The following is a 288,358-nucleotide window of genomic DNA, read 5'->3' on the forward strand; positions in this document are numbered from 1 at the left end:
AAATCCCTCATAAACTTGTGACTGTACGGGTTCTGGTGCCAGGTGTGAGGCCTATTGTATTATGTTAACAGATCTATCCATTTCAATACCTTGAGTGTAACACACTGCAGTTAAATATTTACAATATCCGCCGATAACAATAAAGGAAGTGCGGATGCGGACATTATTTTGTATATCCGCGCAGGGCTCTAACAATAGGAACTTACAAAATGGTAAGGGAAGTTCCTACCTTAAGATATTGTGAAGAGATTGGTCAGCTTTTATTTGTTTATAAGGATCAACTGTTGCTAGGAACGTCACAAGAAACTACTGCGCCCCCACCGACGTGCCAAAACGGGTACAAGTACACACAGTCTGACATTTATAATCCTAATTCGGAACAACATCATCAAGTTTCGGCAAAACTTCAGCCGTGCTCACGTAAGTTTTACAAGTTTTATAAGGAGGTGATGTAGAAGAAACCATGCAAAACTTACTTTAAATTCCTTTCAGAGAATAGATATGAGATAGTGGCCCCGGTCTAGAAAGCCAAGAATAACGGCCGAGAGGATTAGTCGTGCGGACCACACGACACCTCGTAATCTGCAGGCCTTCGGGCTGAGCAGCGATCGCTTGGTAGGCCAAGGCTCTTCAAGGGCTGTAGTGCCATGGGGGGGGGGGATAGATATGCCCAGTGCCATGGCCATGAGAACCATGAACCCACCTCAAGAAGTACATTTACTTTTATAACCTAACGAAGAGTAGCGGATGCCATTTTCCATTGCTGGAATGGCTACACGGATTAAGGACTGCAAAACAACTTATTTGGTACAAGTTCAATACAGAGTCACCAAAGAAAGTATTTTTACGAGCACTGGCATACCAAGCACATTCCCAACTCCCTTGTACTCGCCGACGACATGAAATAAGCTACACGATTGAGCTTCTTATTCACTAATAATTCAACCTCATGGCCACACTTTTCACATACTCTCCTATTTGAAAGAAAATCGTGATGTAGATACAAATGCACTAAATCATTTAACATTAATGATGCATCCATCGCACGATGCCATGTCAATAGAATTACATACATATTCTGTATCAACAGTGGACAGATGCACTGCCCTAGATCTGGACGCACTACGTACCAAGAAAAACATACTAGGCTTTGCTACTATCAATCGTTTCATTTTCTGACCACTAACCCACATAGAATGCCCTGGTGTAGTAAGGTGAGAAAGAAGGTAATTTTGGTCCAGGGCTCACTACCCTAACGAATCCAGACCGATGGTCTTGTCCATGCCCTACCCTAACCAGTGCAGACCAATGGTGTTTGCTGAGGTAAGTCTAAATGAATCGATGGAGGAAAGACTTAGGTCATCTAGACTTAAATGGTTTGGGCATGTTAAACGAATGAATAGCACAAGGTTACCATGTGCTTATTTGGAAAACCAAGAAGAAGATGGATGGACCAACTGAGGGAAAACGTAGAGAGAAGAGGATGGAACTGGGAATCTGTCTTGGACAACGAAATGTTTTTGAATAGGCAACTTTGGAAGATGATCGTTTTCAAACACCCTACCCAGCTCACTGGAAGGGCGAACCAATGATGATGATGAAGTAGATGCCTGGTCTAGTTCCTAAGTACAGCGACTGGCAGCATTGTGCTATGTCATTGGCGAGTCGTCTGCGAGAAATAAACATAGGACAGTCATACCGCGTGTAGATATTGGTGATGCAAGCGGTAACCATGGTACTAATGGTTCGTGAGCACCACTGAAGTTTTAATCAAGTTTCCACTCCAGTTTCCCGGGTGTGGTTTACGAGCGCTCTCCATTTTAGTCTATTCATGTACTACTGCTCCTTCAAGACTTCATCCCAGTTGATTCCTTTGGATGTGATATCTCCCTTCACTTGGTCCAGCCATCTCATCCTAAGTCTTCCAACAGGTCTCTTTCCAGTAATCTCTGTATGCAACTATTGTTTTGCAATTCTTCCTTCCGTTATACGTTTGACGTGACCAAACCATCACAAACGTGCCCTAGATATGGTCTCCTTCAAGGACTGATTTATTCCAGCTTGTTCTCTAATCTTCTCATTTCTTACTTTGTCTTTCCTAGCCTTTGAAGCATGCTTCTTAGAAACTTCATTTCTGAAGCCTGAAGTCTGCTGTCTTTTTTGGTAGTTGTGCACATTTCCAACCCATAAGTCAATATAGGGACAAAGTATGTTCAAAACAGAGTTTGTTTCGATCTTAATGGCACTTGTTTATTCCAGAGCAGATATCAAACTTGCTGATAGAACTGACTGGATTTCTGAATACGGTTATTTAATTCAAGCTGTATTCTGTTGTCACTTGATATCATGCATCCAAGGTGTTGATACTGGTTACTGTTTCCAATTGTACACCCTCCAGCATTATATTATCTTTACTTCTCTGTCTATTAACAGACATTGCAGCAGTTTTTGTAGCACTTACTTTCAATCCATATTTTTTCAGATCATTCCAGGCGTTCAGCCTTTCCTGGACTTCCATCTCGTTATTTCCCCAGATAACTATATCATCTGCAAAAGCAAATGCTTTAAAATCCACGTTGGTGTTCTGCTTCACTTCTTTTATGATTTCATCCATGATGGTGATGAACAGTGGTGGTGAAAGACCTCTGCCTTGTTGCACTCCTCTAGATGTCTGGCACTTCTTATATGATTCTATCCATGATGGTGATGAATAGTGATGGTGAAAGGCTTCTGCCTTGTTGCACTCCTCTAGATGTCTGGAACCAATCTGAATATCCATTTCCTACTTGAACACAGCTGTAGCAGTCATAATAAAGCAACTCATGCATTAATTCTAGTCTCACATATGGCTCGCAAACCTGGGCACTAACATAAAAACAAGAAAATCAAATTTGAGTGACACAGGAGAGTGATGGAAAAAAAGTAGGCTGAACATAAGTCGGAGAGACCGAATCAGAATTACAGACTTACATAGCAGAACTAGTCTGAAAGAATGATTCAAGCTAAGTCCCTGAAATGAAAATGGGCAGACATATCACGAGAAGTCCTGATAACAAGTGGACCAAGGTAGTGACGGAATGGATATCCCTGGAGAAACTGAGACAAAGAGGAAGGTAGAGAAGAAGATGGCATGACGAGCTGAAGATCCATGCAGGGGGGCCAATGACAACCAGAGACAGTTCAGTGGAAACAACTGGGTGAAGCCTTTACTCAACAGTGGGACACCAATGGCTAACAACATGTTAATTATCATTAATTGCATCAAACCAGTAAATGTAATTTGTCCTCCTAAACCAAATGATGAAGCTTTATCTCAATGTAAATGTGTTGTAGAATATTTCTCAGGTCATTTTTCTATTGACCTGGAATGACTACACCCTACAACTCCTCCCACGTCATTGTTCTTTTTGTTGTGGCTGTCATCATCCTGAACATATGTTGGCGAGGGCCAGGAGTCAGTACTCTGAAATAATGCCAGTTGCCTGGAAAATGGCTGCCTAACTGAATTAAAAATGTTTCTTTGGCGCCATCCAGTTTAGTTTTGTACGATTCCATACTGTCGCCCAGTTCAGCTTAGTGCATTTCTGTACCAGCCGTACTTTTGTGTGGAGGTTTAATATAGGTTTCATTTCGGCTACCAATATGTACATGTCATTATCAAATACATCCCAGATTTAGCGCCAAAGTTTTGTACTGCTTTGGTTTTGGAGTGTCCATTACTGCCACAGAATCATATAATATGGTGCTAAAAAGTAGTTTCATATCGGATCATATCCCTGGCTGAATGTTCCATACATATCATTTATCTCCAAATAAAAAGTACTGAAAAAAAAATGTATGCTGCAGAATATAATCATGTTAGTCTTGTTGGACTTAACTACAGATAAAACAAAAAAATTGCTACACACTGTAGTCCATGATTTATATAAAAATGAAAAATTTCATTAAGGGGCAAGTTTGGAAAGCAGAACAGAACATCTAAGGATACTTGTAAAATGTATCTTTCTTGTTTCTTCAAAACACTAAGTAATTTAACCCTTTGGAGTCCACTACCAGACTCAGTCCAATGTTGTTAGCACACATTTAGGTTCTACTTTAAGGTTAGATTTCTTGTAGACTTATGGGAAAATGCACATACTCAACCTTGTATATCCTATGTAGAGTGCTGACATCTACGATTTGTTTCATTCTGTGCAGTGTTATCTCTGAAAATACATTGTCTATGTAAAAATATTTACATTCTGCAGCAACTCGGTATCTATGAGCCATTGCATGCATACTATCGATATTTACAAGCAGTTACATGAAAATAGATTCTGATGTTGAATTTTTGGCTAAATGGGAAGCTACACATCACTAAGAGGTGAGAAGGCAAGAAAAGAAAGGATTGTCCCATATGTTCAGACAGGAATGTCAAGTGTGTTAAAAGGGAGACACCATTTTTCTATAGAACCTGTCCAAGGAACCCAGGAGTCTATACCAAAAAACAAGTGCTTCCAAATGTATCACACAATGAAAAAATATTGCTACGAGTGTTGTTGACTGACAGATAGCGTCCCCAGAAAGTGGATAAAATGTTTCATTTTTGGTGGAAAAATACTTAAAAAGTGATTTTAAAAAGCAGTGAAAAACAAGGTAAGAAGGTGCAAAGTGGTAAATAAAGTCTTTAAATAAGCTTAGACTCCAACTCTTAATGCATCATAAAGTAAATTATCATAAGCTTATGGAGACCTAATAGCAATAACAATACTAATAGTAATGGATGTGCCAAAGAATTCTATAAAATTCACTTTGCTACACTAACAATTCTGCTCAGAAATGAACCCTTTTAGCATAGAACATATGTACATTGAGTACTTAGCCCAAGGCTGGCTGAAACCTCACGTCTCCACCAAAAGCTGTCATAAGTAGCCTCATTGTCTCTAAAGAGGCATACTAGGGAAATGAGTGAGATAGTTTCGCGATGCTTTTCTCACTAGGCCAGCAGATGCTGTTACATAGAAGTCTACCACACCCACTGAAATGCACGAACACTTTCACACCATTCATCACAGGGACTAGCTGCATAAGGAATGGTATTACTAGCATCGCTCATACCTCAGTCACTTTCACAATATCAAAACCAAGGATGAAATTTGGACAGAAAAATGAATATAGCAAACTTGATCTATTCCATACCAGGAGACTAACTGTATCTTACCAGAGATCGATCTGGACAGATAAAGCATACAGAAATATAATATACCAGTAAAAAAAAGGCCTAAATATTTTGAATTTAATACTGTATGCAGTAAGGGAAACTGTTCCCATCAAAACATACATGAAGCTTACTGAAAAGATCAAAAAGATTTAAATACAATATTCTGAACAACATTTGATAGTAGAAAATATATTTCAATATTTGATACTAAGTTTCACCCAAATGCATGCAAAGAAAAAAAAATAATAAAAAATACTGACTATCCCACTGCCACACTGGGGCAGAATACTGGTAATTCCAAAATTTATTTTTTAAATTTGCTTTACGTTGCACCAACACAGATAGGTCTTATGGTGGCGATGAGATAGGAAAGGACTAGGAGTAGGAAGGAAGTGGCCGTGGCCTTAAGTGTGATACAGCCCCAGCATTTGTCTGGTGTGAAAATGGGAAACTATGGAAAACCATCTTCAAGGCTGCCAACAGTGGAGTTCGAAGTCACTATCTCCCGAAGCAGAATTCCACAATTGAAAAAGGCCTAAAGAGCATGAATACTGAAATATTTGCAATTGGTGAAATTAAATTTTGATTCCTTTTGGGAACTTTGTTGTTAACTTGTTAACTTAATTGTTAAAATAAAATTCAGATCCAGCCTGAACTTATAATATAGGTTCCTGGCACTAAAAGGTTTAAGTGACTTGTGCAGAAAGTTGCTACGTACTCTAGGAATCAATTTCGGTACTTCAAACTGCAAGATATCGATATAATCAATATGTTTATATAGAAGTATATTTCCAAGCGACCGATCGGTGGATGGCGTGCTGTGATATATATCACAGTTTTTACTGCAAAATTTGTCTGGAATTGCAAAAAGGAATTGTGAAATACATAGAAATTCACAAAAAATTCATAAATTATGTAAGAATTCTTGAAAAAATGACCAAAATTTGTGATATAACACAATAAAAATGTTTGCAAATCATGCAATAGACACTTACAGTGTATCTACCTTAGGTACAATTGATACAAATTTGTGAAAAACCCATCCATGAAAATCAGGGGTCCCTAAGACAATACATTTTGTACATATTTACTTTCATTTCAAAGTGTTAATGGGCTAAAATAAATATGTGCCTATTTTCCCATATTTGCCTGATTTTAAATAGGTCCCGCAGGAGATATGAGAAGAAATATAAATGAACTCCAAAGGGTTAATAACTGAAATATTTGCAATACCTATCAAAACTGTATTGGAATGCCAGAAGATTAACGGAATGAATGGTGTGTCACTAAAAATCACCATCACATTCACATACAGAAGCTTAGGATTCAGGCTTAACCACAGAAGCAGCTGCATTCCTTTTGGACATGTTGCAACTGAAATTGTACAAACAGAAATCTTATCAAAAAAAAATTAACACTCATATTTCATCATCCTGACATAACGAAAAATATTAACTGAGTGTAACAATGTGCCTAAGCATACAATACGAGAGGTACAGGAGGTATTAGATATTCTACAATGAAAATGCCTTCATAATCAGGAATCTCAAATTTCAGATAAAGTAGTGTTAGATTTAAGTAGGCTCTCCAATTGGCTGATAGATACAAATTCTATTTGTCAAAGTCATACCATGTTTCCTAGCGATATAAACATCCCATTCCAACTGCAAGTTGTACATCCAAATTACTCCTGTATAGAGATTTCTCAGCAGATGTGACTACTTACACGACTGTAAGATAATGTAAGTATGACATATGATAGCAAGAGAAGATGGCCGAAGAACAGTTCATATTTGAAGACCTGGATGAGAATCAAGGACACTGGATAGGACGAAGAGATACATTTGAGTTCCCACCACGTTCGCCAGATTTAACATTTCTGGACTTTTGCCTTTCTGGGACCTTGAAGGATGTTATTGTGTACGGCAGGTAACTGGTTATGCTGTGGGATCTTTGTGCAGAAATTACAGCAGCATATGCAGCAATCCTCACAAATACTTTCAGTTTGCTCAACTGCTTGCCACTGTTTAGGTGTCACTAACAGTAACCCCTTTGAGCATCTCCCTTCATTCTGCAGGTACAAGAAATTTGTATATTAAATTTAATGTTCCTTCACTATGCGGTGCTGTTGTAGATAGGGAGCAGCTCTTTCTGAACATGTTTCTAAATGGGAATTGATGTGATTTAACCCTGACAGTAACACGTCTATAAATATCGCTTTAGTTACACCACACGTTTCGAAGACGTGTCACTCAAAGCCTATTATTTAAAGTTACATTAAAGTTACCAGATGGAATGAACAAGGAATAGAGGTGGTGGAGGGGATAACTCTCCCCTCCTTAAGAGGAATAGATGGCATTCTTCGCACAACACGTCAGAAAAACGTATGGTGTTACTGTCAGGGTTAATTCAGAATTTATAGTTTACATGAATTATTTTTAAACTGTGTATTAATTACTGTGGTGATGCAGGACTGTGCATTGTGCTTACTGACTAATGACTATGTTTACGTGCTATATATGTTTGATGCTAATTATGATATAGTGTTTCATGTTTTGTAAGTAATCTGTGAGAAATACGTAGGAAGTATTTTACAGTTAATAATTACTTCAGAAATTTATTAGTCAGTAACAAAATCAATACCTATCTCAAACGTTTATGTGCTTAGTTGTGCTAAACGTTCTTTCAGTAATTTGCTGCGAAAATGACTGCATAGCAGTTATAGCAATTATCAGTTATAACCTTTAAAAAAAAAATGTCAACTGTTTAGTGTACATGCTGCAAAATATATCATACACATGTAATTCTTATATAAATACTTAATTTATATGTTAACATGCTCAGCTTAATCATGAATCTTACTAGCAACTTCCACTGGAGATGCTTGAGTCTCTTTTTTAAGATGAATTCACACTGATTTTCAGCACTAACTTTGTGTTATCACCAGCACCAGCATAGAATAATCATGACTGGAATTAACATCTGATTTAGTAGATTGGCGTTGATGTGGACATGATTTTTACTATGATGTTTCAGGATAAATATAATGGAAGATTTGGAAAAATGTGTGAGACAGTTATGGGATCCAGTTGGCGTCTCTGTCCCACTTTTTCATGTTAATAATGAAACTGTCATAGTTCTGGATAAGTTCAGTGGTAAAATGCAGGTCACAGATATGACTTTTATCACTCAAAGGCAGATCTTGTCGGGCGTACCCTTCGACCACTTGGAGAACAGATTGGGATCCTTGGGGATGAAAAAAAAGTTTTTCATTTGACTGTTTACCGCAATCCGACTTGTAACCCGGAACATAGCAAGTCGTACATATTCTCATGTGGTAGTAAACTGAAGCATATGTTGCCATATACGTCCTAATTCTCAAATACTTAATATCTCACTTTTTAATTCACGAAAAGTTAACACCAGATATTTTGTGCATATAAAACTTCTGAAAAAACCAAACAGAAACTGTTTACATATTTCCACTATAAGCCAACATAAAGTGCGCCTACTTGGTTATTATATCGACAGCAGCGCTGCAGGCGACAGAGAACATGTACACCGTGTCTGTTAACATGTGATTCAGCGGGAGTCATCACACTATTAATTTCTATTCGTCATGGTCTTGCTTGACATCCCTGATATGGAGGCAAGATTATAGAGTAAAATTAAATACTGTATGAACAACAGTAGTACAGTTAACAAAACTAATCTATTCCTATGTGTACAAAAGAATATAAGATATGATAGGAATTAAATAGATGAAGCTAAATAATAGATTTTAATATCCATATAAATTAAAAGATGCATCTGATTAGACTTCCAGTTTTATGTGGAATCCAAACCACAGTTCATTTTAAAAACCCACATGCATTGTCTGGTATCTGATCTGCAGCTATCTAGGTAAGAAGCAAGAGACTATGAAAATCAGGTATCAAATCCCCTCAAGAAGAAGAGCGAGAATAAAGTGCATATGGATGAAATCAGGATAAGAGAGAGAAATAACCAATGATTTTCTCTGCCTAACTATAATATATATATATTATAAAATAATCAAATTCAGTTCTTGCTTCTTTTTCTTTTTACCTTGCTGCCAAATATTTGGACTTTCAAAAGTGATAAGATTTCATTTCACAATGCTGTCAAAGAATTCAACTAACATAACATATGACGTCAAAAGCAAAAATTCGGTGTATCAATTTACAGTTGGTTTTCCTCTGGTAGTTATATGCAATGATAAGTAGAATGTGAACATACTAGAGAAAGAGAAGAAAAAAAAAAAAGAGTAAATATATATATAAAGTCAATAATCACAACAGGCAACACTAATAATTTCCATGAATAAAAGTAAAGGAGATAGGATATAGTGCAGTAGTGAAAATTCTGTTTTAAAAGATATCACACTTTAGTTCCTTCTTTTATATTACTGTGAATCCCAGCTTCACTAACAAATCACGATCCATAAAATAGATTCTTTCAAGAATATACTAAAATGGCACATTTAATAATATAAATCATAGAAATTAATATATTAAGGTATAAACTAAAAATATGATCATGAACAACGTACTTAACTAGGAACAAACTCTGTCACTAGCCACATGCAATAAATGTGGCATACTCAGAACTAACTCTGCAACAGTAGTATGAGACTTGACATTACAAACTGATTATGAATTGGCCATCAATGATCAGTTTTGGATTATTAAGAATCCTCCCAGTATAACAGTTTCCAATTAAAGTCCTTCTTTTTTCCTTCTCATACTCATGAAAGTTACACAATAATGGGATTTGCCACATAGTACAATAAACGATGCATGTTTGCATATTATTATTAATTGTTTTAATGATGATGGTTATCACCAAAATACAGTCGAATATGGGAGAAATTAATTTCATACATGGTATGTATCTATTTAATTTCTATATGGGTTAATACTTCTTCCTGTTGAACACTATGCTAATTCTGCAAGATAAGCAAGATTCTCTACTAGTAGGAGAGAAGTAAACTAGAAATAGACAATAAGAGAGAGAAAAGGCTCCTTTAAATGAATGTAAACCTCAAATCAGAGTTTTATACATTCAGTAAAACATTGAAGAGGGACAATTAAATCAAATTAGTGACAGCACAAATACTGACTCAAGAATTTTAAGCATAAAACCTACAATGTGGTCCAATACATTTAAAAAAATTTCATTCAATTACCACACACATTTGATACTAGTTATATAAAGGACCAAATTTCATTTTTGCTATTGCATAATCTATGCACCCCAATTTTGAAACATATTTTTACCTTGCTGTCAAATATTTGCAATGGTGTACTCGTATCAATTTTATGGTACACACGTCTATACGACAGAAATTGGTGAAAGTTATCAATGTGGGGAGGGGGTAGTCACTTCTTCACTGTGAGGGTTGTCAACTATAAAATTTCTAAACGTGCATTACTGACAAAAGCAGAAACAGATGCTGATGAATGCAAAGAGTTCTTGCCATGCATTTCGAAGACTGAAAAGTGGAAAATTCTCAGACATGGAGAAAGAACTTTTGTAGTATGTTCGGGAAGTGAGAGAGAATGGTAACGCTGTAAATCATGAAATGCTAATGAATCGTGCGTGAGAAATTGCTGAATCAAATTTAAAAGCGAGTATGGGGTGGATCTGGCACTTCATGAGAAGAAACATTTTACTATTGAGGAGAAGAACGACATTGTGTCAGAGTTGCCAAAAGACTGTCAGACAAAGTGACAAGCTTTTCACCAGCATGTAATCAGAGCACATGGGAAAAAAAAAAAAAAAAAACAGTTATCAGATGTCACAAATAGGCATTGCTGATCAGACACCTGTCTATTCTGACATCCCAAATAATACCACCATTGAGAGGAAGGGAGCTTCTACTGTGTCGATAACTTTTGGAGTGGAGAAACAAAGGTGCACAATAATGCTTACCATCACTGCAAATGGAAATAAATTGCCACCTTATGTTATTTTCCACTGGATGGCATGGTAGTGAATCAAAATTTCCTGCTGGTATGCATGTCATGCTACAGCAAAAGGGGTGGATGACAATTTACTCAATGGTGGGTGGACTGGACATATAAAATGTGGAAACAATCACCACAGGTTTTACTTAAAGAAAAAAATCAATACTTGTGTTGGATATTTTACGCAGACAACTGATGTTGAAATTCCCCTCCAACAAGCTAAGACGGACCTAACAGTAATTCCTGATGGGCTTCCATTGATGCTGCACCCTCCCGATGTACCAGTTATCAAAGAATTCAATGATCACGTACGCTAGGCATATCACAATGGATGGCCAGCACCAGCATGACTATACATTTGGGGGTAAAATTAAGAGACTAAGCCTAAACACTATGTGTAAATGGATAGCGAATTCTTGGAAACCGATTTCTCTGGAGCCTGTGAGGAAGAACTTCAAGAAGACAGGAATACTGAACACATGGACAGCTCGGAGGACTGTTTCTCTGATCAGTTCTCCATAGGTTACACAATAAGTGGTAAGTCCAAGGATGCACCAGATGGCAGTGATGATGGCGTTTAAGGTAGTAACTTTACAGTAAATGCTATGTAACAGGTCAACAACACAATTACAGTACTGGTAATTTGGCTTTAAAAAAAAAAATTTAAACACTCTTTTTTCTAATCTTGTTTCAGATTCCCAATCATCACAAATCTGAAGAAGTTTGAATACAATAATAATAATCTGAAGCAGTCTGTTTACCACTTTAATACAGTAAAACCTTGTTAGAATGTTTCTGCAGGGAACAAGGAAAGAGAATGTGTTAAATGAGAAAACGTACTATTGAATACGGGAGAAGAAAAGCTTATCAAACAGGAATACAGGAACAAGTTTTCTAACATGTGTGCATCTTATGTAGTATATGTAAAGATACAGTGAAAGCTGCTATCTACAGTTTCTGAAGATGAGAGTATTAAAAGGTGTGAAAAACACAAAACAACAAATACAAAAACATTTGCACTGCGGCCCATAAAAGTCTCAAGACATTATTGCAGGTCACATTCTTTCTAAAACAAATGTAATTTTGAACTGTTAGTTGAAGCCTTATATTTCAAACCAGTGGTTATTAAGCTTTGTTTTCTGGTCACACTCTTTGATGATGAAATACTTGGAGGTTACACTCATCCATGTGTGAGAGAATGACTTTAGCCACCAACGTGAACGTGGCAACACTTCGGCAATACCGGTATTGGTTTGGACCTTTAGACAGACTCAAGTCGAAGGTTTGAGATTCAACATTAGTACCACTTCTATGCGCTTAAAGATGCCTATCTACTTCCCGAAGGATTTTAATTTTGTCTTCAATGTCATATCATTGTCCGTATCCATAACTAGGCTATCACGGGACCAATATATACCATGTTAGTCAACTTCTCGTGATTATGTTCCTGATCTCTAGGTGGGCTATTGTGCAACATATATTCACTACCCTTCACTGTACCACTCAACACAGAATAAACTTCTAACTGAAATGTGAAATACAAGCACAAACAGGATCAGTGGGTTATTCAGCAATCTCACTGCTAACCGGCAAGCAAATGTGAACTTTCCTGAGACTAATGGCTAGTTCTCTGAAGGTGCAATTCACACTATACAGAAACTCAAGGCCTTTTCTTGTTATCAAGCAACTTTTCCTGACCTGCCTCCTGTGGTGAGGATTCTTATCTGTGTTGGAAATCATGGTCCATTCATAAGGAATGACAAAGAACATTTTCAGGGCTGGAAAAAATTTGACTGCACTGAGCAGCAACAGCAAAAATTTGTGAAGTGAAAACCGACGTATTTTTTTATACAGATTTAATACAATGGGAATCAGGACTTCAAATTAATGACATGCTAAGCAAGGAAACGTCTTAATGAGGAACGCACTAATGAGGTTTCATTGTACCTATTTCGAAGTGTATTTATCTTCTAAATTGTAATAAAGAGCATAATTTTTATTCATTGCACAATTTACATACCCTTAGACCTGTTTCTTTCCCTAATATATGAGTCACCTAAAAGCAAAACGGATGAGGTCCACTCCAGCACATTTCCAGAAAATGGCAAAAAAACCACTACCACTTTCCATTGAGGCTGTTGCTTACAAAATATAAGCACCAAATCACAAAAAATTAACTGATTATTAGAACAAGTAATAATACTCATAGTATTATTATTTAGACTGTTATTGTATTTTTAAAAGGGGTCTTTATTGATTTTGTTTCTAAGGAGTGGACTTTATTCATTTTGCATTTTAGCAGTATGGATTTTACTCATTTTGCTACTATTTATTAAAAGCACAAAATACAAGAAGTCATAATATCCATGTTTCTTTCACTATGGTTTAAAGAGTGCCGTGGGTAGACATTTAAACAAAAAGTTCAGAAGCTTACGCTGTTGCACTGCAAAGTTCATTATTGACATTTTCGTTGACATCTGACTGACGACTCTCCCAAGAGTCAAAGAATTCAACGTAGAATTTCAGTGATGGGCTCAACTTCCAATCAGTGCCAAAGTGCAATTCAAGGAGCCTTTTCTCATGTGGCACTTTATTCTTGTTGACTGAGTTAGTGTTCTTTCGAACAGGTTTATAGCTGACACATTCTTTTTAGTTTTCATCAGGGATCTGTAGGTTCCAGTTCTATGATAGTAAAACGGCTCCCCATTCACAAGGACCATGAGATGAGATGTTTTTGATCGTCTGAAAAAGTAGTGTTTGCAAGGTGTGAATTTAAAGTACCATTGTTGAATAGGTTTCATGTGCTCTGTTGCCTTTTGTTTCCAGTTAAATATATCCATGTCAATCCCTGATTGATGAATGGATCTTTGATTACTTCTCTCTTTTTGAATTCTTTTTCACAGAGACTGAGTAACCGATCAGGGCGAATGAAGGAATAACCTCTTACTGGAAAAATTAACTGTACCTCCTCTACATCTCTTGGTGTTTGCAGGAACCACCTTTGGAACGAAAAGCTTTATCTTCTTAATGTTCGTTAAGTCCAAGTTCTGCAAGCAGTGATAAACGCAAGATGCCACCTAATTCGAATCTTTTGGGTAGGTCCCCTCAGTCCATATGTAGCTGAAACAGTTATCTGGTGCCATTGTTCTCTTAGAATTTCCAACAACAATACAGAAATTGAACAGGTAGAGTTGGCGCCGATAGTAGGTTCCCTGGTCAGGAATTTTGGGATATGACAAATTCTTCTGACAATCGAAAGACAGTGTACACCTGGTTCACTTTGTCCGAGTAACGAAAGAAAGGCTTGTGCCCTTTTCTTGTGAACTGCCTTGCTAGCTTCCAGTGAAGACAACTTAATAGGATCAGTTTCCCGCTTAATTCTCTCTGAAAATTCAAGACAAGTGGAGCACACGTCAAGCCTGGGTGATCCAAATCCTAGGTTAAACTTATGATTAAAAATGTAACGAAAGTAGGAGTTCTTCACTTTCACACTGTCATCAGCTTGGGCATTGTAAGCATTAGCCAGCGTTTGGATATTGAGATCAGAACTAAGGTAACTTCTACGAGTGTTACTACGACAGTAGTGAGATCCAAGGCACTTTAGCGAACAATTATAGGCAACAACTGCTTTCTTCTTGTTGGTGTACTTCTGAGAAGTGTGATTGCCACCTCTTTTCTCCCAGACGACAGTGGACTTTATCCATTTTGCATCTAACCTGAGTTTTTAAAGGGGAAATACTTAAGGATTTTATGGCTTTTGCTAGTATATTATTTTATACTTCAGTAGACACATCTTTTACAGATATATTTCTACCAATATCTCATTTTTTGTAAACAGTGGACTTTTATCCGTTTTGCTATTAGGCAACCCATGTGAAAAATATACAAGTATACAAAGAGTATTATCATCATCATCATCATCTTGCTCACTTTGGATTTGCCATTAGATTTTGTTAGATCAAGCTTGTTGGCTTGGGTTCCAGCTGTGAGCTTGCAGTTAGGAGATAGGTTTGAACTCCACTGTCAGTAGGCCTGAAGATAGTTTTCTGTAGTTTCTCATTTTTACACAAGGTAAATGCTGTATCTTAAATATGGCTTCCTTTCCAGACCTAGCCCCTGTCCTACCCTATGATCACCATAAGACCTGTCTGTGTCAGTGTGATGAAAACAAATAGCAGAACATTTCAGTTTGCTAGATTACTAAACAAATTACTTGTATTCAGCTGACACATCAGTAGCACAACTGCAGATAACTTTCGGAGTTCTTTTCTAAAAATAAATAAATAATAGTGTCAATGCTGATTCATATTTGGAGTATAAGACCTCTCCCATTGTTAGCTATGCGGAGTTAAGCAACCAGATAGGCCTAAGTGACCAATTATGCTGGCATTCTATCACTTCTTCATTACATGTTTTTGTGGATACGGTGACAGAACACAGTACCTCTGTTTATTGGCTAAAATCAATGTCATGATTTTCAATAGTCAATGTAAAAGGTAACTTTTCTCTTTAGCTGAAATAGCTAAACTTTCTAAACTTTTACTTTTCACATAAAAAGGCTTGTATATTATACAATGCCAATCAAAAGAGAGGAAAAAAACTACTTCTTTACTGTTGTCTTCAGTAGTTCATATAGTAAAAGGTAACAGGTACTCTATTTAGGAGTTAACCATCATCAATATTTAACATTCCATTTATCAATTCCCTCTTCATTAAATGTATGAGGCTTAAACTAGCATATAAAATACAAACTAATAATTCTTGTGACACTGGGCTCTTTAGATTCATATGAATCCGTGAGATCAAAGGCATGTCAAGCTCGTATTTTACAAGTAGAAGTCATTCCTATTGTCTTTCAAGTCATGGTTAGCTATACAACATCCTTTGAGCTCAAGATGTCATATGGGGCCAACTTGCAGTATTGTTAGAAGTCCTATAATCTAAATACTGGCCCCTGTGTAACTCTGCCCATTCTCACAGGTCTACTTGCTCCATGCTGGCAAAGTGAACATGTGATGTTAAAATAGAAAGAATGGCAAAAATATTATAAGAAAATAGTCTCCTATGGGTTATTACTACAAACTGCACATGTATAATGAGATCCCTGACTCAATACTTTGTGAATTCCAGTGTATACTGTCATAAGTACATTAACAAACACATTTTGAATCTGAAATATGCTTGGATTCTCAAAAAAAAAAAAATATTTGAGAATAGACATATTTTACTTTTGAACATGTTTTCTACTTTCTCTCCTGCATATCTTATTTATGTAATGTCCACTAAAGGAACATGCAGTGGTCCTTGCCATTCAATAAAACATGATTTTAATAACTCCGAAGGCAATTATTTTTCTTTGGATTTCCTTTGTAGAGCAATTCCTCTCAACGATGCTAAGAGAAAAGCATTTTTATGCCCTCCCCATAGTAATGGTCTTATGTTCTAAACAGCAAGCATAACAAAGTCTGGATACAGATATATAACTACAGGTTTTTATTCAGAATCTCGACAACTGATCATTATGACTATTGCAGTTCCACTACGTCATAAATTACAGGACAGATATTGAAGTAACAATGTATAAACAATAAATAGTCAAATATACAGAACGAATTCTCCGCATACTATTGCATTTACAAGTTCTCATTCCATGAGGCCACAACACAGAAATGAGATGCTATGAGATCATGTTACCAAGGTGAGAGCAAGAGACCTTCAGAGAATGGAATGTGGCTCGGGTGATGAAGTAGGTGAGTCTGGGTACTATTGTTCTAGCCAGGATGGAAATGAGGAATTCGGCGACTTCACTTTGATATTGAACTGTTTTAAGGTAGCTTCCAGGGCTTGCTGGTTTCCTGAAAAGTACGCTGACACTGCATTGTGGAAGAGCAGCAGTTGTTTATGCATCACTTTGATCTGAAATCACAAGTTTAATATTGTGACATTCATGATAAACTCTACAATAATTAACAATACAACAGAAATATTTTGCAATTAACATAGACAGATGTGGAAAATTTTAAAATATAAAATCAAAAGATTTTTTAGGCCATATCACAATGTATTACAACACAGCACCGATGACAAACTTGCATTAATTCAAGAATATTTACATTGTACATATATACATATGTCTCCATAACTGACTTATGTCTTTCAGCATTCAGTCTACAAGCCTCTGTGAATTTACTAAATGCCTCCTCAATCCTCTGTTTATAACTAGCTCTGTGTACTCATCTAGCACCTCTTATCATTAGAAACTGATTCTAACAATTGTTGTCTTAGTCTCCCTCTACTTTTCTTACCCTCCACGACAGAGCTGATTATTCTCCTTGGTAACATATTGTACTGCTCTCCTATATATTTTATTTATCTAACGCTAAAATATTTCATATATTTAAGCTTTAGAACACATGACTCATCATCATACAATCTGCTAAACATTATGATATGACTCATGCTGTTCATCACTGTAGGGGACTTTGGTCTACTTCAGAAACTCTAACCTAAAATTTTTGCTCAAAGCACTTGACTTCGCTGAACATATTTTATGGTAAAATGCTTTCCCAAAGTTTTCTCTGAAAGCTTTGATCTGCACTATGTTTTTGTCTTTGTAAATGTGCTACAATAATCTAACTCACTGCATTTCTACATGAAACTGATAAAACAGAAAGCATCACATCTGAGAGTCTGTCATATTTAGGAACACTACCAATTCCCACTAGACATCAATTATCTTTTGAGAGAATCACCAAAAGTGCAAGATTTATAAAACAAAGTGAAACATTCTCTACTACTTAAGAATACAAATGGTAATGCAAAATATTCAGAGAATCCCCTATAACAGACATGATAATATTATGCAGGAAGTCTGCAGAGAAACCTAGGTTTGACAGTATGCCGAAGACATCATTGGTTAATTACATACTATGCACTTCATTCCGTATTGATATTCTAATCAAGTAAACTAATGAAAAAGGTTCCACTTGATCGATACTTTCCTTTTTTATTATTTAGCCTTTGGCTAAATTTTTGTCATTAAAACTTACAGTACATGTTTCAATTGCTTAGCAATCATCATCAGCTGCTTCACATAATGCTTAGGTAAAAAATAGCGTAAAACAATTCCATAATTAAGATTAAAAATTATGTTAGTAAGGAACAATTAGGTGGTGGGGGAGGGGGGGATACGTAAAGGGTGTGTGGGGGGGCAGTTGTTAGTTAAAGATTAAAAACTTATACAAATTAAAAACTATTTTTTGAATTAAAAAGTCTTTGGTTTCATTCTATGTCACTGCACTGATTATTTATAAAATTTGACGGTTTTTTAGCATGATGCTCTTGCAAACTTGTCTTGGTTGTATAATGTTCCTTCTTTTGCTAGACCTTTCTTGTTTGTATCTCGTTACAGTCCGGTGGAGAAGATTATGTTTATTGTTGGTTGAATTATTCAGGTTTCATTAAGTTGGATAGTTTGGAGTACGACCTGTAACCGGCAGAAAAAATGCGTCTGTTAATTAAAAATTACCTGAGGGTGTGTTGTTTGCATTTTAAATAAATTGTAACTGTAAAATGTTTTTAAACTTACCCCTATCCAATTGTTCAGTTATACAAATTCTATTCGGAAATCGTTAAGTTGGGATATTTGGTGTGCGACCTGTAACTGGCAGAAAGGAAGCTAAATAATAAAAAAGGAAAGTATCGATCAGGTGGAACCTTTTTCATTAGTTAACTTGATCATTGGTTCAGTCGCCTCTTGCACAAAAGAATAATCCATGTACCTGTCATTGTGATGGTGGGATGTTGTAACAATCACTTTGGTATGGAAGACACAGCTCATATATCTCTCTTTTCTCTTTATCAGCCTGCTTTGCCTGTTGGATGGAGTTCAACAACCTAAACATATTTTGCAGTTGTTGCTCCAATTGAAAACCGTTTGTTTTAGAGAACTAGGGACAAGAAAGTCATTGTCACATGAGCCAAGTCAGTTAAATGATGGGATGACACTGGATAAAGCTATAGGTAATAAAGTGTAAGGAAGGAGAAAATTTTCAAAACATTCATTTTTACTTATTTTTTAAGCAAGAGAATGTTCATCATTAGAGATTTTCATCTTTTATTCCCCTGTGACCAGCATTCTTTTGGTTTTCATTATAAATAATAGAAGATTATGGATTATATTGATTTCATATTAAAAATAGTACTTTCTACTATTTTTTAGAACCAATTAATTTGCATTTAAATTTGATGTAGTCTCTCTCAAGACCAATATTTTTCTATTGCCTGTACACCTTATATTATCAAATAGGGAGTGCAGCTGGGCAAGTGTCAGGCCATTCACAGAAATGTAGCTCATGCACACACAAGCGCAGGGAATTAGTATTTTTTTTGTTAAGGAAGGAAGGATTAGGATCAGCTGAATTCTCGCCCCCATTGATCACCTAGTGGATTTCAGAGTATCAACGTTGATTTATTTTATTTGACATTCTATTTAAAATATTTTATATACACTATATCAATTCTACGCACAATTACAAGAAAAAAAGATACCAAACAACCTATGAAATCATCAATGTCGGGTAAAAACCTCAAATTTATCATTTACATTTTTAAGAAATTGCAAAATAATAATATAGACAACAATAACCCCGCCTGCAGCAATTAATGGGTGGACTGAGTAGCTCATTAACTGTTGTTGCCGATCCCAAGTCCAGATAAAGGAGGAGGGTTGACGTCAAGAAGGGTATCCAGTTGTAAAAATTACTGCCAAAGCCAAATAACAGCCAGACTACATCTTGAGGCAACCTCTAAGGCTCAAAACCTTAGTTGTAATTTTGAGATTGACTCTGGTTGATCTCTCCACAACCTTCAACTGATTACCACGATGGAACAAACAGCTAACAAGGCTTCCACCCCAGGCCCTAGCAGATAGGTTTTCACGGTCTTCGGATTGTGGAGCACTACCAGCAATATCCACATCCAATGAACCTCCACAATTTGGCACAACATTTGCAGTCAGAAAAAATACATAACTGATTCTGTGCTAAATTTCACATCTCCTTCCAAAAGAATTTCACTTCAATTAAATGGGGAAAAAGGTATGTATGAGGGCGAATCAAAAAGCAAGTTATACTAGCTCACCATGAGGGCACATGTGTCATGACCGTGACCAATGCAGATCAAGCTACAATAACTGCTGACACATCCGATAGGAAGGTTGGTATGGTATCCTGTTGTGTTGTGTGTGCAGAGTGGGCTAAGCTCAATTGTGCATCAACTGGATGTTCACTCCAAATTGGAGGCATGTGCAAACGATCAGATTTCTATGGGCTAAACGGCTCAATTGCACGAACATTCATCATGAAATCACTGCTGTATATGGTGAGTGTGCAATTTCTCCCCCAGGTATTTAAAGTGGTGTAAGCAATTTGACGCCGCACGCACGGATCTCACGGACGAATATCACGAAGGCAGGCTCACAACGATCAGTAGAGTACCGTTGCAAATGTTGATCGTGTGGACGGGGTCATTAGAGAGAATCAGCGCAGAACACAGCAGAAAACTGCCAATATGCTGAGCATTTTGTATGGCAGTGTGTTCTCCAATGTTCCTTAGCACCTTGGATTTCATAAACTGTGTCAAAGATGGGTCCCACGTCTGCTAACTGAAGTTCACAACGGACAACGTTTCCAACTGTCAATGGCATTTTTGCAATGGTATTCTGTGGAGGGCAACAAGTTTCTGCGGCGAATCATCACAGGGGATGAAACGTGAGTCCACCACTTCACCTCCAAAACAAAGAGAACATCAATGGAATGGGTGCACACCACATCACCACCACAAAAGAAGGCCCAGGTCCAACCTTCAGCAAGAAAGGTAATGGTGACAGCATTCTTTAACATGGAGGGTGTGGTGCACATGGAATTTATGCCGAAAGGCACGACAATCAACTCAGCTTCATATTGTCATTCAAAAGTTTTTAGGTATGGGGATCCACCTATTCAATACAAGAAGTCATGATAGTTATAAAGTCATCGGCGAAAGGCACGACAATCAACTCGGCTTCATATTGTCATTCAAAAATTGTTAGGTATGGGGATCTACCTATTCAATACAAGAAATCATGATAATTATAAAGTCATCACATATTCATTTTATTTGGGACCGGTTTCGGCAGTAGGGTATGCCATCATCAGCCTAGGAGGTAAGACAGAGACATTGGACATAGAGTACATTACATTCCTTAAAATTATTAACAATACTTTTTTTTTATTGTAAGTGCTTGAACTGAATTACTTTACATATGTACAAGGGTTTTTATAATTAAAATTGAATATAGAAAGGACACCAAAATATTTGTACAATTAAAATTACAAAAGTGGAATGAGTTTTTTTCACATTGTAAAAACAATGTGGGTCGTTAGCTACTTTGAAGTCATAATGGTATATATGAAATTGAGTTTCTTAGTTCAATATTAACATTTGTAGTCATTATAGATAGGCTGATGGACTAGTTACAACAACCAGTTGTTTACTTAAATTTCCTCGTAGATGTTCAATAATTATTCAACTTGGATTTAGCAATGTGTGGAGTTTTAATGTCTTATACGGCTAAAATATAGTATGGCTTCTGTGTCACATCACCTAGGAGGTAAGACAAAGACATTGGACATACAGTACCGTACATTACATTCCTTAAATAAAGCCAATTGAAAAAAAAATCCTTCACCTGTCCAGTGATTCCCTGGGATCTATTATGAGTTCACCTGATTTACCCAAAACACTATTCATTTCCTTATTCCCTCCCTTTCTAAAATATTTTATTACTGTCTAGATGGGCTTCCCAGCCACCTGACCTACCATTTTTAGGTTATTACCAAAATCTTCCGACGATTTCTTGGATTCAACAATTATTTGTTTCAGTCTGTATCCTGCATCTATATACAATTCCCTCTCTGTATCAGTCATTATCTGAAGTCATTTCTGATACGCCTTCCTTTTTATGTTTACAAACTGCCCTCATTTCATCATTCCACCAAGATGTTTGCTTTTTCCCATCTTTACACGCAGCTGTTCCCAGGCATTCCGTTGCTATTTCTACCACAGCATCCCTGTATGCCACACATTCTCTTTCCACATCCTGAACTTGTTTAATGTCTCCTGTTTGGAACTTTTCACTAATCATATCCATGTACTTCTGCGTAATTTGTTTGTCCTGGAGATTTTCTACCCTTATTCGTCTGCAGACAGATTTCACTTTCTCAATCCTAGGTCCAGAGATACTTAGTTCCCTAGAGATCAGATAGGGCCTGTATCATCAAAACATCTATTATGAATCTGCTGTCTCTACCCTCCCATGTGTAGCACTGAATAGCCTTATGCTTGAAGAATGTATCAGTAACTGCTAATCCCATACTAGCACAGAAGTCTAGTAAATACTTACCCATTCCTATTAGCTTCCATATCTTCCTCACATTTATTCATCACCTTTTTGTGTCCTTCAGTTTTATTTCCAATTCTTGCACTGATATCACTCATTAGCACTATCCTGTCCTTGCTGTTGACCCTGACCATAATATTTACTCAGTGCTTCATAAAACTTGTCAACTCCATCCTCAAAGCCAATACACTGACACAATTCTTGTCCTAATTCTTCCAACAGCCAAATCTACCCACATCATTTGCTCATTTACATGCCTAACAGAACTCCTAATACATCCAGATACATCTTTGCTGACTCAGCCAGTTCTACTTTCTTTTTTCCTTAAGCCCCATTAATCAAATTCCATTTCGTTCGCCACATACTCACGTAAGTCGAAGGCTTGCTTAAAATGTTCAGAGTGTGCTCTGTGAAAATTCTGAGAAGCTGGGTGCTACCCTACTTACACATATTCCCAGTGAAAATCTCTCCTCTAACGGGTTAGAGACCACCAGCAGATTGTATTGCCATAGCTGCCTGTGCACAAGGAGGGCCATGACTCAGAATATGTCCTGAATGCCCACTCCCATTTCATAGCGACTGGTATCTCGACTTTCAGGACCACTTACTAGGCCACTCAGCCATTGCCCAGGTTATGACTATGGAAACCCACACCATGAACCAATGAAAGATTTTATAATTGAACTAGCATTGTACTCATTCTTCACAAAGGAATTTGCAATGGATTACATGTTTCCTTTATGAGTTTATGCAAAGTTACATGGTTCTATTTACACATTTAGTACGACATGCTAAACTGATATTTTTCTCCGTAACCATGTGGCAGAAACATGAAATACGATAAAGCTGAACAAAGAGAACACACAATGCGGACGATTTCAGAATTTAGTGTACGGTACAGTTCCTGGTCTGAAGTTGTGCAAAATTTTCTCTCTTCAGTTGCATATTGTAGTTTGTCTGACCACTGGCATGGGTGGCACTGTATCTGAATACTCACGAAACCCATAGCTGATGATACCTCCCTTATTATTTGCCCTGTCATAAAAGAGTAAAATGGTTCTTTAGTTCTTCGCGTTAACCCACCTCAGAGTGACATGCACAAAGCGTCCCATGGGATTCAGAAAAAGAAATCAATTTTCATAAGTATGTTCATTATTATCTGTCATATGATAAATATGTATATGACATAAACAAACGGAAATAAGATATTCTTAAACATTTGGTATATAGTATTTTGATAGAGCTAATGTTCATAGGATATAAACTTCATGGTTTTGATCTGTACTGAATTGTGATCACAATAATAACTAAACTTATGTCGTAATGGTCTACCTTTTCACTACTACAGTATATTATGCAACGTCCTGCCTGCTGCCATTTCTTGATGGCTGCAGTACTTTTGTATCCGTCTCTTGGCACAAGCCAGAGCAAAGTGTAGCTTCCACTGAAGTCCCAGTCTCATCCATGACTGTGACAATATGGAAGCTGCTGGGGTATGGGCGGTGCTGACTAATGACATTTGGAGCACAAATAGTGTGAGTGTTATGAAAAGTGTTGCTCATAGGGTCAGTCATGCTGCAGTGGCACATTTTGGTCCAGTGAGGAAAGCAATGGCAAACTACCTCACTCCTCATCTTGCCTAGTACACCTCATTTGAGCTCTGCCATTAGTTTTTGAGTTTCCCTATGACTGCATAGTCTTTGGTGGTGCTATTGGAGGATCCAACCAGCCTCTGGGCTGATGACCTAACAGACACATTATGCAAGGTTTACATTACATTTTCCTTTTAACGTCATTTGTGTATGTTTATACATTTGTTTTAGTCATATGTTTGTACAGTTTTGTATTATGGCTGATGATGGCCAGTCAAGGCCGAAACTAGTTCCTAGATTTAAAATGTAATGTAAACATTGCATAATATAGTACTGAAAAGGTTGATGGACCATTATGGCATAATTTTAGTTATTACTGTAGAGCTAATGTTAACGAAGATATCTGAGAACAATCTTCCTATAAAACCTAACTCTATGTGATGACCTCAATGTCATATGCACCTGATATCACAATCCTGAATGACTCAAATAATTATGTAGTTTGGTTGATATATGTCTAGCAGTTTTCCAGTTTTAGGAACACAAACAGGTAGATAACCAGACCAACAAACTGACACCACAGGGAAATTTTTTTTAGATGATCAGTATCACGTACAGAACAAACAATTATGCGGAAGTTTTTCTCATATAAGAAACGTACAGGCACATGAACCTTACAACTTTATGTATGTACATTATTATTTAATAATAATAATAATAATGATGATGATGATGATGTTACTGGCTTTCGTCCCACTAACTACTTGTACAGTTTTCGGAGGTGCCAAGATGCCAGAATTTAGGACCGCAGGAGTTTTTTCTACATGCCAGTAAATCTACCGACACGAGACCGAAGTATTTGAGCACCATTAAATACCACCAAACTGAGCCAGGATCGAACCTGCCAAGTTGGGGTCAGAAGGCCAGCGCCTCAACTGTCTGAGCCACTCAGCCTGGCTGTTATTATTATTGTTATTATTATTATTATCATCATCATCATCAACAAGGTATTCTCATTTTTCATCTGTGTTCAGTTACATCAAACCGAGTGGAATGTTATGCATCAATGCTGATGATGATGATGATGATTGTTGCTGAAAGGGGCCTAGCATCTAGGACATTGGCCCCATATTACGCATCCTCTTATTTTCTGCCGTTATTACTTCTCCTTCAAATCATTCAGCACTTTCCACAAAATGCTGCAGGTTTCAAAAACCACTATCTTCTGCAGTTCAACATAGATGTTCTACCTGAGGTTTAAATGATTAAATGCATAATGCAACTGGTGGAGAAGTTGTGCTAGGTCTCGCACAACTATTTTAACATCTCTGATTAGCAGACACTTTTCCCAATCCATTCTTCCTAATAAATTTAGTTCCTAAAAGTACTGTCCCAACAAATGTGGATTTCTGAATAAAACATTCGCAAACATGTTTGTTCAAAATTCAGTAAAATGTTATATTATGTCCAATAGCTTTTAAGTACAGTTTATAATGTTGGAATTTGGGAAACAATGTTTAAAATGTGGGACTCATGTAATTTCTTGATGGCAGCATCACGATTTTCTTAGAGTGTGACCACGTTTTAGTTCATTTAGTATTGTTTCAGTGCCTGTATGTTTATTTTGTAGTTCAATAAAGAAGAAATAAGGACTTAGATGATGGCATCCGGCAACAGTTTGTAAGCTACCCCTCGGTAAGGTTATTAGTCCTTGAAAGTTACTGAAGTACTGAAATGTACTGATTCTATCATTCTGTTGGATATTGAAGAGGACTTGCTTGCTGGCGTCCCCTTATTCTTCTGTGAATGTAAATAATTTCAAAATATTCACAAACTGGAAGGAATTCCTGTAGATAACAATCAGGAAAAGTTTTAAAACTGCTGAACAGCTTCAGATTGGGGCACAAATGCTAAATCACACATCATTTTCCCTCTATTTTATTGAGTGCTACTAGCTGAGCTACCCATTATTGATGGGAAGGCACAGATTTCCACATAACATAGCTGACAACATACATTTAGAACATGTCACATAGAGGGTGAAGTGAGGAAACATCAGGCTTGTTGAATACCTCTGTTGATGGACTCCTAATGCCGGTCAGAATACTAACCATCGCCCCCTTGTGTGTTCAACTGATCAGAACTCACAAATATTGTTTGGAACATTGCTCGTCTTTCACAGATGGCGAGCGCCAATTCAGAGACTGCCATAGTCGATGCACTATAGCATGTGACTTACAACAAAGCTGGAAAGTACTGTCATTACAATTCAGTGCTAATGATCTATTCAATGTCTGTGATAATATCCTAACCTTGGTCCATAACAATACAGGCAAACCTCTCCTCTGCCACTCAACCGAGGATATAAAACAAAGAGTTTGTCCAAGTATTTGACACAGACTGAAGGAAAAATTCAAATTTGGCATGTGTCCCTTTTGATAGAGAAATTTGAGATTCTTATCAATGAACCATGGGATCCAATTAATTTTGCTATAGGAACAGGAAATCCCTTCTGATTTGTGCTTCCATCTGAGACGTAATTAGAGGTGCTGAATGAAATCTATGATAGGATTATATGCTAATTCACTTCGCTGCCTTCCACTTCATGGAACAGTAGGATATCTAGCTTTAGTTAAGGTTCAGCTTAATTTTGTAACAATGTCAAGTCTTGCTCTATCTCCTTTTAAGATTTCATGATCTTCAACAATGGTCTCTGATCTATGTTAGTGAGCTGGCCATCTTTCCTATTTCTGCTAAGCAATCTATATTTCATTTGATGATGTATAGCTAATTCAACATTCTACTTACGCCTGCAAATATTCCTCCGTGGTTGGGTTTTCTCATCAGTTTTATTGTATTTTTCCAACAATGTTTCACTTAAACAGTATTATCTAATCCTCTAAGAACAGAACTTTGGCTCACGATCAGCATCACACACTGAATATTGAGCAGCGCTCTTCTTAAGTCTTTTCTTTTTTAAGTCTGTCGGCAGAGAGCCTGGTCTCACAGTCTGAAGCAGTCTTGCTGTGCTAAATGGGTGAGATAGTAAAGCATTGGCTAGCTGTCCCAAAGGTAGTGGGTTTCATTCTCAGACACCCTAGATATGGAATCGTGTTTTTAAGTTTTGAACAACGATTTTCCAAGAGAGGCTCATTTTTAGTGGCCATCGTATAAAGCATTTCAAAAGTGTCACAACCTACCCACTGACTCTAAATAAGTTCCAGTTAACGGTACGTTGTGCAACTTAATCTGCGAGTAGACGGCGAGAAAAAAATGCATGAAAGAAACAGTGCATAATATCATTCAGAGAAAGGAGAGTCAGAGAAATTAAGGATGTTGACAATAATTGGAGATAGGATAATACCTGAGGATAGCCAGATAGCTAAAATAAGTTAATACCATGTCGATATATAGGAAAAATGAAATGTCCCTTAGTAAATTCTAATCATATGAGTTATGGATTTTTGAAAGCAGTAACAAAGGAGAAATTAAGTATTCAGATAAGAAGATAACTCATGATGTTATTACTTAAGCCCAAAGAGACAAGGATGCAGAAAGAAATTAAAGCAGAAATAGAGGAGAAATACAGTAAGAAGCAGGCCTATAGCAAATGTCAGAAAACATCTTATAGTGTGATGTACAGTTAATAAACTACATTCTGTGGTATTGTTCTAAGAAGCACTATTCGAAGAAAACTCTAACCTCCCAACTGTATTCCGCAAATATCCCGCATGATGGCAGCTTGCAAATATTATGGTTGTTTGAGGAAATTCCACCTTTACAATACCATGTTTATTTTATTCCATTCAGAATAACAACATTAACACATTAAGGTCTTGCTCACTTTCATACATTTTAAATCTCCGGACTGGCCATTTTGCACTAATTTCGGAAAATACTAGTTTTGAACTTAGGTAATTTTTTGTTTCACCATATCTAAGCTCGTACTTTCTACTTCATATTTGTAAAAACTGTAATACAATTGTTAGATCCCTTACCATGGAAATAGTGGATTGAAATCAGTACATTTTCCACTTTTTTTAAGTTCAACGTATAACCTTAACTTTAGGGTGTTCAGAATTATTTGTACAAGAGATATATCTATGTAATAATTAGTGCATATGTATTATGTGACCTGTTAGGTCTGTTCGGTTGGTATAAATCACTGTCGTTCAGTCTATGTTCCCGTGCAGCCGCCATTACAGGCATATTGCTGTCGAGTTGACAAAGCTCTGACACAATTTGACAGGAAGAATATGATGTGCATAGCAGCAGTTTGCTGCCATCTATATATATTTATTTTTTCAAGAACTACATGAACCAACCATAGTAATAAAGATGAAAACAAGAGAACGTACATCGTGCTGGCTTCATTTTCTGCAATAAATGGCACAGCCCGTATGGCGTACGGCCTTCGACCTCAACGTGTTAATGGATTAATGGTACATGTTTCATCTCTTGAGAGACATCTTCAGCCATAAAAAAGGAGCAATCTCAAACAGCAAAGATACACAAACATATTAAAATACACTAGAATATTACTTACCATAGTCTTGATAATGATCTAGTCTTTAAGACTCTAGACAAATGTGCCACTGCAGTTTATGAAACCTTGTTAATGGATGGTCTTTGAAACACTCTTATGGAACACTGACATGTTAATAACTTAATGGGGATGTTAATCCATCCTTAAAATCCTTAGGATTAGATAGAAAAATATAATATTACAGTGCTAATTAAAAATGGTTAAGTCGAAAAAAAAGTTAAAATATGAGGGCTGTAAATAAAGTAGTGGCAATATCAATAGAATGCAATATTTAATGAACTAACAAGTAAAATTGCATTAAATTCCTTCAACATAGTCACCCACAAATTCTTGCCAAATTTCGGAAAGCAACTGGAGACCATTAGCAAGGCGTTCTAAGTTTATGACAGCGATGAAGCACACTACTGCATGGAGTACTGATGCCATGTCAGGAAATCGGTGGCCTCGGTGGGGTTCCTTCAAATTCAGAAACAGGTTGAAGTCACAAGGACTTGTGTCTGGTGATTACAGTGGGTGTTCCAAGACCTCCCAATGCTGCAATGAGCGCTTAATACTGTTCGTAACATGACAAAAAGCATGACATGACAACGCGCATTGTCATGCAACATGGTAGGGCGATGGTCTCGTAATATAGTGTAAAACAAAAGCTAAAGGTTTCCACCTATTCAATACTATTTGTTGTAACCTTAAAAAGAGTTACATATATTTGTTGAAACTAATTTCGGTCTTACCAGAGACCATCATCAGTCAAAATCGAAGTTTAGGCAAGACATGAATATAGATAAAATTTATGAAGCAAGCATGAAATGAAGATTTGAGAAACACTCATCACAATCTCATGTCCTCAGCTTTCCTCCAATTTGAAGACTGCACCTCACAGAAGACCAGGTGAAACACTAAAATACCAACCCTTGAGGAATCTTCTAGAACTCAGCTCAGTTGAAACAAGTATGAACAGAATGAAGTTTCGACAGGAACCCAGTCGGGTGAAGCTTATGCTGATTGTGGCATACGAATACGAGGGTGTTATTCTTATGCATGCTGTTCCTGAAAGACAAACCGTGAACAGTGACTACTACTGCAGATTTCTGGAGCAACTTCTGCGTCCGGCTGTACAGAGCAAATGTCCACATTTATTACGTGAATATTTATGAAAATATTTTTATTAATATTAATTAAATAAATAACCCACATGGCAATTTGAATAAAATATCTGAAAATCTTGATATTATCCTCTTTGAGGAAATTATTAATACTTTTTTGTTGCAGTGAAAACCACCATAACAAGTACACACATTTCCCCTCCTACCTCACCTCAATCTCATTCCCCTCAACCCCCTCACACTGTTGTCCAAACGCTCGCTGCTCCCAGCAGATGGTCAGCTGTTCTCAGTATAACACAAGGCCGCACGAGAGCTGGCCATGCTAATAGACAGAATGCCAAGGAAGTAAGTACTCACTCCAATACCCGCAATGTACATTCCCACAATTTTCAATTATTTCTCGGGTTCTTAATTCTTTTAACTTGTTTCTTCTAGGCCCTCTTTTAACTTCAGTGAACATTTAACTCCTTCATTCCACACATAGGGTCACAATTCAACCAAACAAGATTCCAGATTTTAAGCAATATTATTCTTTGAGCAGGGTTCCCCTTCAGATTCTAACTACATTCTTATCAACAAAACTGTCAAATCACAGTGTGCTAGCCACATGGAAGATGTTATTTAAACTTTTTTCAACTTAATCTTTTATTAGCACTATAACATTATTTTTGGAACTATTCCGATGGATTTTAAGGATGATTTTCTTTTTTTTTTTTTTTTTTTTTTTTTTTTTTTTTTTTTTTTTTTTTTTTTTTTTTTTTTTTTGCAAGTTGCTTTACGTCGCACCAACACAGATAGGTCTTACGGCGACGATGGACAGGAAAAGGTTAGGAGTGAGAAGGAAGTGTCCATGGCCCCATTGTCTGCAGCCCTGAAGATGGTTTTCTGTGGTTTCCCATTTTCACACCAGGCAAATGCTGAGGCTGTACCTTTGTTAAGGCCATGGCCATTTCTTTCTCACTCCTATTCCTTTCCTATCCCATTGTTGCCATAAGACCTGTCTGTATTGGTGCGAGGTAAAACAAATTAAAATGAAGGGAAGTGCAAAGATGAAGGAATACCGGGCTAAAAAGAAAGCTCACCAGAGTTAGGAACCACGTGGTCCCAGGGGCCTTAACAAAACAAGAAGACGACGAAGAAGAAAAGTTTAACATACCTACAGTCTACAGATTTGACATAAAATCAGAAAATACAGTATCAAATAACTCATTTGGTCTTTCTATAAACCCTTAGTCTATTGTGATTTTTAAATCATGCATATGAAAACCTGTTCCCGGATAAGGATACCCCCTAAATATGAAGTTTCTCCAGCTGTTCCGCCGTAATGATAGAACAAACTAGTAAACCAACAAACAAAGAAAGACACAAAAACTAAAAACCACTGATACGGTCTTGACCCAAACGGATCAAACTCCAAAACTAGCAAATTGATCAAAATTAGACAGCGAACCCCCTTATATACGTAGGCAAGTCAATAAGTACCTGCGATTTTGCTTTAATTGTCTTTAGGTTGGCTCTATGGTGTTGTGTGCTCACCAGCCGCTAGATGGCACCATTGTCTACATCTGTGGTAGGTTACAGCGTTATCAGATCAGTACAGCTTGTGCTGTAGCGACGTAAAAATGGCCATGCCACACTCTGTTTGCACCAAGGAAGAACAGCATTCCATAATCTATTTTTTGTGGTCTGAGGGTGTACCAGGAGCAGAAATTCATAGAACACTTTCAGCACAATACAGGGACAATGTTTTGCCACAACGAAGTGTTTCCCAGTGAATTGAACAGTTCAAAAAGGGTCACACGAGCATGAAGGGCGAGGAAAGATCTGGGCGTCCATCTGCAGCCGTAACTGATGCCAATATTGAAAAAGTGCGTGATATGACCCTGAATAAAAGATGAGTGACTGCTGATGACGTGGCAAACCATATGCACGTTACCCATGGATCTGCATATGAAATCATGCAGCCCCAATCAACAGATGAAGGAAGCGGTGCATACGTGGCTTGCTGTGCTCCAAAAACATTTTTTTGCAGAGGATATCAGAAAGGTTGCAAAATGGTGGACCATGTGCATTGATAAGCAGGACGACTATGTTGAAAAATGATATCAATAAAAAGTGTGTACTCTTACATACATACATACATCTATATATATAAAATACGAGTTTTGTCTGTACATTGCTCAGAATTTGAAAATAATGGTATTTCTGTATCGGTCATGCCCATAGTAACAAGAAAATGCACTTTGTACTTTTCCGTAATTTCTGCCTGCCTGCCTGCCTGCCTGTCTGTCTGTCTGTCTGTCTGTCTGTATGGAGCTGACTTCCTTCTTACAGAATACTACTGATCGCAACTGTGAGCTCACTGCATTAGCTTTACTAAACCTTGATTCAATCTCACTTAGTACTGTATATTATCATCCTGGGAGAACACACAACCTAAATACTTGAAATTATTGACCTGTTCTAGCTTTGTATCACCAATCTGACATTCAATTCTGTTGAATTTCTTACCTACTGACATCAATTTAGTCTTCGAAAGGCTAATTTTCATACCATACTCATTGCACCTATTTTCAAGTTCCAAAATATTAGACTGCAGGCTTTCGGCACAGTCTGCCATTAAGACCAAGTTGTCAGTATAGGCCAAACTGCTTACTACATTTCCACCTAACTGAATCCCTCCCTGCCATTTTATACCTTTCAGCAGATGATCAATGCAAACTACGAACAGCAAAGGTGAAATATTACAGCCTTGTCTAACCGCTGTAAGTACCCTGAACCAAGAATTCATTCTACCATCAATTCTCACTGAAGCCCAATTGTCAACATAAATGCCTTTGATTGATTTTAATAATCTACCGTTAATTAAGTCCCCCAGTATAGTGAACATCTTTTCCCTTGGTACCCTGTCATGTGCTTTCTCTAGATCTACCAAACATAAACACAACTGCCTATTCCTCTCGTAGCATTTTTCAATTACCTGGCACATACTGAAAATCTGATCCTGACAGCCTCTCTGTGATCTGAAACCGCACTGGTTTTCATCCAACTTCGTCTCAACGAATGATCGGACCCTCCCTTCCAAGATGCCAGTGAATACTTTGCCTGGTATACTAATCAATGAGATACCTCAATAATTGTTGCAATCCTTCCTGTTCCCTTGCTTATAGATAGGTGCAATTACTGCTTTTGTCCAATCTGAAGGTACCTTACCAACACTCCATGCTAATTTTACTACTCTATGAAGCCATTTCATCCCTGCCTTCCCACTATACTTCACCATTATAGGTCTAATTTCAACTATTCCTGCTGCCTTATGACAACAGAGTATTTACCATCCTTTCCACTTCCTCAAGCATAATTTCACCAACAATATTTTCCTCCTCCCCATGAGCTTGGCTGTTTGCAACACCACCAAAATGATTTCCTTTTACATTGAGAAAATGTTCAAAATATTCCCTCCACCTCTCCAGCGATTCCCTGGGATCTATTATGAGTTCACCTGAATTACTCAAAACACTGTTCATTTCCGTTTTCCCTCCCTTCCTAAGATTCTTTATTACTGTCCAGAAAGGTTTCCCTGCTGCCTGACCTAGCCTTTCCAGGTTATTACTAAAATCTTCCCATGACTTCTTTTTGGATTCAACAACTATTTGTTTCGCTCTGTTTCTTTCATCTACGTATAAATCCATGTCTGCCTCGGCCTTGTTTGGAGCTATTTCTGATAAGCCTTCTTTTTACGTTTACAAGCTGCTCTCACTTCATCATTCCACCAAGACGTTAGCCTTTTCCCATCTTTACACACAGTTTTTCCTAGGCATTCCCTCACATGGTGAATACACGGACACAATTCTTGTCCTAATATTTCCAACTGACAAATCTACCCACATCATTCACTCATTTACGTGCCTAACAAAAACTATGTTGCGTGCAATGGTATTCCTGATAAAGAGCCCTACCCCACACTCTGCCCTTTCCTTTCTAACACCCGTCAAGTACACTTTATAATCTCCTATCTCTTTCTCGTTATCTCTCCTTACCCGAATATCACTTACTTCTAGCACATCCAGGTGCATCCTCTTTGCTGACTCTGCCAGTTCTACCTTCTTTCTTCCATAAGCCCCATTAATATTGATAGCTCCCCATCGAATTCCATTTTGTTTGCCAAGTTGTTTCCAAGGAGTCCCTCGCCTGTCAAATGGGAGGGGGACTCCATTACTCCCATAGGTTCGGGGCTTGCTTAAAATGTTCTGAGTTCGGTAAATTCATGAAGCACGATGCTACCCTACTTGCACATAGTCCAAGTGAAAATGTCTCCTCTAACGGGTTATGGACCACCGGTGAATTGTATAGTCCTAGCTGCCTGAACACAAGGAGGGCCATGACTCAGAATATGTCCGAGATGCCCACTCCCATTCCATTGCAACTGGTATCCTGACTCTCAGGACCACTTACTAGGCCACTCAGCCGTTGCCCGTGGTTCACGAACTAGGACGTGACTACAGTAACCCACAAACATGAACCATGTGTTCAATGAGTATCTGCAATCAATTTTTATAATTTACTACAAAAATAGTGTGTACCCACATCATTCGCTCATTTACGTGCCTAACAGGGAGTGTGTACTCTTTTTGTAGTAAATTATAAAAATTGATTGCAGATACTCATTGACTTGCCCTCGTATATATATCCACACTGCACATTTTACAATGGAAAATAGTTCACAGTTCTAAGTTCTAAGCTGGGCTGAGCAGCTCAGATGGTTTATCTTTCTGAGCTCAAATTGGTGGGTTTGATCCCGGCTCAATTCAGTGATATTTGAAGGTGCTCAAATACGTGGCCACATGTTGGTAGATTCACTGGCATGTAACAGAACTCCTGTGGGACAAAATGCCAGCACCTTAGCGTCTCCAAAAATCCTAAAAGTAATTAGTGGAATGTAAAATCAATAACATTATTATTACTAGTTCTGACTGACATTGCCACTTCCTTCGAATAAAAGTAAAGCTATTGTGTTCAAGATGCTCTAGATTTCTACCAACAGGCAACTTCTCTCCAAACTTTTTCACTGGTGAAAAATACACTCTGGGTAGGATGGGATTCAACACTAGAACTGCAACAGTTTGGCTCACCCCTAGAACCGCAGATGCACAACTTACGACCCACCTTCCTTCTGTGTGACTTTCGATTAAGGAATGGAGTTGTGAAAAACTCCACAGCCTGTTTCCAGTCATTTGACCAGGTCAGGAATGAAATGAATGAAGCCCCCATCTAGCGGCAAGGATAGGAATTGTGCCGGCTGCCGAATCCTGTTGCATCCCTTTGGGGCAATAATTAACGACTGACAGATGAAATTATATTGGAGTGTTGTTGGTATGAAAGACGACAGGGAAAACCGGACTATCCGGAGAAAATCCTGTCCCACCTCCACTTTGTCCAGCACAAATCTTGCATGGAGTGACCGGGTTCTGAACCACTGAATCCAGCAGTGAGAGGCCGGGGTGCTGCCGCACGAGCCACGAAGGCATCCCGAATGGAGTTGTGTCCTAACCTTGGTCCACAACAGTACAGGCAAACCTCGCATCTGCCGTTCAACCGAGGATATAAAACGAAGAGTTTGTCCAAATGTTTGATACAGAAAGAAGGAAATATTCAAATATGGCATGTGTCCCTTTTGATAGAGATCAATGGGTCTTCCTGGTTTTTTTTTTTGCTAGTTGCTTTATGTCGCACTGACAGAGATATGTCTTATGGGGACGATGGGACAGGAAGTGGTTAGGAGTGGGAAGGAAGCGGCCGTGGCCTTAATTAAGGTACAGCCCCAGCATTTGCCTGGTGTGAAAATGGGAAACCACGGAAAACCATTTTCAGGGCTGCCGACAGTGGATTCGAACCTACTATCTCCCGAATACTGGATACTGGCCGCACTTAAGCGGCTGCAGCTATCGAGCTCGGTGTCAATGGGTCTAATGCCATCTCTTCCAAGATAAAGGGAAGAATTCACAACATACTTCAACATACTTCTGTCTGTACTTTTCTTATTTTGAGGCCATCAACTGTGTAAATCTGCAGCGACATTTAAGGGAAAATAGTTGTTCATCAACAGTCATATATGACACTGGTATGTAGCTACATTGTGCATTTCCAATTAAATCATACCAAATATCGGATATCAAATCAAATTTATCTTATTTTCTTTTGGATCTTGTAGATTTAACATCAAATCTCAAAAATCACATTATTTCCTTAAACATGCCATCATCACCTTTACAAAAGGAACACGCCCACTTCACTGACCATAGCCTTTCCAGTTCTAAGCTCTTCACTCCTATGGCACCATGGATGTACAGTGAACGCTTCCAGTTCCTCAATTTTCAAAGACCAATCATTTGACTTCAGTACGCAATGTGCCTCTCAGTGCATGCCACAATATGTTTCAGCACTTTGTCGCCAAACACTGATATGTCTCATTCACACAGCATTTTGCATGTGGAGCGGGGCCATGCCAGCCCCGCGGTGTAGGGGTAGTGTGCCTGCCTCTTACCCGGAGGCCCCGGGTTCGACTCCCGGCCAGGTCAGGGATTTTTACCTGTATCTGAGGGCTGGTTCAAGGTCCACTCAGCCTACATGATTACAATTGGGGAGCTATCGGACGGTGAAGTGGCGGCCCCGTCTAAAAAGCCAAGAATAACGGTCAAGAGGATCCGTCGTACTGACCACATGACACCTCGTAATCTGCAGGCCTTCGGGCTGAGCAGTGGTCACTTGGTAGGCCATGACCCTTCAAGGCTGTTGCGCCATGAAGTTTTTTTGGGGGGGAAGTGGGGCCACGGCAGTCTTTGAACACATTATGGTGTGCACGTCTAGCAACTGTGACATCATTCACTACAACAGCTGAAGTTAAAATGTTAATACCTGTGGCAATATCTAAAAGTTGATGTATTTCTTCATCAGATGTAACGTTCATAAGCTCACTGTCAAATTTGTTGTCCGAAATGACATTTAGGGTGTGAATAATACCTTGTTCTTTCATTAGTTGATGCACAGCCATAGTAAACAGCCTTGTCACTACTACAACTTGCTATGAAAGTTTCACACTGATATTATATTTCACCAAGCAATAAGGGAATTTTGTACCAATACTCGGCACATTCAAACACGAATAATGTAACCAATATCAGAGGCTGCTTCTGTTCCTGCACAGCTTGCCTGCATAGCTGACCAGTTGTGACACAGTGTGATTGTTGAGAAAGCACAAAAAAAAAAAAAAAAACCCGTGAAGTTGTATTGTAAGCTGTGGTGGGATAGAGAACTGGAACTGGATGTTGTGTGTTGCAAGAAGTTAGAGTTTGGAAATGTAAAAGTTTTTTTATAATTTAACATATCTGAAGGATGTTATTTTGTTTGTAATATTTTGAGAAGTGAAGAAATAAGAACTCTGGACTTTGCTGGAATATTTGTTTATGTAGCTGAAATATGTGTGTAATAATTTTTCTTCTAGGCAATAGGCAAGAAATGTTGAACGGTATGAACATTGCGAGATGCAAGAAGTATTTTGATTCTGAAATGATGTAACTAGTAAAATGTAATTTAAGAAAACCTCAAGATTGGATTGTTAACATTGCAAGAGTGATAAAGTGATCTGTATAACATGATGTAATTTGGTAACATTTAAAAAATGTAAAGGTGCTTTAATTTGAAACAGCCAATACCGCACATGCGGTTATGGATGTTGAAAAAAGTGATGTAATTTATCTAGCGTCTGTAGCCAGAAAATGACCATATATGGTCATGCGAACGTATTGGCGAACGAGAATCTAGTGGAAATTGTTTCTTATTGGGTAATTGTAATCAAGCCGTATCCGGTCTTCTTGCCGGCTTTGGAAAGATGATGCGTATGCTCGCGGTCATTTTCCATCCAACCGCCCTAGTGAGCGTTCGCGCTCGAGGGCTACCCTCGGGAACTCCTGCCTTTCCGAGGTAAGTGTTATTTCAGTGCTATTTTCTTGTTATTATCAATGTTTTCTGATTTCGTTTGATTTAATTTAATTCCTTTGCGTTTCGGTATTTTCTTGCTTAATGTAATTTTCGAAGTTTAACATTCAATGTGTCTGAGTTTGCCCTAGATTCTCGCTTTCGTAATTTATAGTCTTTTTCCTGTCTTTTAATCAACTATCCTTTCATTTGTGTTTTGGTTTCGTAGTTATTCCGTTTGTCAAATGTGTGAAGTATCTGCTGCTCTGTTATGCAACTTAGTCTCTTGTAATTTTGGTTATTTGTTATTTTTAATAGAACTGAGCTGGAGGGTGTTTCATGAAAGTCTTTTCTCCCCCATAACATTATACGTTCCTTAGACCTCGTAGGGTTTTCCAGCAGCTTCCACATCCTTTCTTAGTGTCATTTTTAGGCCTGTAAGTGTTCCCTGTATTTGGTTTAATATTGCGTATCATAGGATACTTGTCACGCTTCGATATGAATACTCCGCCTCTGCGTTATTTACAATTTCCTTAGTCATATTATTAAGTATTATATTATTTACTACTGGTATTATTTTATTATTATTTCGCATTATTATTATTGTTATTGTTATTATTATTATTATTATTATTATTATTATTATTATTATTATTATTATTATTATTATTATTATTATTATTTTAACCGTAAATTGTCCCCGGAGCGGTTACAGTATGAACAGATATATTGCTGTCAGTGAAGGGTCAAATATGAAATTACATGCAGATGTTTTTTTTACAGTTATTGAGGAAAAGTCATTAAAAATTCAAGGTCCTAAGTAAAGTAAGAATAATTCTATAAACAAAACAATTAGCAAACATTCCACCAATGACCCAGCCATAGTTCTAGTGTTAACTTGGGAGAGAGAGAATTCTTTGTTCTGCTCCCAAATCAAGGTCTAACTTTAATTATTCTCTCATTGAAAGTCTTTTTTTTTTTTCTTTTTTTTTTTCCCCTTCACATATTTTACTCTCAGAATAACATTAATATATCTATATCTTTTCTTCAATTCTTTCTGTCCTTTTCATCTCCACTTAGTCTTGCTGAGTCCCATCATTGCTATACCTTTCTTTTCCATATTGCTTACACTTAGTTATATATTTAAGTTGTTACTTTTCTTTGAATTATGTATCAATTGCAGTGAGAGGGAGGGAGGAAGGAAGGAAGAATAAATCGGTATACAAGAAATGTTATGCTACAGAAGGGAGGCACGACATAAAAAGTTAGCGGAAGACTGGTCTACTGGTAAACAATCAATGCAAACCTTTACCATAAAACAAGAATCTCCACAACTATTGCCTTCTTGCCCAAACGACGAGAGGCATGCAACCTGGTTACTTGCTCATAATATACAGGCCTTGTTTAAGTGCAGTAATCTGTACATAATTTTTATCTTAATCGATTACATCATAAACAGATACCATATTTACTTGCGTATTACATCCCTTGATTTTTAGAAAACAACTATATTAAACGTTACTGTTTGTTATTACAGCCTAACTTTCTTTTACACTAGCTGTATACACAAGCTTCACCACTGTCCAGTCCCAAGTCCGGAATGGAAAAGGAGGAGGATTAGCTGGCTTGGCAACCAGCTGTAAAAACAGCTAACACCGAGTGTCGAGTGGTGGTAAATAACTCAACCCCCCATAGGGGGCCAACGACTTTGGGCGGATGAGTCCCTTTAGGTGGGGTGATGGTCCACTCAGTGTAGGAAATGACACTGAAACCCATCATCTGTGTCTTTGGTCCAACGGCAAAACGGACAAAGGAACCTCCTTTTTGTGGTTTTCATCGGTCGTGGAGGCGCATGAGGTCATGCCAGATGGACTGGCTGTGAAGGCGCAACTCAATGGTATTTTGAGTCTGCGGCAGTCGTGGTACTAGAACTGCATGTCGCATTCCATTTGTGCCGCAGGGTGCAGTTCTGAGATTGTAGTGTGTGGGTAAATTCCTTGCAAGCTGCGATCCACCTTAAACAAAATCCCGCTTGTGGCACTTTTTCCTGCTGTCACCCCCTTCAACTCAAGTCCAACGCTGATGGATAAGCATGGTGGAGGCAGGTTTTCGGGTGAAACTGAAGCCTCTAGTTCGGACCTGCACATTGCCAGCAGATGTATGATGGTAGTCTTTCTGAGACCCCGTGACTACTCAGGAATTTGGTAATGCATCTGTGTTTGGGCAGGCCTTCTTAGGATCACTGCTGCCCACCCTGAATGGGGAAGGTCCTAGAAAATGTGGGCTAAACATCGGTAGTCACACTCTCAGCTGGCTGGGAGGCCGCACCCAGCGGGTCACCCCTTATGTGGCCAAAAAACGAAGATTACCAAAACTTTGATTGTAGGAACCTGAAATGTTTGGACCCTACTTGATTTGAAAGACAATAACAGACCTGAGAGAAGAACAGCGCTCGTCACCCATGAGCTTGGACAAATTAACATTGATATTGTTGCCTTAAGTGAAACCAGATTGTCCAGCAAAGGTAAGCTTACAGAGTTCAGCTCATGTTACACAATCTTCTGGAAGGGAAAAGATGAGGGAGAACACCACATTCATGGTGTGGATTTCGCTGTGAAGACCACATTGGTGAATGATTATCAGCTAACTCCAACCGCTGTCAGTGAAAGAATTATGACTCTCCGAATCCCACTCTCTGGAGCCAAATCTATGACACTCATCTTCGCATACGCTCCCACCTTAGATGCTGATGTAGAAGCTAAAGACCAATTCTACAATCTGCTGAGCACTACCACCACCAAAGTACCACCACGAGACAAACACTTACTACTCGGCGATTTCAACGCCAGAGTTGGTAAAGAATTATGAGGCAATGGGATGGGAAAACATGGACTTGGCAACTGTAATACCAACGGTCTACTGCTCCTTGGTTTATGTGCTGAACGTGAACTCTTCATTATTAATACTCAGTTCCGCCTGGCTAATCGCTACAAGACCACTTGGATGCATCCTCGCTCAAAGCACTGGCACATCACCAAGCAATGTGATAAAAAAGATGTCCTTGTTACAAGGACAGCAAGAAACGTCAACGACTGCTGGACAGATCATAAGCTCCTTTTTTGCCGGTTGAGAATCTCAATCCGTCGCAAACCAAAAAGGTCCATCCACAACCTGCCCAGAAAGAAATTCAATACCTCTAAACTTCAAATTGCTACAGATTACAGAAATGCAAGCTCAGACAAATTGGCTAGTCATCCAGTCAGTAGTGATAGTACAAATCAGGAATGGGGCACGCTTCAGAAGGTCATCACTGAGTCAGCTGAGGAAACAATTGGTTTTGTGAGGGGAAAAAAAAGACAAGACTAGTTTGATGAAAACAATGAAGAAAAATGAAATGTCTGATCAATGCCGAATGGGAAGCCCATCTATCCTATTTTCAAGATCCGTCTTCCAATGTGAAGAAATCACATTTCTTGGAACTTAAAGGAGTCTGGCACAAATTAGGGAAATCAGGAATTACTGGTGGCAAAGCTGAAGAACTGCAAAGACTATATGATGCCCGTGACCTGCAAAACTTCTATGCTGGCATAAAGGAGATATATGGTCGAATTTGATCTTCATTGGGGTCATTGAAGACTGCTGGCAACTCCATTTTAACTGATAATGGAGAAATTTTAGAGCACTGGAAGGAACATTTCTCTGCGCTTCTAAATCGTGTCTCCAACGTCACTGAGGACTTCCTTCGTAATGTCCCTCAGCAGCCCCAACAACCATGCCTGGTAGTTCCACCTACATACAAAGACTTCACCAAAGCACTCAACTAAAACAAAGAAAGGCTCCTGGTCCATATAACATCCCTCTGGAACTGATACAAAACGGAGGTAAACCCTTAAGGACTAGACTTTTCATTTCACACTCATCCCCTTGACTTGGGAAACTCGAGAAGTACCTGACGACTTGAAGAATGCTACCATCATCACTATCTTCAAGAAAGGCGATCGTAGTGTGCGTGGAAACTACCGTGGTATATCGCTTTTGTCATCTGCAGGTAATATTCTCGCAAGAAATCTATTAAACCAGCTCAGAGTTATCTCAGAGAGGATTTTGCCTGAGTCTCAATGTGGTTTCCGAACCTCCAGAGGCACAACAGATATGATCTGTGCTAGACAACTCCAGGAAAAATGCAGAGAGCAACAACAGCCTCTGTATTTAGTATTCTATGATCTGGAAAAAGCATTTGATTCAGTACCAAGATCTGCTATGTGGAAAGTATTGAGACATTTTGAATGTCCTAAACGTTACATGGAATTGGTTCAAGCTCTTCATGATGGCATGTCTGGACAGGTTCTTCATGGTAACTCAGTATCAGATTCATTCCCAATCACTCATGGATTGGAACAAGGCTGTGTGATTGCTCCTACACTCTTTGCACTGTACATGGCTGCCATGCTGCAAGAATCATCTGCAAACAACTTAGGTATGGAGATTAAATTTCGTCTCGATGGAGACCTTTTAAATCTGGCAAGACTTTGCTCACAAAGACGTACTCCAGTTACCCGGGTGACAGAACTGCAGTATGCTGATGACACCGCATCTCCTGCTCTAACACCTGCAGAACTACAACAGTCAGTCAACTGCTTTAAAACTGCATGTGATCGCTTTGGTCTTGCCATTAATGTGAAAAAAATGAAGGTACTTGCACAACCTGCCCCAGGATTAACTCTTCCTGAGTTCAGTATCTCCATCTTAAGCGCTATTAGTTGAGAGCGACTAGTGGCGCCACTAGTTGCCAGAGGGTTTAAGTACCAGGCGATCAGTGGCGCAACTTGTGAATAATTGCTCAATTCACATCCAGGGAATAGCCACTAGACAGCGAGAATGGTGTCCTATGATGAACTTCTCCTCGCTCTTCTATTCAAAATGGAAAATGCGAAAATGCGAAATCATCCTATGTCTGTTTCTCGACTGACTAGAGTATTATATTATACATTGGTTAACAATCTAACTGCGGGCTATAGTAAACTTTTCAGTGTTTGTCACATGTCGAAATAGTCATTTTACTCACTGCTTGGGTATACAAAATAAGATATAACAGGAATTGATACAGGCCTAAACAAGTGTTTCCCAGCAGAAGGAAAATTGGTCCCCACACTGAGGTAAGTCATGCCATAGTCGTTACTGTGTTTCTCATAATAAATATTTTACAATTAACCATAATTTTAAAAAATCTTGTTATTCAAATCCATCACAAATTAATTTAGCTATTCATTAGTAACTGACTCATTAGCCCTTTGACGAGGTTGATGTCGGGAAGGTCACCCGGTCGTAAAAACTAGCTGCGAAGGTTCACCTCACTTTATACATGACTTGTAGTGAAATGGGACAAGGGGTGGACATACATGCTATACATACACACGTATATACATTAGTTATTGACGACGTCATAGTTGTTGCACGCTGTTTCTTTCAAACGAAATATATTTAAAATTTTTCTAATTAGAAGAACATGTTGTTCTATATAAAATTATTTCTGTAAAAATATTTACTTTGCGATGAAAATAATTTTAGTAACCAGTAATGCTAGTAACTAGCAGTAAATAAGTAAGTAAACACAAGCAACTTATGTTTATTGTACAACTTGAATTAATGTTCAGTATTCTCTCTTATAAAGTACTAAAAAACCTGTATCAATAAAATATTTAAGATTTTTCTAAATAAAACTTCAGGTCTACAAAAGGTCATTTGCTCTTCTATTTACCCAATCCATCTGGGCTATAATTCACTAATATAGCAAGACAAAGAAACAATGGTACAAATTTAAATGATACAGAATTCTTATTGTTACACATTTCTAAATGAATAGCACAAGTAGTATAAAAAATACTGTGAACACTCTTCTCGCCCAGGGGTTTATCTTCAAATTCTGGAATGAAGTTCTTTCAAAGGCTCTACCAAGAATTCAGTTTTTCTACTTTGTCTCTCTAAGTTTCAAAGCTGGAATCTCAAATGGCCAGTTTTCTTTCAACCTCAGAAATTAATTCTTTAGTATTTATTCGACTTTCTTTTTTTCTTTTGACAAACTGCTTAACACCACACTGACACAGACAGGTCTTATGACGACGATGGGATAGGAAAAGGCTAGGCGTGGGAAGGAAGCGACAGTGACCTTAATTAAGGTACAGCCCCAGCATTTGCCTGGTGTGAAAATGGGAAACAATGGAAAACCATCATCAGGGCTGCCGACAGTGGGGTTGAACCCACTATCTCCGGAATGCAAGCAGATAGCTACATGATCCAAACAGCACAGCCACTTGCTCGATCAGTATTGGATTTTCAAATAGTTACTGTATGTCATCTCCTTCATTTGAAGTGCTAGTTTATTTGATGTTTCCATGTTAATTAAAATAACTGTCACAGTATGGTAATGCACGTGAACGAGTAAAATATTCACTCTACCGCCAACAAGCTAATGAAATATGTGGGTGGAGAGTACAAGTTCGAGTGATGTTCTGTATGCGCGCGCAGCTATATCGGGCGACTAGTTGCGCCATCAGTCACCCACGGCTAATAGATTACATTTACTGCAATGCCCCGTCACGCACCAGAGCAACTACGAGTCGCCAGAGCAGTTGCCGGCTCGGATGACGGCCGGCAACTAGTTGCTCAGTTGCGCCACCAGTTGCCCGCAGCTAATAGGCTCCATTTGATTCAATGGTCCGTGACTCACCAGAGCAACTATTTGCGCCACTAGTCGCCCACGGCTAATAGCGGCCTTACACACAACACTGGAACAGGTTGATCACTTTTCATATCTTGGAAGCATCTTGTCAACAGAAAATGAGATTAACCTTGAAAATTAAGTGGAAGGACTATGTCCCCATCACGGCAGTTCTCAACAAAGCGCAGCTAAATAGCATTGAGGCAACAATCATCGCTCATCAACTGAGATGGTTAGGCCATGTTCACCGCATGGGTGATACAAGGCTTCCCCGCCAAATTTTTTATGGTGAACTTTGTTCTGGCAGTAAACCTCATGGAGCCCCTCTTAAGCGTTTTAAGGACCAGCTGAAACACATCATGAAGACAACTGGCATAGATATACAGACATGGGAAGAATGTGCTGTGGACCGTTCACAGTGGTGGAACACTACATCCCCCGCTGTCAACTTGTTTGAAAGAGAATGCCACAGACATCAAGAGGCCGAGCGACAAGCTAGAAAACTCCGTCAATTACAACCCCGCCTTCCTCCATCCATTCAGTGTGATTTGTGTAGGTGTATGGTTTTATGCCAGGATTGGTCTGTTTAGTCATCGTAAACACATCCATAAACTGAGTTGAACTGATCGATGTATGCAGGAAGGAGTTATATATACTCGGAACGAGTTACAGCCGACGACGACACAAATTATCAGGAGCTCGACTTTCACGTGCTACTCACTCTGCCGCCATCTCGCCTGCTATATTAATAGCAACAACCATGAATATTTCTTAACTAAAGAACTTGTTTCCTCAGCCCGAGGTGGTGCAGCCCGTAATGGAGGGGAGCTGCATGTACCATTTTTACCGCATATCAACCTTCCTGCCATTCTTAAATCTCTGGCAGTACAGTACCGAGAATCAAACATGGCCGCTAGCTGCTAGTCGCACGCAAACTTTCTCTCGCAAAAATTGTAAATCGAAGGTGATATAGTGGTTGAAGTGAGAAATACGTTATCAGATTCATGCTGAAGTTAAGCGTGTGCAGTTAACTAAAGTAAACAGTTACAGCCCCTAATGTCATAGCTCCAGGAACTAAGAGTGGAGTACAAGGAAACTGTCAAACTATTACAAGACCAGCTTCAGGCAAAGGACAGGGAACTTGTGAAAATCAAAAGTGAATTTAAAAACAAGCAAGATGAACTGGAGCAATACCAGCGGTGGCAACGTATCCGTATTTTCAGCATTCCGGAAAAGGGGAAGATTCTGATGTCATAACAATTAGCATCGCAAGAGATCTTGGTGTCGACCTTGACCTTCGGGACATTGACAGGAGCCATCGCACTGGAAAACGACTGGGCGCGAAGCCACGACCTCCAATAGTGAAATTTGTTTCCTACCGGAAGCGGAGTGAAATCTTCCACAAGAAAAGAGGACTCAAGGGAAAGGCAGTCACAATAAGAGAGGATATGACTGCAACAAGGCTCGCAGTCCTTAAGGAGGCAATTTCGAGTTTTGGAGTACGCCAGGTATGGAGCATTGATGGAGTAATTAACATAAAAATTGGATCAAATATGTATAAAGTGTGCACTATGGAACAGTTAAATGAACTAAAGTGATATGCAGGAGAAAGGGTCACAACATTTTTGTAACTTTCTATTGTAGTTTAAGTTTAGAGTTATCCTTGTAGTATATAATCATTTTTTTCCTAAACTCTCTATTAGAACGTAATTAGCGATAAAGTTTACTTCTGCTTGTCGTAGTGATAGATTGCTGTTAGTAGCAGTAGACTGGGTCAGTGCCTTTTTTAATCGTATTTATTTCCACGTACATTATTGCTATATCGCCATTATCGTACTGTTTTAAAGTTCAATTTCATAACGAGTTATACTTCAAGTTTTCATATTAGAACAAGTCCTTTAATCGTTATCGATCTCAAATACAACATCTTCACACGTCTTCATGGCTCCATGGCTAAATGGTTAGCGTGCTGGCCTTTGGTCACAGGGGTCCCAGGTTCGATTCCCGGCAGAGTCGGGAATTTTAACCATGATTGGTTAATTTCGCTGGCACGGGGGCTGGGTGTATGTGTCGTCTTTATCATTTCATCCTCATCACGACGCGCAGGTCGCCTACGGATGTCAATTCAAAAGACCTGCACCTGGCGAGCCAAACTTGTCCTCGAACACTCCCAGCACTAAAAGCCATACGCCATTTCATTTCATTATGTGAATGCGGCATAACAGGATTGTACTAGACCTGCTTATGAACTTCAACTGGATTTGTTTCGGCACGAAATAGTGGTGTTTCTTTCGACTGTGATCATTGTGTTATGAACATCAACTGGAATTGCTTCGGCATGAAATAGTGTTAATTTTTTGTCTGTGATCATTGTGTTAGTTGTTTTTAGATCTTTATGACTTAATTTTTGCACTGCTTTGCTAACTGGCTGATGACGACACTTCAAATGTGTTGAAACCGGTCCCAAATGAACAGGTTGTAATTTCTATTTGGTTCAACTTAACATCGGAGTAATGAAAGGTGGATTCTTCCTTCTATTTAATATTGTATATTTAATATTGTATATTATCGTACTGATCACTGTAAATTGTTAATTACATTCCCATTATTGTCATAATCATCTCCAATATAACTAAGAACATCATAAGTTACATAAAAATATAAATCAAAAGTGGAAAAACCAAAGTCAACTGCGCTTAGCCCCTCTGATAATGACCTCGAGATGAACGAAGAGGCTCCCCTCTTCCTTAAAAACATTCCTCACAAACTTTCACTTACACCATCCTCCCTCAATGTCCTGGGAACCAGCTGTGCAGGCAACAAACACCTATTGTCATCTGAGCTCTCTTGCCATTCCCAGTCGACAAGGGGCATTATTAACCACAAGCTTTCTCCGTACAAAAATGCTTTAAAGGTATGCCATATAAACGTTCAAAGCCTCCTTGCTGAGATGTGAATGGATTAAATTAAAGCTCTAGTTATGCCTCCCAGTTTCCACGGAATATTATCGTATTTACACGAATAATTCCCGCACCCTAATTTTAGAAAGGCTCGTTTTGAAAAAAAATGATATGAACTAAAATACCTTCCATCGAAAGAGTCACGTCGGTATATCACTCCACGAGGTCCACGTAGTCTTTACGCAAATATGAACATGTAAATTAACAGATATAATTATCTGCTTTGTCTGAAATGAAAAAAACACATTATCACTGCTATAAAGTGCCATGAAATTTAGCAAGTAGGCCTGATAAATATTTCATTAATCTGAACTTGCTCTATGCTCGACTCCCTGTGGAGAGGAAGATTCATTGCCTCTTGCATCTCTGGAATCCTCTCCTAAATTACAAATTCGTCACACTTAACGTCTAAAACACTTCTCACACGTGGTTTATTTTTACTCGGATAGTAACAAAACCGGTGGTGGATAATATTCTTTTTGTGCAATGTAAACACTAGAAACAGACACACCGGTGAACTCCGACGTTATTTTTGCGATACAGTAAAACCATGTTATTACGTGATTTCGAATTAACCACCAACTCGTAATTCAGAAATGCCAATGCTTGCCGCATCACAAAATATTCTAATATCCACTACTGCATGCAGTTAACACTGATTCACAGTTTAAACCTTGCAAATATCATGGAAAAACTATTTCCAAAATGTATCCAACAAGGTGCATTTACAGTATTCAAATAATGAACTTGGATAACTCACTGGCAAAGATAACCTCGCGCAACATAAGGGAAAAAAAACACGACTCAAAGATGAGGACAAATTAAGCTGGCTCCCATGTGTAAGTGCTCTATTTTTTGGTATACTCTACTGTTTGCCGTTTTAGATGCCTTGTACTTGCACGGAAAGTGCCCGACGTCCTTAAAACATCGTGGCTTATTGAACATTCCTATAACGAGGGGAGGAAGCCTCTCACTTCTGTATGCGTTGTAACACAGTACAGCACAATGACCCCAACTCCTATAAAACCATACGTCCGCCTGGGCTTGGCAATGTTAAAAATTAAATAATTGAAAAAGAGGTTCAACCTATTCAATACATAGGAAAGAAATGTAGTGATTACATTTTTATTTAATAGTAAATATAAATGGGACCGGTTTCGACCCTAGTCCAGGTCATCGTCAGCCGTAAAAACATGTAAAACAATGCATATGAAAAAGAAAAAGAAAAAGATTAATTAAACTCTGGATCGGTATAAGATGAAACAGTACGTAATATTAAGAATGGTAGTATGGCACACGCAATGACAGGCGAAGTCTCACAATGTTTATGAATATTGGAGAACAGTCAAAAGGGTCAGTTTCCACACTCTGTCAGGCACAAAGTCATAACACTATCAAATAATATATGAAGATCATAAATAACTTGAAGTCGCAGACGAATAGATTTGTAGAAGCAAACCGGGCGGTTTCAAGTTATTTATGATCTTCATATATTATTTGATAGTGTTGTGACTTTGTGCCTGACAAGAGTGTGGAAACTGACCCATTTGACTGTTCTCCAATATTCATAAACATTGTGAGACTTCGCCTATCATTGCGTGTGCCATACTACCATTCTTAATATTACGTACTGTTTCATCTTATACCGATCCAGAGTTTAATTAATCTTTTTATTTTTCTTTATCATATGCATTGTTTTACATGTTTTTACGGCTGACGATGACCTGGACTAGGGTCGAAACCGGTCCCATTTATATTTACTATTAAATAAAAATGTAATCACTACATTTCTTTCCTATGTATTGAATAGGTTGAACCTCTTTTTCAATTATTTAATTTTTAACGTTAATACTTTCAATACGGAACAATGAAATTTTTATCTTTAAATGGGCTTGGCAATAACAAAATAATTATTTTTAAAAAAAGCAGTTTCATCGGCATGGACAATATTGTTCAGTGCGTACAAACTGATTGTAATTATGAGCCACTCTTTTTCTCCCAACTGTCGGCATTGCCAGTGTTCGCAGATTCTGTTTCTCCGCATACTGTCTGCGACGTGATGTTGTGGAGTTCCTTAACACGCCGATTTCACTCGAATGTAGCAATGATGAAATACACTACAGACACACCAAAGTGAGTGAAAGTGCGCAAACTTACACTTGCATGTTCCGGAAGATGCATTCTATCGTGACGTGGAGAAATTTTGAATTTAAATTACTCTGTAAACTATTTTTTTTTTAAATCTGAAGGCAGTTGAGAATTAAAAGTCTGAATAGTGTTCCGTATAAATACGACATATGGAGACAGTTTTATTCCATCTGCGGTTATACAAAGAATAACTGTACACCCAACATAAAAAAACTAGGTGAGCAAGGAGCATGCTGCCAATCTTGACGCAAATAAAACCTGCACCCCAAAGTTGTGCCTCAATTTTTTTTTTAAATATGCGGGGATTATTCGCGTAAATACGGTAATTTCCGAATCTTGGTTAAAACCACAGCACGCAATAGAAAGACTGCAGCTGGAGGGTTATACATTGCTTAGAGAGGACAGATTAAATAAGCCCTGTGGGGGTACTGCTGCATATATTATGACCAGTCTATGCCCTAAAATAATCTGTAGGTCTCCAGGTCCATATGAGCAAAAACCTGAGTTCATGTTCCTGGAAATAACAGTGAGTGAAGTAAAAAGGTCTTCTGGGTGTAGTATATAAGCCACCGAATGCAGGTTTTTTATGCGATCTGGAAACTCAAATACAAGATTTAGTCACTGATTACTCAAATATAATATTATGGGCGATTTCACCATAAAACTTCTTGAACCTAACTCTCCTCAGACAACCCAACTTTTAACTTCTTTTAAAGCTTGCAACTTAACGTTTCTTCCTCTCAGTGCCACACATCACACACCTTTATTGATATCATTTCCACAAACCAACTTGAATTAGTTCTTCACCACGGTCAAATTAGTGTCCCAGGTATATCGCGACATGATGCTATATTTATGGCCTCCTATTAAAAGTCCCAAGTTCAAACCGAAAATAATTTCATATTGAGATCTACAACGAAATGATCAGAATAAAATCTTACAAGACGTAGTTGCAGTGCCATGGCATGACATATTTAAACTTAAACGCATAAATGACAAAGTGGCACGTTTCAATCAACATATGACTGAGCTGTACGATAGATATGACCCTGAAAAGACGGCTCGAGTTTCGCGAAGCCAGCTCCCTGGCTCTCAGATGAGATTAGAGCACTTATGGCTGAACGCAATGCTGCTTACAGACGAGTTAGAAAACATTGCACTCCCGACAATCTACTTAACCCATTAACGCCTGGCATTGCATATGTGTAACGGCGTGCCGGTGCTCTTTTCTTTCAATGTATGAAGTTGTTTTCCAGTAAAAGAATGAAAATTGCGCACGTATTCAGTAAGGGGAAGTGTTGTGCTTTGTTACGAGTCGATTAATCAATAGTCACCGCTTGATTGTTGACGAGGTGTATGTTTGAAGTTCGCTGTGTGTTCCAGCTATCACAATAGCATACCGTAAGAGGTAAGATTCACCATATAATTTTATGATTTAAAAATAATTAACGTCTTTTAGGAAATCCAGGAAGTAAATTCATCAGAGTTTGAATGTAGCACGATTCCTTTTACAATTAATTACTTGTGGGCGAGTGAGATCCACATATTCCCGGCATTGCATATTCACAACGCTAGGCGGATCCCTTGTCAAATCATTTCTTATGTACCAATGTTGCTTCTACAGTTCACCCTGTCTTCCCACTAGATCTGGTCAAGAGGTTTTCTAGGGCAGATAAGAAAGTTATGTTAGGACGCCCTGCTCTATTTGGAATTTATAATACATTTATGGGAGGAACAGATCTCATGGACGAGAACGTCAACAGATTCCGCATGGCGATTAGGAGCATAAAATGGCGGTGGGCAATTTTTTCCTGGATTTTAGACGTCAGCTTGCAAAATGCTTGGTACCTCAGCAACATGTCACGGCCTAAAATGACGCAGCTCCAGTTCAAGCGGGAAGTGGCGCAATACTACGTCAAATCCTACAGCAGCTCCAGTTCAAGCGGGAAGTGGTGCAATACTACGTCAAATCCTACAGCACGGAGCCTAGAGGAGCGGGCCGCCCATCGCGCTCGCGCGCGGGAGGGAAGGTCGCGTACAAGAAGTTGTACGGTACGATGGGAGAGACCACCTTGTGATGTATATCCCAGACAATAAAAGACGGTGTGAACATGAAAAATGCTCTAGCATAGTCCGTACAGCGTGTGTAAAGTGTGACATTGGGCTCTGCATAAGTTGCTTCACTTCATTACACACAAAGGGACATACAGGTCACAGTCTTCGGAGAAACCCACAGCAAATGATCACACCAGTAAACAGAAGAACTCTGAATACCCTGTATGTTTTCAATATAATTTTCCAATAAATATATTTATTTTGGTTACCGTATATATATAGGTACTGTAAATAATGTCTTATTGTTTACAAACTATTTTATTTTGTCTCATAGTAAATAATAAACTCAACAATAACTTATATCTTCTTCCCCACGCTCATTGTCCTCTTATTTTCATTATTTTCGAGAAGAAAACCACATATGTGTTTGTCCCTTGCAGACTACTACTTAAGCGCCTGGCACTGCATATATGCACCACCCTACATTTCCGAAACTAAACATGTTTCCTAAATATACCTCCATACATCTCCAGATCGAATATTTTCAGCCATAGACAAAATCAATCACGATCTAACATCGTTTTCTTCTTGGTCTTCGAGATGGGGTCTTATGTTAAACCCAGCAAAAACACAAGCCATCATCCTTGGATACCCGAAACTACTCATGAAGGTCATTCAACCAGACATTCCATCTATAAGGTTATGTAATACTAACATACAATTCATGTCATCAGTAAAAGTCCTAGGCGTTGATGAATATTGAATTTTCACGATCGCATTGTAATCAAAACTGACTTTCAATCTATTAGGTCGTGTTCCGTACATTTAATATGTGCTGAAGAGATGTTAAGTACAGAACAAAAATGGCCAACCGGACACAAGTGGGATTTGAACCCACAACCCCTCGATTTCGCGTCGGTTGCTCTACCAATTGAGCTATGGTGGCCTCGGCCATCTCCGTTCTGTTGGAAAGGATCTAAGCTGCAGGTCTGGTACTACTACCATCACACTGTAGAGTGCGTTTAAGTCGCCCGTTGAGGGCCAAGTCAATGCAGAGAAATCGGGAGGTTGTGGGTTCGGGATCCCATTGGTGTCCAGTTGGCCATTTTTGTTCTGTACTTAACATCTCTTCAGCGCGTACTAAATGTACAGAACAAGACCTCATAGGTTGAAAGTGGTTTCGATTAGTCCTAGGCGTTACTTTCGATGATGACATGTCATGGAAAACGCATATTACGAACATCACTCAGAAAACATGTGGCTGAGCTGTAAACAAAATCTTGTTCTTAAAAGTTTGAAGCAGATGATGAAGACTTGGTTTTATGGATTTGATTGAATTTGGATTTTTGGTAGTAACTCCTTCCTTGTCTATATTTGTATACTGGTGCTATAGTTATTGCTGTTGTTGTGGTTGGGTGACAACATCTTTTTAGATAAGTAATACAAAACCATGCCTAATAAATGTAATATGATTTGTCAGCTGATGATGACCAAATAGGGTCGAAACCTGTACTTATGTAAGTCTATATTTACAATAAACAGTATTGATAAGCTGGAATTTCTTTATCAACATACGGGGGTGGTCTTGAATGCAAGATTTTTTTTTTTTTTCATTTTCCTTGTCGCAAAAAGCCAGTAAATACGGTAAGTTAAGTTGGCTGCACAGTTCAAGTTGTGTAGCTGTTAGTTTATATTCGGGAGATGATGGATTCCACCCCCATACTTGGCAGCTCTGAAGATGACTTTCCCTTGTTGGTTAAGTTTGCACCCGTCTATACCCTAATTAAGGCTGCAGTTGCTTCATGTCCTATCCCATTGTCGCCATAAGAACTGAGCCGGTGAGACATACAGAGGGAAAAAAAAAAACCCTGCAAAAATAAACTAATCTTACCTTTGATTGGGAAGAATTTGAACAGTACCATCCAAAGAGACCAAACATTCAGAGTTCAAATATAAAAAAACTAAACTATAGTAAATGCTTAAGATATTCTGCACCAATCTTTTACAGTCATTTATTACTTTCATACTGGGATATAATTCAAACATACCACAAACTGAACTCACCCTATTTTCATCAAGAAATTTCAATTTTATAGACACATCAGATCTTAATTTTTCAAAAGTAGTTTTGTGAAGATCATAATTATGCTGAGCCTCTTCTAAACGAGCTATGTTTGCCTCATTCTTAGGAGCCTGTGCTAGAAGTTCCAGATCTGTTCTGTAAGCATCATATTCTATCCTGAAAGAAGAACAAGCAATGAAAAACATATAATTATGAATAGTGGTCTTTTAACTTCCAATTAACAACTTTCTTTCAACTGGACAAATGGAAAGTAGCACATATTTAAAGGCCAAATTAAGAAACTTGAATGTCAAACACAAGAGGAAAATACAGTAGCTTACCAACTAGATGATGCAGAAAATAGGATGGGAACTCAAATGAAAAGAGCAATTATAGGCTTCATAAATTACCACCTTTAGCAAACATAAAATGAACACAGAAAGCTATGAACAAGAATAGGAACATACACAATGATAAAACAAAAGAGATAAGTAGGACGTAAAGGGAATAAGAGAGAGAAGGATGAGCATAAAGAAATAAAAAGACATGAACGAACTCAAGTCTTCACACGCTACTGTTTTCATGCAGAACAAGTCTCTTTTCCAACCCCAGTTCCTTTACAACCATTTCTTTTCAAACCTCACAAAATCTCACTTCTGCTTCCTGACTTCATCCAGGTAGAGGGAGCATTCATAATTAAACTACTAGCATAACATACAGAAGATGAATTATGAGCTCTTCTGCTTTTACACATAAGCCAACTGCAAACACGTGGTGGCCCTGCTGCATAGTGGCAGCAGTGTTGTACGAAACGGGAGAGTTCATCTATCTGAAGAAGGCACTATATGAAGGTGCAGAGTTTGTCTGAATTGCTTATTCACATTTCATTGCAACTGGTACTATCTGTGTTTCAGGAGAAGTCGTGGCAGCTTATAGGTACGGCACGAGTAACAGATCTACACCAAGCTACAAACATTAGTCGTGACAAACAGCGCGAGCTCTCTGATAGAGACGCGTGTTCATTTTTAAACTGTTCATTATACAGTACATACGGTACATACAGTAAAAGTATAACTAAAGCACAATTGAGTGGCTCAGTGCCAGAGGTAAGTAGGCGCCATCGTGGCTCATTGACATTTTCAGTGTAATGAGTAGAAAAATTCATATTCTATCCGTGCCACTTACGACTAATAACCTTACTGTTTCTGTAACGTGCTGCCACCAGTGAGCAAGTCTGGCACAATAAAGACGACTGTGATATGTAAGCCATACATGACTAAGTACCGAAATGGTGGTGATATTACATAAAAGCTCATAAGTATCTAACTTATCTACTGCTAGCGATGATGATAGGACATGTCAGACGGAAGAAAATACCTCTACTAATGAATCAGGTATGCCCGATGTCTTTAGACCAGAAAACTGGTCGACTGCCATTGCACCAGCAAAAAAGAAGAAACCCCATTTCCACGTCACTCACATGGACAGCAGCATGTTCTATTCCTGAAAACAACTCCAGAATGAGATTACTATCAGGAAAACATCTCTCACAGGACTAAAAGTGCAGTGGTTCCAGATTCGACACATTGCTCTCCATAAAAAGAGTCCACTTAAGTTCACAGCTTTCTACAACTTTCAAGAACTTGTTCCAGTGACTGTTGATCTGAGTAAGAGAACAACTGGTCACCCAAGTGGATTTAGGGGCATAATCCCACTCTTATATCCTCGAGATTAATGACTGCAAAAAGGACGGACCTACTGGAGCTGTTGAAGTATATCCCTACGATTCATCATTAGTTCTACAGAAATCTGGCAACAGTGGAGGCAACAGCAGATCTTATAGTTTAATTCCTGTGATAGTGTATGTGCAATTATCCAAAGAGCAAACAAAATCTCCCCATTGTCTTTACACCCTAAAACATGTCGACTGTCAGAGGGTATATTATAGTTATTTCTTTGAAGGCATAATTTGTAGAATCTGTAGTACTGATACAGTTACAAGCGTAAGAGTAACTTTGGAAAAGCGGATACTTTCCTCATTGTCCAGGTGCCCCAATAAATCATCCTGAAAGCTGCTATAATTTTAAATCCCTTGTTGACTTTTTCCTTCATTTACTCAAAATGAGGCAGATGGTGCTTAGTCACCCCCCAATTGCACTACCAATTTGAAACATCACAGCAGCACATTAGTTCACAAGAATCGCCGCGGACGGAACCAATGTTTCTAGTTGGGTCCTGGGACTTGAGTGTGGCACATCTCTTGCCTGGCATGCACGCAACTTCTCGTCAGACGACCGTAGTACCCTGGTAGGGCACTCAGACGTGGCTCATGATCCTCAAACTAAGAGAGGACTACATGGAGCCACTCTAAAAAAAAAAAAATAATAATAATAATAATAAGTACAATTCAGATAATTATACAATGTAGATGAAATTGCACATTTGGGATAATATTTTCTTAACAGGTCATATTTTATGTTCTTTTCATGTGAAGGAATAATTTAATATACTTTGGACAATATCGGAAAATATGGCTTTTACTTCATGTACGAAATAATAACTTGTCGTAAGTTCAGAAAGATTGAACTAGGCTGTTATCACTGGGTAATCTGACTGATTGGCCAGAAGTTTGTTCTGCCCCTGAATATAGCTCGACTGTCTGCAATCCAACGAGGTAAGGACAGATTCTTGGAATTTTACTTCCAAAAACTGTAAAAGTGGACAGTGGGATGTAAAACAATAATTACTGGAATTTCACATATTCCAGAGTTAACTTTTTGCCAATTCATGAATACCATTTTCTTCTGTGCACCACCAGTTCTTCTCAGTTTCAGACTAGTTGTGTTAAAACAGGTTTGTAGTCCACAACAAATTGTGGTGTGGTGTGACTTAGTTAACAATGCCTAAGATGAAAAGAACTGTTAGTGAAGCAAAATGCTGTTTCAAGAATTTTCAATACCTAGAAGTTTTTGTTTTGGAAATATTGTAGCACAGAGGTAAACACAACTAAAAGGTGTAAAATTTTTTAAAAATTCCTCAAATTACAAAACACAATAAACTGAAAGAGATCATTCTGAAAGAACGTCAGCTTCTTGTAACTACAGCTTTAGTTCAACCTGGACTGACGTGACTTAAATTAATTAAAAAACTGTGCAAGACTTTCATTAAAGCAAACATTAAATTGGTGAAGTTAAAGAGAAAGAACAGTTGAACTGCTCGAGGGAAAACCAAAACCATCCCAAATAAGTCAACATTTGGGAAGTAGGGTAATGACACTATATATCGAACGCTCTTTAAATATCGAACACATTTTGTTGGCAAAATAAGGATATCAATAAGTTTATTTAACATCTGAGATTTCTAAATTCACCCCTCCAAACTTAGCTTTATGTCAATTGATAGGTCGCAGCCGTTACCATGCTGGCGAGCGCGGGAAAGTCTCAGAACTTTGGAGTTGGCAGGATTTTGATGAGATGGTTGTATTGTTACTAAGGTACAGTGTCCCTGTGATTATCTGTTTTTGCAGGTAAAATAGTGTCTTCAGAAAGTATCCTGTAAATAACAGGTTGTATTAACATATATATATGTTTATTACGTCTTTGCTGGCGAGATGTAGTGTTTACAGTGCACTATGTCTTCCGGTATGGGCTAGAACATTTTTTTTTTTTACTTTCAATGACCTGTCTTAGTCCCATCCTTGGCTTTGACAATATGAAAGTGACTGAGGTATGAGTGATGCTAGTAATACCATTCCTTATGTAGCCAGTTCCTGTTATGAATGGTGTGAAAATATCGCTCATAGGATCGGTTGGTGCATGAACTTCAGTGGGCTTGGCAGACTGATATGTAATAGCAACTTCTGGCTCAGTGAGGAAAGCAACAGGAAACTACATCACTCCTCATTTCCTTACTACGCCTCTTCAGTGACACCTAGGCTATTTATGACAGCTTTAGACGAAGCTGTCAAGGATCAAACCAGCCTTCGGGCTGAATACCCAACATACATATGGATATTAATTTCTTGTGTTGTGAGTTTTCACCTATTTTCATATTTATTTCTAAAATAAAATATTATTCAATATCTGACTCCCATTTTATAATATCAAAAGGTCGTTCGATAAATGAGGTTCATTTAATACAACCCCCTCCCCCCCAATGGCACAATAGCCCTGTAAGGGCCTTTGGCCTACCAAGCAACCACTGCTCAGCCTGAAGGCCTGCAGATTACGAGGTGTCATGTGGTCAGCATGACGAATCCTCTCGGCCATTATTCTTGGTTCTCGAGACCGGGGCCGCCATCTCACCGTCAGATAGCTCCTCAATAATTGTAATCACGTAGGCTGAGCGGACGTCAAACCAGCCCTCAGATCCAGGTAAAACCCCCTGGCCTGGCCGGAAATCGAACCCGGGGCATCCGGGTAAGAAGCAGGCATGCTACCCCTACACAATTAATAATCTTGACCATAATGGCCAGTACTGGGTCCATATTGACTTAATCACAGTAAATATAGAGATGTATGATCTGCCTAGTCAATACAATGTGTTAAAACTTTTTATATATACCTTTCACATTTACATTATATTTAGTACACATTTCGAGAATATGCACATCTCTTCTTCAGCTAGTTACGTTAAAATTCGTGTATACAATAAGACCTAGTGAAAATAGGGGCCCCCTTTAAATATTATATACACAAATTTTAACTAGCTGAAGAAGAGAATGTGCATATTCTTGAAACATGTACTAGATATAATGTAAATGTGAAAGATAAATATAAACATTTTTAACACATTGTCTTGGCTAGGCGGATTATCCATCTCTATATTTACCCCTACGCAACCCTTAATATCGAACGCCACTGAAAATTAATGGGCTATTTATGATTTTAATTTGTAGTAGTTTTCTTTAGCGCTGAAATCTGGATTCCAGTGGTCGTGACTGCTGAGGCGTCTATCTGTAACTTGAGAGGGCCTAAATTTGAACCCTCATCAGATTTTGATTTCTTTTTATGATGTCTTGTGTCTGTCTGATGCCGTATGTTGTGCTAATCACTTTATTTAACAATCCTGTCACTAATACCAATATAAATAGTCCATTATTGGACATTATAAATTTTCCAGCTAACTCATTCCTGGTTGCCAGCGTTTCGCCCTCGTATGCTAGGTTGGGCTCATCAGTTGGTACCTAGCACACCTACCAAGACGCTGGCTAGAGCATACCATGGAGGCCACTGCATAGGCTACTTGGAGCCACCGGCAGTGCCAATTTACTATGAGAGACTTTGTCTCTTTTCCAAAAATGAACGCCTGCTTGGCTATCAGATAGATGTTGATTCCCATAAGGATCTGAAATATTTGTCCCGAATGAGTAAATTTATAATACCAATATAAATCCCTACGGGAATCAACATCTATACAATCCTGTCACTTTCGAAGGTTCTTGTTGTCAGCAAATAAAGTGGCAGAGATAAAAGGGGTATGTGGGGACAGTTTTCTACCCCCCCCCCTCTTTGGAAAAAACTACATTTTTATTACATTTTAGCCATTTAAAACTAGAAAGCAGAAAATGATTTATTTTTTCTGCAGTACTAGCTTATTTTCCTTAACTAGTGCTCAGAGCTTGACAATGGTCAATAATAATAATAATAATAATAATAATAATAATAATAATAATAATAATAATAATAATAATAATAATGTTATTTGCTTTTACGTCCCACTAACTACTTTTACGGTTTTCGGAGACGCCGAGTTGCCGGAATTTTGTCCCACAGGAATTATTTTACGTGCCAGTAAATCTACTGACACGAGGCTGATGTATCTGAGCACCTTCAAATACCACCGGACTGAGCAAGGATCGAACCTGCCAAATTCGGGTCAAAGGCCAGCGCCTCAACCGTCTGAGCCACTCAGCCTGGCGGTCAAAATTAAGACGCCCAACGGGTGAAATATCCCAAAAGCCAAGCCAAAGTTTATGAAATATCCCAAAAGCCAAGCCAAAGTTTAACACCAGGCAAGTTGGCCGTGCGATTAGAGGTGCACTGCTGTGAGCTTGCATCCGGGAGATAGTGGGTTCGAATTCCACCGTCGGCAGCCCTGAAGATGGTTTACTGTGGTTTCCCCTTTTCACACCAGGCAAATGCTGGGGCTGTACCTTAATGAAGGCCACGGCTGCTTCCTTCCAACTCCTAGTCTTTTCCTATCCCATTGTCGGTGCGACGTAAAGCCACTAGTAAAAAAAAAAAAGTAGCCAAAGTTAAACCAGTATTAAAAATAAAAAATAAAATAAAAAAAAAACCTGTGTCAGTATTCGTTATATGCCTTGACTGAAGCTGTTCAACAGCTTAAGTCCGGCCTGATGTCCCAATGCAGGCCTCTAAAACATACCAGGTCCCTTTAACAACATTAAACGACAAACTATATGGATTACAAGTATCCTTGATATCCTTGATATCCTTGATATCTATGCCTAAACTATATGGACGTCAGAAGATTCAGACTGCCCTTGGCTGTAAGCCATTCTCAAGTCCACGAGAATTAGAGGGTATTAGTGAATGGGTAATTAACATGGCAAAGAGAAGACTTCCGTTAAAGAAAAAGAATTTACTTGACACTGTTCAGCAAATTGTGCAGTCATCAGGAAGGAGCACACCGTTTAAGTATGGAAGACCTGGTAAAAACCTGGTTTAAGTGTTTTATGGGACGGCATCCTGTCTCAGGAGAAGGCTGAGTAAGAGCAGGGCTGCTGTCTCTGAAGAGAGAATATGGGGTTGGTTTGCTGGACTGTCGTGCTACCTGGAATCCGATGATGTAAGATCACCTATGGAAGATCCAAGCAGGATCTTCAATGCAGACAAATTTTCTAATCCATAAGGTTTCAGATTCTACAGATTCCAGTGTCAAAACTGTGAGTTCTCGTATATCGGACAGACCAGGAGGAGCTTCAAAATCAGATACATGGAGCATGTAAATGCTATAAAATATAATAGATACACAGCAGTAGGACAACACATTCAAGATTCAAAGCATAAATTAGAGGTTCTTATGAATGTAAACAAAGGCCCTGTTCTCGACGTCACAGAAGAATGCTTCATTCAATTGTATCAGTTCTTTAACTCCAATTCGAACCTGAACGAAATCTCAGGAAAAACTAACATTCTTTTTTACTTTTTAATTAAAGTCTATAGGTGTCAATCTTCCGAATACACAGTCAATATTTAGTGCGATACCCAATACCCTATCACATTACAAATCCCTACCACACTGTTCACAATACCCGCCTTAAACCCCTCCTCTTACTCTCTCCACCCCCAACCCGCTCCTTCCCCCCTCCCCCTCCAGATATAACCTATCTCACCACACTCCACCCGTCAGAATTAGTACGTACCTTCTCACAACTTTAGCTCATCAACACGCTATCCAAGGTGAGCCACATATACCCCATATTACACACACTTTTGCTTGTCCAGGCCCATCATAATACTTATAGTTCCTTTGTTTTGATTTCGCTTCAGACTGATTCAAATCCTTCCGACTGAACTGAGAAATTTTTGTTCACCTGTACTACATCAGAAGAGAAGAGAAGAGAAGACGGAAGGACAACCAATTACCATTAACCATTTCTTACTTTATGATTTTATTAATACATCAATGTGTGTTTATATATATATACATAAATTTTTTGTAAGTTACTTTACGTCGCACCGACACAGATAGACCTTATGGCGATGATGGGATAGGAAAGGGCTAGGAATGGGAAGGGAGCGGCCGTGGCCTTAATTAAGGTACAGCCCCAGCATTTGCCTGGTGTGAAAATGGGAAACCACGGAAACCATCTTCAGGGCTGCCGACAGTAGGGTTCAAACCCACTGTCTCCCGAATACTAGATACTGGCCACACTTAAGCGACTGCAACTATCGAGCTCGGTATGTATAATTTTAACGAACACAACAAGCCTTTGAGACAATGTGTGTAATGAGATATACTGACGCATAGTTCTACAAGTTCTTTACATGAACAAGGTGTTATCAACTAGAATTACATTTTCACTTTGACAACATTTGAATAACAAGTGTCTTAACAGACTGACAAATTATAGCCAAAGATTCAAACGCAACTGTAAATATGACGTGATGATTTGAGTATTAGCACATAAACAGATCAACAAAAACAATGTATCAAGTGATTGCTATAAGTTTATCACTATTTCATTTAGCACACGGCGTAAATAAGCGTTTCAAAAGATTTTTATATGTTGATAACATGTCAAAACTTTTAATTAATCTTTTGTTGTTAAAAAACTATGTATTAATGTGTCACAACGTCACTTTTAATTATCATATCCTTTCTCAATTGTGTGATTACTGTATTTTATGGCTGATGACGACATTTAAATGTCAAAACCGGTACCATTATTAAATAAATACAACTCAAAATTTGTATTGAAAAGGTTGAACCTTAAAAAACTTATCCCTGTGATTAAAATGAAAGCAGTGATCAGGATTACTGTGTGGTAGGCCTACTACTCAACTGACAATAGACAAATGACTAGCCATTGAGTTATTTTGTATCAATATTGCATAATATGATAATGCGATACACTTATCCCTTTTCTCTATGGGGTCGAGTATGAAGTGAGACGAATCTTTGTAGCGAGTTTTTATGACCGTATGCCTTTCTTGACATCGACCTCATCAGAGAAACTAATGAGATGAAACGAATGACGTGTTATGAGTAACTAAAACGGATTATATTTACTTTATAAGTAGGCCTAAAAGTTGTGTACCCTTTATTGACTTTTTACATTTAGAAATACTGCCTTCCAATGAAAATAGCTAGTATAACTCAAATACATTCATTGGTTTGTTAAAGAACAGTGTAGAATGTTTATATGTACAATTTAAGGCTTTTTATAGCCTAGAAGTAATGTGTTCATTTGAGGTTATTGTATATTGGACCCTCCTTTACTTTTTCTGGCTGTAAAAGGGGGGGGGGGGGGGGGGAGGGAGTTTAATACGCCAGTAAATACGGTATTTGTTATGCTCTGTTTCTTTCCTCTATATACAATTCCCTGCCTGCATCAGCCCTTGTAGCCATTTCTGATATGCCTTCTTGTTACGTTTACAACCGGCTCTCGCCATCATTCCACTAAGATGTTCACTTTTTCCCATCCCTGCAAGCAGTTGTTCCTAGACATTCCCTTGTTGTTTCTAGTAAAGCAGTGTTCTCCGTACGACCTTTTTGATGAGTGCACAGCCCAACCGTTTTTACTTACCAGCCAGACATAACCTAGATATGTGCTAGTTACATAATGTTGATAAATATTTGAGTCGTTGGGTGCTCCAGATTAAAATGTAGGCCTAAATACTGTAAAACTGATAATTTGAATGATAAATCTTCATTACTGTCAGCACAATTGCATCAATTATATAAAAGTTTAAATATTTAGCTTGACTATCACATAGTGTCGTGTGAGGGTGGGGTCTGGATTGGCGTGGAATCGTTAGCGAACACACTATTTTGCATGATGTCACAAGCCCATAGGGCATTCCAGAGCAACAGAATGGTAAGCCCTGGTGCTATGTGATTATGAACAAGCAGTAGAACACTAGAAGTTATGACCTATTTGGGATAATAACACTAAAATAGTTCAATTTTGCTGTTAATGTTTACCTGTCTGATATTACTGTTCATGCCCTGAGGGGAATTCATTAAAATTTTATCATATTAATTTTGTACGTAGTATTCCCCGCCCGGCTACTCATCCCTGCCACTTGGCTGACGAAAATTTCTGGGGAAAACACTGTACAGCATCCCTGTATGCCACCCATTCTCTTTCTATATCCTGAATCTGTTTACTGTCCATCGTTTAGAACTTTTCACTCATCTCCATGTACTTCTGCCTAATTTCCTCATTCTGGATATTTTCTACCCTAATCCTTCTACAGATTTGTCCTAGCCTAGAGATATTTAGTTCACTACATATCAGATAATGGTCTGTATCATTAAAAAATCCACAGAATACCTTCACATTCCTGACAGATTTCCTAAATTCAAAGTTGGTTATGATATAGTTTATTATGGATCTGGGACACCTACCCTCCAATGTGTAGTGGTGAATAGCCTTATGCTTGAAGAATGTATTTGTAACTGCTAAACCCATTCTAGCACAGAAGTCCCAGCAAAGGCTTTCCATTCCTATTAGCATTCCTCACATTTACCAATCACCCTTTCGTATCCTTCAGTTTGATTTCCAACTCTTGCATTGAAATAGCCCATTAGCACTATACTATATTTGCTGTTGACCCTGACTACGATGTCACTCAATGCTTCATAAAACTTGTCAACTTCATCCTCATCTGTACCCTTACATGCTGAATACACTGAGACAATTCGTGTCCTAATTCCTCCAACCGCTCAATCTACCCACATCATCCACTCATTTATGTGCCTAACGGAAAGAATGTTGCGTGCAATAGTATTCCTGATGAACATTTTTACCCCACATTCTGCCCTTCTTTTTGACTAACACCCGTCAAGTAGACTTTATAATCTCCCATCTCTTCCTCGTTATACCCCCGTACACGAACATCATTAACTCCTAACAAATTCAGACGCATCCTCTTTGCTGACTCAGCCAGCTCTACTTTCTTTCTTCCATAAGCCCCATTAATATTGATGGCTTCCCATCAAATTACAATTCGTTCGCCAATTTGTTTCCAAGGAGTCCCTCGCCTGTCAAATGGGAGTGGGACTCCTTGTTACTCCCATAGGTCTGAGGCTTGCTTAAAACATACTGAGCGTGCTCGATGAAATATTCTGTGAAGCAGGATGCTACCCTTACTTACACATAGTCCAAGTGAGAATCTCTCCTCTAACAGGTTAGGAACCACCAGTCGATTGCATAGTCCTAGCCGCCACAGCACAAGGAGGGCCATGATTCAGAATATGTCCGAGATGCCCACTCCCTTTCCATAGCAACAGGTATCCTGACTCTCAGGACCACTTACTACGCCACTCACCCATTGCCCATGGTTCACAAACTAGGACATGACTACACAAACCCACACCATGAACCATCTAAAATATATCATTATAAAAAAATGTCGTGTGTGGTTGGTTCTTAAGTGTGCTCACCCCCTACTTCCTTTCCACAGCTGACTCACTTACTGCTACCTGTTGCACTGACAGTTGTTCTCTGGCCGGTGTTGTAACTGTGCATCGTCATGAGACCTGTTTGCGCAACAGAGGGAGGAGAGCAAATAGAGGGGACAGAAGGGGGCATAGGAGAACCAACCACACACATTTCAACAATTTCGGCATATTACGTGTTTTCATATTTTCCTCTTTCTTCCAGATTTCGGTAATTACAATAGTGCACAGAACATACAGTCCATTTGTCTAACGACAATGTAAGAAATTCCCTTCGCTTCACAGCAAGAAGACCGCTGATATATTCCCACATTTTTTACAGTTTTACATACATTCTAATTTCTAGTTGTTTTGTAAGAAGATATTTTAAGAATCAAGACTGTACAAAGAATACAAGCAATATGTATAAAGTGCAATTTTTATTAGTAACGTGTTACTTAAGAAACAGGCAATACTTCAGAAGATATTAATTATTGACTATTACTATTAAGAAAACTGCATTTTGAGAAAAACGCAATTTCAGCTTTCACTAATTTTCTTATCAACTGTACAAAGTTTTCATGACATCGAGTGGCGAAAACTCGAAATGCTGCATAACTTAGTTTGTTAAGAAGACCCACAGGAAACGCAAGAAAACATAGAAATATAATTTTTACAATCCCTATAAAATTTCCATTGCCAACTTTAGGTCCCTTACGGGCAATGGGTAACATATGATAGCAGACAAAATTTTGAACAAGTAGTTTGAAGTATATATATATATAAAAGACCTTACTAAACTCACCTGTATGCATTTCTACACAGTGAAAGTAACTAATGAAATGTAGACATACCTTGCAGTTTCATACTGCCTGATGGTTAGAAGAGTATCCTCAATAGTCTTATTGCACAACGTATTAACTGATGATACAAAGAAATTGAGAGCTCCAAGTAATGTCTCTCCATTCTTTGTGAGATTTCTCTGAGTTTCTGCATTATACAGGAATTCTTCCTGAAGTTCAGGAGACTTCTGTGCCAAATCCGAAAATGCCTCACCCAAAGCATGCTAAATGAACAGAAGTAAATTATTAGACATTATTATTATTACTACAGCTGAAATGGACAAAATACTTAAGATAGAAAGAAGAAGAATTAGAACACACACAAATAAATAACATCAAGTTAATGGACAATGCAGAATAGCATCAAATAAATCAGTTTATAAGGAAATTAAACCAATATTGAGCATGATTAGGAAAAACCATACAATTCTTTGGTCATCTTATCAGAGCACCTGACATCAGAATTACCAGAAGAAGAATTGAAAAATGATGGAATAGCAAGACCAAGATTAAATGGATTATGGATAAGGATTATATCAAATAACTCCGAACAACTATAAATGATCTTAAGAACAAAACAGACAAAATTTGGACACCCTGTCCTCCCACTTCCAGGCTACAGACCAAGATTTAAAAAACGTTTAATGGAAGAGTGTTTTCAATTGAAGAATGGTAGGCAGCATCTTTCAGAATTAAGAGACTCTGGGGTGATAGAAAAGCAATAAATCCTCTGTATAGTGTAACTGACTAGAATGGTCCAATGTAGGCCATAAAATTTCCATTGCCGACTTAATGTCCCTTACAGGCAATGGGTCACATATGACAGCAGACAAAATTCTGAACAAGTAGTTGGAAGTATATATATTTTTTTTAAATCAGACTTCTTACTAAACTCACCTGTATACATTTCTACACAATGAAAGTAACTAATGAAATGTAGACATACCTTGCAGTTTCATACTGCCTGACGGTTAGAAGAGTATCCTCAATAGTCTTATTGCACAAACTATTAACTGATGATACAAAGAAATTGAGAGCTCCGAGCAATGTCTCTCCATTCTTTGCGAGATTTCTCTGAGTTTCTGCATTATATAGGAATTCTTCCTGAAGTTCAAGAGACTTCTGTGCCAAATCCAAAAATACGAAAACCATAATAGATCCCTGTTCGAGCACTACTTCTTACCCTTAAAATGACCTAAAAAGATATGCACTATATTTAAAAAATCTGAAATTAAGAATAAGCGTAGCAAACCAGGCTAGAAAGAGAAAGTAATTATGTAAATATATGACAGACATGACAGAACACTTCCAGCCTCCATTAAGTGTGCTCCCAGTTAATGTGTGATTCTGCAGGTGTATTCACTGAGAATCTATGTAAAACTTGGCTTACTAGGTACTGAAACAGGAACGCCCGTACTTCAATTGTTCGGAGAGCCTGGATGACGTCAAGGCGTGTACGGCCCATGCTTAGAGAGTATGAGAGAAGAGTAGTGCAATACATTTATGATTAATGGGGAACTTGCTGTCTATTCAAGAGATAAGCAAAGGAATTATATCACCTTTTACAGATGTATTGTGAGATTGCCCTTGAAGGTGCGGAGGAGACGTTTTTCTGCGGCATCGGCGTCGTCCGTCGCCGGTCGTTATGAGGGAATGGTACAACTTGAAAAATATAAAAACTGGAGCCCAGAAGGATAACATACATTTGAACTGTCTAGGATTTGCTGATGATCAACCTCTTCTGGCCAATGATACTCAGAGAACAAAAAAACAACAAATAAAATCTTTACAGGAAATAGCTCAAAATTTTGGTTTGAAAATTTCATTTGAAAAAACAGAAATTATGCTAACTCAACTTCCGCTTGCAAAGAAAATTAAGCTGGGAGACCAAGAAATAAAAATTGTAGAAAAATTTAAATATTTAGGTGAAATAATCACATATAACCTGAACGAGAAACCAGCATAGCAAAATAGAATAGATAAACTGGTTACAATACATGATGTTATCAAGAATACTTATAATATAAAGTGTCTCTCTATAGCAACCAAATTGAAGCACTACAAAATAGTCACCCAGCCACAAATTATATATTCAAGTGAAACATTATTCAAAACAACAAACACAGTTGCAATAGATAGAGTACTCAAGTTAAAAAGGAGAATGGTGAGAACCTGTTTAAATAAAAATTATCAAGTAAACGGAGTCTGGAGGCTAGCTTCCAATGAGACAGTTTATAAAGAAATAGAACCTGTGACTAGCACATTGAAAAAGAAATGAGTATCATTCTTAGGCCATCTAATATGGTCACTAGAAAATAGAATCAGCAGAAAAATAATAGAAAAATTATGGAAGAGTAAGAATAATATTGGATGGATCACAGAACTTAAAGAAGACATAAGAGAGTTGCATATTACAATAGAAGATTTAAAATACAAAACAAATACACTCAACATATTGAAAGATAAACACACTAGACTACGGACAAAAATCAACAAGCAGAGAATAGGAAAAGTGCTTCCAGAAGCAGAAAGGATGAAACAGTATTGGGCTGACAAAAGGAAGAAAAACCTCCATAAACCTGACTTAAGTCCTATGCTGGCTAAAAAATTAAAATAATAAATAATATAGCTATGTACATCACAAAAACCATAATAGTTCCCTGTTCTAGTATCAATAGAGCCTGTGTTACATTCATTAATTTCACACCAGCATCCTCAGTTTCAATTTCATCTTGAGTAGTATCATAAGTAACAACCATCAGTGCCTGGGGAACAGAATGCGATTACCTTGAAATCACCTTAAGAAGTGACAGCTTATATACCTTAAAGGTAACTTGCAGTAATAATTTTGTATTTCACAGTTTGATGTAGTCAAGAACTAATGATATTTAACATTCATAATTTGGCACAACACAGATCAACCAACAGCTGCTTTCCTGATAGCCAGTTAGGAACAATACAATGTGATATCGTTACTCTACCCAGAGATATTCCTGAGAGCCTCTCCCTCCTCCTTAGCCCTGCTAATGACCTTGGAAACGGGAGTGACAACTTTCCTCACTCCCATCCCACGTCTGTACTGTACTGCCATCAGCAGACTTTCTTAACGGTCAATTATCAAAACATCTGAGAGCCCTGAATTTATGCTATTTAAATATACAAAGCATACTTGCCAACATTTGCATGGACGAACTGAAAGAATTATTTGCTTCACAAAAATTTCAATTAATTTTAGGATCAGAAAGTTGGTTAACCCATGCAACCAGCAGTCACTTGGTTCAACTCCCAGGGTACACACTAATATGAAACAATCACTAATGCAAACGCGGTGTAGTAGTGACTTACATTTAGAGTATTCGCTGTCCTAAAGTAATCTGCAAATTGCCATATGAGAATGACTGCAAACCAGAGTATATTTTTATTGAGGCCGGACTGAGTGGCTAAGACGGTTGAGGCGCTGGCCTTCTGACAACAACGTGGCAGGTTCGATCCTGGCTCAGTCCGGTGGTATCTGAAGGTGCTCAAATACGTCAGCCGCGTGTCGGTAGATTTACTGGCAAGTAAAACAATTCCTGCGGGACTAAATTCCGGCACCTCGGCGTCTCCGAAAACCATAAAATAGTAGTTAGTGGGACGTAAAGCAAATAGCATTATTATTATTATGTTTATTGAGGTAGTATTTCGTGACACACAATGCTTAGTCTGTGTCATTTATAAACCACCTCATGTTAGCTTTTTACACGAGGTAGAGAAAGAGCTCCAGAAAATACTACCTGGTTAATCGCATGCCATAATTATGGGTGATGTGAACACAAATCTACTTGACTGTAATTCGTGGCAGTCTAAACAGCTCCTAACAACCTTTGCGGCTCCTAACCTGACCGCTCTCCCACTCTCTGCTGCCCATCACAGCCAAATCACATAACGCTACACCTTACTTTCGTCAATAACTGTGGACTATCCTTAGTCATGGATAGAGTTCCGTCCTAGGTGTGTCTGCTTGTAATTTAATCTATATGTTCTATTCCCTCAAATGCCCAAAGCTCAAGCCTAGGTCAGTTACATATCGAGATTTAAGACGTATAGACGGAGACAAGTTACTCAATGACGCTGTGAAATTACCATGGCACAACGTATTCAGACTCGGGGACATAAACAACAAAGCGACACATTTCAACCAGCACGTGACAGAGCTATTCAAAAACACACCCCTGAACGTAAGGCTTGCATGACAAGGGCATTGGGTCCATGGCTCAGTGACAAAATACGTAACCTAATGAAGGAATGTGACGAAGCACATTGACCATTTAAGAAATTTCCTTCCTCGGACAATCCAACTTCTTTCCGGTGGTTGTGAAATATACCTCTTTGAAACAGATCAGGAATGCTACAATACGTTAGACCCATAATTTAACCAAGAAAAATGTACTGATAGCGACGATGTGAAACGCTATGAAAGAATTTAGTTTTACCCTTTTAGTGCCAGGCGAAAATGTAAAAGTGAGGTCTAAAAGTGCCAAACTGTTTTAATGGAAAATGTAAGCCTTCAGAAAAAAAGAATGTAGCTTCTCTGTTTTTAACAGATATGAAAGCGAACCTTAATCAGGAAGTGCAAATCACAGTCATCTAAATTCAGGATAACTTTCAGATCATAATGAAAATTATCCCTCAAGTTACTAATTAAAATAATTTATTAAGGAAAATGGAAAATGTGATAATTCCTATTGCTAGATGCTTACAAATGGAGTAAAAAAAAAAAAACACTGGAGGGCGCGCGCGCGCGCGCGCACACACACACACACACACACACACACACACACACACACACACACACACACACACACACATAATAAGGAATAAACAACAACAGAAACATTCAAAATGGTCCCCCACAAGACATGCCCATGTCTACCCGAATCCTCTCCCTCACTCCTCCCTCAACCACTTCGACTACACAAAGCGCTAACCCTCGCCGCACAAGGAGCAGTGGTCAATGTGCTTCCAGCAGGACAACAATATCTAGCCTTTCCTACTGAGTGAGTAAACAACTTTCTTTTTTTTTTTTTTTACAACTTGCTTTACGTCGCACCGACACAGATAGGTCTTATGGCGATGATGGGATAGGAAAGGCCTAGGAGTGGGCCATGACAGTGGGAAAGAAGTGGCTGTGGCCTTAATTAAGCAACAGCCCCCAGCATATGCCTGGTGTAAAAATAGGAAACCACGGAAAATCATCTTCAGGTCTGTCTGCAGACAGTGGGGTTCAAACCCACTATCTTCCGGATGCAATCTCACAGCTATGCGCCCCTAATCGCATGGCCAACTCACCTGGTAGTGAGTAAACTAATACACACAGCTCCCACTTTATATCACACGAAACAGATGTTCTCACATACGCAATCTTTTCTCTTTTTAATTTAGATTCCGCAACTACTATCCCATAGATGATTCCACCTACTCCAATGCATAATAAATAACAAGAAAACTTTTACTAAAAGAACACAACATCTATCTCCACAAGCAAATTTGAAGATTAGTCAATGCCATCTTAACTCACCTGACTTTAACACAGCCCTGCCAGCACAAAAAGCACCCCACCTCAGCACTATTTTTGACAAGCTCACACATCACCGGAATAAGCATCACATAAGATACAAAGTGTTCATCTAGCAACATACCAGGAATTTTAAGTGCATCTCAATTAGGAAGAAGACAGAACTACAACAGGTGTAACGGCAGTCTAAGGGACCTATGGACACAATTCAAATTTTATTGATTTTTAACTTGCCATTAATTTTGTTCATCATTGATTTTAACTTGCTATAAATGTTGTGCATCATGCATTTTAATCACATTCTTAAACTAAGTAATTTCCAATGATTTGTACATGTTTTATCTCATGTTCTTAACATATTGCGGACCGGGTGCCCGGCCATTTTCTGTGTAACATATTGCTACAGCGCATGCATATAAACAAATAAGCTGAGCTTCACTAACCTTGTACTGATTACGGTGAAATTTACAGGAGACCTTTGGTAAGAGTCCTAGTACCGTTTCCTGGTGTGGTACCTGCTCAAATCTATTTCTATGCACTGTATATGGTTGTTTAAATGAGGGGATCAGTTGACCAGTAGTCTTTTCAATAAGACATTTTTACCTGTCCCATCAGAATAAACAAAGCAAAGAATCATCGTGTCATATCGTTACATCAGGCCACTTCAAGCTCTTAGGGGATATTTGGTGTGACGAAGAAGTTTCCTCGTGAAACAATTTCGTATGCTCGGCAAAAGTTCAAAGAAATCATCACAAAAAGTAAGCCACACTACTCAATATTTTGACATTCATCAAGTCTCAGGAAGTCCTGGGAAATCCTCTAAAGTCAGTGAATATTATTTTCTACCCATTCATCACAATAAATAGGCATATACTTCCATCTACGCTCACAATATCACTTTCAGCCTTGTTCTCGACCACCTCTATGTCACGTTGTTTTGTAGGGCATACATCATTATTGTCAACCGAAACACTTTCTTTTAGAATAGCTTTCAACATCGAACTCACGGTCGTCAACATCACTGGGGCAATCCGGTTACTTATCTGGATGTAATTAATTAAAAATCTCGTCTGCATCTAAGCTCGTGTTCAGTCTGGGAAGCGCCATCTTACCCACCAGATGGCTCCTTGAACGATGTAAACATGAGGTCGGAAAACTTAGCAAATGAATCATAAAACAGAAGAAGAACGTAACGTAAAGCTATCATGGAAATAACACAAAAGCTTCAGCACTGAGATTCTAGTAATCTTGACCGCCAGCTAGTTTCAGAAGATTCGACAGATGTCACCGAACATACGAGTCTCCCGTCCACAACGCTCGGCCGGCCAAAGACAAGTTAACTCGTCTCCCATCCGCAATGTGTTAACGTGATGAATGCTACGCCCACCTATAGAAAGGCTGAATGGCCGGTCCAGCACTACTACCCCCGTCTATAGACGGTGCACGAGAATTTAATTATTTTGAGTTTCCTGGTTCACTCTCGAGTGCCGATTCGATATTTCAAATGAGCTGCCATCTGTTGGGCATTATGTAGAACTAACTGATCAATGCTTATATAGCTTTGGAAAGTAACTTACAGAGCTTTTTGTTGACTTCTATGGAGTTCATCTGTGATGTAAACAGGCATGGCGGAACAACATGCTAGTTGCTCTGGCAGCAATGTTATTTTGGATCAAAGAATCTTTCAGTCATTAACCAACGTGGAAAGTGATGATGAGAATGATGATTTTAATGAATTGTTAACCGATTTTGAAAGCGAGAGTGATACAGTGAGTGCTGAAAATATTGTGAGTGAGAAAGAAAGAGAGTCTTTTTCTAAACGAAAGAAGAAGAAAAGTTCAAAAGCTATTTAACCACTATTTTCGTGGTGGACGGATAACTTTTCTCCACCAGACTTTCAAGTAACTGACATACTCCGGGAGCCAAGTAGTGTTTGATGACAACCCTGAAAAAATGTATTTAAAAAAAAAACTTTTGTGCCAGTGGAGATGGTACAGCTGGTTGTTGATGAAACAAATTGGTATCACAAACAAACCAGTTGCATATAGTGTATTTTTAAGTATAAATACATTGTATATTTTTAATAAGCAGTATTGATTAGGTGGAATTATCCCCATTTTACTATCATGACCTTTTCATAACACTCCATTTGTCTCCAATTGTGATACTTAAAGAGCATGTGGTAAACAAAAACTATTCTACTCAGCGTACTGACAGGGACAAGTTTTACCTTAACCCCGTAACATATTCTCAAGTTAAAAACGCAATAAAACGCATAAAATCAAAAGCCGAAGGACCTGATAATATTGGAATTGACATGATAAGCCTAAATACTTGACGTTATACTTCCTGTAATAAAACACATCTTTAACATTTTAAAGACTATGTCACCCCATATGGGGTGACGGACCCCTCATACAAAACATAGTATGTCAACCCTTATGGGGTGACACAGTAGTGTGTCCAGGCCTCTCAACTTTAGGCTGTTGCATGAAACTAGCGCTACCATTCGCTGTTGTATTGCATTGTTTGTTCACGTAAGGTGTTCATAGAGTGCAGCACAGTGCCTGTTCCTTTCTCAGCATGCTGTGCATTGTGCAACAGACAGCAGAATTTCTCCGACATTTGTCACCCCATACGGGCAACCATCAGAATTCAATTATTAATGGCAAGGAAAATAATGTGGATTGGAATTTATTATTGCTTTATTCTTACATACTGGTTGAGATTTAGCACTCAAATGAAATTGTAAACTGGGGCTACGTGTGAATAAAAAATGTTTCTGCAAACCTGAGAATGTTCCCCAGTAACTGTCACTTTCTGGTGATTTGGTTGAATCATCGCCCGGTGCAGCACCGGAATTTTTGCTAGTGTCCTCACTACACAAACTACTGTCGAATTCCGACTCTGAAAAGGTGACATCACATTGCAAATCCTAATTATCAACATCTCTTGATTCAACATTCGAACCCTTTTCAAGCTGTTCTTCTATCTCTCTATTGGTAATCATGGCTTAATCAACACAGAAACACATAACATGAATTAAATTCTTGTCATAAAACTGTAAATTACAAGGAACTCGTTGAAAGGCGCGTAAATCAACAGCTCACAACACAGAGCACAGTGTTCCACAACAACAAAGGTAGAAAGGCTGTCACCCCTGTAGGGGTGACGTGCGCTTCCTCTGTTGCATAGTCAACCTAATAAGCATATGTCACCCCAATGGGGGGGACACAAAAATAGTAATTTTGAACATAAATTATGTCTTTGATTATCATCTACAAATGAAATTACAAACATCCGTAGCCCACAACAACCTAAAAAATGTATATCCCATTTCAGCAGTTTACCATGAGGAAAGCAAATGTACACGTCGACGCTAAAGTGTTAACTTATCTATTCTCGACGAGATATTTCCTACTATCTGGAAACGAGCAAAAGTATGCACTACAGAAAACACATCAGCTTCTCACACAGCTACAGATTTTTGACCAATCAGCATTTTATCTGCTTCATCTAAAGCACTTGAATATATTGTTATTGTACAAATAACACAAATAGGTCTTAAGGCGACGATGGGATAGGAAAGGACTAGGAGTGGGAAGGAAACGGCCTTAATTAAGGTACAGCCCCAGCATTTGTCTGATGTAAAAATGGGAAACCACTGAAACCCATTTTCAGGGTTGCCAACAGTGGGGTTCGAACCCACTAACTCCCAAATGCAAGCTCACAGCTGCGCTAATCCTAACCACATGTACTGCTGGACTGATACTGTGGACTTCAACATTTTACTGTCTAAATTACATTCACTTCACTTTTCAGACAGTTCCTTATCGTGGATATATTCTTACACTCATAAACGATGACAGTGTATTTCTGATGGTCAGAATACATCATCACGGTGTACTCTGAAGAGGGGTGTACCACAGGGCTCTGTACTGGGTCCCAACATATTTTCCCTATATGTCAACAATATCTCTTAGAGTCTGAAGTATTGCAAACATCATCTTTATGCCAATGACCTGCAGATTTATATGCATGTAGTTCCAGGCGACCTTCACTTAGCTGTAGGTCTTCTAAATGAAGAAGACCTCTCCATAGCGACAGGGTCACCATTGTGCTGTCTAAAAATTAACCGTCTTAAATCTCAAGCAATACTTCTGGTTACCCCAAGCTCCTATCCTAAATTAACCAAATGGATCTTCGACCCATTATCATTTGTGGCAGTAGAAGACCACTTTCATCCACAGTGAAATGCCTTGGCATTACCCTGGATGAAAACTTGTCCTGGACTGCTCATATTTCTAATATAATGAAACAAATATTGTCTTCTCTTCACCAAACTGGTTAAAATACATTTTTCCAGAGAAACTAAAAAGAACAATGGTCGAAGCACTTGTTCTGCCCCATTTCGATTACTACGATGTGGTGTACAGGCACTCAGGTGCGATCCTACAAAACTGACGAGGACAGAACATGTGTATGCTACATATGCAATCAAAGGCACTATGACTGTATCACCATCATTTACACGATTATCTTGACCACGTCTAAATGTGCAACGTACCTGCCATTCGCGTAGCATCCTTCATATAATACTAAATTCTTGACAACCCACCTACGTAAGATATTCCTTCAATTATCTCCCCACACTCCATTACAGAAGTGCCCAAGCACCTAACATCACCCTTCTTGCACTGCCGACAACAGAACTACTACATTTAACAACTCTTTGCACAATTTTTGCATCTCATAAATGGAAAAAAAATCGTGAGAATATCAGGGCTATAAAAAGTAAAAATGTGTTCAAAGCAGCTGTTTGGTGGTTCTTGAGTAAATGAAGTTCTAATTACCAACCGTACTAATTAAAGTTTTTTTTTTTTTTTATATCCTCCTAATGTAACTCTCAGACTCTTGTTAAATTCATAGATAATCATGATTCAAATAGGTGTGCTGCTTTTTGTTATAATTTTAGATTAATTATTTATAAAAATTTTGTTCTTAACTACTTAAGTGCTTATATGATTAGATTAATTATAATCATTTATATTATACAATCGTCTATGTATGTATGTACATTTGTATAATTACTGTTAAATTCGAGCCTCCATGGCTCAGGCAGCAGTGCGCTGGCCCCTCACAGACGGATACCGTGGTTCAAATCCCGGTCACTCCATGTGAGATTTGTGCTGGACAAAGCGGAGGCGGGACAGGTTTTTCTCCGAGTACTCCGGTTTTCTCTGTCATTTTTCATTCCAGCAACACTCCCCATTTACATTTCATTTCATCTGTCAGTCATTTATCATTCCCCCAAAGGACTGCGAGAGGCTTCAGCAGCCAGCACATTGCCTTCCTCGCCGCTAGATGGGGGCTTCATTCATTCCATTCCTAACCCAGTCGAATGACTGGAAACAGGCTGGGGATTTTCATACATCATCAGAACTCAATTTAATTTTTGTAACTTTTTTAGTTTAGTTAAGAGTAAATAATTTAGTCATGAATTATTTAATAATTACTTATTTTATACTATTAGTTAATATTAAAATATAAAATGTTTAGTAGATAAGACACACTATTCATGTCCATTTATAGTTTATATAAATGTTCTTGTAATAATTTGTCAATATGTAATTTTAATGTAGGTATAGTGCATTAAACTGGTCAGATTGTGATGTTTGGGACATCACTGAAGGTTTTTAATTATTGAACTATATATTTAATTGATAAGATGTATATATTTAATCATTGATAGGTCATGTTTAAATTAATATGTATATATATATATATAGGGTCTTTATCATCCATTTCAATCATAATTTCATTTCTTTGTATCGCGGCTATAACGTATTCTGAACGAACAAATTATTGGGTAAAGTATTTCAACATCACGCATATTTATAACTTGCAGTAAATTTTCCAATAGCCGTTGTGAGGTGACCAGAGTCAGCAGGCTAATTTCAGCCCAATTCCAGGAAAAGTACGTCATCGAGATTACGAGAGACCTTACCCTCTCCACCTCATGAAAAGACAGTTGATACATTATTAACACCCCCTTTTCAAACTCAGCTTCGAGACGCTTTATTTCAGCGGGAAAGTTCAGCCTATGCGAATGAACGTAATGAAGCAACATGATGGACTGACAGCTATACTTCGGAGAAGGGATGAGACCTCGAATCTTACTGGACCATGTGATATGGATGATGGAAGGAGACTTTTGAACCAATATATACCACCGACAAGGGCTGGAGAGGACACTAACATTCTCATTCAGACTCACATTCAGATTCGTATTCGGAGATTCGGACATTCTGATTCTGATTCTCACGCTTGGAAGATACTCTTACTACGTTCTACATCTACACATCGGAGAAGATTTTAACTTAGTTCACTTCGCATCTGAGTATATTCTACTCAAAAGTTACTCTCATTGGGACTTGTTATCTCAATGACGAGAGGTAGTCAACGGGAGACCGGTTCTGACTGGTATAGGGGAGCAGAGCTTTTATTATGAGTTTAGCTACGCTACTGTTCCGTAATTCGGAAGAATACAAGTGTATTCTCTCCATGAACATAACCCATGGTGGTTTTGCACTTAAAATTAGGACTCATTACGACTTTATGTAAGGAGTACAATAGGAAGTGTTAAAGACAGGAAATGTGGATGTAGGACTGGAATCCAACAACAGATGAGGCAGCCTGTACGAGAAATCCACCCATCTTCAGCTTCAAGACAACAGAGTCTACATTTGGTGAGCTTATGGCATAAGTTACTACAAGTCTTCGCGCAACAGTTCATTTTCTTAAAGTTAATTTCATTCACTTTTTCTTTTGCTTCCGTAAGTTCAGATTTCGTTAATACGCCGTTACGTCACGTTTTCATCTTAATAAATAGCTGTTTTAATTTGTATTTCATGAAATGATTATTAATGATCCTTAAATTCCAAATTAGTGTACTTAATGATTTGTGTTCCGTTCACCCCACCCCTGGGAGTTTTTTGAGTCTCATTACGTATTTTTATTTATTATTATTATTATTATTATTATTAATTATCTACTTTTGTTTTCAAGCCATAAGCTTGAAGACTGGCGCCCTTGGGATACTGTTTCTGGAGAAACCATGACATATCATTTATTTATTTTAATATTAAAGTGACCCGCCACGTTATAAATTTGTCATACATCTGTGGGCAAAGTGGATACGTCACATATTGTCGCCACAACTGAGGGGCTCGTAAATCATTAAGTACTGGTATAGAAGGATAAAATCAGTAGTTTGGGGGTAACTGTTGTGTATCCACAGTATATTTTTCTAGTGTGTTTGATTTTGGGGGTAACATGGCCGAGCAAGAGGAGAAAGACATGACGCTGCGTAGTGGACACGTGCTGAAGGGTAGTACTTTAGGTAATTCTAAGGAAGAGTTAGATAAATGTGTAGAGGAAGAAACTGATATTAGGAGCGAAGATAGCGAAGGGAATAAGAGTAGGAATGACGAAGTTACGTTAGATTCAGACGATAGTACGATGGGGGGCGAGATGGAGGTTAGTCCTAACAGTGAGAGTAATAATAATCAGTTACTTGAAATGATGCAGTTAATGTTAAGTAAGATAGAGGATAGTAAATCTGAAATAAAAAATGAAATGGAACAAAATAAATCCGAAATAAAAAAGGAATTGGAACAAATTAAAACAGATGTAGAACAAACTAAATCAGAAATTAAAAATGAAGTAGAACAAACTAAACGAGAATTAAGTAAGGCATTGAATGAACACAAGGTCGAAGCTAATAAAAGGATGGACGAACATAGCAAACAGTTACAAGAATTATTTAAGCAAAATGAAAGATTTAACAAGCAGATAGAGGAACAGAAAGAGACAACTAAGCAAAACAAACAAGAGGTAGAAAAGAAATTTGTAGAGCAGAGGAGTGAGTTGTTGGGATTAATGGAAAAAGAAAGCAACAACACTAGACAGGAGTTAGAGACACAGGTGACAAGTATTAATAGTAAAGTTGAGATCCAAAAGGAAGAAATAAAAGAATTTAAAGATCAGGTACAAAACAAGATCGATACCGTTAAGTGTATAATAGAAGACAACACTAGGGAACAAAGAGAAAAGTTTGCGATAGTAGAAGGCAATACAGTGGAAATTAAGACATTGAAAGAAAAACAGAACACTGTAGTGAATGAAATTGAAAGAAGAGATAAAGATGTAGATAACCGCATAGCGATGGCAGAAGCACGCATATGACGAGAAGTAAGAGAAAGGCAAGGTAACACAGAGGCAAAGTCATGGAGGGATATACAGTAAGGAAATCGAATTACCGAAGTTCAATGGGAAACAAACTAACCCATTAGAATTTCTTAAAGTAGTAGAAAAATGGTTCGGGAAACGGATTGAGGAAGGGTTTATGGACTGGGAAGAGGCAATCGACATTATTGATCATGCTTTTGTGGGAGAGACGCATTCCTGGTTTTCAGTCTATAAAAGTAACATGAAAAGTCTGGAGGAATTTAAGACGAAGTTCACAGACAAATACTGGAACGAAAACGTTCAAAGCTGTGAAAGAGAAAGGGTAGTATTTGGGAAATTCAAACATAATGAATGTGTCTCTATGACTGAGTATTTTTTGTCACATGTTATGATTTGCCAGAATTTAGACGGAATCACGGCTGATTCAGATGTAGTCAGATTACTGTTACGACATTTTCCAGACAGGGTACGCGAAGCAGCGTGTATGCAAAGTATTAAAACTATTCAGGAAATGGAGCAGTTATTAGGGAGTTTTGATGCGCTAGGAAACATTGGGCAAAGAACAGGAAACTCACATAATTTTGTTCCTCATAGTGAACCAAGGGACAATAGGAGACAGCCAAACTACGAGAATCGTAATCAGTTTCAGCCAAGGCATAACGGTAGGGGTGGCGCACCTGAAAATAGATCGGGAAATGCCCAACAAGTCAGAGGACAAGTTACTAACGAGCCAAGTGTAGGTACACGATCGCAACCTTTAAACTAAATGCAGGCTGTAATGATGGGTCAGAATTCCAGCCTTACCAGGAAGTAGTTAGGAATTGTGTTATGAAACTATTGCCATATGACCTAGATGTTAAGGAAGACCTTATGTGTGAACCAGATAATAATTATTTAGATTCGGGTGAAGAAGTGATTAATCCTGTGGTTCAATTAGAAGTTTGGGGGGCGTATGTTCACGCGTTAATTGATACTGGAAGTCAGAAATCATGTATTAGTTCAGAATGGTATGACTCTTTAGTTAAACAGGGTATTATGATAGAAGAGATGCCTGTTAAGTCTACATTCATTATTACAGCTGTTGGTAAAAAGTCGAAACAAATATGCAAGCAGGTTGCGGTGCTGATTTGTATAGAGGGTTTTATTTCAGTACAGGTATGTTTGGTTATTCCTCACCTTGTATTTGATCTCATCTTGGGATGTGACTGGCTGACTTTAAAATCGGCTCAGCTAAATTACGATGATGCAACGGTAAATCTGAAGTGGGATAATAAGTATGTCAAACTCGAACTGAAAAATGAAATTCAGAGGAAAACGAATGTTTGTTCTATGTGGAGTGTTATTGAGGTTTCTAGATATGAGGAGAAACCCAGTGAGGGGTTTAATTTATGCCAGTTGTGGTTGAAAGAGGATCAGAAGGATGCCTTATTTGAAGCTGCGAGTAACAGTAAATTAGAGGAAGTCCAGAGGGACGAATTGTTGGCAGTGTTATGTGAACACGCTGAGATTTTTTCTAAGAAACCCGGTAAAACACATGTTTATGAACATTCTTTTTCAGTGCTGGATGACAGTCCTTTCAGCGGACCACGGTATGCTATCCCACACAAATATGCCAAGGCAGTTGACGATCAGATACAAGCTATGTTAGCTGATGGGATAATTGAAGTGTCTAATAGCCAGTATGTAAATTCTTTAATCGTTGTGCCTAAGAGTGATGGGAGCGTTAGAATTTGCATTGATGGGAGGGATATGAATAGACGTATTTGTACTGACCAGTTAAAATCACAGACGATTGAAGAGTTAATTCAGGGCTTTAAGGGTAAAAAATGGTTTTCATATGTTGATTTAAGAAGTAGTTTTTGGCAGATTCCTTTGAGAGTAGAGGACAGGCCTCTGACTGCATTTAGTCATAAGTACAGCTTGTATCAGTTTCAGCGCGTTCCCTACGGGACGAAGACTAGTTCTGCAGCCTTAATTAGAGCATTAAATATTGCATTAGGTGATGATACAGGTGATTTCGCCACGGTTTTTATGGGTGACATGGCTGGAGTTTTATATCAAGGACCTTATCGTATACATAAGAAACTAGGACCTTGTGCTTATAAATTATCTAACGGCGATTGCATTTTAATGGGTACGTACAACATTAGAAGTTTACGTAAATATATTACGAGTCTGGGGGATTTTCCATAGTGCTGGAATATAGGTCAGTGAGCCAGGCCACGCTTATCTCTTATATAATATACACCTGTCGCAGCGTGGAGTGACTGCTCTCTGGTAGGAGGAGTTTCCCAAGTTTTGTCTTGCTTGCTACACGATGTGTGTGTATACGATTGACACGAGTTCATTGCCAAGGTTACGTCTGTTCTCTTTACGTAACGCCATGTATGGGTAATCTAGTATTTGATTTTATATAACGAGGATCATTAATATTGCAGTTTAAAATTTGTAAATTCACCGTAGACTATATTATGTCTTCATAAAGACTTGCAATAATTTTACCCTAGGCTAAAACCACGTGAATGTGTTAGCGTGTGTGAAGTGATAGTCATACAGCAAGAACGTATAAACACTTGAGAGAGTAATACGATGCATTGTGATTGTGTAAATTTTGTACAGATATAAATTGAATTGTCAAGTGTTGCATACACTGGAATCAGAAAATCAGCAAGAGATGACGAACATTTGAGAAAGTGAGACATCAGAAACTCGCTAAGTTGTAATATTGTGTTTTAATGGAAATTTTGAAGTGTTATATATTATTTGTTATTAAGTTGTAGGTGGAATCATCAAGTTGTAATTTTGTAAAATAGTGTTATGTTGTATACAGTAATGAATGAATGTACAGTTGTTTTGAAAACAAGTCAAACGTAAGTGGCAAAGTGTAAGTGTGAGCCCTCAACGAAGTACTACTTGTTTCAGGCTCAGAGGGGCGAATGTGATGTTTGGGACATCACTGAAGGTTTTTAATTATTGAACTATATATTTAATTGATAAGATGTATATATTTAATCATTGATAGGTCATGTTTAAATTAATATGTATATATATATATAGGGTCTTTATCATCCATTTCAATCATCATTTCATTTCTTTGTATCGCGGCTATAACGTATTCTGAACGAACAAATTATTGGGTAAAGTATTTCAACATCACGCATATTTATAACTTGCAGTAAATTTTCCAATAGCCGTTGTGAGGTGACCAGAGTCAGCAGGCTAATTTCAGCCCAATTCCAGGAAAAGTACGTCATCGAGATTACGAGAGACCTTACCCTCTCCACCTCATGAAAAGACAGTTGATACATTATTAACACCCGCTTTTCAAACTCAGCTTCGAGACGCTTTATTTCAGCGGGAAAGTTCAGCCTATGCGAATGAACGTAATGAAGCAACGTGATGGACTGACAGCTATACATCGGAGAAGGGATGAGACCTCGAATCTTACTGGACCATGTGATATGGATGATGGAAGGAGACTTTTGAACCAATATATACCACCGACAAGGGCTGGAGAGGACACTAACATTCTCATTCAGACTCACATTCAGATTCGTATTCGGAGATTCGGACATTCTGATTCTGACGCTTGGAAGATACTCTTACTACGTTCTACGTCTACACATCGGAGAAGATTTTAAATTAGTTCACTTCGCATCTGAGTATATTCTACTCAAAAGTTACTCTCATTGGGACTTGTTATCTCAATGACGAGAGGTAGTCAACGGGAGACCGGTTCTGACTGGTATAGGGGAGCAGAGCTTTTATTATGAGTTTAGCTACGCTACTGTTCCGTAATTCGGAAGAATACAAGTGTATTCTCTCCATGAACATAACCCATGGTGGTTTTGCACTTAAAATTAGGACTCATTACGACTTTATGTAAGGAGTACAATAGGAAGTGTTAAAGACAGGAAATGTGGATGTAGGACTGGAATCCAACAACAGATGAGGCAGCCTGTACGAGAAATCCACCCATCTTCAGCTTCAAGACAACAGAGTCTACATTTGGTGAGCTTATGGCATAAGTTACTGCAAGTCTTCGCGCAACAGTTCATTTTCTTAAAGTTAATTTCATTCACTGTTTCTTTTGCTTCCGTAAGTTCAGATTTCGTTAATACGCCGTTACGTCACGTTTTCATCTTAATAAATAGCTGTTTTAATTTGTATTTCATGAAATGATTATTAATGATCCTTAAATTCCAAGTTAGTGTACTTAATGATTTGTGTTCCGTTCACCCCACCCCTGGGAGTTTTTTGAGTCTCATTACGTATTTTTATTTATTATTATTATTATTATTATTATTAATTATCTACTTTTGTTTTCAAGCCATAAGCTTGAAGACTGGCGCCCTTGGGATACTGTTTCTGGAGAAACCATGACATATCATTTATTTATTTTAATATTAAAGTGACCCGCCACGTTATAAATTTGCCATACATCTGTGGGCAACGTGGATACGTCACAAGATGTAAAAGAAGGCCACCTAACCTTAATCTTGCCAGAATAAATAAATAAATAAATAAATAAATAAATAAATAAATAAATAAATAAATAAATAAATAAACAAACAAACAAATAAATAGATAAATAAATAATTTTTTTTTTTTGCTAGTTGCTTTACGCCGCACCGACACAGATAGGTCTTATGGCGATGATGGGACAGGAAAGGGCTAGGAGTGGGAAGGAAGCGGCCGTGGCCTTAATTAAGGTACAGCCCCAGCATTTGCCTGGTGTGAAAATGGGAAACCACGAAAAACTATTTTCAGGGCTGCCGACAGTGGGATTCGAACCTACTATCTCCCGAATACTGGATACTGGCCGCACTTAAGTGACTGCAACTATCGAGCTCGGTTAGATAAATAAATAAATAAATAAATAAATAAATAAATAAATAAATAAATAAATAAATAAATAAATAAATAAATAAATAAATAAAATAAATAAACAAATACATAAATTAATAAAAAATAAATAAAAACATACATACGTTATCATTATAGATCGTTGTGCCTTTCAGAATTCAGTCTACAAGCCTCTGCGAATTTACTCAATGTTGCCACAATACTCTATTTGCACCTAGTGCTGTGGACTCATTTAGTTCTACACATCTTTAAATCATTAGATACCAAGTCTAACCATCGTCGTCTAGGTCTCCATCTACTTCTCTTACACCCCTCCCCCCCATAACAGAGTTAATTATTATCCTAGGTAACCTATCCTCCTCCATTCGCCTTACATGACCCCCCCACCAAAGCCGGTTTATGCATACAGCTTCATCCATCGAGTTCATTCCTAACTTAGCCTTCATCTCCTCATGCTGAGTACCCTCCTCCCACTGTTCCCACCTGTTGGTACCAGCAAACATTCTAGTTACTTCCATGTCTGTTGCTTCCAACTTATGAATAAGATATCCTGAGTTCCCCCAGCTTTTGCTCCCGTAAAGCAAAGTTGGTCTGAAAACAAACCAATGAAAAGATAGTTTTGTCCAGGAACAGACAGAACACTGTTGATCGCAACTGCTTTAGCTTTACTACACAATTATACAATCTCACTTACTATATTATCATTCTGGGAGAACACACCTCCCAAATACTTAAAATTATCTACACCTGTTCCAGCTTTGTATCAAAAATCTGACATTCAGTTCTGTTGCATTCCTTACCCACTGACATCAATTTAGTCTTCGAAAGGCTAATTTTCATACCATACTCAATGCACCTAATTTCAAGTTCCAAAATATTAGACTGGAGGCTTTCGGCACAATCTGCCATTAAGACCAAGTCGTCAGCATAGGCCAGACTGCTTACTACATTTCCACTTAACTGAATCCCTCCTTGCCACTTTATACCTTTCAGCAGATGATCCATGTAAACTACGAACAGCACGGGTGAAAGATTACAGCCTTGTCTAACCCCTGTAAGTAACCTGAACCAAGAACTTATTCTACCATCAATTCTCACCGCAGCCCAAATGTAAACACAAATGCTTTGATTGATTTTAATAATCTACATTTAATTCCATATTCCCCCAGTATAGCGAACATCTTTTCCCTTGGTACCCAGTCATATGCTTTTTCTAGATCTACGAACCATAAACACAGCTGTCTATTCCTCTCATAACATTTTTCAATTACCTGATGCATACTGAAAATTTGATCCTGACAGCTCCTCTGTGGTCTGAAACCACATTGGTTCTCATCCAACTTCCTCTCAACCACTGATCGCACTCTCCCTTCCAAGATGCCAGTGAATACTTTGCCCGATACACTAATCAATGAGATACCTCGATAGTTGTTGCAATCCTTCCTCTTCCCTTCCTTATAGAGGTGCAATTACTGCGTTTGTCCAATCTGAAGGTACCTTACCAACACTCCATGCTAATCTTACTATTCTATGAAGCCATTTCATCCCTGCCTTCCCACTATACTTCACCATTTCAGGTCTAATTTCATCTATTCCTGTTGCTTGATGAAGTAGAGTTGGTTTACCATTCTTTCCACTTCCTCAAGCGTAATTTCATCAACATCATTTTCCTCTTCCCCATGAGCTTGGTTGTTCGCGACACCACCAGGAAGATAACCTTTTACGTTGAGAAAATTTTCGAAATATTCCCTCCACCCGTCCAGTGACTCCCTTGGATCTATTATAAGTTCACCAGAATCACCCCAGACACTGTTCATTTCATTTTTCCCTCCCTTCCTAAGGTTCTTTATTACTGTCCAGAAAAGTTTCCCTGCTGCTTGACCTAGTCTTTCCAGGTTATTACCAAAATATTCCCACAACTTCTTTTTGGATTCAACAACTATTTGTTTTGCTCTGTTTCTTTCATCTACGTACAATTCCCTGTCTGCATCGGCCGTTGTTGGAGCCATTTCTGATAAGCCTTCTTTTTACGTTTACAAGCTGCTCTCACTTTATCATTCCACCAAGATACACAGTCGCGCCCAGGCATTCCCTTGTTGTTTCTACTACAGAATCCCTGTATGCCACCCATTCTCTTTCTATATCCTGAACCTGCTTACTGTCTACTGTTCGAAACTTGTCACTAATCAAATCCATGTACTTCTGTCTAATTTCCTCGTACTGGAGATTTTCTACCCTTATTCATTTGCAGACAGATTTCACGTTCTCTATCCTAGGCCTCGAGATACATAGTTCACTACAGATCAGATAGTGGTCTGCATCATCGAAAAATCCCAGAAAAACCTGTACATTCCTACTTGACTTCCTGAATTCAAAGTCTGTTAAGAAATAGTTTATTACGGATCTTTTTCCTATTTGCTTTATGTTGCAGCGACACAGATAGGTCTTATGGTGATGATGGGATAGGAAAGGCTTAGGAATGTTAAGGAAGCGGCCGTGGCCTTAATTAAGGTACAGTCCCAGCATTTGCCTGGTGTGAAAATGGGAAACAATGGAAAACCATCTTCAGGGCTGCCGACAGTGGGATTTGAACCCACTATCTCCCGGATTCAAGCTCACAGCTGCGCGCCCCTACCGCACGGCCAACTTGCCTAGTGTATTATGGATCTAGTACCCGTAGCATCCCATGTGTAGCGGTGCATAACCTTATTCTTGAACAATGTATTCGTAACTGCTAAACCCATACTAGCACATTCTATTTCCAACTCTCACATTGAAATTGACCATTAGCACTATTCTATCCTTGCTGTTGACCCTGACTACAACGTCACTCAACGCTTCATAAAACTTGTCAACTTCATCCATATCTCCACCCTCACATGGTGAATACACTGAGACAATTCTCGTTCTAATTCCTCCAACCGCTCAATCTACCCACATCATTCGCTCATTTACATGCCTAACAGAATCTATGTTGTGTGCAACACTACTCCTGATAAACAGTCCTACCCCACACTCTGCCCCTCCCTTTTTAACACCCATCAAGTACTCTTTGTAATATCCTATCTCTTCCTCGTTATCTCCCCTTACCCGAATATCACTTACTCCTAGCACATGCAGATGCATCCTCTTTGCTGATTCAACCAGTTCTACTTTCTTACATAAGCGCCATTAATAGTTATAGCTCCTCATCGAATTCCATTTCGTTCGCCGAGTTGTTTCCAAAGAGTCCCATGCCTGTCAAATGGGAGTGGGACTCCGTAACTCCCATAGGTCTGAGGCTTGCTTAAATGTTCTGAGCTCGGTAAATTCATGAAGCAGTTTGGTACCCTACTTATACATAGTCCAAGTCAGGATCTCTCCTCTAATGGGTTAGGGACCACCAGTGGATAGTACAGCCCTAGCCGCCTGAGCGCAAGGAGGACCATGACTCAGAATATGTCCGAGATGCCCACTCCCATTCCATAGCAACCGGTATCCCGACTCGCCAGACCACTTACTAGACCACTCTGCCGTTGCCCATGGTTCATGAACTAGGACGTGCCTACAGTAACCCGCACCATGAAAAATAAATAATCTTAGAAGAAAAACAATTGTAGTTGTAAGTCAAAATTTCCAATTCGAACTGATGCAAAAAATATTAAGATTTCTGCTTGATCTAACAGTCCATGTAAAATCCTTCCCAGCAACTAATGATTGCAGTCTTACACAAGTCAGACATGAACAGAAAAAAAGACACCAAAGGGGTTAAGATTTAGGGGGCGGGGGTAATCTGTGCTATCTGCAGAACTCAAGTATCTACAACTCACCAACCTTACATCAATAATCAGCATAATTTGCATTGTAAGACTCTTAGGCAGAGAATCCCAAAGGAATATTTTAAAAATTCACAAGGATAAACCACCCTAAGGCCTCAGAATTTCAAAAAAATCTGCTTCACACTACAAAGGAAAATTAGCCTAATAAGGTAAATGGGCAAGGTAAAAAAGAGAGAATTTCATCATTCAAAATGTTAGGCCAGTACTGAATCTGGGCCATGCAAAAACATGAGCTTAATACATGTGTCTGACAAATGTAAGAGAGCTCAGCACTTATGTTAAGACAAAAGATGATTAGCTGTTAACTTCTCAACTCTGCCACAATTGGAGATGATTTTTACAGTTTACATTAGCCAGGAAAGGATAAAAGACCTTAATATCCATGCAAGTAGACTGAGCTATAGTCTGGCTCCTTAGCTGAATAGCCATTGTATTGGCTTTTGATTCTAAAGGCCCTAGGTTAGATTACTGGACAGGCTAGAAATTTTAACTGCATATTGTTAATTCCGCTAGCGTGGTGACAGTGTTAGTGTTTGTCTTAATAAATTTCTCTCCATCTATATTCAACACACCACACTACACTCAAACCACAGCAAAAACACACAATAAATGATTACCTAATTCTATATAGGGTTGTATATATAACTTTAAAGCTTTTCAGCCTGTCAAAAGTACAAATTATAACATATAAAACCACTATAACATGTTTATAAGAAAAGAAACTTTCAGACAAATAAAGAATAACATGTTGTGTTCTACAAGAATAATCTCAGATTCTATTATATCACTTTAAATTATTAATTAAATTATTTACATTGCATAAATATCTAATTCCCTCCATGGGAACTTAGAATTTCCATTGCGTAAACTTATCAATGATTGTCAGTTGGTGATGTTATGATCAAGTGAAACAAATTATGATTGTAGTAGTCCTCCACTGTCAGCTTAGGAACTTTGAGAAAGTTTTCTCTACTAAACCTACTTCAAGTTGCTAATCATCCGTTACCTTCAACAACTACTGTACGTTAGGATTGAAGCCAGTTCCCTTGCTCGGACAGGGTTGTTATATGGGAGGGGTGAGGGAAATGCTGAAGACAAAAACTTTGCTCGGGAGAGGAAGTGTTCTTTGGACGTTTTATAATATAATATAGATTGGTACTTTCAGCAACAAGGAGTTACAGGGAGTTGCTACAAGAACTGCAAGCAAAGAGGGCTATGATAAGGGATGAGTTTTACTCAACTGATGCGATGTTAAACAGGGATTGGACGCATGGTGGATATAATCTGAGGCATACACTGACCAGGTTTGCCGTACATGGGTTCCACCATAAGGTGTGCAGAACCATGGGATTTCACAAGCCAGGACCAGGCTGCGTATGTGTCTTCTGTGACCAACGATGCAATATATACCATGCCATCGAATGTGTCCGTAGAAAAGGAAGCTTGACACAATTGAATCGTGCAGTCGAGTAAGGAACTAAGTCAAAATCGGCCATTTTCATTTTATTGCCTCATTTACCTCACATAACCAAGACCTATCATTTGATAAAGGAAAGAAATAAGTCAGCCTTCTCCTTGTGGGAGAAACAGTGGATGGACATTAGGCATATTGTGAAGAAACGCACTAAGTCGATGACTTAGTGCGTTTCTTCACCACTTGCTATTCATGACTTAGTTCCATTCTTTGCTGCACGTTGCATGCGATGTAGGTATAACAGGGGATATTTCAATTTACAGCGTTGGTACAACACAAAGGACAACATACTGGAGGGAAACAGAAATCGTACGGTACATGGTGGGTTATATCTTTGTATTACGTTTGAGAATATGACTCAGAAAAGGAAAGCACAGCCTGAGGGCCATAAACATAGTGTTCTGAAACACGCAAGACTCAGAGGACTAGCATATGTGAATAAACGTGGGAGAGTTGTGGAAGGCAAAGAAACCGGTTCTGACTGCAGGTAAGTAAGGAGCTTGAGAAGTATTACTAGGGATTGTTTAGTAAATAATATTCTAACATGCAACCAAACTTTCTACTCTTGTTTTAGATAACAATACGTATGGTAGAGATTTATACTTAGTATTAATAATATGTTATTCTTCTAGATGCAGAAAGAAGTGCTTTGAGATTATCAACGAAGAGGCTCGCATGTCCATTCTTTCCAAATTTCTTCAACTTCCCAGTAAGGATGCACAAGATTTACACTTGCAGCACCTCATCGAGAAGAATGAAATTAAGACCAGAAGACCGAGGAATGAAAATTCAAAGCAGCGAGCAGCAAGTTTCACTTACTTTGTTATGGATGGCAACAATAGAAAGAAGGTATGTCGTTCAGCTTTTATGAGCATGCATGCCGTCACTCAGAAAAGAGTATTCCGTATCACAATGCTTCTTCTTCTTCATGGAGAAATTCCCAGGGACAAGAGAGGAACCAATCCAAATACCAGAAAGATACCGGAAGATGTCACTAAACTGACATCCGATCATATTCAATCATTCCCTCTGAAACGGACTCATTATGGAGGGAAAGAAGTGCATTACTTAGATGCCCGCTTAACTATTAAAGAAATGCACAACATGTTTGTCACAAAATACCCGGAGTGTGGAGTCAAGTACAGCTTCTACTGGACTTATTTTGTTGAGAATTATAACTACCGATTCGGACAACCACAGATCGATGTCTGCAGCAAATGTGAGGAGTTCACAGCTAAACTTAGGAGTCCACATATTTGTGAATCAGCAAAGCGTGCAGCTCAGGCTGAATATGATGTTCATAAAAGAAGAAGCAGGAAATTCTACAGGTCTTTGAAAGAAGTTGCAACACTATGCAGAACAAATGACAAAGTGACAGGCCTTGCCTTTGACTTTATGCAAAATCTGCCCCTGCCACACATACCGGTGCAAGAAGTGTTTTACATGAGACAGTTGTGGGTGAATGTGTTTTGTATTCATGATCTTGCAACGGACAAGTGTGTTGTGTATATGTATCATGAAGGCCAAGGAAAGAAGGGTGCGAATGAAGTTGCTTCTTTCCTGAAAGATTATATAGACGAATTTGTGTCAGAAAATGTTGACCAGTTACACGTTTTCTCTGATGGTTCTCCAGGCCAAAATAAGAACTATACGGTCATAAGACTAATGCTAGGCCTGGCAGCTTCAAATCGATTTAAGGAGATTAGACAGTACTTTCCCGAGAGGGGTCATTCATTCCTACCATGCGACAGGGACTTTGGGGTATTTAAGAAAAACATTAAAAAAGTAGACAGAGTTTATACTATCGAAGAGTATATGGCAATTATTGTAAACAGCAAAGCAAATGTTACAGTTAAGTTAGTAGACTCAAGTGCAGTATTTAATTTTGACAAGTGGTGGCCTGAGTTTTTTAAAAAAGTGACTGTATCAGCTGAAACATCGACAAAGAATACTCCTCATGCTGGAAAGATTGCATCTTCTCCTTCTTCGTTTAAAGAATACAGATATAGGGCAGAGAAACCACGAGTTCTTGTAGCACTTCCCTTCATAAACAGCATTGTGAAACATACGTTTCATCTTGGGAAAGGTAACTTTTGCACATTTTCCTTGCAGCCAATGGCAGCATATCCAGAGGGTGGGGTTCCAATAAAAGCTGAGAAGATAAAGGACTTGCGTAAACTGTTGAAATATGTTGCGAATGAGGATGCTTTGGCATTTTATTTGGACATTATTTCGCAGCCAATGAATTCCCCTTAGGTTAGTAGTCTCGGTTGTAATACTGTAGTTATTTGGCGCTTCAAGGTCATTTGTATTTGTTTTCCCTGTTTTTTTCTGTTGGATAAATGGTAAACAGTGCTTATGTATTGCATTATGCTATGTTTAATATATAACAAATGTTGGTGCAGTTTGTATGAGAGATTTATTCCCAAACTCAAAATTTTTCCGGTTTTATTGGAGAAAGGAACTAAGTCAAAAAAGTTCAAACGGTCATAAAATTTATAAATTTTTCTTGAACATTTTCCTGTTACCTCCGTTACATATCTATCACTGATCTAAATATTATATAAAATAATGGGAACTATTCATTGAAGCGTGTCGAAGAAAATCAGTTTTTTTGCTCTCCTGAAAAGTAGCAAAATCTGACTTAGTTCCTTACTCGACTGCACGATTCAATTGTGTCAAGAACTGATCATGTTTTGCAAGCATTTATTGCATATTATTACTATTATTGATGTATATCTAAATGTATTTATGTGTATGTATCACGACCATTCGGTTGCAATATTATTATTATTATTATTATTATTATTATTATTATTATTATTATTATTATTATTATTATTATTATTATTATTATTATGTCGTATTATGTATCAGGTAGTAAATACATGACAATGATTTTGATGAACTAAAAGTGCAGAATTGAATTAAGGAGTATTTTATAAGACATTACTTTTAGTAATCAATAATAACTGACTGAAAAGTCTAAATTCAGAGAATTTAGTACAGATAAGAATATCCTAACCCACATTTCGAGGAACTATAGAGGATATAGGAAATAGAATAAATAAGGCTAATGGAGCATTTGCAATGCTGAGACCAATCTGGAAATCAAGGGAACTTATCACCTATACCAAACTACGCATCTTCAATACAAATGTCAAGTCAGTACTGCTCTATGGGTGTGAAACATGGAAGACTAACAAAAAACTGATTAGCAGACTTCAAACATTTGTGAACAGAAGTTTGAGGAATATCCTGAGGATATGGTGGCCACAAGTAATCTCCAATGAAGAACTGTGGAAAAAAACAACATCAAACACCTATTGATACTGAGATGCATCGTAGGAAATGGAAGTGGATCGGGCATACATTACGGCGAGATAAAGACAACATAGCAAGGCAAGCCCTGGAATGGAACCCACAAGGTAGCAGGAGAACAGGCAGACCAAAAAACACATGGAAGAGGAGTGTAATAGCAGAAGGGATGGAGAAAGGAAGGAAGACCTGGACAGAGATCAGGACGATGGCGGAAGTTCATTGATGTTCCACTTGGGAGATACAGGAAATAAGTAAGTCAACCCACATTTCAGATGTTTAGCATTCGAGTAGCTCCCTGTGGGATTCATTAAACGCTAATACAAAAAGTGTGAAATGTTGTTCGAAAATTAAGTAGCAGGAAGATGGGGGCAATATTATAAGATCCATAATAGACTATATATTAAACGACTTCGAATTAAGGAAGTCTGTTAGGAATGTACAGGTTTTTCAGGGATTTTTCGATGATACAGATCACTATCTGATCTGAAGTGAACTAAGTATCTCTAGGCCTAGGGTAGAGAAAGCGAAATCTGTCTGCAAATGAATAAGGGTAAGAAAATCTTCAGGACAAGGAAATTCGACAGAAGTACATGCATATGATTAGTGAGAAGTTTCGAACAGTGGACAGTAAGCAGGTTCAGGATATAGAAAGAGAATGGCTGGCATAAAGGGATACTGTAGTAGAAACAGCAAGGGAATGCCTAGGAACGACTGCCTGTAAAGATGGGAAAAAGCGAACATCACAGTGCAATGATGAAGTGAGAGCATTTGTAAATGTAAAAAGATGGCTTATCAGAAATGGCTCCAAACAAAGGACGATGCACAGGGATGAAAGAAACAGAGCAAATCAAACAGTTTTTGAATCCAAAAAGAAGTCATGGGAAGATTTTGGTAATAACTTGAAAAGGCTAGGTCAAGCAGCAGGGAAACCTTTCTGGACAGTAATAAAGATTTTTAGGAAGGGAGGGAAAAATGAAATTAACAGTGTTTTGGGTAATTCTGGTGAACTCATAATAGATCCCAGGGAATCACTGCACAGATAGAGGGAATATTTTGGAAATCTTCCTCGTGGTGTCATCAACAACCATGCTCATGGAGAGGAAGAAAATGATGTTGGTGAAATTACGTTTGAGGAAGTGGAAAAGATGGTAAATAAACTCCATTGTCATAAAGCAGCAGGAATAGATGAAATTAGACCTGAAATGGTGAAGTATAGTGGGAAGCCAGGAATGAAATGGCTTCATCGAGTAGCAAGATTAGCACGGAGTATTGGTAAGGTACCTTCAGATTGGACAAAAGCAGTAATTGCACCTATCCATAAGCAAGGGAACAGGAAGGATTGCAACAACTATCGAGGTGTCTCATTGATTAACACACCAGGCAAAGTATTCACTCGCATCTTTGAAGGGAGGGTGCGATCAGTGGTTGAGAAGAAGTTGGATGAAAACCAGTGTGGTTTCAGGCCACAGAGGGGCTGTCAGGGTCAGATTTTCAGTATGCATCAGGTAACTGTAAAATGTTATGAAAGGAATAGACAGTTGTGTTTATGTTTCGTAAATCTAGAGAAAGCATATGACAGGCTACTGAGGGAAAAGAGGTTTGCCATACTGGGGGACTATGGAATTAAGGATAGATTATTAAAATCAATCATCAAAAGCATTTATGTTGACAATTGGGCTGCAGTGAAATTGAAGGTAGAATGAGTTCTCGGTTCAGAGTATTTACAGGGGTTAGACAAGGCTGTAATTTTTCATCTTTGCTGTTCGTAGTTTACATGGATCATCTGCTGAAAGGTATAAAGTTGCAAGGAGGGATTCAGTTAGGTGGAAATGTAGTAAGCAGTATGGCCTATGCTGACGACTTGGTCTTAATGGCCGGTTGTGCCGAAAGTCTGCAGTCAAATATCTTGGAACTTGAAAATAGGTGCAATGAGTATGGTATGAAAATTAGCCCTTCGAAGACTAAATTGATGTCAGTAGGTAAGAAATTTAACAGAACCGAATGTCAGATTGGTGATACAAAACTGGAACAGGTAGATAATTTCAAGTATTTAGGTTATGTGTCATCCCAGCATGGTCATATAGTACGTGAGATTGAATCAAGGTGTAGTAAAGCTAATGCAGTGAGCTTGCAGTTACGGTGTTCTGTAAGAAGGAAGTCAGCTCCCGGATGAAACTATCTTTACATCGGTCTGTTTTCAGACTAACTTTGCTTAACGGGAGTGAAAGCTTGGGTGGACTCAGGATATCTTATTCATAAGTTAGAAGTAACAGACATGAAAGTAGCGAGAATGATTGCTGGTATAAACAGGTGGGAACAATGGCAGAAGGGTACTCAGAACGAGGAGATAAAGGCTAAGTTACGAATGAACGCAATGGATGAAGCTGTATGCATAAACCGGCTTTGGTGGTGGAGTCATGTGAGACGAATAGAGGAGGATAGGTTACCTAGGATAATAATGATGGAGACCAAGACGACTAATGTATCTAATGATCTAAAGATAAGAGGTATAGAACTAAATGAGTCCACAGCACTAGTTGCAAATGGAGGATTGTGGTGATGTTTAGTAAATTCACAGAGGCTTGCAGACTGAACACTGAAAGGCATAACGGTCTATAGTGATAATCAGAGAACGGATTTATATGTAAATACATATCTCTTTAGGAAGCTAAAATTAATTATATTTTGCATTATCTTTACGAATCATGACTTGTGGAGTTGAAAAATGGAGTATTCATTTTCCATATTTTTCCATATTTTGGAGTTTAGCACATATGTTCCATATTCTTCGTTATTAAAATCAATATAGTCCATATTTCGACTAAAAAGTAGTCCTCTCAATAATGGAGAAATAAATTAAAAATCTATATTCGAAAAATTAATATTTTAACTGGTGTGCAGGTCATTATCACGCCTGTCTACGTCTGGGCTGATAAAATAAGCTCATAAGCGGTGCGAAGAAAGAGAGGGGATGAGCCCGGAAGTGGTGGAGATCAGCCGGTCAGTACCGTGACTACCTGAATCACACTTACAGCACTGATAAGCTGCATTACATAACATCGACTGTGTCTGTGACGTAATTTTGTAACTAGGGAAATCTCATTCATCGACGATCTGCTAGTGGTTTCTGGATTAGTAATTCTGGCATTCCTTTTGAATGCTTCATAACTCCATCTAGTTCACTACCTGTCATTCACAGTTTGAATTAGCAGCGAGACGGATCATAGTGTTCTTGTACGTTAAGTGGGTGCAGTTGTATAGTGATATTCATAGAAGATATTAACGTTGTTACAATATGCCTAAAGTAGCTCAGTCAACCAGTTTAAAATTGAAAAGTTACGTATCAGAATTTAAAGATGATGGTTTATCAACTGACAATAAGATATTATTTTGTAATTTGTGTCACTGTACAGTGACATCTACTCAAAAGTTCCTTGTGCAACAGCACGTTTCAACCAGTAAACACCAGTCTAACAAACAACGAGATTACAAGCAGAGACAGTTGTTTCCAACACAACCAGCAACTTCCAGTGTAACGTCCGAGTTCAACACCAATCTCTGCCGTGCTCTCATCTCTGCTGACATACCTCTCTTCAAACTGAATAATCAGTGCTTCAGGGAATTCCTCGAGAAATGTACTAAACGATCCATCCCGGGTGAGTCAACGTTCAGAAAAACGTACTGTTCAGCCATATATGATGAAACTGTTCGGAAGATAAGGCAAGAGATTAAAGACGGTCCAATCTGGGTTTCCACTAATGAGACAACAGACAAAGAAGGCAGGCTAATTGGCAACGTAATCGTTGGTTAGTTAAGCGAAGATTATTGTAAACGGATTCTCTTACACTGTGATGTTCTAGAAAAATGCGATAACAAAACTATAGCAAAACTGTTCAATGAGGCTATGGGTATATCCTGGCCACAGGGCGTTAAGTATAATAAAGTGTTACTTTTTATTAGCGATGCCGCACCTTATATGATAAAAGCCGGAGAAGCATTATGTGTTGTATATCCTAAGATGACTCATTTAACATGCCTTTCATTGTGTGGCAGAAGTGATAAGAGGCAGTTATCCCAAAGTAGATTTATTGATTTACTCAGTGAAAAATGTTTTTCTCAAAGCCCACAGAAGAGTTCATCTTTTGAAAGAAATGTACCCAGAGATTCCATTGCCGCCTAAGCCGATTCTAACTAGGTGGGGTACGTGGTTGCAAGCGGTTGAATATTATGTTGAATATATAGACTGTATTAAGAACGTTCTGCATGCCATGGACTCTGAAGATGCAGCCTCACTTGAAGCTGCGAAAACAGTTGTCTGCGATACAAGTGTGAGAAATGACTTATGTTACATTCAGCATAATTTTTCATGCATCACAAAAACACTGAAAAGGCTCTAAAACTCGCATCTCTCACTTTCTGAAAGTTGTGAAATTGTGAATAAAACTGTGGAACATCTAAATCGTGGTACAGGTAAGGTTGCAGATGTAGCAAACATGAAGATGGCCACTGTACTTTCAAAGAACCCTGGATATGAAGAAATGACAAAGGTTTCTGCAATGCTGTGTGGATATTTAAGTGTAAAATTAACACTGGATTTAACCCCAGCAGATATTGTGAAAGTGAATTATGCCCCCATTACCTCTTCCAATGTTGAACGCAGTTTCACTCAATATAAATCTGTCCTTAGAGATAATAGGAGAAGATTCACTTTCCAGCACTTAAAAGAACATTTTGTAATCCATTGTTTTGGTAATTGAGAATAAAGGATTGTGTGTTCTTCAAATATATTAAAATGAGAAACGCAACATTATGTTGCATGTAGATCTACGTTGTTTAGCTTCTTCGAACTTTGATATTAAATAGAAATTAATGTTATATGTGTAATTTTAAGTCCATATATAATTCCATATTTCAATAAAAATAACTAAATATATATGTACATATTTCAATAATTATTAGTACATATAAATCCGTTCCCTGGTGATAATGTATGTATGTGAGATCACTGAAGTTGGTTTGGTTGGCTTTTTTATTGTTTATTTCTATAGCTTCTTTAATGTTCAAAGATTTGTTTCCACTTTTGTCATGAATTTTTTTTAGATCTGTGTTGATGTCAGTGAAATAGTGTGAGTTGTTATATACGTACTCTTCAAATGCTGAATGCTGATTGTCTCTAATTGCATTTCTGTGTTTTCTTCTCTGGTGTAGAAATTGTGTTTTGTTTGGCCTATATATGTGGCAATGCAGTTTAGTTCTTGATATCTGACATTTGAGCTCAAACTACTTATTTGAAGAACAGGTCTTTTTTTGTTTAGGTTACATTTGCTGATGTGTTTTACAGTGTGTTGTTCATTATAGAGGCTACTTTTAGACCTTGTGTTCTTGTTCATGCAGTTGAGGGCAATGTATTTTTCTTCAGTCTAAATGTAGCTGCTGGAGGTAACGATTAGCAATTTTTTTTTTCCTAGTTGCTTTACGTCGCACCGACACAGATAGGTCTTATGGCGACGATGGGAAGGGAAAGGACTAGGAATGGGAAGGAAGCTGCCATGGCCTTAATTAAGGTACAGCCCCAGCATTTGCCTGGTGTGAAAATGGGGAAACCATGGAAAACCATTTTCAGGGCTGACGATAGTGGGGTTCGAACCTACTATCTGCCAGATGCGAGCTCACAAGCTGCGCACTCGTAGCCGCACGGCCAACTCGCCCGGTGATTAGCAGCTTAGGTTTAGTACAGAAAACTCTCACAAAGTTACGGAGGTGACGGTGGAGGACTATTACAATAATTTGTCTCACTTATAACACCACCAATTCACAATCATAGAGAAGTTTATGTATTGTAAACAATATTGTATACATAATATACCAAGTGGTTCACCAACCCCTTGCATCCTGCTACTTTTACTACAATTCTGAATCACATTCATCCCTCTCCCTAAACCGGGGTAATATAATGAGATGTGTTTTTACGGGCTAGAAGACAGCAGGAATTGTGAGCACCACTATTAATTCATTACAGATGCCTCGAATGAGCCCGTAAAATGAGCACAGATACAAAGAACACATACCTTACAGGAGGTGCACACACAGACCAGGAGCAGGTATTGTATAGGCTGGAAATTACACGCTACATGTCAAGCCATGTCAAGCCTAACAATAGCTCTCTTGACTGGGGCGTTGTGGGATTTGTGATACTGGACGGTGCTCGGAGGTTCAAATCCCTTGCAAGTATTTTTTTATTTTGACGCCAATTGCCTGGGATGTGGTAAGGTTGCATACTGATAGCTTCCACAGACAAGATTTGTTTATTTGGCCCTGTAATGGGTTGTACGTATTGTGGCATAGTGTACTGAGCTGAAATGGACGAAGATGAGGAGGCGATGGCCTGTAGGTATGTAGCAGCGTGAAATCCCCTCCTTCGAGGCAAGTCACAATGTGGATATATCACTCATCTGTGGAGAAACTAGTCAGAATGCACACCAGGAACAATGCCTGTATCAAGAACGTTATTCAAATAGACAACAAACAACAGGCATGACATTTTGGAGTATGGAAAGACATCTGCGGGCTACTGCATCCCTGGGAAAGACACGGCCTGTTTGAGATCATCCTGTGACGTCTGCTCACAATGAAGAGGTAGTGTTGGACGCTGTCCGGTATAGCCCACACACCAGCACACAGGGCATTGCACAAGAGATTAACATCAGTCCAGGCGTCTGTTATGCGGATATTGCATACCCAGCAGTTTTACCCATCATCAGCACTTACATCAGGAGCTCCATGGTCATAATTTTGAAGCCCGGGTGGTATTCTGTCTTGGACCCTACAGCATGTGGACACTGGTCCTGCCTTTTTAGCGACCCTTTTATTTACGGACGAAGCGCAGCTCCACAACAATGGAAAACAATGGAACCGTTAATCGACATAATATGAATTACTGGAGTGTGGATAACCCCCATTAGGTACGACAGGCAGCTTTTCAGGTACACTGGGGCATAAAGGAACAGTGTGGCATCGTGCATAATCACCTCATTGGTCCCCATTTCTTTGAGGGACCTCTGACGCAAGAACGCTATCTGTCCCCAGGCCCATCAGATCACATGATCTTACACCCCTGGATTTTTTCTGTGGGATCATGTAATACAATGGGTGTATGCATAGGAGCCAAGCAATCCTGGTCACCTTAGACAGCTCGTTACCAAGGCATGTGGATCTGTTACGCCGGAGATGTGCTACGTGCCAGACGGTACTTTCAACATCGTGCGGAGCTCTGTATTGACCATGGAGGTTATCAGTTACAGCAGGAGCTGATTTAAAAGATGTAGGTAACTGAAATCCTGTAACATGTTTCATAGCCTCTTCCAACAGAGCTCCATACCATATGCCATCATACCAATGGTCCTTTTCAGGGCCAAATAAACAAATCAGTCTTTGGAAACTATTAAGTATGCAACCTTGCCACATCCCATTCAACTGGCTGTAAAAAAAAGAGAGAACAACAACAACTTGCATGGGATTCGAACCTTCGAGCACTGTCCTCTATCACAACTCCCACTGCGCCCCTGCCAAGTGAACTATTGCGAGCTTGACATGCAACGCGCAGTTTGCAGCCTATACAATACCTGTTCCTGGTCTGTGTGTGCATCTCCTGTTGGGTACATCTTCTTCGTATCTGTGCTCTTTTTACAGGTTTATTCAGGGTATTCACAATGAATTCATAGTGGCACTTATGATTCCTGCCGGTTTTTTAGCCCATAACTACAAATCTCGTTATATTACCATAGTTTAGTAAACGCAGTGAGATGCTTAAAACTAAATCTCAAGGGGCTGGTGAACCACCCTGTATAAGCATGATTTAAAGTGATGTGATAGAATATGAGGATTGTAGAAAGAATTGTGGGTTGTTTTTTTTACAGGTATATTATATGTGTTATAATAAAATTTAGTTTCTTTGACAGGCTGGAAAGCTTTAAAGTTACATTAACTAGGTTGACACTAAAAAGTATGGCTTCGTTCTTAACAAAGTTCATGCGGTTAGCGTCAGGACAGACATCTGGCCAAAAAACTGGACCAGAGCACATCAAGTGTCGACCCCAATGAATTGAATAAAAGGCCAGAAGGGAGATAGAGCTAGGTCACTTGCCTATATCTTCCATACAGAGTAGAGACCATAAAAATGATTTTGAAAAGTCTCAAAGTGGCATTGATATGTTTGGGTAATACATTTCTTTATTCAAGGTAAAATATAAATGTAGAACAGACATTAAAAGTACTAAAAAGCAGAAAAATAAGAACAAAAAAAATGGATAGATTTGGAATTATAGAAAACATACCTGTGTCTGCACCACATGGTAGAAGTGACTGGCAAGAGCACGGGACAGTTTTAACACATTTGAATACTTCCTCTGAGTATCTCTTAACATTTCAATCTGAGCCTCTAATTCTGTAAAAATGAAAACGTACAATATAGCATACACATCAGCAGAACAGAATAAGGAGCACATTATAAAGTAACATTTCAGGAAAAAACAACTAATATCTTGATTTGTTTCTTTCCACTACTTATATTGACTAGTTCAGTTCCTTTTCTCCTTTCGTGTGTTCTTTGTTCCTACAGTGGTATTTTATCCACCTGTATTCATCTTTATCTTTTTCTTTCTTCTCTTTTTCTGTTGTTAACAGGCTTTCTTCTTATCTTACACTTCCTGTGTCAAGAATGAAGATTGGTCATAATGGCTCCTCAATGAGTGTTGAAGCCTGCCCACCTGATGAAGCTGGAAAAGTAGCTATTAGCTCGTTAGGAGTTGAGAAGAAATAGATGTAAAAGATCTGGTATTGATGAAGAGAGCCAATTTGATTGAAAATAACAGTGTATGAAGATGCAAAGATTGTCCTGGTCCTTCTGTACTATCATGTTTGTCCTGGTCACTCCTTTCTGTAGCTCCCTCTTCCAACGTTGACTTGTCACCGTGTTTATTCTATTGTGTGTTCCTATACTTTTAAGTCTTCGATTATTTTAATTGGAACCATCTTTGGAGAGTGCTTGAGGAAATGCCAGTACCAAGTCATCTTATACAACCAAAAAAATTTCTATACAAACAAGGCATATGTTAAAATTGATGGGGAGTTATCAGAGGCCTTAAAGAATGGAAAAACATCAGGCAGGGATGTGTTATGTCACCACTCCTACTCAACATGTATGGGAGTGGATAATCAAAAAAGCAACAGAGGACTAGAAAGATGGGGTTCAAACAGGCAGCAAGACAATCTCCAACCTCTCCTATGCAGAGGTACCATAGCTATGCTCCTGGCTAGTTCGGAGGAAGAGCTGGTAGAAGTTCTAAAACACATTGAAAGGTGCAGTGAAGAAGCAGGCCTTAAGTTACTTGATGGTAGTGCATAACCTCATCCTTTCCAACAAATACATTGTTCTCCATCAACGGAAGGGAGAGATATCAGCATTCAAACATTTAAAGTGCTTATACATTTATAACGTGTCATTCTCAAGAGTAATTAATGTTGGTGTTAGTGATTTGCATCACGTTTTATTTTGTAAGGGGAGTACTATTAATATCAATGACTCTTGAAATATTCTAAGTTTTGTGGAGCACATTTGTAATGCTTATTCTTAATTTTCAGTGTCATAGAAGAAGAAGTGATGTCAGTTTAACTGAAAATATTATCCTTAAGATGTTCATGATGGTGTAATCATCAAGGAAAAGGGTGCCGATTTGAAAGAACGCACCTCAACTCCAGACTCAGGTGGCGGAACAGCAGAGCGATAAGTCAATGTTTCATTTCTATATGTACAGTAGTTAGTTTTCTCTTACAGGATGTAGTATAGTGTGTGTGATATTTTATTTTCTTTACCATGTAGATTATGATGCAGAACATTACAAAATTTAGAAATGTGAATGAGATGCTAGGATCCTCTAGAAATGGTGTTATGATTCAGAAATTAAAGGGAGGATAAATCTTCAATATCAATTAACAGGTATGCCTAGATCTAAATTTTTGGGGAGCCCATGTCTTCTGAAAGACTTTCTATTTTGGGATGATCACTAATTATTTCAATAAAGAACTAATCGAGTTCGAGTATTTCTTTGAACATAAATGTATTAATCTACTTGGTGATATAAATGGAGTGATGTATTGAAGTTGAAGGATCATTGTAAGGTGACCTCTCGGCACGGAGCGCCGTCTGAATCTATTTACGTGTAGATGGATATACATCTGTAACTCGGACCAATATTGCGAGACTTGACATGCAACACACAATTTTTGGCATATAAAATACTTGTTCCTGGTCTGTGTGTGCACCCCCTGTTGTAATGTACACATTCTTCATGTCTGTGCTTGTTTTGCAGGTTCATTCTGGGTACTCATAATGAATTACTAGTGGCGCTCACGATTCCTGCTGGATTTTAGCCCACAACCACAAATCTCGTTATATTACCACAGTTTAGGGAGAGGGACGGATGTATTTCAGAATTGTAGTAAACATGAAAGGTTGCATAAAACTAAATCGCAAGGGGCTAGTGAACCAACTGGTATATACAGAGGATTATTCAAAATTAGTTACCTGAAATCAACAGTAAATAACTCCATATACATAATTTACAATATTCTGACAGAACATCAAGATCTGTTTGTAGTATTTTACAAAAGTTCAATGAGGCTCCATTTTGTTACTCGGGCCCCAGCGTCAGCCATCTTGGCCGAAATTTACATCTACCACATGGATAAAACTAAAATGATTGATAAACTTGAAGGATCGTACCACTGGTCTAGATATGTGAATGACACTTTTGTAATATTACATGAAGGAATAACTAACGGTCAGACCTTTTTAAATCACATTAACTCTCTCTTCTTCTTTTTTTTTCTTTCTTTTTTTTGCTTTACGCCGCATCGACACAGATAGGTCTTATGGTGACAATGGGACAGGAAAGGGCTAGGAGTGGGAAGGAAGCGGCCGTGGCCTTAATTAAGGTACAGCCCCAGCATTTGCCTGGTGTGAAAATGGGAAACCACGGAAAACCATTTTCAGGGCTGCCGACAGTGGGGTTCGAACCTACTATCTCCCGAATACTGGATATTGGCCGCACTTAAGCAACTGCAGCTATCGAGCTCGGTATTAACTCTCTTGACCTATATGTTAAGTTAACACTTGATTCAGAAGTAGATAACAGTTTGAATTAGTTAGACTTGAAAGTTACCAGAAATAATAAAAACCTATCCTTCAATATTTGTAGGAAACCAACGCAGACCATTAACATGATCAAAAATGATTCCATACATCCAGGAGCTCGTATAAAAGCCAGTTTCTTTAGTATGATCTACAGAACATTTAATATCCCTCTTTCAGCACTGCATCTAAAAACAGAAATTAATACCATATACAGTAAAACCTTGTTAATTCAAAGTCGTTGGGACTCAAAAATCGAACTTCGAATGACGTGATTTTGAATTAACTGCCAATTAGCAATTCAGAAGTGCCAACCTTTGCCGCGTTACAAAATATTCTAAGGCTCATTACTGCACGCAGTTAACATTGATTCACAGTTTAAACCTTCCAAAAATGTATCCAAGAAGGTGCATTTACAGTATTCAAATAATATACTAGGATAACTCGCTGACCAACATAACCTCACGCAACGAAAGAAAGAAAAAAAGCACGATTCAAAGACGAGGAGAAATCTATGCCAGCTCCCATGTGCAAGTACTTTATTCATTGGATTACTGTACTGTATACATTTTAGATGCCTTGTACCACGGCTGGATCCCTCACTGTGCTCCTTATACCGGCCTTGACAATCGCTTGTGAAGCCCATCATAAAGCTGTAATTGGAAAGTTTCACCATAATGCTGCTGGAACGCTGGCCTCCTACTCACGAATTCTCTGTAGAGCAGGACAAAACAACGGAGTGGCTCAAAGCAGTTAATTTTTTTAGTTTTCTATTTCTATTTCGGGTATTTATCTTCTTTCTTTCTTAATATGTTTACCCCTCCAGGGTTGGCTTTTCCCTCGGACTCAGCGAGGGCTCCCACCTCTACCACCTCAAGGGTAGTGTCCTGGAGCGTGAGACTTCGGGTACGGGAATACAGCTGGGAAGGATGACCAGTACCTCACCCAGACGACCGTAACAGCTACACTGAACAGGGCCCTTTGAGTTGGGGATGGGAAGAGTGGAAGGGATAGACAAGGAAGCGGGAAGAAAGCGGTTATGGCCTTAACTTAGGTACCATCCCCGCATTTGCCTGGAGGAGAAGTAGGAAACTATGGAAAACTACTTCGAGGATGGCTGAGGTGGGAATCGATCCCCCCCCCCCCCCTTCTACCCAGTTGGCCTCCCAAGGCTGAGTGGACCCCGTTCCAGCCCTCGTACCACTTTTGAAATTTCGTGGCAGAGACGGGAATCAAACCCAGGCCTCCGGGGGTGGCAGCTAATCACGCTAATTGGGTATTTTTTTACCCCTAAATTTTCTTTAATTGAATAATCCTTTAGGAGGAGTCGTATTTTCCATATGACAGCAACACAATGCATTTTTATCCAAGATAATCTGAACTTTTAACATTTAAACACTGACAAGTAAGAACCATTACTGTTATGACGGTAAAGGCAACGTATGAAGTGTTGTTACCTGAGCAATGAACAGTTTACAATGTATTTACTCGAAATACTTTTCTCTCACTGAATTTTTATTTAAAATTCTTCTTCTTCTTCTTGCTATTTGTTTTACGTCGCACCGACACAGATAGGTCTTATGGCGACGGTGGGATAGGAAATGGCTAGTTTCATTTCACGACGTTATTTTGGCACATCTCAATGAAAGTAGCCTTTAGGATTAATCATTTTAACAGTATTAGTCAATGTAACATACTCCTTTATTCCCTAAATTAAGATATATTGGCAATCAGAGTCAATATCAGAATGTCAGCTGGACTACTCCATCTCTCTGCAGTTTCATTTCACGACATTATTTTGGCAAACATCAACGAAAGTAACCTTTAAGATTAATCATTTTAACAGTATTAACCTATGTAACATTCTCCATAACTCTAAATTACGATAATTCGGCAATCAAAATCAATATCTTTTTCATAAAGAAGTATGCATTTCTACTGCAAATAGATAGGCCACCAGCACCACATGTCGAGCAGTGTAACTACTCGAATTACAGTGCGTGGACCCACTTGTCAAGGTCGGTAAGGAGCTAGCTAGAGCGACGCATCAAGTTGGCCGTGCTTGTACTTACACAGAAAGTACCCGATGCCTTAAAAACATCGTGGCTAATCAAACTTTCCTATGACTCTATCCTTGTACAATTTCCCGCCACGGCACTTCTCTTGTGCTTCAGACATGTAAACACTTGCCGCGTCGCAAAGTATTCTAAGACCCATTAATGCATCCAATCACCTCGATTCACAGTTTAAAACTTTCAAATGTAATGGAGAAAACTATTTCCGAAATGTATCCAACAAGATGCACTTACAATGTTCAAATAATGCACTTGGATAAATCACTGGCAAACATAACCTCACGCAACGAAAGAAAAAGAAATCACACAATTCAAAGACGAGGATTACAGTACTGTTCGCATTTTTAGATGCACTGTACTTCCACGGAAAGTGCCCGACGCCCTTAAAACATTGTGGCTTATCGAACTAACCCTGATGAGGGGATACAATTTCTTGCTTCTGTGTGCATTGCAACTCTGCAACACATTACAATGACCCCCGCCCTTGTACGATTCTCCGGCTGGCACTTTCTCCTTTAAAACCATAAGACCGTCTGGGCTCGTCATTAAAGGAAAGCACTGCAGTTTCATTGGCAATGACAATATTGTTCGGTGCCTATAAATTGATTATATGAGCCACGCTTTTTTTTTCCATTGTTGGCATCGCCAGTATTCGCGGATTCTGTCTTTCCGCACACTGCCTGCTGCGTCATATTACAGCGTTCCTTAAAAGGCTGAATACAAAAGAATTCCAATTTCATTCAACTTAGCAATTATGAAGCACACTGTAGACCCACCGAAGTGAGTGTAAGTGCAGAAAGCTACCCCTCCACGTCCGGAACACGCGTTTTATCATGACACAGATAAATTTTCAATTTAAATTACTCTGTAACATACTACTGTTTTAAAATGTAAAGGCAGTTTTGAATTAAAAGCCTGAATTTCAGTAATGGGGCCGACATTGTACTTCGAATTAAACAATTTAAATAACATGCAAAACCATATCTCATATTTCTGGGAACGAGAGCTTCTTCGAATTAGGCAGGATTTTGAATTAGCCGGTTTCGAATTATCGAGGTTCTACTGTACTGCACAGCATATAACAATAGCTACAACAAAGAATTTGTAAACAGAATTACAAATAAAATAAAAATAAATCTGTGACTACTTTACTGAAAGAACGGAAGGAAGAAGAGAATAAAAAATTCGTCACATATTTCATGTATAAAAGCAGTAAATTCTATAGGATTACGAATTTGTTCAAAGATGTAATTTACGAATCGCATTTAGGACCAACAACAGAAACTGTAAATTATAAATTACACTCATATAATTAAAAATAACAAATTTCAAAATACGGGTGCATATAAATGAAAATGTACAAACTGTATCACTACGTATGTAAGTCAGACCAGAAGAATTTTTGTTACAAGGTATCAGGAACATACCATGGCTAAGAATATATATATTAACTGAACGAATCAACAACTTCCCGCAATTACGGGTTGCCACAATGGACAAAGTAAAGCTTATCAGGATACAGAATGTTTTTATCACATAGAAATATAGCGATGATACGGATTTTTTTTAGGTTATGGAGGTCCGAACAGATGAGATTTTAGGATGTGTACAGATCCATGTATGGTGGTGGTAACTATTCTTTCAATGCTGTTCATAGACAGGTCAAACTTCTTCCAGAATTCTACAAACAAGGCAGGTATTGTGCCACGAGCACCAATCATTAGGCCGATAATGTCTACTTCATTCCGCTGGTATTTATTTTTGTAGAACGGAATGGTGGGCGCATAAATGTTCTGCTTTTCAAGATGAACTTCAGTAGACTGGCCACCATCGAGCTCGAATCGGATGGTCGGATCGATAATGAAACCTTTCTTGTCGTTATCTTTAAAGGCAAGTCTTGTACTCCCTGTCGTAGACAAACCGTGGACTTCTTCATATACACAGAAGTTTTTGCTACGGAGTTCTTCTGCAATCAGTGATCTTATCTTGTGGTGACGTGAGTTTCTCAGTACTTCGCCGTAGGGGCAAGAACCCAGAACGTGAGCCAGTGTTTCTTTCTCTCTGACGCATCTGCGACAGAGGTTTCCGTCCTGAGTTCTGCACGGGATAGTTCGTACTGCAGAAACATTTGATGTCATCTTGATTGCCTCTCGCCATTCGCTACAAGAAAGTCCAATTATTGGCCGGAGTGTACTCTTTATACAAGTCTACACCGATCCCCTTCTGAGGCAAAGAGCACCAAGTTGCCATTTCATGACTTCTTAGTTTCTTGGCGGATTTTTCTTGGATTAGGAAGGTCACTGCCTTTATTGGAGAATCTGTTTATATCTGTGATGTTGAGGGCCTGTAGACAATGCGTCGTTTCGGATCAGATCACGCATCTTTAAAACGTAGCTATTGCTGGCTTGGCGAAGAGCGTTGCATGCGCTTATTTGTTGCAGATGTACTTCCCAGCTTGCTTTGAAAAGTCCGAGGCCTTTGAATCTTTAATCAGAATACAGAGCACTATCGGGTATATCCGTGGGTAATTCTAAAATTTCCTTTAGGGAGCTCTTTACCATTTTGTCGGCGGTTTTCAAGAAGCTAAGCGGTACTTGTCTAATTTCAGCGGTCTGAAAAGCATACACGAGAGTAGGGCTGACTGCTTTGTTCAAAACAATGAACTTTTGATCTGCCTTTAACAAAGGTGAGGCTGTAAGCGTATCTAACTGTTTGTGCAAGGTTTTTAAAGAAGTGTTCGCATCAAAGGTGAGTGTTTCGTTAAAAGTGAGGCCAAGATATCGAATTTCTTCTCTTTCTTTAATTGTACTGATCCTAAAATTGTCGTGAATATCGAGCACTCCGTCCACGAGTTTTCCCTTTTCAATACATATGCCCACACATTCGTTGGCATTTATCTGTAGACCGATTTCCTGGAACAACGTGATAGCGATGCATGTCAACTCAAGAGCTGCTTCTTTATTTTTGCCAACAATGACTGTGTCATCGGCGAAACCAATAATACTAAGAGGGGGCAATTCTGCAGAAACTGATTTGCCATATGCTTGTACTAGGTTTTCTTCTGTTATCTCATCAAAAATGAAATCTGTGGCCAGGTTATACAATGCTGGCAATAATGGTGATCCAAGCATAAGTCCTCTCAACAAGCGAATTGGCTTCGTTTTGCCCTTAGTGGTTTCGATCTGTGTTGTATTGTCAGTCTGTAGATTGAGGATTAGTTCCTTCAGTTTAGATGGAAATGGCTCGGCAGCTAGTGTTAGATTTAGGTGCTGATGTCCGATGTTGTCGAAGGCTTTTGATATTATATATAAGTAATAATAATAATAACGTAAATGTTTCCACCTTTTCAATACTACAATATATTCACAAAATTACAAAATTATACGGTACTAGTTTCGACCCATCTAGGGGTCATCATCAGCCGTATTGGAGCAAAAATCATTTGTGGCGAAATCCTAAGACAATATTATTTTAAAGAATAACAAGTGAAATGAGATGTTATGCTAATAGTTAATAATACAAGGAATATACATACTAAGAGGTTTTTAACAAAGAATAAAGTATAAATGGGGCGTTGTAAAAATTATAATCATGGAAATCAGTAAGTTCTTGTATTGAAATGAAATATGGCTTAGGAAGAGGGCTTAAGGTGGGGCTGAAGGGTGCGGGAGAAAGTGTAATTGTCTTGGAAAAGTACCTTTGATTAAATTTAGGATTGAGTTTAGGTTGGCTGCATTATTGTTTCTGAGGAAAGTGATAAATAGATCGAAGAGTATGTTGGGTTTCTCTGAGATTTCATTGAGATTGTGACTGGCATTAAAGTATTGGTCTAGGTGTATGTAGTAATTTTCCATTATGTTCAGTAAAGGGCCCTTGTTTGCTAATACGAGGATGTCCATGTCTTGTTCAATATTGGTGAAATTATGGTTATAATCTTGCATGTGTTGGCCGATGGCTGAAAACTTGTTGTATTTTATTGCGTTAGTGTGCTCGTGGTATCTGATAATGAAGTTCTCCCGGTTTGCCCGATGTAGGTTTTTTTACAGGTGGTACATTTGATCCTATAAACTCCTGATTTTAAAAAACTGCTGGTCTTGTTGATGTGTGAAGTATTGTATAAAACATTCATGTTCTTATTGTTGGTTTTGAAGGCTATTTTAACGCCTTGTTTCTTAAAGATGTTGGTTAACTTGTAGATATCATTGTTGAACGTCTAAAAAAATCACGGTAACATCTTGCTTATCTGTCTTTGCTGTCCTGAGGAGTCCTCTGAGAATAGAAGTATTTATAAGGCATCCTGGCTGGTCGTTAAGGCCTCTTTGGTGTTCACTGAAAGTTACAAAGGAGCGCAAATGCTGATCTAATACCCTTTCAATAACACGTCTAATTACCGAACAGATCGTTATCGGTCTCCAGTTTCACAGACATTCGACATCGCCTTTCTTATGTATCAACACGGTTCTAGCACTCTTTAGACACTGGGGTATTTTGCCTGTTGAAAGCATTCGAGTCGCAATGATTGCTATGATTTCGCATACCGTGTCGTCCCTGATGACACGTACTAAGACACGGTCAGGACCAGGAGCGGGATCTACTGCAATTCGATGTGTTGCTGCGGAGATTTCTTCTTTTGTGATTCTGGGGCTGTACGTTTCATCTAGCTCTACACGGTCTACGTCACTGATTTTGGAGCAGTAATCGTGCCTTATATTGGAATTTTCAATGGAAAATAAATCCGAGTAAGTGGCAAATATTTTGGAAATATCGACGTTGCAAGATTCAGATTTTGGATTCAGTACCCTCCGCATGGCTTTCCTTCGCTGATTGTAGAACTGAAACTGAGTGAGATGATAGTCATTTACGTTTTCTTTCTTGGCATTCTCTCTTGGTCGCACGTTGTGGATTCGAGGACTTACTATATGTTTTACCTTGATGTCCGAGACGTTTTCTCCTGCCTTCGTAATATTTCGTAGCAGGGTGTTTTGGACCTGGTAAGAGGTGGATAGAGTTACTCAGAAATTCTGACAACTCCCACACGAGTATATCGAACTCAGAATCGTTTTCACTGGAGAACTGAATTAATTTGTTCTTCCATTCCTTTAATTCTGACTGAAAAATAGTCTCCTCTTAAACGGGATATTGATGCCCGATGGGAATAATATCTTCTGACTGAGATATGTGTTGATTGAAGTTGGTTAACAAGGCAGTTCGATGTATTTGTGGATGAGAGCGACTGATGTGAATGTTTAAACCTCTTGCTCCTTGAAAATACTCACCACAGTGAGGGCATTGGGTTTTTCGCGCATCGGAATTATCTTCCGTTCGGTTCACAGTCTCCTCGTTTTGTTCATCCTGTACATCTTCACTTTCTGTCTCAGAGTCCGAATATTTATACTGTGGTCTAAAATTTCTTCCTAACGAAGACAATATTCCCGTGGAGCCCATAGAAGTAGTAGGTCATTCCGTGGGGTCGTAGCACTGATTCTCATTCTGGCTTAACCTACCTTTATGCTTCTTCCCCATGTGGACAAGCAAACCTTTATGAGTGATCACATGACAAACATAGATAATGACCATAATATCTTGAAAACTTCAAAATGGTAATTTATTGAATACAGTATATACAAGGAAATTTTCATTTATCTAGACCAGAGGGACAATCCAACAGGTGATATAAACAATCTTTCTGAGAAGATTAACATCTTATATGAGGAATTAATGAAAAAGATAGAAAGAAATATCAAACTTTAATGCATCACACGCTCAGTGACATAGTTCGTTCCCCCATCCATAACATGCCCTCCCACTTCCCCCCAACATACCTACAACTTACTTGGATTCAATTAGACTCATACCTCAGCAGAGGTGAGTTCTCTTCATATCGGGCCAATAACAAGGAAATAGTAATGCAAAATGAATCATATGTATTATTTGATCTTCCATTTCTCTCCACTTACACTCAGTTTTCTATTAATTTCAGACTTCACATAATCACTTCTACAACCAACTTTACCCCTTCAGGCTCATTTTGACTCAGATTCTGGAAGCAACTCATTCTTCAATGTAATTTGAAAGAACTACAACATAACATGCCCTCCCACTTCCCCCCAACATACCTACAACTTACTTGGATTCAATTAGACTCATACCTCAGCAGAGGTGAGTTCTCTTCATATCGGGCCAATAACAAGGAAATAGTAATGCAAAATGAATCATATGTATTATTTGATCTTCCATTTCTCTCCACTTACACTCAGTTTTCTATTAATTTCAGACTTCACATAATCACTTCTACAACCAACTTTACCCCTTCAGGCTCATTTTGACTCAGATTCTGGAAGCAACTCATTCTTCAATGTAATTTGAAAGAACTACTTCCAAAGATCATAAGAATCCTTTATGTCATGAAATATTGTAATTCAAGGATTTTACTCGACATCAATGGTCATTCTACAATGTTTTTATGATTGAACCTGTTAGTTTTTACAGACTTCTTCATGAAGAATCTTATGAACAATTCTCATCGATATTATTGACTACAACATAACTTGGAACTTTGGTCAAGTTTGCAAAATGTCCTTGTATACGATAGTGTATTTTAACTCATGTCTTCCCAATCTATTAATGTGATTTTATATCTGATCTATTTTGTGAAATTTTCTAGCTGATGATGTCCCTTAGGGGAAGAAACATGTTCTAGATCAAAATAAATATATACAGTATGTATTGAAGAGGCAGACCAGTTAATTCTTAAATATTTGTTACTCGATTCACTGTAACCTAACATGAGCACTGTAAGATCTCTGATATGTGATATCACCCGCTATCTAGCTAGACAACTACAACCGCATATAGAATACAATGACATCTACATAAATGACTCCGGACATTTCATCCGGCTCCTCAAGGACCAATCCATTGAAAGCACAGACTTACTGGTAAGCTTCAATGTTGCATCACCTTTCACAAAGATGCTGGATGATCTGTCAACACTAACCAAAGAATGTTTCAATGACACATATTCCTATGTAACAGGGAATTCTATAAACAGACTGAATGGGCCATGATAGGAAAACGGTTCTCTCCAGAAAATTTCAAATAGAAAGCCATAGCCACATCAAACCTGAAACCGAAATGCATTCTCCACTATGTGGATGATACAGTTGACACCTGGTCTCACTAGTATTCTTCAGTTATTTCTAGACCATCTCAATTCCATAATGAGAATATTCTGTTCACCAAGAAAATCAAGGTAGAGGGGAAGCTATTGTTTCTTTATGTCCTGGTCAAATAAAACCCCCAAGGGACTCTTAAGCCATGCAGTATATAGGAAAGCCACACATATGGATAGGAACCTGCAGGCTTCTTCTCACCATCACCTCTCATAAAGCTATACTGAATGCACTAATTAATAGGGCCAAAGGAAGTTATGCTGTTATTTTCAACAGTCAAAGATACTATAAAATTACAGGCTCTTAAAATCAACCACAATGAAAGGAGCTGTGCTATCCGCTACATAGACAAAACCAAGTGACTAATTTCTACCAGACTCAAAGAACATACCTGTCACACCAAGGACCAAAACACAGAAATTTCAGTTGAAGCTAAAAATTCCTCTGAAACAAAACATGAAATTTCATTTGATAAAACTAACATTTCTACCGCAGTATCCCAGAATCTTGAAAAAATCCAAGAGGCTACAAAAATAAAGAAAAACACAAACAACGTGAAGTTAGAGGAAGGTTACAAAATCAACAATTCTTGTACGCCTATCTATATACAGTAGAACCCTGTTTTAATGAAGATTTTTGTAAGGCCCAGCCAAATCGCCATAAGCACAATGTAATTTAAACACCCTTCTAACGAACCCCAATATAAGGAAAGGTTTGTTTCTAAGGAATATATTTCACATAAACTCTCAGTCCATTGTAATGAAAATTTGCAATAAGAAACCTTTTTCTAAACTTGTTTTAAATGTTAATTTACTTCCGTTTTCACGTAATCTCAGTCCGAAGTTTACACACGAAATGAAAGCACTCTTTTAGCGATGTGTGGAACCGTGATAAATTGGCGCAGCCTCCGGAAATCACTGTTACCGGCAAGCAACAGTCACTATCAAGCTAGATGCTGTCGGTTAGTTAAGTCCATTGAACTGTAGCTAGTACTGGAATGACGGCAGTAAGGGAGCAAAGTGCGGTTTCCGGCGAGACTAGCTATACGACCTAGAGGAATGACTGACGTAGGCGTCGTGCATGCTGCGAGACACAAGTAACTTCACGAAATATAAACATTTAGGTGGCAGGTCTCTTACAAACTTCAAATGATTTACGGCAAAAGATATATTTCAGAAGATTAAAAGCAATTAAAAAATGAAAAAGGGTATGGATATTGAACAAAATGAAAATGTATTTCAGAAAAATGATGGAATAAGTAGAAAGTCGTGTCTTCCATGGCTTGCGCTACCTGAGGTGTCATCGATAGACCCCAAGTGTAAGTGTAGGAATTTTTTTTTTTTGCAAGCTGCTTTACGTTGCACTGACACAGATAGGTCTTATGGCGACGATGGGTTAGGAAAGGCGTAGGAGTGCGAAGGAAGTGTCTGTGGCCTTAATTAAGGTACAGCCACAGCATTTGCCTGGTGTGAAAACGGGAAACCATGGAAAACCATCCTCAAGGCTGCTGACAGTCAGGTTCGAACCCACTATCTCCCGAATACTGGATACTGGCCGCACTTAAGCCAATGCAGCTATCGAGCTCGGTTGTATGAAACGTAGAGCTGTTAAAAAAAAAAGACTTATTTCCAACCGTTTGCCCTTTAGAGTGATTTTAGTTCATAGTTGGCGGTAAAGAGAACACTTTTCAAATAAATACAGATTTGTCTCAAATTTTACATCCCAATAAAGTGTTTAACCTCCTCTAGGACTCATTAAGGATTAAAATAACCTTCAATGTACATAATTTGCATGAACGATTCACGGGTCAGGACCGTTTTAGTCGAGGTGGATCGCTAGGTAACCTTAAAATATCCATTTTAAAAATAATAATTTCATACCATACTACAAACTTGAGAGATTTATACCGTCATGAATTTACAGCAGCCATAATAATGGCAATAAATAATAACTAATAATTTTAAAAATAACAAATGTAAAAATACATAAATAATTCCATAACAAAATTAAATCAATCATTCATCAATCAATCCTATTGATTGGCATTTAGTTTAGTTGCCCAGGTGGCAGATTACCTATCTCTTGTTTTCATAGCCTTTTCTTAAATGATTGCAAAGAAATTGGAAATTTATTGAACATCTTCGTTGGTAAGTTATTCCAATCGCTAACTCCCCTTCCTATAAACGAATATTTGCTAACAATGTCCTCTTGAATTCCAGCTTTATCTTCATATTGTGATCTTTCCTACTTTTAAAGACACCACTCAAACTTATTCGTATACTAATGTCATTCCACACCACCTTTCCAATGACAGCTCGGAACATACCACTTATGAGATTTTTTTTTTTTTTTTCCAGGTTCCCAATGGGAATCAACATCTATATCAACATACCACTTAGTCGAGCAGCTCGTCTCCCTTCTCCCAAGTCTCCCAGCCCAAACTTTGCAACACTTTTGTATTGCCCCTCTTTTCTCGGAAATCACCCAGAACAACTAGAGTTGCTTTTCTTTAGATTTTTTCCAGTTCTTGAATCAAGTAATCCTGGTGAGGGTCCCATACACTGGAACCATACTCTAGTTGGGGTCTTACCAGAGACTTATATGCCCTCTCCTTTACATCCTTACTACAACCCCTAAATACCCTCATAACCATGTGCAAAGATATATACCCTTTATTTACAATCATATTTATGTGATTATCCCAATGAAGATCTTTCCTTATATTAACACTTGCCCCCCATCAATGCAGTAATTAAAACTGAGAGGAATTTTCCTATTTGTGAAACTCACAACTTTACCTTTAACCCTGTTTATCATACCATTGCCTACTGCCCATCTCACAATATTATCAAGGTCATTTTGCAGTTCCTCACAATCTTGTAATAACATCAGAATAACATCATCTGCAAAAAGCCTTATCTCTAATTCCACTTCTTTGCTCATGTCACTGATTTTGTATACATGAAAACATAAAGGTCCAATAATACTGCCTTGAGGAATTCCCCTCTTAATTATTAGAGGGTCAGATAAAGCTTCGCCTACTCTAATTCTCGGAGTTCTGTTTTCTAGAAATATAGCCACCTACTCAGTCACTATTTTGTCTAGTCTAATTGCACTTATTTTTGCCAGTAGGCTCCAATGATCTACCCTATTAACCTATTGTCTTCAGTATATCCCCCAAAACCTTATCTAATGTAAATATTATTGTTATCATAAGTAAAGTTTAATACTTCTTTAGTATAAGTCACCTCCTCTCACTGGAGATTATCCTTGTAAACAATCTTTACATACTGCAAGCTGCCTCTCTGGATCAGTGGTAGAGTGTCGGCCTCCATATCCCAAGATAGTGGGTTCAAACCCGGCAAAGATAGTCGGATTTTTGAAGGGCGGATAAAAGTCCATTAGACGCTCCATGTCGTACGATATTGGCATGTAAAAGATCTCTGGTGACACATTTGGTACTTACCCGACGAAATGCATTAAATCTCAGCCATATAAAGTTAAAAACTTCATTATTGTTCCGTATTGAATAGAGAAATAAGATGTACAATATAATAGGTTAGGATCCACCTTTCAATACTCCGTAATAAGATGGTAAGAAGTAGTTACAACCTGTTTAATGGGACCGGTTTCAACACATTTTAAGTGTCATCATCAGCCAATTTTCGAAGATCTTAAAACAACTAGCACATTGAATACAGGCAAAAAATTAACAATGTATCATAACGTAGCAATTCAGTAAATGTTCAAAACACAATAATCACAGTCAAGAGAGTAAACAGAACATCACTATCTTGCGCCGAAAACAAATATAGCTGAAGTTCATAAGCAGGTCAAATATTCGCTTATGTAAAGTCGTTGCTAGGCAGGTCTTGTAGGCATTTGTTTTTCCGGCCGAAGAGCAAAAGGTGACGTGAATGAAGTCTTAGGAAAACAGTATAGGATTTAATTTCGTCAAATTTCAAAGTGGATATATAGGTTTTATAAAATAATTTAAAACGTTAAAAAAGAATAAAGCCAAATAAAAATATATTTTAAAAAAAATAGGGAGAAATAATGAAAGAAATACGAGGTTCAACTCGAAACAACTTGCCGTAGTAATTGATAAAGAAATGATAAATAGAGAAAGGGGGGACGTTAATTAGAGGGTGGTGATGGTGGTGGTGGTGGTGGTGGTGGTGGTTATTGTTATTAGAGGAAATATAATTGGGCAAAAATCCTTAATATAATATGAATTCGAAGAAAAAAGAAAAAAGAACCGACACTTCGAAAAATGAAGATATCGGTTAAAGGAAGACAAGGGCCACGAAGGGCGTGAAAATGAAAGACTCCCTAGCCCTCGCAAACCTAATAGCATCGGGGTCGGAAAAGAACAAGAATTGACCAAGGGAGGTCGGACAGGATAGATGAAAGTGAGGAGCCTGGCACAAGTAAGTGGAAGCAATGCCAGGACTCAGCTAAGGGCCCCGTGGTCGCCAATCCACGCTCTGAAGTTCAGAGCCTCTGGGGGATGGAGGATGGGAAGGAAAGAAAAAATGAAAAAATGGAAGGGATCCGATACTTCGAAAAATGAAGATATCAGCCAAAGGAAGACAAGGGCCACGAAGGGCGTGAAAATGAAAGACTCCCTAGCCCTCGGAAAACTAATAGCGTCGGGGTCGGAAAGGAACAAGAGTTGACCAAGGGAGGTCGGACAGGATAGATGAAAGTGAGGAGCCTGGCACAAGTAAGTGGAAGCAATGCCAGGACTCAGCTAAAGGCCCCCGTGGTCGTCAACCTACGTTCCGAAGTTCAGAACCCCTGGGGGATGGAGGGTGGGAAGGAAAGAAAAATGGAAGGGATCTGATACTTCGAAAAATGAAGATATCAGCCAAAAGAAGACAAGGGCCAACGAAGGGTGTGAAAATGAAAAACTCCCTAGCCCTTCGGAAACCTAAAAGCGTCGGGGTCGGAAAGGAACAAGAGTTGACCAAGGGAGGTCGGACAGGATAGATGAAAGTGAGGAGCTTACACCACATTCAATGCAAATACCTATAGTATAGCTAATGTCTTCAAAAAACATAATACTATGATTTCTTTTCGAACTAATAATAGAAACCTTGAATTATTACATAATTCCCACTCCTTAAATAGAACAAGTGTCTTTTCTAAATCAGGCGTATACCGTTTTAAGTGCCACAACTGCAATTCTTCTTACATAGGTCAAACTGGTCGCAACTTCAAAATTAGGTACTTTGAACACGTTAATGCAATAAAACACAACAGATTTTCGGCAGTGGGACAACACATACATGACACAAAACATGCTTTCACTACAATAAACCAGGATATTGAAATTCTCAGCACTCTAAATAAAGGCCCTCTCCTAGACATCACCGAAAACTGTTTTATACACCTTGACCAGTTTTTCAATCCAAATCTTAATCTGAATGATATTTCTGAGAAACCCAATCCCCTTTTCGATTTTCTCATCTCCTTTTTAAATAACCTGAAGTCAACAAATAAGGAATCAATCTTTCACAATTTACACAACACCCTCTCATGCCACTTCCCCCTTCCGCAACACCCCCCTTGATCCTCCTTAGTTCTCCTCCTCCTCACCCAAGGGACTCTGAACTTCGGAGCGTGGGTTGGCGACCACGGGGCCCTTAGCCGAGTCCTGGCATTGCTTCCACTTACTTATGCCAGGCTCCTCACTTTCATCTATCCTGTCCGACCTCCCTTGGTCAACTCTTGTTCCTTTCCGACCCCGACGCTTTTAGGTTTCCGAAGGGCTAGGGAATTTTTCATTTTCACACCCTTCGTTGGCCCTTGTCTTCTTTTGGCTGATTTCTTCATTTTTCGAAGTATCAGATCCCTTCCATTTTTCTTTCCTTCCCACCCTCCATCCCCCAGGGGTTCTGAACTTCGGAACGTAGGTTGACGACCACGGGGGCCTTTAGCTGAGTCCTGGCATTGCTTCCACTTACTTGTGCCAGGCTCCTCACTTTCATCTATCCTGTCCGACCTCCCTTGGTCAACTCTTGTTCCTTTCCGACCCCGACGCTATTAGTTTTCCGAGGGCTAGGGAGTCTTTCATTTTCACGCCCTTCGTGGCCCTTGTCTTCCTTTGGCTGATATCTTCATTTTTCGAAGTATCGGATCCCTTCCATTTTTTCATTTTTTCTTTCCTTCCCATCCTCCATCCCCCAGGGGCTCTGAACTTCAGAGCGTGGATTGGCGACCACGGGGCCCTTAGCTGAGTCCTGGCATTGCTTCCACTTACTTGTGCCAGGCTCCTCACTTTCATCTATCCTGTCCGACCTCCCTTGGTCAATTCTTGTTCTTTTCCGACCCCGATGCTATTAGGTTTGCGAGGGCTAGGGAGTCTTTCATTTTCACGCCCTTCGTGGCCCTTGTCTTCCTTTAACCGATATCTTCATTTTTCGAAGTGTCGGTTCTTTTTTCTTTTTTCTTCGAATTCATATTATATTAAGGATTTTTGCCCAATTATATTTCCTCTAATAACAATAACCACCACCACCACCACCACCACCACCATCACCACCCTCTAATTAACGTCCCCCCTTTCTCTATTTATCATTTCTTTATCAATTACTACGGCAAGTTGTTTCGAGTTGAACCTCGTATTTCTTTCATTATTTCTCCCTATTTTTTTAAATATATTTTTATTTGGCTTTATTCTTTTTTAACGTTTTAAATTATTTTATAAAACCTATATATCCACTTTGAAATTTGACGAAATTAAATCCTATACTGTTTTCCTAAGACTTCATTCACGTCACCTTTTGCTCTTCGGCCGGAAAAACAAATGCCTACAAGACCTGCCTAGCAACGACTTTACATAAGCGAATATTTGACCTGCTTATGAACTTCAGCTATATTTGTTTTCGGCGCAAGATAGTGATGTTCTGTTTACTCTCTTGACTGTGATTATTGTGTTTTGAACATTTACTGAATTGCTACGTTATGATACATTGTTAATTTTTTGCCTGTATTCAATGTGCTAGTTGTTTTAAGATCTTCGAAAATTGGCTGATGATGACACTTAAAATGTGTTGAAACCGGTCCCATTAAACAGGTTGTAACTACTTCTTACCATCTTATTACGGAGTATTGAAAGGTGGATCCTAACCTATTATATTGTACATCTCAGCCATAGACACCCAAGAGAGTTTCAGTTTACTCGGTCTGCCATCTAGTGGGCCTAGAGTAAAACGGAACGTCGTAATCGACGAGCAGACAGCCAGATGGCGTCAAATTTAAATGCCTGCACACGGTAGCTGAGGCCATACGATTATTATTATTATTATTATTATTATTATTATTATTATTATTATTATTATTTACACACTGCTGACTGAATACTTCTGTCTTTTGAGATACTCGCATACACACTCCCCTTGTTCATTAATGATTCCTGGAATGTCCTTTTTGGAACCTGTTTCTGCGTTAAAGTGCCCATCAATACGCTTCCATTTTTCACTAAAATTTGTATGACCACCAATTATGTTTGCCTTCATGGTATCCTTAGCTGACTTCTTTGCTAGATTCAATTTCCTAGGAAGTTCCTTCAATTTCTCCTTACTTCACATTCCTCAACAATTGCTTTACACCCATCCCAGAATCTGTTTACATTTTTATTTACCATTTTTCACCGATCATAGTTACATTTTAAAAACTCCCTCATGCCTGTTTTATCAGCCATATAGTACTGCCTAATAGTCCTAATTTTAATACCTTCCTTTCTATCACATTTATTTTTAACTATGACAAAAACAGCTTCATAATCACTAATACCATCTATTACTTTGGTTTCTCTATAGAGTTTTACCAGCACCAAATCCAGAAAATTCTTCCATCTAGTTGGTTCCATCACTTTCTGAATCAACTGCCATTCCCATATTAACTTATTTGCCAATGGTTGGTCATGCTTCCTGTCGTTTGCATTAACTTCCCAACTGGCATTGGTAAATTGAGATAATATATTATAAACATTAAAAAAGAACAATAATATACACCACCTTTCCAATACTTATATTTAGAATACAAACATTAAACTGGTGTTAAAAGTTGGGACATGCTTCGCTTAACTGTCGTAAGCATCCTCAGCCAAAATAAAACCTTAGCCTAAAGTTTGGTCAGGGTCTCGAACCTAGTGACCTTGAAGTATATTGTTCCCTAAAATCCGACGTTTACATTAGAGACAAACAATAGCCTTAAAACTAGTGTGAAAACTTTTAACAATGTTCGACACACGATTGTAGTGTATTTACTCTTAGCTATGTCGAACATTGTCAGAAGTTTCCACACTAGTTTTAAGGCTATTGATTGTCTCTAATGTAAATGTCGGATTTTAGGGACCATATACTTCAAGGTCGCTAGGTTTGGGGCCCTGACCAAACGTTAGGCTAAGGTTTTATTGTGGCTGAGGATGCTTAGGACAGTTAAGCGAAGCATGTCCCAACTTTTAATACCAGTTGTAATGTTTGTATCCTAAATATACAAAGGGCACTAGGAAAGTTTTGCAATGTGAGTGAATGCTTTAGACTTTTTCAAAATAATTTCCACCACACTCAATACATTTCTCCATACATCGAAACCAGTCACTGAACCAACTCTGCCACTTTTCTTCGGTTACATTTTCACACTCTTAATCCCATGCTGCCAGAAGCTCCTCGTCGGATCCAAAACGCTGCCCTTTCAGCTTCATCTTCACTTCAGGGAAGAGTGCGAAGTCACATGGGGCCAAGATCAGGACTGTATGGAGGGTGATCAAGCACAGTCAACACTGATCTGGCAAAAAAAAATCCATTGTTACATTAGCATGATACGCTGGAGCATTGTCATGATGCAAGAGCCAAGTGCTGAGCTGTGACCTTGGACGGAGCTGCTTGAGAGCCTGGATGACCTGAGGCAGAAAAGTCTCACTGTACCACTTCGCAGTAACTGTCCTTTGTGTTCCTGGCACAACCCGAGTCAGGATGCCCCGTTTAGTGAAGAATACTGCAATCATCCTTTTCTTCATTGACCTTGACTTTTGCACAGTCACAGGAGTACCCTCATCTTCAAACAGCCACACCTTATTCTGGGATTTTGTTGGGACACCATAACACTAAAGCCAAGTTTCGTCACCAGTAACGATGCTATTGACGTTACGCAAAGTCCCATTTTCAAAATGTTTTAGCATTTTTCGGCACCATTTCACTCGATGTACCCTTTGTTCCTCTGAAAGTGAATGTGGCACCCAAAGAGAACAAACCTTCCTAACATGGAGATGATCGCGTAGAACTGAATGAATAGATGGTGCAGGGATGTGGAGGGTCGCTTTTAGCTGCCAATATGTCAACCGCCTCTCTTGCTGCAACATTTTCCTCACAGCTTCAATGTTTTCCTCAGTCACCGATTCAGACGGTCGCCCAGAACGAGGATCGTCTTCAACCCCAACATTTCCTCTCTGGAACTCTTAGTACCAGCGGAAAATTGTTGTCTAATGTGGACAGGCTTTCCCCAGCACAGGAGTCATTTCCTCCAGGCACTGATCAACAGTTAATCCACGAGCAAAATTGTAGCAGATAATTGTGCGATATTCACCTTTAGACCACACTGACATCTTAACTTGCTTTCAATCCCACTGCCTGATAACAACTGGTGTGAGGGTCGCGCCTTGCTATCTCCTAGACCGGTTTTCACCCCTCTTTTCATCCCTCACCATAACGGGTGTGTAGCCAACCGTTTTAGCGTATTGCAAAACTTTCCTAGTGTCCTTTGTAAGGACTGATAAGTATTGGATAGGTGGTGTACATTATTGTTCTTATTTTAATGTTTTTAATCTGATATCCAATACAGTCTACAATGAGATTTATTACATGTTATGTAAATTGAGATCACCCCTACAATCACATTCCTTCCCATATTGTTTCCCACATAGCCTATTATCGTATCAAATAATTCTGAATCAGCGTCAGCACTACCCTTTCCTGGCCTGTACACTCCAAAGACATCAAGTTGCCTATTATCTTTAGAAATGAGCCTTACACCTAGAATTTCATGTTTGTCATCTTTAACTTTTTTGTAGCTTACAAATTCTTCTTTCACCAGAATCCTATCCTATCTTTACGATACACACTCCAGTTCCGTGAGAAAATTTCTGCATCCATTTTATCACTTGTATATATCTATTAAATTACTTAATTCTATTCCTTTCTTTACAATACTTCTACAGTTCAGCACTAACATTTTTATGTCATCCCTACTTTACTTCCAGATCCCTGTACCCTTATCACTGCTTCCTAGACCACCCTGTTTCCCTGAATGTACTCCTTATAACTCTTCTAAACAAATTTCCTAACTTATATGTTTCACTGTGGTTTATGTGAAGGCCATCTGAGTACAGATCCCTATTTCTTACCCACCCATTAGGATCAAGAAATCTCCCTCCCAGTTTCCCACATACCCACTCCAGTCTCATTTAAATTCCCAATTACCTTCCAGTCAGTATTCATCCTACACAGTATTCCACCAACAACAATCTCTGCTTCCTTAAACTTTACCTATACTGCATTTACCAGATCCCACACATCCCCAACTATGCTTGTACTTATACGTGCTTGCCTTAGGTTTTTGGTACCAACGTGAAACACTACCACCTTCTCCTTTCCTTCCTCCTTTGCTTCTACTTTCCTCACCATCTGCCTTAACCTAATTCCTGGATAATGCTCTACCCTGGTTCCCTTTCCTCCGTACACTTTCGCCACATGTCTAAAAATGGAATCCCTCATGACCAGAGCTTCAACCCTACCCACCTCATTTGATCCTGGTCAGCCCTATCTTTCCTCACTGCTGGAGAGCTACTTCCTCCTCCCTTTTCTCCCTCCCATGACCCTGTTCCACCTGTCTTTTCCTATTCTCTGTTCTACACCTCCCTTTCCTACCTTTTCCTTCCCTCTTTAAAAAAAAATATATTTTGCTATTTGTTTGGGGCGTTGACCTATAGAGATCTTTTGCCCCTACTTGCACCATGTGATATGAACCTGCATGTAATTGGAATGAAGGAAGTGTAGAGTGTTGAATGTGAGGGAGAGGAACATTAAGGACAACACAAACACACAGTCCCCAGGCCAGGGATATTAATAATTTACAATTAAAATTAAAAACCCATGACCCAGCCCGGAATAGAACCCGGGGCCGCTGGGTGACAGGCGGACGCGTTGCCCCCTAGACCACGGGGCCGGACTCCTTTCCTCCTATTTCCACACTTCTCAGCAAAAGTTCCCTGTTCCTCATTTTCCCTCTGTTGTTCTACCTGCAGTGACTCGTACCGATTTCTCACAGACACCTGTCGTAAATTCTGATCCTGAATAGAGCCCTTCGTCTGCAATCTCCTTCCCCTTAAAACATTAGACCATCTGTCTTCTATAATTAACCCGTTTCCTTCCCATCCCTCTTTTAAACCTACTGTATCCTGTACATTGTTTGAGGGAGGCCTACTTTCCTTCCTGTTCTCTGAGAGAATCCTAATTATCTCCCTCAAATGTTCCAACACCTCCCTCATACTCCTTAATGCCTGGCCACACCCACAGTTCCCTTAAACAGGACAAATATTAATTACCTTATTATCGTGTGAGCTTTGTGTGCTATCCTAGACAATATTTCTTTCATTTCATTTCTATTATGCACAGAATAAGTTATTTAATTTTTCTACTATTACACTACAATACTACTTAGTCATACTCTAGTTTTATCCTACAACACCCTAACAGGATGAAAACTGCTGTTAATTACTGAAAACCACAAGGAATACACAAGAATTACACAATTCTAAACTGCGGTTAAGTCTATTCTATTTAGAACAACAGAATTCTAGTAAGAGATTTTCTACAGATACTATAAACACAAATATTTCACAGTAATAGAATAATCATGTTACTTTCTACTAAGGTAATTATTATACTGCAGTACACTACAATAATTTTAAACTACCATACGTTCACAAACATTTTTTTCATAATGTTCCTATTGAACTGTATCACAATTGGTGGTCGAAACCAGTACCGCTTTTAATCAAATATGAATGTAACACCACACTTCTTATTTTCCTTGTATTGAATAGGTTGAACCACTTTATTTCTTGTTTCAATTTAATTACCGTGCGTTCAGACGTATCCTAATTACAATATGTTATTACTAAGCACAAGCGGAAATGAAAATTGCAAATTTGAAATTTGCATGAACAAAGCTAAATGCGTAGACAGATTATTATTTGTAATATTTTATCCTACTATGCTCTAATAGATACACATGAAAGATATAAACAAATACAGCAGGCAAGATACTATCTAATATACCATATCAACACTACAGTTCTTAACTGAAATGCAGTTATGTTATTTTTACAGCTGGTGGATTACTATTAATTTCCCTACAACGTTGGACGGAGAATAAAAGTGTTCTTAAATGCTGAAAAATAAGAATGTGACTACAATAATTTCTTTAAAAAACTTTTGTCGAATCTACGCGGGGTATTTGAGTTGCAATTATTAGGATATAGGAATTTGATTATTACTTTTACTCCATGAATAATCGAAGGTGCAAAGTACGAAGTATGCTGGGGACTTGAAACTACAAATTATCGGAATACAGTAATCAGCTGATTCTTGTATTGTTGTTTACTAAGCTACCCTCTACTCTCTGATCTCATTGGAATGCAGCAAACAAAAGTCAACAATCCAAAGACTGTTGAGTAATTCAACAGTGAAATACCGTGTATTCTCTTTAACTTCTTTCTTTAAATCGAAGTTTACAGTCATATTGTGTTATTTAATTGAATGTATTATTACCTCCATGACAGTTTCAACAGATATCTATACGAAATACCATGTCTATTGTCTGCTTGAATGTAAGAGCTGCAGAAGTTAGAACTCCGGTCTGTCTTTGGAAGTATTATGCAAACAAACCTGCAGATATTTAAATGTTTAAAAAAAAGTTAATATTATTACCTAAATTATTTCCTCAAACTAAATTCGAAGCATAGTATACTTAGCTAGCCTACTTAACCTAGAAAATGTAATCTACTGAACACCAACTGAGCTACTTGATATAAAATTCAAATAAATATCACTACTACCAAGTTCTACCAACAAGCACTAAACACCAATATATAATTAGCACTAAATGGATCACAAGCACACAAAATTAAACTATTTCAATAGGTTTTAACTACTTGATAACTACGATAATGCAAGAGCACTCTCAACAGCCGACCATTCACAAGCGCATCCCACAATAGCCACAATGTCCTACGTCCAGTCATTATCTGGAGAAAGGAAAATCTTCACTAACTATATAGTTCAATGGTTATTTCGCCAGTCAGGTCAGTTGCCACAAACTACAGCCATAGCGATGTTACACCGGCTAGGCATTTCTGTCTCATGGCTCCAATCGCTGCTTAGGAATCACATGGAGGGCACATACTGAAGAGTACCTCCAGATTCATTCGCTGTTTTTGTTCCTGTGTTGTAGCAAGTTATGCTACGAGTTAAATTTGTGTCTGTGATAAGAGGGCAAGTTATGGCAGACTACGTTCATTATGGCTGAAAAACGTAAGAAGTTGACTCCTTAACAAAAGATCATTAGTGATGTTGAAAGGGACCACCAAGTACCTTTGTCACAGATGACAAAGAAAATATGACCTGGCACCCTCTACGCTGTTTGGCATCATAAAACAGGAAGAAGCCATTCTGACCGCAGAACTGGAGTGCAGTTCTGGGGCAAAAATATGGAAGAATATTCGTTCTTCGCTGTATGAGGAACTTTAAAACATTTTAATGAAATGGTTCAAGGGAGAAAGGAGTGAGAATGCTCCAACTGACGAGGAACATACTTAAACAAAAAGCTCAGAAGTTGTACTTAAGCTGGGTTTGGTTGATTTCAGTGCTTCTAATGGCTGGTTTGATCATTTGGAAAAACAGCAAAATCTTTCATTCCAAAACATGTGCGATGAGAGTGCGGAAGTTAATGATGATACAGTTGTGTATTGGAAAAAGAATACGTTGCCTCGACTTCTCGAAGGTTATGATGCTGAGGATGTTTTTAACGCTGATGAAACGGGAGTGTTTTACAATTTGCTCCCATCCAAGACAGATGCTGTTTGCGGAGAAAAATGCCATGGAGACAAAAAAAGTAAAGGAAGACTGACAGCATTGTTATGAGTTAACAGCAATGGGAGTGAAAAAATTACCTCCACCAATAACTGGAAAACTTAAGAATCCAAGATGTTTCAAAAACATCCAAACACTCCTGGGTAAATACGAATTGACCAAAATGCATGGATGACATTGGAGATATTCCTACAAATTTTACAAAGTTTGGATGCTAAGATGGGATCGGCAGGAAGGAATATAGTGCTGGTAATAGATGTCCAGCTCATCCTTCAGACACATATTTCCTGCGGAATATCAAAGTGGTTTTCATACCTCCTAACTACATCAGTCACCTGCATTATTCATTCTGTGAAAGTGAAGTACAGGAAGGCCCTGATTCAAAGAGGTATTTCTTTCCTCAAAAGAAATGAGGAAATGAAATTTAATATACTCCAAGCCATGCATATGTTTGTAGCAGCATAGTAACCAGAAGTCTCAAGGGACACCATTCAAAACTGCTTTGGCCATGCAGGTTTTGGTGCCATTTTAGTTTTTAATGAAGATGATGCTACTGAAAAGATTGGGGAAGACTGGGGGGGGTAGTATCGCAACATTAGAAGAATTTATACACATGATATAGGCTTTTGGGCTTATGTCGTGTCAAGAAAATAAGGTGAAATTCTTCAAGTTTCGCAGAGAACTTTGCTCTGCCTCTTCAGAAGAAAATCCTGTGTGTTCACGAGGAAGGCCTCTCAAAGAATGAGGTTTGAATTTAGATATTATAATCGAAGTGGAACGTTCATTCGTCAACAGATGGCTCACTGGACGCGGTACAGCGCTAGCATGATAAAGATGTTGATTCCCATAGGGACCCTCAAATATTTGTTCCGAATGAGTAAATTTATAATACCTCTATACTTGGTACGCATTGGACATTATAAATTTTCCAGGTAACTCATTCCTGGCTGCCAGTGTATCGCCCCAGTGTACCACATTGGGCTACTCAGTTCGTAAATGAAGCAAGAACTCATTCTATCATCAATTCTAACTACAGCCCCACTGTCAACGTAAATGCCTTTGATTGATTTTAATACTCTACCCTTAATTCCACAGTCACCCAGTATGGCAAACATATTTTCCCTCAGTACCTTGTCATATGCTTCCTATAGATCTATGAAACATAAACACAGCTGTCCATTCCTCTCGTAGCATTTTTCAATTACCTGGCACATAATGAAAATCTGATCCTGACAGCCTCTCCGTGGTCTGAAACCACACTGGTTTTCATCCAACTTCCTCTCAACGACTGATCGCACCCTCCATTCCAAGATGCCAGTGAATACTTTGCCTGGTATACTAATCAATGAGATACCTCGATAACTGTTGCAATCTTTCCTGTTCCCTTGCTTATAGATAGGTGCAATTACTGCTTTTGTCCAATCTGACAGTACCTTATCAACACTCCATGCTAAACTTACTACTCTATGAAGCCATTTCATCCCTGCCGTCCCACTATATTTCACCATTTCAGGTCTAATTTCATCTATTCCTGCCGCTTTAGGACAATGGAGTTTATTTACCATCCTTTCCACCTCCTCAAGTGTAATTTCACCAACAATATTTTCCTCCTCCCCATGAGCTTGGCTGTTCGGAACACCACCAGGAAGATTTCCTTTATGTTGAAAAGATGTTCAAAATATTCCCTCCACCTCTCCAGTGTTTCCCTGGGATCTATTATGAGTTCACCTGAATTACCCAAAACACTGTTCATTTTGTTTTTCCCTCCCTTCCTAAGATTATTTATTACTGTCCAGAAAAGTTTCCCTGCTGCTTGACCTAGTCTTTCCAAGTTAATACCAAAATCTTCCTATGACTTCTTTTTGGATTCAACAACTATTTGTTTTGCTCTGTTTCTGTTTCTGCATCGACCCTTGTTTGGAGCCATTTCTAATAAGGCTTCTTTTTACGTTTACAATCTGCTCTCACGTCATCATTCCACCAAGATGTTCCCTTTTTCCCATCTTTACACACAGTTGTTCCTAGGCATTCCCTTGCTGTATCTAGTACAGCATCCCTTTATGCCACCCATTTTCTTTCTATATCCTGAACCTGCTTACAGTCTACCTTTCGAAACTTCTCACTAATCATATCCATGTACTTCTAATTTCCTCGTCCTGAAGATTTTCTATTCTTATTCGTTTGCAGACAGATTTCACTTTCTCTATCCTAGGCCTGAGATACTTAGTTCACTACAGATCAGATAGTGGCCTGTAACATTGAAAAATGCCCGAAAAACTCGTACATTCCTAACAGACTTCCTGAATTCGAAGTCGGTTAAGGTATAGTCTATTATAGATCTGGTACCCCTACCGTCCCATGTGTAGCGGTGAATAGCCTTATGCTTGAAGAATGTATTCGTAACTGCTAAACCCATACCAGCACAGAAGTCCAGCAAACGCTTCCCATTCCCGTTAGCTTCCATATCATCCCAACATTTACCAATCACCCTTTCGTATCCTTCAGTTCTATTTCCAACTCTCGCATCAAAATTGCCCAATTGCACTATCCTATCTTTGATGTTGACCATGACTACAATGTCACTCAATGCTCCATAAAACTTGTCAACTTCGTCCTCATCTGCACCCTCACATGGTGAATACACTGAGACAATTCTCGTCCTAATTCCTCCAACTGCCAAATCCACATCAATTCCTCATTTACATACCTAACAGAAACTATGTTGCGTGCAATGGTATTCCTGATAAACAGCCCTACACCATACTCTTCCCTTATTTTCTAACTACACAAGAACTTTGTTTATCCCGCCGGCCCTCATTAATCTGGATCTCTGGTTTATCCAGAACGAAAATAGTAAAAATTTATTTTTACATGTACAGTATTTCTTTTACGGGGTCGATTCTTCTTGAATGTCTTTTCCGCCGAAGATAGTTTTGGACAGGAAATGGAAGCAAGTCAGGCGTGGTCTATCAAAGGTACAGTTCCGTATCGCCTGGAATTGAGAATGTGAAACCATGGACTCTTCTGAGTTCCTTGACACATTTGTATGCATTCCCGGATGCTCGGACGTAGATGTGAACGACGTAAATGACTGGTTGATAAATGACTGTAATTCAGGCTATGGTATGACACATGAATACATTATTGCCTCTTGTTCCTCGGCAGGTAATGAGGAGAGTGATGTTGAATTCGAAAATGAAGCCGGCGCTCCATCAGAAGGAAACCATGACTCATGAAGATGCAAAAATACAGCTGGACAAACTGATGGCCTTTTACAATCCCAGACTGAAACCACACCGGCAGAACTGATGTTAGTAAAACATCTTTGTGATCGTGCTGTGCGCAAACGCTGTACAAATGTAAAAGAGAAAAAGCTTACACATTATTTTAGTGCATAAAACACATTCGTAAATGTAAGAAAAGTGTTCTTTTTTTTTTTTTTGTACAGTTGAAAAAAGGTATTACCCTACATCTTATGTTTTATATTATATAACATATACTGTATTTGTTTTTTAGTTTTCCGGATTATCCGTATTTTCGATAATCCGGATCAGTTCTGGTCCCACTTAATCCGGATAAATGAGGTTCTTGAATACTGTCAAGTATACTTTATAATCTCCTATATCTTCCTTGTTATCTCCCCTTACCCGAATGTCACTTACTCCTAGTACATCTAGACTCATCCTCTTTGCTGACTCAGCCAGTTCTACTTTCTTTCTTACATAAGCCCCACTAATACTGATAGCTCCCCATCAAATTCCATTTCGTTCACCAAGTTGTTTCCAAGGAGTCCCTTGCCTGTCAAGTGGGAGTGGGACTCCGTTACTCCCATAGGTCCGAGGCTTGCTTAAAATGTTCCGAGCTCAGTAAATTCGTGAAGCAGGATGTTACCCTACTTGCACATAGTCCAAATGAGGATCTCTCCTCTAACGGGTTAGGAACCACCAATTGATTATATAGTCCTAGCTATCTGAGCACAAAGAGGGCCATGACTCAGAATATGTCCGAGATGCCCACTCTCATTCCCTAGCAACTGGAATCCTGACCCTCAAGGCTACTTACTAGGCCACTCAGCCGAAAAATAGGAAAACGTACTCCATGAACATCACCAGCTTTCTGTGAGGAGAGATGGCACCAGATAAGTAAACTTTACAAACTTTGCCAAAGATGTATTCACAAAAAAAACTTCCCTAAAAGAATGTCAGTAACACATCAGCTGTAGAAATTATGGCTCTTACCTGTATCAACTGTCCTAGAAGTTTTTCCTAGTTTTTCAAACATAAGCTGCTTTGTACATTTATAAGTAGAGATGCTCCAATTCTTTATTGTCTCTATCTTTGATTGTTGAGCCTTCATGATTTGTGGATCACCATTTTGTGTTGGACTCATTGGGGTTGTTGGCATAGTTGAAGGAGCTATAAACAGAAAAATGCAGAATGTATAAAATTTAAGATATGTTTTAACAATGTGCAAATGTAAATTAATCCAAGCTGGATCGATCATAAAATTAATTTCAACAAAAATAGTCTTGTCTACAATTACAAGTCTTGAACAATGGCACCAACAGAAAAAATACTGTGTCTTCTTTCTGTTAAGACTTGTTTGGAAAATAATAAATCAACTGAAGTACCGAAATAAAAAAGACACAACCTGTCAAAAACATAAAACAGAGGAAATACCACGCAAATGTACATAACGCAATGATTTCGTGGACAGGTCTGGGTATACATTTACTTTCTGCCCTAATACTGTACATAAGATTTGTATTAATAATAATTATTATTGTTATTAGAGCTCTCAATCAAACATTTTGATAGGTTAACCTTTTACCTTTGTAAAGTGGTTAACCGAATGCCTTTAATCGATGAATAGAATTTTAATCAGGTTCACGCAGTCTAAGCTTGAGAAAATCACCTGGCATAATATATTTTATAATTCAATATGCTATAAAGAAAAAGACATTTCTTATACTTTAAATTGTAATCGTATTGGTAGCATGCAAGTAATAAAAATTAAGTCAGTTAATTTAAATTGATGATTTAATGATATAACTGTTCGAAACTGTGAAGTTGACAGTTACATGACATCAGACATGTCCGTACGTTGAGATGTTCAGAACAAAGGGCCGCCCTTCTCTTAGTAACGATATTTCCAGCATCACTGAACACTCTCTCACAAGGAACTCTAGTAGCTGGAATGCAAAGCAATGTTTTCATTATGCATGCAAGATGCGGAAGCTGGACCGAATGTATTTTCCAACACTGCAGAGGCTCTGTGGAGTAATCTTCTTTTTACACCAACAACTTGTACACTGCAATCTCCATCACAAGTGGTGCCAAACTCGAAACTGAAATGGTACGACCAGAATACTGTTTGTCTTCGTCAGTTTCAAAATTCAGTTTCCTCTTCTTGCTGCATGGTTTTACTGGAACTTTTACTCTGTCCACGTTTCTCTCCAAAATTATTTTCTACACAGATTCCCGGTCCTTTTCTCAATACATCAACGATATTTAAATTTAGGATTGAGAGCAGTACGCCCCAGATATATCTTCAAATTACACCAATCATTTATCCTGGCCATTAAATCTTCTGCAAGAGTCCTTTCAAATTTAGCTATGTTTCTAGGCTCAACATCAGAGCAATGTAAAGATAATTTCAAGAGTGTTACTGGGGGCAATACCTACCTCTCACATATTTGCTACCACCAAGGTGGTCTGATATTTCTAAACATGGCTTAAGAAACAAAATCAGGGCTGTATTTAAACTGTTCCACTATTTTCCTGCACTTTAAAAGTAATGTTTCGAGAGCAGCATCCGGATACCTTTATTTAAACATAATGCACAATGAAAATGGCCGTACTTTGCTTCTTTAACTCCTACAACTATATTCCTTGCATTCTAAGATAAAATTCTAAAAGAATTTAATTGTGTAAGGTCCACCCAATCAAAACATGCAATCAAAAGTCAACACGTTATGTATAAGAAGAGAAATTAAGCTTCTTTATAAAAAGAAATATTGTCTCAATGCAAAACTATATGATGCTCATTGAGCAGCTCCTCTTTTCTTAGCCCTACTGGAATGGGATTCTTTTCAAAAACATGTTAATCTGAGACTATTGCAGGCATTTTGAAAAGAACATGGCACTTTGAATAAAAAGCTAATATAAACGTGTATTGAACAGGTGGACCTTATGCAATTTAATTCTTTAAGAATTTTATCTTAGATATTTGAAGTCAATACGGAACCACAATGAAGTTCATTTCTTGTAATATTTCTTGCATTGTCAGTGAAAACAGTGACAACTTTATCTTCCAAACCGCATTCACGAAATACATCTTCAAACTCTTCTGTGCAGTTAGCGGCGTTGCGGTTTCTGTAACATGTTTAACTTGTAACATTGAGTTACGATAATTCCCAATTTGTATCAATCCAGTGATTTGTAACCCCCAAGTTACGATTAGGTATGGAAGACCAAAAATCCCCAGTGAGACCAACAAATTCTGCTTGTTCCAGTTCACCTAACAATTTTGATCTCTATACGTTATATAACTTGTCAATTTTTTTGTTACCATATCTCTCGAAGGAAGATGGTAAGTTGAGAATTGAGAGCTTCCCGTAAAACCTCTTCAAGACCACGATCCGAGACACTGTTAACCGGCCCACTATCCTGCATAATTTACTTCATTATTACGTGCTCCAGCGTAGTGACATTGATATATAGATACACTTTGGAAAGGATGAATATGTTTAAGATAATATTGAAGACTATCTGTACTTCCAGTATAAGTGAACGACTTTCTGCCTTTCTTGCATAACATTGTCGTCTCTGTCACCTTACCACAATCGTTTAGTTTAAATCCAAAACGTTCCACCAAGTTTTCCTCACATCAGTTCATAAGCGATATTTGTAACTGAAGTTCACAAAACACCATGTGTGAATATACACTGACTTAGCAAATGTCATGGGATAGTCACCTAATAGCGCGTGGGGCCTCCTCTGGCCCTGCGAACTGCAGTTAGATGCCGTGGAAGTGAGTCGACAAGTCCCTGGTAGTCCTCTGGATGCAGCTGACACCAAATCGTTTGCAAAGTGATCGCCAATGCTGGTCTGTTCGTGAGTGCAGGATCCATGGCACGGAACCTGCGTTCCAGGACTACCCAGATATGCGCGTTAGGGTTCTTATCAGGGCTCCTGGGTGGCCATGGCAGTCGTTGGACCTCCGCTGCATGTTCCTGGAACCATTCCCGGGTGACATGGGAGCGATGTGGTGGCGCTTTATCATCTTGAAACACCGCAGAACTGTCTGGGCGCTGGAAGACCAAAAATGGTTGGAGATGGTCTCCGAGCAGCTCAACACACCGCGTACCATTCAAAGTCTCTTCCAGAACAACTAGGGGGCCCATTCCATACCAGGAAAATGCACCCCACACCTTAACAAGGACACCAGCGCCCTGGACCACACCTTCGAAGCAGGCGGGATCCATAGCTCCATGTGGTCTGCGCCATACACGGTGCCTCCCATCGGCAAGGTACAGTTGAAATCGTAATTCGTCCAACCATATCACATTAGGCCACTGTTCCAGTGTCCATCCCTGGTGTCTAGCGACAAATGCGCGTCGTTGTGCCCGATGACATTGGGTTAACAGTGGCACCCATGTGCAGCGCCGGCTCCCATACCCCACAGAACCCATGTTCCTACGGATTGTCCACTGGGAGACGTGTCTAGTATGGCCTATGTTGAATTGAGCCGTGATTTGTTGCATGGTTGCTCGTCTGTCACTGCTGACAATCCGTCTCAGATGTCGCCGGTCACGGTCATCAAGGGTGGTTGGAGAGCTGGTCGTTCATCTGTTGTGGACGATGACACCCGCATTCAACCATTGACGATACACCTTGGACACGGTTGATAGTGTGAAGCCGAATTCCCGCAGCACTTCCAAAATCGCACTTCCCATCCGCAGGGCACCGACCACCATACCCCGTTCGAACGGTGTTAGCTCACGACGACGTTACATGTTACACCTGTCACATGCACAGCCACTGCTCACAAGGTCTCCTATACAACTGCCGCTGGCACAGAGGGTGTGTGGTGTACAGACAACATACTTGCGCATCAGTGCTCTGCTATACCATGACATTTGCTCAGTCAGTGTATATTATATTCCAAACAACATCCACACAGGAAATGAGGTTTAAGTTGTCACTTTTTTTTTTTACTGTATCTTTCTAGCAATTGGTATCATTACCTAGAAATTACCTAGGAGGAGGAGGAGGAGGAGGAGGAGGCCACTGTCTATACGACTGCTATTATTTTAATGTTATTTTTACATGGGCAAAAAAAATATATACAAACACCATGAAATAAGGAATGTAATAAGGAAATTTTGGCAATATATTTGTCGAGGCAACATATTTAATCGATTAAAGGTACAAGACTACAGGTTAATATCCACGCGAGAAAAGCCACCACAAATGCGCCATGCTGGTCCAATAATAACCAGTGTAATCGCCTGACTGTTGAATGCAGGCATGCAAACATGCATGGATTGTGTCATACAGGTGCCGGATGTCAGCTTGTGGGTTGGAGTTGCATGCCTGTTGTACCTGGTTGGTCAATACAGGAATGGTTAATGCCGGTTGTGGATTATGGAGTTGTCATCCAATGATGTCTCACACTTGCTCGATTGGAGACAGATCGGGGGATCGAGCAGCCCAAGGCAACATGTCGACAAACTGTAGAGCACGTTGGGTTACAACAGCGGCATGGAGGCGTCCATTATCCTGTTGGAACACACCCCCAGGAATGCTGTTTATCAATGGCAGCACAACAGGTCGAATCACCAGACGGATGTACACATCTGCAGCCAGGGTGTGTGGGATAACCACGAGAGTGCTACTGCTGTCACCAGTGTGTCGACACACCGCAGACTGGTGGAATGCAGGCGCTCACTTGGCCTCCTTCTAACTGACACACGGCCATCACTGGCACCAAGGCAGAACCGGCTTTCAACAGAAAACACAACGGATCTCCACTCCATCCTCCAATGCGCTCTCGCTTGACACCACTGAAGTCTCAGACGGCGGTGGTTAGGGTAAGTGGAATGCACATCGCAGGGCATCTGGCTCGGAGCTGTCCTTCAAGTAACCAATTTCGAACACTTCGTTGCACCCCTGTGGTGCCAACTGCCGCTCGAATTGCTACAGCAGATGCAGTCCTCTGTGCCACAGCCATAAGCCGAATACGGCGGTCCTCCCTCTTGGTGGTGCCAAAGGGACGTCCGGAGCCTTGTCTTCTTGTGAGCGTACCTTCTTGTGACCACTGATACTAGCATGGATGTACAGTGGAGACATTCCTGCCAAGTCATTCTGTAATAGCGCGGAAGGAAAATCCACCTTCACGTAGCCCTGCAGTGAGCTGATGATACTGGCCTCTTCGTCATCATAAAGGCATTCTCGACTCACTCACAGTCACTCCATCCTATCTCACAGGTAACTACCGCTCTTGCACAGTACAGCCCGTATTTAAAGCAAACCTGATATGCATCGTCATGGGGCTGCTACTAGTGCCACGCTAATGCGATTTGCAGGAAATATGAATCAACGTCATCTTTCAGATGTATAAACACACCTACCAACATTCGTTAATCTAGCACAACCTCTTCTTGGTGTTTGGATATTAGCTATTATAAGCTATAAATTTCATTTTTGTTCCGTACTGAAGTGCAATTAAAAGAAATACAATACAATATATCAAGTAATAACATTTAATATTATTCACTTGATATACTGTATTGAAACGGTGGATCCGCTTGTCAATTTATTTCTTATAATAGCGTATGTAGTTACACAGTGAAAACTGATTTCAAACAAAGCAATATATTGAAACATTAATGCAGTAGAGGAACGTCTGGCTCCACGGCCAAATGGTTAGCGTTCTGGCCTTTGGTCACAGGGATCTTGGGTTCGATTCCCAGCAAGGTAGGAAATTTTAACCATAATGGGTTAATTCCTCTGGCATAGGGGCTGGGTGCAAGTGTCGTCTTCAATATCATTTCATCCTCATCACAATGTGCAGGTCATCTACACACGTCAAATCAAAAGATATGCAACTGGAGAGCCGAACTTGTCCTCTGACACTCCCGGCATTAAAAGCCATACACCATTACATTTCACCAGAGGAATGTATGCAAACTGAAAGTTCAAAAGTCTAGTTAACGGCTAACACTAATCTACAGTAGATCAGTTTCCAACCAATATGAAGACTGCTACACCTACACTACTTTAGAAACGTAAGACAATCCATACCTGAATCTAAGAGCAGCAGTCAACTTAGAAAATGAACTTGTGATAGAACACATAAGATTTAACCTTGAAAATGTGAACTGGCCTCAAAAATCAATCAAGATAAGAATGTTTCACGAATTTAATCTGCATTAAAAAATTCAATGGTTAATTAGACCACAGCATCCATTCTGCATATGATATTGCAATTTTAGCTAACTCTGAAATGAATAACATGCTAAGAGTTTTTCACAAATATATACCTGGAAGACAAAATTCATTGTGGACGACAAGAATAAACAACCAAACTTTAGCTAAAATAACTTTAATGATACAGCCGTCAATTCACGGAATTCTGCTAGTTGGGACGTGTAGCGTATTTACGCGTATATAATTTTACACAAATTTACAGGAACAACAAAAATTTACATTCTTCAAAAATATCAGTTCCTTTAGTTTCTCTCAATGACAGTTTCATGACAAGTCAAGAATTAAATTATTCCACTGACTATGAACTCGCCACTGGCGACAATTTTAATCATATTTGGATGCAGTAGGTTGTAAGTTATGTAGATACTAATGTTTTATACCAGGAAAGTGTTCTAAACTAAAAAGTGTTTACTGTATTTAATTTTAAAATTCCACGTATAAGCCACACCCCATTTTTAGTAATAAATGTTTGGCCTATACACGCAGAAATACAGTAATTAACTCTGACAATAAACACCTATCAGAAATCACGAAATGGATGGTGATAGTGAAACAAGTCTTTCAAAACAAGAATTTGTTACTAAATGAACACATCAGTTTGGAGACAAGAATGTTGTCCCTCAAGACCTTTGTTTGAAGCGTGCTGACATATGGATGTGATACCTACACTTTAAAAGAACTGGAAACAGCAAGACTGAAAGGCATGGATATTGTACATTTTCCTCATATGGGTTTGGAATAAAGAATCTTTGATTCATGGAGAACATCATTCATAGCAATAATATCTTTTGGAATACGGCGCAATGACAACTTGTCAACATGACAATTTTATTTAAATTAAATATATGATAACAGAATTTATGATTGTGGAATAATACATTATACTGTAATTGTCCGACTTGTTGGCTGAATGGTCAGCGTACTGGCCTTCGGTTCAGAGGATCCCGGCTTTGATTCCCGGTCGGGTCGGGGATTTTAATTGCTTATGATTAATTCTTCTGGCTCGGGGACAGGGTGTATGTGTTCGTCCCAAAATTTTCCTCTTCATATTCAGACAACATACCACACAACCAACCACCACAGAAACATGCAATAGTGATTACATCCCTCCATATAGGGTTGGCGTCAGGAAGGGCCGTAAAACAGGGTCAAATCCACATGTGCTACGCAGTTTACACCCCCGACCCCACAGGTGTGGGAAAAAGCGGTAGGAAAAAGAAGAAAGAAAAGAATAATACATTATAATTCACACCATAATTTAATATAATCTTGTCACATTTTTTACGCCCAACTGTGCGGCTCGATCACGACAGTGTAGGTTATATTATTTGATGGGGGATACTTAAGATGGTTAATAGTAATAAATATTGGCAAATAAGTAAGGTGATCTTGACAATAATGGCATGGAAAATTAGTCCATAACTTGGTGAATTATACGTGTTATTGTAGTCCGGATTGGGAATGTGTGAATACACCATTAGTATCGATACTGAACTTAATAAATATTATGCAGCTACGATGGCTAATATACCACAACTGAAAGTCCTGCTGGAAGATTTGGCCAAAAAGATGGAGAGTCAAAAACAGGCTCAGAGAAAACAGGAAGAGGCTCAGAGAAGGCAGGAGGAAGCACAAGAACAAACACAAAAGAGACCGGAAGAAATTGTAAGAAGTAGCCATGATGAGGCTCAAGAACAAACACAAAAGAGACTGGAAGAAATTGTAATGAGCACCAAGTAAAAGCTCAAGAACAAACACAAAAACCATTAGAACAAGCTCAAAAACGATAAGAAGAAACCCAAAGAAAACCAGAAGTAGTCGTAAGAAATAACCAAGAAGAAACAATGAAAAGAGTCACAACAGAGATGCAGAAAATCCATTCAGAAATTAGGATGACCGTCATGCAAATGAAAGATGATGTTATAAATTTAAAGAATGAGGTAACAACAGCAATCAATGTCAACAAATGTTAAGAGGAAGTGATACAAAACATCAAGATGATAAAGGACCAAGTGAATCAAGAAGCAGATAAGCTCAAACAGGGAATGAACTTACTACAGGAGCAGAGCATCAGACAATGGAAAGAATGCCAAGAACAAATATTCAAAATCAACAAGGATGTAGAAATTACCAACCTGTCAATTCAAATGCACATGATCATAACAAGGGATCAAATAAGCGATAATGTTGAACTCTTATCCGATGAAGCAGAAGAATATAGATCGGAGATATTAGACAGAGTAGACCAACTAAACACAGATATCCAAACCATACAAAAAGAACTACAGGGAGTTAAAACTGAAAATGAGTCAACTAAATCATTAGCCTCAACGTTAGGGGAATGACAGAAGATGACCGAAAACTGGACAGTCAATACCCGAAATGGAAACCAAATTATTAACATAATTAAAACTTATGATGGCAGACCAAAGAGATTCACCTGAGGCAGTGGTTTGACTCCCAAAGGATTTATTCGAGAGATGGAGGCATACTTTAAAGAGAATGAAATATCGGAGGAAAGAAAGTTAAGACTCATAGAGAAATATCTGGAGGGAAATACTAATATTTGGTTTCACGCTTTCCGCTTTACATTTGTTGATATTGACGAGTTTAAAAAAGCCTTTCTGAACAAATTATGGGGACCAGATACGCAGCAAGATCTACGTCTAAAATTATACTCTAGAAAATACCCGACAACAGGTCAAACTAGGTATTCAGACTACTACTTATTTCAATTTCACAGGATGAAGGATCTTGATGTATCAATTTTGGAAATTGAATTAATTTGTGCAATAGAACGACAATTTCCGCCTGAAATCCAAAGATTATCGGCAGCTGCAAATGTGCAATCTGCAGTCCAAGCAGAAGCAATGCTTAGACAGTTAGATGCAGCAGTGACACATAATCAATCCAGAGTATCTCGAGGGAATGAGCAAGTAATGCAGATGTTAGAACCGTGGATGTGCAGTTAGGGGTGTGCAGTTGTGAGCTTGCACTGCAAGTGATAAATATCATTATTGATCCGTACTGAAGATACTATATGTAGGATGCTAAATAATTTATTAAGTCACCTATTCAATACATTAGATTTTTTAAACATTTAGGAATTTAATTTTATTTTCATACGAGACATGTTTCGCCCTTCATTGAAGGCATCATCAGTCATAGTACTACCTCAAGGCATAAATCAGGTACCTGATTTGTAATTAAACTGTAAATACTAAGATATAATATTACCGAACTCGATAGTTAAAGCAACTTGTAAAAAATAAAAAATATAATACTGACATATTACAGTAGGAATAGTCAACGAGAAAAACAATGTTCATTGATGATGTACTGTAGATACCACACTGCATTTTACTTGTCAATACTGCAATCATCAACCGACGGCAGAAATAATGCGATGGACATTGGTGCCAGACATTTTGTATCCTTTCTCCCTGAACTGCCCCCATGTAAATATGTACATAAACTTGTAATTTCCCAACTTTTCAATAGAGTAATGTCAATATTACTGTGTAGTTGCCCTGTCAAACTGTGATCGTCAACCAATGGCAGTACTTATTGTTATGAACATTGGTGCCAGACACTTTGTATCCTTTCTCCCCATACTGCTTCCATTAATTTCCTAAGATTTTCTAATTTTATTTTATTTTTATTTTTTTGCTTAACGACGCACCAACACAGATATGTCTTATGGCGACGATGGGTTAGGGAAGGCCTAGGAATTGGAAGGAAGCGGCCGTGGCCTTAATTAAGGGACAGCCCCGGCATTAGCCTGGTGTAGATTTTCTAATAGAGTAGTGTCAATGATTCTTCAGACGACCACTGCTGGACATTGCTCAAATGCCCTGTGGTTTTACGCATTGGCGCTGACTTCTGTATCCGTAAATAAGTTAATATAACCCCCTTTTAACTCCATATACTAATGATCATTGTTTTCTCAATGAACATTGTTTCTCATTGAAATTTTAGTAACATTTACCAACATTTCCGATAATGAAACACCAATACTTCATACGCACCACTGCTGCTGGACACTGTTAAATACCCTGTGGTCTTACCTATTAGTGCAAGTCTCTTTCCGTTAGACTGCCCCATTGTTAATATGTTAAGTTATCCTTTGTAGGACTGATAATTTACACCCAACGACTGATATATTGGTATCTACATCATCAACGAACATTGTTTTTCTCACTGACTACCCTACTGTAATACATCAATATTATATTTTAGTATTTACAATTTAATTACAAATCAGGTACCTGATTTATGCCTTGAGGTAGTACTTTCTTTCTTTTTTTTTTTTTTGCTTTAAGTCGCACCGACACAGATAGGTCTTATGGCGACGATGGGACAGGGAAAGTCCAGGAGTGGGAAGGAAGCGGCCGTGACCTTAATTACGGTACAGCCCCAGCATTTGCCTGGTGTTAAAATAGGAAACCATGGAAAACCATCTTCAGGGCCGCCGACAGTGCGGTTCGAACCTACTATCTCCCGAATACTGGATACTGGCCGCACTTAAGTGACTGCAGCTAACGAGCTCGGTTGAGGTAGTACTATGACTGATGATACCTTCAATGAACGGTGAAAATGTGGAAATAAATATACATTCCTAATGTTTAAAAAATCTAATGTATTAAATAGGTAACTTAATAAACTATTTAGCATCCTACATGTGAGCTTGCATCTGGGAGATAGTGGGTTCTAATCCCACTGTCGGCAGCCCTGAAGATGGTTTTCCGTGGTCTCCCATTTTCACACCAGGCAAATGCTGGGGCTATACCTTAACTAAGGCCACGGCTGCTTCCTTCCAACTCCTAGGCCTTTCCTATCCCATCGTCGCCTAAGACCTATCTGTGTCAGTGCGATGTAAAGCCACTAGCCAAAAAAAAAAAAAAAAAAAAAGAACCTACTACCAGAGAACAATATTTCCGAGGGAACGATAGAAGACAAGAATCCTATGGAAGATGAACGAAAGAAGAAAACTAGAGTATTGGAAAAACCATCCATGGAGAGACCGTAATAACTCAGGAAGAGATCATCCTTATCAGAGTCGTAAACCATATAAACTACCATACAGAAGAAGGAATGACAACTCATGAAACCAAAACTCAGGGCAGGTACGATTCAATAATTTGCCTCATAATGAAGAGAATCAAAATGAAGAAAACAGAAGATATCTGGATGAGCTACAGAAGGAACGACAAGAAGAGCAAATGTTAAAATTCCACCTATTCAATACAAAATATATGTAGATATTAGTTTACACCATGTTATTTATTTATGGTACCGGTTTCGACACGTTAGAGTGTCATCAGCCCAAAATTGCAAAATGAGCGAGTAACATATTATGATACAGTTGACAATGTACATACAATATGATATAAAATATACAGGGTGATTAATTTGAAAATACAGAGCGGAGTGGTGAGGATTAGGCGCGCTGGGAAGCGGAGACAGGAGTGCAGTGCCCGCCATGACAAGCAGGCATTGTCGGCTCAAAGAAGCGGCATGATTACGCCTATAGAAACTAAACAAAACTGAACTCGCCGACTACATAGATGCTCTGGACAAATAAGTAAATGAATAAACAAATAAATCAACTAAGACATTAAACTGAATTTGCCAGTAATAAATAAATAAATAAATCAACTAGGAAATTAAACTGAACACACCAGTATTTACAGACGATGCTGAAAGTGATCTCCTTCAGCTGCAATGCAAGCTTCACATCTTGTAATGAGATTTCGAAACAGAGTTTGTAGTTCATTGACACCGATAGAACGCACAATGTTCCTAATTTCAGTTTTTAATTCTTCTGCAGTTCGAGGATTATTCCTGTAAACTTTTCTTTTAAGATTTCCCCATAGATAAAAATCACATGTGCTTAAATCAGGCGAACGAGTGTGCCATAAGCCTTTACAGATGATCTGATCATCATCGACCATTTCCCGTAACCGTCGCATAGAGCTACGCGCCGTATGGGTCATTGCACTATCCTGCTGGAAATAGCCGTACCTTTTCTCTTCTTCAGTCAGTTCAGCAAAAAATGGTTCCAGAATGTTGTGAATATAACGGTCAGAAGTAATCGTGTCCTGAAAAAATATCGGACCGATAATTCGTCGGGCACTGATAGCGCACCACGTACCCACCTTCACATCATGCTGAGGTCTCGGCTGTAAAATGTGCGGGTTGTCTGTATCCCAGATTCTATTGTTCTGTGAATTGACATATCCACTCAAATGAAACCAGGCTTCGTCACTCATAAAACGAAAGTTCGGATCCATAACACCGTCGTGTACACTATTTATTAGCCAATTGCAAAATCGTATTCTTGCATTGAAATCTGTAGGCAGTATGTTATGGACTGAATGAGTCCGATAAGATCGTAAACGTAACAATTTTGTTGCATTACGTGCTGAAGAAGGTGAAATACCACTTTCCTGAGCTAATCTCCGAAGGGACTTATGTGGACTGACCTGGAGTCTTGCCTGTATATCTTCTAACCTCTCTTATGTGAGAGCTGTTCTCCTTCGCTTCTTTTTCTTATTGCTTACGGAACCAGTACTATGCCACTTGTAAACGAGCTGATGCACGTAACGTTTTGATGGTACTGTCGCACTGGGAAATTGTCTACGGAATTTTCGAAGGCACCTTTTAACTGGTTTCTTCTTCTTGCGCAAATAACACTCGACCAAAAATATTCTTTGCTCTATAGTGTATTTAACCATCGTGATAATAACCTCACAACACACCTTAAAAGTCCAATATTTTCTAACTAACTGAGGGACAGAGTGCTAAACAGCTGCGCATTGCAATGAACACTTCTTATCTCGCCGTGTAGACAGAAGCCATATGGCGCTCGCTCGGGACTTCCCACGGCATGCGAGAAGAAGTCGGAACACTTAAAATATTCTCCCTGTATATAACAATAATTTCACAACTTAAAAATGAGGGATAAGTAAAATATAGTGATTTTTCACAACGCACTGCAAGCGTAATAGTCACTTGTGATTATAAAACTGTTAATGTCACACACTCAGTGTTGAGTTGATAATATGTGAGTTTAAAATCTTGATGTACTCATTAAAATGTTGAAGTAAGATTAAAGTCCATTTCTCTGTTGATGTCGGTAGAGGTATAGATCAAAGTTCAGTTGTCTATGTGATTAACAAGTCTTCTAATGGTTGTTTATAACCGGCACATAATAAATGGTGGATTGAATATGGTTTTAGTTGGGCTAAGGTTGTCTCAGTTCAATGTGGATAGTGAAGCCTAAAACGAGGAACAAAACTAGTTTAGATGAGTAAATTATTTAGATGGGGCAAGACAATTTTATGGCCGTGAGTACAGAAATGTGGGACTCACCTTGTTCAGCGTGCTTTGTTGTTTCTTGTATCTCAGTTCAATATGGAACAAAATGAAGTTGTTAACCCTTAAGAACAGCAAAGGTAGAAACAAGCTATCAGGAATCAGGATACCGAAACCGACTGCCATGGTGCCGAAAGTAGAGAACTACAGCAGAGCTGAGTAAATAAAAGTAACCTAGATCTGAAAACTGACCATATGGTCACATAATAGAAGAACAGGGTGTGAAAAAAAAAAAAAACTTCGAGGGACACGTAAATAATGTAGATAGCACAAATGAAAATAACAATGTGAAAGGTTGGTTTATTGACCAAATAGAATATCGAGAAATAATCCCAGACAAATTAATTGAAGAACCAATTAAGGAAGAACATGGACTGAAACTTGGATTGCCAATTATCACAGCTAGAATTCAAGGAATGAATGTATTTTGTTTGATCGATACAGGTTCCAGTATCAGTGTCATATATAATACCCTAATCCAGGAGCTCAAGAAGGGATGCAAAATCCCGATTCTCCCCATACCACGAACAAATATTAGGGGAAAAATACCCAATATATCCATTGAATGCACAACACAGACGTATTTGAAATTAATTATTGGAGATATTACGATCGAACACTCATTCATTGTTATGAACTGGCTGAAATACAATGCGATTCTTGGAGCAGACTTCATTAGAGTTAACGGCATCATAAAAGACCTTGAAAATGAAGAAATTAGATTCACAAGAGAAGTAGGAATTGCATCTGTTAAAGCCAACATGGATATGGGAACGAACCGTGATGAATTGGACATGTCGAGAGATGAACGAGAAGAAATAGAAGATAGGAAGATACATGAAGGTCATCATGTAAACAATGTTAGCCATATGAATGAATTAGATGGAAATTATGCCAGTTATGAAGTTGATATTCACCACATAGATTAATTGCTGAGGATGAAGACATTTTAAACAAATTAAAGAGATTATCCGAATTTCAAAGGCTAGATCCAGAGATGAGTGAAATCATACGCACCATCACGGAAGAGGAACCACGGAGCTCACAGAATGAAGAGACCGGTACGGAATACCAATATGTTAACCAAATTCTGATGAAATTTGATGACAAGGAACACAAGAAAATCCGCATTGTTATCCCCAAGGCACTAGAAGAGGAATTAATCTGGCATGTCCACAGAATAACTGGACATTCAAGCACAAAAAGGTCATAGTAACTCTAAAGGAAACTTTTACATGGGTTAAAATACGTAAGCACGTGATGAACCTAATTCGTACTTGTGATCTCTGTCAAAAGGCAAAATATAACTCAACTCTACTGAAACATCCTCCAATACCAGTAATACCTAAAGAACCCAAGGAGATCTACTCTATCGACGTTTTCAGACCATTGCCAACTGCTCAAAAAGGTCACAAATTTATTGTAGTCATTCTGGGCATATTTTCAAAATTCGTATCTTTACAACCTATTCAGAAAGCGAAAGCCCGATCCATCATTTGGAGAGTAAACAAAAATGTTATACCAAAGATATACCAAAGATGGGAAAGCCAAAATGCATACTAACGGACCACGGGAGTCAATTCACTTCTGAAGAATTCCACAAGGCTACGAGAAGATTGGGAATTAACAACACATTCTCTTCTATCCGATATCCCGAAAGAAACAGAGTTGAATGTACGATGAAAGAAATATCCAAATTTTGTAGAATATTTTGTTTCTCATGTCAATGGAAATGGTTGAAAGTCATTCCCACCATCGAAGAAAGTCTCAACAATGTAGTCCATGAATCTACAGGAGAAATACAGAGTATCCTTCATTTCAACCAAAAAAGTATTCGACCCTGGAACGGAATTGTTCAAGAGATAGATGATCCACCTTGTTCATATGAAGAAAAGATACTGAAAGCAAAGAACATGGAGAAATATGCCAGTTATCGACTGAAAAGATTCTCACGTCAGAAATTCCATGACCCTCTACAAGTGAATGACCTAGTTCTGATCAGAAAGAAGGCAATATCAAAACCTGAAATTAAATTATTTTCCAAATTTGCTCGGATGTATATTGGTTCACAACAAATTATAGAAGTGCTGGGAAATAATGCCTATAAAATCTAGTCTAGATGGAACCCAGATATCAACTCATAATGCCGCTAATTTAAAGTTGTACCATACAAAGACGGATTATAATGAAAAGGTCATTGTTGTGGAATATGAGAAGGAACACAGCGAGATTGAATGGAATTCCGATATTGAGGTATGCGCTGATTGTTGTCAACAATACGAGCATGTAAAGGAGGAGATGCTGTCAATCAGAACTCTACTACTAGAAGAAAACAATAACCTGCAGAGACAATACTGCCAGCTGCTCGCTGAGAACCAGACCGCATTGTTATGAGCTAACTCAGAATGAATAAAGAAAAATGCCCCATTATCTTTATAGAGATATAATTATTTTTTTAAATGTGTCATACCTCAGCAGTTTTTTTTTTTTTTTTTTTTTTTTTTTTGTAAGCAGGTGGAATTAACGTGACATATTCCTCATATGGGTTTGGAATAAATAATCATTGATTCATGGAGAATGTCATTCATAGCAATAATATCTTTGGAATACGATGCAATGACAACTTGTCAACATGACAATTTCATTTAAATGAAGTATGTGATAATGATAACAGAATTTATTAGTGTGGAATAATACATTATAATTCACACCATAATCTATATCAGGGCCTCTCAAACGCCCAAAATCTCACGCGTGCAGATAGAGGCGCAAGAGCTCCGTGCACTGTGCATCGCTGCCGCTCGGCATGGCTCGGATCAACGCTTCGTCTCTCGGCTAAGCTCGGCTCAACTCGCCTATACTCGGCTCAAGTCAGCTCGGATTTGGAGCGCTACGGCGCAAGTGGGGCAGAGGGAAACAGGCGGAGCGAGCGAGACAGGCGTGAGGAAAGAGAGAGTAAGCGCTATTGCTCCAAATCGAGGAGTCTGCACTCTGGTCAACCAAGCCAAGTCGTCTTTTGCACTGTGCACAGTGCATGCACCACGCGCATGCACCCTGAGAGCCACTGATCTATATATATAAAATAAGAGTATTTTCTGTACATTGCCCAGAATTTGAAAAGAATGGTATTTCTGTATCGGTCATGTCCATAGTAACAAGGAAATTCACTTTTTACTTTACCGTAATTTCTGTCTGTATGTATGTACATGCATCACGAGAAAACGGCTGAAGAGAATTTAATGAAAATCGGTATGTGAAGTCGGAAGATGAGTCACTACAATCTAATCTATAAATCATTTTATTCACGCAGAGTGAAATTATAATTTAGGGGAAAGCCTAGAATTTAATTTTCAAATATTTATATTATTAGTGGTCGTATCGATAAATACTACACAACGAAAGTTATATAGAATTAAATTTCCGATCATTTATGTCATACATTGTTACCGCACCAGCTTTTGATAACACAGATATGCATGAATTTGTATTTTTATTGCCAAATCCATATCAACGCTGAACCACGAGAAAATGGGTTAACAGAATTTAAAAATCGGTATATAGAGTCGGGGAATAAGAAACCACAATCTAAGTTATAAACAATTTACTTCACCCTGGATGAAATTGTAGTTCAGGGAAAGGCACCTAAAATGTAATTTTTAAAAACCCATGTTACTGGTCCTAGAAAAAAGTACTACATAACAATGTAGAGAAAACAATTTCCGACCATTTATGTTTTATTCAGTTTTACTGTACTGACTATATGAGCGGTATTTCAGAGTCAGAAGAAAACTAAATGTGATGGCCTACAATACTGAAAGTGCATAACATTGATAAACAATAACATTATATTGACCATTGTTTCTTGTGATGTTCTTTGTCTCTTATGCTGCCGCTCAACTCACATAGATGGGATTATTACTGTGTACCGACTAGGCCTATAACAGCCTGACTGAATATTGGTGGGAAATAGCTGGGGAGTTAGAAAACTTTCTTCTCTAGCATGCCAATCCTCTGGTTCATACATTTTCTGATACTACCGGTACGTAACAGACTGGTTCATCATAGTATTCCAGCTATTCGATCCCTACTCTATAGCGCTGTTTTGAATGAGCAGTGTGCACACTCAAGGCAGAGGCTCACTTAGTAGTAGTATTATGACGTGGTCTAGAATTGCAATCTAGGCCTATTCCAAATTATAGCACCACAATTCACTAAATAACTCAAAATTCAACCCCGAAAAGAGCCGTTACTTAAGAAAAGCTTCTTCCTCTTCACTTTTATTAAATTCTACATTCATTTTATTCCAAATTATGAGTGAAGAGGGGGTTTTTCCTCTGGCTTGGAGGAAAAGTTTGCCTCCAAGTCAGATAGATTTGTCTGCCGCCTGTGTAGTGAACTGAGATTTTCCAACTCATCGGGTACTCCTAGGAAACAGATTAGTAAAAGGGCATAGTTTTTGCCCTGGGAGTCTCCACTATTCGACACCCCCACCCATCCAAAATAAGACTAAGTGTGTTCACGGATCACAGCTGTCTGCGGCTTGGTTATTCTAGCTCTGGAATTTTGGACTGTTATATTGGCAGCGTAGTACTGTCCATTAAAAGTGAGAGAAGGTGAGGTTTTTCATTTGATCGAGTATTTCATATAACATTGCTTTTAATTGCACCATTCCTACTGACGTCACTGTAATGACCTATGTTCATTTCAGTAGGGAAAACTACTAAGACGGTCTTTCTGAGGATGTAAAAAGGCAGGTGGAGAGTGAGTGTCTGCCATTATAATGAAAACTCCCCAACCTGATTGTGACTGATGGTAGACAAGGGGGCCTACCATTACAACGAAAATTTCCTAACCCAGTCTTCATATGAGAATAGACGTTTGGTGACTTCCGCGTCGCTTTTCTAGAGTAACGTTAAGTGCTATGCAATTTAATACAATCTTGCTCACATCGTGTACACTACCTAACCTAGAATTCTGTATACAATGTAGAATTCCATAGCAAAGCACAGGTACATCAGTTAGTTTAATATAATCTTGACATAATACGTCATTCTGGAGAATAATGACCCGAGAAAACTGGGTCAGAAAGCCAAATGAGCTCATATTAAAATATATCATGGGAAAACAATGTCTATTAAGTGCAATCAAGAAGAGGAAAATTTCATAGGTCACACACACAGACATAACACACTTCTCCAGTTAATTATTGAAGCTGGAGAACAGAACGCAGATATGATCAAGCAAATCCTATATTAATCCTTTACAGTTCCTAACGTTCCAGAGTGCTTTACGACCTGCCTGCTGTGTTGAATATTCGAAAGCACTCATTACACACATGTTTAATGATTATTAGAAGTGTGTTGACAAATATTAAAAGGTCTTTTGAAACCTCTATACATTCCCCTAACTCAGCAAGGCCTCGGCATCTTATCAAGTCTTTCCCATGTGCATTTCACAAGCAAACCTAGTTTATAAACATAGTCTTCCAGTTAGAGATTATTGCTGTTTGAATTCACGCCATGTCATCTTCTTCTTCTTATCGCGAAGTAGTGTTGAAAGGTTTGAAATAATGCAAAATTGGAGATGTGTTAGAAATTAGTAGATAACTTTCCAGTAGTGGTTCAGAATTGTATTCTGATGAATGTAGTAGTGATAATGATTCCAAGAATCATGGAAATCTTGAACAAGTATTGTGTGAAAACTGAGGGACATGGCTGCAGAGAAATGTTACTAGTGATATATGGAGTCGCGATAATCATTCTGATGAACTGGAAATATGGAAAACAATGCTGATCCAAATCATGATTTACCTTCTGGGAGTTCAAAAAAATATTTATTTTTTGAACTATTTGTGGGATGGGAATTTTATGAGCTTGTAGTAATTTTCTTGATATTAACCACTTCCTTCTCTATTAATATTGATGAGTCGTGACACTACAAACACCAACCCTTTTTTTAATTTCAGTGTCTCACTCTCATTGCCATTTAATAATGCATAATTATAAACTGTGAACCAGCCTAAAAATTGACTTTCAATTTTCAAGAAAAGAATATTTCATTAAATTCAACAATTTTTCTTTTTTTTAATTTCCCCTGAAGAGTAGAAAACTGTCCTCATTTGGCCGATTAACAACAACAGTGATAACTACTCATGGAATCGCTCTGCTTGACATTTGATATAAGATACTGCTTCACTAGCTCCTTGACAGAATACAACCTATCCCAGATAAAGAGATCAGCATGCATCAAAGAATTTTTTCAAGCTGGTCAATCCACTTTGGATCACATTTTCATCCAAGGCAGCTGACAAAGAATATTAGGAAATACGGTGAAGACCTGCACATGCTTTTTGTAGGTTTCAAGATCTATGATTATAGATGGTTATGAATTTCATGTTTTTGGTCCGTATTGAACTGAGAATAATATATAAGTAATAATAATAACAACGTAATTTGTAATTTTGTGAATATATTGTAGTATTGAAAAGGTGGAAACGTTTACGTTGTTATTATTATTACTTATATATTATTCTCAGTTCAATACGGACCAAAAACATGAAATTCATAACCATCAACGACGTTATATTAGCCGACAAAGGATTCCCAGGTATCAAAACACAGTCACCTCATTCTTTACTTGTTATGCCGCCTTTTCTTACATACTATGATTATAGAGAGCCTGTTCAAATATCTCAGCGACCTTGGAGTGGCCAGGAAGCTTATCAACCTGGTGAGAGTCTGTTTGAGCAGGCCATGCAGCAAGGTGAAGTTTGGGAACCATATGACTAAGAGTTTTGATGTTGTCGTGGGACTGAGACAAGGCGATGGAATGGATTATTCCCCATTTTATTCAATCCCACACTTGAAAAGATTATGCACGTAATGTTCTGTGTCAACTTCCACGTGAATAGTAGGGCAGAGAACATCACGCAACTTGCCTAAGCTGATGAAGTAGCCCTACTGTCTAAATCCACAGAGAAGCTGATACGCATAAGCGGGTCGCTGAAGACATGGCAAGTAAGTTTGGCCTGCTTGTCACTGAGGCAGGGACGCGCAGGCGTGAGAATGAGGTTACAGCCACTTCGAGTTGGGAACAGATCATGAATGTCAGTTAGTCATTCACTCTAGAACCAGCAGAAAATTATGACCTGCCAGGATGAGTAGGTCTAGCTCAGACAGTAGAGTGATTTAATCAGTTTTTTTAAGAATAAAAATCTATTATTCAAATCAGTTGGCTTACTTATTCTCATCTTATTAACTGCTGTCCACTGTTAAAAATTAACATAAAAATCAACCACTTAAAATCGGTTTCCTTGATTGCTTGTAGTCTACTGTGTGGCGCTTTGGTGGCTATCCCGCATTCTGGAATCCAAGGAAATTATATTTCACAATACCTGAAGTAGCGGAAAGAAGAGATCCTTACTTCATGGTTGATAGGCCCATCCCAAGAAGTTTTCTTACTTACCAGTATTTAGAGGAATCAAAAGTGAGACAGCATACAACATTGGCCATTGAGTAATTTTCAAATGTTTCCTATTCCCCATATTCTTAAATATTCTGTGTGATAATAAGAATGAACTAACGTGAATGTAAACTGAGGTTATGTGCAAGTAGTGGTAGTGGTTAAGACAGAAACAATGACACTAGTTTGAAAGAAGTAATTATTTATTATTTGTCTTATGGCGACAATGGAATAGGAAAGGGCTAGGAGTGGGAAGGAAGCCGCCATGGCCTTAATTAAGGAACAGCTCCAGCATTTGCCTGGTGTGGAAATGTGAAACTACGGAAAATCACCTTCAGGGCTGCCAACAGTGGGGTTCGAAACCACTATCTCCTGAATGCAAACTCACAACTGCGCACCCACAACCACATGGACACTTGCTCGGTAGGCCTAATTATAGCATACCTTCATCCAACTCTGGTCAAAATATTATGCTTGGTAATAAGACTGGACGAACAGTGAATGAAAACTGAGGTTGTGCAGTATAAGCATTGATCACAGTACAGGATATGAAGTGATGACAATAGTTGTAGGCATAATTATTTACATGTTATCGTCTAACTCGCACAGAAATGTTTCTATGATAATAAGATTGAACAAACTGTGAATGAAAGTTGAGGTTGTGTAGTTAAATCCCCCAAGTGGGGAGTGTAGTAAATATCAGTTTTGCTTGGTTGATGACTACGAGACATCATCTTTTTCCTCAGCGTTTGGCCCTCCTGCTGGTGGTGTCCCTACATTTAGTTCTGTCCTGGGCCACGTCAGGGTGGAGACTGACGCTCTTCAGATCTTTGTGAAGAGTATCGGCCCATCGCTGTTTTGGTCGTCCTTTTGGTCTCCTACCGGCGACTTCTAACATGTATCCGTCGTCGCGATAGTGTCGGCATCTGCCCTTAATACATGTCCATGTCCAAACCATCGTAGACACTATCGTGCATTTTTTCTTGAATCGGTGCAACGCCAAATCTCTCCTTGATGGATTCATTGGAGATGTGATCCAGTTTAGAGACGCCAGCTGTCCATTTCAGCATCTTAATCTCCATGATTACGAGACATAAACTTACAATTTAAAGTAAAAGAATACAAAACGTTTCACTTAGGCTACAACAGTTAACTATGTTCTGAACACCAAAACAAAGACTGACTACCAACTTAAATAATAATGCTAAACTAGCTGACGTACCCGCGCTTCACTACGGGATTCTCAGAAAGACTGTCTTTGTGGTTTTCCTAACTGAAGTCAATGTAAGTCAGTAGGAATGTAGCGATTAAAAGCAATGTTATCATACAGAATACTCGATCAAATGAAAAACTGCACATTTTCTCACTTTTAACGAACAGTACTACAGTGCCGACCTAACAGTCCAAAGTACCAGAGCTGGAGTGACCAGGCCGCAGACAGCCGTGAGCACTCCTCTGCCATTATTCCATTAAATATGCACACTGCTCATTCCAATCAGTGCCTCGGAGTAGGGACTGAATAGCTCGAATGCTATGATGAACCAGTGTGTTACGTACCAGTAGTATCAGAAAATTTATGAACCAGAGGATGGCATGCTAAAGAAGAAAATTATGTAACTCCCCAGCTACTTCCCGCCAATATTCAGGCAGGCTGTTACACTCAGTATGGCCGGGTGAGTTGGCCATGTGGTTAGGGGCGCGCAGCTGCGAGCTTGCATCCGGGAGATAGTGGATTCAAACCCCACTGTTGGCAGCCCTGAAGATGGTATTCCGTGGTTTCCCAGTTTCATACCAGACAAATGCTAGGGTTGTACCTTAATTAAGGCCAAGGCCGCTTCCTTCACACTAACAGCCCTTTCCTATTGCATCGTCGCCATAAGACCTGTCTGTTTCGGTGAGACGTAAAGAAATTTAAAAAAAAAAATGGTGTGCAGTAGTAATCCTATCTATCAGAGATGATTGGCAACAGAAGACACAAAGGACATTACAACAAACAATGGTCAACGTAATGTTATTGTTGATCAATTTTATGATCTTTCTGTATCGTACCATTAACGTTTAGTTTTCTTTCGACTCTGCAATATTAGGGCGTCTTATAAAATTATTTATAACGTTGACTATAATTCCTTATTCTCCGACTTTACATACCGATTTTCATTAAATTCTGTTTATCCACTTTCTCGTGACTCAGCGCTGATATGGACTTAGTAACAAAATCGAAATTCATGAATATCTCGGTGATCATAGCCGGTACGGTAACAATGTATAAGACAAATGATCAGATGTAATACTATATAACTTTAGTTATGTAGTATTTATCGATACGACCACTAAGGAACATAAAAATTTGAGAGTTAAATTGTGGGCCTTCCCCTAAACTACAATTTCACTCCCCGACTTTGCATACCGATTTTCATTAAGAAACCAAACCAAACCAAACAAACCCCATGGCACTACAGCCCTTGAAGGGCCGTGGCCTACCAAGCGACCGCTGCTCAGCCCGAAGGCCTGCAGATTATGAGGTGTCACGTGGTCAGCATGACGAATCCTCTGTGCCGTTATTCTTGGCTTTCTAGACCGGGGCCCCTATCTCACCGTCAGATAGCTCCTCAATTCTAATCACATAGGCTGAGTGGACCTCGAATCAGCCCTCAGGTCCAAGTAAAAATCCCTGACCCGGCCGAGAATCAAACCCGAGGCTTCCGGGTAAGAGGCAGGCACACTACCCCTACACCACGGGGCCGGCTTTTCATTAAGATAGGACGACTAATACTTGAGACTTAACTTTTAGGCCTTCCCCTAAACTACCATTTTTTTCAGTGTGAATACAGTAATTTATAGCCCCGATTGTAATGACTTATTCTCCGACTTTGCTTACTGATTTTCATTAAGATACAACCACTAATATCATAAATATTTGATAATTAAATGTTAGACCTTCCCCTAAACTACCATTTCACTCAGCATGAATAAAATTATTTATGGCCTAGATTGTAGTGACTTATTCCCTGACTTAACATAGAGATTTTCATTAAATTCTCTTACGCCGTTTTCTCGTGACGTGTGAACATACATACAGACAAACAGACTGCATTTTTTAATTTTCCGTAATGTCTATAACTATGGACATGACCGATACAGAAATACCATTCTTTTTAAATTCTGAGCAATGTATAGACAAAACTCTTATTTTATACATATAGATTCATATAAACTTATATTAACAAGAAAGGAAGTCATAATAATAAGTGAATTCACTAACACAGCAAGAACACCATCACATGTAAAGAAACAGAGAGCTTTCCTCCACGTGGATCAGATTTAGCTAAATTAATGTAGCCATGGTCGTTCCCGCAGTTGACTTTAATATACAAGTATTGATTATGAATTGAAACTTAACTGCTTTTTGAAGTGAAAAGTGACACTAAACGATGTTAGATGACGTACATGTAACGTTTTATGAGGAAATAATATTAATTTACACACATGAAATATTTGTACTACTTTAAGAAAAGGTAGGCTGTTCCGACTCATTTCCCAAGTTTTTTGTTTATGTTGACTCCCAATTCATTTGAGATAGAGTTACTGTAAATAGTAATTTTCTAATAGAAGAGTCGCTATACTGAGTGTTGTATTGTACTTGTAAAAGTGTCACAAGAAATTTGCTTTTTAACTTAAATTGAGTAATCCAGACCGAAAACCAGATCTAGTATGGAGAGGATTTAAAAAACTTCCCACTTCACGTGGAAAGGGCATGAAAGCTATAATAAATGCAAATCATGCGACATAGAAATGCAGAGATTAGTTGCTAGAATGAAGCTACATATTCAGAAATATAACAGCACAATAGATAATCAATTTAAAAATAATGATACTGCAATATCTGGCAATGAAGATAAAAATTCAGAACATGAACTGATGTGCGGCCAGTTGAAGACCAATATGTCCTTACAAGTCAAATCCTCGATCCAGCAGTTTCACCTTCAGCATCAAAACAAAAGAGATCATCAGTTACGAATCAGGCTATCCACCCTCTCTAATAATTAAGCAAAGTCAGATGAGTCACTTTCTTCCAATCCATTAATCATTCAGAATTCAGATGACTCATAAGTATGTTGGGACCTGGCTATGCATCATATGCTGCAGTCGCTGGACACCTTATTGAAAACATTTATCGAGGTGAGAAAGAGAAGTGTTTCAAGGATTTATTTAAGAATACAGGGTTTTTTTTCCCTTTGCTATTTGCTTTACGTCGCAACGACACAGATAGGTCTTATAGCGACGATGAGACAGGGAAAGCCTAGGAATAGGAAGGAACGCAATGCCCATGCTCGAAACACTTCTTAGCTCTGCGACGAGAAACCCATGAAAATGACAGTTTCTCCTCCACTCACCGTGGAGAGAACAATCGAAAAATGGAAAAAAGAAAGAAAAAAAAAGAAAGAAAAAAAGAAAAAAAACCTGAACAGTGGATCACTCGGCTCATGCATCGATGAAGAACGCAGCAAATTGTGCGTCAACATGTGAACTGCAGGATACATGAACACTGACATTTCGAACGCACATTGCGGTCCATGGATTCCGTTCCCGGACCACGCCTGGCTGAGGGTAGGTTGCTAAAACTGAACGCGACATTGAGCTCGAAGGGTGGGAGCGTTGCGGTTCGTGCGACCGACCCCTTAATTAAGGTACAGCCCCAGCATTTGCCTGGTGTGAAAATGGGAAACCACGGAAAAGCATCTTCAGGGCTGCTGACAGTGGGATTCGAACCCACTATCTCCCGGATGCATGATCACAGCTGCGCGCCCCTAACCACATGGCCAACTCGCCCGTTAGAATACAGTTTGTATGAGCTTAGATGGATGGTCAAATGTGCATAATGAGCCCTTCCTGTGTGTTACAGTGAACACTGAAAACTGGAACGTTCATCTATTCAACACAGTTGATACGTCTGGGCATCCCCACACACATGACTACTTAATTGAACTTGCAATAAATTCAATAAAAAGTTGTGAGAGTGAATTACAGCAAAATGTGAGAACCTTTGTTACAGACAATTTAAGCGATATGGCAAAATTGATCAGTGCTCTGAAATAATTATAAGATACTGAGGTGATTACATACGGCTGCTCCGGTCATATTTTGAATCTTCTCTCCCTGAATCTTACCAAGGACACTTCAAACATAAAGGAACATGTAGTAGAAATTGTGAAATACTTCTGCCATAATCATTTTTGCCAATGCAAAATTTACGAGTAAAGGAGGACAATCACTAATGCTGTTTCAGGAAGTTCTATGAAATCTGCTGTCTGACTGCCTTCAATCTTACATTAGAAACCGGGCACTACTTCACAAGTGAAGAAAATACAGATAAGATTCAAGATTCTATTAAGAGAAAGATTCGTGACTTTCAAATAAAGTGAAATGCTGAAGACATTTTAAATGTGTTAAAACAAATAGCACTGGCTCCTGATGTAATCCAGAGAAGTGACTGTACCACTGGACAAGCAGTGAAAGTGTGAAGAAAACTGAAGGATGACTCAGAGGAATTACGAGTGTTAAAGAAATCTGGAATTTATGACATAAAAACTAACATGATTGAAAAAATGTTATTATCAAGCATTGGCTGCACCACGTTTTCTGGCTTTCATTGTTCATTTAGTATCAAACAACTTGGAATATGTTTTACATCCATCTGAGCATGATAATGCATTTCAATTTTCCCATGAAAAATAAGCAGGAACTTCATTTCTATCAATACTTGTGAAACATCAAGCAAAATCTCAGCCCTTCATTCTAACGATGTTCACTGATGTAGAAGTACACGGTGTGTCTGTTTTGCAGTGATGAAAATCTCAACAAAATAGCACGTTCGTAAAAGATAAAGTTATGCAACTCTTAACAGGTAGCACTGGGCGAATTGGTCGTACGCTTAGGGGCACAAGGCTGTGAGCTTGCATCCAGGGTGGGTTTGAATCCCACCGTCGGCAGCCCTGAAGAAGGTTTCCTGTGGTTTCCCATTTTCACACCAGGCAAATGCTGGGGCTGTACCCTAATTAAGGCCACGGCCGCTTTCTTTCAACTCCTAGGCCATTCCCATCCCATCGTCGCCATAAGACCTAGCCTATCTGTGTCTGTGCGACGTAAACCTAGTTGTAAAAAAAAAAAATTGTATTTCTGTACCAGTCGTGTCCACTGTAACAAGGAAATGCACTTATTAAATCTTCCATAACTTCTGTCCGTATGTATGTACGTACACGAATCACGAAAAAACGGCTGAAGAGAATTTAATGAAAATCGGTATGTAAAGCTGGGGAATAAGTCGCTACAATCTAGGCCATAAATTTTATTTATGCTGAATGAAATGGTAGTTTAGGGGAAGACCTAAAATTTAATTCTCAAATATTTATGTTATTAGTGGTCCTATTGATAAATACTACATAAATAAAGTTATATAGTATTAAATTTCTGACCATTTATGTCTTATATATTTTTACCGTACCGGCTGGTGTGAAAATGGGAAACCACGGAAAACCATCTTCAGGGCTGCCGACAGTGGGGCTCAAACCCACTATCTCCCTGATACAAGCTCACAGCTGTGCACCCCTAACTGCACGACCAACTCACCCAATACAATTATTTTTAAATTCTGAGCAATGGAGAGACAAAACTCTTATTTTATTTATATATATTAGCAAAAATATAAAACTGAAGAAATCTAATTTAAATCGAATAAATCATGAATTTTGGGTTTTTAAAATAAAAATTATGATTTCTTCAGCCTGCTTTTGAACCAAACTTGCAGGTTCAATCCTCGCTCAGTATGGTGGTATTTGAAGGTGCTCAGATACGTCAGCCTCATGTTGCTAGATTTACTGGCACGTTAAAGAACTCCTGCAGGACAAAATTTGGCAACTCCGAAAACTGTAAAAGAGTTCGTGGAGCAAAAAATCATTAACATTATTATTAAATAAATCGTGACCTAAGCTGGTAGGGCACCCCGACTATTCTGTGGCAGTTATGGCAAGTACGTTCTTGATGGTCGTCTTCCAATTCAATTTACTCTGGACTGCTTTCTTCAGTCTTCCATCGTTGAACTCAAGACGTTTGTCCCTCTGTGGGTGGGGGCGGTAGAATAACATCCACAGTACTAAAAGGGTCCCCATGGACTCTCAACTTGGGAGCGTGGGTTGGCGACAACAGGGCCCTTAGGTGAGTCGTGGCATTGCTTTTACTTACTTGTGCCAGACTTCTCACTTTCATCTAACCTATCCGACCACCCTTGGTCAACTCTTGTTCTTTTCTGACCCCGACGGTATTAGGTATCGAGGTCTAAGGAGTCTTTCATTTTCACACCCTTCGTGGTCCTTGTCTTTCTTTGGCCGATACCTTCATTTTTTGAAGGGTTGGACCCCATCCATTTTTTTCCTCTGATTAGTGTTAGTAGAGGACAGTTGCCAAGGTACTTCCTCCTAAAACAATAATCAACACCACCACCTGAGACACTTGGCCTCTCTTTCTACTTGGCTGAGATCATATAAGATTTTTTGCGAGTAAATTTTTTTTTTTTTTTTACAATTCGGTTTACATCGCACCAACATAGATAGGTCTTATGGAAACAGTGGGATAGGAAAGGCCTAAGAGAGGGCAGAAAGCGGTCATGGCCTTAATTAAGGTACAGTCCCAGCATTTGCCTGGTGTGAAAATGGGAAACCACAGAAAACCATCTTCAGGGCTACCAATGATGGGGTTTGAACCCACTATCTCCCGGAGGCAAGCTCACAGCTGCGCACCCCTAACTGCACAGCCAACTCGCCCAGTAGTTCAAATTATCAGGGATCCATGTTTATGGAAGGTGTGTCAAATGAGAGAGAGAGAGAGAGAGAGAGAGAGGGGGGGGGGGGGAGGGAGATAAAAATGTGAAAATCCAAGCAAGAAACCAGTGTTATTATAGCCTCAGCCAACTCAAGTCAAGAAGCCTATTGAGACAGTTCCAGTTCCACCTACATAGAATGCCGGTTCAGCGGGCCGTACTGTACAGATATGAGACTTGCAGCATGCGAAAGCAAGATGTCTATAAACTCGTTATCTCTGAGAGAAAAGTTTTGCAGATGATCTATGCCTGGGGCAGGATGCAGCAACGTGGGAGTGGCACATCCGATATAATTGTGAGCAAGACTCTCTTCAACGATAAGAAATCGTGGGCCTGATGTGAATAAGACCAATCAAGTGGGTTGGACGTCACGCGGATGAGTCACCGCTGATGGCTCGTTATACAAGAAACAAGGAAGGAAACTTCTTAGTAGGCAGCAGAAAATTGACTTTGTGAGGACATACCCGAATCAGCATTTAGTGGACTGGCTGGAAAAGGTGCAAGAAACCAAGACAAATGGATGAAAAATCTTGTCTGGTAAATGGTCATCTGGGTCTGATCCTGTGAAGGTAACAGTAAAGGTAATATTCATGTTAAGACTTAGCTTTACATTCAAAACTTCTGTTTGAAATTCCACCAGTTAAACACATCTGTAATTCAGTACATTTAAGCAACCACGTGAGTTCACATAACAAAATTCCAACCAACATTACATTACATTCAACCGATTTAAGCCTCCAATAATATAAAACCATAGGAAGTAATTCTATATATGTAATACATAGTACATAAATCATCATCATCATCATCCTTCCATGTATTAGTCCTATAGAAGAACTGTTACGATCTATACAAAAGATCTGATTTTCATGCCATCTCTTCCTGGGGCGTCCCAGAGATCTCTTCCCACCGGGGCAGTAGTTTATGACTGCTTTGGGGATCCTGCTTCTGTCCATCCTGTTTAGGTGTTCTAGCCAGTGTTGCCAACTTAACGGATTTTCCGCTAAATTTGGCAGAATTAGAAGACTGACGGCGGAGAAATATACCATTTAGCGGACAGCGGATTTTTTGGCGGAATTCTAGATTTATTATAGCGGAATTTAGCGTTTTATCCATTTTACTTTTCTAAAAAAATTGTACTCCAGTCTGTCTCTGAGCTATTCCATATTTCTTGTCAGGAGCTAGCAGTCACATGAGGAAAACACGTTATGTGGATTTGATGTTATGAGATCATGGTATCATAAATTTGTAATGCGTGTGGAAAGGTTACTTATCTGCTAGTTGATGAATGACGACAGATAATGTAACTGTGAGAGAGTAGCATTTATATTTATGCTATGAAGGAAGACCGTTTAATGAACTGGCCTGTTCTGTGTGTGGCCCTTGAGGTAGGGGATTCACCTAGTTTGCACCCGGCACTAAAACGCCTACAAGTTTTAGCTCACCAACTCGCAGGCAGGGGGTTAATCACAGTGAAACTCACAGATCAGGTGAGTGCAGACATTTACTTTTATTATTATTATTATTGCTTATTATTTGAGATTGGGTTTCTTGGCGGAATTTTAGCGGATTTTTAGTAGTATTTAACGGATCTTGAAAATATACGTTGGCAACACTGGTTCTAGCCAATTTCTCTGGTATTCATAGATGTATTCCAATATAGGTCTGCTTTTAAGATCATGCAGCACATCTCTATTTCTTTTGTGTTCCCACTTAGTGACTCCTGCTGTTCGCTGCATGTATTTCATTTCAGCTGTAGTTATTCTTCTCTCATCTCATTTCCTCAGGGTCCACACTTCACTTCCATAGCAAAGTACAGGTCTTGCCAAGGTTTTGTAGATTCTTGTACGGATGTGTTTTTGAACTAATGATGGTCTAAAAACTTTATTGATGATTCCCAGACATCTGCTGAATTTGGAGATTCTCGGGTATGTCCAGTTCTTCAAAGAAAAACAGTTTGTAGCCGAGGTATTTAAAATCATTTACTCTTTCCAAAATGTTGTTATTTAAGCAGATCTCGCTTTTCACTGGTTCCTTGCCACAGAAAGCCATTATCTTAGTTTTTTCAGGGGATATTTCCATTGAGTACTTTTCTGAGACTAGGTTTAGGTTATACATAGAACGCTGTAAATCATCTGCACTAAGTCACCTGCAAATAATATTGTGTCCAGCTGTAGACTTCAGTTAATGCGGATGGAAACATGCCTTGTTTCTCTAAATTCTTGTATGAGAGCATTCATATAGATTATGAACAGGAGAGGGGAAAGACCGCACCCCTGTCTTACACTTGTGTATACTGTTTTCCACTCTGATAATTTAATAATAATAATGCTATTTGTTTTACGTCCCACTAACTACTCTTTTATGGTTTTCGGAGACACCGAGGTGCCGGAATTTTGTCCCGCAGGAGTTCTTTTACATGCCAGTAAATCTACCGACACGAGGCTGACGTATTTGAGCACCTTCAAATACCACCGGACTGAGCCAGGATCGAACCTGCCAAGCTGGGGTCACAAAGCCAGCGCCTTAACCGTCTGAGCCACTCAGCCCGGCAAAACTCTGATAATTTATCGCTGACCTTTACGGAAATCAGGTTATGTTTGTAAAGGTTACTTATGTTCTGTACCATCTGTTGTGGGGTGTGATCAGATATCAAGTAAGGTATTGAGGTTTACTTTGTCAAAAGCTTTTTTGAAGTATACAAAGGCAATATGTGTTTCTACATTAAATTCCCTGTGTTTTTCTAGAAGGATTTTCATTGTGAAATAGCCATCGCAGCAAGTTCTTCCCTTTCTGAAGCCGAATTGTTCTTCTCCCAGAATGTTCTCACAGCGTTTGTACAGTTTATTTTTAATGATGTTGGCGTATATTTTATAACCAGAATTGAATAAGCATATGCCTCTGTAGTTTTCACAATCATTTTTGTCACCTTTCTTGAAAATGGGTATAACTATTGCTTTATTCCAGTTTTCAGGTGGATTTCCTCCTTTCCAAATTCTATTTAGGAACTGGATGAATCTCGTATGAATATTTGAATAACTCTATATTTAATGCATCTTCCCCAGATGTTTTATTGCATTTTAGTGTTTTCAGGACTGCAACTAGTTCTGCCACTGTAATGCGTTCGATGTGTGGATTGTCTGTGAAGTGTATGAACAGGTGAGACATTCTGTGACCATAAATTGTGAAAGTGATTTGACCAAGTGTTTCAGGAGATTGTGTTGAATCCGAGTGTGTCTTTAGTTTCCGAGTCATGGCGGCATAACCATTCCATCTCCGAACTGATGAAATGCAGTACCATGCAGCTGGTTCAGAAGCTGAAAGGTGACAGACCCACCACTGAACTTACCTCCTCCTTGCCAGCAACCAGTAGGAAGGACATTTCCTTGCTTTCAAGTCTATCAAAGATACAACTGCATAGTAAATAAATAAAATACTAAACTGAGAAATTAAAAAGGTACAAGTGTTACAGTTCTTCCCTTCCCTATTTTTTAATTTTAAGTTTAATTGAATTTCTTATAATGATTTAATTTCTAATTAGAATAGCTTCTATACTTCTATACTATACTTCTATACTAAAGACAATGGGTTGGGATATAGTACCATATCTGAAGTACTTATTTGATTATTGTTTGACCGAAGGAGCTATACCAGATGAACGGAGAGTTGCCATAGTAGCTCCTGTGTATAAAGGAAAGGGTGATAGACATAAAGCTGAAAATTACAGGCCAGTAAGTTTGACATGCATTGTATGTAAGCTTTGGGAAGACATTCTTTCTGATTATATTAGAAATGTTTGTGAAATTAATAACTGGTTCGATAGAAGGCAATTCGGTTTTAGGAAAGGTTATTCCACTGAAGCTCAGCTTGTAGGATTCCAGCAAGATATAGCAGATATCTTGGATTCTGGAGGTCAAATGGACTGTACTGCGATTGACATGTCTAAAGCATTTGATAGGGTGGATCATGGGAGACTACTGGCAAAAATGAGTGCAATTGGACTAGACAAAAGAGTGACTGAATGGGTTGCTATATTTCTAGAAAATAGATCTCAGAGAGTGAGAGTAGGTGAAGCTTTGTCTGACCCTGTAATAGTTGAGAGGGGAGTTCCTCAGGGCAGTGTTATCGGACCTTTATGTTTTCTTATATATATAAATGATATGAGTAAAGGAGTGGAATCGGAGGTAAGGCTTTTTGCGGATGATGTTATTCTCTATAGAGTGATAAATAAGTTACAAGATTGTCAGCAACTGCAACGTGACCTCGAAAATATTGTGAGATGGACAGCAGGCAATGGTATGTTGATAAACGGGGCTAAAAGTCAGGTTGTGAGTTTCACAAATAGGAAAAGTCCTCTCAGTTTTAATTACTGCGTTGATGGGGTGAAAGTTCCTTTTGGGGATCATTGTAAGTATCTAGGTGTTAATATAAGGAAAGATCTTCACTGGGGTAATCACATAAATGGGATTGTAAATAAAGGGTACAGATCTCTGCACATGGTTATGAGGGTGTTTAGGGGTTGTATTAAGGATGTAAAGGAGAGTGCATATAAGTCTCTGGTAAGACCCCAACTAGAGTATGGTTCCAGTGTATGGGACCCTCACCAGGATTACCTGATTCAAGAACTGGAAAAAATCCAAAGAAAAGCAGCTCGATTTGTTCTGGGTGATTTCCGACAAATTGAGAGAAAGAAGAAGAGCTGCTCGACTAAGTGGTATGTTCCGAGCTGTCAGCGGAGAGATGGCGTGGAATGACATTAGTAGATGAATAGGTTTGAATGGCGTCTATAAAAGTAGGAAAGATCACAATATGAAGATAAAGTTGGAATTCAAGAGGACAAACTGGGGCAAATATTCATTTATAGGAAGGGGAGTTAGGGATTGGAATAACTTACCAAGGGAGATGTTCAATAAATTTCCAATTTCTGTGAAATCATTTCGGAAAAGGCTAGGAAAGCAACAGATAGGGAATTTGCCACCTGGGCGACTGCCCTAAATGCAGATCAGTATTGATTGATTGATTGATTGATTCTTATTTCAATTTTAATTTGACCTAAGGATCTTAATTAGAACGTACAGTGTATTTTTTTTAAGTATATGACTAAGCTATGGTAGTGAATAAAGTTATTTTAACATTTCATTATTTACAGTCTCGATTAAAATAATCACACACTGGAGAAACTTTAAAAAAAGGCTAAACATGTATGCTTAAGCAATATGTATTGGCTGTAAGAATACTGAGGCAGGATGCGGCGACATGGGAGTGGCACATCCAATATAACTGTGAGCTAGAGGATCTCTACTACAATGATAAGAAAAGGCTGCAGTTTGTTCCTTCTCCTTTTCAATGTTTACATAGAACAGGCAATAAAGGAAACCAAAACTCTGAGATTTGGTGATGATATTGTTTATCTATCTGAGTCTGCAGAAGTTCTGAAGAAATTGCTGAATGGTATGGGCACAGTCTTAGAGAAGGAGTACAAGACAAAAATAAATCCAAATCAAGAGTAATGGAGTGCAGAATGAAGTGAAGTGTCGCAGGAAGTATTAGATTAGGAAATGAAGGTTTTTTTTGTTAGTGGCTTTACGTCGCACCAACACAGATAGGTCTTATGGCGACAATGGTATAGGAAAGACCTAGGAGTTGGAAGCGGCCGTGGCCTTAATTAAGGTACAACCCCAGCATTTGCCTGGTGTGAAAATGGGAAACCACGGAAAACCATCTTCAGGGCTGCCGACAGTGGGATTCGAACCCACTATCTCCCGGATGCAAGCTCACAGCCGCGCGTCTCTCTAACCGCATGGCTAACTCGCCCGATAATGAAGTCTTAAAAGAAGTACATGAGTATGGTTACTTGGGCAGTAGAATAACTAATGATGCCAGAAGTAAGGAAGATATAAAATGCAGACTAGCAAAAGCAAGGAACGGCCTTTCTTAAGAAAAGAAATTTGCTCACTTCAAACATTGACATAGGAATTAGAAAAACTTTTTTAAGACCTACAACCGGAGTGTGACATTATCTGAAAGTGAAACATGGGTGATATCTAGCTCAGAAAGAAAGAAAAAGAGCAAGCATTTGAAATGTGGTGTTACAGATGAATGCTGAAGGTGAGATGGGTAGATTGAATCACAAATGAAGAGATACTGAATCAAACTGGTGAAAGGAGAAGAATTTAGCAAAATTTGACCAGAGTTTTTGAGGGAAGTGTAGGTGGTTAAAAACGGCAGGGGTAGACCAAGGTATGAACATGACAAACAGATTACAGCAGATGTAGTAGTTACGTAGAAACAAAAAGGTCAGGTCAGGATGGGTAGAAATTCAGTACAGCTTACATTACTTTTATAGCATGATAAGGATGTAATATGTTGGAAATCTTAAGTGGAATACCTTGTAGAGGAGAGATGTGTTCACTGCGACAGTTAAGAACCCACCCGCCATCTCCCAGAAGTAATTTTGCTTTTATAACCTAATACAATTGATCACGCGCCATAGTCCATCGCCTAACTACGTACCAGCATTTCTACTGGGTGAGACACAATGGGATACAACATCACTCCTAGAAATGAATTAAATTAATTACGTTACTAACCCGCGCACAAGAAATACACAAGTGAATGCAATCTGTAAAGAAAGATCTCTATTCAACTCACCTTAATATAGGGGAGGGTACAGCACGCTTGCAGCTTTAAAAAAACTCGTGCACCCTCGTGTCAGCAGGAAAGTTTGTCTTAAACAGGAACTCTACCAAGTAGCCGGCAAAGTGGGCTTTCCTTCTCCTGAAGCCAGGAATGGAGTACGACCCGTGCTTGAGGTGCCTCCACCTATTCTCGATATTTTGGGTGTGTACCAGCGGTCTATTCCTTGGCATCACCCTTCTATTACCCTTGTTCACATGACCACTCCTCCTGAATTGAATGGTTGACACGAAGGTGCATGAATCCTTCATGTTCCAGACAGTCATAGGACTTCCAACAGTCCAAAATGATTATAGTGCCTGGCAACACCCACTCTTTAATTACTGCGAGCAATGTTTCCTTATCCCTTCTCTCGACAGGAGCAACAAAAAAGCTTTTATGGTTCTCTCTCTCTACCGCCCCAAATAACCAGACCAATGGATTTGTCACAAGATTCGTAAATTCAAAAGTAGCGCCGCTGCACCAGGATTAGTTCTTTATATGAACAGTTGGTAGCTCTGTCCACCGCAAGATCAAGCCCTTCGCGAGAGAGAAACAAATGACAGTGCAATCGTGCCTAGATGCGTGCGCTGGAAGGTGCAATATTGTGTGAATATTGTCAAGGCATTCTCGCTCGTCATAATGTATGTGCTGCGGGTCAGTATATCTCCAAAAATATTATCACATAGGAGGTTTTGTCCTGGCAATGACAATATGTATTTCTGAATAGGCCTCTAGCTTGTACATCATCCATATGGCCCCAGGGGCTCGTAACTTGAGAGCATGGTTTGACGAACACAGGACCCTTGCGCGAGTCCGGGCATTGCTTCCATTTGTGTCAGGCTCCTCACTTTTATTTATCCTATCCGACCTCCCCTGGTCAACTCCTGTTCTTTTCTGGCCACTCAAGGCCTAGGGAGTCTTTTATTTTCACACTTTTTGTGGCTCTTGTCTTTCTGCGGCCAATACCTTCATTTTTCAAAGTGTCAAATCTCTTCCATTTTTCCCCTCTGGTTAGCGTTAATAGAGGATGGTTGCCTAGTTACACTTTCTCTTAAAACATAAACACCACCACCTATATATCACAGATTTGTCCCCGATTTCAATTAAATTCACACACTCTGATATGTAGTCAAAGTTCATAATAAAAATGGCAATTGCTGGAAAATAACTGCTTTGAATTGCGACTTGTACAACAAAGGGCAAGTGAGGTGGAAGCAGTAAGCAGATCTCAAGGTCTCGCTCTGCAGCCGATCCTCGAAAATCAACAATCATTTAAGGCCATGTCTGCGAGATTAATTACTTTGAATTTGAGTATGAAAGTGTGAATAAGTCAGAACAGAAGTATCATCATGTTTTCTTAATAAAAAAATATGTCATTTCAGTGATACATTGAAGGCAGAATTTCAGCGATCATTAGCATTAATTTGACAAACTTTGACATATAGTATAGGTGGGTGCAACCCCAATGAGGTAGGCCTAAAACTTTTTTCGCTTTAAGACAATGTTTAAGAAAAAAATATGCTTTACTTGTTATACTTATTGTTTCTACAAAAGAGTTGTCCCCCAAAATAATGGAAAAATTAAGGTCATTTTAGACTGATATGATAGGCGATTCCGATTTAGGGGAATAAATCTGAAGTCATCAGTCCTGTATATTATGCCTATTGCTTTATCATGATATGCTCAAAACAGAATTTAAACTGGCTACAATGTCTTAAAATTTGTTAAAAAAAGCATTATAGTAGCATGTTTGTTACCAGCACTTGGCCTAAAAAACCACCACGATGTACAGTAGGCCCTATATTGAAAATAACTACAGGGCCTAGTGTTCAGTTCATTAGTCAAATTTAATTCTCCTGAAATTTAATGTTAAGCATGGAAAAAACTGATTATTAAGAATGTACATCTGAATAAGACATGACAACTCAGACATACGAAGGCTTATCGTTGAAAAAAAGGAAACTGGAACTAATGTTAATACATTGTTACTGTTGTTGTCAAATGCATATGCTCCATGTAAATATAAATATGAGAGATGTCAGTTTTTTCCTTCAAGCAGGCAATAGGCTAAAGTAAGTAACAATGTAAAAGTGAATAAGGTACAAAAATATACAAGTCGGGATTTATTGGCTAACCCATAACAGAATTACCTGTAGTTGAAGTCAGTGGTAAAGAGGTAGGGTGCATGTAACCCATGCGTTGTGGTGTAGGAGGTGCAGTACCAGAATGAACTGCATTATTACTGTCATTCATGACGGGTGTGTCTTTTAACATCTCATGGATGTTTCTTTCCACCGCTGGGCTTTCGCGAACCTGAGCACTAGCCATCACTGCTTGTGGCACCAATTATGCCACTACGTTATTTCTGAAAGCAATGAAGTCCCTCTAACCAGCAATTCTTCGTTTATATGTATCTATCAGAGGAAATTTAAATATTGGCATAAACAGCCACTTCGAAAGCATGCAAAGAAATGAATTGGTGATTATGCTAAAACAGATACTATGTGTTAGGTTAGACTTAACTGACAGCTTAACCTAACAACAGTAACTGTTGATGTCCACCAAGGCATCGCTATACAGAAAATGCTCGTTATGGGAAAACATATCTTTGATGCATAAATGCCACGCTAATCAAGTATGTCACTAGTACTATCACCTCGTTACGTAATAAGCTGTATTAAGTTAGATATTACATTATAATCAACTACACCCACCAACAAAACGAAGATGACGTCATGCCACGCAAATTTTAAGTGCACGCAACCTCCTATAGATGGTAGCAGACTAATGAAACAGTTGACAACAGGCCAACAGGCTAAGCAAAGCAATCATAGCGGCAGCAGAGACAACATCGAGCAGTCATTTTCTTTAGTTAGAGAGTGCTTTTGTGTTAGAATACAGGGGACGGGGTATTCTCTTTGATACGGGGTGTTTTCCCCGATAGGCCCTTCTTCTCCGTCGGTGGTCGGTGGTATGAGTTGATGATTGGAGACGATACGGAACATGATGTAGAAGTTCAGTTGGTGTCATCTTTAGTTTCGGCCTTTATCCTCTTTGGTGCTCTGTTCAGTGCGTTTGAGTATAACGTGTAGTTAGGAGGAGAGGTTATAAACATTTTCATGAAACATGACTTAAATTGTCTCTTTGCTTCGAGTAAACGGACAAGCCAGTGATAATTTGGAAACGGTCATTTTGACCTGGATGGAAATACGAAATGGATTACTCTTCGTTAAGAAATGTACTTCCCTAGATAAATCAGTTGAGTACTTAATATAGGTATGGAAAGTGTGATCTTACATGATATTCTTTCCTTTTCAGTTCAAAGACTTCCTCCAGTTGTATAACGTGATGTCGGAGACGTGCTTTTTGAGATGCATTACTTCGTTATATGAAAGAGACTTGACCCAAGATGAGGTTAGTGGCTTACTTTGTTCCATCCCTCAAATTCCTTGCTGATATACAAGGACTACACCATACATGACTTGCAAGAAAGAATGTATAGACTGACCCCAACGCAGAATAGGCCTACCAAACTTTCCAGAATAATTCTTACATTGGAGGATTGCAAACGGTTTACCCCATAAATGTATGTAGTTATGCCTGTCTGTTTAAAACGTAAATTATCCATAGGCCATACTTAACTAAATTCTAGACTTACCATCATAGATGTTTGTGATTGATACTGTTCTTGTTGTTTAGACCCTAATATAGTATTCGCCCACTACTGACTCGGAACTGAAATAAACACTGAACTGGAGTACACCAAATGAAGGCATCTGAAACCAAACTTGATGGATTTACTCTGTACTTGGCCATAAACATGCAAACATTCCAGTGGGAATCAACGAATAATTAGATGGGAGAGGTAAAACCTATAGGCTAAAAGATAACTTGTGCAAAGCAAGTTAATTAATGCCTTCTATTAACTTAATTGGTACTTATCAGTGCGGTTATTAGCCAGAGAACCGAGCTTGATAGCTGCAGTTGCTAAATTGCGGCCAGTATTCGAGAGATTATGGGTTTGAACCCTACTGTCGGCATCCCTGAAAATGGTTTTCCGTGGTTTCCTATTTTCACACCAGGCATTATTGTACCTTAACCTGAGAATTGTAGACATAAAAACCCACCTATTGTTAGTAGACACGTAAAAATGATGTGTCAAAAGAATTTTGGGTAAATGAGCAAGTAAGTTAAATCTGTATTTACAAAAACAAATAATTTCACTTGCCACGAGACAGAATGAAGCTAGTTTTACAGAATGGTGCACAAAACCTACAGAAACTGTAAAATGTTCCATTGAAAATGAATCGCCAGTACAAAGTAATGTTTTGGAATGAGTCAGAGGCATTTCAGAAACATACCAAACAATAGGGCATGGCCTGAAGAGTATCAGATACTTAGGTTGTCACCAAGTGGAATATTCAGGACATTTCTTCTTTTGATGTTCGCCGCATATGGGCCTGTTGCAGGAACCGTATGTAGTTGCCATTCCTCTGATGCTCGATGAGCAGAAAGCATAGTATTGCGCGCACTTTTTAGTGATATATTTTTGTATTGGGTTGAGGAGTAAGGAGGGAGGACTGCCGGTTCTGGTAATACTGCCAACTGAGTGGAAATGAAATCTGAATTGAATCGATAATATGATTGATATGAATTTTCTAAACCTTTATTATCTTATGCCAACAACTGTGTCACACACACAATATATAATACTATATAACATTTCTTGATGCGAAACTTGTTCCTAGCAGGAATTCTATAGTTTGGCTTTGCTGTGTAAACAACCAAGAGTGCGAGTACGTGAAGTGTATGCCAGATGTCGCACAGCGATCCTAAGCGATTCTTAGTTTTTGTGTTTCAAAGGTTACCAATACGTATCTCGAAGATAACCGAGGTCGACCGATTCAGCACTAGAGTGTCCATCTATCACGAAAAAGTGCATGTACAATACTTCCTCTGCCCATTGTAAGCTGAAGTTCAATTTGGCCCATCATCTTGTCAGAGCAAGTTCTTTATAAACGTCTTCACCTTTGTTTTCATGGTGGGAATGGATAGCCTTTGTGATTGCCAAGGAGCTGCTAGTTGCTTGTGGAGTTCTTTCATATAGTCCAACCTTGAAAGTGCCCTTTTCCCTCCACGATGGAGATTGCACAAATTGTGAGAATATGTAATGAATAAATTTATGCAAGCTATATTTATCATACTAAAGGAAACGCATAGCGGTTATCGTTTAGTTTGTCCGTAGTCCATCTTTGAACACATCTAATCAAATACATCTACTCCACATTTACTTTGGTTATAACAAGGGATCACTTTTGGCTTGTTGTCATTCACACAGATTGATGCATCATCATGCATTGTTGAGATGACTGTTTCTAGTTTGTTTTTCTTTGGCATGAAAGACACTGCTGTCACATTTTCGTGAAAAATGAACAAACTGGATCCAACTTTACTTTGCATAAACTTGAGGTCCTTAAACTCAGAAGGTAGTTCTGGTTTGTCCTTTCGAATAGCTCCAAGAGCAGTAATACCTTGTGCCAATAGGGATTCAATTAGAGATACACTCGTGAACCAACTACCCATTGTAATATTCCGGTTAGTTCCTTTTACGATAGCAGACACTTTTTCGACAAAATACTGAGTTGTCGGCACGTTTCCAGGTGTGGTACCTTTTCCCAGGTAAAGGTTAGCATGCTGCATGTAATATGTTCCTGCATCACACATCATGATTATTTTTAGCCCATATTTGTTAGGTTTTGCGGGCATGTACACACGAAATATGTATTTTCTATTAAATCCAACCAACCTCTTAACAATTGTCATGCAAGAAACTGGAGTGTAATTTCCTCAGCAATTCTTCAGTAACCTTTCCCAAATATCAGAAACAGGAGCAAGTCTATTAGAATTTATCCTCTCCTCATGGGCACTTTTTTTGTCAAATCTCAGGCAGTTTATGAAGAAGTTGAATCTTCTTTGTCATAGTAGCCCTATAACATTCATCACATAAAGTTGCATCAAACAATTTAGAAGCTGCCAGCTGGTTATTCATCAGAGCTGCAGCTAGTATAACCAAAGAAAGTTATTACATGTTTTAAGTCTCATTTTTGGTCCATATTGAAAATTTACAATTCAAAAACTATAAAGGTGTTATTTAATCCACCTATTCAGTACTTTTATTTTCACCTATAGTGGTTACATAAACAGACTATCGGTTAAATGGGACATGTTTCGCCCTCAATTTAGAGCATCTTCATCTTATAACAATCTTCAAGAGTACAGTACATCTAAGGTTTCAGACAATAATATTGCCTACCAGTGCTAAGGCCCACTTCTACAATAATTCAACTGATGCTTCTGTTTCACCTTATGCTCACAAATTCATCAGCGGTCTTGAACATGTTGTATTTATGACATTCATGTTTGTGCTTGTGTTCACGCCCTCGTGTCGTTGGCATTATGTTATTATCACTTTGATATTCCACCTACATTTTTAAATGATCTATTTTAATTAGAATTTTAATGGAATAAGTTTTGGTCTCTGACAAGATTATAGTTTAATCATTGACAGTGTTTCCATTAACGTGTTTGTATAATGTATCATTTTTCACATTTTTATGTCCTGAATTTTAGTAACTAGCTAAACTTTTAGCTTCCATATTTAATATTAGATGTACTCTTGAAGATTGTTTTTAGGCTGAAGATGCCCTAAATTGAGGGGGAAACATGTCCCATTTAACCGATAGTCTGTGTATGTAACCACTATAAGTGAAAATAAAAGTACTGAATAGGTGGATTAAAAAACACCTTTATAGTTTTTGAATCAAAGGAAGTTAACCGAGAAGTTCGTCCATAGTTATATTCCTTATAATAGTGTCCTTCCTTTGTTTTTCGTTATATATGCTTCTTTGGGGATCCGTTTTCCTCATTCGTATATTTGAGAATTGTTTCAAGTATATTCATAGTAAAGAAGAAACAGAAGCATGCAACTAGGTTCAGAATAGCTCGAAACATTAGGGTTTACCCTTTGACGAATATGTACAACATTCATTTGTTAAGTTTTCCCTTAATTTTGCCTTTTTTGTTGTCTACTGAAATTCATTTCATCCAGTCATGAGTTTTTTTATTAAGAATATTAAAATATTACAGTTATGTTACATAATATGTGTTTGTGTATATATATCAGGTAGTACAAGCTGGTAGTTATGTTGACTATTGTTTTCACTTTAGTTGGTATTGGTAAGCTGGCGAGTCCAAAGTGTATATATTAGTTGATTAGATGTTCGTATGACTCTTGCTGGTATTGGAATTAGATGGTATATAAAATTACAGAGTTAAGTAAATAGTTGGGCTTGGCCCTGAACTAGGCACACGTTTCATACATTCCTACGCATTTACATACCCATTTAGACTTGGGTAGTATCAGTATCATATCTTGTTTATTAATCTTGTGGTGTTAGATAGGAAGGCATCTGGAAGCGGTCCAACGTTCCTCCACCCTTGTCTCCCCATGACCCCCTTATAAGCCTAATTGGGAATGAGGACAGGTGGAAGTATCCCAACCACTGGTTCAACTAACAGCATATATTGGTTGGACCCTTCCAGAGCACTGGGCAGTTGGCCTGAACTGATCTAAACCCCAAGTGACACAATCCTGATATTACCCATCATTCACACACTCATAGTCACATATAATGCACGATAAATTAAGATAATTATGGACGAAGTCTTGGGAAAGGAGAACAAGATGAAAATAAATAAGTCCAAAACAAAAGTAATGGAGTGCAGTCGAACTAATGCAGGTGATGCAGGAAATATTAAATTAGGAAATGAAGTCTTAAAGGAAATAGATGAATATTGTTACTTGGATAGTAAAATAACTAATGATGGCAGAAGTAAGGAGGACATAAAATGCAGATTAGCACAAGCAAGGAAGAGCTTTCTTAAGAAAAGAAATTTGCTCACTTCAAACATTGATATAGGAATTAGAAAGAGGTTTTTGAAGACTTTCGTGTGGAGCGTGGCATTGTATGGAAGTGAAACATGAACGATAACTAGCTCAGAAAGAAAGAGAATAGAAGCTTTTGAAATGTGGTGTTACATAATGCTGAAGGTGAGATGGATAGATGGAATCGCAAATGAAGAGATACTGAATCGAATTGGCGAGAGAAGGTAGATTTGGCTAAATTTGACGAGAAGAAGAGATGATAGGACACATCTTAAGACACCCAGGACTTGTTCAGTTGGTTTTTGAAGGAAGTGTAGGTGGTAAGAATGGTAAGGGTAGACCAAAGTATGAATATGACAAGCAGATGTAGGATGCAGTAGTTGCGTAGAAATGAAAAGGTTAGCACAGGATAGGGTGGCGTGGAGAGCTGCATCAAACCAGTCTATGGACTGATATCTCAAATAACAATTACAAATTATATATAACATAATAGCAAACTTGAGTACATAATGTAAAGTTGTGCTATTTCCACACATTTATACTCACGCATACTCAAGTCATTGCATCACACATCAACTCATTTTCATGCTGTCGTCTGATGTCATTCACTTGCATCATAATAAAGTCCATTCATTCTCGCTGGCATATACACATGCACACATCCTCTATGTATAATAATACTCGGATACAAGAAAAAATAATACAGCTGCTGTTAGGACCGCGCAGCTGTGAGCTTGCATCCGGGAGATAGTGGGTTCGAACCCCACTGTCAGCAGCCCTGAAGATGGTTTTCTGTGGTTTCCCATTTTCACACCAGGCAAATGCTGGGTCTGTACCTTAATTAAGGCCATGGCTGCTTCCTTCCCATTCCTAGACCTTTCCTGTTCCATCGTCGCCATAAGACCTACCTGTGTTGGTGCGACGTAAAGCAAATAGAAAAAAAAAGAAATAATAGTACACAATTACACATTATTTCCAATCGCTCACTAGAACACTGCCTATAATTCAGTTACGCATCGGCACTCTCACTTTTATTTCACTGCACTAATTCGAAACACTGACATGACACTGAATGTCACAGTGCTATACTACACCGCTGCCACCTAGGTGGAGTGTCGCAATTCAGTGTTCTCCCCAGAAATTTTCATCAGCCGGGTTGCAGGAATGAATAGCCAGGCGGGGTAAACTACGTAAAAAATTAATATGATAGCATTTCAGTTTATTCCCCTGTGGGCATTAACAATATCAGGCAGGTAGACATTAACTGCATAATTGAACTATTTTGGTGCTATCCCAAATGAGACATAACAAAGTATTTTGAACTTCTGGTGTTCTACAGCTCGTTCACAATCTTGTAACACCGGGGCTTACTACTCTGTTGCTGTGGAGTACCATATACCTTGTTTGAAACGTCTTGTAGAATTGAGTGCTCGCGTGCGATTCTGCGTTACTCTAGTCATTGCTTGCGCACGACACGACGTGATAGTCAAGTTAAATTAATGCAATTATGCTGACAATAATGAAGATTTCATTTAAATAAACCGTTTTACAGTATTTACGTTTTAATTGGGAACACCCATTGACTCAAATATGGATTAATATTATGTAACCAGCACAAATCTAGGTTATGTTACCTGGGCGGGCTGTAAAAATGCCCATTAAATAGGTCCTAGGGAGAACGCTGCGCATGGAATTTGTTCCGTCCTTAAAAAATCCGACCACCCCTGCCGCTATTTCTACCACTGATCCACAGAGGGCAATAACAATGACATCAGACAGCTAAATATTTACTATTTTATTGTTATTGTCATGAACAAGACATAACAGCGTATTTTGAACTGCAAGTGTTCTACTGCTCATTCATAATGGGTGTTTATAATTGTGAAACACTGAGGCTTACCACTCGGTTGCTGTGGAGTGCTATACAGGTTTGTGATGATGTGGAATTGAGTGCTCGGATGTGATTCCAGACACCAGTCGCGCACGACACTACCTGTGAGTCAAGCTAAACCATTAAACTCTGATGTAATTGATGCAGTTATGCTGACAACAATGAAGATTTACCATTTAAATAAACAGTTTTACAGTATTTACATTTTAATTCCATTTATGGCTCAAATGAAGGTGATGATCCAATTAGAGTTAACTTCGCTGTCTCCTAAATCGTAGGGCAGGAACTATTATCTCATCTCTTCCAGAACAGAAATACATTTCACATTTATGTAGAATTATTTCCAAACCAATGGTTTTGGATTGTAGAAGGATGACTGGTATTCAGACACCCTCTGTATATGTAAACTAGAGCCTAGATGTCATGGCAGCTGCTATAAAAGATGGCTAAGGCCTCTAATATCCTGGCACAGTGATGGTGCTGGTGTCACTGAGGCATTCACAGGTGGTAGTATTACACAAGGTCATATGATTTTCCCATATTACCTACAGAATATGTGAAGCATGGGAGCTCAACGACTTCAAATGTGGAATGGTTAATAGTTGCCATATCAGTAAGCAATCGGTCAGGACCATATCCACCCTTCTCAGGTTGCCCAAGTCGACTGTCAGGGATGTGATTATGAGGTGGAAATAAGAAAAGATAACCAGCACAAAATCATGGCCAGTTAATGCCCCTTGTTTTGACTGACAGGAACCGTCAAGCCTTGAAGAAGCATAGGAAAATCCCATGACATTGTGTGATGTCATCACTAATGAATATCTTGGTCCCACTACTTGTACAACTAGCACCATGACTGAACTAGCAGATACAAGGTCCAAGCATCTGCTTATAAACCGCACATTTTCTCTAGTGAGATGACTAGAGATGCGTGATTTGGAGTGATGAGTTATGCTATGCCGTGCGACAGTCAGATGGGAGGGTTTGGGTGTTGCGATTGCTAGGCAAATGATATACCATATTTACTCAAAAATAAGACTCATTCCTTTGTAGGACCCTCCAAGTTTTTAAGTCAGATTTTAGAAAAATAAATCTATGGGTAAATGTTGTAACCAAAAGATGTACTTATCGGACAGGCTATGAATCTGAGAAAAATATTTCTTAATTTTGTTCTTCTTTCATTCATGGGGCCTCTAAATATTAATTCCTAATTAGCGTCAACCTCTAAGATCTTTTGCTACCATGTTTTTCCTTCATTCCCACCCAGATATACCTGCTCCCTTCACAAAGCTGCAGGTTGTTCTTGTTGGGTCTTGTTAGATTTTTTCTCTCTCTTCACCTGGTAGTCCTAGAGTGGAGAGTCTGAATCTTCCCAGCGCCTCACATTCGAAAAGTGTGTTCAGCTGATTCCTCTGCTTCCTTGCATTTCCTACAAATGTTGTCTCTTATTACTCCAATTCTATGTAGGTGTTTTTTCAGATGGCAGTGTCTTGTCAACAGTCCTACTACCCATTATATATTTTCTCTGCTGAGTTTCAACAGTTCTTTAATATGCTTCTTGTTTGCTCCTTTTATGAGTTCCTTTGCAAGCCTGCATCCTGGAGTATTTTTTCCAGTTTTCCATTTGTTTCTTTTGTACCCATTTTCCTATGTAGTGTCGGTTGTCCATAGGAAGTCCCACATACAGATTCTGGGCCTACAGAATGTGTTTCTTCCCCTTTCCAGGCCAGTTTATCTGCCTTTTCGTTTCCTTCTATACCTGCATGCCCTGGTACCCATATTATTTTGACAATGTTGTGACAGATGGGAGGGTTTGCGATTTTGGCAAAGGTTGTAGTGAAGATGTGCTGCATAATATATCTATCTAAATGCAAGAAGCATGTTTCTGTTGTGGTTTCTGGTGGATGTTTGTGGCTTATTTTGATGTGCTGACCTAGTGTTGGTGTTGTCTGGTAGTTTTACGATCTTTATTTGCTGTTATTAGGGTTATATTTGTGAACGTTTTACACCCTAAGTGACAGCCATATTGGATTTCCTACAATCATTCCATAGATAACACTAGATAGAATGGCAATTCATTATATCTATTTATGGACTCTTGCCCTAAGTGTCAGCCATCTTGTCCGATTCAACATAATTGCCATAGAAACTATGATTCATATAGGAACTCCACACTACATATCCGGTGTTACCTAGAACATAGAATCTGTCCACAGGCTGTCCGTAACAGAGACCACGCTCCTCAGTCATCCATCCAGCGGTCTGCCCCTGGCCCGAACCTAGCCAGGTTTGTTCCCCCTTCAGTAGGCCTACTCACGTGGTCTCCACTTGGCATTAGGTATCATGACTTGAGTTTACAGCCATGACTTTCCCCCTAGGTAGGGATCGCCTCTTTCCCAACCCGCAGCTCTTCCAGGCTACGTAGAACAAAGTGATGTGTTGGTTCCAGCACCCTGCAGTGAGCCTTCACCTCAGTCACCAGCCCCACTTCACCTGAACCACCGTATCACCCATGTGGAGGAACCATGGATGCCTCTCTATCATGTGTGAGCGAGGCCTCCACTTCCAAGACTGACTTGGGCTAGTAACAATCACAATGCCTCACGACGTTTTCTGGCAATACCTGTTTTTTTTGTCAACTAAGGTTAAGTTATAAGGAGATTCCCACTTTCCAATACTGTCAATTCCTTATTATAGTTTTATTGTTTACATGACATAATCTAGCTTAATCTCTAGGTGTACTCTAAATAGGACATGTTTTGTTCTGATTATGGAACATCTTCAGCTAAAAGATTTGACAAAAATGGCAGGACAATTAAAACATATGTAATGATTATGGTGATAAAATAAAATGTTTATTCTTCCAACAAGTGAATGTACAAGTAACGAAGTAAAATCGGCGTAAGGGGTCTTCTTATGCTGGAGACGTATATGCTTGTTGATCTTGAAGATAAAATTAGTGATATAACAGATTTTATTAAAATATGGTTGTCAGGGGAACTCTTGAAAAACAACCGTAGTTGAAGTTTAGTTTTGAAGGTAGACTGTTAAAATGAGTCTGAAACAAGAACAAATTAAGTAAGGAGGGAGATATTTTAAAGGAGAAAACCTTGTAATAATGTATGTTAGTGAGGTATAAAGGGTGGCAGATATATCTGCAGATATATCTGGAACAACAAGAGATATTGAAAAATGACTTCCACGGGCATGAAGGCAGGGAAGGGGCTAATTAAAGTAAATACTATGAGCCAGTCTAAAACATAGGGAAATAGTATTTTCAACATCAACTTACGTTTTTTTAAATGGACACCCTGTATTATTTCGTAGGCAATCGTTTATATGAAAAATCACATAAGTAATGACGTTTGTTTCATCGCAATAGGTCAATTACATCCCGAGATATTGCAACGTGAAGTTGACGCTTGAGATAAACGAAACGCGCAGCAGTTGCACATCCCGAGAGTCCAGCGCGAACCTCACGGTCCTCTTAGGGTACGAGCATACCGAAGATGCATCGCAGCTCGCGGTTGCGGTTTACATCGCGGTCGATGCCTCGATGTCACCTCCTGGTAACACAAACACACAGTTTTAAATGGAACAGTTCATGTCAAAGATGCTTGCTTCCATTCACCATCGCGATTTACCAGGAGGTCTAGCGCGATGACAAAAGTTTGTGTTCCATCGCTGTAGAACGGGAGGCATCGATGTAGCTTGTTCGTGATTGCCTTGTCCAGATTGGGATCACGTGATATATCTCCCCATTCTGCTGTGTCCTTGATCCAGATATTCAGAGCTCACGTGTGTATTCGTGTGGTAGTTCTTGTACTTCACAATATCAATTTTTGATTCCACATTGTTGTATATGTATTGGGGACATTCTCATGTACGAATGGAATCTGTCCGGGTGGTGTTTCAGTTCTTCAAATAAGTTGTGATATTCCTCCAACGCCTGCCTTCTTTGATTTATAGACGAGCTGACTGACTTGAAAGTAGCCACCATCGTGTGCTTATGCACAGTGAATCACGATCTCCACTGTCACTTGAATACATACTCTGTACTTGTAAAAGCTCAGCAATAGAGGATAAATTATCTTTATGTTGAACACGGAGATCTAAACATTACGTCCACTCACTGTAAACACATCTCAGAACACTGAAAGGTAAACCTCCCCGATATGTTCACCCTCCATTGACCGCGACGTAAACCGCGAGCTGCGATGCATCTTCGGTATGTTCGTACCCCTTACTCGCGATATGATTGCCGTACTACAATGCGACAGGCACTGTACTTAATGCTATTTGCACTGCTATCAAGAGGAATGAAAATAAGAGAATTTAGTTACAGTAACTTTGCTGTACGAATTATGTACATTCTGAAGTAGTACAGTACAGAGTACTGCAATGTACTGTGTAGGTAAATAAAACACGCAAGAGAGAAACCGTTATTTACATATCCTTTTTCTGTGGCAGGAAACCCTTCTCTTATTCTCATCCCTCTTGATAACAGTGCAAATAGCATTAAGTACAGTGCCTGTCGCATCGTAGTACGGCAATCATATCGCGAGTAAGAGGACCGTGAGGTTTGCGCTGGACTCTCGGGATGTGCAACTGCTGCGCGTTTCGTTTATCTCAAGCGTCAACTTCACGTTGCAATATCTCGGGGTGTAATTGACCTATTGCTATGAAACAAACGCCATTACTTATGTGATTTTTCATGTTAAGGATTGCTTACGAAATAATACAGGCTGTCCATTTAAAAAAACGTAAGTTGATATAGAAAATACTATTTCCCTACGTTTTTGACTGACTCATAGTATTTACTTTAATTAGCCCCTTCCCTCCCTTCATGCCTGTGAAAGTCATTTTTCAATATATCTTGTTGTTCCAAATGTATCTGCGGTGAAAGGTTTAAGTGGGCCACCCTGTATAAGGAGATATGGAATTCTTTAGGAAAGGTTATTCCACTGAAGCTCAGCTTGTAGGATTTCAGCAAGATATAGCAGATATCGTGGATTCAGTAGGCCAAATGGACTGTGTTGCGAGTGACCTATCTAAGGCATTTGATAGGATAGATCATGGAAGACTACTGGCAAAAATGAGTGCTATTGGACCAGAAAAAAGAGTGATTGAAAATAGAACTCAGAGAATTAGAGTAGGCAAAGCTTTATCTGACCCTGTAATAATTAAGAGGGGAATTTCTCAAGGCAGTGTTATTGGACCTTTATGTACTCCTATGAAAACGGAGGTATGCCAGAGGATTTTGTAGAAAGCAAAGCAGTACTTCTGCACAAAAAAGGAGATTCAACAGAATGCTCCAATTATAGAATACTAAGCCTTGTTTCACATGCATATTAAAAAAACAGAATCAAAATGAAAATTGAGCAGAATCTAGGTGATGATCAGTTTGGGTTCAGGAAAGGAGTAGGAACAAGAGAAGCTATTATAGCACTTAAAACTATCTTGGAGAGAAGACTAGAGCTTAACAGAAATACATATATATAGCTTTTGTAGACCTGGAAAAAGCTTTTGACAATGTTCAGTGGAAAGGACTGTTCAAAATTATGAAGGATATTCATTTGGACTGGAAAGACAGAAAAGCAATACTAAACCTCTACATCAATCAAAGAATAAACATCGAAAGTAATGAAAAAGTATGCAAGGTGAGGATCAGGAAAGGAGTAAGACAGGGGTGTTCCTTATCACCATTTCTATTTAATCTGTACATTGAAGAGGCCATGAAAATGTTAAAATCAAAAACACCTGGCAATAAATGGAGCAACTGTACACTGTATTAGATTTGCCGACGATATTGCACTTCTGGCTGACAATGAGAAGAACATGCAGATCATGTTCAACAAATCAACATCCATCTTAGAAGATTTCCAACTTAACATTAATGTAAATAAAACTAATGTTATGGTTGTAAGCAAATCTCAGAATTGGAAATATTTTAATAAAACAGGTGCACTAGATCTGCTACTTAGGATCATTTATTACCGATTACAACAGATGCACTGTGGAAATAAAAAGAATTATTTCCCTGTGTAAGAAAGCCTTTGAGGAGAAGCAGCTCTTAACTAATAGTTCCTTAGATACTGAACAAAAGACATTGTTTATCAAAATGTTCATTTGGGGTGAGTGTGCTGCTATATGGCTGTGAAGGATGGACTCTCTTGAAGGAGGACGTGAAACGACTAGAGGCAGTGCAAATGTGGCTATGGAGGAAGATGACATGAACTAGCTGGATTGAGAAGAAAACTAATGAAGCAGTGCTTAGAGAAATATAAACACCCAGAGACATTTAATAACAACGATAAAAAGGAGAAAAGCATCGGTTTATGGTCACATTCTCCGGCATAATGACTTCATAAAGAACTTGTTCGAAGGCAAGATGATGGGAAAGAAAGGAAGAAGATTATAGAAGAGGTAGTTGAGATGATGGGATGCCAAGATTATGGAGAGATGAAAAGGATCGCAGAGAGAAGAGATGAATGGTTGCAGTGACAAGGCAAAGCCTGTAGATAATGATGATGCTGATGATGTTTTCTTATATATATATATCAATGATATATGTAAAGAAGTGGAATCGGAGATAAGGCTGTTTGCAGATGATATTATTCTGTACAGAGTAATAAATAAGTTACAAGATTGTGAGTGGCTTCAGGGTGACCTTGGTAGTGTTGAGATGGATGGTGGGCAATGGTATGATGATAAACAGGGTTAAAAGTCAGGTTTTGAGTTTCATAAATAGGAAAAGTCCTCTCAGTTTTAATTACTGCGTTGATGGGGTGAAAGTTCCTTTTGGGGATCATTGTAAGTACCTAGGTGTTAATATAAGAAAAGACCTTCATTGGGGTTATCACATAAATATGATTGTTAATAAAGGGTACAGATCTCTGCACATGGTTATGAGGATATTTAGGGGTTGTCGTAGGGATGTAAAGGAGAGGGCATATAAGTCTCTGGTAAGACCCCAACTAGAGTATGATTCCAGTGTATGGGACACTCACCAGGATTACTTGATTCAAGAACTGGAAAAAATCCAAAGAAAAGCAGCTTGATTAGTTCTGGGTGATTTCTGACAAAAGAGTAGCGTTACAAAAATGTTGCAGAGTTTGGGCTGGGAAGACTTGGGAGAAAGGAAACGAGCTGCTCGACTAAGTGGTATGTTATATTAACAATTTGTTGGTTATTTTGATCCACCTTTTCAATACAAATTATTGTATATAATTTGTATTGAAAAGGTGGATCAAAATAACCAACAAATTGTTAATATATCATAGCATAGTTCAATACGGGCCTAAAAATGAGATTAGTTACATGTAATAAGTGGTATGTTCCGAGCTGTCAGCGGAGAGATGGCATGGAATGACATTAGTTTAAGTGGTGCCTTTAAAAGTAGGAAAGATCACAATATGAAGATAAAGTTGGAATTCAAGAGGACAAATTGGGGCAAATATTTGTTTATAAGAAGGGGAGTTAGGGATTGGAATAACTTTTCAATAATTTTCCAATTTCTTTGTGATCATTTAATAAAAGGCTAGGAAAACAAAAGGTAGGGAATCTGCCACGTGGGTGACTGCCCTAAATGCAGATCAGTAGTGATTGATTGGATTCCTATGGGGATCAGGGATGAGATGAGATGAATTTATATGGCATGTTTGTATGGCAAGATATACTTACCAACGTCAGTGCTCCCTTGTCTAAAGCGGGCTCTGTTCATGTGTGATTTACTACGTTTGCTACAGCGCTGAAAGGAGAATGGCTTACCATTTTCCTGGAGGCGTTGTGACATGATAGACTGCCCTGCATAATTAGAGCTGTAAAGAAAGGGTTAAGGATGTTCACTTCTGGGCAGTATATTTGAGGAACACTTAAGGACAATTTTGAGTAGGTGTCATGATATTTTTGATCAGATGTTGTAAATTGCATATTGAAGCAGGTCATCATTGTCAATCATTTCTGTTCCTGCAATCTTTCATTATTTTTTATAGAACCTTTTTTTGTTCCTTTTTGTAAGTCTGTATTTGTGTTTATTACACATTTCATTTTTAACTTCATATATTCATAATGCATTTTTCTTTCAGGCTCAATGTGTGGACAACTGTGCTCAAAAGCATGTTAATGTGAACCACAAAATAATGCAGGTTTACATGGAGGTACAACCTGAAATAAATCAAAGAAGAATAGATGAAATGAACAAAGCTCAAGCTGAATTAGAAGCTTCTCAAGCTAAAGCATTACAAGTAGAATTAGAGGCTGCAAAAACAAGAGAAAATCTTGCCGAAGAGGACCTCTTAGAAATGTTGGCTCCCATTGACCTCAATGTTTGAAATTAGCATTTACTTGTTTATTGTACTAAACTCTAGAAAAGGTTACTGCAGGCCTACCATCTTTTTTAAATTTTTCTTTATAAAAAAAACTGTTTCCTAGGTCTTTTTGGAAAACTGGCAATTTTTTTTTTCTATTTTATTGCAGTAGTTTAGTTGCACGGTGTAAAGTGATTATATCAGTAAGGTGCTCTTGTAATTTGAACAATTACTTTACATTTTTTCTAATTATAACTTAATTGAAGTTAATACCACACATGGGTAATGGGAACATAGGCTTTGTTCTTCTTATTGGCTTGCCTGCCAGTGGCAAAACTACTTTTGCTCAATTATTGGAAAAATCTTTAAAAACATCCAATACTGTTAGTCATCAGGAGCAGATTCCATCTTCTTTTGTTGTCAATATATGTTATGACAAGGTACTTCAATGGCCAACTCAGATTGAAGAGGGTTCTGCAAAATGGTGTGAAGAACGAAAAAGAGTGTTCACTTTGGTTGAAAAGTTAGTTTCTTTGTTGAAAACTGGATATGGTGATGTTGGTGAAATGAAAGATTTAAACCTGCTGGTTCACTACTCAGAATTTCAAAAATACCATGAAAGAACTATAATAATCATAGATGATAACATGTACTACAGGAGCATGAGATATCAATATTTTCAGCTTGCAAGGTTATGGAATTTGGGTTTTAGTCAAGTTTTTATTGATTGTGATCTTGAGGAAGTTTTGCAAAGAAATGCAGCTAGGAGTAAAGACGATTTTGTTCCTGAGGAAGTTATCAAAAGAATGAAAAGTAATTTAGAACCACCAGACAAAGTTTCACATAGCTGGGAGCAGTATTCTTATTGTATTTCTTCTTCAAAACCTATTTGTTCTACTGTATTATGTGATGTGTTGTTAATGATTCAGAATTCTATTTTAGATCCTGTACCACCCATTCGTGATCCTTCTGAGGCCGCAAAAATGGCTAGAACAACTTGTTTAGTTAATGTTATTCATCAGGTTGATCTCACTCTGCGGAAAATTATAGGACAAAAGATGAGCAACCAGCAGAATGCGCTAAATAAAGTACAGATAAAAAATCTAGCTAAGGATCTTCAGATTAAGAAGCGATTGATACTAAAGCATGTTACTGAAGGTACTGTGCAGATACCAGAAGAAATTTGTGCTAATATAGAATCATGTTCTTCGAATGCAAGTTTACTCCTGTATCAATTCTTACAACAGCAATTTAATACATCAGATGATTAATTGCAATACATATGTACTGTATTTTTGTTTGTGTGAAGTTGTGTTCATTTATAAATAAAGTGTGAAGGATGATGTGTGTGCCTAATAAGATTAATTCATATGTATTTAACTTTATCATTTGCTTTTTACATGCCTAAAGACCAGTTCTCACCAGACATGTGAATATATGCCTTAGAAATAAGCTAGATTATTAGGTAATTAGTTCAGTAACAGTATTGATATCACATACTGACTCTACTCTTCCACCCAGGTATCTTATAGCACAGAGAAATGTCGGGGCTGCCAACAAGTTTGCTCCCTGTTCTGAGCTGTACGGAATGGAGAAGGCCCGTGTTTGGCGATTTGTATATCTGGCACAAACAACATTCAGCTCCATCTAACTGTAGGTCTACGACACGCTGCTCATCACATATTGTGGGAACAACGCTCTTGAGATCTCGCGAGAAACAGATTCTTGCAATAGTCTAAAGAAATCTCCAGGTTCCATCTCAGACTGCCCATCACTAGTGGAGGCTACTGTGTACTCTACTTGGAGCCACAGGCTGTGCCAATGCACTGTGAGAGGCTTGTTCTCTGTTACAAAAATTGATGCCTGCTAGGCCATCAGGTGATATATTGCACTGTGAGAGACTGTCTCATTACCAAAAATTTAATACCAATCACGGTATACACTAGCCATGCGTCTTGGTGGATGTGCTATTTACCAACTGATGAGCCCAACTTAGCACACTGGGGCGAATGAGTTAGCTGGAAAATTATGGCCAGGCAGATTCAATTTTTGGTAACGAGACAAAGTTTCTCATAGTGCATGGGCACTGCCAGTGGCTCCAGGTAGCCTACACAGTGGCTTCCACGGGAGAAGGCGACATCGGACGTGACATGTTAAAAATTAAATAACTGGAAAGGAGGTTCAACCTATTCAATACTCGAAAGAAACGTAGCAATCACATTTCTATTTAAATGGGACCGGTTTCGACCCTAGTCTAGGTCATCATCAGCCATAAAAAACATATAAAATGTTTATGAATGTTGGAGGTCAGTTCCACACTCTGTTAGGCACAAAGACACGACATCACATTCTGTCCTGCACAAAGTCACAACACTACTAATCAACATACGAAGATCAAAAAGACTTGAATTCGCAGACGAACAGATCTGTAGTTTTTAATGGCTGATGATGACCTAGACTAGGGTCGAAACCGGTCCCATTTAAATAGAAATGTGATTGCTACGTTTCTTTCTTTTGAGTATTGAATAGGTTGAACCTCCTTTCCAGTTATTTAATTTTTAACATCAATAATTTCAATACGGAACAATGAAATTTTTATCTTTAAATCGGACGTGACACGCGGCTGCCTTTGGTGAAGCACAGTGGGACAATTGGTAAGCACTTGGTGAGCGATGTTTTTATATATCTCTCTATGTCCAACGAGGGCACCTACACCGCAAGCTGACGCGGCTCCGCAGAGGGCTTAAGCTGCGATCAGACAGGTGGACTGAGCGGCCTCTCGTGGGGTGTCGCCCCAGGACTTGTACTGTTTGGTGTAGGTGCCAACAGAGAGCAACGCGAGGTGACCCTCCTGGGCTCACCCAAGGACCGTCACGGGTGCCAATCCCCATAGACAATGAAGCGAGTTACAAGTACTCGGGAATATATTTCCTAGCTGTGATTGAGTGGAACAGTTCAGTGTATATAAGTTTGGTGAACTGTAATCTTCACTATGTTTCAAAACACCGCCACAACCACCTCCACCACCGTTACCCAGGCCTTGACGGACTATCTGCTTTACAGTCTGACGCACTGTCAAGCAGTAATGTGTCCGTCAGCTGACCAGCTGCAGCTCTCGTCATCGCACCATCTACCGATAATGCCAGTTCCAACGAGGGATCCTTCACAAGTGGTGCCAAAGCGCCCCAGCACCAGCTCCGCCGAGAACTCTGCCAGCAGAGAGAAAATACTCATCACTGATAGCACAGCAACCTCAATTCCCTCAAACTCTACCTTCTCCAGCACCTCTCCCCCTCCACCACCCGACACCTCCTCAAACACTGAATTCCCTCCGCTCTCAGGGGCCCGGCGACCTATTACCAACCCCAGGACCCTCCAGAAAGCTCACTCTGGCATCCATACTTTCCTCCTCCTACAATCATCCCCTGAGTATCGAAACCCGCAAAAAATATTCCTCAAACTTCATTTTAATTTCAAAAGGGAGGAAATAGCCAATATCTGCCCCACCAGTAACAGGGTATTATCAAAATCAATGGTGAGGGTGCCACACGACGACTCACCAGATCTGTTGAATCGGCCCACGTTGGTTCAGCAGCTCCCCTCAAGCCCTGTCCCCGCCCACGACCAACCCCCCCCCCCCCCCCGGTCAAAGTCTCTTCAGTTTTGTCATCTGTGGGGTAGACCCCGACATCTCAGAAGATCATGTAAGAGTTAAACGAGGAGGGCATTCCGGTAAGGAAGGCCTTTTGGATCAAGAACTCCTCGGGCCCAACCTTCATGGTCCGAATCCTCCTCCCCACTCCCCAGGATGTGGATCGCTTACTGGAGAATGGGGTATCCATATTTAGGCATTACCACCGGGTGGAACCCTCCTGCGCCCCCAACCCCTCAGATGCGAGCGCTGCTTATCATATAATAAACACGATACTGCGCACTGCACTGCGGAACATCCGGTGTGCAGTCACTGCTCGCAGTCCCACACCACTATCCGATGCCGCAACATCCTGCTCCCCTACAAATGCAACACCTGCGAAGAATCCCATTCCACATACTACCTTAAGCGCAAAGCCCACCCCCAACCACTTGACAACCGCCCTGAACTAGTGGCCCCAGTCTGAACCATTGACTCCCCCACCCAACCATCCCAATTCCTCCCCCAACCCTGGAAGATATCATCTGTTTTCTAACCATCTCCCTTCTTAATATTCACTCCTACCATCGCCCCCTAGTCCTTTCCCAACTCCAGGCTGTCACCAACCAGACCCTGAATGTTCAGTTCCAGACCTCGCACTCCAGCCTCAACACCCACTTCCACTTCACCCGTCTTGAGACCCTAGTTTAACTATGGACCCTGCCCTCACACGAAGAACCCGGCCTCCCAACCTCATCTCCATCATCTTCCTTAATATCCAGTCCAAACGCCTACACCTCAAAGCCTTCACCACCCAGTACCCCTCCCACATCATCCTTCTCAATGAAACCATGCTTCGCCCACATCAATCCACCCACCTTCCCGGCTTTACCCTTCGCAGAGCAGACTACCCGCTCGACGTAGGTCAAGAAGGCTCCACAATAGCCACCTGCACATCCCTCCCCATTCGCATCCACACCGCTCCCCACCCCCTCCCTTTCCCAGAATCACTAGCCATCACAGCCGCTCCCGAATCCTACACCTAGACACCATCTACCACTGGTCCCACCTCTGCCTCCCCCTAGATTTCATAACCTACCTGAGTGACACCTTTCCTCACTTCCTACTCCTAGCCGACCTCAACCTCACCTTCAGATCCCGCCGCAAAATGAACGACCTCCTTAGTGAAACCTCCTTATCCCTATACCCAGCCACACTCGCCCCGCCTCCAATACCAACCGAGACGCCATAATAGCTCACAACTCACTAGCCCACATACTCAACATCCAACTACTCTCCAGTATCGGAAGCGACCACCTCCCAGTCCTCCGTCAAATCCCATCCTCAAACTCCCACCCAAATCCCCCTCCTCCAATTGCCATCCCCAATTTCACCAAAGCCGACTGGCCATCCTACCAAACCAATGTAAACCAAGCCCTAGAGAACCCTCCTCTCCCCCTCTCCGATCAAACTTCAGTCGATACCCTCAACACATTCATCCTCTCCGCCATAACCTCCGCCTCAGAATCCAGTATCCCCACCACCCTGCACTCCCCATCCCAGCTAAGACTGCCCCCCGCTTTCTCCATATACAGAAACTCTCCCAATCCTACCTTCGAGAATTCATGACCACCCGGGACCCCTACTTCCTTCGCCTACACCGAAAAACCTCAGAACTTTTATAAACTACATTACTGCACACTCCGCACCTGGGCCCAAACCTGCACCAACCTGAACTCCCTCCACACCCACCCTACCAAATTCTGGCAAAAACTCAATACCCTACTCGGGACTAAATCCACCCCCAAATACCCAATAATCCAACATGGCGTATCTCCAGCCAACACCAAGGAGAAACTGGATATCTTCACGCAGCATTTCTCCCACCGCTTTCATACCCACCTTGACTCCAACTTCAACAACTCCAATACCCCACTATATCTGTCCTTAGGCTCCTGCCCCCACTCACCCCCTCAAATAACCACACACTCTCCCACAACCCCCTTGACACCCCCATAACGCTTACCGAAATCCAATCGGTTCTGTCCACATCCCATGACACAGCCCCCGGACCCGATAAAACCCGCTACCTCCACATACGACGTGCCCCACTATCCCTCCTCACCCTACTGGCCTACCTCTACACCTTCATCCTTCGCACAGGATTCTATCCCACTTCATGGAAACATACCACAATGCTCCTGTTCCCTAAATCTGGTAAACCCCCTTCCAAACTCGATTCCTACCGTCCCATAACCCTGATCGCAGTCCTAGCCAAAATCCTGGTCCACCGCCTCCACTTCCACCTGCAATCCAACCATCTCCTACCCCCTTCACAATTCGGTTGCCAGCCCAAACTTTCCACCGAAGACAAACTCCTCCATCTCATCCAAATTACATCCAATAACTTTAACCGTGCCCGAACCCACGCTCATAATCACCTTCGACTCTGGCACCCTGCGCTCCTCCTTAAACTAAGGTTCTTCGCCTTCCCCATCTCCTACATCTGTCTGATATCCTCATACCTAACCAACCGCTCTACCCAGATATCCATAAACAACGAACTCTCCCCACCCTTTTCTCTCACTCTAGGAGTCCCCCAGGGATCACCCCTCTCCCCGCTACTCTTTAGCCTATTCGTAGCAAATGTCCCTCAGCCCCCTGCTCCCACCTAGCTCCTACAGTTCGCAGATGATACAGCAATCCTGCTCCCCCCCCCTATACTCAGTACAAGCCATCAATCGAATCATCCAACCTTACCTTGACACTTTCCTCTCCTGGTGCGACCGGTGACACTTGAAACTAAACCTCGATAAGACACAAGTCATCCTCTTCCGCCGCAACCGCAGTAAATTTAGCACCACCTGCAATCCCGACCACCTCAACCTCTATGTCCGGGACACACGCATCCGCACCCAACCCACCTTAAAATACCTTGGGTAAAGGTGGTAAGGTGTCTGAATGAAATATGGGGAGGGGGGAGATGGGCCATTGAGGAGGTGGTTTAGGGAGGGCTGATCCTGGTCAACCTTCTGTCCCCACTTCCAACACCTCAAATCCAAGACAGCCAATCGTGCCCAACTGGTGCACCGCCTGGCCGGCGCATGCTGGAGTCTCAAATCCTCCCTCGTCCATGCACACAAGTCCTTTGTCTGACAACCCATAACCTATGGACTCACCACCTGGCCAGCCGTAGCCAAATCCAACCCTAACCTCTTTTGCCCCCTCCTTTCCATAGAACGATGCACCGTACGCCACAGCCTCTGGCTCCCATTCCGCTATCCCACCTCTGTCCTCCACGACATATTTCCCTTCTCTAAACTAGACTCCCATGTCTTCACCCAATTTCAGGGCGTCTACCGGTCAGCCCTTGACCGTGATCACCCCTCCCTAAGCCACCACCTCAATGGCCCCCCTCCCCACTTTTCATCCAGACACCTTTACCGATCCCTACCCCCACCCTAAGGCGATGCCTCCAAGAGAACTGTAATGGTAACCACCAACCCTCACCCCACGTACATCACCACACCCACACTCCTAACACCCCAACCAGACAATAAATCATATCGTTAAGACAAGTCAGCATCTCGGTGAGCCCCCATCAATGCCCTCCCCACTCACTAACCAACCAAATAAAGATGTCAACTGTATATAACTTACGCATGTATGAATAACCATCAAGCTGGATCATACTGCAAATAATCCAAATAAAATGTTTTTCTCCTACTTCATTTACTGTAAAATTCCAATCATTTCACACTATTGTATATACTGTAAACAATGTAATTATAACTATCTAGTTGGTGTCATGTTATAAACAGCCCCAATTCAACATTTGTTCTACAAATATGTGAAAACTCTTATCTTGCATCTTTGTATATACCACCACCTGAAGAATACACCAGTTGAAAAATGTAATTTGTAAATAGTAAATGAAACGTGAAATCCTGAAACAATTGTAAAAGACCCAAGTTGGCAATAAGCACTTTAAAAAATCTCCCCCCACTTCCTTCACCATGCCAAACCACCCTAGCCCATCTCCCTACTTCATTAAACCCCCAACCCCGCAAAATCTCCTGGCCAGAGAGAAGGCGTTACCTTCTAGGTGGCCCGCTCTTCCCCTCAGGGAGGGGAATGGAAACTTGTCATGATGATGCCTCCACAGTATGTACTAGCCATGCGTCTTGGTGGGTGTACTATTTACCAACTGATGAGCCCAACTTAACACACTGGGGCAAAACGCTCCTGGGTTAGCTGAAAAATTTATTATGTTCAATAACGGACCATTTGTATTGGTATTATAAATTTACTCATTTGGGACAAATATTTCGGGTTCCTTATGGGAATCAACATCTATATAGTCTGTTTATACTTAGTTCTTTGAGCTATTTTGCCACAAGCATTATCTGCACAGATTACAAATGCCTTCTTGAACATGTTCCACTCCACTTCCAAAATCACCACCTCAGTTCTAGGTACGAGTTATTTCAATTCATACAATTTTGTAATCATTTGACAGTTCCAGTTTCCAGGGGCTGTTGGCAAGCCTCTTCTGTTCTGTCTTGTTGAGATACATTCTGTTGTTAATAACATCCTCCAATGTACCTCCCTGGTCTGCAATGTCCACCTTTAAGATGTTCATCCAGTGGGTTCTTGGTCTCCCCACCATCAGTTTTCCTACCATATGTCTGTCCAAGTTAACATAAGCTGTCCTTGCCAGCTCTATCCTCACTACATGCCTGAACCACTTCAGTCTGGACATGCTGATCCAATCTAATAATGTCATCTCAGTCCCAGCTTCCTTTTTAATGATGTCATTCCTTAACTTGTCCAGTTTTGTTTTTTGAATTGTAGAGCTCAGGAACTTCATTTCAGATGCCTGTAACCTTGATGAGACCTACTTAATGAGAGTACAGGTTTGGATACCATAGGTTATGATTAGTATGAAGTACTGACTGGACATCACAAGCTTCGATTTTGTTGGTAATTTTAGATCCCAGAGGAGTGTTCATACTTGCTGGAAAAAGTGAGAGCTCTTCTGCTCTCTATTTGTGGGTAGTGTCTCTCGAAAAATTACACTGCCCAGGTATGTAAAGTTTTCCACACCTTCAAGTGAATGTTTTCTAGCATGATGTTCGCTGGTTTTCCCACACTGTTTGTTGCCATCACTCCTGTTTTGGCTTTGCTTATCTTGAGATTAAATTCCTGGAACTTAACGTACCATTCATTGAGTCTCAACTGTATATGATCCTGAGTTTATCCCCAGATCATAATGTCATCAGCGAAAGCATTGCATTAAATTATTCATTCTTCATTATGTTACTGATCAAGGTGATAAACAATAATGGGGATGGTATACTGCCTTGTTGGTCTCCACCAGGATGAATGTCCATCACCCAATTGTACACAGCTGGTACGGTGCTCTTACAGCATCTGAACTTTCCTTACCAATCCCTCTGGCACATACCTCTTTCTCAGGCATTCTCATATATTTACCAGATATTGTGATAGGAATTGAATAATGGCTGAGAAATGATATTATGGATGCAGACATTTTTTCATAGGACTGGAGTGTTTAACGTAAAAACAGGTTAGGGGCAATAGGAGGGGGAGTACTGATACTGGTGAAAGAAGAATTTTTAAACTACAAAAATGTTATGGATGAGAAACATGGAATTCTAGGCGTGAGACTAATCTCTAAAGATGTTTTTTTTTTTTTTTTCAGGGGGAAGGGGGTGTACCAACCTTGAAAGGCTGGCACTGATGCTGATGAGGAATTATTTGACAAGATAATCAGCTATGTTGGAAATGACAGACAAGAACATTATTGTAGCAGGTAGTGGTGGGCAACGCACTCGCTCGAGACTGACGTCGCAGATCTCGAGAATCTCGAGACCGATCCTCCTGTAGTGCAAGCTGTGCGACGTACCAGTAACTACGACTGTAAACTTGATAGTATATCAGTGGCAGTTATTGCGTGAAATAACGATCTCATATGAAAACGTGTGAGCCAATACATTTGATCAAAGGCCGGGAAAAGTATGGTACTGCATGTTCAACTATGAACCCCTTAATACCATTAACGAAAGTGAAAACCGAATATCAGTATCTTATACTGTTCACGGCTCATTTGAGGTGGACATCTTGGCTGAATAACCCTGCATAATTTGTGAATAACTGTAGATAGGATGTACACCTACTCTGGATACTAGATGCGTGCGTTATTCGACTTGAGACGGGGAAAGATGTGCTTTGCTACATATGCAACCCCCATTACACATGCGTGGAACGTGTAATCTAAAATGACCGACTTTGCTCCAATTATTTCAGCAAGGGAGATGGGCAACGCTCCAGAGGAGTGCGACAGTCCTCGGCGGCCGGCACAATTACCATCCTCGCCGCAAGAAGGGGGCTTCATTCATTCCATGCCTGACCCGGTCAAACGACTGGAAACAGGCTATGGATATTCAGATGTGCAACGATCTCGAGATGGATTTTCGTGAGTTGCGAGCTGCGCGACGCGCCGTCCCAGTTACTACGAGTGCAAGCTTGATAGTTATCATCAATAGTTTTCGTATGGAAACGCGTGTGACGATAAATTTTGTCAAAAGCCTAGGAAAGCACTGCATGTTGAACTATGCGCTCCTTAATACCATTAACGAAAGTGAAGACAGAATGCCAGTATCTTAAACTGTTCACGAGTTATTTCAGGTGGAATTCTTAGCTGAATGACCCGTATAATTTGTTAATAACTGTTATTAGGATGTAAACCCACCTGGATGCCTCACAATCGTTGTCGGCAGGGTAGCTTCCCTTGATCCAGACCGGGCCGGAGGTGTTCTATGGCGATTGCTCTTCATTGATATTATGCGTTTGTACGTGCCGGATCATCCCAGAAACATTTCTGCCGACGTATTTTACTTCTTTTGAACAAGAAACACAGCAGGCTGTGCTATGTGACATTTCTTCAAAATAACCGACATCCACGACTTGCGTTCCGTCTCGGACATCGTCTTCTAGTTTTGCGTAAAACTAGTACAATTTCACATTGCACCGTCATATATCGAAGTACCTAAGTATGACGGGAATATTCTGTAACATTGCAAGGAATTGTTTCCTTCGTCACCAAAATATCAATAATGTGAATGTGGGGTCTGATAACGATTGTGCACTTATCTGTCGAAAGAATTTGAACAATCTGAAGCATTTTAGATTACACATTCCACTCATGCGTAATTGTGGTTGCATATGCAGCAAGGCGCATCTTTCCTCGTCTCGAGTTCGAATAATGCACACCTCTAGTATCCAGGTACGTATACCTACAGTAGCTGTCAGGTTCTGTACTTAAACCACTCATTCGTGTACCTACCAGTGCATACAGTGCCAGAATGCGTATCCTTTTTAATTATGTTATAATGCGTCAAAATAGACCTCGGTAGAAATGAACGCCCTAAACGCTTGTTGACACGTATTTACGAAATGGAGAAGGCCCGTGGTTGGCTATTCGCATACTCGGCACAAACAACATTCAGCTCCGACTACCTGTAGAGCTACGACACGCTGCTCACCGCACAATGCGGGGACAACCCTCTCGAGATCTCTCGAAATTTCTCGCGAGAAATAGTGCCTGCGCTAGTCTCGAGAAATCTCGAGACCTAGTCTCAGACTGCCCATCACTAGTAGCAGGTGATCTGAACTTACAAAATGTTAACTGGGAGGGCAACGCAAACAACAGAAACCATGCAAATGGTGAGTAAGTTAATATGGGGAGGACAGATAAATGAGAAAGTGATGGAACCAACTAAAAAAAAAAACCAAACCCCATGGCACTACAGCCCTTGAAGGGCCTTGGCCTACCAAGCGACCGCTGCTCAGCCCGAAGGCCTGCAGATTACGAGGTGTCGTGTGGTCAGCACGACGAATCCTCTCGGCCGTTATTCTTGGCTTTCGAGACCAGGGCCGCTATCTCACCGTCGGATAGCTCCTCAATTCTAATCACGTAGGCAGAGTGGACCTCAAACCAGCCCTCAGGTCCAGGTAAAAATCCCTGACCTGGCCGGGAATCGAACCCGGGGCCTCCGGGTAAGAGGCAGGCACGCTACCCCTACACCACGGGGCCGGCTGTGGAACCAACTAGGGGAAAAAATATTTTTGATGTGCTGATAAAACCAGATGAGCTCTATAGAGAAACGGAAGTGATACATGGTATACGTTACCATGAAGTTGTCTTTGTCGTAGTTAAAAATAAATGTGATAGAAAAGAATGTCATAAAAGTAGAAATATTAAGCAATACCATATGGTTGATAAGAGGGGTATGGGAAAATTAAAAATAAAAGCAATTATGATCAATGTTAAATAAAAATGTAAGTAGCCTATGGGATGGATTTAAAGCAATAGGTAAGGAGTGTGAAAACAGCTACGTACCTTTAAAAGTGGTGAGGAATGGTAAGGACCCACTATATTCATCATCATCATCATCATCATTAAACCTTTTCCAGCTGACACTGGGTGGGGGCAAATATGGTTACTGTCCACTTCATCCTGTCTATCCACCATTTCCCATCCAATACTGAGTTCCAGTCCAGGTTCCGTTGTCCTATGCTGTTCTTCACAGAGTCCATTCATTGTAATCTTGGTCTCCCTCATCCTCTCTTCCGTCATGTCTTTCTGGTGCTTGTCTCGGCAGTCTTTCTTCCTTAATCCGCTTGATTTGTCCAAACCACCTCAATCTATTGAGTTCCAGTTTGTCATTTAGTTTTTGCGCATAAAGCTTTTTTCGTATATCTTAATTTCTCTCTATCCCTCCTTGTCTTCTGTACCATATGATATAGATGTTGATTCCCATAGGGAACCTGAAATACTTGTCCCGAATGACTAAATTTATAATACCAATATAGATGGTCCGTTATTGGACATTATAAATTTTCCAGCTAACTCATAATCCTGGTTGTCCTCTGGTTTCGCCTCAGCGTGCTACGTTAGGCTCATCAGTTGGTAAATAACACATCTACCAAGACACATGTTTAGTGCATACCGTGGAGGCCACTACCATAGGCTACTTGAAACCACCGGCAGTGCCAATCGGATATATGCTAACCGGGCGATTGACCGTGCGGTTAGGAACGCGCAGCTGTGAGCTCGCATCCGGGAGATAGTGGATTCAAACCCCACTGTCGGCAGCCCTGAAGATGGTTTTCTGTGGTTTCCCATTTTCACACCAGGCTGTACCTTAATTAAGGCCACGGCTGCTTCCTTCCCATTCCTTGGCCTTTCCTATCCCATCGTCGCCATAAAACCTATCTGTGTCGGTGAGACGTAAAGCAACTAGCAAAAAAAGATATGTGCTAAAGGAGTGCTATTTACCAACTGATGAGCACACTGGGGAGAAGTGCTGGAAACAAGGAATGAGTTAACTGGAAAATTTGTAATGTCCAATAACAGGCCAACTAAAGTGGTATTATAAATTTACTCATTCGGGACAAATATTTCTGGTTCCCTATGGGAATCAACATCTTTATCATCTGATGGCCAGGCAGGCATCAATTTTTGGTAATGAGACAAAGTCTCTCATAGTGCATTGGCACTGCTGGTGGCTCCAAGTAGTCTACGCAGTGGCCTTCATGGTATGCACTAGCGATTGCTTCCAGGTAGGTGTGCTATTTACCAACTGATGAGCCCAACTTAGCACACTGGGGCTAAACGCTGGCTACCAGAAATGAGTCATTCATATCCTTAAGGCAAGGCCTTGTCGCTGCAGCCGCATTTGTCTCTCCTCTGCTGAGCGCTTCAGATCAACAATTTTTTTCAAATTCATCCTGTCCATCACAGAATGAGTTAGCTGGAATATTTATAATGTCCAAGAACAGACCATCTATATTGGTATTCTGTACCATACTCATTAGGAATTTCGTTCAGCTGCCTGTACTCCACTCTCATTTCTCTCTGAGTCACTGTCCGGGTTTCTGCTGCACATGTCATTATAGGTAAATAATATCCATTGTACATTGTTTATTTAGCCTTCATTGGTACATCTCTATTCCATATTAATCTCCGCACCTGGTGATAAAAGGCACTCCCCATTTGTACCCCTCTATTAATTTCAGTAAACATTCTTTAATTTTCTGTCAGTTCACTTTGCAAGTATTTGAAGTGTTTTACAATTCCAGTACCTTGCCTCAAATTTTGATAGCTCCTTTTCTCTCTTTACTTCCTCTATGCATCACCATTGTCTTGCTTTTCTCCACATTGATCTTCAATCCCCATTGTTCAATCCTTCTATTCAGTACATTCAGCTTTTGTACCTCTTCCTCAACTTCTCAGAGCACATCATCCACAAACATCATTACATTCTTTCCCCTATATAATCTTCCCTTGTTGCCTTTTCGATGTCATCCATCACCATTATGAGGTGACAACACACTCCCTTGTTTTAGCCCATTGTCAGTTCCATACAGTTCTGCTCTACCACCTGTTGCATTCACACAGCTGTAACCGTTATCATATATTGCTTTTATAATTGTTATACTGAGTGAGTTGGCCATGCGGATGGGGCGCGCGGCTGTGAGCTTGCATTCGGAAGATAGTGGGTACAAACCCCACTGTCGGCAGCCCCAAAGATGGTTTGCCATGGTCTCCCATTTTTATACCAAGCAAATGCTGGGCCTGTTCTTTAATTAATGCCATGGCCGCTTCCTTCCCGCTCATAGCCCTGTGTCAGTATGACATAAAGCCAACTGTAATATATATATATAAAATTGTTATTAGTTCCTTGCCAATGCCCCTGTGTGTCAGGTTTTTCCAGACTTTAGATGCTGTCGTATGCCTTTTCTAAGTCTACAAAAGTCATTACTACAAAGGACGCTAGGAAAGTTTTGCAATGTGAGTGAACGCTTTAGACTTTGTCAAAATAATTTCCACTACACTCAATACATTTCTCCATACGTTGAAACCAGTCACTAAACCAACTCTGCCACTTTTCTTCGGTTACATTTTCACACTCTTGATCTCATGCTGCCAGAAGCTCGTCGTCGGAAGCAAAACGCCGCCCTTTCAGCTTCATCTTCACTTATGGGAAGAGTACGAAGTCACATGGGGCAAGATCAGGACTGTATGGAGGGTGATCAAGCACAGTCAACCCTGATCTGGCAAGAAAATCCATTGTCACATTAGCACAATATGCTGGAGCATTGTCATGATGCAAGAGCCAAGTGTTGAGCCGTGACCTTGGACGGAGCTGCTTGAGAGCCTGGATGACCTGAGGCAGACAAGTCTCACTGTACCACTTCGCAGTAACTGTCCTTTGTGTTTCTAGCACAACCTGAGTCAGGATGCCCCGTTTAGTGAAGAATATTGCAATCATCCTTTCCTTCACTGACCTTGACTTTCGCACAGTCGCAGGAGTACCCTCATCTTCAAACAGCCACACCTTGTTCTGGGATTTTGTTGGGATATCGTAATAATAAAGCCAAGTTTTGTCACCTGTAACGATGCTATTGACATTACGCAAAGTCCCATTTTCAAACTGTTTTAGCATTTTTCGGCACCATTTCACTCGATGTGCCCTTTGTTCCTCTGAAACTGAATGGGGCACCCAAAGGGAACAAACCTTTCTAACATGGAGATGGTCGGGTAGAATTGAATGAATAGCTGGTGCAGGGATGTGGAGGGTCTCTTCTACCTGCCAATATGTCAACCGCCTCTCTTGCTGCAACATTTTCCTCACAGCTTCAATGTCTTCCTCAGTCACTGATTCAGATGATCGCCCAGAACGAGGATCGTCTTCAACCTCAAAATTTCCCCTCTGGAACTCTTAGTACCAGCGGAAAATTGTTGTCCGATGTGGATAATCTTTCCCCAGCACAGGAGTAATTTCCTCCAGGCACTGATCAACAGTCAATCCACGAGCAAAGTTGTAGCGGATAATTGCGCGATATTCACCTTTAGACCACACTGACATCTTAACTTGCTTTCACTCCCACTGCTTAATAACAACTGGTGTGAAGGTCGCGCCTTGCTGTCTTCCAGACCGATTTTCACCCCTCTTTTCATCCCTCACCGTAACAGGGGTGTCCAGCCAACCATTTCTATGTATTGGAAAACTTTCCTAGTGCCCATTGTATATCCTTCCTATATGTCCCACTCTTTTCCATGATCTGTCTCAGAATGAAAATGGGTTCTACTGTTGAAATTCCACTTCAGAATCCAAATTATTTCTCCTATAACTGACTTTCCACCTTTACTCTAATTCTTCTTTCCTATATCCTTTCCATTATCTTGCATTATGGGAGAGGATGTTGATTCCTCAGTAGTTACTGCACATCACCTCATCTCCTTCCTTGAATATTGTTATTATAACCCCCTTTCCCCAATCCTCAGGCACCGCACATCTACTTATCTCCTTCCTTGAACATTGGTATTATAACCCCCTTTCCCCAATCCTCAGACACTTTTTCCTCTCCCCATACGCACGTGAGTATTCTATAAGTCCACTGGAGTCCTGCTGGTCCTGCAGCCTTCATCATTCCTATGGCTACTTCATCTGTTCCCACAGCTTTTCCTATCTTCATCTATTCAATTGGCCATTCCACCTCTGTCATGGTAACGTCCAATTCCGTTCAAGTTTACTGTACTGATTTAATAACAGACAGAAAAATTAATGAAAATTATCACATCTGCAATTGAATGGATTTATGCAAAAATGGGCTAACCATCATTTTCTTAAAATGGAGAAAAAGAAACTTTCTCACTGATGGAAAAAAATACATTTTTGGAGGATAAAATTAACATGTTTTGTTTTCATCTAAAAGAAGTAACTTTATTTTCAACATTGGCATACTTTAACCATTTTATTGAAAATCACAACAGGGGTGGGACAGATTATCTTCAGATGCAACCACACTCAATCATAATCCAGCCCATTTAAGAAAGGTTCCTCAAATGATAGCTGGTTGTCATCAAGGGGTAGGTGCTCGGGGGACTTGAAATAAGGTACTATCCCGGCATTTGTCTGGAGGGAATGCGGAAAAATCTAGAGCAAAACCACACTCAGGATAGCCACTGTCAGCACCGGAATTCAAACCTCGGATCGGATCTCTGAACATTGCAGCTTTTCAGTCCTCTCGTGGGACGTGAGTAAACATGCTCAGCCATGGAGGTGAATGGAACACAATATACTGGGCTAGAACGTGAAAACACAAAATGCTTTTACCATTTTTCAGCGATAGCATTAATTGTTGCACACATACAGTCTCCATCCAAGCTCTTCTTTTCCAATGGTTCACCTCTATATGTAATGTAAGAATCACCACTAATCCTCTTCCTTCTCTACTTTTCCCTTTCCTGGTTTCTGACATTCCTTTTTATGTTTTCTGGAATGTCCATTGTTGGAACTCTGATTTATGTTCACATAAATTATCACCTTCAAAAGCAGAAGCCATCTTTACTTGGCTTGTAAACAGACATATGGACATTTATTGTTTCTTATTGGCCATATTAACACTTCATAATTTACATTAATTTATTGCATTGAGTACTCTTCTAAGGCAATGCATTAATAAACTGAAAATAATATCTGCATTTTTGATTTCATTTTGAATTAACATCGTACCAAAACGGACACATATCATGGACTACCAAATTCCATCGTGTTTGCTACCCTGCTGATACTTTGGTGCCATCATACGTAAACTTTGAGTAACAATCAGTTACCCCGATTTTGCAATTCTGTCAAGATGATTTAGATATCCCAAGAACTTCAAAGCCTTGTATTTCTTTATACATACCATAATTCCCTTATGGTAGCCCACTTCAGTAAATGGAGTTTATATCATTAATAGTAGATGGCAGCATCTAACACAATTTTCACAAATTTGATGGTTATCACTTTTTTTTGCATGCATCCAGGAATAAAGAATCACAAAATGTACATGCTACTAAAAATAATGAATACTCATTTGAAAGCTTCCATTGTCAATGTTTCAGCATTTTCTGTGAAGACGTCTTCATCCATCATTCAGAATTACAGATAATTTAGAGAACGATCTTTCAGGATCAACATTAGATGAAGAGATCCAAATACTGCCACAGAAAATACTGTACATTCAGATTTAACTGAGCACAGTAAAGCTGACAGATTCCCCAACTGTGTCAGTATTATCTTAGTGATCCTTCACCAAATCCTTCAGAATAAAGCAGCTTTCCAGAAACTCGGCCTTTCTCAGTTCCTTCTGAAATGGCAATTTATTCTTGTATACAGTGGGAAGCGTTATCTCTTTTCCTTATTCAGTCATATGTAGAAAGATAGGAAGAAGAAAAGGAACACATAATAGTGGCATTTTCTCAGGATGTGGAAGTTGTGTGTCAACGCCCAAATAAAATTGAAATAAAAATAAAAAGTGTTTTATTTCATTTGTTTAAATGTAACGTTGCATTATAGTATGTTTTTGTCATTGTCATTTGTTGTTCCACTCCATATATTGTTGTTACTCTCAGCACTATCTGGAACCGTCTGCCATGCCGCCAAGGCGTTGGTTCTGTTTTCACCGACATGGCAGCTTCACTCCACAAATCACGCATGTGCGTACTCTCAATCCCTTGCCTCATGCTCGCTAAACCTGACCAATTCATAAGTAATAAATTTCATTGTTGTCCATGTTGACGAATGATCGCTAACAAAGAGGAGGAAGAAAGGTCCACCTACTCAATACCAGTTAAATAAAGTATAATTATCTTTATTAAATGTTGGGACTAGTTTCAACCCTGTTATTTGGGTCATCTTCAGCCTTAATCACTAGATGGAAAAAATATAATGTTACTTGCAATACAATCACCTATAATACACTGAAATTGGCATGTCTTAGTCTTGTTTGTATACACTAACTAACAATCACAGAGTTTTTCTCATGTTCCCACCTAAATTTATTAACATCTAAATTACAATACTAGTTTCGATCTGTGGATTATCCTTAGTTGTTTACATTAACAATTAATTTTCTAACATAAATGGTATCAATTAGGTGGGAGCATCAGAAAAACTCTGAAATTGTGAGTCGAAAACCATCATTACGGAAAAATGAAACTAATCACACATGAGAATGTTTATATAATATGCATATGAGCCTATGTGAGTTGTAGTTGTTTACATATACATCTGGAATTAAATGGGTTAACTTATCCTTGTCAGGAATGAAGTCTTGAAGTACTGGTAAAGCAGTATATTAGAATGAAAACACAATCACAATTAAAAGAGAAATTTAAAATAACACCTTAAAAGCTTCCTCCAGTGTTATACATATATTACAATGTCTGTTGATATGTTTATAAGCCTTGCATTAGGTGTTTTACATATACGTAGTGGATGTGCTGATCCACATTCACTCTATATGGAATTCACGGATCACTCCTCTTTGATTGGAATGCCACACTCATTATTCAGACTGTGAATGTTCCATTTGAACATCACAGTAAATTCCTAGTAGTATGCCTTAGCTACTAAATATAATTTGTGGATCAACATACCCACTACTTAAATATAATACACCTAATATAAACACTAATGCAAGGTTTATAAACATATCACAAGACATTGCAATACTTACATAATACTGGAAGGAGCTTTTAATGTGTTATTTAAAAAAAATTTAATTGTGATTGTGTTTTCATTCTAATGTACTGTTTTACTTCAAGACTTTATTCCTAACGAGGATAAGTTACCCCAATTAATTCCAGATGTATATGTAAACAACTACAACTCAACTGTCACTCACACGTGCTTATAAACGTATTATATAAACAAGTAATATGCGACATGTTGAGCCTGTATTGTCGACTTTGAACAGTTTAAAGATAACATTTATTAATAATAACCTTTGTAAGTATTGTAAAGGTGGAACTGTTTATATCAACAAGACCAAAACATGCCAATTTCAGTGTATTCCTTACCCCTCTTTGTTTCAGTTTCCAAAGCGTTGGGTTAATTTTTGTTTTCGAGTTACGCGTGAGTGTATTATTGCTTATGCAATCAACTTGGAGGTTTAAATGTTTTAATATAGGTAGTGAAAGCTTGGTAAATCAATGATTAAACACTAGTTTGTCATCACTTTCTTATAATGAAAAGAAATGAGTGATTAACAGTGGCAGACCATGCCCAACCATTTTCAGGACTGCCAATTGTGGTTTGTTAATTTTCTGTACTTCAGTTTTGCAATATTATATTACCAGCTGATGTACCTGTGCTGCGCGATGGGATTCTCAGAAACTCTGTCTTTGTGGTTTTCCTAACTGAAGTCAATATAGGTCATTACAAAATCTTCAGTAGGAATGTAGCGATTAAAAGCAATGTTATCATATAAAATACTCAGTCAAATGAAAAACCACAAGTTTTCTCCCTTTTAACGAACAGAACTACGGCGCCGATCTAACAGTCCAAAGTCCTTGTGCTGGAATGACCAGGCTACAGACAGCCGTGAACACTCCTCTGTCATTATTCCGTTAAATATGCACACTGCTCATTCCAATCAATGCCACAGAGTAGGGATTGAATAGTTCGAATGCTATGATGAACCAGTGTGTTATGTAGCAGTAGTATCAGAAAATTCACGAGCCAGAGAAATGGCATGCTAAAGAAGACAGTTATCTACGTCCCCAGCTACTTCCCGCCAATCTTCAGGCAGGCTGTTATACTTGGTACGACCGGGCGAGTTGGCCATGTGGTTAGGGTCAGGCAGCTGTGAGCTTGCATCCGGGAGACAGTGAGTTCGAACCCCACTGTCGGCAGCCCTGAAGATGGTCTTCCGTGGTTTCCCATTTTCACACCAGGCAAATTCTGGGGCTGTACCTTAATTAAGGCCACGGCCGCTTCCTTCCCACTCCTAGCCTTTTCCTATCCCACTGTTGCCATAAAACCTATCTGTGTTCGTACGACATAAATCAAATTTTTTAAAAAATACTCAGTATGCTGCAGTAATCCCATCTATCAGAGATGAGTGACAACAGAAGATAAAAAGCACATCACAACAAACAATAGTCAATGTAACGTCCTTATTGATCTATTTTGTGATCTTTCTCTATTGTAGGCCTTCACATTTAGTTTTCTTTTGACTCTGTGATATTACGGTGTCTTATAAAATTATTTCTAGCATAGACTGTAGTTCCTTATTCCCCAAATTTACATACCGATTTTCATTAAATTCTGTTTACCCATTTTCTCGTTACTCGGTGCTGATATGAACTTAGCAACATAAATCCAAATTCATGAATATCTCTGTTATCATAGCTGGTACGGGAAAAATGTATAAGACATAAACGATCAGAAATTTAATACTATATAACTTTAGTTATGTAGTATTTAACAATAGAACCACTAATAACAAATATTTGAAAATTAAATTTTAGGCCTTCTCCTAAACTACCATTTCTCTCAGCGTGAATAACATTTTTATGGCCTAGATTGTAGCGATTTTTTACCTGACTTTCTATACTGATTTCCATTAAGATAGGACCACTAATAATATAAATATTTGAGAATTAAATTTTAGACTTTCCCCTAAACTACCAATTCTCTCAGCGTGAATAAAATCATTTATGGCCTAGATTGTAGCAACTTGCACGATTTTCACTAAATATATTTCAGGCGCATTTGTCGTGATGCGCGTACATAAGTACATACTGTACCAGGAAATGCCTATAGCCTGGAACAGTTTTGGTTACATGAATATTTGCAACGGGACGGCTCGAACGTACCGTATGTGTAGAGTGCACGAGGTAACAGTACGGCTCGGAGCTGCAAGCAGCGAGAAAGCTGCAAGTATGCGGATGACGCAACTATCACGTGAACTTCACCTGACTGTCTTAGAATATCATCATCTAGTAGTTTCATGTCCGTATTGATAAGTATTCACAAATATGAAGTTCTGAAGCTTCCACCTAATCAATATTTTATTTATTAAGACGAACTTATTGATTAGGTGGAAGCTTCAAAATTTCATATTTGTGTCTTAGAATATACCAGAAAGAGTTTACTAACTTCTAAACCCTTTGAGATAGTGAGAAATGAAATATAACATCGTGTAGCTCATTATCTAAATATCAACATGCTATAATTTCATGAAAAACACTCCAGGGATTTTCAAGTTATTCAGCTACAAAGAAACTGCGTTTTTTTCACGAGGAGAAACAGCTGACCTCGACAATCCGTATAGAAGGACACAGTCTAGCAATGCATATTGAGTTACAATTTGCAACTCGCAGCTGACAGACTGTCATGCTGGTCTCCGCGTACGGGTCTGCAAGAGTCAACCTGGTAATCTTGTCGCGTAATATCTTCGATATAATCTTCGTCATACTTGTAAAAATGGTATACTATTTTGGAATTAGAAAATTTCCAGTTCTTCGAGACGAACTTAAACATTTTACGGTGCTATTTCAGAACTTATAATATTTCTGCAATTCACAAACTCGGGTATTTTTTGTGCTAGAAAGTAAACACCTTCACTTAACTTAGTCTTGTGCTTACACTCAAACGTGATTTACTTTTTTTTTTTGCTATTTGCTTTATGTCGCTCCGACACAGATAGGTCTTATGGCGACGATGGGACAGGAAGGGGCTAGGAGTGGGAAGGAAGTGTCCGTGGCCTTAATTAAGGTACAGCCCCAGCATTTGCTTGGTGTGAAAATGGAAAACCACGGAAAACCATCTTCAGGGCTGCCGACAGTGGGGTTCGAACCCACTATCTCCCGAATACTGGATACTGGCCGCACTTAAGCGACTGCAGCTATCGAGCTCGGTAACGTGATTTACTTTGAACTGTTATAGTGAATAACTGAGTGAACATTAAGGCTATTTTACGACAATTTAGCTGAATACTAACTTTATTCAGTGGAAATAATCCATAATATCTCTTTAATTTGTGTGCGACAAATATTTAGGAAAGATTGAACTAAACCAAACTTGTGTTGCGAGTGAACTATAGTTTACACTTCGTAGCATAATAGTCATTTGAACTCGTATTCAATTAGAATCCAAACATTTGTTATACATTGAACAAACTTTGAATTACGCATGTAAATAGTATAAACTGTGTACGATAAACTGTGTTTCAAACCGTGCTTCCAATTAGTCAAGCAATAATTACTTTCTGCTAGTGACTTAACATTTTAAAATTGCACTTAGTAAAAATCATGCCAATTTGACACTCGTAACCTACACCGTCAGTTGAACTTACTCGTGTACGTGAAATTCATTAATGACACCAGAAATCCTGACCGAGTGCCTTTTTCACGGTATCAACCTGATGTTCAAGTCGACATAGGACTTAACGTCATACATCGTGGGACTTAACGTGGTACATCACTGGAGGTGGTACGTGGTACTATGGTGGACATCATGACATCAGTTGCAGAGGAGTTTCAAATGCTGTTCGCTGAATCGCATTTTCCAGTTTCAAGACTAATCAGGTTATATAAGTGCCTTTACCAAAAATCTCACAACAGACTCAACTTTTTCAATTAACTATCATTGCTGTTTGGAAATCACGTAATTCACAAAATATTTGCAAGTGTTGGATAGTACTTATAAAATAGAACACAACACTAGACTTTGCAAGAAGATTAACTTTATGTTCTTATGAATTTTAAAGTGATAACTTTATAAAGAGACTGTAGGAATTTTTGAAATGATAACATTTTCGAGAGACTATAGGATTATTCATTCTCAAAGGGAAGTGATACTTATTTTCACATAATATTTTGCATTATTTCTCGAGACGAACTCTATGCACTTGATGAAAGGAATTATTAATTTTGAATTTCATTTATTACAAACATTCATTAAAAATTTATGATATTGCTGGAGTCGGGCAACATTAAATTCTACAGAAGATATTTAAATTTGATTTTCTATTTTCAAATTCAAAATAATAGAGGAATTATTCATGCTATCTACAAGTTGAGTAAACTTAAAATTTTAAAGTACCATTTATTATTTCACACTGCGAATACCATTCTCTGTACCTGCTCCTAAGAACTGAACACCCCTTAAGACAGAGAGAAAAATTATGGAAAATTAAAAAGTCAATTTCCTTGTTAGTGTGGACACGACCGATACAGAAATACCATCCTTTTCAAATTCTGAGCAATGTACAGACAAAATTCTGATCTTTTAAAATATATATTGTGCCCTACTGGACCACTGAAGTTCCGGCCAGGCGAAAGCCGGTCTCGAACCCAGAGTACAGTAGTGAAAGAACTCTCACAGATGTGAGCTGGTGCACATAGTCTTACCTGAACATAATCCTCTTCACTCAGCCGGATAAGCGCTCTTCTCAGGGATAACATGGGTATAACGGGGCAACAAAAGATAAACACGAGGATATGTGACAAATCAGGTAAGATTCGGCTAAATTAAAATAAAATAAAATATCTAACAGAAAACATCGCTGCATTCAAAGTTTAACAAATAGGGATTTATTACACAAAATTGAATTATTTACAAATGAAAGAGCTTTCATTATGATAGGGTAAAATAACGCTGAGCCGATGACAACCAGTTCACTGCCTTCACGGAAACAGCTGTTCTGTAACAAGCATGTTACAATAGTGTAAGTAACGAACTCTAGAAAAACGGATATCTGCTGAAATACACATTATTGAATGACTCCCATAAAATTTACTATGCCTCGTACCGTCGAACCCCGGTGCAAACAAAAATCACCACAAAATGTACAATGACCTGACTCGGTCACGAACCCTAGTCCCATGACGAGTAAGCCGTCAAAGATACCTATGCAAACCATATAAAAGGACACAATCAACATATACACGCGTGTCAGAATCAAACGGGCCAGTGTTAAAAATTTTACGTAAAACAAATAGGACATAAAAAAGATCTCTCCCTGCTTTCAAAACATCAAGGTCCTTCTCCCTTTCGCACATATTACAAGCTGCAGACGACAAAAACCAATTCTCAAGCCTGTGACGTCAAACTCAACGACCTTCACCCTCACCACTTCACTAGCAGCAGTCCCCCTAATTTATGAGCTCATCTGGGCGGCAGGCTAAACATCCCGCCTTTCAAAAGAAACACTTCATGTAATCTGCTGCTAAAAGCCCTCTTTTAAATATACCTGGGCTATCTGCCCTCGTCTCAATATCACCAGCAGTATCGCAAATCTTACTTCCGCCTCTCATGGGCTCAACCTTGGTGCTACAAAAACACTAATTATTAAGCGATAGTCACATGGCCATACTAGGCACCTCCAAATACATCCAATATACTCGCAATTGTGCTGGGCTCTCTCATATCAATCGCAAATCTTACTTCTGCCTATCATGGGCTCATATCTCTCCAATATTCGGACTCGCTCGCTCTATTAGTGAAGCTGGGTGACTTACGGGTTCCATGCAGGTCTCAACTATACGTAGCTACGTCTGCAGAAACAAATGCCTAAATGCGATATAAAAAGTGCCTATCTGTTAGAATAACCTCCTATGACCAAAGGAGTTCGATCAGACCCATAAAAACACACGTACGTTACAATAATACAATCGAAATGAAATACACACGCTAACAAGGAATCTACAAATATCATCTACCTTAATGTACGGGGTTCGAGCTTGAGGCCTAGCTCTTAATTACAAGGAAAATTTTCCTACCATAACTAATCTGTTGACTGACGGCCCCCACATTCCTATCTAAATTTAAATGACATGCTTGGAACAGAATTGGAAAGCTCTGACCTTATGTTATCGATGACATAACGGAGCGGCACTCCCTGTGGACCACTGAATCTACCACATCATGATAGACTGCGGCGCTGGCATCAGATACTGTTGACCACTTGGAGACATTCTTTCTTGTGTGGCGCCTTCGTACAGCTCCCTCTGTAGTTGGAAGGTGTCCCCTTCGACGTCGCGCTGATCAGGTGCTCCCAACGTTCCTGGATCGATGCCCGTTGTCGTGTTGGCTTCAGCTCCTGGTTGTGGCTTCCTTGCAATGATGATGTCAAACACTCGTTCTGACTTGATGCTGGGGTAACTGAAAATAAATTCATATATTACCAACTGTCCAAACTCGATGCCTGTTTCCACTACTATCGTGTCTCACACGTCACATTAACCAAGTCTCGTTCAGAGTTTTAAACCTGGTACACAGTTTCTTCCCTACATTAGGTCACTGTTATTTCATCCCTTCATTTGGACAACATGTCGTTTCTGAATTCCTATCCTGAGCCAATCTTAATTCTAGCAGTTCGTCAGTCATAACTTGACCTCACAGAAATATGAAGCTACTAGTTCATTAGTCTCTTATAAGCAGTACCTCATCTCCCCCTAGCATATTCTCACAGGTAAAATCTTAAATTCAACTGACTATTCAAGTTGATTACTTACTTCCTCGCAGATATTGCAGTACTCGTAGTCTGTGCAGCTCGAAGACAAAGCGTTGTTCTCAGTACCAACACGCAGTATGACGACTCGTTCAAGCGGCCTTCTGGTCCAAGAATGACTCTGAATTATATTTTCCAAAATGTCGAAATCATCTTCTCCTTGCAATCCTATATGCTGTCAATATTCAAAACTTCATGGCACGGGACTATCTTCAGCTACAGACATGATAGCCTCCCTATCCTTCCTAACTTGGTAATAGGCATCCAGCAGAGCTAGAAATCTCCGGTGGTTACTCCCGCAGTCTTGACACTCCGTTTCTTCGCGCTGCTCAGATAGCTGTTTAGGATGGTTTCCTGAAGCAATCGTATTTACTTCTTCTGCTTCTTCCCCACTGGGTACCTCTGGTTGTTCTTCTTCACCGCCATGTTCATCTTCTTCCGGAATGACAACCTCCTCTCCGGCAATATCTTCGGTGTCTTCTTCCCCAAGTTCTTCTTCCTCTTCTTCTTCTTCTTCTTCTTCCTCCTGATTGTCTAATTGGTATTGGCCTGGTCAGAAAAAGGGCTTAATATTTGCTGAGTTAAAGACCTTAGTCACTGTAGCGTCCAAGCTTTGTACCTTGTATGAGTTATTTTCATAACTATGAATTATTCTATACGGTCCAGTGTATAGCTCAGCGAACTTATGGTAGTATCACTCCGTAGGGTTAGAGACAGTGGGTGTCTTAACTAACACCAACTCGCCCACTTGTAGGGGTCTATGAAATCGCTTGTTCCTTGTTCTTCGCAGCCGCTTCTCAGCCTGTGCCTTTAAGTGTTCCGCAACGTTACTAACACATATCTCTCGAGCTAGTTGAGGATCCCTAGGGCACGGAATTACATTTTCCCAAGAACGTTTAGGCAGCTCATTATTGTGAATCCATGCTGGAATCATACCGGTCGATTCGTGTCTGGTTGTGTTAATACACTCTGTAACAATGGGCACTACAGTGTTCCACTTATAATGTTCTCTCGGGCAGTATATCCTACAATACTTGGATATCTCCATCATGACACGTTCACTCGGGTTAGCTTGCGGATGTCTGATGCTGGATAAGACATGCTTAATCCCTAGTCTTTCTAGTTCACGCTTAAACCCTGCAGCAGTGAATTGGCTCCCATGATCACTTAAGATGCTCTCAGGCTTACCCATAATGGGTATTATCTTCCTTCTGATCTGCGATAGCGTCGAACGAGTATTCGCCTTTTGAATAGGGCATAATGTAACAAATTTACTAAAGACGTCCATACAGACAAGGATGTACTTTAAGCCCCTAGTAGCAGAGGGTAAGGGACCGAAGAAGTCTATTGCATATAATTTACGTGGTCCCGTAGGTATCAGTGGTCGTGGCGGTTGCTTCAGAAGGTACGGATTTGGTTTCACCCTCTGACAGGTGTCACAGGTACGCAGGATTTTCTGTACCATCGACCTCATTTTAGGCCATACGAAAGTTTCCTGCAGTATTGCTACCACTTTATCAATTCCTGAATGTCCTGTAGAGTGATGAGCTATCCACACCAAGTCAATCTGTAATTGAGGAGGCACAACAATTCTAAATTTCGTATGATTCTCATCCACAAATTTATGTAAAATATTATTAAAGTAGTGATAATTTGCCGCTTTGCGCTCCGCTTCAGCGTACTGTGGAGTCCCGGGTTGGAGTTCTTTCCGAAAGTACTGGATCAGCCGTCCGGTCTCTGGGTAATTTTCCTGTTCCTCATGAATATTCCAAAGTCTCTCCAGTATATTCTGATCCTCTTGGTCTAACATAGTTAAGTGTATTGTAAGTTCCTCCGGATTAGGATTTCTACTCAACGCGTCAGCTAGTATGTTCAATTTCCCTGGGCAATGTTCTACCGTGAGGTCGAACTGCTGGACGTAAAGTGCCCATCTACTGACCCGTGCATTAGCCATGTCCGTCTTAAGAATGAAGGTAAGTGCTTTGTGATCTGTTCTAATCACTACTGGGAATCCGTATACATACTTTCTCCAGTGTGCTAAGGCAGTAACTATGGCTAACATCTCCAACTCGGTGGTCGTGTATTTCAATTCGTGTCCTCTTAATTTTCTACTCATGAAAGCCAAATATGATATTTTATGCTCCCTCTCGGGTGTTTCCTGGTAAAGCACTGCTCCGACTCCTACTGCAGAAGCGTCCGTCTGTATGATGAACTTCCTATCGAAGCTAGGGTACCCCAATTTTACGGAATTTTCTAAAAGGACTTTAGTGTTTACAAAAGCTTTTTCTTGCTCTTCTCCCCATTTCCATCTATTATTGGTCTTCAACATATCTTGAAGTGGCGCCACTGTATCCGTGTAACCGGGACAATGATTGGAGAAAAAGTTCGTTAGGCCCAAGAACTGCCTAACGTGTTTAATCTTGATCGGCCTAGGAAAATTTTGTATCGCTGCAATTTTAGCTGGGTTCGTATTGCTTCCTGCCATGTGTCGCGTGTTGACATATCCCCCGATTCTCTTACTCTTGAGTGGTAGGCGCCTTCTTGCCTCTCACCATTTCTCGGGCGCAGTGAACTCTCCCTAGGCCTGTCATATCTCGCTCGGTTCCCATTCCACCGCTGGCTGTTACTTCTGGGGTTGTAACGATCACCGTCTCGTCTCCAGTACGGCCGGTCATTCCGCCGCTGTTCGAATGACTTCCTTCGGCGTTCTTGCCCTCTCCATCGGTCCGGTTCCTCCTGCCATGTGCTCCATCTTCGAGGTCGCCAGTTCGTATCTCCTCTAGGTTTCGGATTTTCTTCATCTCGTTCCCTCCGGGTAGGCGTTTGAGTACCGGAATTTTGACACCCCTTGTGGCTTCTTTCTCCCATCTGCTCTTCCGCCTGTACGTTCACATTATGGACAGTCTCTATGGCCCGTATACGTGGCTGATGCAGTGCAGACGTCTGGTCCCAGAGCCTAAGCATTTCTTCCGCTGCCACCGCCGTCGTAACATTTGCCGCGATAAGAGCCCTCTGTATCTCTACAGGCAGCTGTCTGATAATGGTTGTGACGATTTCCATCTCTTCGGGCTGATGATCTAGCTCTTGCAAACGTAAATATTGGGAAATAAAGAACTCGCTTAGTCTTGTGGGAGTACTATTCGCATATCGACGAGCGTAGAGCTCCATTCTAAGCGCCAGCTGATGTCCCTGATTTCAGAATTTATTCAGGAATGCCCGTTTAAACTCATCATAATTCTTAAATGATTGCCCAAACGCCTTAAACCAGGCTCCAGCAATTCCTCCAAGATACTTTTCTGCCGTGCGTAGTCTGCGCTCTGGTGGTATCTGGCCTTCGTCCATGTAGGTCTCTAACTCTTTAAGGAATGAACGGGGCGTGACCTCTCCATTTCCCTCGAATTTCTTCGGTTTCTCCTCGGGTGCCCTAATCCAATGATAACCCGGGAAAACACTGTCCTGACTGAATAGGGTTGAATTTCCTACTCTTGGCTTAGCCCTAAATGATTCTCCTAGTATCTCATGTCCCTCATCCTGACTTTCATTCAGGCTGTCATCTCCATACTGGCGTTCTATCGGGCTATGAGTCCTACTCAGCTTCCGCTTCTTTACTCCGTTGTCTTCCTCAATTTTTAATTGGTCCAACTTATCACGCATATTCTCCATTTCATGTTCTAACCCTTGTATACGCTTCTCAGTTGTCCGTTGTTCCTGCTCACGGCACTTCTTCAAACCCTGGACCTCTGCGCTGACTTCCTTCCTAGTCTGTTGTAAACCCAGTTCCAGTCCAGCAATTTTAGCCTTATTTTTCTCGGTCGTCCTTTCATATTTGTCTACCACTTCTTGAGTCCTAGCCTCTAGTTTTTCTTCTATTCTGACTAGTTCTTCTTGAGTATAGTCCATACGGACTACTACTGCCACCAGGTTTTCTCTAAATGTTCCTAGTTCGGACTGGGTCTCCTTATCTTTTTCTTCCATACGCTGTTCTATTCCCTCGATACTGTTCTTTACGTCCTGAATTTGCTTCTCTACCGTTCTGTGCGATTCTTCAACCTGTTGACTCAACTTCTCGGTCGTGGTAACACAGCACAGCCGTACATTCTCTATTTTGGTATCTAATTCTGCTATGGTTTCCCTAGTCGCTTCATTTTCAGAGGCCAATTGCTCCAAACGAATGCTAGTGTGTTCCTTTAGCTCAGTTATTTGGTTAGCTACCCGTGTTTCGGTGAGTACTAATTGTTCGGTCACCTTTTCTTCGCACTTCGCGAATTTCTCCGTGAGTTTCTCGGTCATGGTTTGTGTAACCTTTCCTTCGGACTCCGCGAATTTTTCCGTAAGTTGCTCGGTTAAGTGTACTTTAAGTTCTTTTATCTGATCCGAGTTCCTAATTTCCTGTTCTTTAAAATTTGTACTGACTTGGTCGTTCAAATGTTCACCAAGTGCCACAAACTGTACCTCGCTTTTGGCACCCTGTTCATTTAATAGCTCACTATTCCTATCCGTTTGTCCTTTAATAATTCCTACATCCTCTCTAAGCGTAGTCTGTTGTCCTTTAATAATTCCTACATCCTCTCTAAGCGTAGTCTGTGCATTTAATAGATCCTTTAGCTGATCGCTCATGTGCCTCAGCACCTCACCCATGTCTACCGACATTCAAGATTCACTCGTTATAAGGTCCGGCGGAATAAACCGCTCCGTATGTCATCGATTAAAGTTCAACTACTATAAATTTCCTACACTTTCTAAATTTATCAAAATGTTCCTAACTGCTAAGCTCTCGAACTTTCAAAGCCTCAGTAGGCTACCTCACTACAACATCATGTCATTCAAACATAGGGTAACCGTCAGCACAACACTATGATACAAAATATATACAACACAAACACAAAATTCTCCAACAAATGTCATAAAACAGCAAAAACTACAACATGCAAAAATCAAAGCTATACGATTATACACCTGTAAAACACAACACCCTGCAGGTCAAATCCCCGCACGAATATCATCCATCACTCCATGCTAACCACAAAATCAGCACATCCTCGCTACTCAACATCAACAGCAATATCCATATTCTAATAGTACGACCAAGGGACATAACATCACAAAATACCTCTCTGAACTGGCAGTCATTCAACCTCACAAGTTTTAACAACATACACCAAATATATCACAAAGCTAACAGTACAGATTAAAGATCAAACTTGGTATACCTGCACAACACATAATTGAATGCAGCTGTCATAACAAATGCCTGAAATCAAGCCTTGCACGACCTTTATTTACCGTAATGTCAGGTCCTGCTTTTATAGACACAAGCTATGACCTATAGCCCTATTCTATGGGGAAAATCAGCAAAATACACCTTGGCTATGTGAGCTCGTTTACACAAATATCAAGCATCACCTGACGGCATAATAAAACAAGCTGTATGACCCTCAGTCCTGCAATATCGGATCCTCAGTTAGCCACACCAAGTTCACAATGTAGACAATGGCGCTATGGTCCCTTTTACTGAAATATCGGGCCATTCGTTACTCGTCGTCATTAATACCATGGCGCTATGGTTAGCCCTCATTTACGGATATATCGAGCCACACCGTTGCTTGGCGACAAAATACTATGTCGCTATGGTTAGCCCTTTACGAAAATTCGGCCAACACGTTGCTCGGCGCCATAAATACTATGCCGCTATGTTTACTCTGTCCGGGTAGCCCTCATTTACAGAAATCTCGAGCCCCACGTTGGCCTGCGCCATAAATACTATGTGCCCTACTGGACCACTGAAGTTCCGGCCAGGCGAAAGCCGGTCTCGAACCCAGAGTACAGTAGTGAAAGAACTCTCACAGACGTGAGCTGGTGCACATAGTCTTACCTGAACATAATCCTCTTCACTCAGCCGGATAAGCGCTCTTCTCAGGGATAACATGGGTATAACGGGGCAACAAAAGATAAACACGAGGATATGTGACAAATCAGGTAAGATTCGGCTAAATTAAAATAAAATAAAATATCTAACAGAAAACATCGCTGCATTCAAAGTTTAACAAATAGGGATTTATTACACAAAATTGAATTATTTACAAATGAAAGAGCTTTCATTATGATAGGGTAAAATAACGCTGAGCCGATGACAACCAGTTCACTGCCTTCACGGAAACAGCTGTTCTGTAACAAGCATGTTACAATAGTGTAAGTAACGAACTCTAGAAAAACGGATATCTGCTGAAATACACATTATTGAATGACTCCCATAAAATTTACTATGCCTCGTACCGTCGAACCCCGGTGCAAACAAAAATCACCACAAAATGTACAATGACCTGACTCGGTCACGAACCCTAGTCCCATGACGAGTAAGGCGTCAAAGATACCTATGCAAACCATATAAAAGGACACAATCAACATATACACGCGTCAGAATCAAACGGGCCAGTGTTAAAAATTTTACGTAAAACAAATAGGACATAAAAAAGATCTCTCCCTGCTTTCAAAACATCAAGGTCCTCCTCCCTTTCGCACACATTACAAGCTGCAGACGACAAAAACCAATTCTCAAGCCTGTGACGTCAAGCTCAACGACCTTCACCCTCACCACTTCACTAGCAGCAGTCCCCCTAATTTATGAGCTCATCTGGGCGGCAGGCTAAACATCCCGCCTTTCAAAAGAAACACCTCACGTAATCTGCTGCTAAAAGCCCTCTTTTAAATATACCTGGGCTATCTGCCCTCGTCTCAATATCACCAGCAGTATCGCAAATCTTACTTCCGCCTCTCATGGGCTCAACCTTGGTGCTACAAAAACACTAATTATTAAGCGATAGTCACATGGCCATACTAGGCACCTCCAAATACATCCAATATACTCGCAATTGTGCTGGGCTCTCTCATATCAATCGCAAATCTTACTTCTGCCTATCATGGGCTCATATCTCTCAAATATTCGGACTCGCTCGCTCTATTAGTGAAGCTGGGTGACTTACGGGTTCCATGCAGGTCTCAACTATACGTAGCTACGTCTGCAGAAACAAATGGCTAAATGCGATTTAAAAAGTGCCTATCTGTTAGAATAACCTCCTATGACCAAAGGAATTCGATCAGACCCATAAAAACACACGTACGTTACAATAATACAATCGAAATGAAATACACACGCTAACAAGGAATCTACAAATATCATCTACCTTAATGCACGGGGTTCGAGCTTGAGGCCTAGCTCTTAATTACAAGGAAAATTTTCCTACCATAACTAATCTGTTGACTGACGGCCCCCACATTCCTATCTAAATTTAAATGACATGCTTGGAACAGAATTGGAAAGCTCTGACCTTATGTTATCGATGACATAACGGAGCGGCCCTCCCTGTGGACCACTGAATCTACCACATCATGATAGACTGCGGCGCTGGCATCAGATACTGTTGACCACTTGGAGACATTCTTTCTTGTGTGGCGCCTTCGTACAGCTCCCTCTGTAGTTGGAAGGTGTCCCCTTCGACGTCGCGCTGATCAGGTGCTCCCAACGTTCCTGGATCGATGCCCGTTGTCGTGTTGGCTTCAGCTCCTGGTTGTGGCTTCCTTGCAATGATGATGTCAAACACTCGTTCTGACTTGATGCTGGGGTAACTGAAAATAAATTCATATATTACCGACTGTCCAAACTCGATGCCTGTTTCCACTACTATCGTGTCTCACACGTCACATTAACCAAGTCTCGTTCAGAGTTTTAAACCTGGTACACAGTTTCTTCCCTACATTAGGTCACTGTTATTTCATCCCTTCATTCGGACAACATGTCGTTTCTGAATTCCTATCCTGAGCCAATCTTAATTCTAGCAGTTCGTCAGTCATAACTTGACCTCACAGAAATATGAAGCTACTAGTTCATTAGTCTCTTATAAGCAGTACCTCATCTCCCCCTAGCATATTCTCACAGGTAAAATCTTAAATTCAACTGACTATTCAAGTTGATTACTTACTTCCTCGCAGATATTGCAGTACTCGTAGTCTGTGCAGCTCGAAGACAAAGCGTTGTTCTCAGTACCAACACGCAGTATGACGACTCGTTCAAGCGGCCTTCTGGTCCAAGAATGACTCTGACATGCCAGGCGGCCTTATTTTATAATCCCGTATAGCGTCATCAAGCCGCTTGATCGCGTGCAATCTGCGCGCGTCCGCGAAGTTTTTCCCGCATAAAGTATATCATGAGCTCTAATTAACGAATGCATTAATGAATGCAGCCCTAATGCATATCAAAATAAAGCAGAAATTATACAGGTTGCAATTCTTGTCTCAAATCCAATGCAACTCTTCCGTAACCAAAGATATTAATTTAATTCTTACTTCCCTCCTAATATAAGTTTTGCCGGGATCTGGGAAGCGTCCCCAATCTTCATCAAGAGGCTTGGCTTGGGACATAACTCCTTTTAATGAGTTTCTGGAGATTTCTCATAATGACGCTCGCGCTCACTTCACACAAGAATGCTTCTTCTGGACTTCTTTATGACATTTACTGTAAGACACTGGCTTCGTGGGTGGCCTTGTGTGATTCCAATATCCAATACTAAAATTAATACAATTGTCCCATGAACAGGATGGTTCAATATATAAATTACAGTATATAATTATCTCACAACCATTATAATAAGAGGTGCATTTCGAAAAATACTAAGATCTCCCATTACAAAACTGTTGTCAGACCACAGTTTTTGTACGTCTCGGAGACCCTCTTGGTGAAAAAAAAAGGCACCATGGATGATCTAGAGAAAGCTAAAAGACGTATCCTCAGGAAAATTCATGGACCGAGATTGCTCCCAGATGGAACCTACAGACTTAAATCGAACTCTGATCTGTATCGACAGAATCAGCCAATATCTGCATGCGACGTAGGAGGCTTAAGTTCTATGGACACCTACAACGAATGGACAGCAACAGGCTTACCAAGAAGATCTTCTCTTTGGTTAAAAGCTACAAGACTGGAAGCTTGTGGCTTAATGAAATACAGAAGGACTTGTATTTGGCTGGGATTCCAGACATTGATATAGAAGATCGTTCCAAATTTTGTGCTATGGTACAGTCTTGGACCCCACCACCTTGAGTCCATAGAAGCCGGAAGCCCCTTTCACAGGGCTCAAGAGATATTGGAAACGAAGAAGAGTATCAAGGAAGAACTAGTCATCAGCGCTCCTTAGTGGGCTTAAATTAATAATAAAAATGACGTTTTAAAATGGTGAAGTGACTGAAATGGCCAAAGTATATATTTCACCTTTGAAAGAAAGTCATAATTCTTTACAGATTTTCTCCTTTTTCTCTATGTCTTTCTATTATATTAATTCACTAGCTGAGGTACTCGTGCTTCGCTACAGAATTCTACATTGTATACAGAACTGTAGGTTAGGTAGAGCACACATTGTAAGACTGTATTAAATTACATAGCTCTTAACGTTACCCTAGAAATGCGATGGAGAAATCACCAAACATCTTTTCTCATATGAAGACTGCGTTAGGGAATTTTCATTGTAATGATAGGCCCGCTTGCATACCATCAGTCACAATCAGGTTGGAGAATTGCATTATAATGACAAACTCTCACTCTCCACCTACTTTTTTACATCCTCAGAAAGACTGTCTTAGTGGTTTTCCCTAGTGATGGGTAACACTCTCGCTCGGGACTCTCGAGACTGACGTCGCAGATCTCGAGATTCTCGGAGACCGATCCACCTGTAGTGCAAGCTGTGCGATGTATCAGTAACTACGACTGTAAACTTGATAGTATATCATTGGCAGTTATTGCGTGAAATAATGTTTTCATATGAAAACGTGTGAGCCAATACATTTTGTCCAAAGCCTGAAAAAGTACTGCATGTTCAGCTATGAAGCCCTTAATACCATTAACGAACGTGAAAACAGAATGTATCTTAAATTGTTCACGACTTATTTGTGGTGGACATCTTAACGGAATAACCCTGCATACTTTGAGAATAACTGTAGATAGGATGTACACCTACTTGGATACTAGGGGCGTGCATTATTCGAACTTGAGATGGGGAAGATGTGCTTTGCTACATATGCAACTCCCATTACACATGAGTGGAAAGTGTAATCTAAAATGCCCGACTTTGCTGCAATTCCTTCAGCAGGAGTGATGGGCTACGATCTCGAGACCAATTCTCGTGTGCTGCGAGCTGTGCGACGTCCCAGTAACTACGAATGTAAGCTTGATACTTATCAACAATTTTCATATGGAAACGTGTGTGACGATAAATTTTGTCAAAAGCCTAGGAAAGCACTGCAAGTTGAACTAGGAGCTCCTTAATACCATTAACGAAAGTGAAGACAAAATGCCAGTATCTTAAATGTTCACGAGTTATTTCTGGTGGACTTCTTAGCTGAATAACCCGTATAGCACAAAATTTGGAACGATCTTCTATATCAATGTCTAAAATCCCACCCGAATCCAAGTCTTTCTGTACTTCATTAAGCCACAAGCTTTCAGTCTTGTAGCTTTTAACCACATTTTCCAACTTTATCTTCATATTGTGATCTTTCCTACATTTGAGGACACCAAGCAAACTTATTCATTTACTAATGTCGTTCCATGCCATCTCTCCACTGAGAGCTTGGAACATACCGCTTATGATAAAGATGTTGATTCCCATAGGGAACCCTTAGTTGAGCAGCTCGTCTCCTTTCTCCAAGTCTTCCCAGCCCAAACTTTGCAACATTTTTGTAACGCTAGTAGTCTTGTCAGAAATCACCCAGAACAAATTAAGCTGCTTTTTTTTGGATTATTTTCAGTTCTCGAATGAAGTAATCCTGGTGAGGGTCCCATACACTGGAACAATACTCTAGCTGGGGGTCTTACCAGAGACTTATATGCCCTCTCCTTTACATCCTTACTCATCATCATCATAATAATAATTTCCCAACTCCAGTTTCCCGGTGTGGTGTACAAGCGCTCGCCATCTCCTTCTGTCTTATACATGTCCTGTTCCAGTACATCCTCCCATTTGTATCCTCTCTTCTCCACATCTGATCTTACAGTCTCTATCTAACGTTTTCTTGGTCTTCCCTGTGGTCTTCTTCCTACGAGATTAAGGTCAAAATATTTTCTGGCAGATCTTTTCTTGTTCATTCTCATTATGTGCCCATACCACTGAAGTCTGCGTTTCTTTATGACACGGGTAATAGGAACCTCAATACCAGCTACTGTACTTTCCTATTCACTTCATTTCTGATCTTGTCCTTTCTGGTAGTTTGGTTCCTGGTTCTAATGAATCTCATTTCAGTTGCTTGGATTCCACTGAAGTATTGGTTTAGCAGGGTACATGTCTCTAAACAGTACATGGGGATTGGTACGAAGTAAGTGTGGTACATGCTTGTTCTTTTTGTGGTATTTTGCAGTACCAGAGAAGATTTCTGACTTGGCTGTAGAAGTTCGATGCTTTCTGTGCACTGCTGAGTATTTCCTGCCTAACAGTGTAGTCTGTTGAGATTGTGCTTCTGAGGTACTTGAAATGGGAAGCTGATTCAATTTTTGCTCCTTTCAGAAATATATTTGAGCTTGTTCCTTCCCTGTTGATGGTCATTTCCACTTGTTTTGCTCATCTTCAGACCAAAATTTTTGAATGTGTTGTTCCATTCATTAAGTTTCTTCTGAACTTTTGCTTCTGTCTCTCCCCATAAAAGCACATCATCAGCAAATACCAGGGCATTTGGTTCACTGTCCATTTACTTGATAGATTTGATGACCTTGTCCATTACTATTATGAACAGGAGTGGTGAGAGAGCACTTCCTTGTTGGACACCTCCCTTTGTTTCAAACCATTTTGATCATGCGTTGCCTATCTGGATACAGCTGTAGCACTTCTGGTATAGCATCTTGACTTTGTCAATTAGGTACTTTGGCACCTTGAGGTTTTCCAGACATTCCCATATCTTGTTTCGAGGAACACTACCATATGCTTTTTCAATGTCCACAAATTCAATCACAAGATTTCTTCCGTATTCCCAATACTTTTCTGTCAGCATCATTACTGCAAAGATAAGATCCACAGTACTTCGACATTTCCTGAACCCATATTGTTCTTCTCAAGCAAAGGTTCCACTATCTTCCCAAGCATCATTTCTATGATCCTTACTACAGCCCCTAAATACCCTCATAACGATGTGCAGAGATCTGTACCCTTTATTTACAATCCCATTTATGTGATTATCCCAATGAAGATCTTTCCTGATATTAACACCTAGGCACTTACAATGATACCCATAAGGAACTTTCACCCTGTCAATGCAGTAATTAAAACTGAGAGGACTTTTCCTATTTTTGAAACTCACAACCTGACTTTTAACCACATTTATCACCATATCATTGCCTGCAGTCCATCTCACAACATTATTATGAAGGTCATTTTGCCGTTGCTCACAATCATGTAACTTATTTATTACTCTATACAGAATAACATCATCGGCAAAAAGCCTTATCTCAGATTCCACTTCTTTACTCATATCATTGATATATATAAGAAAATATAAAGGTCCTTTAATACTGCCTTGACGAATTCCCCTCTTAATTATTACAGGGTCAGATAAACCTTCACCTACTCTAAATTTTCTGAGTTCTATTTCCTAGAAATATAGCTACCCATCCAGTCACTCTTTTGTCTAGTTCTATTGTACACATTTTTGCCAGTCGTATCCCATGATCCACCTATCACATGCCTTAGACAGGTCAATCGCGATACAGTCCATTTGACGTCCTGAATCCAAGATATCTGCTATTTCTTGCTGGAATCCTACAAGTTGAGCTTCAGTGGAACAACATTTCCTAAACTCGAACTGCGTTCTATTTTGCCAACATGTCTAATATAATCATAAAGAATGCTTTCCCAAAGCTTATGTTCAATGCATGTCAAACTGACTGGCCTGTAATTTTCAGCTTTATGTCTATCGCCCTTTGCTTTATTCACAGGGGCTACTATAGCAACTCTCCATTCATTTGGTATAGCTCCTTTATGCAACAATAATCAAATAAGTACTTCAGATATGGTATTATATCCCAACTCATTGTCTTTAGTATACCGCCCGAAATCTTATGTTCCAGCCGCTTTTCTAGTTTTTAACTTTTGTATCTTATTGTAAATGTTATCATAGGCAAAATTTAATACTTCTTTAGTCATGGTCACCTCCTCTAACTGGACATTATCTCCGTTACCAACAATCTTGACTTAGTGCTGACTGAATACTTCTTCCTTCTGAAAATCCTCACATACACACTCCCCTTGTTCATTTATGTTTCCTGTAATGTCCTTCTTGGAACCTCTTTCTGCCTTGAAGTACCTATACATAAACTTCCATATTTCACTAAAATTTGTACGGCTGCGAACTATGTTTACCATTGTGTTGTCCTTAGCTGACTTCTTTGCTAAATTCAATTTCCCAGTAAGTTCCTCCAATTTCTCCTTACTTATACAGCCATTTCTAATTCTATTTATTTCCAACCTACACCTCCTTCTTAGTCTCTTTACTTCTTTGTTGTGATATAGAGGATCTTCGGTATTCTTTACCAACTTTAAAGGTACAAACCTTTTTTCACATTCGTCAACAATTGCTTTAAACCCATCCCAGAGTGTGTTTAAATATTTATTTATCGCTTTCCACCAATCATAGTTACTTTTTAAAAACTGCCTCATACCTGTTTTATCAGCCATAATATGGTACTGCCTAATAGTCCTACTTTTAAGACCTTTCTTTTTACCGCATTTATTTTTAACTACGACAAAAACAGCTTCGTTATCACTAATATCATCTATTACTTTGGTTTCCCTATACAGCTCATCTGGTTTTGCCAGCACCAAGTCCAGAATATTCTTCCCTCTAGTTGGTTCCATCACTTTCTGAATCAGCTGTCCTTCCCATATCAACTTATTTGCCTTTTGTTGGTCATGCTTCCTGTTGTTCGCATTACCAACCCAATTGACATTTGGTAAATTGAGATCTCCTGCTACAATCACATTCCTTTCCATATTGTTTCCCACATAGTTGATTATCTTATCAAATAACAATGAATCAGGACAGTGCCATCCTTTCCCAGCCTGTATATTCCAAGGACATCAAGTTGCCTATTATTTTTGAGATGAGCCTTACACCTAGAATTTCATGTTTGTCATCTTTAACTATTTCGTAGCTTACAAATTCTTCTTTCACCAGAATGAATACTCTCCCTCCTATCATTCCTATACAATCTCTACGATACACACTCAATTTCCGTGAGAAAATTTCTGCAACCATTATATCATTTCTCAGCCATAATTCAACTCCTATTACAATATCTGGTAAGTATGTATTTGTATGTACACTGACTGACAGAGTAAATGCAACACCAAGAAGGAGTGGTCAGAACTTTATGCCAATTGCAGGGTAGACTGACGTCACTGAGGTATGCTCATGATGTGAAATGCGCCGCTGTGCTGCGCACGTAGCGAACGATAAATGGGACACGGCGTTGGCGAATGGCCCACTTCGTACCGTGATTTCTCAGCCGACAGTCATTGTAGAACGTGTTGTCGTGTGCCACAGGACACGTGTATAGCTAAGAATGCCAGGCCGCCGTCAACGGAGGCATTTCCAGCAGACAGACGACTTTACGAGGGGTATGGTGATCGGGCTGAGAAGGGCAGGTTGGTCGCTTCGTCAAATCGCAGCCGATACCCATATGGATGTGTCCACAGTGCAGCGCCTGTGGCAAAGATGGTTGGCGCAGGAACATGTGGCACGTGCGAGGGGTCCAGGCGAGTGACGTCAGCACGCGAGGATCGGCGCATCCGCCGCCAAGCGGTGGCAGCCCCGCACGCCACGTCAACCGCCATTCTTCAGCATGTGCAAGACACCCTGGCTGTTCCAATATCGACCAGAACAATTTCCCGTCGATTGGTTGAAGGAGGCCTGCACTCCAGGCGTCCGCTCAGAAGACTACCATTGACTCCACAGCATAGACGTGCACGCCTGGCATGGTGCCGGGCTAGAGCGACTTGGATGAGGGAATGGCGGAATGTCGTGTTCTCCGATGAGTCACGCTTCTGTTCTGTCAGTGATAGTCACCGCAGACGAGTGTGGCGTCGGCGTGGAGAAAGGTCAAATCCGGCAGTAACTGTGGAGCGCCCTACCGCTAGACAACGCGGCATCATGGTTTGGGGCGCTATTGCGTATGATTTCACGTCACCTCTAGTGTGTATTCAAGGCACGTTAAATGCCTACCGCTACGTGCAGCATGTGCTGCAGCCGGTGGCACTCCCGTACCTTCAGGGGCTGCCCAATGCTCTGTTTCAGCAGGATAATGCCCGCCCACACACTGCTCGCATCTCCCAACAGGCTCTACGAGGTGTACAGATGCTTCCGTGGCCAGCGTACTCTCCGGATCTCTCACCAATCGAACACGTGTGGGATCTTATTGGACGCCGTTTGCAAACTCTGCCCCAGCCTCGTACGGACGACCAACTGTGGCAAATGGTTGACAGAGAATGGAGAACCATCCCTCAGGACACCATCCGCACTCTTATTGACTCTGTACCTCGATGTGTTTCTGCGTGCATCGCCGCTCGCGGTGGTCCTACATCCTACTGAGTCGATGCCGTGCGCATTGTGTAACCTGCATATCGGTTTGAAATAAACATCAATTATTCGTCCGTGCCGTCTCTGTTTTTTCCCCAACTTTCATCCCTTTCGAACCACTCCTTCTTGGTGTTGCATTTGCTCTGTCAGTCAGTGTATATATATATATTAACTAGCAAGATACCCGTGCTTCGCTACGGTATTATACTGAAATTTATAACTGAATGCTTATTGTTTCAGATATATAATCCGCCGAAATTCGTGATCTGACTCGTTTTCTGCGAGAATCCACCAAAATTCGCGATCTGACTCGTTTTCTAATAGATTATGGCAAGTTTCCTCCTATTTTTCAATCTTTCTTTCCAGCAATCGATTTCGTTCTTCTCGGGTTAGGTTCAGGTGTTCCACCCGGTCAGTTGGGTCCCTAAATTTTTGCCATCTTTTCCTATAAGCATTTTTAATATGGATCAAATCCTTCAGGAGATCCGGCGTGGTGTTGTCTTGGGTGCCTTGGCGGTACTGAGCCCGCGGCCGGATTGCATTCTTAGTCATTACCCGTCCAGGCCCCGTTTCCAGCGCGTTCCGCACATTTGACGACGGTCCAGAACATTATTAATATTATTATTATTACTATTTTTAATATTATTATTATTCTTAGATGTTCTGGACCCCACAGCAAGATGCAAGACCGCTACTTGTGGGTAAGTTACATCTGCTGCCATTGTCATTGTTGACATACTTCCGTGCATTATTGACCTTATTATAGAGGTGAACAATTTGACGGTCAATCTCATTCCTATTGTTTATTTCAAATGTGTTAAAATTTTTATTTACATGCCAGGAGAATCTACTGTAATCTAAGAATGTTCTCCTAAGGAAAAGATGGCTGTTGAAAACAAACCCAGGAAAGATTGAAAATGATCGGTTTATGATCAGAATAAGTACATCGAAAATCTACAACCTGTTTCCAGTCATTCGACAGGGTCAGGAATGGAATGAATAAACCCCCACTTAGCGGCGACAATAGGAATTGTGCCGGCTGCCGAAGCACTCATCTGGGGCAATGATAGATGAATGACAAATGAAATGAAATATTGGACAGTGTTGCTGGAATGAATGATGACAGGGAAAACCGGAGTGACCGGGATTTGAACCACGGAACCCAGCTCTGAGAGGCCGCCGCGCTGCCGCCTGAGCAACAGAGGCTCCTTATAAGTACATTATGAACAGTAAAATCAATTGGTCTCACCTCCTTTTACACTCCACCGCGGTTAAGTTTATTTACCCCCCACCCCCAAAAAAGAAGGCGTGTTCCTTTATGTTTAAATGAGATTCCACACACCAATGTTCACGTCTATTACCTTCAGTTTTGAGATATAAGTATCCCCATAAAAAGAATTCACTTTTTTTTTTACAATCTTTCACTCTCCTGTGAATTTTCTGACAAAAAATACTTCTTTCTTTAATAGTAAAGGATCTTCTAAGTACCAATTATCACGACTGTAACTACTTCAGTTTTTGATTTATGTGTCCTCATGAAAAGCATTCAACTCCTTTTCACTCCCGCCCCCCAAGATGGTTTTCCCCCCAAAACACGTTTTTCTTTGTTTCTAAAGGAGATCCAAATACCAATTTTCACGTCTGTAACAACTTTAGTTGTTATTAGATGTATGTATCCTTATACAATTAGGTCAATTAATTTTTCAATTCTTTAACCCCCGCTTCCCGCCTTAATTGGATTTTCCGAGAATACGTGTTTCTTTTCTTTTAAAGCAGATTCCAAATATCAAATTTCACGTCTGCAACATCTTCATTTTTGAGATATCAGTAGCCTAATTAAAAGAATTCAACACCATTTTCAGTCAATTTTACCCCCCCCCCCCAAGCGGTATTTCCAAAAACTAAAAATACACTTTTCTTTTTTTAATAGAGATAAAAAATACCATTTTCTCTTCTGTAACATGTTAAGTTTTTTGAGATATACTGTAGAAGTTCTCATGTTAAAAATTCACACCTTTTTAGTTCCCCTTAAGTGGAGTTTCCAAAACCAAATCACCTATGTTTCTTTACATTTACAGGAGATTCCAAATACCCACTTTTTACGCCTGTAAACTTTTAATGTTTTAAGATGTACACACACTCATTTTAAAAAATTCACCCCCCTTTATTTGGATTTTCCAAAAACGAAAAAATACCTGTTTCTTTATTTTTAAAGTAGATCCATAATACCAAATTTTCAGGTCTGTAATATCTTCAGGTTCTGAAATATAAGTAGCCTCATTAAAGGCATTCAACCACTTTTTCACCCTTTTCCATCCTTCCTATTGGGATTTTCCGAAAACAAAAAATACACGTTTCTTTATTTTTAAAGGAGATTCTAAATACCAATTTTTACATCTATAAACTTTAAAAGTTTTGAGATATAGATACACTCATTTTAAAAATCACCCCCGTTTTGCCCCCCATTTATTGGATTTTCCAAAAACAAAAAAATACGTGTTTCTTTATTCTTAAAGGAGATCCCAAATACCAATTTTCAGGTCTGTAATATCATCACGTTCTGAAATATAAGTAGCCTCATTAAAGGCATTTTCACCCTTTTCCACCCTTCCTATTGGGTTTTTCCGAAAACAAAAATATACGCGTTTCTTTATTTTTAAAGGAGATTCTAAATACCAATTTTTACATGTATAAACTTTAAAAGTTTTGAGATACAGATACACTCATTTTAAAATATTCACTCCCCTTTTCACCCCCATTATTTGGATTTTCCAAAAATGGAAAAATGCCTGTTTCTTTATTTTTAAAGTAGATCCCAAATACCAATTTTCAGGTCTGTAATACCTTCAGGTTCTGAAATATAAGTAGCCTCATTAAAGGCATTCAACCACTTTTTCACCCTTTTCCAGCCTTCCTATTGGATTTTTCGAAAACAAAAAATACGTGTTTCTTTATTTTTAAAGGATATTCTAAATACCAATTTTTACATCTATAAACTTTAAAAGTTTTGAGATATAGATACACTCATCTAAAAAATCATCCCCTTTTCACCCCTCCCCCCATTAATTGGTTTTCCAAAGACAAAAAAATACGTGTTTCTTTATTTTTAAGGGAGATCCCAAACACCAATTTTCAGGTCTGTAATATCTTCAGGTTCTGAAATATAAGTAACCTTATTAAAGGCATTCAACCCATTTTTCACCCTTTTCCACCCTTCCTATTAGGATTTTCCGAAAACAAAAAATACGTGTTTCTTTATTTTTAAAGGAGATTCTAAATACCAATTTTTACATCTATAAACTTTAACAGTTTTGAGATATAGATACTGTACCCTAGAGGGCACATCAACACTGCAGGACCATACCTACCTGCTCACCTGTTCTTACATACGGGCACCAGCTCAGCTGCAGTCGGCAGAAATGGTCGACAACTGGGTTCTTATGACGAGAGGATCATGGGGAACTCATACAATTACATTAAACTACGAAATGAGGAACACTTGCGCTGCAATCAGAATTTTTGAGCATAAGTTTGTATTCACAACTCAAATTATTTACAATGATTGCACCTCGAGTGCCCAAATAAGTGCCCCAAAGGCTCACATCTACAGTTTAAAAGGAAAACAAAGAAAATACAATCTGGATGATGACGTTATGCTGAAGTTTGTCGATCTGTGAACCAGGAAAGAACGGATGTGTCCCCCACATGGAAAACAGCATCACTATGCCTACGGCACAAAAATGACATGATGGTAGAATTAAGGATATCCGCAGAAATTAGCGCTATTCTGAAAGTTTCCTCCCATATCGGGATATTTATGTACACAAAAATAGCAGCACAATAGGTATAAGAGTAATCTCAGATAACCTACTCTACCGCCCTATATTACATGTTTACATGGACGTGAACCCACGTCCACCAAGCAGAACTTTGTGTGAAGAGATGGGCTCTCGTAACTACATCGTGCAAGATAACATTAAGTGTAATACGCAACCATAAGAATGCAAAAACAAAAAAAAAGGAAAGAAAGGAAGGTAAACGATCAAATGAATGAAGCAACAGTGTCCTCAAAAAGCTTCTCTGCCAAAGGAAAAGACGACCTTCCCGCGGGCTATACAAAGATCGCTGTGCCAACCCCCTCGCAGTGAGCAGACCGGACATTAACCTCTACTGTCTCGGCAGAGCCTTGCCCATACCACAAAAAAAATGTAAACAAAGTACTGCCAGACATTCGTACCCTACATCTTGCGGTCTCACAGCTCCCTTTACAAAGGGCTCTTATGCTTCTTCGCATAGTGCAGCAAATGGCCACAAAATGAGTGGAGAAAAATAAATCTCCCCCTACGTATCAGGCTTTATTAACAGGCCACACAAGCCGCAATTATATCATATAAAGTGTTCTACCATACTATCCCATAAAATCATTACCGTCAATACATACGACGGGTTCACAGTAACCTTGGGGGTCAGAGGTTCAAGCCCATGTTTGACAGAGTCGCACAGAGTCAGATAACATTAATGTCTCCACCTGCGTTTCAGATCAAGTTCATCTAAGTTACATAAATAGAGCCAAGCACATGATCAAAATACAATCAGCATGCACACCTAACATCACGCAGATATGTCTGCCCTTCCCCATAAGATGAGAGGATGATTATTCAAGTACTCTAAACACACAAGAGAAAAAGAAAACGTATCCAATGACCGACACAAAGACATATCCCGTCTACCACTCTCAAGCCACTTATATTCGCATGGCACATTACATCTTGCCGTGTTATCAAGATTACATCATTGTCTGCTTTACATAAAGAGGAAAAACAAATCTATCTACCCTTACCCTTTAGATATATCAAAACAATCTTAATATGCAGCCTGATGGGCCACAATCAAATCCTATATTAATATTTACAAGTTTGATTCTACTATCTCTGCGTGACTCCCCAACTCTATTACGTGTCTAGAAAATCATGGTCCACTTATCTCGTTATAATGACCTCCTCTTCTCCCCCTCCGGGTAGGCTATAGTGATTTAGCCCATCATGGTGGAGGTCTCATCCAAGGTCGATTCTTGGAGACCGGTCTTCCCGTCCCGCTGGTCCATGGTGCTGCCTTCTTCTTGATGGATGCCTCGTTCAAGGTAGCGTCTTCGAAGCCACGTTCTGAAGTTCTTGCACCTCACTTCCCTCGGAATATGCCTCGACCTCTTACTACAATGAAATGTTTACTTTAAACACAACGCATCATTCTGGACTTTCGTTTATGTTGAGTTAGCATACAGCTCTAACACTTTGCAATATCACAACTCCTTGTCTTCAATTCTTGTATAACCGAATACGCACTAACTTGTGCACTATGCCATAAACTATTTTCAGCCCTAGAAAAACTATCTACTCAGTTATTGTATTTTCATGCCCGCTTAATTCGGATTCACAAGTCTATCCGAGGATGGATATAGACCTCCTTAGCCTATTGTCCACACTTCCTCGGCACCTCGGAAGCTTTGCCCCTACCGCTACTTATCGGAGTCTATAAGTACGGCGTTCCTTTGTTGTCGATACAATTAGCCACATGCGACCTCACTGATAGGTATCTGAACATTGTCACATCTATGAATCTACCACCTGTAACTCTGTAGATTACAGATTCACTGGATCAAAGTTACCGCACTGCAATAACTACCGACTGTCTTTGTTCTGAACAAAAGGTTTCTGGCGCAATCTAGGCAGACGCGCGACGCGTACTGGCAGCAATATGATCGTCGACTGGATGCCCCTTTCCATAACTCTCAGCTCTTTTAGGAGGCAACACACCAAAGGACGCCCGGGAATCCACCGAGAAACATCTTGAGTCTGGAATGCGGCCACTCCAGATCTTCCCACGGTGGTTCTGCTTGCTGCGTGTTTATGGATCTAATTATATATTAATAAACCTTGAGGTATCTATGGCTTCGTAAAATTCTGGCAATTATTTCCATCTTTTTATTTTCCTGAGAAACCTTCAATTATACAAATTAGGGCTCGATTCCCGTAGTGTGGTGACCCTGTCTGCTCTTGCTTAAGATTCTGTTAGGTTGGCGCTGGGACTTCCCATAACAAAATCTTATCTCTCTTTCTCTCTTCCACATATATTCCTTCTCACTCGTACACAACCACACTCTGCCTGGGGAATTACCTTCTCGATTCCCGCGCTCTGTATAGCATCACGCCCTCACAAGCGGCGTCCTACTGCGCAATATTTTTACTGCGTTAAATATCCATTCTCGCAATTAAATAGAATGGTACAATACATTCATTTTAAAAAATCACCCCCCCCCCCATTAATTGGTATTCCAAAGACAAAAATACGTGTTTCTTTATTTTTAAAGGAGAACCCAAACACGAATTTTCAAGTCTGTAATATCTTCAGGTTCTGAAATATAAGTAGCCTCATTAAAAGGCATTCAACCCCTTTTTCACCCTTTTCCACCCTTCCTTTTGGGATTTTCTCAAAACAAAAAAATACGTGTTTCTTTATTTTTAAAGGAGATTCTAAATATCAATTTTTACATCTATAAACTTTAAAAGTTTTGAGATATAGATACACTCATTTCAAAACTTCACCCCCTTTTCACCATCCCCCATTAATTGGATTTTCCCAAAACAAAAAAATACGTGTTTCTTCATTTTTAAAGGAGATCACAAACACCAATTTTCAGGTCTGTAATATCTTCAGTTTCTGAGATATAAGTATCCTCATTAAAGGTTTTTCAAACCGAACTTGATAGCTGCAGTCGCTTAAGTGCGGCCAGTATCCAGTATTCGGGAGATAGTAGGTTCGAACCCCACTGTCGGCACCTCTGAAAATGGTTTTCCGTGGTTTCCCATTTTCACACCAGGCAAATGCTGGGGCTGTACCTTAATTAAGGTCCTGGCCGCTTCCTTCCCACTCCTAGCCCTTTCCTGTCCCATCGTCGCCGTAAGACCTATCTGTGTCGGTGCGACGTAAAACAACTAGCAAAAAAAAAAAGTTTTCAACCCCTTTTTCACCCCTCCTATTGGGATTTACCAAAAACAAAGAAATATGTGTTTCTTTATTTTTAATGAAGATTCTAAATACCAATTTTTACATCTGTAAACTTTAAAAGTTTTGAGATATAGATGCTCTCATTTTAAAAATTCATTCCCCTTTTCACCCTCCCATTACTTGGATTTTCCAAAAACAAAAAAATACGTGTTTCTTTATTTTTAAAAGAGATCAAAAGTATCAATTTTCAGGTCTGTAATATCATCAGTTTCTGAGATATAAGTACTGGTATGACGAATATAAGAACCAAGTGTGATGACTCATCGAGTTCAGGTGCGCCCCGCCAGGCAGCGCTAGAGTTTGGTAGCTCCACAATACCTATCAGCTGGTCTTAGGAATGGTGACACAGGAAACGTATTACTCCGTAACTGATAAGTATATACACTGTCTTTTATATAAAAAAAAAGAGAGATTACAGTTAAAATACCACGAGAGGGAACAATGAAAAAATATCATACCGGTACACGGAAATAAGAGCTACGACTTTCATCACATGTTGCGAAAAGCACAAGTTACTCGAGTGTATATATACATAAATAACACAACTCCCAGCATATTAAAAAAACACCCATGAACTATTTAAAGGTAATACTCTACTTACCATCTCAGTTTGTCGGTTACTGGACTTTCGAAAGCTTGCGTGAAGATTTGGCGGATGTTCGAGATTGTAAATCTCGCCGGATTTCTTTCACTCTGAAGAAAAATTGGCACTTCAGATAATGATAAACAAGGCTGGGGATTATATCCATAACATGTTGAATACAACAGCCAGCACCTGAAGGACAAACTGAAATTTTGTCTATAGAATTGATACAATCATAAAATATTTCGCTCCACATCGATTTTGAGTTCAGTTTTTCACTAAATACTTTCTCGGCCTGGAAAAGAATGTCGCATACACTTTTCGAAGGGCGTGTTAAAAACACTTCATTATTGCTTGAACCATAGTCTTTTATTTCGGAGAGAACTGAAAATGTACTATGATTATTGTCACGTAGAGAATGGGCACAGGGCGAACACTTAATAAATTTAGAAGATTGCTTAACAACATACCCAGCCAAATGGTTCACTAAACACTTCTCAATTGAAGAGTTTCGAACTGTGTATTTCTAACCTGCTTCTCCAATAAATTGATTCTCGATTTTGCTGAGTTTAGACTGGATCTAGCTCGATTTAAATTTCGATTAGCATTTTTTAGGCGCCTTTTGAGCGATAATATTGTCTTTTCAGCATCAGAAAGCACACTAGAATAACCCAAATTTTGATCAACATTAGACTTACCTTTTAATTCTCCACTTGCTGCTACACTCCCATCTTCAATCTTCTTTCTTCTTCTCCTAGTGGTGTCTAGATTCTTTTTCCCTGTTGGGAGATTCACGGGACTTAATCTCACTTGAAAAGTATTTCGACAAATTAGGGAAAATGTGAGGCAATGCTCCTGGACGTAATCTCCATCTCTCACGAGGCATAACCACTTTTTCACCATTCACTATAAAGTTATCTGATTTTACAATCAAATCATCAGAGAAATGAACTTGACAAATTCTACTATTCCTTTCGTGGAATAGCTCTGGCCCATTTTTCAAATTTATTTCTATCCTTCGGTGGTGAAAAGAATTTTATACCATTAACTACTCTACCATAGCCTGACTTACAGCCAGGCATAAAACAGTACGGCATGTTGAACTATTAATTTAATCAGGCCACATAACACACGTGCTGTAAGTGCTCAACACACAATGAACTGAGTTTAGGAACTGAAAGCAAAGGAAATTCAACTTGTTGACTTGAAATATCTCGCACAATAACATCTCCCGCCCTTTCCAACACATGGTTTGCACGTGTTGGACACCGACGTTTGCAGTGCTCCCAGTGGCGGGTCCACAAACAACCACGCTATAACAGTTGAGTCATCACACTTGGTTCTTATATTCGTCATGGTACCGGTATCCTGATTAAAGGCATTCAACCCCTTTTTCACCCCTCTTATTGGGATTTTCCGAAAACAAAAAAAATACATGTTTCTTTATTTATAAAGAAGATTTTAAATACCAATTTTTACATCTGTAAACTTTCAAAGTTTTGAGATATAGGTACACTCATTTTAAAGTTTCACCCCCTCAGCGACGGAATATCCAAAAATCCTCTCTTAGCGAGCACCTACATCGTAATATGAATCTATGCCCAAAATTTCATTTCTTTATGTCCAGCAGTTTTGGCTCGGCGATGATGAGTCAGTCAGTCAGTCAGTCAGTCAGTAAGTCAGTCAGTCAGGACAAGTTATTTTATATATATATAGATTACTTAATTCTACTCCTTTCTTTACAATACTTCTACAGGTCAACACTAACAAAATTTTATGTCATCCCTACTTCACTTCCAGATCCTTGTATCCTTATCACCGCTCTCTAGACCACCTTGATTCCATGAATGTACCTCCCTATAACCCTTCTAAGCAAATTTCCTAACTTAAGCGTACCACTGCGGTTTAAGTGAAGGCCATCTGAGTGCAGATCCCTATCTCTTACCCACCCATTAGGATCTAGAAATCTCACCCGCAGTTTCCCACTCCATAGTCTCATTTAAATCCTCAATCACCATCCAGTCATTGTTCCTCCTACACCGTATTCCACTGATAACAAGCTTCCTTAAACTTCACCCATGCTGCATTTACCAGATCCCACACATCTCCAACTATGTGGGTACTTACACCTGCTTACCTTACATTGTTGGTACCAACGTGAAACACTACCACCTTTTCCTTTCCCTCCTCCTTCTACTTTCCTCAACATCTGCCTCGACCTTTCCTCCGTATACTTTTCTCACTGTCTAACAATGGAATCCCCCATGACCAGAGCCTCAACCCTACCCACCTCATTTGATTCCCTACCCTCCTGGTCAGCCGTATCTTTTCTGACAGATGAAGAATCTACTTCCTCCTCCCTTTTCTTCCTCTCATGACCCTATTCCGCCTGTCTTTTCCTATCCTCTACTCCACATTTCCCTTTCCTACCTTTTCCCTTCTTCCTACTTCCACACTTCTCAGCAATTCCCTGTTCCTCATCTTCCCTCTGTCGTTCTACCTGCAGTGACTCGTACCAATTTCTGACAGACAGCTGTCCTAAATTCTGATCCTGAATAGAGTCCTTAGCCTGCAATCTCCTTCCCCTTAAAACATTAAACCATCTGTCTTCTACGATTCTCCACTTTCCTTCCCATCCCTCTTTTGCACCTATTGTATCCTTGTTTGAGGGAGGCCTACCTTCCTTCCTGTCTTCTGAGAGAAGACAACCAACCAACCAACCAACCAACCAATCAATCAATCAATCAATCAATCAATCAATCAATCAATCAATCAATCAATCAATCAATCAATCAATCAATCAATCAATCAATCCTGATCTGCATTTAGGGCAGTCGCCCAGGTGGCAGATTCCCTATCTGTTGCTTTCCTAGCCTTTTCCGAAATGATTTCAAAGAAATTGGAAATTTATTGAACATCTCCCTTGGTAAGTTATTCCAATCCCTAACTCCCCTTCCTATAAATGAATATTTTCCCCAGTTTGTCCTCTTGAATTCCAACTTTATCTTCATATTGTGATCTTTCCTCCTTTTATAGATGCCATTCAAACCTATTCATCTACTAATGTCATTCCACGCCATCTCTCCGCTGACAGCTCGGAACATACCACTTAATACCAATATAAATGGTCCGTTATTGGACATTATAAATTTTCCAGCTAGCTCATTCTTGGTTGCCAGCGTTTCGCCCTCGTGTGCTAGGGTGGGCTCATCAGTTGGTACCTAGCACACCTACCAATACGCTAGCTGGAAAATTTATAATGTCCAATAGCGGACCATTTATATTGGTATTATAAATTTGCTCATTCAGGACAAATATTTCAGATTCCCTATGGGAATCAACATCTATATCATCTGATGGCCAAGCAGGCATCAATTTTTAGTGATGAGACAAAGTCTCTTAGTGCATTGGCACTGCCGGTGGCTCTAGTTAGCCTACGCAGTGGCCTCCACGGTATGCACTAGCCAGCGTATTGGTAGGTGTGCTAGGTACCAACTGATGAGGCCACCCTAGCACACGAGGGCGAAACGCTGGCAACCAAGAATGAGCTAGCTGGAAAATTTATAATGTCCAATAACGGACCATTTATATTGGTATTATAAATTTGCTCATTCAGGACAAATATTTCAGATTCCCTATGGGAATCAACATCTATATCAACATACCACTTAGTCGAGCAGCTCTTCTTCTTTCTCTCAATTCTTCCCAACCCAAACATTGCAACATTTTTGTAACGCTACTCTTTTGTCGGAAATCACCCAGAACAAATCGAGCTGCTTTTCTTTGGATTTTTTCCAGTTATTGAATCAGGTAATCCTGGTGAGGGTCCCATACACTGGAACCATACTCTAGTTGGGGTCTTACCAGAGACTTATATGCCCTCTCCTTTACATCCTTACTACAACCCCTAAACACCCTCATAACCATGTGCAGAGATCGGTACCCTTTATTTACAATCCCATTTATGTGATTACTAATAATCTTCCTCAAATTCTCCAATCCTCCTTCATATTCCGTAATGCCTGGTCACACCCACAGTTCCTACACTTGCACTCTTTATGGAAAAATAAAAAGAAAAGGAGAAAAAGTGTGTTTAAAGAGATAATATGATTTTACTAGACTTTACTCCATGTGTGTAAACGTATTTAAGATGATAGTGTTGCCTTTAACATTGATACATGATGATAGGAAATTTCCGCTAGTTGCTTTACGTCGCACCGACATATATAGGTCTTATGGCGACAATGGGATAGGAAAGGGCTAGGAGTGGGAAGGAAGTGGCCGTGGCCTTAATTAAGGTACAGCCCCAGCATTTGCCTGGTGTGAAAATGGGAAACCACGGTAAACCATCTTCAGAGCTGCTGACAGTGGGGTTCGAACCCACTATCTCCCGGATGCAAGCTCACAGCTGCGTGCTCCTAACCGCACGACCAACTCGCCTGGCAGGAATTTTCTAGTAAAGTTTGATGCGTGAATTAGCCTGAAATAAATGAGAACTATACATAATTACTCAAAGTCATTGAAATGAAATGTTAATTGAATTTAGTGAATACTTTACAAGTGAGCAGGAGCTTTGGACTTTACTCCACCTGTGTAAAATATGTAAACAAATCACTTAGGATAGGTCAGGTTTTTTTTTTTTTTTTTTTTTTTTTTACAGCTTCTGAGGAGCTAATAATGGAAAAGTTAGAATTCTGTGGCAATCCACCAATTTCTTTTTGTTGTAAGGTTTGTTTCTTTCCCAATTCTAATATCTTTTCCCCAACAATTTGAATTCAGAAGAATATTTCATTGTCAATCCCATTTTTTGGTAAATTAATCGAAAGTGAGTGGATAAAAAGACATTTCCAAGGACAGTTAAAATTATACAAACATCAAGAAAGAAAGAATGATGGTTTATTTTGTGAACTTAACTGATAATGTGTTAATTTTAATACATGTTAGTGTTTTATATTTCTGTGTCATTTGCTTGACACCTATCAAATTCCGCCACATCTAAAAATGCCGTTATATGGAATCGCTACTGACTCAATGGTCCACCACTGGATTCCTTGTGGTCAGGGTAGTTTGGGGGCAATAGGCAGTTTTGAATGTAAATTCCAACCCATGATGTGTGTATCAATGAATAGAGAATCTTACACGCAACATAAGGGTGCCACTGCAACAGATTTAGGACAATTAGAGCAGAAGTTACAAGGTGTAAACATTCTTTAAAATGAGCATGTATTGAAACATATTTTAGGGCTATATAATTAGCCATCTATGTCGTTAAGTAACCAGCCAGATAAGTTGGTTGGGAATAAAAAGTATCAATAACATAACAGCGCTATAAAGATACAATCAGTTAATTGGTTTTTATTTACGGTACTTCACTTTATTAATTTATTGAAGCGACAAGTCTACTACAGTGCCATTCGTCTCTGTGTCCATATTAATCATCAGCCACTTTTAAATGTGCCAATGGCCGTAGTCGTGTTGAAACACCGGATCCCGCGAGATCTCCGAAGTTAAGCAACATTGGGCGTGGTCAGGAGTTGGATGTGTTGCCACGCGCTGTTGGTTGGGGGGCAAGGGAATGGAGGAGCGGATAGGAACTGGCCACCCTACCGCACGTAAACTCCGGCTCAGGAACACCTCTGTGGAGGTTCGGACCTGCCTTCGGGCAGAATAACCCTTACCTTACTACTTTTAAATGAATGAAAGTACAAAAATATGTTAACAAAGGTGCTTTGTCTTGAGCACCAGGGGCTGCCGATTAGCACAAAGATGATCAATAAAGGTAAGACTGAAGTTTAGTGAAGCTACAAAGCAAGTTAAAGATTCATGAGGGTATGTTACATAAGACCAACTCTTAGGTTGAGTTAACATGATAAAAAGGCACAGCCTCGATACGTGCTTATGTATTCTTTGATAAATTTACTATGAAAAATTAGGACATTTGCCTTAAAAAGCTGTAAAATGGCTAAGTGCCACGACTGTGGACTAGAATAAAGTTGACAAAAATTCCAAGCCTGAGCACAAACAAGTGAAGCTTCTGTAGATAAAGACTTTAAAATCAACATTTATAAAATGCATTATTTCCTAAGACAAAGGAGGAGAAGTTTCTAGAGACCTCGAGATTAAATACCTAAATGCTTGCAGGCTGTAACGTTTCCTACATATGACCTTTTCTTTATTCATTTTTGGAAGTTCTCAAAGAGTGTTCCATAAGCATGTTTCTCATAAGTATAATTAAAAGCTGAAGCCTAAAAACGTCCACTTCATGAGTAGCCTACCAAGTGAAATATCCTCATGTTGAATTCATGTCCAGTCTGAAGAGACCAAACTTCAGCAAAACGTTCTGGGATGTGCCACATGGTGTGGCATACAGGCTCAAACAGGAGCCAGCAAAGGCCTTCTCTTGCTGTAGGAACTAGAGCGAGAAATGAAACTGCTGGTTTCTGGTGAGAAGGAGAGTCCTTTTATTTGAAGAAGTCAGGGCGGAGCACACAGAAAAGGTAGAGTTGAAATGAACTAAATAACTTAAATTACACAACAGAAGTAGGAATAAATATACAAAATTCAAAAATATTGAGTAAAGGCCTTAAAGGAACATAAGAACGAGAATTTAAAAACATTATCATAAAGATGAGTATAAATAAAATTAAACTACATAGCCAACCACAAAGGAAAAATGGAGAAGAAAACCATGGAGAGACACATTACATCATCTTGTACCAATCGCGGACGAAGTTGTTGTTGACGTGGACTGTATGACACTGTATGTATCAACCAATGAGAAAATTACACAATTTTATGAGGAAGACATATTTATAAGAGTACAATGCCGCATCGGTAAACAGTAAACCACCCAAATGACTGCATGGATCAACAGATGATTCATAATACATTACCTAGGAATTAAGGAAAGGTAAAATGAACATGAAAAGCAGCAAGAAGGCATTGAAATATACAAACAGCAAGTAGTATTAAGAATATCAGCCATTGCTTCCAATATTTTCCTGCAGAAGCACAAACAATACATTTTATCTCTGGAGATAAAGAACATCAAATTCTTATTTTGGTTGCATTTGCTGCAAAAATGTTAGAAGGCAAATATTTGCTACAGACTACTTTTCCAGGTAACCAGTCTTTCATACTAAGAGGGTGAGGTCTTAGTGTGCGCAAGCAGTGATGTTGAAAATACTCTGTGGAATCTGTTCACTGCTGAGTAAGAGACGGTAAGCCATTACTACCAGTATCGTTCACACTAATTAATTATAAGGCATGATGACAACACAAATAGTGCAAAATGGAAGTGTGTCACTATCACTGAGCACCTGAGTATATTAAAAATTGTGAGGGAAAGCAGGAATGATATTGACGAAGAATTAGGTATTGCTCTGACCACCCTAAATTCTGTTGTGGCAAAAGCAACCAAGACTGAAGAAAGTGCACAGTGTGTTCAGGAAAAAACATACATGGATTCAAAGCGGAAAACACACATGCCCTGTAGATGATTTATTGGAATGGTTCTAGCAGCACAGAGCAGAAAATGTGTATTTCTACTAGCGAGCCTATGCTTAGTGAAAAAGCACCTGAACTAGCCATAGGCTCAGTATAGAGGATTATCATACCTCGTTGGACTGGGTAGATAAATTTAAGATTGGGTGGATTAGAAGCAAGCATATGTGTGGCGAGCAATGACCTGAAGATATTAATGAAATCTGTTTACTTAGGAATGAAGACACTCAGAAAGAGGTACACCTTGTACTGGATGGGTAATAGTAAAGAGAAAAGAAATGGAGTGGGATTTGTAGTGAATCAGAATATTGAAACAATAGCTGAAGTTGAGTATGTAAATGAAAGAATTATAATAATGCACATACATGTAAACAAGGAATTACTGAAGATAGTACAGGTGTATGCTCCACAAACAGGATGTAGCGTGGAAGAAAAAGAAGAGTTTCTCAATGAACAAGAAACATATTTTTGGAGATGGGATTATGATAATGGGAGATCTGAATGCTCATGTGAGAACTGATAGAATGGGGTATGAGAATGTTCTGGGCCCACATGGGTATGGCGATAGAAATGAAGATGGAGAGAAACTGTAGGACTTTTATATCAAAAATAACCTGATAATAAAGAACACATGGTCAGCTGATATAGTTGGGATGGACAGTACGGAACACTCATCGATTTTATAATAACAGATGGAAATTCTAAGTTCCCATGGAGGGAAATAGATTCTTTTCCACCAATAGAGCATATCAAAAATCAGATAAAAAAGTAGATGGATGGCTCTTCCGGCGTTTGCTCTATTAACCAGCGTTTCGTCTTAGGTCTGACACTAGACTCTTCAGAGTGGGATGTGTCAGACCCTACCCACTGACGCTGGGGTGTATGCAGGTGAACTTATCAGAAGCTTATTTATGAAGCACAGTCTGATAACTGCATACGGGAGATAAAACTCCACAATGGAATTAATGCCCGCCTAGCAATTCCAAATGGAAATTCTAAGTTCCCATGGAGGGAAATAGATTCTTTTCCACCAATAGAGCATATCAAAAATCAGATAAAAAATTAGATGGATGGCTCTTCCGGCGTTTGCTCTATTAACCAGCGTTTCGTCTTAGGTCTGACACTAGACTCTTCAGAGTGGGATGTGTCAGACCCTACCCACTGACGCTGGGGTGTATGCAGGTGAACTTATCAGAAGCTTATTTATGAAGCACAGTCTGATAACTGCATACGGGAGATAAAACTCCACAATGGAATTAATGCCCGCCTAGCAATTCCAAATGGAAATTCTAAGTTCCCATGGAGGGAAATAGATTCTTTTCCACCAACAGAGCATATCAAAAATCAGATAAAAAATTAGATGGATGGCTCTTCCGGCGTTTGCTCTATTAACCAGCGTTTCGTCTTAGGTCTGACACGCTGGTTAATAGAGCAAACGCCGGAAGAGCCATCCATCTACTTTTTTATCTGATTTTTGATATGCTCTATTGGTGGAAAAGAATCTATTTCCCTCCATGGGAACTTAGAATTTCCATTTGGAATTGCTAGGCGGGCATTAATTCCATTGTGGAGTTTTATCTCCCGTATGCAGTTATCAGACTATGCTTCATAAATAAGCTTCTGATAAGTTCACCTGCATACACCCCAGCGTCAGTGGGTAGGGTCTGACACATCCCACTCTGAAGAGTCTAGTGTCAGACCTAAGACGAAACGCTGGTTAATAGAGCAAACGCTGGAAGAGCCATCCATCTAATTTTTTATCTGATTTTTGATATGCTCTATTGGTGGAAAAGAATCTATTTCCCTCCATGGGAACTTAGAATTTCCATTTGGAATTGCTAGGCGGGCATTAATTCCATTGTGGAGTTTTATCTCCCGTATGCAGTTATCAGACTGTGCTTCATAAATAAGCTTCTGATAAGTTCACCTGCATACACCCCAGCATCAGTGGGTAGGGTCTGACACATCCCACTCTGAAGAGTCTAGTGTCAGACCTAAGACGAAACGCTGGTTAATAGAGCAAACGCCGGAAGAGCCATCCATCTAATTTATAATAACAGACCGAGAATGGGGAAGATATGTCATTAATACGAAAATAATCCCCAGTGAAAATATGGAGGGTGATCATAGATTATTAATTGTGGAATTAAAACAAGTAAAATTCCCTAAAATTGTATTGAAGAAGAAACCGAAGATCAGGATTTGGGAATTGGAGTAGGAGGATAAAAGAATGGCATTCTAAGATTGTATAAAAAGGAAGTTGCCAAACACGGAAATACGAAGTTGAGAAGAAGAGTGGGACAATTTTAAGACAGAAATTTGTGGAAGCAGCAATTGAGGTATGCGGAAAAACAAAACCAAAGGTTAAGGGAAAGGATACATGATGGTGGAGAGACAAAATAAAGGAACAAGGTGAAGAAAGAAATGGATAAGGAAAAGCAAAAAATGTATCAGAAGGATGAGAATAAGATAGAAAGGTTACATGTGGAATACAAAAGATTGAAACTACAAGTAAAGAGGAGTATCAAGGAAGAAAAGGAGAAATGTTGGGGAGAGTTTACCAACAAAATTGAGCAAGATAGTCGGGGAAATCAGAAACTATTATACAAAGTAGTAAAATCGAGAAGAATGATTTAAAAAAAATCAAGGCATTAGAGAGAGAAGATGGATCCATAGTACATGACAAAAAGGGTCTTCAGAAGGTGATGGCAAAGTATTTTGAAAAACTTTATACTGAGGATGACTGCTCACAGGAAGGAGATAAGAAAATGGAAATAATAGATGGAGAAAAAGAAGAGAACCCGATAGCATGGTTGGAACTTGAAAGGGCAGTGAAAGCAATGACCAAAGGTAAAGCAAGTAGAAAAGACTAATTAAATGCTGATATGATTAAGGCAGCAGGAGGTATTGGACTACGGTGGTTATACATAACCTTCAATGCCATATAGAAGGATGAAAGGATACCTGAAGATTGGCAACAAGGAAGCATTGTACCACTGTTCAAAAAAAGAAATAGGAAGAAATGTGAAAATTATAGAGATATAACCCTATTATCACATGGGCTAAAAATAATCGAGAAAGTCATAGACAAAAGACTGAGGGATATAACAGAAACACAGTTAGAGAGGAAGAACAATATGGCTTTAGACCGGATAGATCAACAATAGACTTGATATTTACAGTGCGAATGATAACGGAAAAACATCTGGAAAGGAAGAAGGAAATCATCTTCGTATTTTTGGATTTGGAAAAAGCTTATGATACAGTTAAGAGAAAACATGTATGGGAATGCCTACTGAAAAGGAATGTACCAAAATCATTAATTCACAAGATAAAAATGTTGTATCATGAGAGTAAAAGCAGTGTACAAGTGGGGAGTGGTGACTGAAACATTTTATACAAAAAAGCAAGGAAGTGCACTGTCGCTATTATTGTTTATTATACTGATGGATGAAATCATAAAACATATAAAACAGAGTGTCAGTAGTGATGAAGTTAATGCTTTGGTATTTGCAGATGATGTGGTGATTTGGGGAAAGGGAGAAAAGGAAGTACAAAGGAGACTGGACGTTTGGAATGAAAATCTGAAGGAGTTTGGAATGGTAATTAGCAAAAAGCAAACTGTAGTAATGCACTGTGGAAAAGAGAAAAAGAGAAGCCAATTGAACACAGACAGAGAACGGTTAGAGAATATAGAACAGTTTTCATATCTGGGTAGCAATATTAATTGAAGTAATGAAATCAATCCTGAAATTAATAACAGACTAAGTAAAGGGACAACATTTTATCAAGTCAGAGAGCTTTTATGGGATGATAAAGTACCCAAGAGAATGAAATTAACATTATATAAACAGTATTTCATACCAATTGTAACATACAGACTAGAAACTCTGGTAACTAATAAGAGAGAAGATAGTAAGATCCAAGCAGTAGAAATGAAATTTTTAAAAACATCGGTTAAAAAGGCAAGAAGAGAAGGAATCCAAAATATGAAAATCAGAAAAGAGCTAAATATAGAACCATTAGTACAGAAGATACAGAAAGCAAAACAGAGACAGTTCGGACATGTAAAAAGAATGAGAAAGGAATGGGTAGCAAGAAGGGAATTGGAAAGAGAAGTTAAGGGAAAGAGACCAGTTGGAAGACCGAGAAGAAGATGGATGGATCAATTTGGAAGGACATTAGAGAAGCTGGATTGGATGTGGCGGAAGTAATGGAGCAGGAAAAGTGGAAGGACAGCAAGGAGTGGAGGAGGGTTGTTAACAACACTCGGGCGACTGGAGTGGGACATTGATGATGATGATGTTTACTGCTCAACAAGCATCAATAATTAATTACAGTGCATGGTGAAAACAAGGGAAAGGAAATGTGTTATCATTTAATGCCAACAGGACAGGTCAGAATAGGCATTACGTCGCACCGACTCAGATAGGTCTTATGGTGAAGCTGAATAGGAAAGGCCCAGGAATAGCAAGGAAGCGACTATGGCCTGAATTACGGTATAGCCCCAGCATTTGGCTGGTGTAAAAAAGGGAAACTAAGGAAGACCCTCTTCAGGCCTGCCGACAGTGGAGCTTGAACCCACTATCTCGCGGAAGCAAGGTCACAGCCACGCACCTCTAACCACAAGGCCAACTCGCCCGTTAAGATAGCGCTTTCTTTTTAGAAAATGTAATGCCCAAATGAACAATGGCATTTAAAGTTTAGAAGTTGAAGTAAGTGAAAATAAAATAACAAAAATTACAAGTATAATAGGCAGACCATTAGATGCTCCTTAAGAGAATAAATAAATAAAGCACCTAAAAGTAAAGTTCAGTGTGTCACTGATCTAAGCAGGGTGGGGAGGGTGGCTTAACGGACTAACTAGCCAGCTGGACTCATGCCAACAACAGAGTATCGGTATTTCACCAACTTGCATTCTATGCTTGAGTGGAGAGAAGTGAGGACTTCATTAAGATAAGTTCCAAATTTCAAGTTTTTAAGGATATAAACAGAATTAACCATAAATGTTAATGCATTTCTAAATATTTTCGAGAGTGATTTTGACAGAATCCATGGGCGCCCATACCCCCTCTAGCTCTCAGGGAAAGGAAAAAATCTAATATAGTCAGCTGTTTTTCTTTCAAGAAAATGGTTTAAAAATCGGTTTTATGTAGAAATGATAGGGGATACCGTGTGTGGTATTCTACCGTGGAATACAAGTCGACATTCATCTCCCAAAATATTAAAAATACTACATACCCCCAGGTTTAGCCCTCCCCTACAAACTATCCTATGGGCGCCCATGACAGAATCTGATTATGTTCTTTCAAGAACAAAACATATTGTTTCTTTTTCAGGTAGTTTATAAATTGATTTATTCAATCAAAATCAGTTTTGACAGACTGAAGAACCTAACAGTTACAAATTATACGAGCGAACAGCAACAACTGGACCTTGGGATCATATGCAATTTAAGACGAAATACCGCAAGATATCGGTAAAATCTGCCTTTGCTGCATAAATATATAAAAGAAAATATAATGAAGATCCACACTTAACAGGTAAGATTTTTGCCTTTTTTAGTAACCAATGATGTGATACATATCAGATGCATTCACACAAAATATTTTTTACCTTTTTTTTTTCCTCCTGACATTAACTGAAGCCCACAAATGCCTTCTGTGCATACCATGTACACAACTAATGGGATTATTCAAGATGTAAAATTAACAAAAGACAAAAACAAATTTACATAAATATACTGTACTTTCTTGAAAATACAGTAACTGTAGTTGTACAAATATGCAACACTTGAATTTCTTCAATACAGAAACATTATATTGCAGCTTCTTAGCAACAACTGTTGCAATTAACCAGCGAGATTTGGTGATTGCAAGACTCTGGTGATGTTCTTGGTGGTGGTGGTGATTAAGAATGGGACAGTTTGAAGTTGGGCATTATTTGACAAATACATAGACGTTGACAAGAATGTCATTATTACAAAACCAATGACCATCAATGAAACTGCTGAAGGCATTCAGCAGGAGTTGGGCAAGAAAGATGATGACGATGATGGTTAGCCATTCAAGGTTCCCATATGTTTTAATGTGGTTCCTAGTGCCCTAGAAACTATTTAACGTTTTGTGATGCATCATAATCTGTCTGATTAAATAATTGAAGAGTTACCTTGATTTGAGGGTGCAGTTTTTGCTGTAAAAGCAAGCAAAAATAAACAGTCTAAAATAACATACTTGCAGTGTAGTTTAATACAGAATTTTGTACAATGTACAGTATACTGTTGAGTTTATATTACACCAAATAAATAACTTCCAATGAAAAACACTCCCCATGGATTTTTTCCTTCTGTATATGATGTAAGCAGACTTTCAGTTACATTATTTTCACAATTATACATGTTTTCTTCTTCAGGTGATTGGTCACCGCATCTTTTGTGATATGAGAGGAAAACTGTATGATATCTCCAAAGTACAGTCAAAATTGGATTTCAGCACTTTTACTAAACAAAAGTTTGGGCCTTTTCCTCGCCAGACATTATTTCCACTGAGCAATGCAAGATTGACAGAAATGAATTAACATGAGCCATCACCATATAGAAACCATTTACAAGAACTCTGTAGAATAACATATTATGGACCATTTACATAATGCATACACCATGTTATCCTATTCTGACTGACAAGTGATGGAATGCAGGTACTATAATGAAAATCTGGTCACTATACTCTGGTACAAGCATAAAGAAATCAGGCCGTACAAAGATTGGTTCTGAAGAAAACGTACATATTCCAAATAATCCACAAGATGATACGACTGTAAATCATTTCCCAGTCTAATACAGTCCTTCAATGACGGAGGCCGATTTCCAACATTCAGGAACATGTTTCCGGATGTCTCTTCTTCACTGCATTTGCATTTGCACGGATGTCAATTCTTGATACTGGAAATTAAATTATATGAAATTATCTACTATACAATATTGTAATAGAACAGAAATTTCTACACTTGTCACTGTTGCTGTATTTCCTGGCATATTTGTCGCATTATTTTTAAATATCTAGTAACACAAACCAATGGTGTGTGCAATCAGCAATCGACTATACATAGGCCGAGTTGCTGCTACCACCAGTTGTGACCTCGGTGAAAGGGATGTGAAGTGCTGGTGATCATGGAATGGCATGCCGGTCCTCCAGCCTGGTGGCTTCAGTTGGTTCCTTACCTGCAGCGGCGGGACATTATCTAGTCAGCTAGTGTGCTAGTGATAATTAGTGCAAGAGTTTAGTAATACTCTCTCATATTATGGGTAAGGTATAAAAATTACACAACAGGATACAAGTTGATAGACAGTAATACTATATGCAGAACAACATGGAAACAGAACTGCGGAATGCAACCTTTCAGTTAGCGAGAAGTTAAGAGACTGACAGAAACTTAAAGATACAAATTCAAAGCCAAACAGACGTGCATTTAGAGATCCTAAAACCAGCAATTATCCACAGACAGATTCAAGCAGTCTTTTGATTATAATCAGCAAGTGTGCAAACGATGGCTGCAGTGTAACCTGCAAGAAGGTGCACATGAAGGGATGCAAAGTAGTTCAAGGCATTAGTGTTAAGGGAAATAATTTTAAGGAGAGTTGTGGCTGGGTTAGTCGTTTCATGCAGCAATATGGCCAGTCTGTGCAGTGGAAGACAAATATATCTCAGAAACTGCTACAGAATTATACAGAGAAAATTTTTGCTGTCCAACGTTTTGCTCTACAACTATCCAGGAAATTTTGTATCTTTGTCCCAAATCAACAATGCTAATCCGACTGCGATTTGGTTCGGTGACTATCTCAAGAAGATGTGGTGCCATTACTCCGTTAAAATCGATGTGTGACGAGAAACTACGTTGTGCAGTAAGGTTTGCCAGCCACAGATGGAAAAAAAGCTGGCACCATATATTATTTTTAAAAGTAATTCTACGCCGAATATCATGCTATCTTATCTTGATAGTCAAGTTTGGTATGGAATGTCTTGAAGCATCTCTCAATGCAGAGACCTGCTTCAGAGTATGGACACCAAAACACTGTCTCTCTCTGGGTTTTCTGTTTGTAGCACAGGACACATTGTTTGGTTGGCCTAATCTTTCCCTCAGTTGGTGGGATTCTCTCAGGAAAATGCCTTTCAGTGATATGGGGCTCAGTTTTGTCCAAAGAATGACGTCCAGGCACTTTTCTTTCAAATGAACCTGACTGTTCCACAAGCAGTGCCTGGATGACGTCCACTCTAAATTTCAAATGATCTAGTTTCGGGTGAATTTCTCCGGCAAATGATTATTGTGTTTAGAATTACAACATTCTTTAACCTCCTGAATAACTGAGGTTATCACCTGGTCATCTTTTTCCTCTCTAAAAGATAGCCATGAAGTAGCTGATTTTTCTGATAGACTCCACCCATGTGCTTTGTTTTCTTTGTGCCGGTTTCTGCCCCATGGAATTTAGAAATCATTGTGACATCTTTATTATCACGCCACTTTAGGACGGAAACCTGGTAGGAATGCCGAGCTATAGGTTCCCCCTTCATTAGTTTCGTGTTGATCACATCTTTAGGGACGTCCTTTCTGTTGAGACACAAAGTTCCTACACAGTAAGTTTTTAATGATTTTACTTGATGAGTCAAAGCAGGTGAATTACAAAAATTATCCACCCACAACGTGTATAATTTGTTGAGAAGTGGCTCCACAAGCAGAAAAACAATAGCATAAGTTTTTGTTGTGTCTGCTGTTTCAAATACGGTATCTTTGCCTGTGTATGTTATAAATGACCAAAGATAGTCAGATTTTTGACTCGCATAATTTGTATGATTTTATACCAAATTGTGCAGATTTTAGAGGTATATATTGCCTAAAAGACCCCCCTTCCCATAGGATTAGTGACTCATCAACTGCGATGTTCTGTTCTGGTAAGTACAAATTCTGGAATTTATTTTTTAGGTAGGACACAATCGGATACATTATGAAAAGTTTGGAGGGTCCCTGATATGCATCAACTGTCTCATTGCTGTTGAAATGCATAAAATTACTAACTGGTTCAAATCTATCCATAGAAATAACAGGCCCAAAAATTGGCATAGACAGAATAGAGTTTCTGGAAAAATAGCCTTGTAGCATAGGCTTTTGCACAGGGTGTTTCAAAATGAATATCAGGGTTTTAAGGCTGTGTATTGTTAATTACATTGAACTTACATATGGTAATAATGCATCATGTGAAAGAGCAACTCAACAGTTTGTCCTACAAGTGTTGAATGTGAGCACCATTCGTCACACGGCACATAACGAGTCTATAGCCGAGTTGGTCCCACACCTTGCTCAGTGTGTCTGGAGTAATTGTCGCAACAGCTGCTTCAATCCTGTTTCCTAAATTGGTTAGATCAGCTGGCAGCGGAGGTACAAACACACGATCCTTGACGAATCCCTAAAGGTAAATATCTTATGGTGTCAGACTGGATGAACGTGGAGCTCTGTCATCCGGCCCCTTTGTAAAGACAGCCGGTGTCTTCAAACTTATGATACCTTCTTACTTACTTACTTCCTTACTTACTTATCCGGCGCTACAGCCCTGTGTGAGCCTTGGCCTCTTCTACGATAGTCCACTATCTACTTCGATCCTGAGCGGCTGCTCTCCATGGGTGGATGTTCATTGCCCTCAGGTCAACTTCAACTTCATCGCTCCATCTATTACGGGGGCTTCCTTGTCGCCATCTTTTATCTACTCGGGATTTAACTATTTTTCCTGGCATTCGATCTTCCTCCATTCTTTCCACATGGCCAAGCCATCGCAATCTCTGTGCCTTAATAAATCTAACTATATCCTCCTGGTCTAATATGTTCTGTATTTCAGCATTCGTCCTTATCCTCCAACCATTCTGGTCTTGAACTGGGCCATATATTCGTCTAATAATCTTTCTTTAAAATATTCTTAATTTATTCGCATCATCAACTAAAAGATTCCAGGCTTCTGAGCCATATGTCACTACAGGTCTAATAAGGGTCTTATATATTTTGAATTTTGTAGTTTTAGACAATAGACAAGATTTAAATAACCCAAGATTTGCATAATAGGCCCTGTTTCCAGCTATTATTCTACGATGTATCTCCTCACTTATTCTATTATTGTTTGTCAACAGGGTTCCCAAATACTCAAAACTTCGTACATTCTCAAAATTATGCCCATTTATTGTCAGATTATCTTGACTTCTTCTGCCCTCTGTAACAGTCACATGCATATACTTAGATTTACTGTCATTCACCACCAATCCCATCCGTTTTCCTGCTTCCTCCATTTCAAGAAACATTTCCTTCAAATATCTATCATTCCTGGCCATTAACACTACATCATCTGCATACGCACAAATTTGTTTAGATTTATATATAATATTTCTGGTATCCATTATTTTTTCAAGGACTTGGTTAATTGCCAGATTAAACAAAGTAGCTGAGAGTGCATCACCTTGTCTGACTCCTGTATTAAGAGCAAACTCATTTCCAATTCTTCCATCCACCATCACCTTTGCCCTTACTTCTCCTAAAGTGATTCTGATCATCCTAATCAGTTTCTGTGGTATTCCTATCGTCTCCATATATTCATATAGCTTATCCTTGTATATACTGTCAAATGCTTGTCAAAAATCTACAAATAATATATGTAGATCTATATTATGTTCATAGCATTTTTCCATCGTTTGACGTACCACGAATATTTGATCTAATGTGCTCCTATTTCGCCTGAAGTCACACTGTACTTCATCCAAACTCTCTTCAGCCTATGAAGTCAGATATTGTAATAGTATATTTGAAAATACTTTATAGATGATATTCAGTAATGTAATTCCCCTATAATTAGTGCATTCGTATTTATTTCCCTTCTTATATATTGGGAAAATTATTCCTGTATTCCACTCATCAGGTATCCGTTCTTCCTCCTAAATCTTAATAATCAGTTCATGTACCTCTTGTAGCATTTCTTTGCTACTATTTTTAATCAGTTCACTTGTTATTCCATCTTCTCCTGCGGCTTTAGGGTTATTTAATTTTGCAATAGCATTTTCTACATCTTTTAATGTGGGGGCATTTATCCATTGTTCTGGCCCACTCTGCTCCATATGCCTTTCACTTCCACCTCTTCTCTTTCCTTGTTAAGGAGCTCTCAGAAGTATTCGGTCCATCTTTCACTTATTTCCTCTTCATTATGTAATAGCTTGCCTTCTTTATTCTTACAGCCATTCAATCTTGGCTTATACCCCTTCCTGAAATAATTAATTTCATTATAGAATTCCTTTGTCCTCTTCTGTAACCTTTGTGTCTCTAGTTTCTTCTTAATCATCTCTCTTTTCTTCTTCTTACAGATGTTATTAGCTTCACGTCTGCATTTCTCATACTTTTCCCTATTTGACCTTGTATCTCTCTGTAACATTTTTGCTCTTGCTGCATTCTTCCTTCCAATCGCTTCCTCACACTCTGTATCAAACCAAATGTTTCTTTTCTTTTTAGCTATACCCAGTGTTTCTTGTGCCGCATTTTGTGTGCACTTTTGAACTTTTGCCCACCTTTCCTCTATTCCAGATACTTGTCCAATCATCTGTAAAGTATTATTAATTTTTGACTGGAATTCTTGTTTTCCTTCTGGTTGTTATAGTTTTTCCAAATTCCATTTCCTTCTTTCCGTAGATTGTCTCCTCTGTCTTGTTGCCAATTTTTGTCTCACTACTGCTTTTACTAAATAATGATCAGAATCACAGTTTGGCCCTCTGCATGTCCTTACGTCAATAATGGATGCTGCATGCCCCGTAGTCACTAGTACATGATCTATTTGATTTACTACTGTGCTTCCTGGCATCTTCCACGTTCCTTTATGTATTTTCTTATGATCAAAGCAGGTGCTTTTAATTATAAGACCACTCGTAGTTGCAAACTGTCCCAAGTGAAAACCATTCTCATTTGATTCTTCATGTAGTGTATATTTCACTGCTATTGGTCTCGTACACTCTTCCTTTTGCCACTTTGGCATTAAAATCTCCTAAAATAATAATCATGCCATATCTTGGTCCCTCTTCAACGATTTGTACTAATTCATCATAAAATTGTTCCTTCCTTTCCTCATCCACATCTTCAATTGGTGCATGTGCTGATATAACAGTTATGTTCCTAAACTTACCCTTAATCCGAAGCTTACATATTCTATCTGAGATCTGTTCAAATCCTATTACACTCTTCTTCAATTTCCCATGTACTATAAATCCCGTACAGAACTGTCCTGTTCTTTTTTCCGGCCCACTGTAATAGAGGTTATAATCTTTCTTTTCAATACATCCTTGCCCTTTCCATCTTATTTCCTGAATCGCTACTAAGTCGTATTCAAATCTTTTTGTTTCATTTACTATTTCTTGCATTTTTCTCGGTTTCAACACTGTTCTTACATTCCATGTCGCCATTTTTATATCCGCTTTTCTTACTCGTGTCCTTTTCCTAAGCTTTTGTCGTCTTTGATTTCCGTCCGGTTTTCTCGTAGAAGTCTTCTTAACAATGCTTTTTTTTTTACAAGGCGAGGCCGTTAACTCCACGCTCAACCCTATCCACTGGCTGGGGACATTGATTTTGGAACATCCTATTCCTAGACAGGTTGTCTTCACCACGACTAAGGAGTACAATGTAATTATTAAATTAATGTAGTAATGGTCCACCTTTCAATACTATAATATGTAATATTCTAAATTACATTAATTAGGGACTAGTTTCGGCCGGGGCTGGCCATCTTCAGCCTTAATGTTAAACACCTAATAACTAAACAAATGTACATGCACACAATTGACATAAAAAAAATGAAAACAAATATATACAAAGTGACATTAAAAACTGGGATGGAATTATGAATAAATCTGAAAATGAACTAGGTTCTAACATCTTGAGTATGTTCATCATTGAGAATAATTTCAAGTATTAATTTATATACACAGAACCGTTTAGTTATTAGGTGTTTTACATTAAGGCTGAAGATGGCCAGCCCCGGCCGAAACTAGTCCCTAATTAATGTAATTTAGAATATTACATATTATAGTATTGAAAGGTGGACTATTACTACATTAATTTAATAATTACATTGTACTTGCAATTCAATACGGATCAGAACCATGAAGTTTATAACCTATGACGATTAAGGAGTCCCGTCTACCCCGTCTTACGTCCTCAACTAATTAACCCCAGTGAGGATGGGTTGTCTCATCTGATTTTTCCACCATTCCGAAGGCCTCCTTCTCTGCTGGATCCGCCGTTAAGATCTTCACCCATAACCCTGGGCATGGGTTCCACGTTATATCCCGTGGGACTGGGTCCCCACCTGAACTTAGCCATCCTTTAACACCGGCCTACTGGAGTAGAGGATGCCCACCCCCGCAACGTGGATGCGCCAGGCAGGAGTTACTCAAGTAGAGAATAGGGAAGGTGGCCCCATCTCCCTTGAGTCGGGTTAATGGTTGTGTATGGTACCACAACCAAAGGCTATGATACCTTCTATGGATGTTGTTATCACTTGGAGGATTACAATGGAACTTAATATGGAATGCACTTTGCACTGTAACTACCGATTCAGTCCTTGCAAACTGTGAAACACAAAAAGCGTTCTGTTCCTTAGTTGTTATCTTTGCCACTAGCGCAATTAGCTACTAGACACAGGAACCAGTGCGTGCACACAGGTATGAAAGCGCTTTGTAATGGAAGATTGAGGAACCAGTGCACTCGCACTGGAACGAACACTTGCAGAACAAACTATTTGAGTTGCTCTTTTATTGATGTATTATTTATAATTGTAAGTTCAAAGGAATAAGTATTTCTGAGCCTTAAAAGAACAATAATTTTGAAATGCCCTGTATTATACCCATTAGCATTTAAAGATCACAATAATAATTATTAAATTAGTGTCGTATGGTCCACCTTTTTCAATACTATATTATGCAATATTATTGAATTACATTACTAAACTAGGGACTAGTTTTGGCCTTGGCTGGTCATCTTCAGCCTTAATGTAATATATTTAATAACTAAACAAATGTAAAACCACACAACTGACATGAAAACTAATGTAAAAATGTACAACAAACATTCAAATCTAGGTTGAACTAAGTGTAAAATCTGAAAAATAAATTAAGCTCTAAATTCTTAGCATCTGGAGTATGCTCCTCACCCAGACTCTTTTCTTGTCTTGATATTCATAGAATTGTTAGTTCCATCACTGCTAATCTTTACAATTTCAATTGCAAAACGGGAACTGGTAAATGAAGATTCTGTAGTCAGATCATCAATCACCAAATCTACTTGAGTGGTGTTAGTAGTATGGAAGCCACTGCATGCCATTGTAAATAACCACCAGCTGATGCAGATTTAACCATATCTTCATGTGCTGCCCTGACAACATTTCAGCATGATTTTAACAAGCACTATGGAAACATTTCATTTTATTTCGATGTAGAAACACTATCTAGCAGTTCTGCTTCAGCTGGTGGTTATTTACAGTGGCATCCAGTGGCTTGCATATTGCTAACACCACTCAAGTAGATTTGGTGATTTGTGATCTGACTACAGAATCAACATTTACCAGTTCCCATTTTGCGATTGAAATTGTAATGATTGGCAGTGATGGAACTGACAATTCTAAGAATAACAATACAAGAAAGATTCTGGATGAGGAGCATACTCCAGATGCTAAGAATTTAGAGCCTAATTTATTTTCCAGATTTTACACTTAGTCTATCCCAGATTTTAATGTTAATTGTGTCTTTGTACAATAGTTTTCATGTCAACTGTGTGTTTTTACATTTGTTTAGTTATTAGATGTATTACATTAACGCTGAAGATGGCCAGCCAAGTTCGAAACTAGTCCCTAGTTTAGTAAAGTAATTCAATAATATTGCATAATATAGTATTGAAAAAGGTGGACCATACGACACTAATTTAATAATTATTATTATGATCACAATTCAACACGGATCATAACCATGAAGTTTACATCCTATGATATAAAGAGCAATCACAACGTGTATCTTGTTCTTAGTGACTAGTTTCCAATCCTGCATACTGGAACGAAGTGGTAATAAGCCCCTAGTTCGGATTCACAACATACAAATTTGTTTCATGAACTATTAGTTCCACTAACTCATCCGTAAATAACATCTTAAAAACCTTCAACCATCACATTCCCCAACTGCTTCATTCTGAGCTCCTGGGTTCCCTATAAACTGTTCTATTTCACCCACATAATTAGACATCTTTTCCCATCCAAATGTATTAGCCGTGACATTCACATTGCCATTCTGCACTCTATCACTCGTATCTGATTCTGAACTGGGGACTCTGTGTACAGCGATGTCATCCATATCACTCAACTCACCATATGAATCTAAAAAACTTTCGTCAGAACCACTCAGCTGTTCTAAAACATCCTCTATTTCCATGCTCAATAACCTGCAGTTGCTTGTAGAAGCCATCTCCACTCAACGACCAATGGAATGCAGGATAGCATGTGATAAGGAAAAAAGACGGGGGAAACAGTCTCAAGAAAGCCCTGAATAGACAAAGTTTATGATTATGTTGATAGTCAGGTTCTTCTCCGAGAGGAAATGAAGGTATAATGCAAGAAGTGTGCAAAGTAGTCGCAAACAAAGACAGTGTTTACCACTGGTGGCAGAGAAACATGCCTTGAAATATCACTCAAATTTCAGTGATAAAACACTTATCAAAATAGGGAACAAGATATAGTGTTCAAAAGCTCAAACATTCCGCTTCAAGGAGAAATGAGTTAAAACCAAACAGCTTCGATCGTAACTGTTAGACCGCAGTACAGTACATGCATGTACTGTGCGAGCAGTGCTCGTCGCTCCACCGTGCACGATGTTCACTGCGTAACAAGCAGTGTTCGGCACTCCACGCTGAGAGGTTAATAATATAATGTGATATATTTCATTGAGCTTTCTTGAATTTTAACTGTAATGATGCATATAAATGCCAGTACAAATAGTTAAGTCACATGTTTACTTTCTTTAAGATCGGTAAGATGACTGCCTCTGAAAAATGCAATCCGAGAATAACTATTTTTTCTAAAATTATTTTCTTGGCGAGATCTGATACGATTTATGGATTCAAGTGTTCCCGTAAACAGTTTTGGGGCCAATTTGTTTAATAATAATAATAAGCTCCTTCTTCTTGTTCTTCTCTGTCATTTAGGCCTACTGGGGACCACGGGGCTCGTATCTACTCTTTGGTAAAGTTGTTGCTTTCTTCTTCCAATACTCCATTTGCTGACTATAAGCCAGCTTTCTCTCCTCTGTCCATTTAGTTCCTGTAGTCTTCTTACTTGTAAGGGACATTGGGAAAACTCCCTGTTGGATGGCTTGACGGAACAGTAGTCGGTCGTGAGTTTGTCCCAGTGGGATATCTAGTTGTTCCATATCTGACATAACTGACGTGATCCATTTGTTCTCAGAAGCCTTGCTTTTTCCTGTTACTGTGAATATCCTGTTGGTGAGTCTTTCGGAATCCAGACGGGCCAAGTGTCCATAAAAGGTCAGGTCAGGTGCCTTTTCCTTGTAGATGTGACGATGTCCTCCTGGTGTTCATACAGTTCATCATTATGGCGGATTCTGTAAATGCCTCCTTCCTCTTTGATTGGTCCTAATATCCTTCTCAGGATCTTCCTCTCTTTTAATTCCAGCTCTCTGAGTGGGCCCTTCCTGGCCATTACAAGGCACTCAGAAGCATACAGAACAGATAGTTTGACAACCGCGTTGTAGTGTCTGAGTTTGAGGTTCTTGGAGAGGCACTTAGATGAATAAATACTACGACAGGAGTGATAAGCCCTTTCAAACTTGGTACATTTGGCATCTATGGCTAGGTTCTCGCTCTGATTTGTAGAGATCCATTCTTCCAAGTACTTAACTGTAGGTATTTTTCATATAGTAGTGTTTGTTAGAGGAACTGCAGCTTGGTGTTCACCTAACTGTGAGTCTAGCTGTGTGGTGACCCTATTGAGCAGGGCTACAGAGAGGATCTTGTAGGTAATTTGTAACAAGGAAATACCTCTATAATTGTTGAGGTCTGTCTTACTTCCCTTCTTGTGGAGGAGATAAATCACAGGAGATGTCCATCCTTCGGGTAGGGACTCTGTTGTCCATATGTCCTTTATGATTTGAGAGATGCTCTGAAAGAACTGATCATCTCCATGTTTCCACATCTCGGCAACTATGCCATCTTCATCTGAAGCCTTATTGTTCTTGAGACGAGTGATGATGTCCATTATTTCTTCTCTTGTAGACGGTTGAGAATCAGGATGCCTGTGTGAAGGCTCATGGAAAATAAGCTTTTCTTTAGGTTCCTCCACATTTAGTAGCTTCTGGAAATAATCTGCAAGAGTTTTGGTGCAGTCTTTATTGTTCAGTTGAAGTTTTCCATCTGGCCCGTGGAGGATGAGGGTAGGAGTAGGAGCTGTGTACTGGGTCGTTTGTTTCTTAAGTCCTTTGTATAAGTCTCGAGTTGTTTCTCTGAAAATTATTTTCAGCCTGTTGCATTAGGCTCCTGAGGTAATTTCTCTTGGCTCTGCAGATGGTGTTAGCTGTAGCTTTTCTTTGCATGAGGAAGGCTTCATAATTGGCTTAAATTTTATGTTGGTTCCACCTAGTCCAGGCTTTATACCTTTCTTCTACAACCTCATCATACTTTATACTCCCCCATGGGTGTTTGCCTTTGCTTGATTTTTTTTTTTTGCTATTTGCTTTATGCTGCACCGACACAGATATGTCTTACGGTGACGATGGGATAGGAAAGGCCTAGGAATTGGAAGGAAGCATCCGTGGCCTTAATTAAGGTAAAACCCCGGCATTTGCCTGGTGTGAAAATGGGAAACCACGGAAAACCATCTTCAGGGCTGCCTATAGTTGGGCTTGAACCCACTATCTCCCGATTACTGGATACTGGCCGCAATTAAATGACTGCAGCTATCAAGCTCGGTCCTTTGGTTGATGAGGCAGGGATAGTTTCTTGAGCGGCATCCAGCAAGGCCTTTTGTAAGGCAGGCCATCTTTCTTTCTCCGTATTCTTCCTGAGGGTATCCTGAAAATCACAATCCTCATTGCGCAGTCGCAGAGTGTTGAACCTGGGTATCTTATGACTACTTTGGAGATTTGGTGTTTTCCTAAAGGGTTGCATGTTCATTTTGACAAGTGAAAGTGGTCAGAGTCTATGTTGGCTCCTAACAATACCTTGACATTCTGTATGTCCATATGATGTTGCTGCACTACAGCAACAGGGTCTAACTGGAATTCACCAAGCATAGGATTTGGACTCTTCTAGGTTTTGGCCTTTCTAGGTAGACGTTTGAAGGCTGTTGATTTTAGGACCAAGTTGTTCTTGTCGCAGAGTTCAATGAGACGTTCTCCATTTCTATTTGTTCTCTTATGGGCTGGATAATGGCCTACTATCTTTTGGTACTTCCACTTTTTACCGACTTGTGCAATGAAGTCTTCCATGAGTATGATGGAATGGTGGGGAGGGATCTTATCTAGAGTTTCCTCTAAGGTGGTCCAGCATTGTTCTATGTTTTCCAGGTTTGTCCGGTTTGTGTCATTTGTGGGTGTGTTCTTAGAATTTTTCATGTTTTTTCATTTTGGCTCTAATTCTTCTTTGCATAACTGTCATACTCCTTTCTTTTTAAAAATAAATCAGGCCAAAAATATGTGACAATTATGCCAGGAAATATGATAACATTGACTGCAATTACAGCAATAAAAAAAAAACCAAGAAAATATGTTTAAATTTACCTCTTGCTCCTTTTCCAATTGCTCTGTTATAAGATTATCAAGAATATCTTGGAATCTTTGACGCAGAGCATAATTTTCAATATTGGCTATTTCAAGTTCCTGCTGCTGGCGTCTATTGCGTAAATCTGCCAACTCCTTTTCCAAAGTTTCAACTCGAGCTCTTGCGCCACCTGAAAAAATAAAATAACAGAGAATCAATATGTTACCATTTATTATGACAATGAATCCTTGACTTTGTCTATAGGTAATAAAATATGATGAATAAAAACTAAATGAAAAAAAAAAATGCTCTTACTCTGTGATATCTGTGTATTGGATGCAAACTCTGATTCTTCTGCCACATTCAATTCTGTTTTCAGTATATCAAAATCAAATGTCATCTGTTCCGATTTCACTGGTGGAGGGAAATCTTCACCAGGTTCACTGAACTCTTGTGGCTGTTCTTGTTTTATCGGATTCAAGGGTGAGGATGTATCCAACTTTTGTGAGCGATCAGAGTAACTGGACTGAGGACTAAACATTTCCTTAGTGAACTGAGTCACCAAATTCTGTCGATCGGATGGGGCCCCCTAACAAAGAAAATTATTTCATAATTATAAAAACAAATCACATAATTTTTCCAATGTCATAAACCATTTCACTGAAATGGCATTATATTACAACAATATGAAAAGGTGTTGCAAAAAACGAAGAGAAAATATGGAGTGTCCATAATACAGCATGATAAATATGAAGTAAATGGGATTTCCAGGACGCAAGGAAAAAGGAGGAATAAAAGAATGACAAAAATATGAAAAATACATACATCATTATACAGTTTCTCCTTTTAGCATTCAGTCTGCAAGCTCCTGTGAATTTACTAAACATCACTACAATCCTCTTTTTAACTAGCTCTGTGGCTTTGTTTAGCTCCACACCTCTTATCTATAAATCACTAGAAACCGAGTCCAACCATCATCAACTTGATTTCTGTCTACTTATCTTACTCTCCATGACAGAGTCCATTATTCTCCTAGGTAACCTATCCTTCTTCATTCAACTCATGACTCACCACCAAAGCTGGTTTAAGCATACAGCTTCAACCATCAAGTTTGTTCCCCAAGTTAGCTCATTTGAAAACCCCTCCTGCCATTGTTCCCACCAGATTGTACCAGTGATCATTCTCACTACCTTCATGTCTTTTACTTCTAACTTATGAATAAAATATCCTGAGTCCACCCAGTATTCCCTCTACTACAGCAAAGTTGGTCTGAAAACAGACTGGTGTAAAGATACTTTCATCCAGGAGTTGACCTCTTTCTTAAAGAATACTGTTAATTGCAACTAGAAGCCCACTGGGTTAGCTTTGCTGCAACTTGATTCAATCCCACTTACTATACTACCATCCTGGGAGAATACCCATCCTAAATACTTGAAATTATTTACCTTTTCCAGTTTTGTATTCCCAACTTGCCATTCAATTCTCTTAGGTTGCTTCCCTAGTGACATCACTATAGTTTTGGAGAGGCTTAATTTTCTTTATACTCATTGCACTTATTTTCAAGTTCCAAGATATTACATAGCAAGCTTTCAGCACAGTGAGCCATTAAGACCAAGTTGTCAGCATAGGCCAAACTAACACCTAACTGAATCTCTCCCTGCCACTTTATACCTTTCAGTAGGTGGGCCATGTAAACTATGAACAACAAAGGTGAAAGATTACAACCCTGCCTAATCCCTGTAAGTACCTTTAAACAAAACCTCATTCTACCATCAATTTACATTGGTGGTGGTGGTGGTGGCTATTTTTATTTTAAGAGGAAGTATAACTAAGTAACCATCCTCTCTGAACAAATTAAATGGAAAGGAAAATTAAAACAGCATCAAACAAAACTATTTATTCAATGGAGGAATTTGAAAATTCATTAAAAGATAAGACAAAATTTATTGTATTAAGCCAAAAAGGTCACTATTGCATCAAAAGGGAACAGAAGTTCCCTGAGCAACAGAACACTGCAAAATTTATATGCCCGTGATTAATCCTCTCTCACACATAAAGCGAATGACGAGATCGGCAGTATTTGCATCAGCGGTTAATATGAGTTCAAATGTCTCCTGCAGGCCAAGGCTCCGTCCTAGGCCAGAGAGATTAGTACATCCTGTGAGGATGTGGCCACGGTGAAGTCAGCACCGCAAGAACACACTGGGTGGTCTTCCCTTCAATTCACACTGCAGTCCAACTGTCAACATAAAAGCCTTTAATTGCTTTTAATAATCTACCCTTAATCCCATAATCCCCTAGTACAGCTAAAACCCTCGGTACTCTGTCATTTGCCTTCTCAAGATCTACGAAACATAAACATAACTGTCTATTCCTCTTGTAGCATTTTTCTGGCGCAAATCTGATCAGCCTAATAGCCCCCCTCTGGTCTGAAACCACACTGGTTTTCTTCCAACTTACTCTTAACCACTGATTGCAACCTCCCTTCCAAAATGCCAGTGAATACCTTGTCTGGTTTAATGATCACTGAAATAGATCAATAGTTCTTGCAATGCTTCCTGTTCCCTTAAGGATAGACTTAATTACCACTTTCATCCAATCCAGAAGGTATTAACATTCTATACTAATCTTGTTGGAGCCTCCGTGGCTCAGACGGCAGCGCGTCGGCCTCTCGCCACTGGATACCGTGGTTCAAATCCCGGTCACTCCATGTGAGATTTGTGCTGGACAAAGAGGAGGCTGGACAGGTTGTTCTCCGGGTACCCTGGTTTTAACTGTCATCTTTCATTCCAGCAACACTCTCCATTCTCATTTCATAGCATCCATCAGCCATTAATAAACCACTTTGGGAGTGGCGACCCCATCGTACTAACAGCCTATATATGCTTCATTCATTACATCCCTGACCCGGTCAATGACTGGAAAACAGGTTGTAGGTTTTCACTAATCTTGTTACCATATTAAGCCATTACATCCCTGCCTTCCTACTAATATTTCACCATTTCAGGTCTAATTTCACCTATTCCTTCTGCTTTATGACAATGAAGTTTATTTACTGCCCTTTCCAATTCATCAAGCATAATTTCATCGACATCACTGTCCTCTCCATGAGCTCAGTGGTTTGGGATGTCAACAGAAAGATTACCTATAACGTTGAAAATATTTTCAAAGTATTTTTTTTATCTGTCCAGTGATTCACTGAGATTTACTGTGTGTTCACTTGCCTTACACAAAACACTATTCATTTCATTTTTCCCTCCCTTTGTAAGATTATTATTGTTCAGATAGGTTTTCCTGCTTCCCAACTTAGCCTTTCCAGGTTTTTACCAAAATCTTCCCACAACTTAGTCTTGGATTTAACAGTTATTTATTTTGCTCAGTTTCTTCATCTGTGAACAATTCTTTGTCTGCATCAGTTCTTGTTTCTGATATGCCTTCTTTTTACGTTTACAAGCTGCCCTCACTTCATCATTCCACCAAGAGGGTCACTTATTCTCATTTTACACGAACTTATTCCTAGGCATTCCCTTGTTGTTTCTACTATAGCATCCCTGTATATCACCTATTCTGCTTCTGTATCAGGAACCTGCTTACTTTCTATTATTTGAAACCTTTCACTGATAAAATCCATGTACTTCTAATTTCCTCATCCTGGAAATTTTCTACCCTATTTGTCTGCAGATAGATTTCATTTTCTGCATCTTAAGCCTAGAAAAAATACAAGGAAAAATAAAGAAAAGATTCCTTGTTATCTAAAATTCAACAGGACCAGCTAAACTGGATACGGTAAAGAAACCAAGCTTCTGAGGATGAAATTTACATAAAATTTACAGTATTTCAATACCACCATTTCAAACTAATACCCAATGTTCTGTGGCAAGTTATTAGGGTAATACCGCATTCCGCTAGTCAACCCTGTCTTCAATGTCACATTATCTTTCATAAATTCTGCCTTTAACATGATCTTTAAAAAAAATAACGTTGTTGGCTTTACGCCCCACTAGTGGGAGGAACACGTGAGCCAATCAGATGCCGATGCGCCGGAATTTTGTCCTCCAGGAGTTCTTTTATGTGCCAGTAAATCTACTGACACAAGGCTGACTTATTTCAGCACCTCCAAATACCACCAGACTGAGCCAGGATCGAACCTGCCAAGTTGGGGTGAGAAGGCCAGCGCCTCAACCATCTGAGTCACTCAGACCGGCTAACTTGATCTTTAGGCTTGTAGATTCTTCTACATGATTTCTCTGGTTATTTATTTTGCTCCGTTTCTTCATCTGTGAACAATTCCTTGTCTGCATCAGTTCTTGTTTCTGATTTGCCTTCTTTTTACGTTTACAAGCTGCCCTCACTTCATCATTCCACCAAGAGGGTCACTTATTCTCATTTTACAATACTTTGCCTACATGGGGTATATGATTATGTCATCAGCTATATCAAAGACCTTTTCAACCTGGCCCATTATCGATGAAAGTTGTACCAATCTTTCCAACTTACGCTTACCAGCGTCTTGAGATCAATGTCCCTAAAAATCAACAGCAATGTCATCAGATCAGAACTGGCCTCCATTAGTCTTAACATACCCGACCTGCCTATGAACTCAGGTGTATATCGTTTTAAGTGCCACAACTGTAATTCTTCTTACATAGGTCAAACTGGTAGTAACTTCAAAATTAGGTACCTTGAACACGTTAATGCAATAAAGCACAACAGATTTTCGGCAGTGGGACAACACATACATGACACAAAACATGTTTTCACTACAATAAACCAAGATATTGAAATTCTCAGCACTCTAAATAAAGGCCCTCTCCTAGACATCACCGAAAACTGTTTTATACACCTTGACCAGTTTTTCAATCCAAATCTTAATCTGAATGATATTTCTGAGAAGCCCAATGCCCTTTTCGATTTTCTCATCTCCATTTTAAATAACCTGAAGTCAACAAGTAAGAGATCAATCTTTCACAATTTACACAATACCCTCTCATGCCACTTCCCCCTTCCGCAACACCCCCCTTGATCCTCCTTAGTTTCCACCACCCCACCCCCCTTTTTCTTCCTTTTCCCTCCCACCCTCTAAGCCCCAGGGGCTCTGAACTTCGGAGCGTGGGTTGGCAACCACGGGGCCCTTAGCTGAGTCCTGGCATTGCTTCCACTTACTTGTGCCAGGCTCCTCACTTTCATCTATCCTGTCCGACCTCCCTTGGTCAACTCTTGTTCTTTTCCGATCCCGACGCTATTAGGTTTGCAAGGGCTAGGGAGTCTTTCATTTTCACGCCCTTCGTGGCCCTTGTCTTCCTTTTACCGATATCTTCATTTTTTGAAATATCGGACCTCTTCCTCTTTTTTCCTCGGTTTAGTGTTATATAGAATATATTTACCCATTTGTACTTCCTCTAACAGCAATAATCACCACCACCACCACCACCACCCTCTAATAAACATTCCCCAACCTTTTCTCTATTTATCATCTCCCATTCAACTATCAATTACTACGGCAAGTTGTTTCGAGTTGAACCTCACATTGCAATTTTCTTTTATTATTTCTTCCTATTTTTAATATATTTTTATTTGACTTTAATCTTTTTAATGTTTTGAATTATTCTCAAACTTATATACCTACTTTGAATTTGACGAAATTAAATCCTACACTGTTTTCCTAAGACTTCAATTATGTCACCTTTTACTCTTCAGCCTGAGAAACAAATGCCTACAAGACCTGCCTAGCAACGACTCTACATAAGTGCATACTTGACCTGCTTGTGAACTTCAACTATATTTGTTTTCGGCGCAAGACAATGATGTTCTGTTTACTCTCTTGACTGCGATCATTGTGGTTTGGACATTAACTGAATTGCTACGATATGAATCGATGTTAATTTTTTGCCTGTGTTCAATGTATTAGTTGTTTTAAGATCTTTATATCTTGCCCTATTTTACTATTTGACTGATGATGACGCTTGTAATGTGTCGAAACCGGTCCCAATAAACAAGTTGTGACTTCTTTTTAGTTCAACTTACAACGGAGTATTGAAAAGGTGGATCCTTCTAATATTGTACATCTTCTTAAGCCAGTGGAAGGAAATATCATGTAGGCCAATGCAGTTATTTTGAAGGATTACAAAAATACTTTGTTCAAGAGTGTTCTATGACACTCCCCATTAGTTAGTGGGAGGAACACGTGAGCCAATCAGACTGTGACACAACAGATCTCTAGGAGAGTAGGGGACGATGTTCTCGAAAACTTGAACAGAGGATATAGGCAGAGGTTTTGAGAGACTAGGGGAGAATCAGTGCAGAATCTGAGAGAGACGTGTGAGGCAGTGAGCCGCAAAGCAAGTTGTGTGTGGCCGGGCGCCACTGAGAGAATCAGTCCAGACATTGTGAAGCATGCGTGTGGCAGTAAGGGACTACTGTGTAAGACGTAAGTAGCAGGTTGCCACAGAAAGATTTACAGCCGCAACGACTAAGTTACTTGTCGTAGCTGTGAGCCTAGAGACTGGAAATGATCATCAATCCAATTGTTAGAAAGGATCTAGTAATGTTAGTGTGCCTTTCCTCTCGACAACTTAAACTTGCATTTAAAGATAGAAATTTCATAATGTTCTGCTTTGAACTGTATCACAGTGAAATTTAAAACAAGAAATAAAGCAGTTCAACCTATTCAATACAATTGTTTTTTATGTCAACTGTTCCGCATCTCTAAAGAATCCATCATACAAGATCCTATAAACATTAATATATACTTGAATTATATCAAATTGTATTATATATTTTTGCACCTAGAAGCATTTGCAGGCTTGATCATTGAACTATTCACCAAGTTTCATGAGCATTTAGAAGCACAGTGCCGGACATTACATATGTTGTGCTGCTCTTCAAGAACTTGCATCTTACTTCATTTAAGTGACTTATCTTCGACTTCTATATAATTTTAGGACTTCAAATTTATTAAATTGTATTATAACTTCATGCCTAGCAGTATTTGCAGGCTTGTTCAATGAACTATTTACCAATTCTCATGAACATTTTGAAGCACAGTGCCGGAAATTACGTATGTTTTGCTGCTCTTCAAGAACTTGCACCTTGCTTTATGAAGTGATTGATCTTCGACTTCTTCTGGACTTTAGGCTCTTACATCACGCAGTGCTAATCCCTATAGCGTTATAGTGTTTCTTGAACTGCTTTTAGTGAAAGACTTGTCCTTTACTTGTTGTTTTCCTATGCATAGTTTTATATTTTTATTTAATCGGCTGATGATGGCCCAGAATAGTGGTCGAAACCGGTTCTGCTCTTAATCAAATAAGAATGTAACATTATATTCCTTATTTTCCTTGTATTGAATAGGTTGAATCACTTTATTTCTTGTTTTCAACTTAACTTAAACTTGCAACCAGTAGCGAAGGAAGACTGGTCAAGCTGACTGACGATGGAGTTTGAAGGTGCCGAATTTGAGTTCTGGGTTTGCACTTCCCATTCAACAAGTCATCGGGATGCCAAAGACGACTATGGTGTCTCAGAGAGAAGAATTAAGAGAGAAAACGGAATCAGGAGAAGAAAGAAGCCCTCAAACACAAGCTAAGTATTCACCAAGTTTCCCAAATCTTAGCATTTCTGAAGTATATATATATATTGTATGGCTTTACAAGTACACAAAAAAATCTAATATGAAATGGAAATATCCAAATGTGACAACCAGTCCAGAGCACTCAGAGTCACTTGGTGTAGAAGCCTCAGATCACCGTTAAATGGTCAAAGTGGGCACTCCGTAACAATGTGTGTCATTGTCTGTTCCTCCGCTCTACAGTCGCAGTCAGCAGATGAACGGAAACCCCATTTCTTCAACATGTAGCCACACCTCCCTTGACCCATCTAATTCGGTTCAGCTTGGACCAGGTTTGACGCGGCAGTTGGAATCCTTCAACCTTCTTTGTTGGATCTTGAACCAAGTGAGCGTTGTTGGGTGGATGTTCACGCCAACACTGTCGCCACTCAGAGGTCACGTCGAAAGAACTGATACTTTTAAAATCAGTCCAGGGTGGTTTGCGTGATTTCAGACGAGTTGTTGGTAGGTGTTGTAGGGTATCGTACATGGAGTTCTTATGAGAAGAGATCTTCTTGAGCAAGTTTACCTTAGCTGCTTTCCTCCTTAGATCTGGCAGGGCAATATTAGCTAAGACAGGTAACCACTGAATGGGAGTAGATCTGACAGTACCAGTGATAACTCTCATGGCTTCATTAAGCTGGACATCAGTCTTTGTTGTGTGAATGCTGTTTTGCAATACAGGAGCACAGTATTCACCAGCAGAATACACAAGAGTGAGTGCAGCAGTGCGTAGAGTATTGACGTCCGCACCCCAGCTACTTCCGGCAATTTTGCAGAGTAGATTCACTCTGGAGCCAAGTTTCTTAGATAACGTGATGCACTGTTTTTTGAATGTCAAGGACCGATCCAGAGTGATTCCTAGATATTTGGGATTGTAGTTATGCGGTACTTCGGTTCCATCGAAAGTCACATGTAGCTTCCTATGGGCTTCCTTATTATTTAGATGGAATGCAGGAACCTCAGTTTTATTTGGATTAGGTGGAAGACTCCAATTATGGAAGTAGTCATTCAGTTTTGTCAGATCACTTGTCAGTACATTCTCACAGTGCATAAGACCTTTACTCTGGAAGACTAATGCTAGGTCATCTGCATACTGGATTTTCAATGAGTCAGTGTCTGGCATATCATAAATATACAAGTTAAACAGAATGGGGGCCAGAACTGATCCCTGAGGTAGGCCATTGTTTACAGTCCTCCATCTGCTAGATTGTCCGTTCAGAAACACCTTAAAGCGTTTGTCAGAGAGCATGTTGTTCACTAGAAATGCCAGCTTTTGACATGGGATGATTTCAATAAACTTCAACATCAAGCCATCCCTCCACACAGTGTCATAAGCTGCTGTAAGGTCCACAAAAACTGCAGCTGATCGGAGACCTCGTTGAAATCCAGCTTCAACTAGAGTTGTCAATGTTAAAACCTGGTCGCAGCAGCTCCTATGTTTCCTAAAGCCACCTTGTTCAACAGGGATGGTTTGATCAATGGCCTCTTGAATACGATTTAGAATAAGCCTTTCTAGTTGCTTATAGGTCATGCTGAGTAGCAATAATGGCCAGTAGTGAGAAGCATCGGTTCCATCTTTGCCTGGTTTCAGGTTGGCAATTATCTTAGCCTGCTTGAAAAGCTTTGGTAATCTTCCAGTTCATAGAATTTCACTGAAGAATTCAATAAGCCACAATTTTGTTTTAGGTCCTATGGCTTTAAGAAACTCTGGATATACGCCATCTAAGCCAACAGTTTTATTTACCTTTAGCATATTCAAGGCTATATCAAGTTCCTCAATGCTGAAGTCACCGGAGTAGTCAGGATGTGGTGTTAGATTGGATCTCTTTATGTACAATTCATTTCTCATGATTCGTGTATGTGCCTTGTCAATTTTATTTTTCGAATTCTTCATTAGTCTGGATGCAACAGCATTGGCATTCACACGTGGGACTGTGCTTGACAGCCTTGGATCTGTACCAAGTTTTCTTATAAGGTTGCAGGCTTTGCGACTAGAATGTGTAAAGTTAAGTTCTGCCACTGTTTTATGCCATTTTTCTCTTCTGATCTTATCGAGAGTTCTCAAAAGGTCATCAGCTGCTGTATCATCGTGAGATTCTTGATATTTAACATACAAATCATTGCATTCTTGAGACCATCCGGGGATGTATTCCTTCCGAAACCCACGTGGAATATAGTTTTTGGCATTAACTTTAATAGCACGCATAAATCGTTCATAATTGGATGGAATTGGGGGAATCCACTGAACGGTGTTATCAAGACCTTTCTGTCTGACTCGTTGGCTGAATGGTCAGTGTACTGGCCTTCGGTTCAGAGGGTTCCGGGTTCGATTCCTGGCCGGGTCGGGGATTTTAACCTTCATTGGTTAATTCCAGTGGCCCGGCGGCTGGGTGTTTGTGCTGTCCCCAACATCCCTGCGACTCACACCACACATAACACTATCCTCCACCACAATAACACGCAGTTACCTACACGTGGCAGATGCCGCCCACCCTCATCGGAGGGTCTGCCTTACAAGGGGTGCACCCGGCTAGAAATAGCCACACGAAATTATTATTAAGACCTTTCTGAAACAGTTCCCAGTTCGCAAGTTGAAAATTCTATCGAGGTTGTGGGATGGAGGTGACTAGTGGACTACTGTACCATAATAAATAATAAATAATAACTGGCCTATGTTGGCTGTGTAGGAAAGACTTGATGACTTTTTGTTGTGTCATATCGTTATTTCCAGATTTAGATACGATGCACAGATCAGGGGAATAATCCTTTAACCACCTACCAGATCAGAACGTTCCTGGATCTTTAGCATTGTACACAAGCTGAAGATTGTACAGATCCATCCATTCATTTAGAATTGCCCCACTGTCGTCTTCATTCTGATATCCCCATACACGACTATGGCTGTTGAAATCACCAACATACACTACTGGGTGACTGAAGGATCTTACAGGAGGATTTGGCCAGCTGACTTGTGGAGGTTTGTAAATATTTACTACAGTGATGCTGGCAATTTCTACAGCCAAAACAAAGACATCTGCTGTTCTGTCTTGATAAGTTACTTTGTAGTCGGTGAGATGGGACCTGACATATGCAGCAATACCGTATTGTTCATCATTTATGGCTCCAGCCAGATCATAACCATATATCCTTCCTCTTCTGTAAAGATCTGTGTCATCCTTGGTGTCAGTCTCCTGTATTGCTATTATATCTACAGTATTCTGCAGCATCAGGCGTGAGAGATATTGACTCTTAGCAGTTGAAATCGATTCGATGTTCAAGTGACATATCCGTAAGTTGTTACCAAGGGAAATTGATGAGTGTTCCATGCTTGGTTGGTCCTGTCAAGGACTATGCGTAGATAAGTTCTCTTGCATACTTGTTGCTGTATAGCAGCACCTTTATGGAAGAATCACCCAGTTAAACTGTTGCCCAGGGAATGCCCGATTGCATTAACCACAATCTTCGGGGAGGCTTCTTCCTTGTTCCTGAAGTAAAGAGTGTAGACAGAAATTGGGGAGACAAGGAATTGGAAGAACGTACCTCAAACCTAAAGTTGTACATAATTGTAAAAAGATCATGTCTTTTGTAGAATTTGTGTATTTGTATTATGTACTGAGCTTTAAATAATATAGGTGAAGGGAGTTGTGTGTGTATGGAAACTTTCTTGTCATTGCCTAGAGTAAGCTCCCAAAAAATTCCGCAGCTGAGTCCTCAGGCTGTCCAGTCCTTAGGACTACGACAAAGTTCCTAATCTCTGTTTTCCTGTAGTAATATAAAGAGAACTTCAGATTTTATATAAGGAGCTTGAGTAGTATTTATTTTTACTATTTAGCGAATAACTACAAAATTATAGTAACTAAGTAATGATAATAAAAAGGCATAAAAATAAAAACAAATCTAATACATATTCATAATCTATACAGAGAACAAACCTTTCAGCATGGAAATACACTGCTTTATTTTTGCATTTAAACTCTTTGGGCCACAGCCTTCAAATATGTCAGTTTCATCAGATTAACACATATATGTCCAGTTGACTTTGCAGTCCATGGTCAAATGTATTATTAAACATGTTTCAGGACTCTATTCTGATGTGTTTATATAAGAACAAGGTGCGATAAAATGAAAGTGAATATACGAAAACATATAAATTTGAGGCAACAGACAGCTTGGTTGAAATTCTTATACTCTTATTTTGGATTGGAGCCATGAGCCAAATAGTCACTCTAATATATCCCTTCTTCACTCAACCACACTCAGAATTTCCCAACACTTGCCACATATTTCATTTGAAAGAAAAGAAAGAAAAAAGCTCTCGGGATTTCCAAGAAAATCTGGTGATAAATGATCAATAGTTTTTATTGTTCCTATCACTGTTAGTAGATGTGCTCATGCCATTCAGCAGCCATTCGTCAGTATACCAGCAAGAGACCCGGTGTAGATTTGGTGCATCCAGTTCGCTCAGTGAAACTGCAGCTAGATGGATAAATCTGCTGAGTGCAAAACAAATGTTCTAGTGCTTTAAGCAAAAGCTGAAATTAGGATGCAATTAATGAGAGCATTTCATATTGGAAGTTCAACATTATACAATGTTAGAAAACAAGAAAGTCAGCTTCAAAGTTTGGTGGTGCATTCAGAATCAGCTAAAGCAGCTGAAAATCATGAAAGTCTTCACCAGTCTTGCAGTGAAGAAATGGACCGTATGTTTTACGAGTGGTTTCCCACTTAGAGATCAGAAGGTATCTGCATTTTAGGACCAATGAAGCAAGAAAAGGCAAGGGAATTTCATTTTAACAAACTGACATTCTGGGTGACTGTGCTTATTTCATAGGCTGGCTTAGTCATTTCAAACAGAGGCATAAGATCCATAATCTAGATGGTTCAGGTGAAAGTGAAAGTACCAATGAGATTCTACTAATGAATATGTATAAACATTTCAGAAAACATCTAGGTCATCGGCCCCTAATGGTATGAAATGAGATGAAATGGAATGACAAATTAAAAGTCCCAAATCCTCCACTGACCAGAATTCAAAACGTGAGGACGAAGAATGAATGGATGAATATGAATTTAAACAATCGGTGGATCCGACCTGCAATGTCTCGCATTCACAGAAACTGACATGAAACAATAGTATTACTGACCAAGGGACTGCATCTATAGCATAATACTGAATCGATGATGCTTTTAGTCTAAAGGGGTTCAAAATCCAAGTCATCGGCCCCTCATAATGATACTTATTGCTAGGAAAGTAGAACCATGGTAATTGTCATGTTGCGATACTAATCAAAAGTAGCGTAGACTTGCAGCATTCCACACAGTATTATATTACTCACAGGTAATGAAATTTGCACGTGGAATACAGACCTATGGTGTTTCACACATTGCGGCACCATTTACAGGCAATGCAAACCTATGGTGTTCATCACATATGTGTACTAACCACAGGGACCTGCACTATCCTGTGGTGTTCCTCAGATAGTGGGTACCAATCATAGGCAAGCCAGAACCATGGTGTCGCTCCAAAAGTGATACTAATCATAGGTACTGTAGAAGCCAGCAACGCACTCTGTTGCTACTAATTACAAACCTATTTGGTACCTAACATAGTGGTACTACGCGCAAGTAAAAGCGACCCATGGTGTTCCCCGTGTGGGGGTACTTATCACAGGTTGTTTCATTGTTCTAATACAATCATACCTTGGCGCCACTTTTAGTTGCCTCTTACGACAGGCAGGGGATACTTCGTCTGCGTCCCCCACCCACAGGGGGTACATTTATTAGAATATTTATTATTTAAACAGAAATAAATACAGTATTGATAGCGCTTTCCACACCCATCTTTCAAGAGCAGTTTATAATGTGTTTGTGCAAGCTGAAAGTGTAGTGGAACAAAAACTCTCCTGTGAACATAGTCTATGGGGCGACATATTTTACGAGTGTTTGGACAGTTTGCACAGTATCACTATTAATTCTAAAGAATTAGGATGCTGCAATGACCATGTTGTGGACATTATCCTAAACTTGTGTTACATTAAATGAAGTGTCGATTTTATTTTGTAAGAAGGCAGATGAGAAAGGAACTGAAACGTTCTAAGAGCACAAAGTCTACCGAGAAGCTATCTAAACTATCTGACAACTGATTTCTGGAATGGTAAGCAAAAGCATAATATTTTGCATGCAATAATCGTCTTTTATTCATATACTGATTTGTAAGCTCAAGCTCACTTACTGCTGGAACAGCAGCCTAGCGGAGGAACCGATGAACTAGGGGAGAGATCACACTTCTACCTTCTACTCGCTATGCTACAGGAATAAAAATCTATATCAGACCAAGGAATGTAAGTACTGATTCCAAAATGTTCTCAAACACATCATATTCAATTCTGTCTATCACTTATCAATTATAGGCAAATTGGAAAGAGAAAAATATCATCAAAACTCCAGAAATTTTGGTTATTCGTGATCTTAAGCTCAGCTGGAAAGCACACTTGCTGCACAAGCCAGTACGAATGGGAAATTATTCAAACTTTTTAAATGTTACGCAGCGCATATATAACAACTGCAGTTTTTATAAGGACTCTGCAACACAAAAAACGTAAATATAAAATTAATCTTATATTAGGACCAAAACCATAATAGGCAATCCAAAAACCTCCCACGCCTTATGTACCTGAGGTGCAAAATTTGTTCTGTTCTCGAGAACATAATCATATCCGATCATATTAAAATACTAGCCCAGTGACAATATAGTGCCATGGGAGAAGTATCAATAACCTGTTTGGCGATACAATTGAATAAAGTCAAAAATAAATATCTAATCCTAGACATTACGTGGATGTTTTACAAGTATGAACATTAGACGAAAGTCGTTCAGTCTTCAAGTAGAGCTTCTCAAATGAAAGGGTCCACCTGATCAAAACTTTATCTCATATATTGTGTTATATATTAGTAGGAATACATGTTTCATCTCTTGAGACATCTTCAGTTCCTTGAGATACAGCATTGTTCAATTAGCGCTGTTGAAATGCACTCTGTCTCCTACCAACTGTTGTGGCCACTCTCTGCCTTAAACAATACCAGCCGAATGCGAAGATAAGATGGTCCCTTACACAAGTTCACTGCAGTGTGGAGGTCAACACTGACGCAACCTGATCTACACAAGCATAGGGCTGGAGGAAAGAGGACATCCTGGTTATACTTTTACTCTCCGTGATGCAATATAACAGATCTTTCAAAAACTTCACTCCGTTTCCAGAAACATGACAAATTAGAACAACATCTAGCAATTTTTTTTTTCCAATTTGCTTTACGTCGCGCCGACACAGATAGGTCTTATGGCGATGATGGGACAGGAAGTGGCTAGGAGTGGGAAGGAAATGGCCGTGGCCTTAATTAAGGTACAGCCCCAGCATTTGCCTGGTGTGAAAATGGGAAACCACAGAAAACCATCTCCAGGGTTCCTGACAGTGCGGTTTGAATCCACTATCTCCCGAATACTGGATACTGGCCGCACTTAAGCGACTGCAGCTATCGAGCTCGGTGCACACAACATCTAGCTGTCTTCACAATTCTTTAAGTATTTCCTCCAGCCAGCCATTATATTAAATGTGGTTGGTCCTACGCTTACAACTTAATTCGTCCAAGTTTGAATCCATGTACATTTTTTACAGATTTCCATTGTAATTGTTGAGTATATTCTTAATACTGAAGCTATGCAAATTTTAACATAAACTCTCATTGCATTTGTTGACTGTATTTTATCTCAGATTTTTTTATGTATCACTGTTTTTGTTATATGTCTTTCTTCTTTATGTTATTTTGCTGATGATGACCTCTAAGCTAGGTCGAAACATGTCCTAGGTATTTTTCAAACAACTATGTAACTTTTTAAAACTGACCATTTTTAAATGGCAGAAGTGTATTGAATGGGTGGACTTATTATTTTAGAATTTCATCTTCGATATTTGAAGTCAATACGGAACCGGAATGAAGTTACTTGTAAAAATTGGATATAACGACGAACTGCTAGAGCGAGAAAACTTTTTGCGGTTATGAAGTCTTGATATAACGGACTTCTACTGTATTTCTTTCTAATCTGCACCTCCTTCTTAATCTCTGTACTTCAGTGTTATAATGAGTCCTTACCAAACCTTATCACATTTAAAGGTACACACCTGTTTTCACATTCCTCAACAATTGATTGAAACCCATCCCATAGACTGTTTACATTTTTATTTACCATTTTCAGCTGATCATACTTGCTTTTTAAATATTTTCCCATCTCTCTGATCAACCATATGGTATTGCCTAATAGTGTAATTCTACTTTTATGACATTCCTTTCTATCACATTTTTTTAATTTTTAACTATGGCAATATCAGGTTCATTATCACTTATACCATCTACCATTTCAGTTTCTCTTTAGAGCTCATCTGGTTTTATCATCTAGAATATTTTTCCCTCTAGTTGGTTCCATCACTTTCTGTTTCAGCTGTCCTTCCCATATTAACTTATTCACCATTCTTTGGTCATGCTTTTTGTCGTTTACACTTCCTTCCCAGTTAACATTTGGTAAGTTTGGAGCACCCACTATAATAAAGTTCCTTTCTGTGTTGTTCCCCACATGGCTGATTATCTAATCAAATAATTCTGCATCAGTGTCAGCCTTGCCAGGTCTGTACACCCCAAAAGCATCAAGATGCCTATCATCCTTGCAGATAAGTCTTACACCTGCAATTTCATGATCCTTATCCTTAACTTTTTTTTTTTGTAGCTTACAAATTCTTCTTTGACCAGTATGACTCTTCCCTCACCCATTGTTCCCTTTGTCTCTATGATAAACACTCCATTTCTGTGAGAACATTTCCGCATCGATAATATCACTTCTCAGTACTGTGTGGTATACATCAAGTCATTTGAAGCAAGTAGACATTGTTCTAAACTATACCTGCCGGTTTATCACTTTGTTGGCTAAGACCTACGCCTGTAGAAAAAGTTTACTGTTTAGCCTAAATTTCCCTACCAGATATAAGACGTGAAGTGGCAGCCAGAATTGAAAGAACAAGAGGCAGACAACTCAGAAAATCTAAGAGGCAAAAATTAATTTGTTCAAAATTTCAAATTTATTTATTTATTTATTTAATCTTGTCAAAAGCTATATCAGTCCTAAAAATACAATATTAACATAATAAGTACAATATAACAGGTATTTAGCTGGTACTATAAAGAGTTATATCATAACCATCATTAATAGGTTATCTCTATACAGAGAACCTGCATAGCATATTATTATGTGACCAGTATTTTGCTATGCTGGTCCCGTGGTGTAGGGGTAGTATGCCTGCCTCTTACCCAGAGGCCCCGCGTTCGATTTCCGGCCAGGTCAGGGATTTTTACCTGGACCTGAGGGCTGGTTCGAGGTCCACTCAGCCTACGTGATTGGAATTGAGGAGCTATTTGATGGTGAGATGGCGGCCCCGGTCTAGAAAGCCAAAAATAACGGCTGAGAGGATTCGTCGTACTGACCACACGACACCTCGTAATCTGCAGGCCTTCAGGCTGAGCAGCGGTCGCTTGGTAGGCCAAGGCCCTTCAAGGGTTGTAGTGTCATGGGGTTTGGTTTGGTTTAGTATTTTGCCACAGTATCATATGCTTCAGATGTTGCCCTCGTCAAGTCCTTCACTGCACTCTTAGCTGGACATAATCTGCAAGCAAGTAGGTAACCCAATGGTTTGTTCCTCCCTTCACTTGCACATGGTGGTGTCGGAAGTGTACCCCATTTCTTCAAATGGACCTCTGACCTACCTACCCCCCATCGCAACCTGTTCAGTGTTTTCTATAAAACACATCCATCGTCATGTCCTAAAGGTAAACCTCTCAGAAGGAATAATCCAGTCTTCAAGATCATTAACTCTAGTTTTCCACGATGCTACTTTGATTTTTCCAGGCAGTTTTATAAGGCTTTCTGTAGAATGATGGAAACTCCTCCTTGACTTGAGCATTCAATTTGATGATATTTGATGGTTTGTTCTTGTAAAAAGGATGATTTTCTGAGTTGTCTGCCTTTGTTCTTTCAATTCTGGTTGCCCCTTTCTGTCTGATATCTATTTGGTGGAGAAATTCTGGCTAAGGCACAGGTAAGATTCTATTAGAATAACATTTATTGCAGCCACCTATTCAATACAATTCCCCGTTTGTGGTGATTAAATTCTAAGTGATTTGTATACACTACATAGGTACATGTTTCACCCTGTTTTTGGGCATCTTTAGCCTATTGTCAATCCTAAGGTCAAGACCCAGGTCTTGTCTGAGTTAAACATTTGGAACCAATATATACAAATATGACCTTATACTAAGAATCTTACTATTTTTTAAAAAATATAAAAAAGCGTAGGTATCAGGCAACCAGTGATAAGCCGACAGGTATTAGTTACAGCAATGTCTACCTGCTTCAAATGACTAGATGTATACCAAACAGGGCATGCCTATTCTGCAGTGGAGTAGCAGAGGGCCAAGGTAGTTGTTCTATGCATGGTAGGTTGTATCCCCCATCCGGTACACAGGATATATTGTTTCTAGCTCAATTTCTTTTTGCTCCTTCCCATGACACATTTAGCTGTCTAGTTGCCTGTTGGTTCCTGGGGTGAAATGGTTATACAATAAATACATACATATATATAGTTTCTGTTTGATTTGTGAAATTTCTCATTTTGGCAAATTGTATGGTAAAATCCATGTATTGCAAGTTTGGTGAGGACATTCCTTAGTTTCTGGTTTACGTTCACCCATCTCCTGTCTATCATAGCTTTCGCTGTGTAGAAGTCTAGGGGTGTATCTTGATGATTCTTCTCTCTAGTCTCGACAAGTGTCCTCGCTGGCTTGGTGGATGGCAGGGATAAGGGAAGCCATAAGGACTCTATTTAGACTCTCTTTCACTAGTTTGTAGACAAGTCTGGATGGTGCTGTTTTTGCTGTTCCTAGAACTCTTTCTAAGTATCAGGCTTCGACTCTCTGTGGTCTTTGGGCCCACCAGGATTAATTTTCCCATATTAAATCCAGGCTGTACATTACAACTGGGCTCACTTTTACGTGGAATAAGGTCTTGGCTGTCTGTGGTAAGAGAGAGTTTATATTCTTTAAATTAGAGATTTCCCTGATGGCAGTTGCTGTTCTTTCCTTTGTGTGTTTCTGAATGAACTGTTTATAACGTGTTTCCAAGATACTTATACAACTTTACTAGTTCTATTTTTTCTTCCAGTGTCACTCTGTCTTTAGCTGCATGTTTTACCTCTTTTCTAAATATCGTATGCACTGTCTTATTCTGATTAATCTTGAATTTGTACCCCTTCACCCAGCGATATAAATCGTTCTGAGTTCCCTGGAACTTGATCTTGTTTGGTGAGCCTATGACCATGTCATCTGCATACATATAAAGTGAAACAGAGATGGTTTTCTCCAAGATGTTCTTGATGCCTACCATGGCAAAGTTGAATAAAATGGGACTCACTGGGTCTGCCTGTAGTACTTCATTGGTCTGAATGATTTCTCCTGAGGTTGAGATATTTGATTTTTATTTCGTTGTAGGCCAGATGGTTTTTCTTTTTCTCACATACTTTTCTAATCAATCTCTGGTCCTGTTAAGTCCTGCCCGGTAGAGCAGCTAACAACCATTTTTTTCTGCTCATAACACTTAGCATTAAACTATGGTTTTGCCTTCCTGGGTCTAACTGGAATCGTTGCTGGAGTTATAGCACTCTGAATGGTACACACAGCAAGGTTGATTTTCTTTTCTTCTAGGAGCCACATTGTGTCATTGAAGGCTTGTGTTGTTGGTTAGTGCTTGTATGTTCGTTTTCCTTGAAGTTGCTTTGCATTTTGGAGTTTAATGTGGCCATCAGTGTTTCTTAGCTGTAGAAATGTGCTTAGTCATTGGCATGCTGGATTGACTCATTTTTCTTTTTCTCAGTAGAAAACTAAGTCTATAGTGCTAGTATCTCTATAAGCAATGCAGGACTTTTCTTGTGGCTTATTAATAAGACAGTACCCTTACTCTCGTAAGATTTCTAGCATCATACCATATTTACGTGCATAATGACCCCCACCCCATAATTTCCTCCCCAAGATTTTTAGGACATATTTTCTTATTATTCACGCATTTTTTGTGTGCCGTGTTATTTCCACTTTTATTTTTGGTAAGAAATTGGACACCCCCTGCACATAACAAGCCTGTTTCCTGGATTCCAAGCATCTATAAATACCTCTGCGAACAGGAAGTCCATGGCCATAAACCATCCCTTCCAATTACCTGCTACCACGGCCTGCCTCCGGGCGGGACCAGAGATAAGCAAACAAACTGCTGTATTCAGTCTCTTATAGTAGCAAGACAAGTGAGTTGTAAAGTGATGTGCAAAATGGGATGAAAAAATGGTAGTTATAGTGCGCAGTTTAAACATACAATTGGTTATTTTAAAAAAAATAATGGAGTCAGGTGCGGGGGAAGAGTGTTTGGTATAGAACCAGAATGAATTTACTACTGGCAGGTTCAAAAAGAAGAATTAAAGAAAGCTAAATTAGTTTCCTGGCCCAAAGTGCAGAAAATTTCCTAAGGTCAAGAAAGAAGCGCTTGACTATGTAGTGGAACTGAGAAATAACAGCACTGCTGTAATGTAAGAAATGATGCAGATGAAAGGGAAGGACATAACGAAAAAACATGGCATTACAAGTGCATGTATGCACGATTCATTTCCACAGAAGAAAATGCCCAGAAATTTCTGGACACTTTGGACAAGGACAGAAAATAGTACAGAGCCCGACTCGTTGGCTGAATGGTCAGCGTTCTGGCCTTCGGTTCAGAGGGTCCTGGGTTCGATTCCCGGTCGGGTCGGGGATTTTCACCTTCATTGGTTAATTCCAATGGCCCGGGGGCTGGGTGTTTGTGCTGTCCCCAACATTCCTGCAACTCACACACCACACATAACACTATCCTCCACCACAATAACACGCAGTTACCTACACATGGCAGATGCCGCCCACCCTCATCGGAGGGTCTGCCTTACAAGGGCTGCACTCGGCTAGAAATAGCCACACGAAATTATTATTATTATTATTATTATTAATAGTACAGAGAAAGAATATAATTTTCTGGGGGGATTAATGGAAGGAAGGTAGTGGCAGAGCTACAGGTGAACAATCACATTAACCCTATTAACCCTTATACTATTCACTCATTGTTCTAAAAGATCTGAATTAACAAAATATGTTGTAATTATATAAAACTAAGGTGGATACTCACCTGAAGAGAAACAGAGTCCGACAGGCGACTGTCATCAGCTGACGGCCGACTAGTTTCCTCTTCCAGCTCCATAATGTTAATATTAGTTTCCTCTTCTTCAGAATCACTGACTGCCTCTCCAAATATATCATGTTCAGCTATGGAACAACATTATAATGTAATATTTCAGTATACATGATAAGCATTTAAAAACAAATTAAAGATCGAGAATTATGACCTACACATAACTATAAGCACATATCTTTAATCTGCCTCCTACTTAAAAATATCAAACTATCAGTAAACAATCTCTCTCTCCATATATAGATGGAATCAGCTAAAGTGTTCACCTCAAATAACTCGCACATTGCTAAGATATGAATATATATTTTTTTTTTTTCACTTTTAGGGGCTTATAATATCTGAAAAGTATTTTTTGAGAAAATGGAATGTCTTCAAATGTTCAATTGCCAGCCATGGGACATTCGAATAAATCACTAACTAGGTAACCAAGGCACGCGTTATTGACAGAGTTACTTTACCTTCTTCTGACATTGAGGTATTCTCTTTACTGTGATTCATTCTAATAAAGCAGCCCACGACTCACGAACAAAGTATGCTTGGAGACATTCTGGTTTCTGGAGTAATACTTGTCATATTTTGAAAATAATCACATCCCTAAATTTGCCATGCCAGTGTAGTTCCATTAAGAAGAAAAAAAAAAAGAACGCCAGTAATGTTATCTCAGCAGATAATGGCATCCTGGCCACTGTAAGTTCAATTATTATTATTAGCGCCTTAGTAATATTACTGAAACTGAAAACAGATTTCCGAAAACTTTAATGGTTTAAGAGTTATTTGAGGTTAACATTTTAGGCTATATATAGTACCCCAACAGCAGAGAAACAAACAAAAGTACTATAAGACGTAGATGCTACGACTGGCCTGAGGATATAATTTGAAAAGACAATGTATGTGAACTCAGCAAAAACAGACCCTCTCTGCAAAATTGAAACAGTGTATGAAAGCATCTAGAGGACTGAGAAATTGAAGTAGCACCAAGGTGAGATCCTGACTCCCAATGGCAAAGAAAGAAATTGCTAGGAGAAAGAGCAAAGAGGATGGAAATAGCCTTTAAATTATGCCATGATACTTACAGGTCACAATGATCTCCTTCTGTGCAAAACTGTGGCAAAAATTCTACGACCGAAGAAATTGTCGGAAGGTTTTAAGTTCCATCTGAGATCTAGCAAGCATACTTTAAATGGAACTACACTGGCATGGCAAATTTAGGGATGCGATTATAATCAAAATATGACAAGTACTAGTCTAGAAACCAGAAGCATACTTTGTTCGTCAGTTGTGGGCTGCCCTATTCGAGAGAGAGAGTATACAGTATGAGAAACACAGAAGAGTTTCTTTTTTTTGCTAGTTGCTTTACGTCACACGACACAGATAGGTCTTATGGTGACGATGGGACAGGAAAGGCCTAGGAACAGGAAGGAAGCAGCCGTGGCCTTAATTAAGGTACAGCCCCAGCATTTCACTGATGTGAAAATGGGAAACTATGGAAAACCATCTTCAGGGCTGCCGACAGTGGGGTTCAAACCCACTATCTCCCGGATGTGAGCTCACAGCTGCATGCTCCTAACCGCACGGCCAACTCGCCCGGTACACAGATTACCACTACAATCAGAAAGAGTAGGCTGACTGTTTACAGACAACTAAAGAGCATGAATCCAGACAGATGGGTATATAGAATACTCATTCTTAAGGAAAAATGGTAAATTCATCCCTTTTAGCTTATAGAAGCGTATAAAGATCTAAAGGAGGGAGGCATAAACCCCAATGAAATTTAAGACAGGCCCATTTTCAGGAAGAAAGCTGCAGATTTTAGGGGGAATCTTAAGAGAAATCCTGTTATCATGCAACACATCGGCAGAAGGGTGACAAAAGAGAGGCCTCCGACTGCAAAACCTTTGGCTACAAAGTAAAGAAAAAGGGCAGAAGTCTCGAAAAGAAAACCGGCAGGTAGCCTATGTAGCCACAGCTGTATCAACCTACTATAGTATGTACATAGTACTTCTTTCCTAATTTAACAGTTTCATCTTACAGCCATGACTTTCCTTATAATGGTATAGAAAGTGTGCAACTCACAAGTTTGTAACAACATAAAGAAAGAGATGGAAAGTGGCAACTTGTGGAGCAGTTCTACAATGACAAAGTTCTTTACTAATTTCTACTGCCCTATAGCTTTTTTAAAACTTGTATTATGCCTCTCAGACTATCACTGAAGTATTTTCAGATCTGTTATACCATGCAATACTTTTCTGCTACAAGGAGTACAATGAAAAGGCAAGAACTTACCAACATCAACACTGTGAGGGTTGCTGGTTTCGAGAGATGCATCACCATGAGTTCCTGTATCAGTTCTGCTTCCCTCTTCTAAGAAAGTATGGGTTTTAACCTTCCCAACTTTGCCTTTCTCTTCATCTTCACATATTACTTCCCATTTAACATTAACAGCATCATTATCAACACGCAACAACCTCTTCACCTCTTTTTCTATTTCTGGAGCTTCTACATATTTCTTCTTTAAGGTCTTACGAAATCTCCTTCGGCGTACATTTTTCATGGGAGGAGTGACACCATGTGGCCAAAGAAACTTCTTGTCAACTTTATTAGGATCTTTTTTCTTGGTTTTGGTTGGACTTTCTTCATCAGTTGTTGTCTGATCATCTTCTTCTTTGCAAATAACGATCTAAAGGAATAAATATATTTCATTAAAGAATATATCTACGCTGCCAGAGAAAATTACTTTTACTCTTCTCCCCTAGATAGATAGTAACATGTTTACTTGTACTGTAAGGACCAAATGAAATACTGTACATATGCCGTATTTACGCATGTATAGGCCGCACATTCGTTATTAATAATTGGCAAGCAAAACTGGGATACTTCTTGTACTCAGAATTTTTAAATTAAATACAGTAAATGCCATTTAGTTTAGAAAACTTTTACGACAAGAGGGGATAAAATATAAACAGGATTTTTTAAATTTAAATTCATTAATTTAAAAACACAAGGCAATTACAATTTATTTTTCTACATAATTTCCTGCTTTGGAAATGCATTTGTCCCAGCGAATGGGCAGCTTTTTGATGCCCTGATCGTAAAAAGAACAGGGTTGTGTCACCAGCCAGTTGCGCATGAAGTCTTCCACATTCTCGTCATCCTCAAATCGTTTCCCTCCTAAAGCTTCTTTTAACAGCCCGAACAAATGGAAATCTCAGGGCGGTAAGTCCGGGCTGTAAGGAGGATGATCAAGTGTAGCCCAGTGCATTTCCTGTAGCTTGGAGACAGTTAGAGCTGCAGTATGGGGCCGCGCATTGTCATGGAGGAGGATGACCTTTCGAATCGGTTGGTCTCGTCTTTTGCAGCGATGTGCAACCCTCGCCTTGTTCAACAGCTCACAGTAGTAAGCAGCACTGATTGTGTGTCGCATATGCAAAAAATCAACCAGCAAAATGCCTCGCTGATCAAAAAAAAAAAAAAAAAACGGTTGCAAAAACCTTGCCAGCAGACAGTCAAGTCTTGACTTTCACTGGAGCTGCCTCCCCTTTCCTCCGCCACTCCTTACTGGCTTGTTTGGATTTGGGAGTGTAGTGGTGGACCCATGTTTCGTCGCAGATAACGATCTGGGTCAAAAATGCATCATCTTCTTCCGCAAACCACGCTGTAAGCCTCTGACAGACCTCCAAACGTCTCAACTTCAGATTTTCGGTCAAAAGGCGAGGGACCCATCTAAAATACACTTTACGGAACTGTAGTTTGTTTGTGATTATTGCTTGACAACTTCGATAACTGATTCCGACTTGTTCTGCAATTTCTGATACTCTCGACCGTCGATCGTCACCAATAATGTCTTTAACCGCTCGAATGTTTTCGCCTGTAATGCTGGTCCGAGGATGGCGATCATGTTGCTGATTTTCCACGCATTCTTGTCCTTCCTTGAACTTTTTATGCCATGCAAACACATGCGTCCTTGACAATGTTTGATCACTGAACTATGCAGTCAATCTCTGGCAAATTTCCGCTGCTGTAACTCCTTCACGAGCAAGAAATTTTATAATTATGTGTTACGCAATGGAGGGGTGCACCTGTTGCTCTGACATTGCGAGTGTTACTGACAAAACAGCGGGAAATATCGAACAGCACGCTCTCCCCATTCCTAATGGTCCCGCCTAAGCACAGCAGAAGCGCGGGGCCAGTCCTACCAACTGTTGATGTTCAGGAACAAAGATCCTGTTTGTATTTGATCGACCTTTGTAGTATAAAACATTAGTATCTACATACCTTACAACCTATTGCATCCAAACATGATTAAAATAGTTTAAGGTATCTATTTGTCATCAATTGACACTTTATTACTGTCATTGCCACTGTCAGCTAATGCGCCCCACACTGAGTTGTCTTTGGTTGCGTCCACTGTATTGGAAATTTACGTGGTTTTGAAGCTCTTGGCTACCACCTCTGCTGGGATTAATTTCCACATATCCATGATCCATTTACATGTGAGAAATTGAAGGCTTCTTGAATAGTATGCTCGGTGTCATTTCCTTAGAATTGCACCTCCAATCACAGTAGAAATGTTGCAAAATTGCCTTAAAAGACTGGTTGATGAAAAAATCCAGGAGTTGAAAGCATTCTTATCATTCCACGTGGAATCACAACCATGTCAAATCGCTGTTTTCTCATCACCTTTTTCACTTTCTCTGTCAAGTGACCATGGAATCTGTCAATCACCAACATACATGGATGACGTAGCAGCACCAGGATGACGAAACCCATTGTTTTTAACTAGTCTATGTACAAATCTTCGTTCATCCACCCCTTTTCCTGCACTCTCATTTGCATCCATGGAGCAGCTTTTCCTTTGGCATTGTTTTTCGCTTAAAAATAGCAAAAGACAGTAATTTGTCCCCATCAGCAGTGATGCACATCGTTACAGTATAATGCTGTTTTCCTGCCCCTGTAGTTAGAAGTTGAACTTTTTTTTCACTTGCTTTGTTGACCGTAGTTTCCCCAGGCATTTCAAAAAATACAGGAGTTTCATAAGCATTTCCTATTGCTCCCACACTGAAATCATGTGTCTTCCTTAAATTCAAGACGTCACTGAAATGAGAACAGTTTCTCCTCGAATTACCAATTCATGTCGGGCCTTCACCTTGCCCAACCACAACTTGTTTTAAATTGACTTTCAGGAATTTCCATTCTTTTAGTAATTTTTTGACCTTCAAACTATAGCATTTCAACTGAAATAGAAAGTGCTTTTGTTCGTGTTTTATGTACATACTCCATAAGATTGTTTTCCAGCTCTGCATACTGCGCTTTTCCCCCTGCAAAATGCCTGAAGATTCTGTGAATTTTAAAAAGTGCATCTTTAATTAAAATATGCCGGACATTCTTTTCATCAGCATCAAACTTCCTTCCCGCTTCTGTATTACCATTTTCTTTGGTGTACCACACCACTTGCAATTTAAATTTCGAAGTGTAACTTACTCTGATATAACACATATTCCCCAATTTACAGCGGTCAATTGTCATGCAAACAATGAATGCTACTTTCACTACCCTCAGCTATTATACAGTTAGGCGAGCATTGAACTCTAAGGAATGTACAACACTGCCACATTTTGCAGAACAAAGTTACCAAAGTTACGTACTTCGAGTCTACAGAAAAAAAATAATTCCCCACAAATGTTGTCTCAAAATTCAATTGCAGCTTATATATGCATAAATACAGTAGGTTAAGTAGTTTAGCTCTGACTTATACTACTTAGATCAAAGTTTGAAATCCCGTCCAGGTATCACTCTGTGGGCTTATCTTAATTTGAACAGTTTCTGATTTATACTCTTTTGTTTCTGGCAGCCTAGATATTTACTGTTTATTGAGTAAGATATTTTCTTCACACCAATAACAAAGAAAGAAAAAGAAAGCACTAACGGCTACAGTTTATCTGTTAATACTCGTTTGTCAAGAAAAAAAAGTAACACTAATAGGATAGTTGCTTGCTTTTAAAAATGTTCAAATATTTTTAAGTCTTTTTATCTAGAGTGATTCAAGGACTATAAAGGATTTTACAGTGCTCCCTTATTCTAGCAAACTACTTTTTTCTTCTGCAATGCATAATTAGTTATGAGATTTATACATAGAGGAAGTTA

The 288,358-nt window shown here is 39.2% G+C and overlaps 4 protein-coding genes, 1 non-coding gene and 1 pseudogene across 8 annotated transcripts in view; 3 read left to right on the forward strand and 3 right to left on the reverse strand.

The window, feature by feature from the left end:
• Positions 1 to 15,045: 15,045 nt before the first annotated feature.
• Positions 15,046 to 170,274, reverse strand: Arfip (ADP ribosylation factor interacting protein arfaptin). 2 transcript variants are annotated; one of them, XM_067143166.2, is made up of 7 exons: positions 170,231 to 170,269; positions 169,667 to 169,881; positions 131,873 to 132,049; positions 101,374 to 101,483; positions 65,770 to 65,981; positions 53,788 to 53,962; positions 15,046 to 17,103 (listed from the first exon to the last, which is right to left on the reverse strand). In XM_067143166.2, the coding sequence occupies exons 2-7, from the start codon at positions 169,842 to 169,844 to the stop codon at positions 16,951 to 16,953; spliced, it is 1,005 nt and encodes a 334-aa protein (XP_066999267.1). In that variant the 5' UTR covers positions 169,845 to 169,881; positions 170,231 to 170,269; the 3' UTR covers positions 15,046 to 16,950. The 2 variants fall into 2 exon arrangements, with proteins under 2 accessions (XP_066999267.1, XP_066999268.1); XM_067143167.2 differs by lacking the exon at positions 169,667 to 169,881 and having other exon boundaries at positions 170,231 to 170,274.
• LOC136867520 (5.8S ribosomal RNA) lies at positions 157,423 to 157,577 on the forward strand. Its single transcript, XR_010859718.2, has one exon. It is a non-coding gene; the product is annotated as a 5.8S ribosomal RNA (ribosomal RNA).
• Positions 170,275 to 170,351: 77 nt separating the features above from the next.
• Tim9b (Translocase of inner membrane 9b) lies at positions 170,352 to 185,685 on the forward strand. The gene is made up of 3 exons (XM_067144434.2): positions 170,352 to 170,754; positions 170,835 to 170,930; positions 185,440 to 185,685. Exons 1-3 carry the CDS (start codon positions 170,731 to 170,733, stop codon positions 185,683 to 185,685), a joined length of 366 nt encoding a protein of 121 aa, XP_067000535.1. The 5' UTR covers positions 170,352 to 170,730.
• Positions 185,686 to 185,931: 246 nt separating this feature from the next.
• Pstk (Phosphoseryl tRNA kinase) lies at positions 185,932 to 187,026 on the forward strand. The gene has a single exon (XM_067144433.2). It carries the CDS (start codon positions 185,940 to 185,942, stop codon positions 186,930 to 186,932), a length of 993 nt encoding a protein of 330 aa, XP_067000534.2. The 5' UTR covers positions 185,932 to 185,939; the 3' UTR covers positions 186,933 to 187,026.
• A 61,609-nt stretch (positions 187,027 to 248,635) lies between these two features.
• Taf7 (TATA-box binding protein associated factor 7) overlaps positions 248,636 to 288,358 on the reverse strand; it is a 77,848-nt gene continuing 38,125 nt past the window's right edge. For all 3 annotated transcript variants that reach the window (XM_067144438.2, XM_067144436.2, XM_067144437.2), the window contains 5 exons: positions 284,501 to 284,894; positions 282,155 to 282,291; positions 261,567 to 261,840; positions 261,272 to 261,441; positions 248,636 to 249,369 (listed from right to left, as the gene is read on the reverse strand). In XM_067144438.2, coding sequence (XP_067000539.2) covers positions 249,331 to 249,369; positions 261,272 to 261,441; positions 261,567 to 261,840; positions 282,155 to 282,291; positions 284,501 to 284,894 — 1,014 coding nt within the window. In that variant the 3' untranslated portion in view covers positions 248,636 to 249,330. The remainder of the gene's footprint in view (positions 249,370 to 261,271; positions 261,442 to 261,566; positions 261,841 to 282,154; positions 282,292 to 284,500; positions 284,895 to 288,358) is intronic.
• Positions 250,405 to 257,914, reverse strand: LOC136865896 (piggyBac transposable element-derived protein 4-like; annotated as a pseudogene).

The sequence above is a fragment of the Anabrus simplex genome, chromosome 3 (genome assembly GCF_040414725.1).
Source record: "Anabrus simplex isolate iqAnaSimp1 chromosome 3, ASM4041472v1, whole genome shotgun sequence".
Lineage (NCBI taxonomy): Eukaryota > Metazoa > Arthropoda > Insecta > Orthoptera > Tettigoniidae > Anabrus > Anabrus simplex.

Coding starts and splice junctions, on each gene's coding strand:
- Pstk (XM_067144433.2), top strand. CDS start 185,940: ATGGGTAATGGGAACATAGGCTTTGTTCTTCTTATTGGCTTGCCTGCC.
- Arfip (XM_067143166.2), bottom strand. CDS start 169,844: ATGGCTAGTGCTCAGGTTCGCGAAAGCCCAGCGGTGGAAAGAAACATC. Junction 53,963..65,769: donor AGGCAGTATGAAACTGCAAG/GTATGTCTACAT, acceptor TTCTTCTTTCAG/GATAGAATATGATGCTTACA. Junction 17,104..53,787: donor AATTTCTTGATGAAAATAGG/GTGAGTTCAGTT, acceptor TTGTGATTTCAG/ATCAAAGTGATGCATAAACA.
- Tim9b (XM_067144434.2), top strand. CDS start 170,731: ATGGATTACTCTTCGTTAAGAAAT. Junction 170,755..170,834: donor ATTACTCTTCGTTAAGAAAT/GTACTTCCCTAG, acceptor TTTCCTTTTCAG/TTCAAAGACTTCCTCCAGTT. Junction 170,931..185,439: donor GAGACTTGACCCAAGATGAG/GTTAGTGGCTTA, acceptor TTTTTCTTTCAG/GCTCAATGTGTGGACAACTG.